The 251,744-nt window shown below is 42.4% G+C and overlaps 26 protein-coding genes, 5 long non-coding RNA genes and 1 other non-coding gene across 82 annotated transcripts; 15 read left to right on the forward strand and 17 right to left on the reverse strand.

Annotated features, from left to right (window-relative positions):
* The first annotated feature begins 1,340 nt into the window (after positions 1-1,340).
* Positions 1,341-3,331, forward strand: LOC129581165 (carboxypeptidase A4-like). Its single transcript, XM_055472084.1, has 7 exons — positions 1,341-1,532; positions 1,599-1,730; positions 1,805-1,903; positions 1,985-2,248; positions 2,345-2,534; positions 2,597-2,902; positions 2,978-3,331. Exons 1-7 carry the CDS (start codon positions 1,482-1,484, stop codon positions 3,154-3,156), a joined length of 1,221 nt encoding a protein of 406 aa, XP_055328059.1. The 5' UTR covers positions 1,341-1,481; the 3' UTR covers positions 3,157-3,331.
* Positions 3,332-4,119: 788 nt separating this feature from the next.
* Positions 4,120-6,509, forward strand: LOC129581166 (carboxypeptidase B-like). 3 transcript variants are annotated; one of them, XM_055472085.1, is made up of 7 exons: positions 4,120-4,277; positions 4,354-4,497; positions 4,630-4,728; positions 5,094-5,315; positions 5,437-5,530; positions 5,655-5,969; positions 6,032-6,509. In XM_055472085.1, exons 1-7 carry the CDS (start codon positions 4,227-4,229, stop codon positions 6,220-6,222), a joined length of 1,116 nt encoding a protein of 371 aa, XP_055328060.1. In that variant the 5' UTR covers positions 4,120-4,226; the 3' UTR covers positions 6,223-6,509. The 3 variants fall into 3 exon arrangements, with proteins under 3 accessions (XP_055328060.1, XP_055328061.1, XP_055328062.1); XM_055472086.1 differs by having other exon boundaries at positions 5,658-5,969; XM_055472087.1 differs by having other exon boundaries at positions 5,655-5,973; positions 6,032-6,249.
* A 386-nt stretch (positions 6,510-6,895) lies between these two features.
* On the reverse strand, positions 6,896-31,397 carry LOC129581158 (fibrillin-1-like). The gene is made up of 65 exons (XM_055472070.1): positions 30,824-31,397; positions 25,880-25,968; positions 25,483-25,711; positions 25,004-25,108; positions 24,571-24,687; positions 24,351-24,482; positions 24,058-24,183; positions 23,786-23,965; positions 23,535-23,651; positions 23,115-23,468; positions 22,843-22,974; positions 22,635-22,766; positions 22,507-22,551; positions 22,185-22,304; positions 21,970-22,098; positions 21,757-21,885; positions 21,565-21,687; positions 21,091-21,444; positions 20,571-20,921; positions 20,077-20,454; positions 19,649-20,011; positions 19,355-19,480; positions 19,048-19,284; positions 18,856-18,975; positions 18,354-18,476; positions 17,903-18,274; positions 17,698-17,811; positions 17,448-17,570; positions 17,131-17,385; positions 16,947-17,066; positions 16,629-16,862; positions 16,319-16,564; positions 16,133-16,252; positions 15,914-16,051; positions 15,800-15,853; positions 15,423-15,557; positions 15,144-15,257; positions 14,829-15,083; positions 14,645-14,764; positions 14,463-14,576; positions 14,269-14,388; positions 14,022-14,209; positions 13,824-13,933; positions 13,669-13,748; positions 13,485-13,616; positions 13,264-13,386; positions 13,083-13,202; positions 12,909-13,022; positions 12,695-12,826; positions 12,495-12,635; positions 12,348-12,419; positions 12,148-12,282; positions 11,923-12,042; positions 11,610-11,849; positions 11,296-11,544; positions 11,073-11,207; positions 10,894-11,013; positions 10,482-10,832; positions 10,099-10,428; positions 9,307-10,020; positions 8,656-9,251; positions 8,170-8,525; positions 7,947-8,097; positions 7,589-7,757; positions 6,896-7,466 (listed from the first exon to the last, which is right to left on the reverse strand). The coding sequence occupies exons 2-65, from the start codon at positions 25,961-25,963 to the stop codon at positions 7,186-7,188; spliced, it is 12,099 nt and encodes a 4,032-aa protein (XP_055328045.1). The 5' UTR covers positions 25,964-25,968; positions 30,824-31,397; the 3' UTR covers positions 6,896-7,185.
* Positions 31,398-33,004: 1,607 nt separating this feature from the next.
* Positions 33,005-40,357, reverse strand: LOC129581159 (protein phosphatase 1 regulatory inhibitor subunit 16B-like). Of its 6 annotated transcripts, none has more exons than XM_055472071.1 (7): positions 40,114-40,357; positions 39,722-39,826; positions 36,336-36,912; positions 35,850-36,165; positions 35,128-35,477; positions 34,210-34,502; positions 33,005-34,128 (listed from the first exon to the last, which is right to left on the reverse strand). In XM_055472071.1, the coding sequence occupies exons 3-7, from the start codon at positions 36,855-36,857 to the stop codon at positions 33,378-33,380; spliced, it is 2,232 nt and encodes a 743-aa protein (XP_055328046.1). In that variant the 5' UTR covers positions 36,858-36,912; positions 39,722-39,826; positions 40,114-40,357; the 3' UTR covers positions 33,005-33,377. The 6 variants fall into 6 exon arrangements, with proteins under 6 accessions (XP_055328046.1, XP_055328050.1, XP_055328049.1 ...); XM_055472075.1 differs by lacking the exon at positions 40,114-40,357 and adding an exon at positions 39,920-40,105; XM_055472074.1 differs by lacking the exon at positions 40,114-40,357 and adding an exon at positions 39,914-40,105.
* On the forward strand, positions 40,194-44,242 carry LOC129581168 (lipoyltransferase 1, mitochondrial-like). Of its 6 annotated transcripts, none has more exons than XM_055472088.1 (3): positions 40,194-40,355; positions 42,706-43,220; positions 43,490-44,242. In XM_055472088.1, exons 1-3 carry the CDS (start codon positions 40,346-40,348, stop codon positions 44,045-44,047), a joined length of 1,083 nt encoding a protein of 360 aa, XP_055328063.1. In that variant the 5' UTR covers positions 40,194-40,345; the 3' UTR covers positions 44,048-44,242. The 6 variants fall into 6 exon arrangements, 5 of the variants coding, with proteins under 5 accessions (XP_055328063.1, XP_055328064.1, XP_055328066.1 ...); XM_055472089.1 differs by lacking the exon at positions 40,194-40,355 and adding an exon at positions 40,366-40,923 and having other exon boundaries at positions 43,490-44,241; XR_008689453.1 differs by lacking the exons at positions 40,194-40,355; positions 43,490-44,242 and adding exons at positions 40,547-41,461; positions 41,842-42,216 and having other exon boundaries at positions 42,706-42,840.
* A 5,952-nt stretch (positions 44,243-50,194) lies between these two features.
* LOC129581162 (uncharacterized) lies at positions 50,195-53,034 on the forward strand. Its single transcript, XM_055472080.1, has 2 exons — positions 50,195-51,284; positions 51,724-53,034. The coding sequence occupies exons 1-2, from the start codon at positions 50,759-50,761 to the stop codon at positions 52,599-52,601; spliced, it is 1,404 nt and encodes a 467-aa protein (XP_055328055.1). The 5' UTR covers positions 50,195-50,758; the 3' UTR covers positions 52,602-53,034.
* A 60-nt stretch (positions 53,035-53,094) lies between these two features.
* Positions 53,095-54,070, reverse strand: LOC129581170 (malignant T-cell-amplified sequence 1-like). Its single transcript, XM_055472095.1, has one exon. The coding sequence runs from the start codon at positions 53,889-53,891 to the stop codon at positions 53,343-53,345; it is 549 nt and encodes a 182-aa protein (XP_055328070.1). The 5' UTR covers positions 53,892-54,070; the 3' UTR covers positions 53,095-53,342.
* A 129-nt stretch (positions 54,071-54,199) lies between these two features.
* On the forward strand, positions 54,200-57,372 carry LOC129581163 (uncharacterized). Of its 2 annotated transcripts, XM_055472082.1 has the most exons (6): positions 54,200-54,391; positions 54,489-55,042; positions 55,273-55,493; positions 56,101-56,263; positions 56,422-56,747; positions 56,897-57,372. In XM_055472082.1, exons 2-6 carry the CDS (start codon positions 54,498-54,500, stop codon positions 56,899-56,901), a joined length of 1,260 nt encoding a protein of 419 aa, XP_055328057.1. In that variant the 5' UTR covers positions 54,200-54,391; positions 54,489-54,497; the 3' UTR covers positions 56,902-57,372. The 2 variants fall into 2 exon arrangements, with proteins under 2 accessions (XP_055328057.1, XP_055328056.1); XM_055472081.1 differs by having other exon boundaries at positions 56,422-56,909.
* A 1,575-nt stretch (positions 57,373-58,947) lies between these two features.
* LOC129581161 (uncharacterized) lies at positions 58,948-61,371 on the forward strand. Of its 2 annotated transcripts, none has more exons than XM_055472077.1 (2): positions 58,948-59,383; positions 59,454-61,371. In XM_055472077.1, the coding sequence occupies exons 1-2, from the start codon at positions 59,245-59,247 to the stop codon at positions 61,262-61,264; spliced, it is 1,950 nt and encodes a 649-aa protein (XP_055328052.1). In that variant the 5' UTR covers positions 58,948-59,244; the 3' UTR covers positions 61,265-61,371. The 2 variants fall into 2 exon arrangements, with proteins under 2 accessions (XP_055328052.1, XP_055328053.1); XM_055472078.1 differs by lacking the exon at positions 58,948-59,383 and having other exon boundaries at positions 59,472-59,592; positions 59,658-61,371.
* Positions 61,372-62,884: 1,513 nt separating this feature from the next.
* LOC129581169 (protein odd-skipped-related 1-like) lies at positions 62,885-68,272 on the reverse strand. Its single transcript, XM_055472094.1, has 4 exons — positions 67,982-68,272; positions 64,173-64,814; positions 63,918-63,974; positions 62,885-63,617 (listed from the first exon to the last, which is right to left on the reverse strand). Exons 1-4 carry the CDS (start codon positions 68,001-68,003, stop codon positions 63,358-63,360), a joined length of 981 nt encoding a protein of 326 aa, XP_055328069.1. The 5' UTR covers positions 68,004-68,272; the 3' UTR covers positions 62,885-63,357.
* A 4,607-nt stretch (positions 68,273-72,879) lies between these two features.
* LOC129581303 (histone deacetylase complex subunit SAP18-like) lies at positions 72,880-74,142 on the reverse strand. The gene is made up of 2 exons (XM_055472292.1): positions 73,900-74,142; positions 72,880-73,778 (listed from the first exon to the last, which is right to left on the reverse strand). Exon 2 carries the CDS (start codon positions 73,771-73,773, stop codon positions 73,237-73,239), a length of 537 nt encoding a protein of 178 aa, XP_055328267.1. The 5' UTR covers positions 73,774-73,778; positions 73,900-74,142; the 3' UTR covers positions 72,880-73,236.
* Positions 74,143-74,336: 194 nt separating this feature from the next.
* Positions 74,337-77,019, forward strand: LOC129581241 (phosducin-like protein 3). The gene is made up of 6 exons (XM_055472208.1): positions 74,337-74,458; positions 74,522-74,642; positions 74,709-74,793; positions 74,862-75,005; positions 75,461-75,669; positions 76,657-77,019. The coding sequence occupies exons 1-6, from the start codon at positions 74,453-74,455 to the stop codon at positions 76,791-76,793; spliced, it is 702 nt and encodes a 233-aa protein (XP_055328183.1). The 5' UTR covers positions 74,337-74,452; the 3' UTR covers positions 76,794-77,019.
* A 340-nt stretch (positions 77,020-77,359) lies between these two features.
* On the forward strand, positions 77,360-81,727 carry LOC129581399 (uncharacterized). 2 transcript variants are annotated; one of them, XM_055472429.1, is made up of 13 exons: positions 77,360-77,478; positions 77,543-77,661; positions 77,769-78,091; positions 78,168-78,306; positions 78,668-78,760; positions 79,117-79,292; positions 79,426-79,599; positions 79,662-79,864; positions 79,924-80,046; positions 80,115-80,217; positions 80,295-80,523; positions 80,681-80,814; positions 80,879-81,722. In XM_055472429.1, exons 3-13 carry the CDS (start codon positions 77,932-77,934, stop codon positions 80,938-80,940), a joined length of 1,596 nt encoding a protein of 531 aa, XP_055328404.1. In that variant the 5' UTR covers positions 77,360-77,478; positions 77,543-77,661; positions 77,769-77,931; the 3' UTR covers positions 80,941-81,722. The 2 variants fall into 2 exon arrangements, with proteins under 2 accessions (XP_055328404.1, XP_055328405.1); XM_055472430.1 differs by having other exon boundaries at positions 77,543-78,091; positions 79,570-79,599; positions 80,879-81,727.
* LOC129581403 (uncharacterized) lies at positions 81,255-84,489 on the reverse strand. Its single transcript, XR_008689507.1, has 3 exons — positions 84,177-84,489; positions 82,866-83,050; positions 81,255-81,509 (listed from the first exon to the last, which is right to left on the reverse strand). It is a non-coding gene; the product is annotated as an uncharacterized LOC129581403 (long non-coding RNA).
* Positions 82,170-94,390, forward strand: LOC129581397 (rotatin-like). Of its 6 annotated transcripts, none has more exons than XM_055472426.1 (15): positions 82,170-82,692; positions 82,744-84,625; positions 84,870-84,928; positions 85,420-86,063; positions 86,497-86,931; positions 87,212-87,879; positions 88,162-88,671; positions 88,774-89,455; positions 89,514-89,871; positions 90,161-90,643; positions 90,870-91,242; positions 91,870-92,628; positions 92,686-93,209; positions 93,476-93,668; positions 94,084-94,390. In XM_055472426.1, the coding sequence occupies exons 4-14, from the start codon at positions 85,438-85,440 to the stop codon at positions 93,641-93,643; spliced, it is 5,586 nt and encodes a 1,861-aa protein (XP_055328401.1). In that variant the 5' UTR covers positions 82,170-82,692; positions 82,744-84,625; positions 84,870-84,928; positions 85,420-85,437; the 3' UTR covers positions 93,644-93,668; positions 94,084-94,390. The 6 variants fall into 6 exon arrangements, with proteins under 6 accessions (XP_055328401.1, XP_055328398.1, XP_055328400.1 ...); XM_055472423.1 differs by having other exon boundaries at positions 82,744-84,614; XM_055472425.1 differs by having other exon boundaries at positions 82,744-84,614; positions 84,870-84,915.
* A 1,077-nt stretch (positions 94,391-95,467) lies between these two features.
* On the reverse strand, positions 95,468-99,124 carry LOC129581402 (uncharacterized). Its single transcript, XR_008689506.1, has 12 exons — positions 98,864-99,124; positions 98,289-98,340; positions 98,027-98,095; positions 97,732-97,799; positions 97,443-97,496; positions 97,202-97,246; positions 96,972-97,023; positions 96,733-96,781; positions 96,491-96,533; positions 96,266-96,319; positions 95,993-96,044; positions 95,468-95,784 (listed from the first exon to the last, which is right to left on the reverse strand). It is a non-coding gene; the product is annotated as an uncharacterized LOC129581402 (long non-coding RNA).
* Positions 99,125-101,711: 2,587 nt separating this feature from the next.
* LOC129581400 (la-related protein 7-like) lies at positions 101,712-106,412 on the forward strand. Of its 6 annotated transcripts, none has more exons than XM_055472432.1 (8): positions 101,712-101,759; positions 103,535-103,643; positions 103,902-103,980; positions 104,229-104,329; positions 104,529-104,612; positions 104,673-104,837; positions 105,084-106,031; positions 106,095-106,412. In XM_055472432.1, exons 2-8 carry the CDS (start codon positions 103,587-103,589, stop codon positions 106,173-106,175), a joined length of 1,515 nt encoding a protein of 504 aa, XP_055328407.1. In that variant the 5' UTR covers positions 101,712-101,759; positions 103,535-103,586; the 3' UTR covers positions 106,176-106,412. The 6 variants fall into 6 exon arrangements, with proteins under 6 accessions (XP_055328407.1, XP_055328408.1, XP_055328409.1 ...); XM_055472433.1 differs by lacking the exon at positions 101,712-101,759 and adding an exon at positions 101,767-102,102; XM_055472434.1 differs by lacking the exon at positions 101,712-101,759 and adding an exon at positions 102,160-103,049.
* On the reverse strand, positions 102,502-102,572 carry Trnag-gcc (transfer RNA glycine (anticodon GCC)). The gene has a single exon. It is a non-coding gene; the product is annotated as a tRNA-Gly (tRNA).
* A 712-nt stretch (positions 106,413-107,124) lies between the features above and the next one.
* Positions 107,125-108,597, reverse strand: LOC129581110 (phosphomannomutase 2-like). Its single transcript, XM_055472000.1, has one exon. The coding sequence runs from the start codon at positions 108,042-108,044 to the stop codon at positions 107,286-107,288; it is 759 nt and encodes a 252-aa protein (XP_055327975.1). The 5' UTR covers positions 108,045-108,597; the 3' UTR covers positions 107,125-107,285.
* LOC129581108 (zinc finger protein 28-like) lies at positions 108,518-112,461 on the forward strand. The gene is made up of 5 exons (XM_055471999.1): positions 108,518-108,870; positions 108,974-109,169; positions 110,851-111,412; positions 111,475-111,677; positions 111,750-112,461. Exons 3-5 carry the CDS (start codon positions 110,874-110,876, stop codon positions 112,151-112,153), a joined length of 1,146 nt encoding a protein of 381 aa, XP_055327974.1. The 5' UTR covers positions 108,518-108,870; positions 108,974-109,169; positions 110,851-110,873; the 3' UTR covers positions 112,154-112,461.
* A 1,442-nt stretch (positions 112,462-113,903) lies between these two features.
* On the reverse strand, positions 113,904-115,942 carry LOC129581204 (cancer-related nucleoside-triphosphatase homolog). 3 transcript variants are annotated; one of them, XM_055472161.1, is made up of 5 exons: positions 115,541-115,942; positions 115,142-115,329; positions 115,035-115,079; positions 114,662-114,950; positions 113,904-114,499 (listed from the first exon to the last, which is right to left on the reverse strand). In XM_055472161.1, exons 2-5 carry the CDS (start codon positions 115,249-115,251, stop codon positions 114,380-114,382), a joined length of 564 nt encoding a protein of 187 aa, XP_055328136.1. In that variant the 5' UTR covers positions 115,252-115,329; positions 115,541-115,942; the 3' UTR covers positions 113,904-114,379. The 3 variants fall into 3 exon arrangements, with proteins under 3 accessions (XP_055328136.1, XP_055328135.1, XP_055328137.1); XM_055472160.1 differs by having other exon boundaries at positions 115,142-115,942; XM_055472162.1 differs by lacking the exon at positions 115,035-115,079 and having other exon boundaries at positions 115,142-115,942.
* A 57-nt stretch (positions 115,943-115,999) lies between these two features.
* LOC129581206 (H/ACA ribonucleoprotein complex subunit 2-like protein) lies at positions 116,000-117,211 on the forward strand. Its single transcript, XM_055472163.1, has 4 exons — positions 116,000-116,347; positions 116,427-116,499; positions 116,558-116,663; positions 116,917-117,211. Exons 1-4 carry the CDS (start codon positions 116,185-116,187, stop codon positions 117,040-117,042), a joined length of 468 nt encoding a protein of 155 aa, XP_055328138.1. The 5' UTR covers positions 116,000-116,184; the 3' UTR covers positions 117,043-117,211.
* LOC129581202 (non-structural maintenance of chromosomes element 1 homolog) lies at positions 117,165-121,790 on the reverse strand. Its single transcript, XM_055472158.1, has 8 exons — positions 121,336-121,790; positions 120,531-121,158; positions 120,254-120,393; positions 119,883-119,960; positions 119,613-119,765; positions 119,404-119,523; positions 117,677-117,815; positions 117,165-117,586 (listed from the first exon to the last, which is right to left on the reverse strand). The coding sequence occupies exons 2-8, from the start codon at positions 120,808-120,810 to the stop codon at positions 117,396-117,398; spliced, it is 1,101 nt and encodes a 366-aa protein (XP_055328133.1). The 5' UTR covers positions 120,811-121,158; positions 121,336-121,790; the 3' UTR covers positions 117,165-117,395.
* On the forward strand, positions 121,177-123,016 carry LOC129581203 (28S ribosomal protein S10, mitochondrial-like). The gene is made up of 5 exons (XM_055472159.1): positions 121,177-121,553; positions 121,704-121,846; positions 122,160-122,268; positions 122,445-122,534; positions 122,703-123,016. The coding sequence occupies exons 1-5, from the start codon at positions 121,320-121,322 to the stop codon at positions 122,772-122,774; spliced, it is 648 nt and encodes a 215-aa protein (XP_055328134.1). The 5' UTR covers positions 121,177-121,319; the 3' UTR covers positions 122,775-123,016.
* Positions 122,973-128,142, reverse strand: LOC129581200 (dentin sialophosphoprotein-like). 11 transcript variants are annotated; one of them, XM_055472149.1, is made up of 14 exons: positions 128,096-128,142; positions 126,417-126,643; positions 126,120-126,305; positions 125,620-125,778; positions 125,507-125,548; positions 125,114-125,245; positions 124,953-125,054; positions 124,756-124,857; positions 124,534-124,647; positions 124,360-124,464; positions 124,139-124,285; positions 123,867-124,045; positions 123,482-123,573; positions 122,973-123,422 (listed from the first exon to the last, which is right to left on the reverse strand). In XM_055472149.1, exons 2-14 carry the CDS (start codon positions 126,543-126,545, stop codon positions 123,199-123,201), a joined length of 1,713 nt encoding a protein of 570 aa, XP_055328124.1. In that variant the 5' UTR covers positions 126,546-126,643; positions 128,096-128,142; the 3' UTR covers positions 122,973-123,198. The 11 variants fall into 11 exon arrangements, with proteins under 11 accessions (XP_055328124.1, XP_055328123.1, XP_055328125.1 ...); XM_055472148.1 differs by having other exon boundaries at positions 128,007-128,139; XM_055472150.1 differs by lacking the exon at positions 128,096-128,142 and adding an exon at positions 127,071-127,965.
* Positions 128,143-129,060: 918 nt separating this feature from the next.
* On the reverse strand, positions 129,061-132,876 carry LOC129581207 (uncharacterized). Of its 6 annotated transcripts, none has more exons than XR_008689459.1 (8): positions 132,764-132,873; positions 132,414-132,635; positions 132,131-132,241; positions 131,731-131,921; positions 130,024-130,134; positions 129,735-129,822; positions 129,349-129,611; positions 129,061-129,269 (listed from the first exon to the last, which is right to left on the reverse strand). It is a non-coding gene; the product is annotated as an uncharacterized LOC129581207 (long non-coding RNA). The 6 variants fall into 6 exon arrangements; XR_008689463.1 differs by having other exon boundaries at positions 130,012-130,134; XR_008689460.1 differs by lacking the exons at positions 129,061-129,269; positions 129,349-129,611; positions 129,735-129,822; positions 130,024-130,134 and having other exon boundaries at positions 131,340-131,921; positions 132,414-132,542; positions 132,619-132,635; positions 132,764-132,876.
* Positions 132,877-132,965: 89 nt separating this feature from the next.
* On the reverse strand, positions 132,966-143,067 carry LOC129580872 (fibrillin-1-like). Its single transcript, XM_055471595.1, has 15 exons — positions 142,878-143,067; positions 139,849-140,020; positions 139,641-139,757; positions 138,709-139,079; positions 138,507-138,612; positions 136,405-136,535; positions 136,089-136,341; positions 135,906-136,000; positions 135,591-135,821; positions 135,277-135,522; positions 135,091-135,210; positions 134,981-135,030; positions 134,714-134,819; positions 134,598-134,639; positions 132,966-133,123 (listed from the first exon to the last, which is right to left on the reverse strand). The coding sequence occupies exons 8-15, from the start codon at positions 135,991-135,993 to the stop codon at positions 132,966-132,968; spliced, it is 1,041 nt and encodes a 346-aa protein (XP_055327570.1). The 5' UTR covers positions 135,994-136,000; positions 136,089-136,341; positions 136,405-136,535; positions 138,507-138,612; positions 138,709-139,079; positions 139,641-139,757; positions 139,849-140,020; positions 142,878-143,067.
* On the reverse strand, positions 133,193-134,590 carry LOC129581208 (uncharacterized). Its single transcript, XR_008689464.1, has 7 exons — positions 134,529-134,590; positions 134,378-134,456; positions 134,152-134,324; positions 133,926-134,084; positions 133,729-133,838; positions 133,335-133,658; positions 133,193-133,261 (listed from the first exon to the last, which is right to left on the reverse strand). It is a non-coding gene; the product is annotated as an uncharacterized LOC129581208 (long non-coding RNA).
* A 14,601-nt stretch (positions 143,068-157,668) lies between the features above and the next one.
* LOC129581000 (urocanate hydratase-like) lies at positions 157,669-162,767 on the reverse strand. Of its 4 annotated transcripts, none has more exons than XM_055471807.1 (16): positions 162,749-162,767; positions 162,061-162,216; positions 161,941-161,985; positions 161,435-161,565; positions 161,254-161,362; positions 160,082-160,255; positions 159,845-159,973; positions 159,603-159,746; positions 159,440-159,528; positions 159,306-159,368; positions 159,129-159,237; positions 158,824-159,062; positions 158,635-158,756; positions 158,186-158,524; positions 158,010-158,122; positions 157,669-157,944 (listed from the first exon to the last, which is right to left on the reverse strand). In XM_055471807.1, the coding sequence occupies exons 2-16, from the start codon at positions 162,151-162,153 to the stop codon at positions 157,810-157,812; spliced, it is 2,034 nt and encodes a 677-aa protein (XP_055327782.1). In that variant the 5' UTR covers positions 162,154-162,216; positions 162,749-162,767; the 3' UTR covers positions 157,669-157,809. The 4 variants fall into 4 exon arrangements, with proteins under 4 accessions (XP_055327782.1, XP_055327783.1, XP_055327781.1 ...); XM_055471808.1 differs by lacking the exon at positions 162,749-162,767 and adding an exon at positions 162,387-162,611 and having other exon boundaries at positions 162,061-162,177; XM_055471806.1 differs by lacking the exon at positions 162,749-162,767 and adding an exon at positions 162,387-162,611.
* On the forward strand, positions 162,179-170,584 carry LOC129581001 (uncharacterized). 6 transcript variants are annotated; one of them, XM_055471814.1, is made up of 7 exons: positions 162,179-162,355; positions 163,247-163,333; positions 163,499-163,592; positions 164,230-164,300; positions 166,053-166,262; positions 168,006-168,208; positions 169,096-170,584. In XM_055471814.1, exons 5-7 carry the CDS (start codon positions 166,065-166,067, stop codon positions 170,264-170,266), a joined length of 1,572 nt encoding a protein of 523 aa, XP_055327789.1. In that variant the 5' UTR covers positions 162,179-162,355; positions 163,247-163,333; positions 163,499-163,592; positions 164,230-164,300; positions 166,053-166,064; the 3' UTR covers positions 170,267-170,584. The 6 variants fall into 6 exon arrangements, with proteins under 6 accessions (XP_055327789.1, XP_055327790.1, XP_055327787.1 ...); XM_055471815.1 differs by lacking the exons at positions 162,179-162,355; positions 163,247-163,333; positions 163,499-163,592 and adding an exon at positions 165,282-165,350 and having other exon boundaries at positions 163,805-164,300; XM_055471812.1 differs by lacking the exons at positions 162,179-162,355; positions 163,247-163,333; positions 163,499-163,592 and having other exon boundaries at positions 163,805-164,300; positions 166,010-166,262.
* A 3,629-nt stretch (positions 170,585-174,213) lies between these two features.
* On the forward strand, positions 174,214-178,319 carry LOC129580945 (uncharacterized). The gene is made up of 2 exons (XM_055471717.1): positions 174,214-175,254; positions 177,167-178,319. Exons 1-2 carry the CDS (start codon positions 174,516-174,518, stop codon positions 177,487-177,489), a joined length of 1,062 nt encoding a protein of 353 aa, XP_055327692.1. The 5' UTR covers positions 174,214-174,515; the 3' UTR covers positions 177,490-178,319.
* A 28,140-nt stretch (positions 178,320-206,459) lies between these two features.
* Positions 206,460-225,659, reverse strand: LOC129581224 (uncharacterized). The gene is made up of 5 exons (XR_008689468.1): positions 225,356-225,659; positions 224,049-224,261; positions 207,140-207,191; positions 206,886-206,960; positions 206,460-206,809 (listed from the first exon to the last, which is right to left on the reverse strand). It is a non-coding gene; the product is annotated as an uncharacterized LOC129581224 (long non-coding RNA).
* Positions 225,660-251,744: the final 26,085 nt, after the last annotated feature.

Genomic DNA, 251,744 nt, shown 5'->3' on the forward strand with positions numbered 1-251,744 from the left:
GTGATCACATCCGGCCTTTTCTTGTCTTTCACGGACAGACTTTTTGGTTCCATTCTAGAAGGAAAGCCTGCTGACTTCAGACCTCGGGAAAATTCTGCGCTGATTCCGTCGTGTCGTGTTAGTCTTCCGGCGGACCGCTTACAGCGAAGTCCATACCGGCCTAGCTCGTCGACCAACCCTCCACAAACGCACACGTGTGGGGTAACGATCGGCGCTCCCAGACGCAACGCAACACTGATGCGGAAAGCGTTGTCCTCCAGCAGGTTACCGAGGCAAACGGCGGGTAATGCATGAATCCACACGCCGGATTCCGGGACTGATACCGCCTTAAGGTGCGCGATTTCCTCCTGTGAAGTCCGTAGTGTAGTCAGCCTTGAAAATGCATTCAGGGTTACTGGAGTGTCCCAGGCTTTCTGATCGTGTCGGAAAGCTTGTCCGGAATATCGTCAGTGTTGGCCTCTAACTTCCAAGAGCGGGTAGCTGTGGTGATATCCGTTGCCGCTAGTGTGGGGCACAGTCCGGAAATCAGTTGGCTCAACGAAGAACCCGATGCCAAGTAGGCAGAGGGAGCTAGCTTCTCAGTGCGTCTGATCCCCAAACCACCGAAACGGACGGGAAGGGAGGCCTGGAGCCATGTTGGGTGGTCCATCCTTACATTGGTTATGGTTTCCACTGCTTCGCGAAAGACCTGGTCCAGCCTGTACAACTCCTGTGGAAACATCCATGCAAGAGAGGTTCGCAAGATGTGCATTATTTTTGGAAGCGAAGCGAGCGAAAGAGTTTTTTAAGCAGCGAACATCTATGCAAATACAACGGGGAAACGCGATTTGTGTAATGGGTACGCTCCCCTATCAGGATAGCATAGAGGAAGTTTTTTTGTTATAATGACGTTCTGTTTTGGTACTGAGTTTGTACTTGTACAACGATACTTATTAAAGGTCTCTCTGAGTAATAACGCGTGTTTTTTCACGTTATTTTAAGAATGATAAACTTGGAATACGTAATTACGTGCCAACACTGTCAGCTAGCAGTTATTACAAAAGATTTTTGTTAAAGTGCATTGCGCCTCGACTTTAATTCTAGTGTTTTTAATAACCGGCTGCCATCATACGGTATGCAGATACTGGTAGTTCCAGGAAATTACTGGTACTTAGCAGGAACTTTTCGATGAATGAACGTTTTAATGAACTGAATGTGATAACGCAAATTGACATAAGGTAAGTAGTCGAGTGAGAACAACGTACTGGCAAAGAACTAATAAACTCGCGCTTGGGCACCTCCGTATTTTATACCAATTCATCTGCATCAGTGCTGTCGGATCGGGTGATTTCGAAGCAACTGTGTCCTGCACTGCTGTCGCGATAGTGATCGTAAACAGATCTGCAATTTTACACATCGAGGCCGTAGATAGTTTGATTTTGTTCTGACAATTCACTGACAAAAAGTGGTGCTTTCGTTGGTACAGCATTTCGGCGTGCACAATGACCTTTTACAATCTCCTGTGTGCTATCTGGAATGTGGCGTTGTTACTGGTATTTCCATGACAATGTTTTGAGTGTGGTTCATTGTGATTTTATATAAATTATTGGATCTTACAGAACGGGATGCCGGTGCTGTCAGCGCAGTCTACAATTGTTTTTGACCCAGCCGATAAAGCGGATGGAGTTGTCAGAATCGCAGATCCACAATCTTCCATAATCGATTTTGGCGAAATAAATAGCTATGACAGTGTACATCACAAACATATTATTTCATCGTAAAACTTTTTTTGCAAAACTCCAGGAAATGGCGTATTACATTACAGATTGTTCAATGGCTTTCGGCATTGCCAAATGAATTCGAATATGTGCGACTGCACAAGATTGGAACAACAGTCGAGAAGCGGGATTTGATCGCTATGGAGGTCAGTAATAAACCATTGCTCGCATTAATTTGTTACTGTCGCTTTATCTCGCGCACGTATAACGAAAATTTGCATATTCAGATAGATAAAGATTTAATCACTTGCAAAATGCAACAAAACAAAACGGAAGTCAACAACAGCAGTAGGCCGAGTGACGGAAAACAAGTGGTCTTTCTTGATGCCGGCACTCATGCACGCGAGCAGATTACTGTTACCGTCGCGTTGGCGGCAATTCAAAAAATCTGTTTAGCCATCCGCAACGGCGAGAGTAACCTTATGACGAAAGTTAAATGGTTCATTATCCCTCTAGTTAATCCCGATGGTTACGAATATTCCAGAACAGCAGTAAGCTTAGCCCGTTTTTGTTACAGTATATGCACCGATAATACGTGTATATAGGCAACTAGGTGTACTCCAAATTAAAATGTCCTTTCAATGCAGCCAAAAGGAAAAATGTGGCGAAAAAACCGTTCTCATGTGGATGCAAATTGTGTGGGCGTGGACGTCAACCGTAATTGGGATAGTCAATGGGGTGTGAACCCGACAGAAAAGGTAGCTGCCACAGAGAAGCCCTCTTCATCACTCTCCTTATCCTGGCTATATGATTCCTTGTTTAATCCGCGAAATACAAGTGCGTACGCTTCAATACCTAAACCGAAAGAAGTATCAATTTATTTGTATCTTTACTTTCAGTTCGCCAGTTAAGTTTACTGAACCCCTGCTCCGAACTATTTGCCGGTGCGCATCCCTTCTCGGAAGTTGAATCCTCATCACTGTCAAAATTTATTATTACGCGGAATAATTCAGGAAGTAGTCTGCAAGGTTATATCAGCCTGCACAGTATGAACAAAGACCAAATGCTTTTGTTTCCCTATGGCTTCACCACTAAAAGGTCACCAGATTACGCTAAACTGCGGTCACTAGCCGGCAATATGTCCGACGCAATGTTTTCAGCCACCGGAAGACGATACCAGTACGGAAGTATTTCGGAGATAATGTGTAAGTCTATAGGCCATGCTCATATGGGAAAAAGACCTGAATGGACTGTACAATTATCATATTCTTGTGTTATAGATCAGACTACCGGTGTCCAGGCAGACTGGTTATACTCCGTAGCTGGAGTAAAACGAAATTTTGTTCTAGAACTGCGAGATGACTTTCGAAAGCCGCCATCGGTCTTGATTCCCAAGGCATTTCAGGAAGTGTACGCAGCGTTAAACGTATTAGTGCAAGATGTCTTGAAAAGCTCATGATATTTACTTGTACGAGATGACACAGTAAATTTTTTACATCATTGTTTGCCGCCTGTCGTTGCGCCCTGCAGTAAGCCAAGGTAGGCATAAAATACAGTAGTAAACTTTATTTTTGAGTGTGCGAGACGTTTGTATACGTACATACAGGTCGGTGCAGATTTGTTTTAAAAGAACCATGTCCACGTGCAGCAAAACAGTCTATCGGTGTAACATAGAATACGTAATCACCCATCACGAATGCATCACGCTGGTTATACAACAAATTGTAATCCTTACTTCGACTAACTACCTGTTAATTGGCCTATTCACTGCACATGTTAAACTGCTTGATTCGCTGTTCTTTTGAACTGCGCGCACGGTATCTAAAACGTTGGTATTCAAAATATTTGGTTACACCTACTTAATTGTAAGTAATAATGCAAGTTTCTATGATTTTGGTATATTATAATATATTCATTACTGTGTTACCGGCGAACCTCACCGGCCAGATGCACACAATTTTTTCACGCTCCAGTCAGCAATACTATAGTAGCATGGCAAATCAAACACTAGTAGAGTAGTGTTATGCCTTGCTGATAGTATTAATTCGATCCTGACACCTTGATATCGTAGAATGTCTTATTTATATGTTACCGCGGATTTGCTTTTGGTTAACAAGGCTGCAAATCGACTGCCATGCTATCCGGATCCTGCCGGTACATAGTTATAAACGTTAATGCCGGTGCGTAGTAGTAATGATCATCATGACGTTGTTGTAAGTACAATATCATGAGGTTATCATGCCGTACATCATATTCAGTTTCGTTGATCGTGCGCAACCTTTGCAAACAACTGACAAGAATTTAATAGTTAGAGCAATATCATGAAAATATCACTCGAACATCACAACATGCCTAGCTGAAATATCCACAAAACCGTATTTAAGTGAAGCTGCAAGATAAAACGAATGGTAAAATCATAGAACAAACCTAGAATCTTGGTACTGTATAGACTTTACTAAAGCATTCCATGCAATACATAAGTACTTATTATCAGATAATTATTATTTTTTTGACTAATTTTGCTGCGACATGTCACGTGCACTTTGGACCTATAATTTTGGATCAAAGACATCGTTACTGGTAATTAGCGACCTGTAACCCTGACGTTTTTTAAACCAATTCGATTCATTGTTATACTTATTATATTTTTTTTTAGATTTTACTGACTGTAGTACTCGTTAAGTCAGTTCTAATACCGGAATCACTTGTCCAGCCTACAACACAAAAAACAGCCTTTGCAGGGCCGGATAGAAACTTTCCCACCGGGGTCAATTTCAGCGTAATTAACAGCTATGAAAGCGTAAGTGTTATCTATTCTGGTAACCATCAATCCGCGTAATTAAGGCGGGGTATGAGTACATATAACCGAAATACAGATTTCGATAAATTTTGGTACAACGTATGTCTCAATTTTCTCGTTTTACCACAATAGATTGTTGGATGGTTGTTGTCTTTACCAAATGAATTTCCGTTCGTGCGATTGCATCATATTGGAATGACCGTCGAACATCGGGACTTAATTGTCGTCGAGGTCATACAAAGTACTTCACATTGACCATGAGGCGTCATGCGTGTGCAAGTAGATGCACTGCTTGTACAATAATAAATTATTACAGTAGTTTTATCATATAACGCAATGCAATGTATTAGCACGTAGATTTTAAACACTTTCAAAAAAGCCGATAATAATGGAGCGTGGTGCAGATATTAGATATATTCATTAGCTGTCTGCATACGAAATAGCACGTAAATTTATCTAATTTCTAAGCTTGGAACTGACCATGAGATGTTATAACCGCAAGTCCGCAACACTCAGCTTTTTTAAAAGCGTTCGCTCCCCGTGATCTGAACGATTTTGTAAAGGCTTCGCATGCTGATAAGGGTTTCGTACGATAGATTGACAGCACCGACGATGGTTTCGCGGTGACCGGAATAAAACCCACTATTTTTGTGGACGCTGGGATTCATGCACGCGAACAGCTAACTGTCAGCATTGCACTGAACGCCATTCACAAAATTTGTTGCATGATCCGCGATGGAAAAGTAGCTTCGTCCACGAAAGTGAAATGGTTTATTATCCCTCTTGTAAATCCCGATGGGTACGAATACGCCAGCACGGTATGTTCGTAAGCTGCACATTTACTTAAATAAACAAATTCAGAAGAATCTATACCTGCATTAATTATTCATAGAAGTATAGTGAAGTAACCACACATAAAAAATATCTCGTCTTGATTAGGATTCCGGAGTGGGGTGGCGTAAAAACCGATCTCCTGCGAATAATTCGGACTGTGTGGGAGTGGCTTTAAATCGTAACTGGGATTATAAATGGAGTGAGTTGCTGTAGCCTGCTTATTTACCATTTAAAATTTACTAAACAACAAATAACTGCAGCTTTTAACTGTATACGAATTTTTCTTCACTCTGGAGGAATGCGTTAGCTTTCACTGCTTTCAGAAGGAAGTGGAAGTTCCACTTCTCCGTGTTCAGACATATACGCTGGCGTGCGTCCTTTCTCCGAAAGCGAAACATTCGCACTATCGCAATTTATTTTGGAACTAAAAAACAATTCAGCAGTCAATCTGCAAGCATACTTGAGTTTGCATAGTATTCACGGATATCTGGGTCAAGCGATCATCTTTCCTTATGGTTACACAACGGAAAGGTCACCCGATTATGATGTTCTTAGCGCTGTGGCGAAGCGAATGTCAGATGCAATGTATGCAGCCACTAGCAGAACCTACAGATACGGGAGCATTGCAAATGAAATGTGTAAGTTTCTAGCCGAAAAATTGCCCAAACTGAATTTTGCATTGATAAAAACTGTAAATTAGATCCAGTAAATGGCGATCAAGGAGACTGGCTGTATTTTGTTGCCAAAATCAAGCAAAACTACGCTGTGGAACTGCGAGACTATTACGGTAAAGACTCTGCCGTTCTCGTTTCCGATGGTTTCAAAGACATTTGGGCAGCTTTGACCGTTCTGGCTCAAGATACCCTGGCCAGAAATTATTTGGCAATGTAAGAATACCTCAGGTTAATTCTAAGAATCTATGACAGTGTTTCTTTGTGTAACAGCAAGAAGCTGACTTGCAACGAGATTACAAATGAGTGGAGAATTCTTTGAGATATTGAGAATGTTGTAATTATTGATTACTTTTTGTTTTCGTGTTATTATATCACATTACAGCTACACACTTCCGGAAATGTGTAAACTAGATAGTGTTTTCTCCCTCCTGTGTGTTTTGCTCTTGTTCCACCAGAGAAGAAAACCCGACACGTAAGAAGCAAAATCATAAAACACATAAGATGCTTTTCTGGAAACAGATTGCAGCAATGCTTATTTGGTAGATCTGAAGTTTTCCCAACTGTTTTTTGCGAAAGCAGTCGGTAATAGTACGTTTGTTCTGTGTTTAAGTTCTGAAATCACAACAAAAAGTGTAAGGAACACACGAAATTGATATCCTTTCAAAAATTCTATTTTTACGAACTTGTGTTCTGTTAATTCGTATATGTATATAGCGGACTATCACACAGCATAACGGCTTCTGCTGGCCATCTGTTGACTTTATCTTACCGGCGTTTGTGACAAAAATCTCTTTGAACAGCAGTAATACTGACTTCTTGCATAGAAACTTGCACTTGGGTTTATGTGGTCATGAGATATTTAAGTTGTATCTGTATTTCGACCAGTGTTTATTTAATGGTTCTGCAGTTTCTGATTAATTATTCCCTTAGAAGTTAGCATAGTCGCTGTCTTCTGTATTAAGAACTCATCTGTACTCTGTAGTTATAAATATTCATAATTTTTTCTTTCACTGGTAAACGGCTAATTATCGATGGGCAGTAAGCAGGAGATAAACGTCAACTAAGTCAGAATCACCATTATAGCACTGTGGGTAATCTGGAGACTAGGGAAGCAAGTACATCTCAGTCAGTAAAAAAAATCCAACGTCTATCAAGTTCCTACACAGCTACGAAGCGGGCTTCAGTAATCGGGATCGGGATCTCGCCTAGGAATTGTCACCCGCGGAATGGAGCTGCTGCCGCGCGTCTGTCCCGAGTACTGGGTACCGTTTCTTGTGCTGCGACTGCGAGGATACGCGGTGCTGGTATCTTCGTCCGGACGGCGCCGGTAAGCCATCAGCCAGCACGATACGGAAATGGCGATCGCCACAAGGGCCAGCAGCAGTGTGATGGCCAGCGTCACCGCGAAGCTGGCAGTCGACAGGCAGACTTCGTCACTGCCGCTTCCGGTAGCCGAAACACCTGCAACGATACAACCAGTTCAGCGAAGCGAATTCGTACTTTGCTATAGTGTGCATACATTAGATGGACTGAACAGCTAGTGCCGGTTTGAGAACAAAATTATTTTGGTTTCAAAGGTTTACCGTTGGTAGCATTGAGCGCTTGTGCTTGAGCATCATACGTTTCCAGCCCATTTGATTCCACCTGAATTTCTTCGATCACGTCTCCCTTCGGCGCAACGTCAGCCAAGGGTCGCTCCACTTGACGCTTCTTTCTACCAAAGCTGTTAATACGACCGGGCTGACATTCCACCTAATCAGAACACACAATGCTCACGTTCCGCTTTTTAAAGTTTTATCAAGTATAATCACGACTTTAACTTCTAATTAGGAAGAAAATTAAAAATTTTACGCAGCACAGGAACTGCATAGGTAATTGTTCCATTTTTAAAATGACCGTATCACCTCCAGAACGATCATAACGTAGAACGATGTTTCTTACCGGTGGACAACTTCTGAAGCAAATCCTGATGTTGCACTTGAACCGTAATAAACTGGCACCGGGAAACTTGAATGCGCTGAAATTGGCACGCAGAGAGTGATCCGCGCCGTCTGGGATCCACTCAGTGAAAATAGTACGGTCGGTCGCGCATCTGAAATAAAATTCTATTGCAATAACGAGCCATTCCGCTACTTTTAAAATTTAAATTATAAAGCTTTCGTACCCATAGTTGTCAGTGATCTGGAATTTCCAGGAATTATCAACCGCCACGGCCATGCAGTTGCTGGCAAAGCCGCCGTAAACGCTGTAGGGCGTTACTTCCACTTTCAACTGCAAATTCTCCCCAATGTTCGCACTGGTCACAGGACTGCCGTCCATGTTGGTGATAACGATGCGGCACACTGGTGGTGGTGCTTGATTGGCAATAGTGCCGTGAATTGTCTGTACTCTGATGGTAATCGGTGGATTGGTTACGGTCACTACGGGCGTCTTGTAGCGGCATCGGATGTTGTAAGCGGTCGCGTCAACGGTAACCAGGGTTGGATGGCGTTGGATGACCAATACAAAATCGGCTAAATCCTAAAATAATCTCGAGGATAACTTTTCATGCCTCGCCGTTGTTGCAAGCGAACATCGAAAAACTGAAATACTCATAACCGTGCTATGTAAATAATGCTAAAAACAACGGCAATTTAAATGGTGAACTTACGCCATCTGGAGAAACGCCACAAGTTCCGTATTGTATGGTGAAACTCATAGAATACTGGTTATCGTTCCCGCTGACAATCTTTCGACATTCTTCCTGCCGGCTGTATCCTTTGACATACAAAACTCCTTGAAATCGGCCCGGCAGCGCAACTTGGACTTCGATTCCGTCCGATAAGCAGTTGACCGACGCTTCCGGTACATCAATCCTGGGAATGAGTATTTTCGTGAAAGGGGTGCGCGGTGTTGCTGTGGGAGGTATGGTTATGATAGGAGGCGGTGGCGGGCAGTTGGGAGGATTTCCCGGTGGATACAGACAGATGCAGCCGCAAACCTCCATTGAAAACCTGGAATATGGACCGCACTCCACTTCCATACACGGCGCCGGGGTGACTGTAACGGGTGTAGGAGGCGGTGTGGGAGGAGGGGTGGTTTCCGAACACCGGCCGTTGATGAGCACTAAGGGTGGGCGGCAGATGCAGGTTAAGGTGGTCAAATCCAGGATGAGATTCTCCAAACAAATGCATAAATAAGAACCGATGGTATTCTTGCATTGCGCACTGCCGCAAGGGGGAGGAACAAGAGTGCATTCGTTAACATCTGCAAAAAGCTGGGGGTTAAGACTCGCTTGGAGGCTTTTTTACAACGTTCTTACCAATGCAGGTTCCATTAACGAATTGGTATCCTGGTGGACAAAAGCACTGGTAGCTGCCCGGAAGATCTTGGCATGTTCCCGGTCCGCAGATTGTCAAGTTTTCCATGCACTCGTTGATATTGTAGCATGAATTCTGGTTGAAGCGGTATCCCGGTGGGCAGATACACTTGTAACTTCCAATGGTGTTCTCGCAAGTCCCACTGCCGCAGATGCCGGCAAAGGTGCACTCGTTGATATCGACACATGATCCGTTCACCGAATCAAATCCATTAGGACATTTGCACCGGAATGAGCCAATCAGATTTTCACACACGCCAGGCTTGCAAAGGTCGGGATTCTGCATGCAGAAATTGATGGAAATACAGTTCTTTCCATCAAAGTTGAATCCCGGCCGACAAATGCACCGGTAAGATCCGGGCGTGTTCTCGCACGTATTTCCCTGGCCGCAGATCAAACTGTCGGTACATTCGTTCACATCCAGACATGTTCCCTGTTGGGAAGTGTAACCGGGTGGGCAAATGCATTTGAACGATCCGATGGTATTTTCGCACTGTCCATTTCCACAGACTCCCACTTGCAAGCACTCGTTGACATCAATGCATGTACCATTGGCCGGTTGATAACCATATGGGCAAACGCATAAATATGTCCCGGGAAGGTTGAAGCAGGTTCCGGGAGCGCATATGTCGGTTTTCACGGTGCATTCGTTAATGTCTGCAAATGATCAGTGTATAAAAAGAATCAGAACATTGATACGTTAATAATGTGAGACTATCAAGCTGATCAACGCACCGATGCAAGTTTTGCCGTCAAACTGATATCCAGGCGGGCAGTTGCAGGTGTACTGGTTAGGGGCCAAGTCCTGGCATGTTCCCAACTGGCACGGATTGCCTTGCATACAGATGGTCACAACCGGAGGCGGCTGCACACATTGGTACGAGCCGGGCGTGTTCCTGCATTGTGCACCCGGAGGGCAAGGATTCTGTGTGCACTCGTTGAGATCTGCGCAAGTCCCGTGGACGAACTCGAAACCGGGTGCGCACTTGCACGTATACGATCCGATTAAATCGATGCAAGTCCCCTGTGGACCACACAGTTCTGGTGCTTCGCATTCATTCACCGCTAAAAGACAAGATATTAGAACAATAACAATTACAATTTTCAGCAGAATTTACCAAAGCAAGTGCCGTGATCAGGATGGTATCCCGGTGGGCATCGACACAAATAACTGCCCATGGTATTAATGCAAGTACCCGGCCCGCAGATCGTTAGGTCCGTACACTCGTTGACATCAACGCATAACTGATTCGGACCAGGTGTGTATCCAGAAGGACAGACGCAGAAAAAGCTCCCCACGGTGTTAATGCAGCCACCCACACCACATGGATTGGTCGTGCATTCGTTAATATCCACACATGTGACTTTATCGAAGGTGAATCCAGGTGGGCAAGTACACTCATAGCTGCCGATCGTGTTGATGCATGTACCGGAACCACAGATGGTCTTCTCAGTGCACTCGTTTACATCTATGGGAAAAAATTTAATTATTATTAAGTTGTAAAGTTTGAAAAGAAGGTTAATACAGACCTTGGCAGTTTCCGTTGATAAATTGGTATCCAGCGGGACACGTGCAGTAAAAGCTCCCGATAGTATTGAAGCATTTCCCTGGCTGGCAAAGTTGCGGATTTCTTACACATTCGTTAATGTCTAAAATAGCAAACTTCGCAATCGTAAACGTAAGCACTGTTAATCCCATTGGGACGTACCTCCACATGCCGGTGAGTTCATCACAGTCATTTCATATCCGAATGGGCAGACACATCGATACGATCCGACAGTATCCTGACATTCTCCCGGAAGGCATAACGAGGCTATTTCCGTTCTCGTACATTCGTTTTCACCTAAGAAAAAAAACGGAAACGGAAAATTATACGGAAAATTATTTATTATTGGCGAAGGTTTTTCTTAGCGAAATTTAGACAATCGTACTAATGCATGTTTTGGACGCGGCATCGAACTGGAATCCCACCAGGCAAATGCACTGGAATGATCCCAGCGTATTCACGCAAGTGCCCTTGCCATCACCACAAGGATTGTTTCGCGCGCATTCGTTGATATCCACACATACTCCCGGTTCCTGTCGTTGGTAACCGACCGGGCAAACACAGAAATAACTGCCATCTGTATTGTGACATTCTCCAGGAGCGCAAGGATTGCTGATAGCACACTCGTTAACGTCTAGATACCGTTTAATATTTATTATGAATTTCTAGCAGTTAGTAGACATGTAAATCTGGACGCACCCATGCATCGGTTGTCCACTGAAGTGTAACCCAGCGGACACTTGCAGACATACGATCCCACCGTATTGATGCATTCCCCAACTAAGCAAGGATTGTGCGGCGCTGCACATTCGTTGAGATCGACGCAGGTTAACCCATCGAAAGTGAAACCGACCGGGCATTTACAGGTGTACTTTCCTGCCGCGGTATCGATGCAGTTGCCTTGATTGCACGGTGATCTTTCGACGCATATCTTGATCTCTGTTGCAATGAGAAACACATCACCGTTTATATCCGTTACTAGAAAATATATATTTCAGCATGAGCAGCGTACGAGCACACGTTGGTCCTTCCACAGCTCGGAAGCCATCAAAACACTGGCAAGTGTATGACCCGGGTACGTTAGTGCACGTTCCTTGCGCACAAGGAGCGGCAATCTCACATTCGTTCACATCTGTTCAGCAGAAAAAATGCAGAAGCTTTGGGTATTTTATCTTGCAGAGTTATAGTTGTCAGGTTGCAGACTTCTCAAATAATTACGACATATAGTAGCACGTACCAACACAAATCGTTTGGCCATTTGGCTGGAGGGACACTTTGTAACCTTTGTTGCATTCGCACGTGTAACTCCCGACGGTGTCAATACAGCGACCATTCAGGCACAGATTGGGCTCGGTCATGCATTCGTTGATATCTGCAAAAAATAATAACTACACCGTTGTAAAATCAATTCGGGCAGCGAAATGCAGTTTATCGTACTAGCACAAACGATCTGGGTTCCATTCTGAATCATCTGGAAGCCTTTTGCGCAAGTAGTATCAATCAGTAAACCTAAGTAAAAACAAAAACATTAGCACGACTTACAGTTGGAACAGTTTAATTTAATTTAGCAATGCAAAAACACACTTCTACACTGGCCAAATACATCCTTGGAAAAATTAATAATGCACTCGCAGTCGTCCAGTGATCGTCCATCGATACCGACTTTGGTAGTATGCCGACAAGTGCCATCGCGGTAGCATGGTAGCGGTTCACAAACATTTTTGCCTATCACATACAAAACCAGTTAAAAAAGCCAAAGCGCACAGTAGTGACATCCACCGTACTGATAGCTTTGCAGATTGTTGTCTTAGGATTTTCAGAAGTGAATCCAGGAGGACAAAAACAATAAAAGCCACCGTCCGTGTCCTGGCACTGTGCGTTGGGTGCACAAGGCAGCTGTATGCACTCATTGATATCTGCAAGGAAAGGTTACAAATGAAACTGTAAACACAGATTTCGCGGAAAAACTTGAGGCTGCACCAGAATCGATAAACTTACTGACGCATGTTCCTCCAACAAACTCGTAGCCAGCATCACATCGACATGTGAAGCTTCCTTTGGTGTTTTGGCATACACCATGGCGACATGGAGCCAGCTCACATTCATCGACATCTGTAATTGGCAAGTTTTTAATCTCTAACTGTTAAGCCTAGCGCTAACACTCGCGCATACCAGCACACATTCCATTAATGAATCGGAAACCTTGCGGACAATTGCATTGGTAGCTTCCAATCAGATCTATACAGTCACCCGGTATGCAGGGATTCACCGGACCGGCACATTCGTTGATCGCTGTAAGAAACATGATGTACAGTGTAAACCGCAAACTTCAATACTTCAGAAATGTTTCTACCTGTGCAGGCGCCGCCGGTGCTGTTAGTCCAGCCAAAAGGACATAAACAGTTATAATTTCCTGGAGTATTGACGCAGTTTCCTGGGTTGCATGGATTGAAAGGTGGAGCACATTCATTGACGTCTACGAAAACGAATGCAAATTACATTACCTACTCGTAGTGCCTAATCTTGATATAAGCTTTTGCGTGGATTTCAGGAATGTCGTCTCAGTAAGCGTACCAACACAAAGCTTTTTATTCTCCGAAAGCTCGTATCCCTGTCCGCAGAGGCACTGATACGATCCGAGGGTGTCAATACATTTGACAGCACCCTCACCACAGGGAGGTGGGATGAGTTCACACTCGTTGATTTCTGGATAAATAATTTTTGTTTAGAGTGCAACAATTCTTCTCGAAGAACTTACGAATGCAGTCTTTGGGAGGTTGTGATGTTGATCGATATCCCGGTGGGCAGGTGCACATATACGATCCTTGCGTTAAAGCGCTGCAGGCAATTAATACCATAATTCAGCAAAATATGTATCGCAGCTGTATTGTACACCTGACATGTTCCACGTACCATGTTCCAGGTTTGCACTTGTCTTCAATAGCACAGTAATTGATTTGTTTGCAGGCTCCGTTTAGGAACTGGAAACCGGGTGGACAGTTGCACTGGTATCCGCCACTCGTCTGCAAAGACAGAATGTATTATGTATTATTAGAATGTATTCACGCCTCTAACGTGCAACTGCGGCAAATAAGGAAATAAAACGTTTACTTCGACACAGTTTCCAGGTGCACATGGATTCGGATTGTCCCTGCATTCCTGTATGTCCACACACGGTCCCGTCGGTCCTCCGGCGTTGCGGAAGCCCGGAGGACACCTGCAGGCGAATGCACCGATGGTGTTCTCACACTGTCCCTGACCACAATCCGGAGGATTGCGGCTGGTACATTCGTTTACATCTGATAATTGCAAAACACTGTAAAACAGTCATACACACCGCCTCATTCAAAATGCTTACCAATGCAAGTCAGTCGATCAAATTCGTAACCTTGCGCACATAAGCACACGTAAGAACCGTCTGTATTCTGGCACGTTCCCATATTTCCGCATGGATTTGATACAGCACACTCGTTAATTTCTGTGAAAGGATTATACGAAGGTTTTAAGTACCTCTTGCCTTGTAACAGTAAAGTTTTCCATGGTCGTTCTCACCAATACAAGTGTGGCCGTCGTATCGGTACCCCACTGGGCAAATGCATTCGTATCGACCCGGGAAGTTTTTGCATTCTCCGCGACCGCATGGTTTCATTGCACACTCATCAATTCCTGCATTTAACATAACTCGGTCAAACAAGTGAACTCTGTAAGAAACGCAGTATCCGTGTCACGCGTACCAATGCAAGTTACTCCATTGAAAGCAAATCCCAAAGGGCATTGGCACTTGTAATTGTTTTCTCCAAGCGCACTGCACGTTCCAGGCGAACACAGGTCCTTTTGTTGGATGCAGGGTGTGACTATATTACCAGGCAAATAGTTGTAAAACGAACGGATACGCAAGAGAAGTACTGTAACCCATACTAATTTTGGCGCAGGTTCCAATCGACGGCATATAACGGAACCCATCCGGACATACGCATCTGTAGCTTCCTGGTGTATGCTCGCATTGTCCGGGTTCGCAAGGATTTTTTGGAGATTCGCACTGGTTAATGTCGACACAGTAATTGTTGATTAGTTTGAATCCGGTGGCACATCTGCAGGAATACGTTCCCGGAGCATTGCTGCATGTACCACCCATGCCGCAAATGGTGGCGTTCTCCTCGCACTCGTTTACATCTACAAAAACAGATACCGGAGTATAAAAAGCGAAGCTTTCAGTAAATTAAGTTTCCTTACCAACACAGGCATCTTGCATATACTTGTAGCCAATAGGACATTCGCATCGGTACGAGTAGCCTTCCGGTAAACATTTGCCTGGTAGACATGGATTAGGGGGACCGCATCGTGGAGCTAAAGTAACAGAAAATTGTAATACCTCGAAAAGATTTTCTGTAGACCACTTAGAGAAATTACAGATGTAAAATAATATGCAATTTTGACTTGGCAGGGTCGAAGCTGACACTGAATGATCAAAGTGGTAACTTGTCAAAACTGGATAAAAATATAAAAACGTACGGATAATTGCGCATACACCACGTTCCCAGATGTAGCGGGTACCAGGGGGACAAAGACAGGGTGGCGTGTCGTCGTTGGGTCCGGGCTGCTGACACACGCCGGGAGCGCACGTGACTTCGATGCATGTGGTACTTTCTGAATAAAAAAAAAACAGGGATGCAAATAAAGCGATTTTGCTTTAGTGGCCATCATGTTTGTACGGCAATCTGGAAATGTGCAGCGCTACCTATCGGTAACAGTTAATTATGATATTATGTTCTTAAATCTCACTTAAATACAAATTCCAAATCATATTAGGTTGTATAAGCCTGCTTCCGCAACTTTTTCAATTTTTAACTTCAAATTGCGAAACAAGAAAACACAACATCTGATCATACTTATGCATATTCCTTTCGTAAGGTCCTTTTCCATCCCGTCTGGACATACAGCTTCTGCAGAAATTATGACGTTAAGCCTTTATTTCCACTTTATTTTATAATTGATACCCGTACCGCATGGACGCAACGGTGGACTGCCTTCAAAACCAGGACGGCATACGCAGGTGATTTTGTAAGTTGACGCCGTCACTTGGACATTGCAGTCAGCATTTGGACCGCAGTCTCGACTGGCCACACACGGCGGCGGGGCAACTATTCGCAAGCGCATTAGTATTATATGTTTCGGAAATAAGTACTTCTGTAAGGTGGGCAGATTTGTGGACAAATACTCACTGCATGCCACTCTTCCATCGCCATAGTATCCCGGCGGACATCTGCAAATCGGTCCATCAGTACTGTCAGCACATGGAAGCGCTAGGGCTCCACATCCGACGTATTCGCACGTATTCAAATCTAAAGATGCACTCGATTGCTACAGATGGAATCAGTGTGACCGAACATTTAGCTTTCGATACATACTGGCACATTTTCCATCGATCCAGTCAAAATTAGGGGGACAGGTGCATCGATAACTTCCCGGCGTGTTGACGCATGTACCACCGCCTGGACAAAGGTCACCCAGGAATTCCACGCATTCATTTCGGTCTTCGCAAAACTTCTGATTGAAGAAGAATCCTTTGGGACAGACACAAGAATACGAGCCTTCGGTGTTTAAGCAGTTCCCGGCAACACAAGGATTTGCTGGAGCCGCACACTCATCAACGTCTACCAAAAGCAGCAAAGTTATAACACCAAAACGAAAATGTAGCGACGTTACGCCCGAATATACCTATGCACTGGCCGTTGACGAATGTATACCCAGCCAGACAGTCACAAGTATACGATCCCGGTGATTTTCGGCAAGTTCCTCTTCCACATGGATTCACAGGAATGCACTGATTGATCTCGACACAAGCCCCATTTTGCACCATCCAGCCTTTGGGACAAATGCAGCGATAGGATCCAGTCACATCTTGGCACTGACCAGGAGTACAGGGGTTTGTAATCGCGCACTGCTTGATAGCTGAAAAATACAATACATGCAACAACCTTAGCGCTGGCCGTGTTTTCGTAATCAACATCGTTTCGTTTTCGTTTGTTTTCTTACCAACACAGCCTCCCAGAGTATTTTCGTAACCGGGTGGACATGAGCATTCGTATGAGCCTTCTAGATTCTGGCATCGTCCAGGTGAGCATGGTGGATTTGGAACAGCACATTCGTTGACATCTAACAATGTCAAAGTGTACATAAATTTCTTTGAGCCATACAACATGCAGTGCAAGCGGCGTACCAACACAATGTCCCGCTGCGGTATCAAACTGGAAACCTTTAGGGCATTTGCAGGAATAGCTTCCCTTGGTGTTAACACAGTCTCCAACCAGACACGGATTGTACAGCATGCATTCATCGATATCCACGCACTTTGAAGGGTAACCAATCTTCTGCCAACCTCTCGGACACTGGCAGTCGTAGGAGCCGTCAGTCATGGCAGTGCAATCTCCGGCTTCGCCACACGGGTTTTTACTGCTTTCGCAGACATTAATGGCTGCAGATAGCAACCGCCAACTTTAAAACATCCAGCAACGAATTTGAATGCAGTAGTATTACCTATGCAGGCACCGTTGCCTCGATCACGGAAACCCGGTGCGCACTCGCAGCGCATCATCTGTTTATCCGGCGCAGAAATGCAACGCGAATTGGGACCACATCCCGCTTTTTCACAACCAACCGCTAAAAATTATCATTAAATATGTTATCAATATATCGTTTTGTTCGTTATCATTATGTAGTCACGTATCGTCTTATTCACCACTTCACAATTCACATTTTCTTATAATTCTATTAAGATTTGTCTTACCAACACACCGCCCGTTCATTGTCTGGTAACCTTTGGGGCAGTTGCAGATATATGATCCCGGACGGTTCATACACGTTCCAGGAGTACAGGGATTCATCGCGCATTCATTAATTTCTATGAGGGAATGAAGCAGAAAATTGTATCGCATCGAAATTTATGGAAACTGTGGATTTAACGGAAATTAAGCTTCATCAAACTAACTTACCAACACAGGCAGATCCGCGCACCGCTTGATACCCGACAGGACAGTAACACTGGAATGACCCGTCCATTAAATCAACGCATCTCGTCCCCGAAACACCCACACCACAGATACCGGGCAGTTGACACTGGCGCACAGCCACACAGCCTCCCGGCGTGGATTGGAAACCCTTCGGACAGCGGCACTGATAGCTTCCCACGCTGTTAATGCACATTCCCGGGGAACAGAGGTTGGGCGATTCAGCGCACTCGTTGACATCTTCACAGCGATTATTAATGAATTCAAAGCCCGTTGGACACAGGCATCTGTAGCCTCCAGCCATATCCTCCTGGCAAGTGCCGATCGTACAAGGATTGTACATGCACTGGTTGATTTCTAAAATTAGTTGCTGATTAAAGCCATTTTGCGGTCGAAGTGTAGACAGCTGGAAACGATGGCGTACGAAAACACTTACTTATACATTCCTGTCCGGCCATAAGATCATAATTGGCCGGACACACGCAGGTGAAACTGCCCGGCAAGTTGACACATTGGCCTGGTTCGCATGGATTAGTTTTGGCCACGCACTCGTTGATATCTGGTCAAATGAATATTCATGATTAACAGTTAACAAACGGGCAGATTAAGTGTATGGTGTCAGGAAAAATTCAAGCAAGCAGAAATCGATTTGCTAACTTATTAAAATACTTATCGCTAACTTCGTCCGATCGATATCGTGACGATAAGCGGTTATTATTAATTACAGACTGTTTATTGATGCATTTTCGGAATTACGTATCAGCAAAATGACAGTAAACGATGGTGTTACGGTTTGGATTTGGTTTGATCATCATGGTTATATGCTAATTTTCGTATTGAAACCGGTAAACAAGACTTTCTATGCTATGGGTAACCAGTGAAAATTTCCATCGGTTTCGCAAAGCAGCGAAAACATTTTGGTTAAAATTGACGCTCACCTTCGCAGGTTCTGCCGTTGAACTTGTAACCAGGTTGACAGGTACACGAGTAACTTCCGCGCATATTGACGCATTCGCGTGAGCCCAGCCCACACGGATTCCTTACGCATTCATTAATATCTGTCCGCATAAAAGTCAACATGCTTTCAGTCAGTTACTGACAAATGTGACATTCGCTGAACGACCACTCACCGACACAGGTCAGATCGTCGAAGACGAATCCTTTGGGGCACGTACACGTATAGCGACCGCCCAGATCCGTACAAGTGGCCCCTGGACCGCAGGGATTGTAGAGAGCGCACTGGTTGACGGCCACACAGGTTCCTTTGGAGTTAACGTAGCCATTGGGACAAGTGCAGGTGTAATTTTGGGCCAAGTCGATACACTGGCCGGAACCGCACGGGTTCTTTTGAAGACAGAGTCGCATAACTGCGCAGGGAAAGTGACACCCGTAAAAACATCAGCTGTACTGAATTAAATTGTCAAACACCATTCCTACATGTGCACTCGTTTCCCTGCTGGAATAATCCTGATGGACAGCGGCACTGGAAACTGCCAACGGTATTCATGCACACGGATCCGGCGATACTGGAGCATGCGGTTGGAGCAGCACATTCATCGATATCTGCAACGAAAGCGTTATAGACGCACTGATTGGTTCGCAGCATGACCTCAATCCCAAGGAAAAGAGTAAAATGTTCAAAACTTTTAGACGCTTCATTCATTCAAGTTATCAAATGCATCCATGTATACATAAACTATAATCATGCATATGCCATGTTAACGCACTCACCAATGCAGTGTATCCCGTCAAACTGGTATCCCGGCGCACACGTGCACTTGTACGATCCTATGGTGTTTTCACAACGTCCTTGACCACAAACATTAGGATTATCCACACATTCATTGATGTCAACGCAGACTGGGTTGTTGGTGTTGGCTGTCAGTCTGAACCCGCTCTGACAGACACACGCAACTCCGCCTTCCGGTACTGCCAGGCACTCAGCATATTGACCACATTTGATTAACTGACAGCGAGATGGATGACAGTTTCCTGGTTGGCCAACGTAGTCATCTGGACAGACGCAACGCGGGATGTTCATGTCAGCCACACATTCGGAGTCCATCGGGCATTTGTAACTATTGCAAGGGTTTTCTGCAGAAAACGAGATTCAAACCACGTGCGTAAAATTCAAACAACGCTAACAGTGTACAACAAACCTCGAATGCAAACATCTGTGCGATCGAAGGCATTTCCCAGCTTCATTTCCGGTGGGCAACGACACTCGTAGCTGCCGACCGTGTTGATGCAGGCCGCATTGGTTGCGCACGGCCGCTGCATACATTCGTTAATATCCACACACGCTCCTTTACTGAACTCATATCCATCCGGACAACTGCATTGATAACTACCTTCGGTATTCCGGCAAGTCCCCGGGAGACAAAGATTGGGAGACGCCGCGCATTCGTTGATATCCACGCAGGTCACCCCGTTGAATTGGTAGCCGGGTCTGCACGTGCATTTGTACGATCCGATCGTATTTTGGCAGTCGCGAGCGCCCGCGCCGCATGGTCGTGCAACAATGCATTCATTAATGTCTAAAATTAAAATCGATTCAGTTTCGCTTCCAGATACTAATTGGATAAAATTGAGTGCCTGCGTAGTGAAAATTTGGAATAAGAAAACTGTAGCTTAAAGAACATGTGACACTCACCAACGCAACCTCCGTCACGGAAAGAGTATCCCGACGGGCATTTGCACACAAACGACCCATCCGTGTTGACACACTGTCCCGGTTGACACAGGTTCGGCTGCAGAGCGCATTCGTTGACGTCGACACAGGTGGCTTGGTTGAACATGTACCCATTGATGCAAGCACAGTTGTACCCTCCCGCTTTGCCCACGCACACTCCATTGGGTCCGCAGGGATTAATTTGACACATATCGATCGAGACACACTGTCCATTCGTCTGACTGTAACCTTTCGGGCATGAACACTCGTACGATCCCGGCAAATTCCGGCACGTTCCTGGCGTGCACGGATTATATACACATTCATCCACATCTACAAATAAAATAATAAAATTAAAAAATTAATACAATTAAAGTTAATTTAATTTAAAACCATAACTTAACAAGGCTGTTTGTCACTTAGAAGGCTTTAAAATTCGATGACAACCCAAAAGGTCGTCCTTAGTGCGCAAAATCGTTTTTAAAGTCTTCGAAGCTCATACCGACACATTTGCCATTCATGAAGTTATATCCATTGGGACAATCGCAACGGTACGTTCCGTACTGCGACACGCATGACCCCGGACTGCAGACGTTGGGATTATTGGCGCACTCATTGATGGCCACACACTTTCCGCCCTGTTCTTTGTAGTTCTTGGGACACACGCATTTGTAGGAGCCGGGCATCGGCACACAACTGCCCGGCGAGCAGGGCGTCTTGGGTCCGACACACTGGTTGATGCTCAAACAGCGGCCGTTGGATTCCTGATAGCCTTGAGGACACTGACACACCACGTGCCCATCGGCTGCACTACACGTGCCAGGAGCGCATGGATTTTCCGCGCATTCATTGACGGCTGAGGAATCACACATGATATAGTTATACAAATATAATACATAATAGATGTAATAATTATCCAAATACACTATTATAACAGTGTTTTTGGAAAAATTTAATGAAAAACACGGAATCTTACCGATGCAGTTCGGGTAACGCCCTTGGAAGCCCGGCGCACACCGACAACGATCATACAGACAAATGACTCCGACGGGCGTTGTTGGTTCTGGAGGTGGGGTAGTTAACAGTTGTCTGCTGGGAACTGCAATCAGATTTGCATCGTGCAGTTGGTGGATCTCGAAATTAAAAATTTATTGCATGGTATTCATACCGCATCCTTTGTCCGGACTTCCGTCGTAATGGTCTTTGCAGTAGCACGAATCGTCTCCGTCGTCGTAGGTGCACGTGCCTTGCCGATAGCAGGGGAAACCTTCACAGGGCGTGGTTTCCGTGATCGACACTACAGAAATAGGAACGGGCTAGATTTTCACGCTGACGGTGTCCCAGATTTACTCGTATTTCTCTAACTGCGCTCTGCGCATACCGCATTTTTGGGTTTTATCGTAGGCGATGGTTGTGCTGGTGCCGTCAGGACAGGTGCATGTGTAGCTGCCGGCCGCGTTATGGCAGATAGCGTCTTGCGCGCAAGGATTTCGCGAGCATTCGTTAATATCTGCATTGCAATAATACAAAATTTATTATTTAAAGAAATTATCATCGAAAATCAATATGAACAAGATCAACACAAGGACATCATACCGAAACAACCACCGTTCAGTGCGGTAAATCCAGCCTGACATTTACAAATGTATCCATTATTCGTGCTCACACATTCGCCGTGGGGTGCGCAAGGATTGCGATTGAGACACTCGTCTACCACTACGAGTACAGAAAGTGTTCGCTGTTAGCCTGTTACATAATGTTGTGACATGAATTCATAAAAAAAATTTAAATCGTTCCACAAAACGTGCAGCGGTATCACACTAGCGTTAAAACACTTCTCTCCGTGCGTTTTCAAAATTATGCAAAACCGTGTTGCACAACAATATTATACGAGTACCGCTAATAATAGCTTGCTTACTTCCACATTCGTTGGGACCAATTTGCTCGGATCCGGGCGGACATGCTAAAAGGCAATAAAACCGGTCAGTGTGTAATGAGTATTACATCCATAAACCCTCCATTTTCAGTCTGCGAGTGGGTCCGTACTTCGACACGCTTCTTTGCGACTGTATACGTTCTTTGTTATGGAATTGGCCGGGCAAGAACATGTGTAACTTCCGGGTGTGTTGGTGCACAGAGCGCCGGTTGCACATGGATTATTCACGCACTCGTTGATGTCTGATTATTTTATAAAAAGAAATTATTTTCGGTTTAAAAATAAAACAATTTCAAATACAAATCAAATTCTTCCTACCGTAGCAGATATTATCCGGAGGACTGCCGGCGTATCCAGGATTGCACTGACAAGTAATCAATCCCGCTCTCACCGAGCAAACCGCGTTAATTCCACACACAGATTCGTGGTTTGCAGGACACTGCACCAGCACTAGAAACAAAACCCAAAGAAATGTTTACTTATTATAAACAGAAAACGTATGTATATAATCGAAGTACTTATACAATCGCAACATGGTATGGTGACTGCATAAATGGTGCGGTGACCTTGTGAGAGTGTTTTACACATACCACACTCCTGTTCTGCAATTCCCGTGTATCCATTCGGGCACTGACAATACGCCATCCCGGGACCCTTCTCCACGCACACTGCGCCTCGGCCACACTGTTTCTGCTCGCACGCTCCCAGGCAGGCCGAGTTGCGGTCGAAGGGGTTGAGAGCACGCAGGCCATCCGGACACTGACAGCGGTAACTGCCGGGCATGTTAAAGCACTGCGCTTTGGCGGCGCATGGCTGGTCTTCGCACTCGTTGATGTCGATGCACTGTGGCGGTGTTCCCTGAAAGCCCATGCCACAGACGCAGCGCATGCCTTGGCAAACGCTGTTGCCATTGCACAGCATTGGATCGCAAGGAATCGGATATGCTACAATTATTACAGGCTTTAGCGTTTTCTGGTTGTTTTGACCCTTGATAACATTATTGTACATACTGGGAAAACATCCCACAATTGGATTGGCTGGCTCTCCTTGAGTGCCAGGCGGACAAATGCACTGGGTCTGGGTACCGCGTAACACGCAGATGGCTTGTGGACCACACAAACATTGCTCTGCAATATTTCGCATAAAAACATTCACAATATATTATTACTTTGATTTAAATTGTCCTTTATTTTCAACATCCATGTATAGAAGTACTCTATGCTTTTGTATATTTTGTATCTTTTTTATTTCAGTTGTTTACCAATGGGAATTATGGTAAGATTTTTCGCTGGGGGAATAACGGTTATTCCGAAACACGTGCTCGTGGTGTCGTAAGGATTAAGAATCGTCGTGCCAACTGGACATTTACACTCGTATCCACCATCCGTGTTCCGACACTGCGCCCCGGCTGCACACCCAATCACCGCGCACTCATTAACATCTAAATAAGCCCAACCGACAAAAGATGTGTCAATGTTGCTCATCAAAAGGGCTGTTGTGCCGAGAAAGCAATTAAATGTTGACGACGTTTACCAACACAGCGCTGCAGTTGCGTGTCGAAGGTGTAGCCGTCCAAGCATGTGCACTGATAACTTCCGGGTGTGTTGGAGCACATGGAACCCGGTGGGCAGGGATTCTGCTCCGCACACTCGTTGATGTCTGCCGGTGAAAAACACCAACAATTGTTTTAACCATATTCTACATCTGTTTTAATGTACTTTATCAATATTTTCTTTTAGCCATCGAATCCAGCAGTATACCGGCATTTGGATGATCGTACAGATACACCAACAAAGGATGAAATGTTTTCGAATCACTCTTCTTACCAATGCATTTGTCAAAACCGTTGCCGCGGAATCCCGGTAAACAGCGGCATAAGTAGCTGCCCGGAATGTTGCAGCATTCTGCGTGGGGCACGCAAGCGGAGGCCGTCTGCGGATTCGCGCATTCATCGATGTCTGGCGTCAAAAGGTCAAATGAAATCATTGCTAATATAGCACTCAACAAAACGTTATTATTGTGGCAGATCGATGTGACAGTTATTACCTGTACAAGTGCTGCCATCGCCGGAAAAACCAGGCAGACAGGTGCAGTAATAATTATCCATCGTATTTGTGCATTTTGCGAATATATCACAGGGCCGGAATTTACATTCATTAACAGCTGAAATGAATAATATTGTACCCGGTAAAGCCATAAGATAGCGAAAGAATTTTATATAATTTTGCAGGTTATTTTTAATTTATTATGGGAAGAAAAATTAAAATAGGAATGCGTCGTAAAACTTGAAAACTTACTGTGCTGCATTTTCGGAAATGTCCACAACCGAAGACCATTAATTTTTTATGCAAGTTTCAGCATAAATACTTGAATGTCATTTATACTTTCGCATAATCGCATTTAGTTTTATTAATTCACATCATAAGTGATTGTTGTGGACCTTGTGGTTATTAACAAGTAGTAATTATATTAAATGTACCCGGAGTGGTGCAGTCACATCCAGTATATCCATCGTCGCAAAAGCACTCGGATTTGGCCGAAGAAGCTAAGCATACGCCGTGCGCACAGTTGGGCGAACATTCACCTGTAACCGCACACGCTTTACCGCGCTGCTTTTATTCGTTTGTTTTTGACGTGTTGCTTGTAACGAGGACAAACATTAATTTTAGTGACTTTTACTACCATATTCAGTTTTATGTACTTGAACTGAATGTTTGCTTAAGAGTAAGTTTATTTCGGTCTACTACGACTAAGCTCTTTCACAAAAAAAACGGAAACGCTCTCGACGAAAACAAATTTAAATTTCCTTTCGTTAGGAATAATTTCATTTTTACATTAGCATTAATTTCTGTTTGTCACTGATATTTGATATTATTGCCAAAAAAGTGATGACAGAGTATCATACGTAAAGACGAACACACAGTTCTTGTAGGCTCTGTTTAAAGTGAAAACACTTACGCGAACAGGGAATGTAGTCGCGATTTTCATCCGTTCCTCCAAAACAATCCGGTCTGCCGTCACATAATTTTGAAAGACTATAAACTTCCAGAAAATCGGAAGAGGCATTCAATTGGCACGCAAAAAATCCTAGCTCAAAGTTAACAACAAATATTTCCCGCATATTTTTGGGTAATTTGATGGGATAATAACTCGACGCGGAAAACGATGACCTTTGCTTGGCTTCCACCTGCATTAAGCGAAATAAAAAACAAAATAATTTTAGCAAAATCCCATTTGACTCGTATGAAACACGCGAACACTGCTTAAAGCTTGCACCACAAAGAATCATTTATTATGATTCTCACGAATACATAAATAATAAATACCGCGCTTAGAACACTAATCCAGAAAATACCTGACATATTGAGATCAATAGGAAGAGCCATGTAAAGGCGGTTAGGCATGAGTGACATGCCGGTCGACGTATCCGCCAACCCATGTTGCCTACAAAATGCGACAGATTAGTCTCATTGTAAAGTAAATAGATCAGCAAATATATTCCATTCTAAATGATATACCAATCCATCACGTTACGCAATACCGAAATGACACGATGGCTTTAAATTTTTATTTATTCATCGCCGATAGCCGATGTGCATAAACTACGAGGAGGAGCTACCTTGGCCCGATCAAAGGCATATGCGCGACCATAAACCGATCACTGTGCCCGTGTATGTGCATGCTGGGTCACGTGGTTGTGTAATACGGCTAGCCACCCAGCGGTGGCAGCGCATGGAAGTCAGCACTTAAAACAGCACAGCTGCCACAGCAGTTGATCACTCATTTGTTTTTTACCTATTTTTAAACTTTCAACCAGTATTTTAAAATGTGAAGAAAAATTGAACTTCTACACAAATATCCCTTCCATTTCAAACCAAGAAAGTTATGCGTGGTGGAATCTCTTGTAGACATAGCACGGGACTTCAGGTCACGGTTCCAAGAAAGAATTTCACGAAAACCCAAGAGTTTGTAACTCACTTGGTTCTCCTGGTAAAAATAAAACTTATGCCACCTTTTCGCATATGAAATTTATTTTAGAGACACTGAAGAAAGGAACGCTTTAACTGGATAAGTTGGATTTCTTAATGGATGTTTAAAACTGACGTTTACGCGCTGGTGCTTGCAATCTGCCACCGCGGGGCGGTTAGCCGTGCTGCACGCACATGGAAACAGTGATCGGTTAATGGTCGTGCATATGCCTTTGATCGGGCCAAGGTAGCTCCTCCTCGTACCTACAATTTCGCTGTCGTAAACCCTTTTTCTATACGCTCGTTTACATTGGATGTATAATAAGACCGGCCTGAATTTCGGTAGTTGTCGTTGCATATGATGTTTACTTAATTGACACAGCAGCAGCCAATCAGCGTTAAGCGTACACTATGCGACAAACATTTTGAAACCGTTGCAAAATCTGCTGGATCAATTTGCAATTGCACTTTATATACTATTCTGTCGCCTTAATAATGTGGCAACGATGTATCGTGCCTATTGTATGCACGCTTTGTACAATATACGCTGTCCAAGGCTTGGCTAATTATAATAATCTATGAGGCAAAATGGCGAAATGATTTTCTTCAGCTAGAGTAGATATAAGCTTTGTCGACTGAGTGTGACAGTTGTAATCGAAAGCACGCGAATATTTACCTAATCGATAATAACTTGTAGGTATCAAATGGTCAGAAATGCCTTTCGGGAAGAAACCATTTCATTGCGACTAATTTAACCGCTGGAGTATGCAGGTCATTAAAAAACCGTTACGTCTTAATGGTTAATAAATTACTAAGGAAAAAGTATATTTGCTTCTACCACAAAAATTATCAGCATAATGAAAATACGGGCGACACAGAATAAATCGATTTAATGCAGTTTGACCGTTGACGAAGTTAAAGAAAGCGTTATGAAATTCAACGTGAAATCAAAAATCGTCGACATTTATTAAACGCTTAGTTGTCCGACTTACTGTACTTTGTGAGTGTGTAAACCGTAAGGTGTAAACTTCATTTTATCCTACTGCATAACTTTAATGCATCCGCAGAACAGCAGCCCCTGAATATATTTTCGTCGTACTCAAGGTTGCCCTGAAGGTTTAATATTAGCTAAGTACAAGTACAGCGAAAGCGTATTGCCACGGTTTACGATTTAGAAATTTTTTAAATTATCGTTTAACATAGCACTTAAAGGACATTGTTTTCCCTACTTACAGTCTATGTAACTATCTGCACATTGCTTGCTGAAAGTGCTTAAACTAATGTCGTCGAAGTTAGAAAGTATGACGAAGACAAGCAGTGCACTGAACCAGCGCATTCCCGTGGGTATCTTCACAATGTTATTACTAATTTGACCGCATAAGTTGGTAAAAAACTGTGTAATCAGAGCAAATGCTCTGTTAGATGGCGGTGCAGCTGGTCGTTGTCATTAAAGAGGAATAGCCCACTTTTTTAAAGTAATGATCAAGGCCACTATCAACAATATTCGATACGCTTGGGTTGACATTAAAATTATCAGCGGCGTTTTCACTTTCAATCGCAGCTACCGTGCTGCAGTTCTTGCGTTGATAGAAGCCGTGAGATCCAGCAAAGCGGTCCACGCTTACAGCAAGAAACTAAAACAAGGCTTGGAAAATCTAAAGTATTTTCCTCCCCAAGCATGATCTCAACTTTTAAAGAGTCGTGTATCAAAGATTCACTAGTAATAGTATGTATTTTTTGCATTCATTTACAGCACTTTTCGCAAAGTAGGAAAGCGGAAAATGTAATGAAACCAATGTTTTATACGAAACCTTAAGGAAATTATTTTTACTCATTGCTCCATATAAGCGTAGTTCAGTAAAACAGATTAATTTTGTAGATAGTAATAATACAGGGTTTCAAAATATAAATTTGCAAAAACGTATTTTCTGTAGCCGTATTTTATATGATTTACAGATGACAGCAAAATCAAGGCTGACGAATTGCACAGGACTTTTGACGAAAATACTGGAAAAAATTTGAGCATGCTTAAGATAAAGGCTTGTTTTAAGTATAGGTGTGTTGTTATTAATTTTCAGTAACTATCTGGCCCAGAAGCTTGAGTGCTATGTTAAAATTAAAAGCCAAGGTTCAAAAGAATAAGGGTGTGTCATGAAATCGAGTTTGTGCAACCGTGAATATCTGATATTTTACCGCATATGCATATGTACGACTAATTTTAGAGAAATACGAGTACTTAAGTATGTGGTTCAAAGAGGAGAAATATGCACGTATACTTCCTTCCACAAGACAACCAAAATCAAAGAATTACAATGTACTTTGAGCGCGAACATGTTGCACGAGTCGTGCATCAGCCGCTTTACACCAAAGTTAAATACGAGTAATAATGCGATTTTTGTTCTACCCATTACGGAAATGGAAGTCTATCATAGTTGCTTTAAACAATACACCCCCGTTGAGGACCTTAACCTTTTAACAAAAGTTGGCGTTGGAAAAGTGTGGCCTCATCAGTAATATGTGGATAATTTATGCAAAGTCGGCGTTTGTAAAGCTAAAAAGTACGGTAATTATTTGGGCTAAGCGTTACCACAGGGTGTAACCTGTTGAAACAAAAATCCCCGGACACACACAACACGCGCAATTCCAACGGCGATTGCACACAAATCATTAAATTTAATTTATTCACAGACTACCGGCGCTGAGAGATTTTTTCTTAAACAATGTGCGCTCAAAACGGTTATTTGCTTGACTCATGCGTAATTCCATTAGATAGATTATATTAAATCTACGCCAACGAGGAAGTCTGCACTGCAGTTACTTGGTATACTGGACAATTACATGCGCAGCGTAATATTCAAAAGCTCTGTAGGAAGGAGGGTTGTGCATAAACAGCAAATTAAGCTTAGCTGACGTAAACACGACGGTAGTTCATAGTTAGTAACACATTTGCCTTTTGACTAAAATAAAAATTTGATTTAATTTACCACTGAAGTCTGATACACTTTAAAAATAAAAATAAACAAGACAAATATTCAGAATTTCTGCTTATCATAACGCTAGAAAGTGCCTGTAACTTTCATGTTTTTGCAAGTGGGGTTGCTGGCCAATGGCCATGGTGCCAAAATTTCTGCAGTTAATCTGCAATTAATTTTCAGGGCAGTACTCCAATTTCGATTATCGGTTTACAAAAAGTACATTATATTCATTATGTTAGTACATTGTTATAAATTAATTTTAACCTTGTGGTATTTAGAAACCCGAAGATCTAGGTCATTAATTTTTGGATAAAGTTGTCCTCTTAACGATAACAAATTTTTAAGACAAAATAGTTCTTTTCTTTGTGCCATACATATACAGAACGTCAGCCCGAACTGAAACTTCGCAGGGAGAATCTAATATTGTAAGTTCCCCACAAAATGAATCACAAACTTATTGTACATGAATAATATTATATGATACATAGCTAGACAATTATTTTTACCCATTGGGTTATAACGAAACTGTTGCCATAAGTGAATCATTCATACGAATAAATAAAAAACTGAAAAAAGCGGCTAGTTACATGTTCTCTGTACAAGGGCAAACACGTAATATTTCTAAAAAAACGAAACATGCCGTTTAGAAAATATGTTAGAAGGTTCCATGTCAATATCAGCTTCTACAAAGAGGTAACCAGAAGAATCTGCCACGCTGATCAATCCGATACAACTTCGATTATTACAAAGCTGTCTGAGAATCCAAATTCGTTAAAAACTGCCAAAAATTGTCTTTTGTTATGAAGTGTAACTGAAAACTTCTCATGCAAGATAAGGTAATTACTTCACTATTAGAAGCGTTACAAAGCACATCACATGTTGAATATCATATGGACTACTTAATTGATAACATCACTATCTCTGTTTTTAATAAGCACAAATCACAATCATAAGATTTTACCAGAACAGCTAAAATGGCAGCTAAAACCGACAAAAAACAAGCCGTAATCACCTCTAGATCTGTCGACAAGTTTCATTTTGTACTCGTATTATCGCATTCTATATCGTTAGATTTCACTGTCTGTATTATGGTTATTTCGTTTATTTCTTTTGCAAAAATATCAGTCAACGTCACACTGCGGCTGCTAGTCAGTTGACTGACTTCATACTTCTCTATGTAACTTAAATAAGCAACTTTCATAACCGTTTTATCTTGTAGACCTAATGGAGAAAAGTGGCACAATTTGATCTTCCGTTTTAGGATGCTAAATCCTTAAATAGTGCGACCTAATAAGTACATATACGAGTGTACGAACAAACAGGCTTCCTGTGTGGACGTGCATGACGTTAACTTACCGGTGTTTCCAGCGTGATCCGCTGGCCAGGGCTGTTCCAACAGAATGCAGCCGGCTCCTGTTTCCTTTCCCACGAGAGAAAAATTGGAAGACCCTCACCGCACGGACGGGCGCTTACGTAATCCGCATCGATGCACCGCGATAATCGGCAATGACCTTTCCAAGGGAACCCGTCCGGAAGAGGTCGGTGCTACGTGTGGTGATACAATGACAATGGGCAATCCAGACGCAATGGAGTCATAACACGGTGTCATTCAACCTATGATTTCTTACTTGAGCGGATTAAAACGCAAATCGTGCCCGTGTCTGCTGGGGCTTTCGTGCCAAGAAGAGATCGGTCTAAGCTGTTTTCCGCTGCAGCTGCTGTATACCTGCTGCAGTGCAATCACACACATACAGCCGACGACTCACCATACCGTAACAATTATGCCGCCCAAGATCGCTCGACGTTACGGACCGATGAGAAATCGGCATGTGCTTAATTCTTATTTTCCAGCTCTTTCACATTGGCTTCACACAGCATATGGAGAACAAGATTTTGAACCTTTACTATGTACCGTTAACACCGTGCTGATGACTACTTCGTTAATGGCCGGCATAATGTTACGCACACGCGCTTCGCGAAGAAAGAACAACTGGTTAAGCTTCCATTCTGATTACAGAATGCAGCAGCCAGTCATCGTACGCCGAAGTTTCCTTATATGGGATATACAGGGACAACATCGGAGTGTTTTTTTTGTCAGAACTGCTTTTGTGACAGTTGTAGCGGCGGAAAATTAGCTGTTGTTATTGCAGAACCAACTTACAACGAGAATTGCCGTATTTTGACTCCTGTTGAAATTTATCTCTTCACGAGGCAACAATATGTTTTAGTAGTCCAATGCAATATAATTACACTAAGGTCGTGCTAGTCAAATATGTTTGCCAGTTGAACAAAGTGATCAAATATTTTACGCATTCATCAGATTCAGAAGCACATTACAGCACGCTACTCTTTAAGGGATTTGGCCCGGTACACAGCACCAAATTCGTGTACATACAAGAGACTACTCGCTTTCGCGCACTTCCAAAAACTTTTTTGGGTTGCTTTTTGACATTGCGTAGCCAAACGATTTGTATACATAGGCGTGAAATCCGTTTTAGCGCGCAACATCCGGTTCGGGAGTTATGGCTGTTAGAAAATTCCAAAAAGTTTAAATGCATTCAGGTGTACCAAAAGTGTCATTATGGACCGATCTCCTTCAAATTTCGCACATAAATGCACATAGCCATGAAGATCGTTCTTACACGGATCCAGACTTCCACGATTTTTTTCGAATTTTAAAACGAATTTTAAAATTTTTGAAATTCATTTTAAAACTTGAAAAGCATGGTAGAACATGAGCGGATCGGTGTAAGAACGATCTTCATGGTCATGCGCATTTACTACCTGCAAAATTTGAAAGGGATTGGTCCATAATGAGACTTTTGGTACACCTGAATGCATTTAAACTTTTTGGAATTTTCTAACAGCCATAATTCCCGAACCGGATGTTGCGCGCAAAAACGGATTTCACGCTTATGCATACAAATCTTTTAGCTACAAAATACCATAAAACAAAGCAAAAAAGTGTTTGGGAGTGCGCGACAGCGAAAGTTCCCGTGTATATACACGAATTTGGTGCTATGTACCGGGCCAAATCCCTTAAACGAATACAGGGTGCATTTACATGATTCGAAGAAGAACAACAAAATTAATAAAGAAGTTGAAGAAGTGACCTCAGTACAATTATACTCGTATGGTATATGTCAGATATCCATAGGCTTGTGGAATTACTATGGAAAAAATCAAAAGGAGAAAATTCTAGCATGACCAACATGAACATCCTTTACAAGGTATCGCTTTGATTACCGCGAACGAAAGCGAAGTAGTTATGCATCTGACACATCGCAATCTCGAAAATTTCAAATACTTCGAATGTGTTTTAAAACAGTAAAGATACTGGAAAACTGAATCAGCATGGTGAAAATCGTTGGAGGGATGGTTACAGAAAGTATTAATCGCAGACGCATTCCTGCAACGATATACCGGCCAAACTGGTTAATTAACCGCACATTACTCACATCAATTAAGCGTAAATTTTCCCATTCCACTATTCGGCATTAGAGATTGTAGCATACGTGGTCAATCAATCAGTGCGAGCAACTAGTAACTGTTATTCCACTGCAAGCAGCGTTATCCATGGAATCACTTTTTAAAACATGGGACATGAAACCGGGCAAAACTCCTATTACAGAAAAGTCACATGGTACTCGTACACAAACAATTTAGAAGCTGATCTATTCACCATAAAAGCTAATAGTACTCAAAAAATACCGGCACTTGAAAATCCTCACATCTTGACCAACCCATCATCAGAATACAAAAAAAATATTTAATGTACAAAGCATGCTTTGAGCAGAAAGGAAGAAAAGGTCCTCTGTAAACCGGCGCAGATCACCAGCTCCTAAAGCAGCAAATATCACTCTGCAACATGCAAAAAACATCCGGGATTCATCATCACATCTCCACAGGGTTACACAATGCTGCAACACCCATTTGTCGGTGGAAGATTTTTCCACACCTTTCCTTCCTCTACCGTTCCATCCTTTTCCTTCCCCGGTCGCAGCACTTTATACAACGTTTTTTCTTTCTTCTTCGGCACCGCAAAGGTATCGTTCATCTTTGAAGCTATCTTCCCCTCAGCTCCAACAGGCAGCTCATGCGTCGGCGCTTTAAATTTCGCTATAACGGAATCCTGACCTCCGTTTGCGGTTCCGTTGACGGGAAGACAAGATGCCGTGCTGTCCTCTCTTCCCGCTACTCCAGTCGGAAATTCCCGCGTCAATGGTTTCTCTTTGCGCTTCAGTAGTCGGAATCGATTCCGTCGGCTCTTCAGCTGCGACAGGGTCACTGGCTGATCAATCTGATTTAAGGATTCCTCCGCGCTTTTCATGAGCTGCTCTGCAACACTCTCCGCATCCTCATTATTCTCTTCCTCGAACGTGCGGAGTAATGAGGAGATCAGTTCCGGCGAAATAGTCTGATTAATTAAGTCCACGTCCGACTGCAGCCCTTCAATGTGCACAATAGCCGAGGCAGTAACTGCCTCTTCAGGAACATTAGGTAAAACCGGATTGCGATCCCGCAGAGAGCCCGCCGGACTGCGACTAAATTGGTAGATGGTCGTCTGACGGTCTTCTGCCGACTTGAGATCATGATCGCCCAGTGTCTGCAGGAGAGCGATAAGGTCTTCTTTGTCCTTTAGCGACGAACGACGCTGAACCCTGTGAAAAGGAGTTTGCATATGAATCTATTTGTCAAGCTCTAAAGAAAACAACTGGACAAAATCATACCCCATCACATACCGTTTTGGACTGCTACGGCGCATCAACGGACTAGTGGAACTCGGCGCACTAGTAATCGACTCCGAAGAAGGATTGCGAGCGATCTTCGATTTAAGTTTCAGTTTGGCTTCCTCTTCGCATTTCGCTTTGTATGCAGCGTCCCATAGAATCAGATTATCGCGGAATCTCTCCACCTTGTCAACTTCCTCACTAGTATCTGCAACATTTGCCAAATCCACAGCAGTTTCATTTGTACCGCGTACTTTGGCTGTAATATCCGCTCCAGCTTCCACAAGGCGTTTGGCTGCCAGGGGCTAACATTCGAAACACTGGTTAGTACACAAAGAACAACATTCTGAAAACTGAAGTCTACAGACTTTATATGCATTATATACTTTTATATACAGACGGATCACCAACAAACAAATTTACACGCGAGTTTTCTGTTGAATAACACATACCACGCAATATTTTTCAATATTTAAATTAGCAAGCATTAGGCGATTTATTTACCTCGACATCACAATTCAACTCTACAACTATTGTGCTTTTAACGCATTAAAAAACTATTATAAGAATAGCAAGACGTTTGTTGGGCACAGCAAAACTTTTTAAATGTTGGAAGTACTTAAATCATAAATCGTTGCATTCGATTGCAAATTCACATCAATAATGAAATTTAACAAATTAACAAGTATCTGTAGAATGTACAGTAAGCAGTGTAATAATAATAAAATTGAGATGTTAATTTTGGCTGTGATTTCAATGGGATCTTCCGTTTGGTAATTTAAGATATTCTTTCAAAACGTTATTTTACAATTTCGACGTCAGCTGTTAATAATTAGTGGGACCACTCCGCAGGGCAGCATTTAATCGGGTATAAAACTACCGTAGGACTGATCACTGCCAAAATCAACAATTCCGCATAAACAAGCCTACTTGATTCCAGGCCACAGCGGCATGTATGGGCACCCATCCGTCATCATCCTCTAGATCCAGAGGATAGTCGTATTTCAGCAGGAGATCCATCACCTCGAGGTAGCCATTAGCGACGGCCACGTGCATCAGTAGCGCGTTGGATGTTTTGCTAGCTGCTGTGAATATGTCCCAGATTTCACGGCGATTAACTTTCACCAAACTGCTGCTACTGTTCCGTTGCTGTCGTAATGATCCTGCTGAGCTTGGCTGCGAGCGGGATGTAAAGTTAGCGTCGATAAACGACTGCAGATCACGTAACATGTCCACTTCTTTCTTATGACGTTTCGACTCAATATCGTCTTGAGTGATACCTGCCATGAGCAGAAACGGAATATGTAGCAGTCGGTGTACATCCACATTACACTGGGTAATGTAGCAGAAAATCGATCATCCATATTTCCGCCAATTGTAAAAATAATAAAAGAAATACTCGAGTATTTGTTTTTTGAACCTTATTTATGGATAGCAGATAACATATCTGTACTCATAGTACATGCTAACTGACCGGAGATTACAGAATTATTATCCTGGAAAATAATTTCATTCGATTTCTACTTAGGAGACAGCGGTGGTCATTCAATATCAGTAACATAAAAGGTAAGCGTTATACGCACAACCAACACATGAAACCAAAGCAGCAATTCAGCAAGAAATAAGTCTATCATTGGCGAACTCGTTCTCACCTCGCTTCTGCATTTCCTGCTCGATATACGCCAGCGTCAGATCATTATCACACAAGTCGTACGGCATGTTCCCGTCAGAATTAACGGCAAGCAAAATATCACGAACGAGATCACCACTGTTGGAAGCATCGTTTGAACCAGCAATCGAGCTGTCTTTGTGTGCTTTGGCGGCATCGAGCAAAATACGCACCATCGGTAGATGCCCGCATGTTGATGCAGCATGCAACGGAGTCCATAATTCTGAATCAACTGCGCGAATATTGGCACCGTTGTCGATAAGAAGACGTGCCATATCTTCTAAATTCTCGATACAACACTGCAAGAAAGACATTTCCTCACAAAGCATGCTAAAGACTACAACAAATTCTTGTTGCTTTCAAAGACTTCTAACACAGTACAATACTTACTTACTGTTAGCATGAGAAAATAAAAATTTATCGCAGACCCAAAAAGATAGGAAGATTTAGCTCTTTCTAATTCACTCACCTGATGAAGCGGCGTAAGACCATCAGGAGAGCGACAATTAGCCAGTTCAGCTCTAGGACACCGTTCCAGATCCTCATACGTAGTCAGAAGCCTTCTCACTTCCATTAATTCATTCCTTAACACTGCATCCATTAAAAGAACATTCCATTCAAACATCACTGTTTTCTTCTTCTTCTTCACCTTCCGGTGCCGCAGTGAACCGCTCTGCGCGAGGCCATCCTCTAAAACCTCCGAACCCTGCATCTCCCGCCGATTCCACGATTCCAGCTGCTGCTGGCGGACACGTTTGGCCTTCTGAGACCGCTCAAAAAAACTCTGGTCCTGGTAGGTTTTATACTCCAGGACCATGTCGTCGCCGAGATCGCCATCCTGTTGAATGTGGCTGATGTACTCCTTGTTTAAAGTAATCACATCCGGGCTGATGCCCTCATCTTCTTCTGCCAAACGGTACAGTCCAGCACCATCCATTTGAAGATGGGCATAGGGATCGCCTTCCGTGTGCTTTGAGAATTTGTAGGTCATTCTTGTTTTGGTGTCCACGGGTGATGTGATACTAGACTGATGTCGTCATTACCGTCTATAAAGTGAAGCGGTCACTTCTCAAGAACAACAGCCTATCAAGGCTAAAACAAGCTCTGTCCATTAAGGTTGCAGCTAAAATAAATAGTCACGTAATTAGGTGCGATAATAGTAGCCGTTAGATATCCTAAATAAATACAAGGTACCAAGAGAACGCGTACCAATAAAGCGAATTCAAAAACTGATATTTTCCCACAAAAATTTGTATTATCGGCAAAGTCGCAAAACGATTCTACAAGATCATCTGCACTACAAAACAAAATTGCCGCAGAGCATTCGTCAAGACGCACTGAGAACGAAACAAAACAGCCTGGTAGACAAATTATTGCTTATGATACAATCATAAAACCATGCGAGTTTGTCAGGGACGAGAAGCATTTTCAGAAATATGCACATCAAACCTCGACAGGCGAAAAATTCCCGAAAAAGCTCAAACACGCAACCGCGACACGAACATACGCCATACACGAGTGAATAAACGCCGCAAAGCGCAACTCTCAAAGGTTATCGCCAGGCAAAGTGTGCAATGTGTAAATGCCAATAGAGCCCGCCCAGCCGCTCCAAACAGATGAGCAATTTACCCTGACCGTTAATATTTGTCTGGGGAAAATGTCAACATGACAAAATTAAAACGTACTGACACCACTGTGGTACATCCACTTGTCCCTCTTCAATAATCCTTTTGTCGAATCGCAGCACAAGGTATAAAAAATTCCCTCTCATCAAAAAACCAAAATAGCACTGTCGGTCGTCTCGAATTCAAAACCGCAACGGAGAAAGGATTTTCTTTCAACGTTTATAAAAAATGAAAGTGTTCAAATAAACTGTTTGACTAGGCTTATTCTAGTTGACAAACCGGTTGTGAAGGGAAATGCTGGCTCAGCGCTTTTTATGCGAAATCATGCCCTATACACATGCCGGGTGGCTGTCTAAACAGACCTGGTTTCCGGGGACGGAAATTCCGTCACAATGAGAAAATCGTCAAAAATAAAGCTTTAAAAAACCTAATGGAATGGAAAAATTTGCAATATTAAAAATACCGGGCGTGCACGCCGGCTAGCCCATGGATTCTCGCACTATAACCGAACTTGTCAATGCGTGAGAACGGAAGACAGCGGATTATTTTTAAGCTCTCACTAACAGCGAATGGGCATCATCAATTTGTCAAGTATAAGCTAATAAAACGTTCAAAATCAACATGAACAGATTTGTTCTTTCCGTTTCGCGAGATGGTACGATTATCGGCCACTGTAACCGAGTTTGGCAATCGAGAAATTACAATGCGGCCAACAAAAAAAGAAACCAGCACTTCCGTAAAAAGAGCGATTAGGTAAATGTCTAAATACGACATATTTCGACCGTAATAAATATTAAATGCCGCAATCACGGGTTCTACTACTTGCACACTGAAAATATGTTTCTGACACCCTTAAAAAATTATCCGACTATTAACGATATCAATACAAGTAGTATCCAAACCGAGCACGAAAACGGCACTTCAGTGTTTTAGTGAACTGACCATGAAGTGTACTAACAAGGAAAGGTGAAGTAAAACTCACTGGCTACAGCGCACACTGAAAATGTATTTTGTCATCGGTGGCCAGCTAACTTTCCGTAGGTATTCGTTGGTGATAGTATACTTCTAATTACATATTCCATAATCTGTCCGAAACCAATAGTATATTAAAAGTTTACGAAAACTTGCACCTGATTAAGCAAAGCAAAAGCGCAAAAAACTGAAACAATGTTAGGTCATCTTTCAAAATTCATCGCTCGCTCCAAATAACAATCTGCAATAATTGCAGTCAATCCACTTTCAGCAGGTCTGACAATCTAATATCGATAAATGTGGTAAATGTCCTCGCATTTGATACTCTCCACGAAAGATCAACTCTTTATAATGGAAAGTCACCTATCTCGTGGTCCATCGCATTTTTCAGTGTTGAGTTAAACTATCCGCGAACAACGACTCCTTTTCCAGACCGTCATCAGCTCGAAACAAGGTCACTGACATGCAAGCGACAAATTAATAAAACACCCATTATCAACAAAAGAAAAAAAACGACCAACGTAATTAGCCTTAAGAATCAATAACAACCAGCACTGACGATGAGTTATCAAGTTCACACGATAATCACTGCCAAAGAAAACCAGCCTCTAGCGTTAGCCTACACCTGCACGATCCTTAGTGCTAATCAATAAATCTATAAAACACGCAGAAATTTGCCTATCTATTTCCAGTTTCCAACTAAACAATATAACACATCGTTTTTAAATTACAAAGGGCGCAAATTATCCATAATATGATATTTCCCGCTGAAAGCTTCATATATTATCTGCAAAAAACCTACACAGAACTGATTTTCCAGCTTTACAAACGTAAAAATATAGTGTCCATAACCCCGTCAGTCACATTTTTAATCGACTGCCAAATCAATAACAGAAAACTGTAATGTCTGATACTGAAAAAAATAAAGATGCAACAAGCATTAAAATTCCATTAATAACATTATTATAACAACCACCATTGATTTCACTGTACTGTTGTAAATTAGGTACTGTAAGTAAAAGCATAGAGAATTGTAGCAAGTGAAAAGAACCTGGGAATGGGAATTCACTATAACAATTACATCGGAATTCGGAATACCTTGCATATTACGAAATCGACATAAATATCATTTTATTGCCATCAGTACAACTGGATCTGTTTTACATACAGTAAAAAATTTGCAATATTTCGTAACAGTACTCGAAGTCGGATCATCGGAGAAGTGGCCAAGCGGGTGACATGAATATTTAATTAGTACCTTTGCGACTCAATAGCTTCTTCTGTAGTATGCTACAGCAGTTGCGTTGGCTTTCACAGCGGCTTTCCAACGCATAACACACACCAACTGGTCCACTTCCGTCACCTAAATAATGAAACCATGGATGAGCGATTGATCACCGAGCAGCAGTGCGAAACAAACTGGTTCGTCGTTATTCACAACAACACTAACTGCTACTTGGTGATTTCTGCTTGTTCAGCATGCAGCGAGTTTTTACACAATTTGGATTCAGAACCAAAATACCCATAGTCCAAAAGCAGTGTAAACAGTAAACAACCACCAATTACGAAAACTAAAGCCCCATCTAAAGGGATTTAGAGTTCACAGGGCAAAGGCAGAAGTCTTCTGGCATGTCTTGCTGTTCCACATACCAACGAACGATGTTATCCGATTTCAACCGCTGTTATCGCCAGAATGGGTAAATATCAACGTGGTACTGTTCATGAATAATCAAAATATCAACACACTACATTTCGAAGCCCGCGGCCGAAGGTGCTGTAAAACCCAGCAAACTTTATCGAGGAGAGAATGATCGACCTGTGCAATGCAGTCAAATGAAGAGCACTAACACGCGTTAAAACAGTCACGACTCACAACCATTTGATGGCCACAGGTAAGTACATACAGTATTTGCTTTACACTGCAACGTACTACGCCATATGCGTACGCTGTAATACGCGCGCGCAGGTAAACCTGGCTCGACGGTAAATCATTTAGCCAGCAGCTCACGCAAAGGCATCCGCCCTCGGCGGGAGATTTCAGCTCCAGGCATAAATATGTACAGTACCTCCAGGCTCCAAAGTCCATATTACCTCCAAACTTCCAAAGTTTGAAGTTTCAGACTGTACTCGTAGTGACTGTAATGATGTGATCTAATGCACTACAAAGTAAATATTAAAAACAAAGTTTAAAATATTTTCATGTTGTGGGAAATCCAAATCTAGGAAACGTATGCTGGGCTGCCGAAGCTCTTGTGCTGCTGTTTAAATTACTACTCTAGTGTAATGCATTTTCTTAAGGATCCCCTATCTCATATCACATCAGATATGCATAGTGCGTGATTTAACCGTTTAAACATTTCCTTGATTTGGAACCAGACACGGCAGACGATATTTTACTTTGTATTCCTTGAATCATTGGTGACGGTTTCCGTTTGCTGCCCAACGTCACACAGCCCACAGGTACCGTCAAAGTGGGATTTTAGAATTACAATACCTATTACCACCCTCACCCTATTCCCCTTCCTCCGCTCAGCAGCACCCTTTCCCATATAGATGCTCACCGACTGACTGGCGAACTGTGGCCGTAACATCACTAACATGTCGCTGACATTAAGTGATGCGCTGAACACGGCCCGCAATCTGGTAGCTAGCATGCGCCAACGCGATGCTACAATGGAGTCTTCGCGTCGCAGTGCTCGTGCGAGTCTCCACCGACTGGAATCCGCGCTGGATGCCGACAGCCGAAAGCCTAACATGCCCGACAGCCATGGTATAGTGGAGCAAGAGCTGGTTGAGCCATTTCCCGATTTCATCATGAATAGTCCGGAACACCGTGAATTGTATGACAGTAATCGCGAATTGTATCATGTGGTGGCGGAACAACAGATCACGCTGCAGATGATCATGGAGAAATATCGCATGCAGATGATGGAACTGCCTTCCGCTACAAACTACATGATGATGCAGAAATTGTTGGAAAAATATGAAGACCAAACAGGTATGTTTTGAACGATCGAGAATAATAATTTTAGTACAAACGTGTACCGTACTAGGTGTATTCTTCCCAAATTGTTCTTCTTACAAATTGGCCCAGATAAAACTGCATTTGGTGGTTACGTGGAATAAATTTTTCAAGGATAGTACACTAAACCATAAGTCGCGTAGAGGCACAAGCAAACAGTTTTTTCATCATATGTGGAAGATGTACCGAAGCGGAAGGCCTGAGAATTTGATGATATTCCTGGACCAGGAATTTTTTATCTTCTGCAGGGATCTTCCTGCTTTGGGTTTTTGTTATTGTAATTGATTTATCACACCCAATAATGGAGAATTATGAAAACGGCTGAAGATTTTGTAATCGCATTCTGGGTTTTGCAGGAATTTTAATGCACGAGAAAGGTGTTGCACTGCAAGTGATGGGTGACGCTGTGTGGGAGGATGACGATGCCGACTTTGTACTCACTCAGCATTCCGCACAGATGGTCACGGAAAATGAAACCCTCCGCATGCTGGTGCAGCACAGTTTGCGCACCAACGGGATTAGTGCTTTGAGCCTTGGAACGGAAAGTGGCGCTGCTCAAATTCCGCAATCGGATGATGGCACAGCTAATCAGAATGTGTCGCAGTCAGTCGGTGAAGAGTCTTGATGGGTTTGGATCGTTTCTTGGGTCAGCTATTTTGCTCGGAAAATCTGGGCTGGAAGAAACTATGATGGGAACTGTGTTTTTAACATTACTAATCCGCGTTAAGTTGGTGAGATTTGCGTTAATACAGTTGGAATATGCGAGTCGTAAATATTAATATTACTTACTTGTATCGTAATACTTGTATCGCGTCATACCGACTCACATTCCAGCTTTCCGACTTGTTGCTTCTAGCTTTCTGTTGAATGTTTTATGCATCTTTTCTCAGTTACTCCATTATTTTGATGAAAAAATGTAAATAATTAACGAATCTAAATTAAATCTGTTTTTGAAGGTTTTGTCGTAAAATTGATAATGAATTACGCTTTAAGTTCACCAAGCTGCAAATGAGAAAGACAACTTTCTCAGGCTCTTAACAAGTTGCCTATTCTGGGCGAAATCATAACTGCACAATTTCGTTATCCATTTATCATTAGCGATAATTGTTTAGGCGGACAGTTTTACAAAACGTGTTGAAAACACTTAACACCGGTCGTTAGGGATGGTAAACAAATTGAGAACAAGGATGGTTTAAATTTTGTGATGTGTAATTATCCAGGTTCTATGTCTAAACAATGGCGTGTTTTGATCTCTAAATCCCGGGATGTATACCTTAATCTGGCATGGGAAGATTGGCTGTATCGCAGGGAAAACTTTATTAACCAGAACATGTTGCTCCTATGGCGAAACGATCCTTGTGTCGTGATTGGTCGTTATCAGAATCCTTGGAAAGAAGTGAACGTCTCATCCGCGAAGATGCTGGGTATCTCCATAGCGCGACGCTTTAGCGGGGGCGGCACTGTGTACCATGACCTGGGCAATGTGAATTTTACTTTTTTAACTGAAAGGAGTTTGTATAATCGACGGAAAAATTTGGAGTTTATTGTGGATCTGTTGAGGAAAGACTACAATGTGCCGGCGACGGTAAACAAGCGGGATGACATTGTGGTCAATAATTCCTTGAAAATTTCCGGTACGGCCGCCAAGCTTGGACGCACCACAGCCTATCATCACTGCACGCTTTTGGTATCCGTTATTAAAGACCAGTTACATGCGGTGTTGTCTGCAAAAAATGTAAGCGATAATATTCTGCAGGCAGCGTTTCTTTATATATATTTGGAACGTTAGCATTCAACTCGTGGAACTAGTAGTACTTACTATTAATTGTACATCATGCAGACTGTCTTACTGAATGTCGTACAATACTACTTAATTGTCGTACAATACTACTTAATCAAATTAAGCTAAAAGTGTCTTTCTTAGTTTATAAATTGTTAATCGTAAAATATTTCCCTTTTAATGCGTTTTTAAATTTCTCTTTTTAAGCATCCTTTCGATTTCAGAAAGGAATAAGAACAAACGCCACGGAAAGTCTTCCAAGTCCTACAGTCAATTTAGCGGAAATTGTGGCCGGGATTGAGTGCGAAACTTTGATACACGGATATGCGAAAAGTTTTGCCGCGTTGAATGAGTCTTTTGTAGACAATGTGATGGTGAAGGAAGTCACTCCAACCAATGTTGAATATCCAGGTCTCTCCACAGTTGCCGACGATCTACGCAGCACGGATTTTGTATTCGGGAAAACCCCCAAATTTAACATTGTCAGAGAGTACCTGCTACCCAACGAAGGAGCGGATGCGCTACGATTGTTATTCGATATTCTGGTGGATAAAGGTGTTGTACAAGGGGCAAATATTGAGGGAAACCTGCATCCCAGTGTAATGTCGGCATTACGGTCCGTGTGCGCACAGCTCGACGGTATTGCTTATGACTCCCATCTGATGTGGTCAGTTTTTGAAAAAAGCATGTTATTATCGCCGTTTAACGAGCCTCCCGAAGGTCGAATAGAAATGGATTTTGCATTGAGATGCCTTTTGCGTACGGTGACCTGTCAAGAGTAAAGACGTATTTAACTTTCTAAACTTCATAACATTTTGCAGCCTTGCATTTTCGTCGCATATGCGGTACATATATAAATGTTTTCGCTGAGCGACCAGGCAAAATCCACACGTTTCTTTGTCATGTTGCGCTTGTCCTTTTCGGGGCATGCATGCACAGTGCGCTGAACAGAAAAAAATCACAAAGTATCGAAAATACCGAAGACACGATTAATCCTCACATTATCTCGAGGTCACAACTCCAATTTCAACCAGTGTTCTAGTACAGATACTAACCAGTAACAATAACTACGGCCTACTGGCAATATTTATTAATAATTAATAGTAACGTATCAATTCTGCTATATTTATATTTTTTTCGTACGAAGAATGTACAGAAATGGTAGATTTGTTTATAATTTAGTATGCATTTCTTTCAACATCTTCAGAAACCATAATTTATTATGGAGCATCTACCAAGTGTGGTTTGCAAGCTGGCGAAAGGAAGGCACAGTGTCCACGCCGTCTTGAACGAAGCAATCAAGCGGGCGTTGAGTTCGGCCTTCGTCACTCGAGCCGGTGGGCTTAGACAGAGGCGATGGAAAGCAAACCGACGGAGTGACTGCTTTCCCATGGAAAATGGAAAGCCGCTAGTGTGGGATGTTACCGTTGCAGACACGTTTGCCCAAGCGTACATCGCCCAGACGTCCAGGATGTTGGGGAGTGCAGCGGAAATACGAGAAAACCGGAAGTCAGTAAAGTATAGCAGGTTGGCAGACCGTTCATTGTTCAACCGCTGGCGTTCGAAACGAGGGGAACATTTGGACCGCTGACGAAGAAATTCTTCAAAGATCTGTCGAGAAAGATCACCGACTGTACAGGCAACCCTCGCTCAGGGGAGTTTTTGCGCCAGAGAATTGGTGTCGAGATTAAGCGAGGAAACGCCGTTTCCGTTCTCCGTACATTCAGCGACATGGTTGTGAAAGAGAAAGAAGATTGTATTTTGCCTTCGAACTAGCTGAACGGGAATGAGGTCATGTTTTTTTGTTCTTGTTACTTGTTCAAGCGGCATTCAGATCAAACTTTCTCGGTGATTAGGCCAGCCCATGGTGTCCGAGACTGTCTGCGGTATTGCCGCACCGACAGACATGAACTGCTTCCATTGAGATCGGTGCTATTCGACGAGTACGGTATTCGTATGATAGCTTTATCAGCATACGAAAAGTGGTTTCCATAGTGCACGCAATGGGGGAGCAATGCACTCGACTCCCTTTTTGAAAAAATTCCGATTTTTTTCATTCATTTTTGAGCAATTTCATTGAAAAACTTTTTGCTGCATGACAGGCCGCAACAAAACAGGTCAATATTGCTCTCATAGAAGCAAGTTTGATTCAGATCCGTTTTTGCAGCGTTGGTGAGAAATTCATTTTTGAAAATGCTGCTGGAGGATTTCACGAAAATTAAATGTGCGGTTCTCCAGCTCTCCAGTTTCTGGACCGAACGCGGTGACCAGAATATCGTATCTGTTTACAGTAAAAAAACAAGAAGCAATTATATCCTCTACCTGAAATACCAAAGTAACAGATTGTAATCTACTAAGCGGAACAAGAGCAATTTTTAGTTTGCTAATGGGGCCCTATTAATAATGTTTACGTGAAACCACAAATCTGTGTGTTTCGGGTGAGCGAATCATAAAAAACGGCATGTGATATGTACACAAGAGTGCATGTCGATTCATTCAAATCACTTTCGCGCCGACTGATAACGTCTGGGCAGTTACGTTTTTATCTGGTGCAGCACGAAAGCTGTCGTGATAGAACATATTTCTTTCGGAAAACACACAAACCGATTTCAGCTGACGAACATTTGCCGGCAATTGAGCTTTCACATTGCCACTGTCCAAACCATTATGTGCTGTTTCGTTATTTTATTTATGCTTGTACAGAAGCAAAAATGCTCAAGTTCATACACCTTTATTGTAAAAAAAAATTTAAATTACCCTTGCACGTGCACGTGGCATGAGCGTACAATACAACGATGATTAAGCTATACGTTAATTAATGCATATGCATAAGAGTCTGCTATACACTTTACGTCTGCAAATCGCCCCTCTGCACTAATTAGAATGCATGGCGCTGAACTGTTTATTAAGGATGAATTGTTAAAGACCGAACACAAAACAGTAAACAGTAAGCTGCAATGTTGCTCATGGGGCGTTGTGACTTTTATTATAATCATTACAGCGATTAACTTAATACTTTTCGAAAAGCATTGGCTGCAGAGTTTTTCTTTCTTAATATGGAAAGGTCATGTATTAATTAATTAATGCATATGCTGCTGATATTCGTATAAAGCCATGCAGTAATTGAGAGTCCATTTTGTACGTAGGTGCGGTGTATACTCTATTGTACGTTGCGACCGTGTACCTTGAAAATTAGGCGTTTATCATTACTGAATATTTAAGTTTCTTTACCTAATAATAACTGACTACAAAATCCGTTCTACTTGTTTTTCGTATTCCGGACAATCTAAAAATATCAATTTACGTACTGGACAAAGCATTTTCCATGTTGTTCCACTTGATAAATAATTATCAAAAACTGAATATGTAATAATTATTATTTTATACAAGCTTGTTTACGAGAATAATAAAACCACTTATCACGCTTTCAAATGTGGAACATTAAAGGAATGTCGTATCTGTGGTGTCCGGTTCGCAAATCATATTGTCAAAGTGTCCGGAATGCGAAAAACATCGATTAACTACAGAGTACGTACACTGAGTACACTGTAATTATGAATTAAACGCAAATTTCATGACTTTTGTTCCTAGCATCAAGCATGCTAGCCAGAACCGCAACGATCATAACGGCTGTTTCACTATATTTTCCCGTAGCAGTGGCAGCACAAAAAACTAATCGTAAAACCATCACTTATCCCTAATTAAATTATTAACCTTTGAAAAGTGCTGCGCACAATATTTGCTTTTTGACATGCACCGTTTAAAAGACGGCATAATTATCGCAAGCGCGCACGTACGCGTAAGTAGTATTGATGCGAAAAAAGCATCTTATCAGTAATTCACACAGAGTCGCGCCGTAACGGCTGCGGATTCCATGCGCTGCTATTGCGCGCGGCTAAACTTGTCAATGGTATCCTAAGTCAAACTTGACTTTTCAGTTTTCAGTCGAACGCATTCAACACCGCATTGCACCATATAAAATATTTTGTTTATCCGCTGCTATATATTCAAAATTTAACTATCCGGCAGCGAACGATTAATATGAGCTAATGTATTAGCAAATTCGCAACATTCTCAAAGACCTTCAGTCAAAGATATTGACATCGTTTCAACCGTTTTTTCTGGGCAGTGGTAGCCGCAGTGCAGCTGTATCGCTAAGCTTTAACTTTTGATCGTCGATAATGTGCAATGCACTTTTATTGCCTAATTGCATCAAATTCCAAGTGCACACACCTGTAATGCTATCAAGTAAGGTTGTGCTGGATGCCGATGGTTTGTTACCGGCCTAACGCACAGAAAACTGGGAGTTTGTTAAGTTTCCTAGGGAGTATTCCGAAATTAAATCAGCTGTATATTACAGTATGTTAATTATGCACGTACACGTCGTTACCGTTTTATCAATCGCGAACTAGTAATTCGTTCAGACACAAGTAGGGAACAATCACACCTGCACTCAAATCGTCATTAAAAACTTTGACTTACCACAAAACAAATGCAAAAAATTCATAATTAGTGATACACATACTTAGAAGACAGTCCCAACAGTTTCTGTGCGACCAGATTTATGTAAATTCTACCGGTATACTTCATGTCCGACTTCGACAAAATTTGTATCGTTGCAAAATTTGTCTTTTTCCGCCAAAAAAGTGCTGATTTAAGGGGTACTGCGACCCACGCGAACTACGAGTGACTACACATGTGGATACAAGTACCAAAATAAATATCAATCACCTGTCTACTTTTAATGGGGTGGGGAAGTTAACATTTTCGATTCTAGGACACCGTCCGTCCATTTTACCTGTTTTATTAAAATAATTCACAAAAAAGTTAAACCTGTGTTTACGTTTATTAGGGATTAAGCAGTTCTATGTTTTAAACATTGCTCTTTCGAGAGAAACTAGTGTCAAGTCAACGTTTATTTTCTGTGTTTTTTTCTCTATACAAGTTGTTGTAGACTTGTAGACAAAACTGATCGAAACGGTTTTTGGCAGTTTTTAATTCTTTGCTGACCAGTGGTAAATTTTTTGACCACCTGTCATCCTGTTATATATAAAAGCACTTTGTGCTATTTTACGAAGTTATTTTTTTACGTAATTCATGTGCGCCTAATTATTACAAAATTAAACGCTTTTATGATGTAGACTATCCAATGTGAGCATTGTCGTTGTAAAACACCCCAGTCACCATCGGTGACCTATGGATTATGGTCACAAAGTGCCGGTATGTAGCAGACCTGGTCAGTTACGCAAAATGCGCCCACCGTTACAGTTTAGAGCTACAGAGGAAGCGTGGGATTACATATTATGTGATGTGCAGTGTAGTAGTTTATTTAATTCATCTGTTTTTATTTAATTTATCTGTTTTTTTATTTTAGTGAAATGTATAGTAGACCTTATTATCATACCCTAGACTTATTACTATAAAATCCTTATATATCTGTAAGATAAAACTGATGTACAGATAACTTAGAAGTACCCAACTATATACTGTATTAGTAAAACTTTCAAAAACCTGAAGATTGGTTTTTGAAAAAGTCGCTGTTATCATTTATTAGTAAAACTTAAAATCAATATCTGAGAAATCAGTTTAAAAATTATACATGATTAGATTCAGTTATTAAAACTTAATAAAAACTTAAAAACCTTAAAACCGATTTTTGAAAAATCACTGTCAAAACTGTATGTCATTACAACTGTTTAAAACCTTAAAACCACTATCTAAAAAATTAGTGTCAAAACTATAATATGTTATTAGTTCTATCAATAAACTGTTAAAACCGATTTTCGAAAAATCTGTGTCAAAAGTCAAGACTATATAATTATTATAATTTTATTTATAAGAACTGTCAAAACCCTCAAATTAATTTTTGAAAAATAACTGGTCTCCTATAGCAATTTAGTTTTTTTAATTTTTTTAATTCTACGAAATTTATTAGTTTTCGAAGTTTTAAAAGTTTTAGGACTTGGCCCACTTTGTACCTAGTACTAGTACAAGTACTTAACTACATTGCGCTGCACCGATGCGGCTGCTACAGGCCCAGCAAGTATAAATTCTGAATTTCTGCGCTACAGTATTTCGTGCACTATTGATTTTTGCACAGACTGTAGTTTGCTTTGATGTGTACAAGTATGAACATTTTGCGCACGTTCTTTTGTGATTCCGTATTGAAAACGAATACAGTCGAATTTCCGCCATCTGCATATTAATAGACCGCGTGCGATGACAAAGTGCCGCTCGTGGCAAAATTCAAAAGGATACGAAAATTCAAATTCCGCCCCGTGCTCGATTGGCATTTTCAATTCATTTTGGTCTGCCGTGTCAGTTTCTTTACACAGCCGTGCGATTTGCAACGCCATAAATGAGCATGATTTGACTGTAAAAAAATTATCCGCTGTCTGAATTGTACTAGTACTCGTACTAGTACAACAGTATTATTCGTGGTTTTTTGAAAACATACCGACAGATACCGTTTGTCGTTGTTGTAACTTTTGTTTAGCCTTTTCTGGCTTTAGTTTTATCTACTTGATTATTATAAAAAAACTGTATTATTGTACTGAAACAGGCAAGAGCCATAAAATTCGGTCTGCAGGAAATCATGATTTAGAGGCTTAGCAGGAGCTGGTGTAACTTGGTAGCTTGTTAAAGTAATGAAAGATCAAACCAGGCAGTGTCTCCACTGCATTTCAACAACGTCTTTTATACTAGGCGCTGTTTTGATGTTTGATATTCAAATCTTTTCATCGCATTCGCGGATAACCGCTTCGGGGAGTCCCCTTTATTCATAACACGAAAATATGAAATTCATCAATTGACCCGGAGAGTGGAGACACCAGACTTACGCATACGTAGTCTAAAATCAACATCTAATTGCCTCCAGAATTTCCCTGCTGATTATAAAAGTCTACAGCACTATGTACTTATAACCTGGGATAACACAAACTTTCTTAAAAGAAATTCAATAGCAACACGCATGGCTTCTCTAGCACGGCTGAACGGTAAACTTTCTTTCGGGATAGGATTCGTGTTCTACACTTCTAGTACACAAGCAAGAACGAAAATAAATGCGGATAAGTAAATACGTATATAGTACGTAGCTGGACGTTAAAAGGAGATGGCAATTGCGACTGCATTTTGGTCATGCCAGTCATTCCGCCCTACACTGCCCCAAGCCCCCCAAACGAAAATGCCAAAAATCGAAGTTTTTGGAATCTTCAGAATCGGTCTGCCAGAGCGGAAATTCCGAACGCGACGAAATTCCGAGCGCGACGATAATTACCAGCCAATGGCAGCATTCTCGGGGTGGGCATGAATTTTAATTTCGGCCGTCATTTTCATTTTCGACTGGCATGTTCATCCCGCCCAAGAAGATCGCACTGGGCACATTGTTCATCCTTGGCCTGTATACAAGCTGAGCTGCAGTTAATAACATATGTTTCCGGTTTTCATAACGTTGCATTATCTTGCATGGTATACCGTGAGAACTTCCGGAGAAAATGGAGAATCCCACGAATGAAAAGCCGAAAGTGTATCAGACATTGAAATGTCCGAATTGCCAGCTTAGTTACTCTTACTGCAAGGGATTAGCAGGAAGCCAGTTTCCTTTGATTTTGAAATGCGGTCATTCTGTGTGTTTTCATTGTATTGTACAGAAGATCACCCAAGTAACTGATCTGTTTTATGACCAGCTGTTCGACAACATACTGAACACGAATGGCACTGAAAGGAATGGTGCGGCGGTGGGACATTCTCGATGCGCGGTTTGCCCAGCGAAAGTGCTGGACAAGCTGACGATTACCGAATTAAAAAGGCACGGGAGGAAATCGTTTCAGGCTGAAGATGTGCTGCGCATTTTTCCGTTAGATCTCTTTACGCTTGGATGGCTGGGTGTGGAAGATAATTTTCCGCGGGATCTGCTGCCTCAGTGGGGAAATGTGGAGGCTTATGACATGATTAAGGAACCGACCGATCAGCCTAATGATGGTTACGCTATAACTACCGGAAAAGCCGGAAAACAATATAGTGAGTGAAGATTATAAGCTCAAACAATTGATTGCTCATATTTAAAATTTTATGCAGTAAGTGCGTTTGTGGTTTGTGCACTCGTACACTCGTACAGTTTATCATGAATGTTCTGTTTAGTTGTTTGCAAGCGGTTTGCACTGTTTACAGAACAAGCCGCGGCTTGTTTTGTGTGTGTTTAATTAGCCCCAGCTACTACTGGAACCCTAATGTTCTGTACGAGTTTATACAATAATTTTTGTCTTGCCCTTGTAAGAGGCATCTTTTGTAAATCTTTCACTGCATTGGTGACGTGGAATCATGGAACTTAACACACATTTTACATATGCATTCGAATTTACATTTGAACTTTTTTAAGGCAGGTGCTTGGGTACAGTCGTACCGTAAAAGTTATAGTGTTATGATGACTGTTATCACGGTGATCCATTTGTTTTTACAGAAATGTCCATTCTCTGTGGACGATGCGAAAACCGAGAACCGGCTGCGTGTTTGTACTGCGAAACAACGGCGACATATCTCTGTGTGCACTGTCAGAATGACAGTCTCGACGCGAAAGAGGCGCACGAACACCTGTATTTATCGCATGATGGACAGGTGCTCAACGAGAGGGTCATGTGCGGAACACACGGAAAGCCAGAAATGCTTGCTAATGTGCAGAGCGGTGAAGCGTTCTGTTTGGATTGCAGTGGCAATAAGCTGGAGGACGTCCGAATGTTGAACTGGAAAGCTTTATCTCGCGTCCAGCCCGCTACGAAACTTGCCAAAAGCGTGGATAAAGCTACAAAAGACTGTGGGCGAGCAACTGGGATGCTGATGGAAGAGTTACTGAAGAACGGGCAAAGTAAATGTGACGTTTACATCAGCTTCATGCAGAAGTTAGCGACTAGTTTTCAGAATCTTTGCCACAAGCATTTAACGAAGTTGAACGATATGGATGGGCGGCGACTGGGATTTCTCTGCCAAATGGAATCGCCAATGGAACAACAGATTCGCCGATTGGAGTATTTGTCGAAAAAGGTCGAGTTTGTGATGAGAGAGGGAAAATCGGTGCGGAACACCGATCTGGATGAAGAAATGGAGAGTATTGTTGAAGAAATCGTTCAGTTTGAATTGTTCAACGAAGATTGCATCAGGGATGGGCGGATTGCCTGGGAGAAATGTGAAGTGAAGCTCAACGAAGAAATGTCTCCCGTTCTCCGCCGGGTGTTGGACGAACTAACAAAGAACACGGATTTTTCCCGTGACACTTTGGAAAAACTGCAGATGGAAGCAGTTGCTGATCTGTTGGAATTTGGAGAGATACAGGATGCGCACTGAGCCCCTATCAGAGTGTTCCAGAGCGATTAACGCAACCAAGCCCGTCCGAATACGTCAGTCTGAATGGATTTTCGTAAATGTCACTAAAGGGCGCGGGTCACTTAATTTTTGTACAGCAGATCAGGAGCATTACGTTTTCAAGGACCAAGAATTAGAATCTTTTAGTGTTTTCATTGATAGTAGATAGTTTTGCGGAATGCCTTCAGATCTTACCTTTTGTGATTTTTTAATCAGTTCATGGTGCTTCTATTAGTTCTTCGCTTTGATTTGATTTCTTTATGTTGGTGGAGGAGCTCGGTATCTACGGTTCCTTCACTCTGCTTTGGTTTACGCGTAAATTCTGATTTGGTTATTAAGAGCTTCTGATGTTCAGTGTGAATCGTTTTTACCCGAAATATGTTCATAAAAGTTTCCAGTGAAATGCTAACGTGTCCCACGGCGACTACAACCTGTGTATAAAGCTCAGGATGAGAGAAGGAATCGGTCATTCTGATTCAAGTGTACTGTGTTCAGTAATAAGAGAGCACCAACAACAGCAAAAATAACTGTAGTCAATGTTCAATTTAACAAATAAACATTATAAACTACAACAAAGTCAGTACGAAAAATCCAAAAAGACATGGTTGCGAACTCGCGACACGTTGTCTACAAAATCGGAATCCAGACGGTGTCCAGTAATAAGAAAATACCAACAATAGCAAAAATCAACGCGCCACAAAGAGCGGTAATAACTACTTGGCATCACTTAAGAGATTTCATCTGCCACAATCCGTCATTAAGAAAATGTATTAAATCGACAGCAATGCCTTTGTTTGTCTTCCGCACAGCTTCCGTGCTCATCTTCATAACTCCAATGCCCAAGGCGTGCTGCTTGCCTTCGGCTACAATCAGAACAGGAGTGTCTTTCTCCACTATCGACATCTTTCCGCCGGGGGAAGTCAGTCCAGGACACATAATGTTCGCACCGCTCAGAACAAACTTGATCGCCCCTTTATCCACTTGCATCCACGGTAGAATGAAGGGATACTTGTGGAGAACGCGAAGGGACGGCAACATGGGACCATCGCGATGCTTGAAGAAAAGAATATCGCCCGTCTGCGAAGCAATCAGTTCGATATGATCCTGGCATTTCACGAGTTTGACATTATCCTTTTTCGGCCAGATCTCATCGAGGTAGGATTCCACATGTGGATATTTCTCCAGCAAACCTTGACGGTAATTGCGAATTACGGATGATTTCAGCTGTGAACTTCCTGTTACGGATTCCTTCTCGGAGAACTTCTTAAACATATTGAATCAGGAAATCTAAGAAAATGGAAAGCAACACAGTAATAATTATGCTGCAAACTGATTGTCACGCCAAAAACAAAACCACCAGAATTAATCAGAAATATGAATCTGAAAATTTTGTTCGTAAAATGAAAATCCACAATTCCGTGCGATGGATTATTAAAAAAAAATTGCTTATCCATGGGGCCACGGATACATATCTTGAAAAAACGTATCAGGCAACCTTTGCCCAGTGGCGGGCAATATTGAGCGAGCGGATTTGGATTTGCCATTTAGTGATTTACCTAAGTATTAAATTGTATGCTGCACGTAATTTTATTTTCTTTTCCAGATTTCATTATTTTCACATTTCTTCGAAAATGTTTGCCGTTTGTAGCTGCGAACAAGCGAATTTTTTCTACCTGTTAGTCAATCAGTAGGTTACGAATCTCCATGACACAGTATCAACATCTTGTTCACACTACAGAATCTGCACGGCTGAACCTACTTCAGTGAAAAAGGTGCGTACTAGTACTTCAGCTTCAAATCCGTGCTGCTGCTGTTCACTTAAATTGGGCGTTTTTTCGTTATTGAGTAGTTTTGGGGTTGTGATTTTAGTTCATAAACATGAAAACGCTATGCGCTGGTTGCAGCGCTGTTCTTTCATGGACGGTGGCCTCGCGCATCACCACGCTGACATCCCGATCCGGGCGATTCTTACCGCATGTTGTGTTGCCTCATTACTCAACCCTGCCTGCAGCCAAAATACACCGTGACTTGACTGCCCAGGAGGAGACCCATCAGAGTTCGTCCGTGCCCAGTGTGAGTCCGCAGCAGGATGAAGATATTGTTCCCGGCTGGCACACACCGGAATCCTATGCACTCTTGCGTGAGATCGCCAACAAAACCACGCTTCCCAGTCCGCGTCTGTTTGGCTCGTACGGAGTGGGTAAGCCGCTCGTGGGCGAACTGGCACCAATTCGGCCACGGGAGCACCGCTGGCAGCCCCAGCCACAGAGCGAATTCAGCGAAAGATTCCAGGCCGTTATAGCCAGACAACGGCCCTCGACGAATTACATGGTTTTCAAATTCAAGCAACGAGATAGGACAATGCGTGGTGTCATGATGTGGTTTCAAGAGCGACATTTGGCCAAACGCCGCAGACAACAAAGGTACTGTAATTGTTGTGATTCACGTAGATGAACTACTGAACTACTGATTGACGATAAATTGGATGTGCAATTGTGCATTACGAGTACACAGCTGTCGTTGTTTGGAAATGTTTAATGCGTTTTGCATGATAGAGTTCAGAATTATTGTGTCTTTGGTTTGCTAAATGCTAATACTTCCGTACTATCGCTGTTTCTTAGTTTTTTTGTGCGTATTGTTGAACGCTTTGCAGCTACGATGCTCAGCGCAACCAGCTGTTAGGTCCGGAATTGGCTGCTGCGAGAGTCTTCCTTAGTCGCGGAGCTCGAGTAAAATTTGAAGGCGTTGATCGGTGGTACGGCAGGTCTGAAGGGAATCTGCGCGCCGTTCCAAGCCGGTTTTTGGATACTGTCCGAGTGGAAGCGATTGATGCGACTGGAACTGATGTCCTTTACGAAGCCTTGGAAAACCTAGGTACTGCTATCTTTATGAGTACAGTACTAGCAGAATACCCTTGCAGCTTTATTTCACAATTTTTTACTGTATTTGAATTATGTTACAGTACTTTTGTTCTACATTTCAAGGGAGCAAGTGAACAGATATCGATTTTCTCAATTTTTTCCGGTTTTCCAGTATTAAATTTTTATAAGCGTTTTTATCTTCTTTTAAGAAAACTGTCGTTGATTTTCCGTTAGTTTTATTAGTAACTGTTCACTTCAACGGAGCTTTCAGTATAATGCAGTATACTAACAAAAAACCTGTTGTTTGAAGTGATCCCTTTCTAAAAATTCGCAAGAAAGATAAAGATCTTTTGACTAAACACAACCTATATCCTCGTCATTAACAAATCTGCAGCCTTTGTGTCTTCAGAGTTCAAAGTAGGTTGTTTTAATCAAATATATCTATATATTTGTATTTCACTGTAATTTGCAGTTGTAAATAAGTACATTTTTGTGTTGCTGACACTGGGTTAGTAACAGTTTAGATGAATTTTAAGTGTGTGTAAAAATGCTGAGAAAAAACTGATTTTCGAAAGTTTGCGTGGGATGAAATGTTTAAAAATAACTTACTTGTTTTGCAGTTGGTCTGCGGTATTTGCGGTCGTTGACTCTGCGGGATTGTAAAGATGTGGACGACTTTTGTATACCTAAATTATATATCCTGTCAAATACGCTGGAGTATTTGGACCTAAGTGGATGCCCGAAAATTTCCGAACGTGGCTTGGCATGTCTGTATCATTTAAGGTACGTGCCTACAATACAGTAACAGAAATCATAATTTATAAACTGCTTTCTGGAAAAGGCTTTTTGTTTAAAACATAATTGTGTATCAGAAATTAGTATTTTAATTGATCGACCGTACTTTAGAGAAATCTTTAATCTAAACTTCTTGCGTTATATAGAAATCTGAAGACACTGGTGATTGAGAATATGCCGAAAGTGGAGAATAAGGAGTTGTATGCTTTGCTTCTGGAGGACGAACTTCCGTTTTGTGAAATGGTCGGTGTGGAGTACAATCAGGTAGAAATACCGAAGCCAACATTGCTGGAGTCGAGAGAGTCCAAAGAAGCTGAATGGAAGAAGCTGAACGTTCCCTTATACGATGCAATAGCCAGGCCAGACTCTGTGGAAGTGGGCAATCCGAGCTACTCTGATGCTCTGCTAGCCGATAAGAAAGCACAAGCGCTTGAGCAAGAAAGGAGAACTAAAGAATTAATGAAGAAATACGGTATAAGACAGTGATAAATTTACAGTTAAAATTAGTTTATTGTAAATATACTGTGGTGGTACTTCTTGTGAACTCCTTTAAAATTTCAGAAAACTGCTTAAACTATTGAGCTATGTTTTGCTCTTTGATTCTAACGAATGCACATAAAGAATAGGGAAACGACGGCATTGGCGGAAATTTACGACGGTACGGTGGGTACCTTTTCAAAGGATCACAGATGGTGCGGGTTGCGTGACACAACTATCGTCGAATTTCGTGTTTAATAGCCAGTTCCTGCATTAACTTGTGAGCGTGGTCAGAAATCGGGAATGTTGAAGGAGCTGCTCCTGGACCTTCGATAATGTGTGGAACTTCGATTGGCGGACGAGAATAATCTGCGACCTCCACAGTTTCAAATTTTAAATCAGCTGGAAGAAAAACGTGTTACTAACACTGGAAATGTACAAATCGCTGTACGAGTATACACCGGTATTTACAGTACTTTTGATGCTGCGACGCGTCGCGCCACAGTTACGCAGCAAGTGTTTATATGGCTACTGATTCTCACTGTCAGTGCATTGCAGTCTGAACTCCAAAGCATGTTAAAATGAAACTTACTCATTTGCCGGAAGCTGAGATAAAAAACGGCCGGGTTGTTCGGAGGGTGTCGTGCCGCTGGGAATCCACTTTGATACAGTGTTAGAGTAGGATGCATTAGTTCACCATTCTGGCTGAAATAAATCGCTTGATGCTCTGGTGGAATCTGCCATACATAAATATACAGCACAAAATGGAATCGCTCGTGCAAAGCTTCTACGTGTTTTTATTAATTTTTGTGTCGATATGCTGCAACTTTTAATTCACTTGAGTCGAAAGCTCGAAGTTCAGAATGTTGCGTCGCAAAACGAATTGAATTGCGTACAGTGCTCGCATATCGTACATATGCCCTCTAAGGTAAGGGGCATATAGATATAGTATATCGTACGTGGTAATTTCTGGAAACATAATTTCTATTGATACAACTATTGACAGTTCACCTCACTGGTCAGCTGTAATTCTTACGATACTTCCAAACATTTTCCATTGGGACGAGCAAAGAAACTTTCTTGTTGCGATTATGAATTGATATTAATTTAATGCTGCATAGTTTCATGCACTTAGAAAGAAACCGATGAACCACTGCTTTGCGTCTGCTATACTGATGTTATATGCCTTGTGAACGCCGTAAAATGTCCTTTTGAACTGCAATTATAACTGAAGTTTCAAAACCTTACAAAGCCCAGCAAGTTTGCGAAGCAGCGTTCATTTTTAAATTATAATTTCAAACTGAAACGTTTATACTACGATATTTACCTGCGTACATCGTTGAATTTCTTTTTTAACATCATCAAATGTTGCCAGCTCATGTAGGCTCATGTAATGCGTCAACTTCTTACGGCGTACAATAATGTGAACTTGTAGGGCGAGCGGCAGTAACATTGTCTTCGATGGACGCCAGCACGAAGATCAAGATTCAAGATGCCATTTAAAATATGCTGCACGTTTTAAGATATGCAACAAAAAAACGTATACATGCACGGTGTGCATAAGATTAATAACCCTTAAAGACCACATGCTTTAATTAAAAGTGTCGATATTTAGAATCGATAGCAGTAGTGTGACATATATAATTAAGTTATAATTTAACTAAACACCAGTGAGAGTTCACCCACAATTTTGTCCCTGGTTCCCCCGTCGTCCTACTTGTATCCACAAACTTCCTCTTTTGAGGCTATTGGGTCATTTGGTGCTGACGTCGGCGTGGAATTAGGCATAATCTCTTGCATTAATTTTGAATATTGTGTTGCACTTACAGTTGCACTTACAATAATTGACCAGGCGATTGCATTAGTTTCCTTTTACCAGTACGGCACTTCGATTCACATGTAAGAAGAATCTTGTCGGGTGCATGGTATTGTGTAATAATAATAAGAGTGTAAATAGAGTTGTAATAGTAATCCAAACAACTGTCTAAAAAACCTTCGACTGAATACTGTATAAAAATGAAGGCAGTACTTAATAAACACTGGTATACAGTACTTAACTTTTTTTTCGGCCACATCACCCACAGGTACAACAATCCCAATATTTTTATTTTTAACCTAAAACTATAGCAACATAAGTATATTACGGTACTAGTATAATTATGGAGAATCAAAATATCTGGCTTCGACATCTGGTGTAAATATCTGGTGTGGGTATACGTAGTAGCAAACTCGGGTGTCATAAAAAATATGCAAGTACATAAAGTATTTAATAATTTTATGTTATAAGTATCAATAGAACACTTTATATAATAAATACTTACAGTATGCAAGCATTTTGTTTTGCAAAAAAACCCTGCCTCTTAGTCTCGGTTTATGCGATGAACTTTATGCCTTTTCGGAAAGTGCCTAACTTCTTAATATGAGTGGTTTTCGAGTCTTATAAAGAGAACTACACTGTCGTTCGACTTATATCAAATCATTCAAATTCCAAAATGATCGCTTTAAACTTATCTAATAAATTGGTGGAATTCCTGGGACGCGTTCCGGTATTATACATACAGGAGAAAATCCTGAGAAAATGGGCTGCTCCCACCGCCGGACTATATCCGTTCAGCGTAAAGGAATCCTTGAGTAAAGCTCTCGTGATTATGCACTTCCTGTCTCTCACAAAACACCTTCGAAACACTGTGCCTTTCTGTAGTCCTCCTGATGAGCTGGTTTTGCATCAAATTCCTCCCGACACACCACTACCGTTTACTGCTCTGTCTGGCCGAAATTACCGCCATCCTGGTCTTATCCGTGTTCCTTAACGGAGTGGTACCCAATGCCGAATACCGCTGGTACAACTTTCGTCCACCGGAATACACTACTGTGTTGCTGCAGTTAATCATCTTTCGCATATTAGACACTTGCCTGGAAGGGACCTGGCAGTTGCTGCTAGTGTCCTGGCAGAATGTTGAACTTTTTCGGAAATATATTGCGAATGCTAGTCAGCTGCGCCAATTGTTTTTTTGGAATTATTTGACATATCCGTGGATTTGTTACTCTTTTATCACCAGTGATGGGGGCGCTTGGAGTGAGCGTGCGAAACCCGGTGTACTGAAAGGTCACGAAGGGCACTGGATTCTTGTTTTTGCTGTCGCGATTGTGGAAGTTTTCGAGGTCACGGTTTTCTTAGTGATCTACTTCATGGATTATTTTTACCGGAATTTTGAATTGCGCCTAACAGCAGTAAAATGTGGACTGCTGTATTCATATTTTCAACATATCTTCTGGCCGACAATTCCTTTCCGAACCGAAGCGTATGCCTATCTTCACGTGTGGATTATGAAAATCATCATTAGTATTTCATCATCACGTCCACCCGTTCGTGAAATCCTTTCGGGTTGGTATAGCCATCATAATATTCATAAATATATTGGGAGTTTTCTGTTCTCTTCCATATTGAAAGCCTCGTGTGAGAGTGTTGTGGCGTTTTGGGGTTTCAGTTATTTCTTAGCAGGATGCACAAGCCTGTTTATCCAGTGTTGGCATTTCATTACCGCCTTAATAATGGGTGTATCGTACCGATTTCTGCTGGAGCCCGATTTTCGTGCATTTGATCAGAGTTTGCTGCTGCAAGTATTTATTGACGATTTGCAGCTGGACCATTTCACTGCAGTGCGGGCGTTGGCCACGAAGCCCACTATCACGCGTCAGCTGATCGATGTAACGAAGTTAATGGGAATCTTTTGCGTACTGCACTATTTGTTTCTCATTCCGCGAAGATGTAAACGGTTTTTAAGAGAGATCATTCAAAAAGAATTGCCACTTCCGCCGGTTATCATAACGATCCTTAATTCAGCGGTGCTGCCCATGATTTTAACATTCAAACTCTTTCTTATTTCTAAACATTGGATGATCGGAAATTTTGCTTTACTGTTCACTTCTCCGCAACCGTTTCGTAATTGGTTGACACTGGAAATCTGTAGCAGCATTTTGTACATAGTGTTTTACAGTGTTTTGTCGGGATTTTTGTTACCAGTTTTATATGTAGTACATTTGCAAAGGTCAGACAGCCTCTCTATCGTTCAGACTAAGGCTTTTCATAAAGCGATAAAATTTTTAGAAAAATTTGAAAACTTTGCCAATTATCTTAGTCATTGTGGAATTGTGGGATGTGTAGCCAATATTGCGGCTTTATGGGAAATTTATCGTCGATGGGATGCAGTGACCTTATCCGGTGTACTGGAACTGTGCGGCCATGTTGTTCTTTTCTACGTTTGTATGGAGAATTTTAACCATGTTATCAAAGCGAAACGAAAGCGGCGAGAAGTTTTATGTTTTCAACAATGTGCTCTGAAGTTAACGAAACCGGTCACGGGAAGCAGTTTAACTTGTTATTTGTGTAACAATACGGGGGATGATTTTCTGGCTTTGCCTTGTACGCACTCGTTTCATAAGGCTTGTTTAAAAATATGGTTCGTGCAAAATTGTGTGTGCCCTGTATGTCGGAAAGAAATCTACATTTGAAAGCACAGCACACACTCAAAGCACAGTCTACTGTATTAGCCTTATGTACTACGAGTAGCGTAAGTAACACTGGATTTGCGCTAGTATGGTTTAACTGATAAAATGATTAATACGTAAAATAGACAGCGCGTAAAAGGATTTCAGTTGTAATTCTTGTATTTATTTGCTATCGTTAAAGCGAAAAATGAAAAAATGAATTGTAAAAGGTTTCTGCACCGTTGTTTGTTGTTTTTTTGTGGAAAAAATTGGGACAGCGAAACTGCAATCAATATTAATTGATTTCTTTGTTCGCTCATCTACATTACTAGGGTGTCTGGCTGTCATTTTAATTTTATGCCCGTTTCGGTATAAATAAAAACAAAATCATAATCGTCATATACTTATAATTATTATTATCATTATTTTGTATAGTTCCGTAATTTAGGTCGCAGTGTTCGACCATTGGTCTTTTGGCATTAAGATTTTCAGGTTTAAAACCACCAGGCAACCAACCATCATCGGAAAGGTAGTTTATACAAGCACCAGCAATTGCCGCTATCTTTCTCGGGAACCGCTTAGTAAGTACACGGTTGAGGCCCTGCTTGTTTCAAGTGGGTATATCGTTCCCGCGCTTAATCTAACATCCTGAGTCAACATCAGCCGTCCTCAAAGTATAGCATGCAAAGTGTAATAAGTCGTTTTAATAGCAACCTACCATTTAGCACCTGTTCTCTACCGTAAAAATGCCGATTAATCTTGGTTTTCTCAAATATTTTCCATCTAACATTCGCTACAAAATTGACATCTATCATCGTCAGGCGGTTGTCCTGCTGAAATTTGACTGACGTTTATGGAGCAGCGCGCCTCGATTACAATTTGCCTCGGCCGTCCTTGTATTAGATGCCGCTATATGTATGCCTCCATAAAACGCAAAGCTAACGAAAAGCGATGCAGTATACTAGTACACCCTTATAAAACATGTCACAAATGTTTGCTGGCTTTGGTTGACGATATCGTATGAGTGCAACGTTAGATTCCGATGCTGATGAGCAGAATATTTATATAATGAGGCTACCGAAATTAAGCAAAGCTAGTCATTGTTCAATTGTGCATTTTCCGCTACATTTAAAAATGATATAAAAATTAATACCCTTCGCGGTTACAAATTGTACGTGCACGTACAGTACCTAACAGATAGCTTTCATATATTATTATAAGGTACTCTATATATGAGAGAAAAACGCAGTGTTGCATACCGATTTGATTCACGTTTTCCCTTACAATGCAGGTAGAAAAGGGTGAGCACCGTATGCGCAAGTACGAGTACATTCCACATGAGATTTTCTTGCCTGTGGAGGATCATCGTTTATTACAGTTTACACCTTTTTCACGCTTCCGTTGGCTATATGAGTAAGCTAGTGTTGTTAGGTCTATAGGCAATGTCAATATCCACCGGTCACCGGTGAATGCGAACCGAATCAACAAATGTTACACACAGCAGCAGACCTGAATGCAAGTGATTGCTCATGACCTTTCTCACTGGGACTCTTCGCGACACTACAGTCGCGGCTACTCGATGAGGGTTTATCTTATCGGGACTACTGAGCAAAGTATCACGAGGTCAAACACAAGTCCTTTTATTGATTTAATACCATCAAGCATATGGCCGGTAAATTATTTGACTTTGAACAACAGCCTAAATACACTACACACTGTAGCGGTATACAAGCGATTTACAGAAGGAATGTTCAAAGTATGGGAAAAACTTTTGCATTTATAATAATATACTAAGCGTCAGCGAAACACATGGACGAGGAAAAAGTCAAATAACTTGTGTACATTCAAGAGAGAAATATGAGCTGAGTGTGTAGAAACGGAGAATAGAGATTATACAATTTGCCGTGAGATTATAGCCACGTAATAACAAGTACTCCCACAAGCCGGGTGCGCACACACATAACTTCTAACCAACCGGCATCCGGTTAGAGTAAATTTCGTCAACTGTCCAACGTCTGTTTACCGGCTAACGCCGGTGGTAGTTGTTTGACGTAGCGTGAAATAGCAACTGATACAATCCAGGACAGCATCATCACATTTTCCCCGTTTAAAATGGTTCAGTAGGGTGATAATAATAATTTTCTGGTTATCGGTGCCGTGTGAGCCGGGCAGAGTGGTGCAGGCGCCGGTGACGGCTGTAAATGGCCGGTAGTAAGGTGTCGATGTGAAGTGGCCGCTGTCGACGGCTGAGCGGGCGGCTGCTGCGCATGCACAGCAGATGGTGGCTGCTGTACCATGGCCACTCCCGATCCGTCGCTGATATGGATATTACGATGCACAGCCAATGTGCGGGACTGGCAGAATCCCTTTCCGCAATCTGTTTAACATACAAAGGTCAAAATTTCAATAGTATTGTCCAGTAACAGTATAATAAAAATTGTTGCTACCGGGTGCAATAAATATTCCCAAATTAAAAGTAGGCATTCAATGTGTTAACGGCCACCCGGTGTAACATTTTACAGCTATATATATATGCTAAGTATGCTTTAATTTCAAACGCTCGCAGGCGTAAAAATAATATTTACTACAGCAACTACGTATGTAATACCTATCACACGTAAGAATAACATGTGTATTACGGTCGACGTCAATATAGTCTGCGCTCTGTGGTACATACCTTCACATTTGAAGGGTTTTTCTTTGGAGTGGATGAATTTATGATCCCGTAAGTGATCTATACGTAACCAAAAAGGGATTTTATTAATACCGGTCATATGGGATAACGTATTCCTCTGCTGATATTGTAATCGAAACTACAAATTCGTTTAATTTTTTAAATGTACCATGTACGTTTGATTGCTCAAATTTTTCACCGCACAAGCACATCGTATGCATATATATATATTTTGTGCTTCTCAAGTTAAGTATGTACCTTGTCGGCGAAAGCATTTCTTGCAAATTTCACACTGAAACGGGCGCTCATCTGTATGTGTTCGCTCATGGATCATCAAGTTGTACGACTTGGTGAAATGTCGTCCGCAATATCGGCAAATATACTGCTTTTTCGGTCGTGCACTACGCGCCGCTCGATTTCGGAAGCTCTTAACGTGACCACCGTAGAATCCTTGCCCATTTCTTTTCTCCGCCATTCCTTTACTCTTCTCCATTTTATCAATTTCTTGCTCCTTGAGAATCTCTTCCGCCAAGCGTGAGAAGTCGAATTTGTGCTTCTTTTGCTCTTGGTTTTTCGGCGGCGGCGATTGCAGCACTTCCTTGCGCGCAGGAGTCGAGCGGCGCACGGGCGACATACCGGTTGGCGGTACCGGTAGATAGGCAAAGGGCCGGAAGAAAGCCGAAGCGGTGGGGTTGGTCAGTGACGCAAACATAAATGGGGAGTACAGCTGCTGGTGAAGTGCAAAGGACAACGCAGCGGTTTGGTGAGCTGGCCATATCGTTTTGGTCTCCTTGCCGCGATGTTCATGGAGATGTTCGGCAATTTTGTGGAGAGGGGGACGGGAAAAACGGAGGTCCGCCGCTTCCGGCATTGAAGGGTTTGCCGAACGGATCACTGATTCTAGAAAAACATTAAAGCACTGGTGCATTTTTTGTGGTTGCATTAATTCCATTTATTATCAGCATTGTTTTCATCTGTATAACGTCGGCTGCTAAGCTTGCTATGTTAATTGACTTCAGAGTCGAATTTAACGCCTCGCATGCAGCCATTTGATAAGCTGTTATTTAAATGTTGGCCACATCTTTTATCTTAATTGTTTCAAGTTTTTAATGAAGAGAATTCCAGAGACGGGATGCATATCAAACATTCTGAAAGCCGACAGCCATCCGCCCAATTATTTGTGAAAATCATTCAGATTTATAGCGCAACAAGTGTAAGCGGAGCAGATTTATTACTGTGCTGTTCGGCAGATACACTACATAAATTCCCAACACATGGATGAGTTAAAAATGTTATCCCTCCAGTATGAGGCGGGAAAGCGATTACTAACTGTCTGTATCGGTATATTTATCCACATCGTGCGGCCTATACTGCAAATAAGCACCCGGACGGTTTATTCGATTCTGGACGCAAGACAAACTGGAGCATGTCGCGCGTAATGACTTCCAAACAGAAGAATGTATCGGTCAAACGATTAAGTTTGCCAATAAAATAAATGGGCCTATTTAACCCGGCGCAGATGCCCGCCTCATCGACCATTAGAGTTTTAAACGGTTTCTTCAAAGATTGCTGTGATAAGTAATCAGTACTGGCATATCGAATGTATCAAACCAAGAAATAATAGTTTATAATTATGCAGAAAGGGTCCAGTATACATGAAATGTGTAAGCTTTGTTATAGAGTCTTTCGATACAAGAACAGAAGTACAACCTTTAAGAACTTATAACGTACTTTTTTCCGTTTTGTAAGAAGCCTTTAATCGCTAGAACTTCTATGAGCTCTAAATAATGAAGCGAAAATTATTGTTGAAGCAGTAAAATAAAATACTGACTCGCTGATTCCTTTTACGTATTTGCGAAGCCTTGTTAGTTTAAGGGTGTCAAAAAACGTTCCCGTAACACACGAGATGCCGCAGCCTTGTCGATGCTGAATTTGTTTTCGACTTCTGTTAACCTGTATCCATTGACAAAAGATCATTATCCCAGATGTTTAAATATCTGATACAATTGATGCGTATTGTAAACTACCGGGATACATACAGACAAGAGGGAAATTGAGTCTAATAATGATGTGCGATTTCGGAAAATCAAAGGCACATATCGGATGACAATAATAACAGTAGCTGCTCGCACACGTAATACACATTCAGTTACTCCAAGATGTCTTGCTCACATGGTCGGCATTAATATTGTTCGAACGCTTACTGCTCTACGAGTAGTCATTCGCTGTCATGCAGTCAGATACAGGTGCCATAAAAAGAAGCCAGAAGATGCTGAGTAATCTGATCTGACTGTTAATTAGCCAATGCGGCGCAAAAACCCTATCCACATGTTTGCACAAGAGACACTTTAGCAGTATCATCATAAAAGCCCGCTTTTTGGCTACTTTTGTCTTGTTTATCAAGAAAATACAGTCGTGGGTGTCCCTGCGAGTCATCTACGCCATCTCATCTGGAGAAATCGCAATCCCAGTGGGAGAACATTTTATGGATTAATCGACTGCACAGCGTACTTGTAAGCGCCGCATATGTAATGGATGCAGAAGCGCTAAATGACACTTTCACAGCATCCCGCCAATACACTAAACACCCGCATACAACCAGCGCATTCCTTACTTAATAAATTGTCGAAACTTAATCATTTTCTTATCTTTCATCATCTGATGTGATTCCTTGTCTGATGCAATTAGTGTGCCTTATACCGGTATACGTCTGCTTGTTTGGCTGTTTGGGTAAAATTTTTCAGTTACTCTAGACTGAAAGCTGTCTAATTCTGTAGCCAAATAATTAAAATTATTAAGCTTTTAAAAATTAATATTGCTCAGTCAACGTATAATACGTAACGGTGAATAATTTTGCACACCCCATATTTTAGTACTTGAACAGCAATTACTAATAATGTAAGTAAGTAGTGTAGCACCTCCATCAGTTAATACGGCCGTCAGCGTGCGGCGGCTTGAACGGGCCGTAAGGGAATGCGTTGCTTTTGACCACGAATTAGACAGCTCAAAGCATTTAGCCGACTTAAATCCGTCAAAGACTCAAAGGCTATTTTGTCTACCAAGCAGCTATTTTTCCAGCACTTCTTCAGGCGTCATTATCAGTTTTGTCATATTTATCAGCGATAAACATCGCGACAACGTTGCAGAAAAACACACAACACGGGTGTTTTTCATGTTGCTCATGCCTCAGCACAGTGTTATCTATTGCTCCTGTAGCACGTTACGTGGGAAACGCTTTTTTCGTCGCGATTAAAATCGCAGTCGTCCACAACAATAAACCGACCTCGAAAAGCACAAAAAAGTTAAAAACCAATAAGATCACCTAGTGTTAGATTTAGAGATTCAGCGTAACAAAATTGGAAATAACGAAAAACCTGATCGTATGTCAAGTTTTACGTCGCCAATATACGACTATATCTGTACTGTGGTATACTTGCAGATTTTAGCTGTCAGTTATTAAGCGAAAAGTCTTGCTCAAACCACCTTATTTATACCTTGAATTTTATGTAAATTGTGGTACCGCGAAAACAAAACAGTCTTGTAAACAGAAGGGCACCTGCATGAGTCGTACAACTCGTATACATCATTAAAGTATTCTAAAAATTTAATAGTCTGTTCCTATTACAGTATTTTGTTGCCGGTGATAAGCACTCGTTTAACAGACGGTCGGTCAGCTTTGGAATGGATTTTTCAGAAAGCTCTGATCTGTATATGTAATGACTGCTTAAAATTTGAAATTTACCAGTCGACAGTGGCATGGTGATAATGCGACAACAACGCGGTTGACAATTGCTCGCTTCATTTGCTTTCGGCGATAATAATGTCAATGTATCTCGTGATATACGATGCACAACGCACATCTCCCAATAATAGTCGGCATATAAATGGGCTTAAATAAGCTCTTCGAGCCAAAACATCGTATCATAACGTAATGTCGATTCAAGTGTGAAAGGTCACCAAGGGAGCAATCACATTTTCCTGCCAGTAATTACCGCTAATGGACAGAAAACCGCTGGGGAACACTTGAGAAATCTGTGCAGTATATCGTACGTAGATTTTGTTCTTACCATAACTTCCAACGGGATACATTGGGCTGGTACTGGTAACGGATGCAGTATATCGTACGTCCTTTAGAAAAGCTATAAATGACCGACAGATGGTTTTTATCGTTACAGCGTGGGACGCTCGACAAATCAACACGAGTTTATGGCTTTGAACAACAGTTTTCACTATTACGCCAGCTAGTGCCACAGCGGCTACCAAAGTTTAAAGCGTTGCGGAATACGATGCAGTAAGAGAAATTTGCTTTACAACTGGCAGCATCAAAACGGTTTGTGTTTTCGGCAGCTACGGCTGCAGTTTAGGGACCAAGTGGCGATGTTGTAAAACGCTCAATATCAGACAATAATATACAGACTAAATGCCACCAGTCACAGTTAGCGCGTGAAATAGAGGCGTTACTGGCCAATCGTGTGGATCCTTATTCGCAGCACTCTAGAGCAAATGCCACAAACGCCAGTCGGAAACACGAGTCGGTAACGTATACAATTTTCTTGTTAGTTGAGTTACTTGTTAGAGTTATGTACTTGCTTGTTAGATAGTTACTTAGACAAGGGCTCGACTGTGCTTGTGGGGTACGGTATGAATAATAATTTATTAAAATACAGTATCTACAGATAGTTGTTTAAAACACAATTAAATATCTACAAGACTACTATTAATATTAATGCACAACTTCATCCTTTTTTGACCTTTGTTTGTGTAGTACAATAAGGGCATCGGTTCCCCTTTCCAACCTTTTTCGTATTTACTGCATTAGTCCGTAATTGATTAAATAATTTCTTTGATTTGTATTATACAATTTACGCAATGTTCTTCGGAATGAGGTGAAGCTGAATGTAATCAAATAATCTGCTATTCGAATTTTGAGGTACTCTCCTTAATTTAAGCAAGATTCAGGTTCTTAAAACCTATATGCCATTATGGCAAGCCAAGCTTATGAAGATGGTTTTATAACAAGTACTTGGTTATACCGTTTCTTAACATAAGTTCATTTAAGATTTTATGTCTCTCTGGACATTGTGGTGTAAGTGGGTTTGCCATTTTTTCGTGCATTTGCTGTCGTTAAAGCATGTGTGCGAGAAAAGGACAGAAAGTTACAGAATCCGATTCACTTGACAGTTGTCATTACTGATACGATACTTATCGATTGCAGACATAAAGTGACATTTGCATTTTACGCAAATATAATAAATATATGTAGAGCCTATCTAATAATAAATATTGCACTGGAATAAAGCTGCTTGAGCGAAAATACTCGTGTTATACCGCATACTTATTGTTCCAAGCTGAATCTGTTCGTGCTTACTTTAGTGCAAGAGTAACACGTAGCGGCATTTGTTGCCAAATGGAAGTTTATTGGCAATCAACCTTAATGTGGCACCTTTTTACAGTTGTGCGTAATGCGTAATGCTTTTATGGCTTCCAGCGTTGTGCTCCCAAGCAATGCAGCCGTCATGAGCTTTATGAACTGTAAACACGCGGCTTATACTGCCGCACGTGGTTTAATTGGGGCAATATGTTTATCGGGACTAATTAACAGCGTCCGTTGGCAATTTCAACCACACAAAGGTCGAGCACGCGTACAGGTGCGCGGTTTTATTAAACAACAAAAACATAAGAGCAATTCCTTATATATTTATCTTATAAATAACAAGATTTAATTGAAGTGACTCTTGCACAGACCTGCAGTGTATAACGTGACGGCTGCGCTAAATACAGCCATATACTTTGTAGCTTTCGCATTGTATCAGGACACTGCCGGCTTTGATTTATCGCTACAGAAGTATACAAGAAAATTCATCAGCCCAAGAAGAGCACAAACTACTTAAATACATAATACAGCATCCTGGACGGGAAGTCGATACTTATAGAAGTTAAACACTTTTATCGGTCATGTGAATGCTGCTGCGAGAGGGAGTCAGCATCATGATCATTAATCCCATCGTATTTAATCACAATGCGATTGGCATTAGAAAAGACGCTGGATAACCGATAATGTGATAGCGTAGATTACCAAACAAACTTTAATTTGTTATCTGTTCTTGTTAAAAGTCACACTTACTGATATGATCAGAATGCAAATTAATAATATCTGTACATGCGTAGACATTGGCAATATTAAACTTATCTGGCTAATTAATTATCACACAAATACTATTATTTTTATTAATTTCAGCACCACTGCGTGGAGTTTACTGGACGTTTCAGTCTTGGATAGAAGAATTCAATGGACGGTGGATAGAGGAATTATTCCAAAACAAGAGCTGTATCTTTAGTACAATCACAGGTACGTAACAGTTAAGTTCCCTATGATGCTATGATTCCCGTATTATGCAGTCCGTTTTTACGTTTTAGCGTATTAGCGGTTAAGTAATCGTAAGATTAAGTACCTTCTTAATACAAAATAATTTTATTAGTAACTATATTGTTAAAAAAAAATAAAATCGCATATACGTAAGTGTATGTGTACCCCATGCAAGCCTATGCACACCGCAGGTATTGATATTTTTATAAAAAATAATTTATGTTAATATTTATACTGGGCACTTGAACGCCAAGTGGACCTGAATGAGCTTATTGATTAGGGAGTGTAACGGATGCGGCTGCTGAGCGGAGTCGGCTGCAGCAGCGTCGTCGTCGCCGCGGACAAAAAAGAGCAAACTTGTAGCAGTCGGGATTTAGAAGCTTGGCTCCATCCATGAACTGTAATGAAATCAATATTGATATTAGAGTATTAAGAGCATGCACCAACAAAGCATGCCGCTGATAGGCCCGGCTCAACATCTATAATTGATAGCGATGAGGGAGCTAATGCAGATTTGAGATTGCTACTAATCAGTCATACAAGCGCCGCTATATGTAGCCGCTGTATATGTCACCGTATCCACAGTCAAACACAGGACGCATGACGGACACAGGTAAAGTAACCGGAATCATTTATAACAATCGCGGGTCTAGTGTACTATTTCGGTGCAAAGAAAAAGCCAACGCTGGCTCCTTGTGATGTTTACCCAACGACGGTACAGTGGCCAGCAGGTCCATTTTGATTGTGGATGGAGGCTGATCTTGTTAAGTTATTAGACCGTTTAATGTACTGCATCAAGCCGAAAAACAAACTGTTCGTCCACGCGTCAACCCGGCTCCGGATTCCAGCGAGCACATATGCCGATGTGTACGCCGGCGCCAGAAAGAATCATTTCGGGAAAACAGAATACTGCAATCGGGCGGCGTCTTTAACTAAATTATGCAGATCACAGTTATTGCTAGCGCCGCTAGCTATAGTTAAGCGGTACTATTGTGCTTATATGTGTTGCTTAGTACTATTAATCATTCTCTTGTTATGTCACTACTCTGGATGCACCTTTTAAAATTTAAACTAAATGAGTTGAGCTAGCAGTGCGCGCTGTTCTAGTTACAGTAGTTAGTGCTCAGGGTTTCTATTTTTGCCTACTGTTTTTGCCAGGATTTTAATTTTTCGATTATCACACGCATGTTGTACGCCATCTGCGCGTAACTGCTTTCCCCGAGGAAAATTTTCAAGTTGTTTGACAATTGGCATACCGTACATGTTTGACTGATTTTTAGTGTGTCAGTAGCACCAGAGAATCAGTAACAGCCGATCGTACATAATGGCTTGGATTTTTATTATGAACCCAGGATTAAACTGACACTATCAATCAGTACGGTGACCTTTTTTTTGAAAAATGACATATCCACCTGATGCTGTGATAACTTGATATCTGCCTCAATCCGCCGTTAGATGCAAACAGGAGATGTTATTTTACATACTTTGCAGCTTAATCGGTATTTGTTAATACCGAACATCAGTGTGCGATGATTGCCATTTCCGTTGTATGCATTCTGTATCTGAAGCCTTGGCCGGCGATCAGCGATCGTACGGTAGATCGTGTAAACTACTTGAAGCACGTCAAATAAACGATTTACTCATAAACGTAAACAACTGATCAGCGACAGTTATGGATAGCTCGAACGCGGTGCTCAACACCAAGTTGCGGCAGATCTGCATTGTTATACCTACAGACGCAGAACCTTGAAAATCAATCAACTGGAAAAAATCAAATATATAGCGAGGTCTGTGTTGCAGAAAGATGGAGCACAGTGAGTTTGCCGGGCTCAGGGGATCAGAGTCCGGGTGAGATTTAACAACCGGAGATGCAAGCTGTCATGCGGCTACTCACCGGGTGTAAATTTGACATTAAACTGAGCGATAGGTTGTCACGGAATAAATGTTTAAACTGATCGCGAATTGCTATACTTATCAAACACAGGTGCTGAGGATAAAACTTCTTATAAGCCCCCGTAATACTGTACGTATTAGCGCTTGCAGAATTCTTGATGCGTATTGCATTTATATAAACTAGGTTTCGATAGTCACTGCGAGACCCCTTAGTTTGGACTCTCACGTGTACACAGTTAATTATTCTATGAGCAAGTCTCGGTAAAAATATATTTAAATTATATTCAAATTATATGCAATTCCTTTTCGATTAGACTTTACAGGACGACTTGGACTTACATTTTTTTTCCACAATCTGATCGTGCAACTAGCATCCGGTTTTTTAACTGTGCGGCTGTCACATGTGGCTATCAATAGTACTAGTAACAAAATCAAAAATATTATTTTTTTCAGATGCGCTGGATGGTGATAAGTACAAAATAATAGTTGTAAGTAGCCGTTTAATCAAATTGAACTTGTTGTATTAGATTACATCACCTTACATGTACAATTTAAATACTGTACATACGATATTGCTAAACTTTGTGTTACAATTGTACTAGTACAATATGTGAAATCATTATCAATGGTTTAGAAGACGTATTCGTCATGATGGAATAAAGGCAACTGAGAAAGTAATTTTCTAAAAAACGTACAATACAGAATTTGCACGCCTTTAATGATTCGGAAATCAGAAAGCAGTAAAGTCTGCTGACTCTGTTCCACAAAAACGGAACAAGCCAAAAAACCTTACAACATCATCGCTTCTGCTCGTATTGCTGATTTTCACTGCAGTCGTGAATTGCTCAATAACAGCAAATTTCGCGTAACACAATAATAATTGCAACAAAACAGCAGCTGTGCTCGCAAGTTGATAGATGCTACACAATACAATGAAGTGGAAAAAGCGGAGCGATTCAAGCATACTTGCATTCAATTCAGATAACATTCTGCAGGAATCGTAAGAACTGTCAAGAACGTCTCAACAAAGGTGCACGACAAGACCGTAACCGTAATTCTGCTTCATCGCCGCCTGTTCTCACGGTCGCGATAGCCCGTCCGATTCCCTTCCCGCTCCCTGTCCCTGTCGCGATCATTGCGAGGTCCGCGTGACATGTGCGAATGAATGCACACATCCAAGACGTCCCCGGCTTGCACGTACCATTCCTCCAGGGTCTTATTCTCCACCCGTTCATCCCCGGGCTTACTGCCAATAAATACCTCCCCCATATTGCGGCTGCGATACCCTGGATGTTGCTGTTCCGGCGTGAGCAAGTGGAAGCTCAACCGCGTACCCAGCCGACGCGCTTCGGGACGGACTTCGCGGATGATGTTGGTTAACTCGCGGAGGGTGGCGTCCACCCACGTGTGAATTAACAACAGGCGCTCGTCGTTTGGTAGATTGCCAGAATTGATTTCGGAAGGTTTGAGATGGGTATTGGACTGGATGAACGTCCGAATTAAAATGGGGCAAGTGCTTTCACGATCCACAACACGTCGTTCGCGTTCCGTGTTCAGAATGACGGTCGCCACTTGGGACTCGATGCGGGGTGCAGCCATCGTGCCTGGAAAGATGCAGATAGCAAAATCGGTAGCTTTTAATAACTCATTCGTTTAAACAGCTTCTTTCGCACAAGCAGTGGGAAACATAAAGTAGCCCTGTCAGTGGCATGTTCTGCAACTCACCCGTGGCTGTAACGCAGAAACATCAAAATCTGAGTTAAACCTCAAATATTACCAAGTAAAATCCACAAAGAACCTTAAAGGAGGCTCAACAGCCTGAACTTAATAATCAGCTAAACAATAAACAGATACCGATGTCGACGAAATGCACTATATCGATAAACTGTTAAAAAAGAAAAAGATGGCCTTTGATTGTCATTTATGTATATAATATGAAAAAAAGAAAAGAAAAAGCTACCTGCTACTCAGCGCAGAAGAATAAAATAGGGTATATATTAAAAAAATCGGCAGTAAAATGTCTCACTTTGCAAGCGACAGTTGCTGAGCCACAACCTAGGGCGGGCGAACGCATTTAATACGGCGTTAGTGAGACATTTACAGTATAGTAGCTACTAGCTACGAGTACTGTAGCCTACTATTCTTTTCTTAGTAATCCTACAGTAGTGGCGCAGTCGCTTCCTTTCATGGTATGGCCAAAATTCAAAAAATTACTTACGATTTAGTTATTTGTTTGGTTTGCTGGTTTTGTATTATTTGTCTTTTATAAGGTTTAGAAATGCAGGTGGGTAGGCGTAATTTGTTTAGACTGTTCTGAATTGATTCGATACTGAATACTGCTTATTAGGATCCGTACGCCGATACCGAGTGGAACGATGCATTACGTAAAGCTGGAATTTTGCCTGAAAAGCCACCCATACGAACGCAAGAGACGGAATCGGAACCTGTATCGCTCACGCTCACTAAGGGTACTCCCTTATACCTCGGTCTTTTAGCTGCTGAATGGAATTACTGTACTTGATTCGGGGTTTAAGATGGCACAAAGGATTATGCTACCATGACGCTGGACGAGCTTGACGACTTCGAAGACGATGATCCAGAGTTTTTCGAGGAATTTAAGTGAGTCATTCACAGTGTTATTCGTTTTACCGAAAGATTGGTCACCACCCGTGCATTACGTATTAAAGGAAGAAACGAATGGCCGAATGGAAGGAAAGTTTGATCAAGAAGCGATTTGGAGAAGTTTTAGAGATCTCGGGTGTGGATTACGTGAAAGAAATCAATAATGCTGGAGAGGGCATTTGGGTGGTTCTGCATCTCTATAAGCAAGGGTATGATAGGCAAGGATTAGAAGTAATCGTGCTCGGATAACTTTGTTGCTGTCTGCTGTGCTTTTAATAAGAGAATATACTTATTAAGAATATTAACTTTAGGATGGACATGGCAGCAATCGTAATCAAGCAATGCAGCACATAAAACATACTAGTATTATTAGTACATACTGCATTTAGGCAGCATTTTAATTGTGTTTTGTAGTTAGGTAATTCTTAGTTGATCACATTTGCATACGTATTAATTTAGGATTTTGTGTCTTGTGTTTTACGAGCAGTTGTTTGTAAGACCTGTACAAATAGAAGACCGAACCCAAAAAATGCGGGATGTGAAACACTTGTTGAACTTTGGCTCTTGTATCCTGTTTTCATCACTTGTTGCACGTTATGTTTTGTATTTTGTATTGTGTTGTACTTATTGCATTGTATTTGTTGATTCGTCTATTGTTTTGCAGATTTCCCCTTTGCGCATTGATAAATCGTCATATATCTGCACTAGCTCCGAAATTCCCTGACGTGAAATTTGTAAAGAGCATTGCCACTACGTGCGTGCCAAATTTTCCCGATGCAAGCCTTCCGGCCATTTTTATCTACTTTGAAGGAGATCTGAAGCGGCAAATAGTTGGTCAGCTGGAGTTTGGTGGATTGAATCTTACTGAGCAAGGTCAGATCTGAAATACGAGTTATCATTTATGGTATCATGAATGCGATACACGAATGAATGGTCAACTATATTTTAGCTTGTTTCTGATATGTGTTTCTGTGCTGTTTCTGGAAGTGAACATCCATTAACTTCGTTGCTTAAGGGATTTGGCCCGGTACATAGCACCAAATTTGTATACATGATAATACATCCAAGGCAACTTTCGCTGTTGCGCACTCCCAAACACTTTTTTGCATTGCTTTATGCTATTTTGTAGCCAAAGGATTCGTATACATATCTGTAGGCGAAAAAACCGTTTGTGGGCGCAACATCCGGTTCGGGAGTCATTAGTGAAATAAAAATCCAAAAGTTTAAACGCGCGGAGGTGTACCAAAAGTCTCATTATGAACCGATGCTCTTCAAATTTTGCACGAAAACACACATTACTATGAAGATCGTTTTGGTACCGAACCAGCTTTCTACCATTTTTTTCAAATTTTAATATGAATTTCAAAAATTTTAAAAATTAGTTTAAAATTTGAAAAAAATGGTAGGAAAGCTGGTTCGGTGCCAAAACGATCTTCATAGTAATGTGCGTTTTCGTGCAAAATTTGAAGAGCATCGGTTCATAATGAGACTTTTGGTACACCTCCGCGCGTTTAAACTTTTGGGATTTTATTTCACTAATAACTCCCGAACCGGATGTTGCGCGCGCAAACGGATTTCACGCCTACGTATACAAATCCTTTGGCTACAAAATGTCATAAAGCAATGCAAAAACGTGTTTAGGAGTGCGCAATAGCGAAAGTTCCCGTGTATGTGCCCGAATTTGGTACTATGTACCGGGCCAAATCCCTTAAGTTGTTTTATGCTTTCATTGAAGTTAAATTCAATATCTGGTGGTGGATATAGTCACGTAGAATCACAATGTTGAATAGTATTACCGTACATAAAATTTTCGCAATGCACATGTGATAGGGTGATTCATGTAGATTTCGTTACATTCAGGGCTTGAGTGGATCCTCGCTCAGGAAGGAGTTTTGAAAACTGAATTAACGAGCGATCCACGGTTAACGGCTAACAACCGATCGCGAATCACAACAGTGCGGGGTCAAAATCGTGCTGATGATTCCGATGATGAGTAATTTCTTCTTGTATGTGCTCCGTTTTTAATTTCGTTTTTATTGTTTTATAAACGCATATATTGTGAAATCCGATGTTAAAAATTTAAGTGATTTCTTTCACTTTTATCGAAGATTTCAGCTTTGTTCCTATGAAGTCTTGTAGAAAACTTTTTTCTGGTGATGAGTTCTGGCTGTTAGTTGCGCAGTTTGCGGTAATTATTGGGTTGTACAACATGGGCATACTAGAGTAGACATTCGATTCTCGTACAGCGCAGTATGACAGATTTATTTTTTTGTTTTTTTCATTGCAGGATTGTACAGTATGCAAAATGCCTTTTGTCACAGAAACACAGATACAGAAACTTCACCTTACAGAGAAATAACACACCTTGTAACCCAAGGGAAAATAAAAATTTTGGTTGATTTTGCAGCGTTTAAATTCTATTAATACGAGTATTGGATCTATTTTTATAATTTTATTCGTGTACGAGTACTTAGTACTGATGTAGTAATGTCATCGCGGTCCACTGTTGTTATCTTGGGACTTGTTATCCGCGGATATTCCTTATTATGTCAAAAAATGGGCAAAAAAGCTGCATATGTACTGTAATATGCCCTCGACAACAATGGCTATCAACCACCATTCCGCCAGTGAACAACTTCACAGATTATCATTATTATCCTAATGTAGAAGCAAAACAAAAAAGTAAGTAAAAAACAAACGCAAAAAAGTAAGTAAAGTTTCACAAACTATACGTACCCACTACCAGGTGCATAGACACGCCCCTCTGATTGTGAGCGGAAGTTGTTGTGAACGCAAGAGGCCCAGCAAAGCCCAGCACCAGCTGCTAGCAGATCTGCAGCATGAAACTGGAAAGGTTTTGTTTTTGTAAGCAGTAGCTGAGTTAAGTAGGAATTCGCTTTCTCAGTACTGTACTTTAATTGCTTTTTTCCCTTGCTTGAAAACTCTTTTGCACGTTAAAGACTTGTTTTCAGGCTAGCTCGACGATAGAGCTCATCTGGCTACGTTTCGTTTTGCACGTTTTGTCATATGGATTTTGGTCTGGTGTTCATTGCACTGCTTTCCTATCCCATCGTTCTGATTTAAATTTGTTAAACGTGGTTTGGAACCACTTCCTTGAATGCTCTGTTAAATAATATGGAGACACGTGCAGCTCGTCAGAAACGGCTTGTGGAGCAGGCGAATAATGCCTCCAGGAATTCCATTGCACCTGAAACTGCGCTCACGGGCCGTGTCAGTACTGGAGGTCCTCGATTGTCCTTTCTTTGTCACGCAGATAAGGGAATAATCCGAAAAGGTCAGTATATAGCCCCTCTGACAAGTGAATAAAAGCATTGATGATCCTGGATTTGTAAGTTGTGATTTCCGTGTAGACGATCGCGTGTGGGCATTACAAACGGACGAAAAAGGCAGTTCGCTGTGGCGATTGGCGAAGGTCATTGATGCTTCTGATCCTAAAGATTTCTCCAATTCGGACTCGTATTTGGTGCATATCTTCAGACAATCAGCTAGGTGAAATCTGTTCAATTCTGAAGAACTGAAATTAACGCGCTCCCAACCAGAATCTCTGTTCTTTTGCTTTTATAACTTTTAAAACTTGAGCACTAATGATAATCACTAATGTGGTATGCAATTTATTTAAAATTGCTCCGACATGAGTTATCGATGGTAGTATTCTGCTTTATGATTAAAATAATGTTAGTGTAATAATCTGTTTTTTATCCAGTGTCCCGTATTGAGTAGTCTGTAGAAATGACCCGTAGAGGCCTCGCGCACATTGTTTCGCATTGCTGGATTACTCGATATTCAGGGATTGGAACCCTTTTGTGTCGCGCTTTATGGGTAAATAAAAAATATTTTACTGCTTTTCTAGTGCGGATACTTGGTTGTCCAAAGATTCCATTTTGACTAACACGGAGAAGAATCGTGCTGATGTCGTGAAACTCAACGGGGATTTGGAAAAGCAGTGAGTTAAAATGAACTACGTTGTTCGTTGTACTCGTAGTGGTTTAATGAAATCAGCCTTGTACCCGGAACTTCCTACCTTGCTGAAATTTGCTTAGAAAATTAATATGGTTTGCAGATTTTGTTTTTAATGTCGGAAGTCTGTATTATATCATAATGATAATTATTATGATGGATTGTGTGCGTATAAAGCACTTTGGAACATGTGGCTATTTTTAATGTACGGTTATGTACGGTATGTTTTTTATGTACGGTTTTTATGATTTATGTAGCTGGTACGTATGTAGCTGTTTTTGGTCATTCGGACTTTCCTGCATACATAATAATGATTTTATGCTGACTGGTGAGTCGCTGCAGGAATCCAAAGCCTTTCGCTGTCCGGAAATCCGGCCACCGCAGCTCGCTCTCAGCTGCAAATGGAAAATCTGGCGACTCGATGCTAAGATCTCACAATCAGAAAAACGCCTCTCAGTTGAAACTAGAGAAAATCGGAGAGGAGCAGAAAGAAAACGAAGATAAGAAAGCAAATGCTTGTACGTAATGGATAATCTGGCAGTTACATATTAGGCACATTGGGGAAGCAGACTCGCAATTTGATACATCCGTATATAACAGAGTAACGAAAGGTTATAACTGAAATGTGTGTTTGATTTTAATCAAACGCAGCCAAGTCCTTAATTCCGCTACCACGTAAACAGCGATTTCCATTTCCTCCGGCCAATATTGCATCTGCCGCTGAACCCGCACATCCCGTTATGAACTTTGACTATACAAGTATTAGGATTTCATCTATGCATGAAAAACTTTCAGATGGAATTTTGCGAATTGTGCCCGGAATGCGTAAGCAGATCGTTTTCTTTTGAGGCATATGTTGTTAGCTAGTGAATGTTTCTCCTTTTCAGGAGTTGTCAGCCATCCTACGTTTGGTGTAGATGGTGGTGATATATTTCGAGTGATGCGTACAGGGATTCTTCTCCGTCCGGAGCAAAGGGCGCCGAACACATTCGTGATGGTCAGCATATGTAAAAAGCCTTCCGTCCTGCCGGCAGAGGAATTTCATCCCCGTTGCTTGCGAATATTGGTAAATGAACAAATGGTTCAGAAAGTGAGTATAGCGGATCTAGCCGTTTTAATTGTCTTTTATTGATGTCAGTTCTGATGCAGATGTTTCCGGATGGCAAAGCACCGTACCCTCAGATCCCGTTGGAGATTCCAGCATCCGAAATGAACGATGTGAATGTGCTGGAGATTTCTTGGGTAGAATCGACACCTCAGGAGTTGGCAGTGGTAAGAACGTTACTTTGTTCCAGTAAGTGATTATTTTTTTTGAAATCAGCTCGCCTTGATACTTACAGGATTATTATGTATACGTGTACCTGGCCAAGCGGAAATCGGTTACGCAGGTGGTGGAATCGACGATTACCAATACGCTTACTTTAGCTGAATGTCTGGCACATGGTAATTCCTCAAATCATGGTGATTTGCATCGTGTATCCGTATGCATATTTCAGGGTTTTGCATGTAATCATTTGCAGAACGCGATAGTGAGCTAAGCAGCGATATCACAACTGGATCGCGGACGGTTCAGCTAAATTGTCCTATTTCGAAGCAGAGGATCGGTCTTCCTGTTCGTGGACGCTATTGCCGTCATTTACAGTGTTTTGACGCTGGTAGTTTCATTTCTATTAACTTCGGACCCGCTGCACGATTCCTCTGCCCTTTATGCGCTCAGGTTGTGTTGCCACATCATCTTGTTGTCGACCAGTAAGTTTAATACTTGTTACGTCGGTGATCTGCGTTGATTATTATCAGTTTTGATAATCGTGCGTGAACTGCCGTGCACCTGTACTGCTGTAGGATTGATTTGGTAATGGAACACAAAATTGTCTAATTGTAAGCTAAGAAGGGCATCTTTTCGCAGATTTTTCCAGGAGCTGTGTATTTTTACAAAAGAACATTGTGTGGAGTTGCTTTTGGACGATCTGGGAATCACCGCGCGAGAATTCACTAGAAAGGTTAAGGTGCCACTCCAGGTTTTGACGAACATAGCGCAAAGTGAGTTATCTTTATGACTTCGAATATAGTCGGCTGGTTAACCTGATGTTTATTTGTTTTACAGGCCGCATGCCCGGGCAGAACACAGCTAACGATCTGAATGAAAGCGTTGTTTGTTTGAATTAAATCCTAATCTTTTGCTGCAGTGGAACCACCGGATTGAGATCTTCATAGCCATGTAAGTGGTTAATGGTTATAGCCGGCTATCGTTGGATATTGTTTGGTAATTTTCGTTTTTTGCTGCAAAGTGCAAGCTTTGTCTCGGGTTAGTTTATTCTTTGAGATGCCAAAATGAGTACATATGATGCTAATTTCTGTGTTTAAATTGTAACGTGTATTATTATCTTATATTTTGGCTGCTTTTTGGGGTAAAAATTATATTATTTTGCCCACTCTATTTGCTGTAAGTACTAAAAAGTAAGTACTTTCTGCATGTGAATTCCTGGAATCCTGGTTTAGTGCCAGAGACACGAAAAAAACTGAATGTTGGTACTCGCATCTGTAAATTCGTTGCTAATCATGCATATACTCAGAACATGATGCAATTCAACTTTGCGGATTCTGTTACAATCTTATGCAAGAGATCAAGAATGCAAAACAACAAACATAGTTCGTTTTTTTGTTACACATCTTTCGCCCGATGACTTTCGGCTTCGAAGGCGCTTCGATTTCCGCATTATCAATGTTCACACCCACTAGAAACAAAAAACAAAATAATGTTATCAAACGTTTGCAACACTGAAATGCAAAACCGCGTAAAAAATGTTATTCTTCGCTAAACGCTATTAAACGAGAGATTAATCGCTGCCTTGACAGTTAATTTTTGACGGAGTACAACCATTCTCTTTTTTTTCCCTGGCGATTCTGACAGTCCTGACTCACCGTTATGTATCTGTAGCTTGCTTCAGGCGATGGACCAGTTTGTAAAATACCAATCTTTATAGCTACTTCGAAAATTGTTTGTGCACCTTGGTTTGAGCTGTTTTCGGAGTGTATGGGTTCATTAGAAAGCTCATAAATCGCGCTTTTTAATAGACATAGTTTCAAAATCAACACTAATAGCATAAACGCGATAGAAATTTTTCTGTTGTGTGAGCATTAAAAAAATCTAAGCCAAGCACCAGATGGAACATCTTCAGGTCTGATGTTTTCAAATGGAACTTAAAATTATTTCACACACTGGGTTTATTCAGAAAAATCTTGAATAAAAAGCTAGGAAGATACAAGTTTTGAACATGGAACTAATTCTTCTTACGGAGAAAATCACTGAGCGTTGGAGTTCGAATGACTATATCGCAAAACCAAGAAAACCCAGTGTGTAGAATAATTTTTCTTTCCAATGGTACCAAGGACGACCAATTCCATTGCGGCAGTGGAATGCAATACGCGTAAAACTCTCCGAACTTTACTTCCAGTAAATCAAGGTTTTCGGGTTTTGCAAATGGTCCGCTGCATCGGTGGACCAGTTTGAGCAGACAACCACGCTACCTGCAGGCTGCGCATGGCGTTCATGAAATCGCCGCCTGCGCACGGCTGCAGCGGTACGCAGACACGCAGCCCGCGTGCGGTTGGGTATGCTTCGATTGAAACTGTGATGGCAGCTACGTGAATCGAACCGTGCTGCTGCACCCCTCCGTCGTTTTGGACCCGCGGTACCTTTTGGTTTTAGACGGATTTGGGTTTCTGTTCTGTTCTTTGCTTCTCAAAAGACTTCTCATTTTAAAAAGCATTTTTTTCTGTTCTAGAAAATGTAGTTACTGTAACTTCTCTGGGGATGAAGCAAAGCCAGTCTATCGCCTTCACCTAATTAATACTTTGACCAAAACCGATCATCCTTCTCCACTGCAACCAGTCAAGCCGTTTAATGATTTGATATCGGTAAATAATTCGAGCAAACATTAAACAATCTGTAAAGTGCGCATATTTCAGAGAATTGATCACCATATAAGCTCAGCCGGCATTTCCTATCATAATTTTTTGTTCATCATGACCGAAACCGACTACAGTGCGTTCAGTGCCGTTCACTGAGTTTTCACAAGAAGCTCGCCCACCTTCTTCTGGTAAATTGTTTAATTATTTGGTCAGACCGCAGTATCTCTAAGCCTTCGTGGTTGGTAATCCCCTCCTGACTACAAGCTGCGACCACTGCAACAGTATGTGGAATACGGGTGCGCGAAAGTTCGTCAGCTGCACGTTGCGGAAGTCCGTTATACTTGGATTGGAATACACGGAAGACCTATTACAAAAACGGCGTACAAAATTCTCCAACCAAAATCTACAAAGAAGATCACTCACAGAGACAATTGGTCATATGTACGAGGGCCCTTTCATAAGTTTTAGTCTTTGCTGCACGGTTTTGAACTAAATCAAATTTACTTTTTCGAATCCATAAAATCTACTTCTCTACTCTGTCTGCACTGCAGGCATCTGCTCCCCATTTCTTGAAACGAATTCAGAGAAAAATGACGCGGTAAAGAGGAGATCGACCCATAAAAATTCTGTTTCTCTTCTTTTTATGCTTTTTGCTCTTAGACATCTAATACTGCATTTAAAGTGAAAATTATTTTGAACTAGTAGAAGGCTAGGCTATGTTGATAAAATGGCTGCGTCAAGATATTCTTGCGTGATGTTGCAAAACAAATGAGCGAAAGGACGAAAAGTATAGGTGCGTGCTATCTTGGGGTTGCCCCGTACGGAGGCTATACCGTGTCAAAGTCAATCTTCTCCAAGCTTATCTGCGAGGAGTTGCAGCGATTCCTCGAAACCATTGCTTCCTAAATGTTTAGTCCCTCTACTACTGCTTTCATGGTTCAACGAGATTATTATTGTTCGTGCCTTCGTGGCTGTTTTACAAGAGACGTTGTCCAGATGTAAACATTAAAGTATGGTTCCTCAATTCCCTGGCCTACGTCACAGAAGATTGCCCAGCTCGAAATAGCTTAACCAGTCCACAAACGTTAGAACGTGATGGCAATGAATCAAGGAAAAGAATAAATAATTCGCCAAGAAATAAAACTCCAGTGTTCTTTTCTAGCAATTTCTTGAAATATGTAAAGAAAATCCGCGGTCGGTAAAATGTTAACTCATTATTGACGCGAGGCATTTTGAGCCTGGGTACCAAATACCAATGCACGAACGGATGCCAGTCGCCAGCCGTGGGCGGTATCACCTCGGCCATTGCCCTATGATCTAGTTATGAATGCTACACTTTTTGAACAATCAGATCATAATTTTATTAATTTTGGTTCGTATCAAAGGCTAAAACTTATGAAAGGGCCCTCGTATTAGTATTTCTTGTCACTTAAAACAAGGTTGTCAAACGTACCCAGGTATAAAATGCCTTTGAAAATAGAGAAACTCACCTGTTGTTGATAAAGCTCATCAGCAACAGCGGCCAGTTCCCCCAAAATTTTTAAGCTGCGGGCTATAGCCACCCACGTCTGATTTCGTGAGAGCCTGCAAAAGTATCTCGACACACAGGAAAGCAGGTTACCGGTACAAAACTTGCCATTTTTAATTTTCGGCAAATACGCAAGTGCGATAAAGTAGTGATAAAAAAGTTCGCATGCAGGAACTACTTGTTGCCTGTTGGATATGCTATATAAAAATGCATTTCTAATTTTCTGCGTACATCGGCAGGAACGGCACGACTGAGTGACAATCAAATCAAACTGCAAATAAAATGATAAAGCTTTTCGACCCTGCTGCGCATTTGCCAACGTAAATAAATTTTAGCACTGCAGACTTACGGAATATGAGGCAACTATTCGGTTTTCCATTTCCTGTCATTATGATTAAACGTAAGTAAGAGGTAAGTTCGTCCTGATCGAGGAAGCACCGCTAAACTTGGACAATGCCGGTTTTAGCAGTAGCAAAAAGCATTATTAAGTTACAGTAAGAATTACATCATTATATAGATATACTATAACTATATAACTTTCTAAGAGATTTATTACTTTTGCTAACTAGTAAATATTACTAAGTATTACATTATCATACCATATACTTACCTTCTTAGGAGATTTATTACTTTTTTCAAACACTGCGTCTTTTAGGAAGGACACATACAGTGTTTTTTAGGAAGGACACATACAGATACAGGTATTTTACATAAGTAAGTACTGCTATAGATATTTTACTATATATACACTTACTATATATATATTATATATGTATATTATATACTTATATATATATATATTATTATATACTTACTATATATTATATATTTATTATATATACTTACTATATATATTTTACTATATACTCATATTGCGTAGTGCGTAGTGCGTACATAACAGTATCATGATACAATCTAAAAAAAATTTTCGTGGTTCTTTTTCCAAGATAAGTAATTATAAAGTACTTGCTGAAGTCGCGGTGATACCGCACACTGGAGAAGTTACGTACGTAAATCACAGTATAAAGACCACCGACTCACAACGGCGACAATCCTTTGCCGTCGTTTGTGTTTGCCTGTTTGGAAAATTTGGAAAAAGTTTAAGTAAATAACTGCAAATTAAGTTAAATGTTTAATAGTCAGTAAGTGTTTTATAGTGCTTCTGATAATAACATTATTTAAAATAACCTGGACATTCACCGCAGATTTGTCATTTCACCGCAATGGAAGAACCAGATAGTGCGTCAACCATAGCCACGACGTACTCGAGCTGCTCCCCCACAAAGCCACTCGACAGCTTCACCAATCCTCATGCCCACACATTCCCTGATGTGCAGTCTTCTCGACCTCCGCCAATCCACAATAGGGATCACGACCCTGCTGATCCCTTCGCCATTGCCACCTTCCCCTGGATCGGACTGTCCATCCGTGATCACCAGCTGCTCAAGCGCCATGCACAGCTCTTATCCTCGGAGGACGTGCATGAGGCGGAGGACGCCTGTCGCTTGCTCTTGGATGTGTACATCCATGATTTCCCCGCGGAGATCTTCCTGCAACGCCCCGGAATTCTGCAGGCATTGTGCGCTTTAGTGGAGTCCAAGAAGGAGCCTCTCCCGTCGCAGGCTTTCGCCTGTTTGGAGGCTTTGTCCAGCCAGTTTGCTGTGAGGTTTCGCGAGGTATCCATGAGCATGCTTGCGGAGGAGGCCATTGATCACGTGCAGCTTGGGGATTGTAGTATGTCGGTCCCACGTTCTAGTAGCAGCTTTCCTCGGTCATCTTTTAATGCCATTTGGAGCGGTTCGCCGTCGTCGTCCGGTTCGTATGGCAGTCGGTCGACCACAGCATCGAGGTGCGTTTAATTGTGTTTGCATGCTGGGTCGGTTGTATTGATGTACTCTACTGAGTCTACTCGTACAATATTTTGCTTGCTAGATAGTGTTAGTGCTGTTAATTACTACATATTCATATAGTACTGATTGATTTACGAATGTTATACGCAATTTGTGTTGTCATTACTGTCATTACAACTCCGCCTAAAAAAATTCTTGCAGTTATGTGATGCTTAATGTCTGCTATTTTCCCCTTGTAATATCTTGTTTCAACGATTTTTGGTGAGGCTGCTTTTTCTGCACGGATGGCTTTGATTTTGTTTGCCTGTTTACTTTTTTTCCTCTGGTCGTAGCAGGGCGATTTATCCGGAATAATTCCCAACGATTCTTAAAAGTATATTCGATATAAATCAATTTTCATACTACTGTAAAACAATATGTCGATCATTTTAGGTCTTCCGCTTCCTTGGATGCGGTTTCAATGGAAACTCCCGAAGAAACCTTGGAACTGCAGCTGCGCCAGCTAACGTTCCCGGTGTACCTGTGCGCTGTGATCGAGTGCTGTCTGAACACTCTGGGCGAAACTCTCCCGTTGGGCATCGCGCGTCCTCTGCTCCTTTTGGATCTCACCTGCCGCCTCCTGCGCGTGGTCGTACATCCCAGCCTGTGGGTGTCCCAGTCACCGAGCTCGCTGAAAGTGGCCGAGAATGTCCTGCATTCTCTGAAAGCAGCCGGCAACCGCATTCTCTACCATGCTACACAGACTGAACGCGGAATGCACCACGTGCAGAAGTCCCGATTGATTTATGTTGGTTTGGTAAAAGCCGTTTGCATCTTACTGGATATCGTATCCTTGTCCCACGTCGATGTATTCCCGCCACCCTTCAGGTAATTAATTTTTAATCATCGGGATATTAGGTGAATTTTGTGGAAGGAATTGTAAAAAAGCGGCTTATGTAAATTTAAGGATTTTACGCTTTTTTTGGGCAGACGCAGAAATCGGAGAGCGTGAAAGCAGCTTCGAATGGAGATTAAATACTGTTGATTTAATTGAAATTGATTATTAAAAGAATTCGATCTGTATTATTTGTTTACCGTTAACCCTCCACGCTTCCCCTCTATCCGAATTGCCGATACATGGTAATAGTTTATTCAGTTTCATTTGTAGATCATGTATACCATGGATCTGCCAAGATGAATCTCTTGGGCTGTCTTATCCAGCAATTCGCGGTAAATGTCTTCGTTACCTTGAAGCCCTTAACCCCATCAGCTGTGATGTTTACGTCTCTGCTGTGGACGTTTGCTCAGCCATGACCGCCACCTGTGATTTTCTCAGAGGCTTCGATTCCAAATGCCCATCTGCCTTTCCCTCTCTTGCTCAGCGAGCGCTAAAAGGCATTCCCTCCTTAGTGTTCCACCAGAGCAATCATTTCATCGAAACCTGCTTTCAGCTGTGCTCCGCTGCCCTGGGAGCCCTCCCCGAGAAGTCTCGACCATTTATGAAGCTGGTGGTGCGGCTGCTGGCTTACCCCAATACTGGTGTACGGAAACAGATTTACGAATCGTTGTTTAACTTTTGCGCTGGAATTCTGAATGTGGACAGCGCAGCGGATCCCAACCGTGCACCTGGCCAGGAAGTAATCTTTCTTTTGTCAACGGAGGTGTTGCGAGAAGTGGTTCTCTATGGATTATTTCAGCAGGAAACAAGACTGTCGGCACAAAATATTTTATCCTTATTAAGCCAGAAGTTGTTGATAAGGAATAATGCTGTTTGGAATCGATTAAAAACGGTCGCCAGGACGTTGTTTTGTGGCTTATTCGTCCACGCTGATTTAGGTTTGGATTTGACTTTCGTATGTATTACTATTATCTGTGACACTTCATTTTTTTGCCTTATTCGTTGTCTTTTTATTACGAAAATCTAGGTTTCTCTGTATTTGGTTTTTTATTAAACTTTTTTTTCCGGCATTTGAGGTCATTCCCTTTTGTTAAAGTGATTCTTAATTTTTTGAATGTTTCTTTCGGGTTTCGTATGGTTGACGTCGAATCGGAATATGTGGAATATCGGAATATCTGGAATCGTGTTTGTGATGGATTGGTACATTTAGGTTTTTGCAGATTCGGATTTTGGAAGGCGAATAATATCCTGGGCCCAATCCCAGCCCGATGACGAGGCGTTGTTTGATTCCGTTACGCGTCTTCGTGCCGCTTTCGTCCTGATGTTCCATCCCAACCGGTTGGTGCGCGGCCAGGGTGCCGAACTTATCCTCAAGCGCATCAAAACAACAGCTTACCTCCGTTTGCATGGAGACACTCTTAAACCTGATGTCCAACATTCTTTCGATGATCTCCACGTGGAAGAGCCATTCTCCACCGAGAGTTTGGAGCGGAGTATGACAATTTGGACGGATACGCGGATGGATATGACGGTGCGTTGGCCAGCATTGCGGCAGATCTTTTTACACTTGAGGAAGCCTGAAGCACATCCCGCGTTCTATGGCATGCATGGACCCGATACCCTTGTTTCCATGTTGCGATTGATACTGGAGAGAACTGAATTAAACTACACACCCGAGAACTTGGTACTGTTGTTGGAAACAGTGCTCACAGTCCTGTTATACAACGACAGTAAGAGCGAAGTGATAATTGGAAAATTGAAAGTAGAAATGTAGCATGACATCTGCAGAAATTCGGTAGCGATGTTTGCATTCCGTTTTTTGCTTTTCGTAGAATGGCGAACAGAGAACGCCGCAATTACTCATATCTACGAGTATATCTTGTGCGTTCTGTCCCTCATACCGGTGGGCACTCCGATGTGGAATCAGCTGCAGTGCGCTGGATCCAGTATAATTTTTCTCCTGACATTTAGCGACATGATCATTCGTCGCGATGGATCCCTCTCAATCTGTTGCACATTTTACCGGGCTGTCCTTAATCCCTGCAATATGATGTTTCATGATTTTCATCAGAAGCAGTCCCAAGTTGGGTCATCCTGTGATCTCCTGCGTTCTCCTGTGGCGGAAATGCTCGTTATCCATTGGAATGTATCATTGGCTGGAGGCGTTACATCGCTTTTGACAGAAGAAAAAGACGTGTGGAATGTGGACTTTGCGCCGCGACTGACTATAGATGACCGTACTAAATTGGTGCTGCGTACTACCCACCCGATGTGGGGTTTTGTTGCGGCTGCGCGGATGCTAGAGAGCGCCGGAAGCCATGGCGCTGCAATGGAGGCGTTGGATGCTATGAAAGTCTATCAGATCTTATGGAGTTTTCTGCCAATGACACAACAAACAGAGTTGCCGCATTCCGTGGAAAGCGCCTTCCGGTACATCTCGGTGTTGCCTCATAACAGTTCAGACCTGCTGTTACTGAGCAGGATCGCGGATTTCGTGGCTGTGTCTGCTCAAAAGTATGGTTGTTAATTCAGATTGTTTGCGGTAGGATTTGTTCATGGAAATCTTATTTAGGCACTCGAGAGCTGGTCGAAGTTCCCCAGCAGCATGTTGGATTCATAGTCTGATTGTGGATTCTCGGAGCATGTTTGTCGAAGCGGTGAGGAAGTCTAATAAAGAACTGACGCTTTTGGCGACTGGGAAAACCAGTCTGCGAGTGCCGTACATTGCCGCTTGTAAAGCGTTAATGAAATCTGCCTGGAATCTTTTCGAACATGTTTCCAGCGTGGTAGGTAGCGATGAGTGGGATATGGCGCAGGTGTTGGAGGTGTTCATAGAAACTTTGCGTGGTACTCTCAATTCTCCGGTGCAGGATTTTGGAGCGCTGGTTGCTTCGGAAAAATGCGTGGCACTGTTTTGCAGCAATCCCCTGGTAGGTTTAAAAATTTATGCAAATTACATACTTTTTACAAATTTGGCCTCGAGTGCATAGCCTGCACGTAATGCCTAATATCCAGTAGTTTCAATAACATTATCTGAAGCTTTGCACGGGCAGCGCCGGGCACCAAAACGCCGCATGGCTTTTAGATAAAATACAGGTGCTATTACTGACTTACTGTCCAGTTGCAGGTTGGTACATATATAATTTAATTATACACTGCAAATGATGAATTAGCGCATGTGTTTTTGTGAAGAATATGAAGTGCGTATGATTTTACTAGGTGGCCAAGCAGCCGGAATCCATTTCATTCGTACCCAGTGTCATCTGTTGCCTTTCAACCATTACACAGAACAACAGCGAGCCGAGTGTATCTTTCCTTGGGCGGGCCATAGTCCGCTCGGCTGCTTTGGCGCTTTTGAATTTGGCTTGTTATCAACTGGAATACAACATGTTCCCGGCAATGCTAGAGTCCTGGAGAAGCCAGGATGAAAATTTTCTGTGGATACTGCCTCTTTTTGCGCACCGTGACCCTGTTGTTAGAGCAGCGGCTTTGAGCACGGCAGCCGCTTTGTGCTCGTTCAGGGAAGGACGGGTGGCGATGATTAATGCTGTTAAGTTTGTGCCCGGAGGATTGTGGAATACGGCGCTAAGCTTCGTCTTCAGTGAGGATGAGCCGGATTTAGTCAAGTACTCAGCCATCAGACTGCTGACCGTCTTGCTTCAGTTGGATGCTAAGCGCAGTGATTTGGTCTTGCTGGATGATGTGAGTTTGCATTTCTTCCGATTTCCCTGAATCGCGTCTACCGTAGGATTTATAAGAGTAATATAAGAACTGTTTGGTACGATTTGGTACACGTTTGGTTTGGACTGTCTGATACGATTGGTTTGGTCCGATTGGTACGAATCAGTACAAATTTAGTTGGAAAAAAGATATCTTTCGAAAATTATTTGGTTTTACACACGGGTGATGAGACTATATGAATCTTTAGGAAAGCAACGTTGAACTGGAAGGGAACGATGCCTTGTTCTCCATGCTGGATCGCTTAGATTTTTATCAAATGATCTTTCGATTACTGCAGAAATTTGGCGGCGCTATTCATAGTCGTACGCCCGGTGAATATTTGGTTGGAGCGGTGTTTAATTTATGTGCTACCATTTTGCGCCGTTTGGGCAAGCGCTGTTTGGTGAAATTTCAAGAAACACAGTTCTTCCATGCGGCTCTTCATGTCTGTTTTTTGGCTCGAAAATTTGTTGAGGATTCGCCGAAGATCGTGGACAGAGTGGGGGTTTTCTGTGATTTGTATGCGCTAATCATTGTAGCAGCCGGCTTGGAGGAGATCGTTACCAACGTCGTAGCCGAAAGTAAGTGAAAGAATGCGGAATACGTAAATTGTCAGAAACTTTTTGCGCTGCCTTTGTTTATGTGGTATTTTTGTGTTTTTTCCTGGGCATAACCTTGTAATTCGCTTACATACTTCAAGTATGAGTTACAGTACAAAGTATTTAATAGGTATTTAATGACAGGTTAAACGTTATCAGTCATAAAACTTTAAGCAAGCTTTTCAGTGACTTCATGCCGATTTTTTTAGTTTTTTATCTTGATCTCTAAAATTTGTTTTCCAGTTTCCTTTGCTTGATCTGCACTGCAAACAGAAATTGCCCTGGTCTTGTCCCAAGTAATTTTACAAACAGACCAGAGGAATTTCTGTCACTTTGATTGCTTCTCTTCAGTTATGCTGTATTCTGTAACATATCCTCAGTAAATTGTGGAAGAGCATAAATATGTAATTAGCTGTTCGTTTAGTCAGTAGTAAGTATGTTTGCAAGTATGTAGGTCGTGAATTGTAAGGATTTAATTTCGGAATCTGCACACCTGTTGCGCCGCTGGCGTGATGCGAGATGTGTGTCAACTGATAGTAATTAAAAGCTCACAAAGGATTTTGTACAACGGTCACTACGAAATTTCAAACGTGCGTAATTATTGTCCAGATATGCACACTGTGAGTGCTGCCTTCACCCTTTTGTCTACACCAGCCCCTGTCAGCCATACACTGTGGCTGAACATATACACAGCCCTTTCTATCTGCTTGCGCAATCCTTCTGTGAAAGAAGCCGGGTGGAAATATATAGAGGACCAGCACACAGCGTTATTACACAACTCCAAGTACATTTTGTCACTGGCAACAGTCGAACCGGACCACCAACGCTTGCAGATCGCCTACCTAACATTTGTCGAGTCCCTTACGGAACGCGATCAACCGGAGGTGGACGATTTTCTCTGGCGTGGTACGGAGACCATCGGTAGCTTGGTGACCAGTTTTTTGGTGGGACAGTTCGCCCAGCCGGCCGCCTGGGAGGTGGCTGGATGGAGTGAGTTGCTGAAGAGATTGCTGCTCCGCTACGACGCAGTGCGACGAGTCGCCATGGACAGCGGCCTCGTGGAAACGGTGATTGATGCGCTGCTGGAGATGGATTCTACCGTCTCCAAAGATCTCCACGTGCATTCACGCAATGTCTTGAAGAGCAGGATGACCGAGCCGGTGAAAACGTGTTTGGAGCTGCTGATGAATTTGTTGTTTGGGAATGTGGAGGCCAAGCGACTGGCGGTGAAGAAAGGGCTGGCATCAGTGCTGATCAGTCTGTGGATCACGATTGTTTGTGACGTTGAGAGCTTGCATATAATCTTCCTCAGACTGCTGTGTACTTTTGGAGCAGCGTGTCAGGAGTCGTTGGCGTCTTTTGTAAAAGGTAAAGGAACTCGTGAAATTCTCCTAAAACTACCTTTTGCATCTGCTGAATTTACAGAATCCGACCATTGTCACACGATGCCGCTGACCCTCTTCCACGTGATAATCACGGATTTGGAGGAACAACTAGCCCAACCGCTCCCCCACCCGGATATCACGCCGCTTCTCTTCGACCTCCTGGCCCAGATGTCGCTCAATCCGCAGTGCCGCGTCTTCATCCGCAAATCCATCAGCATCCATCGTGCACTGCCAGCACCCACCACAACGCCCCGACGACCCAAAGCCAGCCAGGTGCTAGATGCCATGTGGCTGCATGTACTGGCCAATCTGTCGTTCTTTGACGACGGCCTGTTGTTAATCTTGGCTAAAGAAGATATCTGCAGTATACTGTTTGATTATCTGGAGGTGGACGGTTTATTTAAGGAAGTGTACATATCCGCTATGCTCATACTACGGAATGTTACGTTCTGCCGGAAGGGAATGATACGGCTGACAGGAGCGCGGGGTGTCCTGGCCAGACTGCTGAGATTAAGCTCGCTGCACTCCGAACCCAAAGTTCGCGTATACGCCTTATCTTGTTTGGTAAGTGAAGGCAAGTCTGACGCTTTTGACTTACATTAGTAGGCCGTTCCTAGATTTTTCACAGTTGATCGTGGTTTTGATTTTAATTATCTTGCACAATTTCTGTTTTTTTTGCTGTTTATAATACATACAGTTGAATTAGTGATGACCTTTAACTTTATCGAAACTTGTATAAGCAATAATGAATGAAAAAAATGACCTTACATTTCAGTCGTACTGTGAATCGTACTTGTGTGGGGTTTTCTGAGTTGCTTCTAAATGTACAGTTGGAAGTGCTGCATGACCAAGTGAAGCTTCGTCACGCTGCCAAAGCCATCTGCTTTGATGAGCTATATCACGCGCGTGCCGACGATGAACCACAAATGTTCCAGCTGCGTGCCCGCGTATTAGCGTGTTTGGATGATCGACCAGGCGCTTCATATGAAGAAAGATGACAATAATGGACGTTCGATTGAGGAGGTAAGATTTCCGCATACTTTAGTTGTTCTGTCCTTGTTATCGCTAAAGCATGATGATCCGGTAAAAGGTCTGAGAACCCCATTCGTGACCGATTCAGTCTGGCCGAACCGCTCGCGCTAGTGACCTGCCGTTGCGGTGAAGTTGTAGCCGGCGGGATCGGACGAATCCCATAGCATACCACACACCAAACGTCGCTGCTAGGAATGCTCGAATGAAGCTGTTTCGAGTGTTTTATGCGGCGTTGGACATAACTTCGTTAATTGACATGTGGATTTGAGCGGAGTGGTGAGGCTGGACAGCTTCGGTCGCAGGGGGACGTTGATCACATTGTGCATCTGATTTTTCCTGCAGGCTGAATTATTGCAGTAATACGAGAGATGTTGAAACGATTCACTTATATTTGGTTATGTTCTAGATCGCAGCTGCCGAGTCGGCACACGAATGTCCTCAACCGAAGTCGCTATTGTTTATACTTTTGGGATTAGTGTTAAATAAGATTGTTGTTTTTTCGATGTTGCCAATCGCAGTGTCAGTATTGCTTTCTTTTTGGGCACCCTCCATACTTTTATTGGGATGTAAGAAAATTTGTTGATGTCTTGTTTATTGTTGCAGTTGTGGCGGGGCTTGCTTAAAATATCTTTTAACGTCAGTGTCGTAAAAATCAAACAAGACATGCAGAGTAACGTAAGTTTTACTGCATTGAATTCAACGAAAATAATAAGCTCGTATACAGCAAAACCCGCAAGTGTTATCCCTTCGTCAAACAAACTCACGTTAACACGGACCTTCGAATTCTTTGAAAAAAGCTATTGCTGAATTGCCTTTTGCCGCTTAAGAAATTCTATGACCTCTTTGGGCGGAGAATAGTCGACGCAGCACGTCTCCGTCAGTCCACAGCCCTTTCCATCTCCCGATATCTGACTAGAACATTTGCGGGCAATGTCGCTGTCCTGCATGCACACTCCATGGTGGCTGCCCAGCGAATTCACCGCATTGATGGCCACACACTGTTTCGGTCCCTTTTGCACTTGGGCCGTCAGACCGAGGCCCTGGCCGGTCAGACCCAGTGCGCGCGTCTCGTTATTCAGGGCGTCCACACTGGCCGAACCAGTCAGTGTCACCGCATTGTTCGCGCTGTTAGAGCCACCGGGCACAGTTCCTTCACCGGATGATCCGGATCCCTGGCCTCCCGCACCGGCCGATGGAGCCACGGTGGTTGTTTGGTAGAAATACGAAAATCGGTAGTTTTGAAAAGCTATATTCTGTTCGGTTACTACAGGTTGTGCGTATACCGGCGGGTTTGGAATGTCTACGATCGAACACGAAGATTGTTGAAATTAATACCCTACAGACCCGAGTATAGGGTAAAATATACGAGCTAGCTATTGAGGCAAAAATACTCATTCTCAGTTTCGTGTAAGTTTTGCAATCCGGAGGTAATGTGTACAGTCTACAGCACCTTTCGTCTTCTCATAAATATGGAACGCGGGCCTAACGCCTATCACTGAAAACTTTTTTTACTGGCAACAGATTCTATACTTATTAGTGGTCAGGTTATACAGTACTCATGGTCAGTCCTTATCATCGTATACGAGTTACTGACGCACACAAAGCTCTGCCAAACCAGCGCTGCGGCACTCCGATCCACGGAATCATCGGTGCGGTAGGAAAATCTGATCCGAAATTCCCGAAAGAGCCACTTTGGGAGTAAGGATACGCCACAACGTATGCCATGACAAAAACCAGTTCTAATCCCATAAACATCATCGCGCCGGTCAGCATTCTCACTAGGCTCCTCATTGTTAGAAATTACGTAAAACTTTAATGAGATTTTCACCGACAAAAGATGATCACAAGGCCACAATGTTCAAATGTCAACCTGGTCAAACCCTTGTTCAAAATGAACGTCTAAACTCAAACAAGCTGAAGCAACGTTCTGCCATCTCATCATGTCCGAAAAAAAAACATAAGCGGAAGATAAACACAACCGACGTACCAGTATTCAAAATATCACTCAAGCTCGAAAACTATTCGTGAATCGCGGCATATTTCCTCATGCGCGGCAGATCAGACAGTGCTCAATACTCCATGCTCTAACCGAACAGCATCTTCGCACCTAAAAGGCCAAACAGACAATAAATCATAAGCATCACCGATGAGCAAATTGCCTATGAACAAAAGTAGGATGGATACTGATTAATACGGCCACTTCAGAAAGACTAATCGAAGTAATCATCTGCTTCAGTTGTCCCTATCTTTTTCATCATTTGCTGTTAACCCTTGTTCCTGCAAGAAACTGTCGGCCATTTATAAATAAAACTTACGGATAGTAGCAGACACGATCACCGACAGTTGCCCGTAATTCCGAACATCGCCCTGAAATGTGCTATAATTTAATGAACTTCGATACGCTGAAATTTTACAACTACCGAGTGCAAAACTATGTATTTGTTCTCAGACAGCCAAGGAACGGTATTTTGGATAATCTACACTGAGCATGTTCAGCTGGCAGAATCATTTTTGTCATCATGATTTTCTAGTCTCACAAAAAAAGCTAAGTAACCTAGCAAATTCGCTTCCTGTATCACATGACGTACCGTTCTTCCAATTAGAATGTATATTTCCGTTTATGGCTAGAAATCCGCCGTAATCTAGAACATAATTTTCTATCATAAAGACTTCCACCAAAAAACGATAATTTTTTCGATTGATACGCTCCAAAAGGGTTCAGTACGGGTCATGTTGTAATCAGTATTTATAAGTGAGACTCCCGATATCATCACTATCAACTGGCACATTTAATTTAGTCCTATCCAATTTACCAAATGAATCCATTCGACCAGCGACCCACTTCAACCACCACGGCTGAAAACAGAACTAATAAGCTTATTTTGGAATGCTAAATAAAGATATTCAGAAGAGTTTTCAGTGAATTCAGAACAAACTCATGCAGCATATACAGACTCAGTATCGGTGTTGACGTTAAATAAAACAAATCATCATGTTAACCAGGCAGAACGAAGGGAGATAACTGTGGTTTAGAAACTGCAAACGTCCGTCGTACCTGCCGACTTTTGCACGCTCCACTGTGCCGGACCGGGTTCGGCGGCAGCCTGCAAATATTCATTGTCTTAAAGAATTTGCGAAATAAATTTCTTTCAACATCATCATTTTAAACAGGTATCATTCAAACTTATTGGTGGTAAGTTGAAGTCTCGTCATGCCGTATCAAGAGTAGCAAATAGATGTAATCACTTTACCAGGAATACACAGAAAGTACTGCAACAATAAGTTCGTATTTACCATCGGTAAGTGTTTTCCGACTTGGCTGCTCATTTCCCATTTGGCGTATAAACTGCAGGAAAATCAAACAGTAAGATAAGGAAGTTCGATTTTAATTCCCCGTATTATTTCTGATTTCCCTCAGAGACCTAAGTACCAGTGGAAATCATTTTGCTTTGCAGCAATCCCAGAAATGTATCAGCACTAGGATAATGAAAGTTCGAACAAATAAATTATACGTATAAATTTACCTTTCAATCATAACCCCTTTGTTTAACAATTCCCGGTGAGGTCATCTGAAAATAAATACGCATGAACTAAACAGTCATACTGGAAAGAAAAAAGTCCAAATAATTTGTACTGGCATTTCATGATTTCAGATAGAGCTAATATGATTTTGTTATCATCATGTTCTATGTGAGCTGGTATCTCATCAAATCAGGAAGTCAATTTAAATGCAAGATGACCATTAAACTTTTCCTGTGAGCTTACCAAAGGGAAGACTTCCAATTTTGAGTGCCGTTAAACCATACCAACGAAAGAAATCTACAACCAGGAAAACAAGCCAAATCAGTACTTATGTTCTTTATGGCACAAAAAAATCTTTACGGGAGCTTTGACACGCTTTTCAGTTAGGCAAACAGTTTTTTGTCACAATGAATCTCAAAGGTGTCCTAAGAAATATCATCATAAAACAAAGCGCTTCTTTTACAGCTTCTTCCACAACCCGACAGTTTCAACAGCTTTATAATTTTTATAAACTAATCATACTAACACTTACGATTGTAGTTTCACTTCTCTCGTCGGAGTAAAGTCTTCATCTTCCCATGTCGCAGCAAATTAATCGACCTGTAAATCGTAATCATAAAAATTCGGCAACAACCATACTCAATTAAGACAAGTACTCAACGACAGTGAAACTGAATTTGAAGTCAGACAGTACGAATACAAATTTTCTTGTCTGTTATCACGGCGAATCAAAAGGTGTCCTAAGATTTGTCATCATTCTTCGAGAGTCGGCTTGTACTCCAAAGCTTATAAGCACTGTTATACTACCTACATCACCTACCACTTACCAGTAATCAGACTCATGAATTACTGTCCAACAGACTTGCAGGTCTTCAAGCTAGATCGTTTTCGCCTCTCTGAAACAAAAATAAAATCGTAAACTATAAATGCATCTCAAAAAATCCGGGACATGGCAATCTAAATTTAGCAATTTCATCAGAGAGGGCAAGTTATTGTCGTCAAAAAACCTAGGTAACGTAAACTAATCATCACTTCTGAGACTTCTCATTGACTGCTCAAACTTTCTCGACAAGAACTGCGAAAACTCACCGGTCCGAGCAGCTCCTCGCAGACATGTCCAAGGTTCGCCAAGTTCTTCAGTCTGAAATTATTTCGTAGAGATCAGGTTTCTCGTCAAAACCGTGCATGCCATGTTATCACTTTTAAAATAAATCTTGAAAAACCGAGGCAGACATACATGAGAAATAATCAAACTGTAAAACGGACGGAGTAGCACTAGTCTTATTTGAGAAACTCAACCCACACGATCAAACTTTCAAGCGGTCCCCCGCTACCGGCATATTACGCAATTTTTTCGTTTATTTTCTGGTAAGAAGCTTGCATTAGTGATGAACTGCTTTCCTGCTGTCAGGCGCACCAATGTCATTTCAAAATATAGTACTTAATTCAAACTCGAAATCATTAAATGATTAAATGCTATAAATTATGTAATATGGGAAACCGTCAGAGATCTTGGTGGAAGGTCGTCAAAATGCACTCTGTGCATTCAGAGTCCAGATCTGTTTCATCACCCCAGTTCCCCGAATTATTAAATCTTTTAAACCCATTACATCAGCAACAGCAGCAACCACTACGCCTATCATTAAAATCGTTTTCGTCCATACCTATCACTACGGACTACGGAGTACGGATCACTTTGCCGGTGAAGTTCCCGTCGCGACTATCAGCGCACTGTAGGACGGCAGACCATCCATCACGGACATGTTCTTTCAAACCAAACCGCAATTCAAGAAATTCCAGTCGGAGGGCAAAACAGAAACCCGAAAAAGATTTCGCAACTCAAGAACTACAAAATTCAAGAACTTCCTCAGAAATTCGGTACAAAACTTGAAAAACCTGAAAATCATCACAATTCACAACTTGAACCTGGAGTTTCAAGTTTAAATACAGTGCGCCGTACGGTAGGTAACTAGGTACATAGCTACTAGCGACTTCGCATACTCGAATCGACGCGGACCGCGAGTGCAGTACTTACTGGAAGAGAGAACTCAGAGAAGCACTTGCCGCGAGTCGAATCATGTTTGGTGTCAATGCCGAAGCAAATCCCGCCATGGTCCACATGGTGGTCCCATACCATTAGATATTTTGGTTTTGATTTTTTATTAACTTTTTTGGAAATGGCTATCCTCAAAACCCTGGCATCACAATTGGCTATTGACTATTGTCAGCACCTTTCACCTCGTTTTGGCTGTTCGCACCACTTTTCAAGTGAATTTTTCACACCACTTTTGGCTTTTCCCCGGCCACAAAAAAAACAAAAAGCAGTTAAATGCAATAAAAAAGGGGGAATAAATTCCGAATAGTCAAAACAGGGGTGCGAAGATAGCGACAATAGTCCAAAGTGGTGTTAGAATTCCTTTCAAAAAAGTGGTGGGAATAGCCATAACGGGGTGCGAGATGGTGGGATTAGCCACACCCTAATTTTTTGCGTGTCCGAACATTTCGGCATAGGACATTTCGGCATAAGACATTTCGGCATGAGGGCATTTCGGCATGCGAATATTTCTGCTGTTTTCTAACGTTTTCTTATGAATTCTTATATCTTAGGTTTTCTTAGGCTTTCTTGGGTTTTCTTTGGTTTCTTAGGCTTTCTTAGGTTTCTTGGGTTCTTAGGATTCTTATGCTTTCTTAGGTTTTTGTAGAGTTACTTAGTTTATAAAATCCTCGCGTTTTTTAAATATGATTTTGCAAGTTTTCTAATGTATCTCATGCAAACCTACGTTTTCTTATTTTTATAAGGTTTCGGTTTTGCATGTTTGGCATGTTTTAGGTTTACTAGGTTTTAGGCCTTCTGAAGTTTTAGTTTTTTTTTAAATTCTATGGATTTTTTCTTAACTTTCTTAACTTGGATAAAATCGGCTTATAGGTTTCTTACCATGGTCATAATGTTATTAGCACAAGCCAGTTACAACGCATGAGTTTTACAACAAAAACAGCATTACAGTTACAATCTAATTTATCCGCTCCTTCCGCCATGGTCAGGTATTATGATACTATTATCATTATAAACATTTTATGCCGAAATGTCCTTATGCCGAATTGTCCTTATGCCGAAATGTCCATATGCCGAAATGTCTTATGCCGAAGTGTCCAATGCCGAAATGTCCCTATGCCGAAATGTCGGTACGCCATTTTTGTGAAGATGTTATAAAATTCAAACAATAGTCTGTTACATAGCGCTGACTTTTTTTAAAAGTCGCTGAGAAGACTGCCCGAATCAAAGTCCATTGAGATAACGCAAAACAACCACTACCGTGATAACACATGAACTGTTATGACGGCAGCTGTGAACGCGAAGTAAAAACACGTACTAGACATCTAAGTGGAGCAAGCTGGCATCGATGGTGAGTGCAGTGCCGAAATAAAAAGCTACTCGGGAGTAGGTTTTCATTTCGGCATAACGTTTACAACAGTGATGTCCCGTTTTTTTCACGGGCTCGGTAAATCACGGGAAATTCCCGCACCCCGCACCCGCTTTTGGCTCGGAAGCGGTAGCGGGAGGCTTTCTGCTCGGATCGGGTGCGGTCGGGAATAAAGCCTGATTAGTATACCCGCCCGCTACTCGGGAAAACACGGGATTTCTTAGAATTAAAAAAATTTTATAGAATTTCTAGCAATTTTCGCAGCCAAAAAGTGCGTCAGCTTCGCGCTTCGCGCGAAAGTTGGTGTCTTAGGGTGGGTCTCAGATTCAAAGCGCATCTAGCTGCGATACAGCGACTCCAGTCTCCTCGCGAGGTGGCATCGAGTATCGTATCTGTAACCGTGGCCACGGATACAGCGGCACCGGCCATCATTTCGGAAACCAATTTCGGAAACCGTTCATTTCGGAAACGTTCACTTCGGAAACCAATTTCGGAAACCGTTCATTTCGGAAACGTTCACTTCGGAAACCATTAATTTCGGAAATCACAAATTTCCGAAATAATCAAGAAACAAAAGAAAACATAATAAGAATAACAAAAGAATTCATAAAAAAATAATACAGTAACTCAAGGAAGCATAAAAATCTAAGAAAAGTTTAGAAAATAAGAAAACCTAATAAAACTTAAGAAAAAATAGGAATAACAAAAGAAAACATAAAAACGGAAGAAAACCTGAAAATACGAAACCTAAAAATACACTTGGATAATAACATAAGAAAGAAGCACGAGACAGCCTAAGCATAAGAATAGTATAAACATAAGAAAACCGAATAAAATTTTTCTGTTGTTTTCACAAAGAATGGTTTTCAAAATGAATGGTTTCCGAAATGAATGGACACCCATACGGCCACCTCGTGTGGTTGAGCTACAATGCCATAGCGAGATTTGCTTCGAATCAGAGTCCCACCCTTAGGCACTGTGCTGGATCAAAATTACAAATGTAATAAGCGGCGGCTTGCTCGTGACGGAAACGTGGGTTTCGAAAGGAAATCGAATTGTTGATGGCGATAATAATATATTTATGGCAATTCTATAATTATAATTAAGAGCCAGGCTCAGTTTTTCTGAAAAATAAAAAGTAAGATTTATCATGCAGGTGACAGCAGGTCTAGTCTTCTAAAAAATGCCTATCCGTTAAACTTTTTGCGAAACTTTATCACAAAAATTTTGTAATAAATTTGTAACAATTATGGAAATTATTGATTCATTGAAAATCGGGAATCGGAGCGGGTTGCGGGACGGTCCGAGCGCTCGGGTGCGGGAGCGGGTGCGGGAAAGTTTTTGATCGTGAAAGTGCGCTCCGGACATGAAAAACTGCAAACGGGACATCACTGGTTTACAAAGTTGTGGGTGTGCTATATTTCATATCGCCAATCCGTGCTCTTGCGCTTATCTCGGATGGACTTTGGTTTTGACGGCTAGTAAGGCAAACAGATCAACCGTCACGGCATGTAACGGACTAATATAACAGTCCAGAGACCCAGCGGCCGGCATGTCTGGATCGCATTGTAGACAGCCAATTTAATGATTCATAAATAAATGTTAAATTGTTTTTGTTTTATAAATTAATGTAGATTATAAATCGTTGAGCCAGCTATGTAGTTCTTGGGTACGGGAGCGCGGGACCATTTAGCTCTAAACTGTATGCACTGGGCAGTCGGGTGCTCTGGATTCGTACCGGTCCCCTTTTAAATTTTTTGATCAACGAACATCCAAATATTATATGCAGCATTTTGGTATTTCTGTAAATATTTGTTTGAAGAAACAGTAAAGACTACACACTTTGATTGATTCCAATCATGTAAAAAAATTTCCAAAAATGCGTTGTCCGGGAATCGAACCCGGGTCGCCCGCGTGGCAGGCGAGCATTCTACCACTGAACCAACAACGCTTGCTTCTGTTGAATACTGTGCAACAATTGACATAGTGGCAGATGCTTTTCTTTGAAATTAACCTTTCGCTGCAGTTTTTTTAAGTGTACAGTACTCGTACATTACGTTACAGTACGCTGTACAGTCATTACTCTAGAATCCTAGATTCAAGAATCGTCACACCAATAACGTCATGGTTCTGCGTTAATTATGTTTTTGAAGAAAACAGATTTATTTGCGGTGTACTACTTAACTCGCTTATTTCTAAATTTGTTTGTTTGTGAAATTATTTCGAAAAATTACGGGCCATGGGAGACGGAACTGCAAAGCTCAGTTATAAGGTTGGAAACAGCACAGCTACCGCCACAGGCCACTGAGGCCAGAAACGGATGAAAGAGTTTTTCAGGCAGCGGTTAATGAGGAAAGGCGATAATTATTAATTATCTTGTGTGTCGGTGACACTGTGTGATGGGTACAGTCCCTGATCAGGATATACTGTAAGTTATCAACAGTATCATACAGGAAGTGTTTTTGTTACTCAGGATCAGTTTGTGTATACTGTACTTACCATTAGATCGCTTACATCACTTACATCATACAATGTAATACTTTATACTTATTAAAGTTTAAAAATTTGATAAATTATTTTACTGACAAGGAGTGGCGATTAATTTGCCGCTGAGTTTTGTTTTACTGTGGTCTTTCTAACCGGAAGTCTATCCCGAACCCATACGAAGCTTCGAGCGGGTCGGTTTGATACTGCAGCGTCGCAACAAGTAGACGCCTATGGAGGGGGCTGCGGTAATCGCCGAACGGTGTGGCATTTTAGTTCCCACTTTCCTAGACTAAAAAAGTGATAGAGCTCATTTGTATTTGTGATGCTTGTGTTTGTTATTCAGTTATTGTACTGTATTGTGCATTTTTGGAGAGTTCGATGTCGCTCCTTAAAGTCTCCTTTCATACAAGTGTTATTTCTGTTTAGTTACATGGATTAACGATCTGTACTATACTCGCAATCTGTCCCAACTCGCAAGATGAGTTCTAACAAGAGTCGGAAGAGAAGTTCTCTTCTGGGGAAAATTCGCCAGCAGGTTCGTACGAGAAGAGCGTTGTTTGCTTTCTGATTTCAACTTGTTTAAATGGCATAACTACTGTACATGCAGCATGAGCATAGGGATCATAATTATTATGGTTTAATTACTTACTTTAGCGGTTTAGCCGTGTATGGTAGTACCGTTGCAGTCTTGCTGATTTACAGTCATTTACTTGCTGTACTTTACAATGTCTTTAACACTGCCACTCTACTTACAGCCTTACATCTACATTCTAGGCTGAGATTGATTTTTCAGATGGAATTTTACTTCAGTGATGCCAGTTTAAGTAAGGACCGCTTCCTGCAGGAAAAAATCAAACAGTCGGAAGATGGATGTAAGTAGGCGCTGAACAAAAGCCCCAGTTAACGTGTTGCAAGTTACAGCAACTACCTAAAAACAGTAAAATGCTCAACTTTTAACCTCCAGTTAGGTTATGTAATTCAGTATTCATTATAAATTTTAATACCTACTTAAGAGTAGTTAAGACTACAGAAGCTTGTGGGTGCCAGGCGCTTCGCTTGCCCTCTCTTTTTACGGTACGATCGTCGAGTACTAATAATTATTATGGTTTGCGCTGTACAGATGTTCCTGTATCTCTCTTCCTGTCCTTTAACAAGCTGCGATCACTGACGACAGAAGAATCTCTTATTCGAGAGGCCGTCAAGACTTCTTCTTTGCTGCAGGTAACATGATTTCTTACGCTGGCAATTAAAATCCGTTTTTTTGTAAAAACGAGAAAGAAAACATCGCCAAACGATGTGACTGAAATAATGATTCCTTCCAAATTTTCTGGCATTATTGAACTGACTTACAGGATAAAAAAAAATATTTATATATTTCATGCTTTATTTACATTTGAGTGCAAACCTCGGGTTTCTGCAGCTTTCGGAGGATGGCTCGAAACTGAAACGCTGTGTGCCCATCAACTCGGATTTGGGACCGGTAGATGAAAGGACTCTGTATGCGGTAAGCTGATTGATTGATTAAGTCCTGCGTGATTTAATTGACAGTTTGCGGAAATTTTAGGAAAACATTCCGATGCATGCTGATCATGAGTGGCTCAAGAGTAAATTTTCCGTTTTCGGGCCAGTCCAGTACATTAGCCTCCCTAAATTTAAGGCATTAAAAACGATCAAAGGGTTTGCCTTTATCGAATTTGACAGTCCTGCTGCGGTTCAACGTGCCTGCGAAGTAAGTGGGAAGATAGATCTTTTTGCATCACTACTCGTGCCGGAACGGATATTACGTACAAAACAACATCAACGATAAGTACTAGAAGTATGCCGAAAGACAGTAAAGCACATGTTAATCAAAGTAACGTTTTAGTGTAAAATTACTAGTAGTTTTAATTAGTACTCGTAAGGGTACATTTAAGTTTTGCAGAAAATTTGTCCGTTTAAGGGGATGAGGCTTCAGCTTGTTTGGTTTTGACTTCAGTATTTTGCTCTTCCTTCCGCTGATTCTCAGCCAATGTTTGCTAAAGAAGCCGACTTGCCGAGCGTTCCCATTGTGACTATTCAGGATTTCGACGAGGACGAAATATCTGCCGCACATGGAACGAAACGCCGACACGACGATGTGGACACGGAAACTCCGGCTCTCCTTCCATCTAATGTTTCCGCAGAGTCAAAGCGTCACGAAGGTGAAGTTCCAGTCGCTCCTAAACCGATGTACCGGTTGCAGACAAAACCCAAAGGAGCACCTAGCAAACCCAATGCTCCTATCCTTGATCTCCGTCCTTTGAAAGTGATGCCCAAAACCCAGTGGATGGAATTGAAGAAGCGCTACCTGGATCTGCAGAAAGCCAGCTATCGTGCCATCAAACAGAAACTCAACATGCTTAACGTTGGGGATGATGATCAGTCAGAAAGTAACGGAATGAAAGATGATGTTGACCTAATGATGGATAGCGACGATGACGAGATGTCGGAAGTGTCGGTGGATAAGGTCAAACCGCAGTCGCCGCACAGGAGAGTGCAAGCACAAAAGAGGCCGCAGAAACTGAGTGCTCCCACCAATTCCCCTGTTAAATCGACGGAGAAGAGTGTTAACCAGGTGCTCGGTGCCATTCTGCACTGGACCCTGTCCACTCCGATGGAAGACCGGAAAAAGTTAATTCAAGATGTTCGCACCATCAAACATGTGGAATTTGTGGATGTGCAGAACCCTACGGAGGTTATTGTGCGATGTGCTACCGCCGAGGGTGCTAAGGAAGTTCGAGAGGAATTAATGAAGCGGGATAGTGGAAATGTGATCCGAATTCTTGAGGGTGACGAAGAGAAGGCCTACTGGACAAAGATTGAAAGTGATATGAAGAAGCGCAGTGTCATGGGAAAGCAGCGACGCGGAAAGGCTAAGGTACGCGACGGCACTGCTCAGTCTGACGTAAGTTGCGGCTGATAAATGGGGAGCATTCATTGGCTTTGTTTTCATACGGTTGTATTGTAGGTTGTGGCCAATGCTGAAGAAGAAATGGAGAGTGTGGTGAAGGGAAACATTCACAACCGGCTTCATATAAAATTTGAGTAGGCGCCTATCGTTTCCTGTTTTTGGGAATGGCAGCACGCCTGGCTATGGGTGTGACGTACAATTGCCATTATTGCAATCTGTAAATACGGTACAAGGGTACTTTAGTGTTGATTTGTTAAAGAAGTTGTTTCAGTAAGTTGATGCCTTGATGGTGATTGTTGGTTTTGCTTTTACGACGGATTGACCTACAGGAAAGTCGACTTTGCTGCTAAAAGTTTTGATAAATTGTTAATGAGATGCCGGTACGTTGATTAATTGTAGTCGCGGTACGTTGATTGCGGCTTATGTTCTGTATAAGTTGAAGCTACAAAAATTGCGCGTGGTTCACCAGGCGTTTTACTGTAGAAGCATAATTCTCTATGTTAGAAGTACCGATTAAGTTTACCACTTGACACCTCGAAAAGTTTTTGTAAAGCATATTTCAGAACTGGACAAATCAATAGTTCCACAATGGAACTTCCACTGCTTTAATGAATTTAACATATAGATATACTAGTACAATGCGCATGGTTTTAAGTACCTTATCTACCTATAACCTATTAATCGTAAATTCCATCAATACTGTTTAGCAGATTAACGATAAGTACTAATCTAACGATAAATACTGTATTTATCTAACGATAAATATCTAACGATAAATACTAATCTAACGAGTACTTTCTTACAAGAGTTTAGGTTTCTACCCACAAGAGCAAGCAACGCGGTAGAAATTTTTTTTCTGCTATTACTTCGTTCTTTGCTTCCCGTTAATAGTTGTCTTTTCCCGATCTTCTCACTCGGTTGTGTTTGGCAGTAATATAGATATTAAATATAAAGGAGCGCCGTCTCGTAACACTATAATGCACAGAGGTCGATGACAAAACTCATATCGCATTATGTCGGTACAGTGAGCACACTCAGCATGTAGGCGCTCTACTATCTATCGCTTTCTGGAAACACTGACAGGAAGTACAGTACGTTATTTATTAAAATTTTTTGTGCAAAGGCACTCTGCTGCGAAGGAAAAAATTGCGAAAAACAATATAAAATGTAACTTTTGTCACGCTGACGTCTGCAGAACAACTTAAATAACAGCGGAAGGAATGCCATGAAAATCATTAGCACATCAATTTATCCGAAAAGTTGCGACACCTGCTTGACAGTGTCTTCCGGCGACGTCACCGTATGCCCCACCGTCCTCGCATCTTCAAAAATCTCATGGTCATTTCCTCCAGGCATGGTTTTATCGCCAAAAAAGTGGATGATCTTGAATCCGTCCTTTTCCAAATGCCGCAAACAGTACGTCTTATCCCAACCCTTGGGAAACACGTCGATACTGATTTGTCCACCGATACTGAACACCAATCCCAAATCAGAAAATTTCGCACGGAAGTCATCAATCATGGTCTGTCGTATCTTGTGCTCCTTGTCGTACTCCACAAATGCATCCCGTTCCGCCTGTGAACAGGAACGCCCTACAGGGCACACATTCAGCATGCCTTTGCGGAATTCGATGAATGTTCCGCGCTTGAGTGGCAGACGGATTTTAGAAAGATACGCCAGTGCATAGTTGATAAAGTCCTGCAGTACTTCTTCGCCAAAGTGTTTCTGCAGGGATTCTTCGTGGATGAGTTGGCCATTCTTGAAGGCCACGAGGCCGTTCTCGGAAAAGCAGTAATCGAAGCGCATGGCTTCCTCCATTCCACCCATCTGTTCGGCGATCTTGGCCAGATCGGAGCCTCCAACTAAACCTACGTGCACTTTCTGCTGCAGATTCTCCAGGAAGTTCTTCGTCGTCGCCGTAATGCAATTGCGCGGCTTCGTCAGTGTCCCGTCCACGTCGAACAGGCAGATAACGTCACACGGACGGTCTAACATTTTGGGAATCATAGCGCGTCTTAGAACACGGGAGAGGAATGCCAAAGTTGTTGCAGAACTTCTAACAATTAATTTTAAGCAATTGCTGCGGTGTTGCAGCACGGTGAGATGCACAATACAATGCAACCAAAACAGACCGACAGCGCTGCTGATCACAAATTACTGCGCAGGAAGCAAACCTGACACAATTATTCAAACTGAAATTGAAAACTATAGGCCGATTTAGAAGTTTTCTGGCAAAACTTTTATACGAAAAAATTCAAAAAAATAAATCATGACACCATACCAGAATTATCGGTAATTTGCTTGCCAAAATTAAAAAACGCTTTGAAAATTTTCACGCTTTTATGTGACTTGAGCGACACGAAGTCACTGCGACGTGGCAGTATGGTGACTCGGTGCGGATACAAAGTAGATGCAAGCAAGCGTGCAAACGTACAAATTTCTTCGCCGGAAAATGACGACGAAATTAGAACATACATATCTTCGGCATTTCGGTGCGTTGTTTACACCGACGCCAGACATCGATCGATACAATCGCAAACGCGGCGACAGACTCGAAAATAATTATGAACCATGCGATATTTTTATGAGACTACTCTATGTGATGCAAAGTGGAGCCACATGTAATTCGAGATAGAACGCGAAGGTCTACGCCGCATACACACATTTGCAAAACCCATACGGCGCTGTTTGTTGCATAATCGCGCGCAATTAGGTTTTCGTTAATTTTTAACGAGAAGTACTCCTCTCTGGCACTGTTAAATTGCTAACTGCACCTGTATATTACATAATTATTTTGATGTTGACGTCCAACTGCTTCACGACTGAATATACTGTACGTATGGAAGGTTACAACTATGAACCATCGCCTGATTTCCTAATGTATCTATTTTACAACTGATCGAGGAACCAACGGAAGACACTGCATTTTTGTACAGGTTTTTTCTATGCTGATGTGTTAAGCGATTCTTCTTTTCGCCTTCGCGCGAAATATTTGCCACACCGTTTCCGTACCAGATCTTGTCAAATCAGAACGAAAGCCAAACAGCTGAACTAGTGACGTCAGAACGCCACTGCTGTCGTCTGCATTGCCCAAAGTACCGCCTCTTAAGTGACCATGATTTCCGGCAAATTGTAAGTAATCTGGAATGTGTTAAATTGTGGAATAAGTATAAATTATACTTTAGTGTCAAGTGTCACCGCTGGAAGGCTGCGAGAAGGACCAGTTTGTTAATCAAACGTCGAAAATGTTAATGTATACTCCATGATCCTTACAGTCGTTGCATGAGATAATAATGAAATCATGGAACGATCACCATGAAAATGGGGAATATCACTAATACGGGATAGCTAATGCTAACCTATGTTACCTCGGATTACAGTATTTATTAGTATTATATAAGTATTCATTACGATACGGACCATAAGATCGTGATACGAAAGTCTCTCATTAAAAGCTATTTTCTAGCGAATTTCACAGTCAGTGTGAAAATGTGGCTATTAGCCGTAATCACTTCGTGATGAGCTATCATGCAGTTATAAACGCAGTTTATTAATTGTTGCTGTTTCTAAGCCGATGTCATTATTTTTTTACTGTACCAGGATATTTGTAGACGGAATAAGGACTATTAGCAAGTAAGGAGTAAAGACGTAAACAACTTTCGAAGTGAACTCTCATGCAGTGCATGCACAACAGTATGACGTGAATTGCTACGGTACGAGTACGTATGTATTGTAAAATTACTACTTTGTAATACGCCAGTTTCCGACAGTTAGGCTTAATTGTTCGAGACCGTTTTCCTTTAACCTGATCGAGAATAGTTTTAATCTTTTAAGTAATTGTTTTATGCAAAACCAGTCCGGCATTATGTGAATAGCGCTAGCTGTGATCCGACAGGAATGAGCTTTCCTTTGCTGACCACCGGTGTGGCGCAGCGGTGCTGACCATGAATGAAAAGGTCACTCGATCTGTATATCGTACATTTGAATAATCACCGCCGCCGCGGTAACAGTGAAACCTGCCTGCTGCAATATAAAAACGCATAAAACGAACTGTACTCTTAAGAGAATTTTAGTGATTTCTGGAAAACTGCAGTGCTGTCAGTATAATAACGTCTTTTTTGCACAATTTGGAGAAGTAAAGCACCCAGGACGAGATGCACTCTAACAGTAGCTCTAAAATTCTCGGCGTAAAACTGCTACGGGTACCCGGTAGTGGTACACACTTGTAAAATGTAGCTAATCATCGGAAGTCAACGCGTTGTCAGCGTTAATTGTTTTCAGCTCAATCGTCATGTTTATGGGTTATGCGAAGTGTTTCGCAGAACAAAAGGCAGGGATGCTCGAAGTGGATGTAGCGTTTTCCACACCAAGTCAGCTTTTTTGTAGCGAAAATTCCTTCGCTGCACGCACAACAATGATAACGATTAACGAGTGCTGCAGGACAGCTGGAAGTTTTTACTTAAAACACTGTACGGTGCAACCGTTGTACGTTTGTTGTCTCAAGTCATACTCCACGTCAAGTGCAGTGGTTCTGCTTGCGCATTACATTTTCCACATGATGCCTTGATATGTGTTTCACAAATCCGGTTCATAGGTCTATACCACAGGGACAAACATACGGTGTGGCTGCCTGTGTTTTTCCGGCGTTTTGTTCACTCGCCTTAATATTCTCACTAGAGAATATCGCTGCCAGTCGAGTTGTTTGTTGAGAGAAACTTCCCGTGCATGGCTTAACATGTAGATTGTACACACTGATTAGATGGTTCTCTCTTTTAATTTTTATCTTTCTTGACCATTATAAATTGACTTGCAGCACACTGTCAGCAGCGGTGAAGAATGTCGCTGCAGTCCAGTGAATTGCGGGGATTTTTAACATCATTCAATGCAAAGTTTGCCAGCAGACTGACGGAGTACTACACATCTCGACATCCAGGCCAATCAGCCTTTAAAAAATACGTCCGTCCCAGCAGCAACTCCAACAACAACACCCACAATCAGAACAGCCACAGTACAAAAATGGACGACGACAAGCGGTCATCGGTCATCAAATTCGCGTGCTCCGCGGTTGATACACAGCCGTTGGATTTGTCTGTGCCCAAACCGTCAACGTCAACAAAATCCAAAAAGACCATATCACTGGCAAAGCAGCACGAACCAGTCAGCCTGTGTAAGGCAGACAGCGAGGAGAAAACGCTGACCGAAAGCCTCAGCGATGAAAAACTTGTAGGCATCAAGAAAAGCAGTAAACTCGGACAAGAATTTGAGGTGGAAAAAGCCGACGGGAGAGCGGAATGTGGATTGTGTGGCAAGTTATACGCGACCAAGAAGTGTTTGAAGATTCATCTTCGGCTGCACTACGGCATCAAACCCTACCAGTACGTTGCAGTGTCCGGCATGCAAATCGTGACCTTTCCAACGTATTTCTCTTGTTCCGTAGGTGTAGTTTCTGTCCGAAGAGTTTCGCTCAGTCCAATGTTCTGAAAGCGCACATTGCCTACCACACCGGAAGGCGGGACTGGGTGTGTGAGATCTGCAATAAAGCCTTCACACAGTCGGCACATCTGCGCACGCACAGGAAGACGCATTCGTCGCAGAAGGATTACCAGTGTCCATACTGCCAGCGGTGTTTTAGTTCCAAGCGTACGTATGCGTTATCGACAACCATTAAACTCCATATTTATTTTTGGACTCTAAAATTGCGGTCTTTTGTAGAGAGATGCGAAACTCATATTCGCCATCACACTGGCGAGCCGAATTACCGCTACGTGTGTCTGGCGTGCGACAAGTGCTTCACGCGCAGTGAATCGCTGCGCTACCACGAGAATTCCGTCCACCGGGGATTTCGGCCCTACATCTGCTCAGACAGGAGCTGCGGGAAGACATTCAGTCGGCAGTCCAGTCTCAAACGCCACATTCGCTCCGTGCACGGGCTCAAACAGGAACAGGAATCGACACCGGAAGTGGAGACTGCCACTCCGTCTGTCGTTGATGTTCCGCCGCCGGTTGGAGCCGGCAGTAATCCGCCCATTGTCCGTCCCATCTGTCACGTCGCCCCTCCGTTTTTCAACCATCTGGTGCGGTACAATTCAGCGGATGTCGACTGCAGCGGTATCTGATGGAAAAAAATTTGATTTGCTTTGGTATAATATGGAAATGCTCAACCGGAGACTGTGAGTCTACATTCGCACTGTGTTGTTTTATTGAATGTTTTCATTCTGCCACTTTCAGCATTTGGTTTTAATTTTTGCCACATAGAATTTGATGATAGCTTGTGAGGTTTCATAAGACTGTAGCAGTATATAGAAGAGGTAGATTGCTCAAGGTGCATACATTATACATACATTTTATTTGGATACAGTAAGCCGTGAATTGCCGTGGCAGCGGCTGCCAAGACTTGATCATAAATAAGAAAAACATGTGATAACGACGCTCTGCAAGTTACCCGTAGGTCGTAAATGTGATACAAAGTGTCGGTAAATAGACGATAAACAGGGCCGCGGGCTGAATGCGATGGTTGCTGTTTGTTGCACACATGCGAAGGTTGCAATGCCGGTTAAGCCCGACGACTAGCTCCTGTATCTAGTCGAAATTCTCTTGTATACGTGCGCGTCTGCAAGGTTCCGTAAACGAAAAAGTTTGACTGCCGATTGTTAAGTAGCGTTAAATGTGCTGCTGGCAACATTCGCGTTTTTCTCAGAATGACATAAACGTGTGAATGACTTCCATCTCACTGGTTTACGTTGCTTTGAATGGCCACCTGCAGATAGCGCGCGTAATAAAAATGCGATTACACTGCAAGCGCCAGCATGCATCATGCATGCATCAGTATGGGGCGCATAATAAAATCGCTTTTCGTATTTTTAAGCAATTAATTTACTTATATAACACTTTTAAGAAAAAATGGCACGCTAATTTAAACGGACTCATCACTAGATTAACGATACAATTTGTAGAATACCGACTTTACACCGATATATCGGAAAATCAGCTGAATGAATACAGCTGAATGTACAGTAAAACTCGTTGACTGGTTATAAGTATATTTTTTGCGGAAAGCCGGAAACGTTAGTTAAACAGCAGAATCCCGGTAATGATCCGGTATTGCCCTGTTTATTACGTGAATCTGTAATGAATTAACAATGTACCTGAACAACTAAAATAAACTTGAAATAATAACTTAACTTGGTGAAATCTTTTAAATGTCTGTGGAGATACGTTTACATCGACGATAACTAGTACTGTACGACGTGTACATACGTTTAGGTACATGAAACCGAATACTATGGTGGTTCGTGTTTTCAAGAGAGAAGATATTACAGAATTCTGTAAAATACGTGGATCTACGATGTCATTCTAATATTCCTCCGGTAAAAAATGGAATTTAGACAAATGAGACGATTTAGACAAAATGCATGCTTTCCACAGTATTTCGTAATGCTTACAAAATCGGAACAGCCTGAAACATTATTTTAATAAGGAGCCGTGACGTATTCAAGAAATTTCCATATTTCCGAAGCGAACAACAATTACGGCACAGTAAATTCGAGATAAGATAATATAATTTTCTTCTCTAGATCTGCTGAAAAAAAGGCTACGTACGTGCGGTTATGTAAAACAAGTTTTTTGCTGCTTATTTCGCTGGTGTACAGTACAGCGACACACTTGGTGGTACAGCCACTGAGCCACATGCACACTTGGTGCCGTTAAATGATTAAACAAGAATCTGCAACATTTATTTCTTCTTCTTTGTCAAATACTTCAAACGATATACACTATACGGTACGAAAACCATTTCAGGCGCTATTCCTATAGCCACCTTTTTAAATAACATACAATATCTTGTCATCAGTACTCGTAGCGGTTTCAAGCATATGCTCTCATTATGACATATAAATGAGCAAAAGAATATGCTATTATATACAAAAACGATTGGTTACAATCGACTATCGGTGCATACCGCTTTCCGGTAAATTCTTTTATCACGATGAAGCCGAAGCGATATATTTAGAACTTCAGACGATTCAACAGTTTTCAGCTTAAACACTTATCATCCTCCAGTCCGCGCGAACTGTTCACAAAAGGTGAAAATCAAGGTAAGCAACATTTTCCAAGCATAATAAACGAAATGAACACCTTTCTATGCCACCATGTTTCAGATTTCAATCCCCGTACACGCACAAAACACAAATATTGTAGTTTATTCGATTAAAACGTTTTAGAATGCAAAAGTACAGTCATCAGTCATCCAAAGTACCGCCGAAATAATGAAAACAGAAAAACGATGGAGATAATTCCCATCGCGTTTGTCCAAACGTTACGCCGTCCGCCGCTGACATTTGGCACTAGAATTCTTTATTCATCTCAGGCCTGAGCTGTGCAGTGGTCTGTATTTGGAGCGATGCTTTATCTTCCAGGTGATTTACAATCACACCCGGCAAATCTCCCCGATTATTTTGCGAAATCTGCATAGTACACACAGGCACAGTTAATGGAACTTTACGGTCGACTATCAGCCTAATGAATCATAATATCAATTTATTTATTATTGTATCGTATTTAAGTAATTCAACGCCTGTTACATTGTTATGTACAGTACTTGAACAGTAGTGTCGGAATTTTTGTACCTGAAAAATTTGTACATCGTTCCGCTGTAAAATGTCAACCACCGCGGGCGGAAGCTTCCCGCGGGCCGGCAACGTGCCCACAACTCGCACACCAGAACAATCCAGCAACTTCCGCACCGCCGGGAAAAATCGGGGCGACTTCAATTCCATGGATCCAATTTCGTCACAGAAGAACACACATGGTTCGGATGAGGCGGCGGCAGCTTCCAGCATCGGTAACACCAGGGATTCAAACCGCTCCAACTGCACATAGTATTTTCCTAATGTCGGTGCCGGCCCAACCGGTTTCCTGCGCAATAGTTACAGTACTGTACATCATTATGGATACGCCGTAGCACGCCTGTGATGTGATTAGTTTCATGCGGCAACCAACCAATTCAAGATCCAAATAGCGATAATTAGTCGAAATTGATACAACCTTATCGGGAAAAGAAAGAGGAAGATTAACTGATTGTGAACTGTGCAGTGTGGATCACTTACTCGATTGTTGCCAGTGGGCAAGTCGCTCCACTGACGAGATCGCGCACAATGAATCCGCTGCGGATACCATCAGGAGTGCGCTGTTCGTCCGTGCAAAATCCATTGAACATACATTTACTTTTCACATCACTAGACGTATTTTTCAGGTGCTGGAAGATCTTGCCAATACACGTAGTTTTTTCCGGATCCTGAAAATACTCTTTTACAATCCCCAATCCGAAGGATCAGACACTATCAGACATATCTGTAAATTATCACTGACACGCAATCGTGTTGCTCTGCTCATGTTCGCAACCAAAGTAACGAATTCACTAGGCAGACATTCACTTTTTCAACTGACTACGCAGTATAAGCATGCGTTTTTTCACTCGTAAACCTATTGCGCTGGAAATAACGAACCGGGCATCCCTTGGATGAAAATATGACGCTTTCCCGGCATTGCGCCGGCGATCACGCTCTGGCCAAAATTCGGAAGAGAGAAAGTGCAGCGCTTTTAACAATCAAATGGTTATAGTCATAGGGATATTATATATAAAACGATAAATATTAAGTAACAGAACAATTTATGACCTGACCCAGATTATTAATTCTTGGAAACGCATCAAACTTAAGTATAAAAATCCGGTCAGTTCAACAAGGAGAATACGACAACAGAAAATAACAACTTTTTCGTACGAAGTACGAAGTACTGAGCCTGATAAAGATAAATCATCATAAATGCAAATAAAAGTCACACAGCGAAAAACTAGTGGGGGTAAACAGTAATAAGCATCACGGTGCATGATTGCAGTGTCGCAGCGCTTAACTCCCGAGTCGTTCAGTTACTTATCAGCATGGTCAAGGACCAGGTGCGCTGCTAAAGCATATGGACGTCGTTCAGCATAACAAATTACAAATTTTGGTTTCTTGTGACTTTTCTCTATATCAGTTGTTGCTTTCGAATTTCAAATTATTTATCTTAATTTGTGGTAGATTGCACGCTTTTCTGGTTTCTTAGTCCGTGTTTTTATTTTGGATACACGATTGCATTTCCTGTCCAAGTAATGGGGGAAAACGGGGACGCCGAAGCGATGGATACACAGGAAGCCGCTTCCGAAGTACCACAAAAGGCATCCTATGAAGAACGTCTGCTATATGTTACCGAGATCGCCAAACCCATGGCCGACAAGAAGCTGACGAAGAGAATCTACAAACTAATAAAAAAAGGTCTGTAATAACGGCGCCTATGGTAGATTGCGACTGCATGAGCAATCGTGCTAGTCTGAACAATGGTGAATTTCTGCAGCCAAAAAACAGAAAGGGTTCCTCAGAGCTGGTCTGAAAGATGTGCAAACCCGTCTGCGAAAAGGCGACCGAGGGTATGTACCTTAACAGCTTGTGGAGGGTTCGTTTGCTTTACTGCTGAATGCATTGTAGTTTGGTAGTATTCGCTGGAGATGCGCAGCCAATCGACTGCATGTGTCATTTGCCTTGTGTCTGCGAGGATTTGAACGTCCCTTACGTGTACACTCCATCCCGACAGGTAGGATCGCCCTTCTGTAGATCGGTATTCTGGTGATGAGCCTGTTTTCTGACTACTTCAAGGTTGAATACGAAGGTTAAATGGCGTTACATAACCAACTGATTGTACTAAAAATTTGAGTTAATCTATGATTTTACCGTATTGCTCGTCGCACTTGGAAAAGTGTTGTTTTTTATCTTAGCAGTTTGCACCACAATTTCTGCTTGCATCACGATTATGGATTTAATTATTTGCTGATAGGTTATGCTTTTAGGATTTAGGCTTGGCTATGGGCACCATGCGGAAAGTCATGATGATGTTGATTTTGCCCCATGAGGACTATCGTGATCTATACGACAAAACTAAACAGGAAATCGAAGGTTTGCCCATTTCTAGTTGAGCTGTAACGAGCATTCGATTCTGTATGTACTTTATCTTTTTCATTGTTATTGTTTTATTGTTGTTTAACGCCTAATGGGGTTTGACTTTGCTGCACGCGGAGATACCATACGCTGACCATCGAACGTCGGTTTTATGTTCTGTCCGAAAAAAAATCAGAAGGGCTTCGAGTCACGAGTGTGAGCCATTCCACGATTATTGTAGGAATATCTACATATGTACCTGTTTTTACTATTTGTAAATTTAGCTAAAGACCACAGTTAAAAAAAGCAACAGCAGATTTTTTAAACAGACAATTTCGCGGTTCCAAAACACGTTTATATTTGTTCCAAAAAACCACAGCAGCGCTCGGATTCATTCGTCAATTTGTTCATGACTGCGATTGGCACTGTTTCTGGTTACACGACCATCTCGTGTAGGGGAATAATTTTTCTTGGGATGTAAAAACTGCTCTTCCTTCTCTTGTACAGAAACACGCTTTTGTTCTTCTGTCTCCTTCACGTCGGTTAACTGCTGACATTTCTGCTTCCCCAACCTTCGATAACCTAGTGCACAAGACATTAATTGTATCACAGGGTATATCACTTCGCGAATAACGGAGAACTTAGAAAGCAGCACAAACAAAAGTTCCTTACGCTGCACAGCGTCCGCTGGATATACCGAAGTGCAATTGGGACATCTGACATTCGTGTTTTGATTGCGTGGGCTGATCATGCGAACAAGGCATGCCGAATGGCATCGTTTCCGGCAATCCACGTTTGTACACTGATAAGCCTTTAAATAATAATTCGAAGCCAAAATATTCAAACGCGTGTGAGGAATGCGCAGCCGTATCACACACAGCCAGGGGCGTAGGGAGGTATGGGGCCAAGGGGCCGTGGCCCCCCAAAAGGCCAGGCAATGTATTACTGGCCCCCCCCCCAAAAGAAAATCCACTGGCCTCGGGCGGCGAAGCCGCCCGGGGCCAGTACAATTTTTTTGGGAAAACGTAAAATTAATATTAACGCTGACATTTAATTTAAACCCAACATCCTCTGATAAAATGCTGATTCACTGTAAATAAATTAAAACACTGTGGCATCTTCGGTTAAAACACAGAATTAGTAAACAATTGAACGTCGGACGCCCAAATCAGTGGCGAATTTAAAGGGGGTGGGTACGGAACACGTGCCCCCTCCGGAATTGTTTTAAAAGTGGGTTCTTCAGAAAACTAAAGGGGGAGTGTTGCTTATAAAATGGTAACCAATTTTGCATAAAATCGTTTAAATTCATTTTTTTCGTGCATTTCTAGCGATTTTGCAGTTAAATCGATTGTTAGCTTCGCGCTCCGCGCGAACATAGCTCTTTATTGTACTTTCATACATTAATCTAGTCTCCGCACGAAACTAGCATTGAGTTAAATCATCAATGCACAAATGTGCTATTATTTACATTTGCTCATTTATTCTTAACAAAAGCATGCTCCAAGCGTTTTACTTTAAATTCGTAATATTCAGCTATTTTTTACAGAATTTCTAGCAATTCTCCCATAATAACGTGCGTGCGCCAGGTTTAAATTCCCATGCTGTGTATGCAAAACACAGCAGGTTAATGGGTTACCTGCTACCGAGATGAAACTATTAAACTATTAAACCTTCGCGCTTCACGCGAAATTTACGGTTTCTGAAGACCAAACATGATACAATCTTTCTTCATGCCCTCTAGCTTCATTTCGCTGCAAAAAAATAAAACTATTTCTACTATTTTTAATAGAATTTCTAGCAATTTTGGCAGGAAAATCGCTCGTTGGCTTGCGCGCGCGAAAATTAATAACTGATATAATTTTTGACCCTGCACCTTGCTTTACACGCAAAGGTCACCAACTTACGCCCAAAGGTCACGCACAGGCGTGCTGGTACCCTGGGCGCTCCCTCGCATGTAGTAGAGGCGCACTCACAGGGGTGTACCCTTGGGGTGCCTCCCCCAGTGGTATGCCCCTGGGGTGACCCCCAGATGTGCACCCCTGGCGTACACCCTTGGGGGCACCCTTATTATGTTGGTTCGGCTCGCCTTGGCCCCCTCCAAAAACGAAAGCTCCCTACGCCGCTGCACACACCTAACAGAATCGACTGTTTGCACCGACGTAGTCGGTAGAATGTCGTATAAATTATAAACCGAGGATATTTTAAATAAAGATGTTCAATTTATTTTTCAAATTCTGATCGAAACAGAAATGTTCTACGAAATAATAAGTAAAAGTACTCGTACTGAAGATCCGACTGGAGTGTTCGGGCAATCCAAAAGACAACCCAGCCGAAATACACAAAAAATGCGAATCTGAGACCTTGTGAAATCCACAACACCGTCTTCCTATGGAACTTACCTGCGCAGTTATCAGTCCGCGGCAAAGTGCGCACATTTGCACAGCGTCTCGGTTCGTGTCGCGAAGGAATGGCTCCAACTCCGCCAGTGTTCGCGGGCCCAACGACACTTTACCTTGATCCTGCGCGTGAACACCCAACCAGTTAACCAATGCGGATAATCATGGTAGCCAACATTTGTATCATTTTGTATGCAGTACGCACTACGCACATCGTCTGATTCCGTAAGAAAGCCTAAATTAATGAACTGGTTGACGATATCGGAGGCCGCATGTTGAGATATTTTGAACTGCGACGCTGCATCGCGAGACATGGCCTGGTGCTTGGTGATGAAGCCACGCTCCGATTCCAGAATCTTCGGAACCTGCCAAATCCGATATAAAAATAAAAAGTACTAAACTGCAGCAAGATGTAGGATAACTTTGTGAAGTTTCTTTCTGTTAACTGCCCCTTGTAAAAAACAAAACTAACGCTTGCTTACCACATTATACAAGAGTTCCAGTTCAGCCGCCTTAAAAATTTCCTGTAGTTTATACACGCCTCCTTTGGACGAATTTGCCTAGAACCATACAACAAAATTGAGAGGCGTGTCACCGGAAGCGCGGTTTGGAAAACTAACGGAAGTCTTTAACAGTTTAACACTTATTAACCCAGATCTGAGTAAAACAGCAACAACTGGTTTATCTGCTTGAAGAAGAATGTATTTCTGAATCACACACCTACACTCGCGAAGAAACCATCAATTTGCATCATTCGCCAAATCCATATCATGCGCAGAAGTTACCAGGTGTTAATATCGTACACAACAATAAATTGCTACATTTTGATTTTAAATGCTGCTAACTAACGCACCAAGCAATAGTAACTTTCGACGCTGTTTCCAGATGACACTCTTTTGATAACAAGATTATACTTCTTCAGTCTCGTATTGATCACGCTTATTGTTGTGGCCAGAGATTTCAGATATTCTTGCGGAGTCTCAGGACATTTCACTGAAAATACAGAACCGTGACAAAACTCACAGATTTTTTAATAATCGCAGTGAGTTCCTGCTGAAGCATTCAACGTTTCTGTCTCCCGTTGCACATAATTTAGTGGCACTGCCACTGCTTCCTTGGCAAATACTTACCACCAAATGCTTCGCAGGTTTGTCGAAATGTCTGATGCACGGTGGCGCTATTCAGCATCGAACTATTCATGTAAACATTTAAGAGTGAGCGATGAAAGGAGCCAAAGCGGGCGAAATCCACCGCTTCTTGAATGACAGGCCCTGCTTCTGCAACGTCTGCAGCGGTTCCGCCCGACGTACTAGCACGAGGAGAGGCATCTCGGGATGCTTGAGAATTCTGGGAACTTTGTTGAGTTTGTTGACGCGTTCGCCGCGGAGATGTACGAAGACGTTGCGACATGTTGTCAAAAGCTGCCAGCACTTGCTTTCAGAATACGACTGATGACTGTGTCGGGGCTCAGATTATGGCTATGCAATATCTGATCGAACACATTAACTGTTAAAACCACTCAGCTATGCAGTCAGCGACAAATCATCACTGAAAATGAAAACAAGCCAGAGGACATTTACCCCTTTTGATTCTGAACAACCACCAGCGACAAAAAACATTCGGTGCAGACTGAGAAGCAGAAATGTGGAAAACAAAGAGGGGATGTTGCGATGTTGGGCGCTACCGACCGCCCCATGGAGGCATCGTTGCAAACCGGAAGTCTCAGAGATCGCCGAGTAAAGTTGTAGAAAAACCCCGCTATAAGTGCAAGTTGATATAAAATAAATACAAAAATAAAGTTTAAACAGAGTTTATCACTGTTTATGGTTTACCATTGATTTGACGTGATTTCCACAGAATTTTGATGTGCTATATTGAGTTTTTAATGCTACTGACGTTATGCTTGTTTCGGAATAAAAATGCTTGGCCGTTTACCAGTTATGTTTTCGACGGCAGCGCGCTTGACAGCACAAGCCTCTCGATGCGCATCCTGCGCTGGGCAACATCTTGCTGAATCTTCGCGAATATCTTTCATAAGCTGTGATCCCGGTCTTCCTTTCTGGCGAATATGGTCGCGTACTTATGCAAGGGCAGCTTCAGTCCGTAGGACTGTTTCAGAACCCATAAAGACCGACCACGGAACGACATTGAAAGTAAAATTTCATAAAATGCTCGTTTACCGCTTTACGCACCATAATGTTGCGTTTATGCAGTAATGTAATTATTATATTATGCTTTGTTGTGTTCGGATGAAAACAGCAAATGTTGATGTTCAGCAAATAAATCTTAAGTTTGTCTTGTAGTTGCAACAAGAATCTCAGGAAGACGATAAACTTTTCCGTATGATTGAGATGGAACTGAAAGGACATGAAGACGCTGTTCTCACCAGCTACCAATGGTTTTTGTGTCAGGCAGCTAAAGAGCTCGGCATCCCTGTGACGCGTGTGTAAGTTAGTTTTATTAACTTTATCATTGATTAATTAGCTGCTCTTCGACAGTGGTCTCTGTAATGTTGTCAATGAAACTGCAGTACTCTGAGTACTGTCAATGAAACTACTGTACTTTGTGGTAGTGCCACTGCCATTAATATCATGTTATGGACCAGAGTGAATGTGTGGGTAGTTGGTACAGACTACAGACAGCGTTAAACGGTTAAACAATAAATTGTTATGTTCTTAATCGACATCGATCGCCTCTTCCGATTTTATGCGAAATAAGAAAAGACAGCGACAGTAATTTGTGTTTCTGTATTGTTCCAGATACACTCCTTTGCGCAATTATGAACGTTTCTCATTGCTGAAATCTAAGTTTATTTATAAAAAGCATTTCGTGCAGTACGAATTGCGGACGTATCAACGGGTCATACAGGTAATCATACTTATCTTGTTGTAATGCAGTGGCTGTAAAGGAAAGCTATGCAATCGTCCTTTAAAAGTAAAAGTGTCATTTAAATTAGCGTATAAAACCTGCTGAAGCATATGGTTAATAAAAAATGAGTCAAAGTTTTCATGCATTTAATTCACGAAATCGTTGTAATCTGTTAGCTGAAATATCTTACGGGCTCCACTGCGGATACATATCTGGAATACGTACAAAGAAATTTACCGGAAGGAGTTGCAATGAAAGTTCTTAAGGTAAAACCTGTCACTGGTGAACTGAATCCCGGTTAGTTTCTTTAGTGTTGTTTCATGGTTCAATGCTGAAAATGAATACGAGTACACTGTTACTGTACACATATATGGTACAACAGTGTAGTTTATTTTCCGTAAACTTAGCATAACGACTAACATTTCTTTTTGCAGTGTCAAATAGAAGAATTTCCCAGTCATTTGACGCCTCCTGAAAGCGAAAAGCCCCAAGATGTAAAAACATGAGTTTTTTTATGTTTTCCCCAGTATGTGAATGTTTTTCAGTGAATCTTTTTTCCATGAATGCTTGTCCATTGTCAATTACTTCGTGCGTCGGATAAGAAATTCACTTAATTTTGTGGCACTTTTTTGAATATTCTGATTTGCCATACAAAAATAGCTGACCATGCAAACCGTGGATCAAAACTGTTCTGCCCTAAAAACCGAATGCTTTCGTTTACCTGGAGTAAAATTTTGCAGTCATCAGGCAAGCTTTTAAGTGCCCAGTGATTTACACCACACATTTACAATAATTCGAAACACAAATCCCTTCTGACCATAACCACTATAGTACCAGAAGCAACCTCAACGGTATAATGGTTTGTGCAATACTATCAAATTTAAAACCAAAAAGGGCAACGTAAAAAGTCCTCGACTTATTGTCCATTTATTATTCCGAATCGTCTCCGATACAGTCTCGCAGACCGGCAAAAGCATCTCCATCTTCCTCCTCATCGTCGCTCCGATGAGCTAGTGCACCCACATTCAAATCGTCTGAATCAGATTCGTCACTAACGGAAGTTTGTTTCAGCCGTCTGCCTGCAGGCTTCTTCCCAGAGTGTGCACCATGCGAAACGGGCTCCGGAGCTGCACTGCGTGATCCCCGTGTTCGCCCTACAATTCAAGGCTGGTAAGGCATGAGAAAGCGAGCAAATTAAAAACAATCGGCTAACCAGACACGATATTTTTTGTGTCCAACGATGCAATCTCAGCGGCAGTTTCTCGCTTTGCGCGCAATTTGCGGCACGACTCTACTGTCGGTTTCCTGCAAATAAAGATTTTGATATACCTAATTACGAAACGAATCTTCATCTGTAAAAAGCTTTGAGATATCGCGGCCAACCCAAAATAAATCAAACGAGAACATCTGGGATGTGCAAGAAACTGTAATCACAAATACCGCATTTTCTCAATGGTCTCCCTATTCGAAATCGACAAAATCAGTAAAAGCCAAAATTAGTAAAAGCATCTCCTTGGAAGCTGCTTTAAACTTCAACAGACGTTAAACTCTGGAAACAGGGTATGGCGGATGCCCCAATTTCGTCATCCATTGCCTTACCCTGCAAGCCTTGTTCAGCCAGGTATTCCAAAATTCGCTCTTTCTGTTTCTTCACTGAGTTGATGCCAGCAAAAAACTTTCCATAGTTGTTGATTCGTATGCCAGCTTCTTTGAGGTACGTTTTATAACGTTTGAGCGGGTCATCCTTCTCCTTAGCACTAGCATTTTTACTGTCTTTCTGCAACAAATACAGGTACTTATTTCCAACCAAACTGAAAGTTTTGAGATCAAAAGAGTAAATTCTTGACCAACACAAGTAAACAACTACTACCTTTGTTTTCTCGTGCGAACCACTGTCGGAATCGTCAGCCTTAGTCGACGCGCCAGTTTCTGTTGAAGACTTCGATCTTGCAGCGTTACCAGAATCGTTGCTTTTCTTGCTTTCAGCTTTCGTGTTAGTTTCCTTTCCAGGTTTTGCCTGCAAGAATTAATAGAGAATAAAATTCTTGTGCTCATCAACAACTCTCTTCGTAGAAAAACGTGAACACTTACACGTTTATCGTTTTTTTCAGATGCTTCACTGACTGATTCTTCTGATGACTCTTCGGCCATCGTTTTCACAGAATTTGATTTTGCACCATTACTCTTGCCCTTCATCTGCAAAATATGCAACTTGCAGAATACGAAAAAAGACAATTTACTGTCAACGAAATCTCAATAACTCACGAATTTGTCCACTTCTTCAGCAATATCACTGTCCGATTTGTCGGATCCGGAAGACTTTTCAGTATTTCTTTGTGTAGAAGTTTTCGAATGTTTCCGCGATTCTATACTGCTTTCCTGTAATACAACATAAGGTATGAAATGGAAGTCCAGTACGAAGCCACATAAAGATGAATGCACAGCGTAAATATCCAAACAAAAAACACCGATAATTTCCAAAATTACTATTTTCGAGAGCTTTTTGGGGTTATCTGACACATCCGAAGAGTCCTCAGGCTTTGGACGTGCACTGTTTTCCACTTTGCCATTGTTCTTCCGATTTCCCTTCTAAATTATGAACATAAGATGTTAAAATGGATGAATAATATTCGATTGAACAACATTTGGATAACGTCAAGTTCAGTCCATTAAGCATATCTTACATTCCTTTCCATGGAATCACTTTTGACTTGCTTTTGTGAGACCAATTTCGGGGCGGCTTTTGCAGATTCGCTCTTTGAGTGCTTTTTCTGACTATTCTGAATCTCCAAAACAAACCATGTACTAAAACGGTGAACACGAATGACAGAGCGAATGTATTCACCTGCTCGTTCTCTGAATTATCATCTGTACTGGCATTTTCACCGTTTTTATGCGAAATACTGCCTTCTTCCACATTCGACGCCGACCGGTGGAGTTCCTTGGAAGACGATTTATCGTTCTTTGCCGGCGAAGGCTACAAATAAAACCGCTGAGCAAAAACATATAAAATCATAACAGTTCTACCAACCGGATATAACTGGAACTCGAATTCCACCAAGGCACCAACGTATAGTATGTGCAGTAAAATAGTACGTCTATGCTACCAATTTCAGTACTGCAAAAAAGCATTCAAATATTGTTAGCCTCAATAATGAAGAAATAATCAAGAACTACATCTCATAACAAAAACAACAATTTTGCGCTGTAATAAACGAAAATCGATTTTACTAGTTACCTCCTTGACACCGTTAGCGTCGGAACTTTTGGTTGTCATGTTCTAAAATACCCTAGTGTTTGTATACGTTAAATCCACGAGATGATTATTAATAATTTCAATGCCAGTCGTACAATTTCAGCTTTCGCAGGCGATGATTTGGAAGCAATTTTCGGTGCGACTTTGACGGCAGCCGCTTTCTTTTGCTTTTTACTGGACACTTCATCTTCACTGTCAGATGACTCAACATCCCGCTTTTTTGATCGAGCGTTCTCCTTCAGCCTCCTGAGCATCTATGAAAGCACGAGGATAAATTGCAACCCAACCAATTGTGGATAGAGGCAAATAAGTACAAATGCGCTTTCATTTGCATACACTGATATAATTACCATACACCTTCAGACAAAAAAGGTTGGAATAATAAGAACGAGAACAACATTAAAGAAAAGTCCAACAACCCATCAAACAACAATAAACTTCAAATATTTTTCTCAGCTACGCTGCTGCTTACTACTAAATAATATCCCGAAGAAGAACGCCATCAGAACATAGCCTTCAAACTTTCGTATCATTCAGGCAGACAAACTGTGAAAAACTATTAAGAGTCTCGGTTATGAAAGTGCCAGGTATTTACCGCTTGATGTCGCTGCTTATTAATTTCCGTATCGGAATCGCTTTCATCGGAATCATCGCCAATTGTCGGGATTTTCTTTCGCTTGACGTCTTCCTTCGAGGGAGAAACATTCGGCTCAATCTCCGGCGAACTCTCGTGGAGTTTTCTCTTCTTAGAATTTGCTTCTCCGGAGACTGCTCCCACCTGCTAACGCCTCATTTATGATTCCTACCTCCAAAAATGATAAACTGACACGGAGCAGTGCAGAAATCGAAAATCTAGACATCAATGGGAAGCAGAAGACTACGGGGACTGTACCTCCGCTGGTCGAACAATTTTTCTGACTGATGAGCATTTGAAATTCTTTACTGGTTTACCGCTATCCGTGACTAATTTGTTCGGCTCCTCTGGCTTGTAGACACACAGCTCCTCGCTTTCACTGGACATTCTTCAGCAGCCTGCCAGCCACTACACTTCTCCCCAGTATCCCAATTCTGAATCAAGGAAAGCAGAAAGCCAGCAGTCCGACACAGGCACAGCACTATCTAATCGACAACTTGTTCATCAGTTCAGATCACCTATTGTTTTCTTATAAGCAGACATTTTACAATTCGATGTCAAAACCCAAACAGAAAACACTGGAGAGCTTCATTAAAGAATACTTCTAGTGATCGTCATTGGGCTTTTTACTAACTTTTAAATGCAAAGAAAATCCAAGATTCTTTTCTTAGTCATCAATATAAAAGAATACAAGATATCAAGTCACAAGTGCACTATTTAACTTTAAACGAGCACATACAGCAAGTAATTACATAATTACAAGAAGTTATGATTTAACTGATACATTTGAATGATACATGTGATAATAATTATTGTGATTAAATCATCAGTCTTGTCGAAAAAACCAAATATAGAAAAAGCAGTCTGTGGCCCTGCTACTGGGTGGCCGAACAAAATGTCGGTCTGATTTACCATGGTGCGCTTGGTCTGACCAATCTTCGGCCTTGATCGACGTACTAAGAATTTTTCTGGTCGAACAATTTTATCCGAAAGCGCAAAATGATTATTGCATACAGAAGTTCAGCGAAGCTTACATTATACAAAGGTTTCAGTTTTTTTATATTTTGTTTTTAAAAATATTTGGAAGATTTCCTAGAAGCGGAAATTCGAAATTACCTATGGCCCTTTATAAATCAAAAAATGCTGTTACCCTACCAATTACTAAATTAGATCAATGTATCTCCCCTTTTTTCGGTAGAGGGGTGTTTATAGTTTTTTACTGTAAAGGAACTGCAGCATAGTGGTGACCGTATGTGACCAGCACACCGGATAGCTGAAATTCCGCACGAGTAATAAGCAATAGTCAGGTGAAGGCGGGCCTGAGAGATTCCCTGTACGACACTTGCGCCGCTAATATTTCAGAAGAGATCGTACGTAGGCATTTACAGAAGCGTAAGTCTTTTACGCTTGTATTACGTTGTTTTCTGCTGGTTCAGCTATTACCCGCATACCAAAATGTATAGAATTTATTTCTCTACAATTAGGTCCATAACTTGTTCAGGAAAATTTGAAATGAGCAATACAAGGAAAGTTTTACCGAAAATGTCTAAATCCCATCTGCGAAATCAGCCTGTGAACGCCCTCGTATGGCAGTGCCGTGCAGTAGCGCAGCACAAGACCATTTCGTTTAATGCTTTCTGAAACACTCTCATAAGGTTTTACTTGACAAATTCTACAGTGAAATGTGGAGAAATAAATTCTCTACATTTCACTGCCTACCTAGCAGTTACAATCTTTCCGAAAAACGTTGTAATCAACGAAATAACGATCCAAGCCATAGAACCCAATGCTATCTCTCTTCTGAAACATTCTGCGCACATGTGCAGTACTGTGCCCGCATGCACGTGCCTATTGCTCATTCTCGTGATATCCGCAAGCAGCGTTTTTGAAAATTTCTGACTGAAGAAGAATCCTTTGGGACAGACAAGAATACCAGCCTTCGGTGTTTATGCAGTTCCCGGTAACACAAGGATTTGCTGGAGCTGCACACTCATCAACGTCTACCAAAAACAGCAAAGTTATATGTAACACCAAAACGAAACCGCAGCGGCGTTGCGCCCGAATATACCTATGCACTGGCCGTTGACGAATGTATACCCAGCCAGACAGTCACAAGTATACGATCCCGGTGATTTTCGGCAAGTTCCTCTTCCACATGGATTCACAGGAATGCACTGATTGATCTCGACACAAGCCCCATTTTGCACCATCCAGCCTTGGTGCCATAGGCTGTCGTGTGCCTTTTCCGCTGGACGACATCCGCGGCACTTCTCACACCAATGAACGCCACCTTGATGGCTGTACGACATCTGCGTGGAAACACGGATTATGCCTCGCTAGACACGGTTGGGCTGTCGCATGTCAAGGCCACTTCCAGTCTAGAGCCCTGCACGAGCCCAGCCGCTCGGCTCGGCTCACGAGCGCTCGGCGCTCGCGAGCACTTCGAGCGAGCAGGCGTCGTTTTGCGAATTTGCGAACGAGCTGAGCAATAGAAAAAAAACTGCGAGCGAGCTGAACAAGCGGGATGGTCAGGTGCGAGCGATCGCGAGCCTACAGGCTGATATTGTGCGAACTGGAGAAGTTTCTAGTACAAAATTACATTGACCGACCTGAAAAAGGTCTTAAACCACCGTCACCTTCGCGCTTCGCGCGAAGTGATTTCCTAACTTTCCTAGACCGGTTGGGACTCCACTGGATTTAACTTAAATTAAGCTCCACCAAACTAATTTACCAACACAAGCAGATCCGCGCACCGCTTGATACCCGACAGGACAGTAGCACTGGAATGACCCATCCATTAAATCTACGCATCTCGTCCCCGAGACACCCACACCACAGATACCGGGCAGTTGACACTGGCGTACTGCCATACAGCCTCCCGGCATCTATTGAAACCCTTCGGACAGCGGCACTGATAGCTTCCACGCTGTTCATGCACATTCCCGGGGAACAGAGATTGGGTGATTCAGCGCACTCGTTGACGTCTTCACAGCGATTATTAATTAATTCATAGCCCGTTGGACACAGACAGGTGTATCCTCCAACCATATCCTCCTGGCAAGTGTTGATTGTACAAGTATTGTACATGCAAAGTGATGCACTGGTTGATTTCTAAAATTGGTTTCTGATTAGCGCCGTTCTGCGGTTGAAGTGTAGACAGATGGAAACGATGGCGTCGAAAAATACTTACTTATACATTCCTGCCAGCCCACAAGATCATAATTGGCCGGACCCACGCAGGTGAAACTGCCCGCCAAGTTGACACATTGGCTTGGTTTGCATGGATTAGTCTTGGCCACGCACTCGTCGGCATAGAACGGTGATGTCGCAGTTTGAATTTGGTTGGTTTAATCCTTATTGTTAAGCATTTCTACGCTAAGGTAAGGGTAACCAGTAAAAATTTCCATCGGTTTCGCAAAACAGCGAAAACATTAACAGCACATTCATCGATATCTGCAACGAAAGCGTCATAGATGTACTGACTGGTTTGGTATTATAATGTACTATAATAACAATAATGCACACTGTGTAACGCAAAGATACTGCCGCATACGCACGGCAAAAGCAATTACAAACCTCAAACGACTCAACCGCTGCTACAGTCAAGCCGTCCACGTAAGGACCCAAAATGTTGTGTTCCCGTACACGCAAACTGTGATCGGTTCTACAAAAGTCGTACTATATGAGTAACACAATGCATAAGGGCGATAAATTTATGTGGTCAAGGTATTCTGAAGTAAGCCTTACGGTTAGCCTTTACATCAAACAAAATTCAGATATTACTAATTTAATATCTCGAACTAGGCATATAGTAGACCTTCTCGTTGTAGACTCCGATGTAAAATACTTCTACCTTGTACAATACCTTCTTTGTGACATCGTTCTCCACTCGCAGAAATAATTCATTACATAACCGCGGATTATACCCGGCTGTTCTAATGTAAATGAACCATCATCGTGTAAGACTTCCCGGAACCTACAAATATTCATGAAATCGATTTTGAAGCAACAGTCCTCATAACACTTCTTCGCTGAATCAACTGCTGCAAATATCGGTTTGTCCATATGCGAAGATGCAGGCATTGTATCTATGAAAGGCATTCTCCAGAACACTGCTTCCCAATGCACAGTACTCTTAACTCTAGCTTTATTGTTGGCCCTACTAAAGTTATTTTCAAAATTGATATATCAACAGTAGGGTACCAGACCACGGTCAGAAGAGCAAGAACAAGAGACTTTACGCTGCGTGCGGCATCTAATTTCGTTTTTAATCACAGTGTTTATTCTGCAGGCTGCAGACTTATAAATGTAGAAGAAACGAAAGCTCCAGATTAGCTGTGAATACACACTAACGCCTACACGAAAAAACAAGCCATATAGCTTCAAATCCCGAATCCGAGATACTTTCTAAATCGACCAGTAAAATTCGCCCAACGTCACTAAAACAGCGGCCGCTGGCCAACGTGAATCGATTACTTACGGAGATGGTCTCAAAGAATGGATAATTATATCAAATATTTTGTTACGATCTATCAAATTTCTTTATCCAACCCATTATGACAATGCAGCTAACAGCGCAGTCTACACTTATCTCTATCACCAGACTCCGCATAACTATACCTGAAATCAGACGACTCAAGCACAGCACGTACAACCTCTTTCTATGAGCCCAGCACAGACTGATAGAAAAAAATTAAGTACTCATATTGAAATCACTACTCTCGGCTCGTAATGGAATCTACCGGCCGCCGTCCGTTTACGCTACCGCGCATTTCGGCAGCTACGTGCCCAGTAGTGTCCAGGTTTGGTACTTCAGCACACCGAGTTTGGACTCGCCACGAAAATTCACAAATCTTGTGACCGAGTGGTATAATAATTTTTCTGACAGAAGATTCTGAATCACACGACGTCAGACGACGCGGCCACGTCACCGTAGTCACGCACGCTGCATTATTTTGATCAAAATTTTACAGTTTTTGCATGCATATCTATGATAAAACTTACCTGCAAGTAACCTACAATTGTCGTGGAACCTAAATTAAATCCCCAACAATGCGGTTTATCACACATTTTAAAATTTTGTATACTATTTTCGTACTTACCCTACATCTCGCGATGGAAGCCGCATTGAAACAGCTTATGACGAGCACCCTTTCGAAATAATCGTCGAAAAAGGGTGCTCGTCATAAGCTGTTTTCAGGAAAACCGCAGTGCCTAGAACAGGCCGGAAGGTAATCTACCTTATCTGTCTGTTATAGACATTGCAACTTTCACTCTAAACGTTTTAGATACTGGAGACTCGACCGTTTCGGTTCGGTAAAAAGATATTCCGGTCGATCCGAAAACGACGTCCACAGCTTCTTCCACATTGACAACATCATAAACTGGCTTTCTTTTGTGGTTAACGGATACGAAATGTATGTACTATTACGTTCATTCCAGAAGACATGCTGACAGAAGACAAAGTAGCGAACGTTGGCGGCAGTTCTGTAGCTTCGATTACGGAGATCCAATTAAGCGTTAAATAGTCGCTAGACACATTCAACTGTAAAACAGTTCTTACTCGACAGACCTCTTCATTACGACGGTAGCATCGTCGCTCATCAAATTCGGCTTTTGATTGATCGTCTTCATCTTCCCAGGTCCTCATTCTCATTCCTCTCTTCATCCATCCTCATCAGTTTCCTCATCGGTATCGCCATCGCAAATTTCCATACTCAGATCCCACCGACGCGAGATTTGTACTTGTAACACTCCCACAGTCTGCGTCCAAAAAGGTGAATAACTGCCAAAGCTTACGAAAATTTTCAATCGTTTTGTTCAGTTTTTAAACCGGAGACCATTAATTTTTTGCGGAACTTTCAGCGTATATACTTGAATCTTATTTATACTTTCGCTTTTGGTTTTATCAATTCACACAATGAGTGATTGTTGTGGTTATTAACAGTAGTAAGTAATAATATTGAATGTACCCGGAGTGGTGCAGTCGCATCCAGTATACTTCTATCCATCGTCGCAAAAGCACTCGGATTTGGCCGAATAAACCAAGCATACGCCGTGCACACAGTTGGGCGAATATTCACCTAAAACCGCACACGCTTTATTGCGTGTCAGTTCGTTTGTTTTCGACGTGTTGTTAGTAACGAAGGCAAACATTAATCTTTGTGTCTTTTACTACCGTATTCAATTTTATGTACTTGAACTGAATGAAGACGACGAGTCCTTGTAGGCTCTGTTCAAAGGGAAAACACTTACGCGACCAGGGAATGTAGTCGCGATTATCATCCGTTCCTCCAACACAATCCGGTCTGCCGTCACATAATTTTGAAAGACTATAAACTTCCAGAACATCGGAAGAGGCATTCAACTGGCACGCAAAACATCCTAGCTCAAAATTAACAACAAATAATTCCCGCTTATCCGCATTTCTGGTTAATAGCTGGACGCGGAAAACGATAACCTTTGCTTGGTTTCCACCTGCATTAAGGGAATTACAAAGCAGATTAATTTTAGCGAAATCCTTATTTGAGTCGTATTAAACACACAAAAATAACCCCGTTAATATCCGTTACTAAAAAATATACATTTCAACGTCAGCAACGTACGAGCACACGTTGGTCCTTCCACAGCCTGGAAGCCGTCAAAACACTGGGAAGTGTATGACCCGGGTACGTTAATGCAGTTCGTTGCGCACAAGGAACGACAATTTTACAATTCGTTCACATCTGGTCAGCAGAAAAAATGTAGCAGTTTTGAGTATTTTATCTTGCAAAGATACAGTTGTCAGGTTTCAGACTTTACAGATAATTACGACATATAGAAGCACGTACCAACACAAATCGTTTGACCATTTGGTTGGAATGAGACTTTGTAACCTTTGTTGCATTCACACGTGTAACTCCCGACGGTGTCAATACAGCGACCATTCAGGCACAGATTGGGCTCGGTCATGCATTCGTTGATATCTGCAAAAAATAATAACTACACCGTTGTAAAATTAATTTGGGCAGCGAAATGAAATTTATCGTACTAACACAATCTGGGTTCCGTTCTGAATCATCTGGAAGCCTTTTGGGCAAGTACCGTAGTATCAATCAGTAAACCTAAGTAAATAAAAACAAACACATTGACATGACCTATAGTTGAAGCAGTTTATTTAGCAAATCAAAAACACACTCCTGCCCTGGCCACATATATCCTTGGCAAAATTAATAATGCACTCGCAGTCGTCCAGTGATCGTCCATCGATACCGATTTGGTAGTATGCCGACAAGTGCCATCGCGGTAGCAAGTTAACGGTTCACAAATATTTTTTTGCCTATCACATACAAAACCAATAAAAAAGCTAAAGCGCATAGTAGTGACGTCCACCGTAGAGATAGCTTTGCAGATCGTTGCCTTAGGATTTTCAGAAGTGAATCCAGGAGGACAAAAACAATAAAAGCCACCGTCCGTGTCCTGGCACTGTGCGTTGGGTGCACAAGGTGCACTCATTGATATCTGTAAGGAAAGGTAACTGTAAGCAAAGATTTCGCGGATAAACCTGGAGCACCAGAATTGGTAAACTTACAGACGCATGTTCCGCCAACAAACTCGTAGCCAGCATCACATCGACATGTGTTCCTTTGGTACATTGGCATACACCATGGCGACATGGAGCCAGTTCGCATTCATCAACATCTGTAATTGGCAAGTTTTTAATCTAAAGCTTTGTGTTGGTACGTTATACTGAGACGACATTCCTGAAATCCCTGCAAAAACTTATACCAGGATTAGGTACTAGGTAGTGAAATTTGCATTCGTTTTCGTAGACGTCAATGAATGTGTTCCACCTTTCAATCCATGCAACCCAGGAAACTGCGTCAATACTCCAGGAAGTTATAACTGCTTATGTCCTTTTGGCTGGACTAACAGCACCGGCGGCGCCTGCACCGGTAAAAACATTTCCGAAGTTTTGAAGTTAACGGTTTACCCTGTACATCGTGTTTCTTACAGCGATCAACGAATGTGCCGGTCCGGTGAATCCCTGCATACCGGGTGACTGTATAGATCTGATTGAAAGCTACCAATGTGTCCGCAGAGGCACTGATACGATCCGAGGGTGTCAATACATTTGACAGCACCCGAGGCCGCAGGGAGGTGGGATGAGTTCACACTCGTTGATTTCTGGATAAAATAATTTTTGCTTAGAGTGTAACAATTCTTTCCGAAGAACTTACGACTGCAGTTTTGGGAGGTTATAATGTGGATCGGTATCACGGTGGGGAGTTGCACAAATACGATCCTTGCGTTAAAGCGCTGCACACAATTAATAGCGCAATTCAGCAAAACGTATGTATCGTAGCTGAACATCTGACATGTTCCACGTACCATGTTCCGGGTTTGCACTTGTCTTCAATAGCACAGTAGTTGATTTGTTTGCAGGCTCCGTTCAGGAACTGAAAACCGAGTGGCGAACAGTTAGAACTATTCGCCACTCGTCTGCAAAAGCACAGAAGCTATTATCACGCACTTAACGTGCACCTAACTGCAAATAAGGAAATTAAAATGCTCACTTCGACACAGTTTCCAGGTGCACATGGATTCGGATTGTCCCTGCATTCCAGTATGTCCACACACGGTCTCGTCGGTCCTCCGGCGTTGCGGAAGCCCGGAGGACACCTGTAGGCGAATGCACCGATGGTGTTCTCACACTGTCAGTCAACTAAGAGTTAAATACAAATCCCAAATCATATTAGATTGAATAAGCCTGCTTCCCCAACTTTTTAAATTTTTAACTTCAAATTGCGAAACAAGAAAACAAAACATTTGATCATACTTACGCATATTTCTTTCATAAGGTCATTTTCCATCCCGTCTGAACACACAGCTTCTGCAGAAATCATGACTTACAGCCTTTATTTCCACTGCTTTATAAAAGGCAAATATTCACTGCATGCCATTCTTCCATCGCCATAGTATCCCGGTGGACATCTGCAAACTGGTCCATCAATACTATTAGCACATGGAAGCGCTAGGGCTCCACATCCGACGTATTCGCAAGTATTCAAATCTAAAGATGCACTCGATTACTACAGATGGAATCAGTGTGACCGAACATTTAGCTTCCGACACATACTGGCACATTTTCCTTCGATCCAGTCAAAATTAGGGGGACTGGTGCATCGATAACTTTCCGGCGTGTTGACGCATGTACCACCATCTGGACAAAGGTCACCCAGGAATTCCACGCATTCATTTCGGTCTTCACAAAATTTCTGATTCAAGAAGAATCCTTTGGGACAGACACAAGAATACGAGCCTTCGGTGTTAACGCAGTTCCCGGTAACACAAGGATTTGCTGGAGCCGCACACTCATCAACGTCTACCAAAAGCAGCAAAGTTATATGTAACACCAAAACGTAAATGCAGCGGCGTTGCGCCCGAATATACCTATGCACTGGCCATTGACGAATGTATACCCAGCCAGACAGTCACAAGTATACGATCCCGGTGATTTTCGGCAAGTTCCTCTTCCACATGGATTCACAGGAATGCACTGATTGATCTCGACACAAGCCCCATTTTGCACCATCCAGCCTTTGGGACAAATGCAGCTATAGGATGCAGTCACATCTTGACACTGACCAGGAGTAGGATTTGTAATCGCGCACTGCTTGATAGCTGAAAAATACAATACATGCAACAACAATGGCGCTGGCTGTGTTTTCGTAACCAAAATCGTTTCGTTTTGGTTTGTTTTCTTACGGATACAGCCTCCCAGTGTATTTTCGTAACGGATGGACATGAGCATTCGTATGAGCCTTCCAAATTCTGACATCGTCCAGGTGAGCATGGTGGATCTGAAACAGCACATTAGGACATCTGACAGTGTCAAAGGCCGTGCATAAATTTCTGAGAGCCATACAACATGCAGTGCAAGCGGCGTACCAACAAAGTGTTCCGCTGAGGAATCAAACAGAAAACCTTTAGGGCATATGCAGGAATAGCTTCCCTTGGTGTTAACAGTCTCCGACCAGACAGGGACTGTACAGCATACATTCATCGATGTCCACGCACTTCGGAGGGTAACCAATCTTCTGCCAACCTCTTGGACACTGGCAGTCGTTAGAACCGTCAGTCATGGCAGTGCTATCTCCGGATTCGCCACATAGATTTGTACTGCTTTCGCAGACATTAATGGCTGCAGATAGCAGCCGCCAACTTTCAGAAAACACCCAGCAAAGAATTCGAATGCAATTGTTACCTATGCAGGCACCGTTGCGGCGTTGCCTTGACCACGGAAACCCGGTGCGCACTCGCAGCGCGTCATCTGTTTATCCGGCGCAGAAATGCAGCGCGAATTGGGACTACACCCCGCTTTTTCACAATCAATCGCTATAAATAATTATTATCATTAAATGCGTCATCAGTATCTCGTTTTGTTAGTTATCATTATGTAGTCACGTATCATCTTATTCAGTACTTCATAATTCACATCCTTTATAATAAAAGAATAAGAAGGTGCACAAAAATCGTGTCTGTCTCCCTTTTCTGAGCGACACAGTGAGCGAAACTTAGGTCTCTGTATATCATTCGATAACGCAAGGTATGTGGATGAGCTCAAAAGAGTTAGTTTTGTGAAAACCAAAACCAGTTTTGAGAAAACATTCCAGAACCTAACATGCAAAACCTACGGGAACGTCAAAAACCTGTTAACGCTATAACTGCCACCTCGAGTGCGAGAGGCTGTGGTAATGCGAATAATGCATTAGCTTACTTATTTCGCTATCAGGTTCGTTAGCACACCACAGTTCACAACAGCCATTACCGTTATGGCTCTGTAGCCCTCAATCATAAATTTTTCTAAAAAGTCTTTTCAAAAAGCAAGTGAAGTTTAAAAGTGGCTATTTTGAAAGACTTCACAGTCAACGTGCTATCCCGTTACGAATGGCTCAAAATTCCATAGATAAAGTAGTCGCCTCCCAAAGTGGTTTGGTTCTTCACTCACAGAGTTACGGTGCCGTATTAATTTTACCAATTAGGGTATACCGATTAGTGTCCAATTAACCGATTAGTGTCCAATTTGTGCAATGCCTTCGGATCGGAAGGGGACGCTATTTGGCGGGGCGGGGGGGGGGGAGACGTGGTCGCGGATAGAATACCTAAATTTGTTAAATTTGTTTGCTCCTTTAGAGCTTCAAAGTCATGGCGAGACAGCTACACAAGGTAAGGGAGGCGGGAGGGAACGGTATCGCGGGGATTCTGTCAATGGGGGCACACATATTTGCAAAACACGGTAATAGTTAGGTAACTGGTCAGTGGTCAGTAGGAATTAGTCGGTCAGCCATCTTGGAAATTTTTCACATTTTGGTTTTTTTTATTATTAAGCGTGGCTGCGTGGGCAACAATAGTGGTCGAATACTGGATTCTGGAATCAGATTGTAATTACGGACAGATTTGGAGTTCAAAATGGCGGAAAATACAGTCTGTAGTAACAGTGAGCCGGACGCGTGATGTACCGGCTCAGTAAAACACGGAAAAGTCACAGTGGTAGCGGGAAATTTCGCTCCATGCGAGTGCTTGGTCAAATGGGCCTCCTGCTTTTCAGAAAATTTGAAAAGGAAAGGGTTGACCTAATTATTATGTTATTACAGTTGTCATTTGTCATGAAAATTGTTGTGGCTTTTGACGATTTTTATGAGAATTATCTATGAAGTTTAAAATTCCATTAAGAATTTTATACCAGTAACCTTTGCGAAAATTAAATGAATTAATTTTGTTACAAATTCCAACGCTTTGGTCCAACATGTACATCCAAAAGGTTTGACGTCAGAAACACGCCAATTTTGATTTTGTTTTTCGAATGTTTTTTTATATATAATGCCCTAACAAAAACAAAATAAAACACGGGAAGTTTGACAATGCCAGCTTGACAATGATTGTGGTATAACAGTGCTGTAACGGGATCCGGACGCCCGCGCCGATCGGGAAATGCGGCCGGAAATCGGAAGTGGCAGACGGGGTGTCTTTGAATTTATTTATTTAAAATTTATTTACTGTTTGTAGAACTAATAAGGTGCACATGGAAGCGGCAATTTTTGAGGGGAAACTTTCAAATTTCTACGCGTTATTCCGCAATCTGAGCCAACGAATCGACGAGACGTTAAGCCATTCAAACATTTGCCTATGCAAATAAATTAAATTGCACGAGGTTTCGCTCATTAAAATTACATTTGTAATCGTTATTTTATAGTTTTGCGTTTAGTATGAAAAGGTAATAATAATCCTTCGCGGACTTATTCCGCGCAATTTGCGCGGGGTCTGCTAGTGTTCTTATAATTCTATCAATTTTAAGCTTTGTCGTACCAACACACCGCCCGTTCATTGTCTGGTAACCTTTGGGGCAGTTGCAGATATATGATCCCGGACGGTTCATACACGTTCCAGGAGTACAGGGATTCATCGCGCATTCCTTGATTTTCAGGGAACACAGCAGAAAATTGTATCGCATCGAAAATAATGGAAACTGTGGATTCAACTTAAATTAAGCTCCACCAAACTAACTTACCAACACAAGCAGATCCGCGCACCGCTTGATACCCGACAGGACAGTAGCACTGGAATGACCCATCCATTAAATCTACGCATCTCGTCCCCGAGACACCCACACCACAGATACCGGGCAGTTGACACTGGCGTACTGCCATACAGCCTCCCGGCATCTATTGGAAACCCTTCGGACAGCGGCACTGATAGCTTCCACGCTGTTCATGCACATTCCCGGGGAACAGAGATTGGGTGATTCAGCGCACTCGTTGACATCTTCACAGCGGTTATTAATGAATTCAAAGCCCTTTGGACACAGACATGTGTAGCCTCCAACCATGTCTTCCTGGCAAGTGCCGATCGTACAAGGATTGTACATGCACTGGTTGATTTCTGAAATTAATAATTATTGCTGATTAAAGCCATTTTGCGGTCGAAATGTAGACAATTGCTGGAAATGATGGCGTACGAAAACACTTACTGTACTTATACATTCCTGTCTGGCCATAAGATCACACGTGCCGGACACACGCAGGCAGAGCTTATGGTGTCAGGAAAATTCAAGCATGTAGAAATTCCGGGATATTGATAACTCTTAAAGCAGCGCTTAACTTTGTCGAACTTTGTCCAATCAATATCGTGACAATAAGCGGTTATTTGTGACTGTACCGTAGTTTATAGATGCATTTTCGGAACTATTTGTCAGCAGAATGGTACAGAACGGTGGTGTTACGGTCTTATTTTGGTTGGTTTAATCCTTATTGTTAAGAATTTCTATGCTAAGGATGGGAAGTAGGTCTTGTCGGGTAGATAATTTCGGAATAACTTATCCGCGAAGATTTCTGCAATGCCGTATGTTTCAGCAGTGATTACGGCACCGGACACCAGCCCATTCAATTACTGCCGCGCCGGTGTTGCACCGCACTACGGATGTAAATTCAGTACAATACGTACTTCGAAAATCTCAGCCACTTTACGCTGCTGTGCCAGGGAGCAGTAATTCTCAATCGATAGGATTACAGGATAATCAGACGTTACGAAAGCTGTCCGGATGATTTCTTCCACGATTGTCTGAAGGATGATAAGAATGACAGTTAATAGTTAATTATCACTTTGTATATAATATTATGTGTTCCCTATAACCAAGTAAACACACACACACCACAATCGGCAAGATCACAGTTAAACACAGTTTTTATATAAGGGACTCTCAGCAAGCCAAGCACTGATTCCGGTGATTCCACGGCGCGGTGATTCCACACCGGCGGAATTGTACAGGACACTGGCGGCGCAGACGGCATCAAAGATCTGTTGTGAGTCCGCGGGTGCTTTGCCTATTATCAAATGTTAATAAAAACAGAAAATCAAATGTACACATGCACACCCTTCATCTACATACAGTAAAATTCCATACATAGTAATGAAAAAGTTTTCTGAACTTGCTGCAGCAACAACAACAGATAAACCAACATCCCTTTTTCAAGTTTCTTGTCATACTTCTACCGAAGAAACCAAATTTACAAAAATTTTGTCACCCTGACGTTTTCATTTAAGTGAGTGTGTGTTCATTACCGGTACATGATACCAAACTGATGTATTACATGCACGGGAGATTTCGCTTTATTGCGCTCTCATACACCGTAAATTTTAAAACGCATAAATTACAAGAAACATAGATTTTGAAATTCATTTTAGAATTTAAAAAATTCTGGAGCTCTGGTTCGGAGTAAAAACGACCGTGATCCTCGTATTCGATCGTTCACATGCAAATTTTTGAGAAGATCGCATCGCATACTCATGATGCATTTGAACGCTTTAGAACTTTATTCTACTCATATCAGGTTCTCATAACCGGTTTTTACACCAATTTTTACAAAAAATTAAGAGGTATTTTAGGGTGCGCGAAACGAAAGTTCCCGGGAATTCATACGAACGCAGTGCATTATGCCGGCGTAGTTGAACAAGAATATGCGCTATATTAATTTGAAGTGCGACTATCAAAACTGCTCATGCAGCACTGTATTTTCCCAAGGTGCGTCCAAAACTAGACGCCTGACCAGACCAGCCGAACGAACAGAAATTACAGGAATTTGTATTATTGTTCCTACGTAGAAATTAAAACCGCACGAGAACGGAACCGATAACCATGCGTGCCCGCTGGTCAGGACTATAGCAGAGTAATTGAGCAGTCAAAGGAACCGAACCGCGCAAAGGGTCACACTATCCACTGACCGAACCTACGAAATAACGGGAACCGCACGTAACCGCCGGTGAAATCTGTTGATCAACAGATTTCACTTATGATTTAAATTCACTCACGGTTCACTCATGAGTCATGAGTGAACAGAAGTTATCTGTACAGGACCTCCTATTCCCGCTAGTACTGGCTTGGACCAGATATGAATGGACGCTATTGTCCAAGGTCAACCATTTATCGCCTCCCTTTGATCATTACTACACTGATCGGAACATGCTAAATTCGCCAGCATTTACAGCTTTTTTTACATTTTGGCTTTCTTGACAAAGCTAAAGCGGTAGCATTCCATATCCAAAGCGTGCAAACTTACTTTACGGAGATAATATATAGCAGATTCACAGTGCAGGTAAAATTACTGCTAAAATTGTTCAGCATGCTCCTAAAGGGTTCACATCCACTTTGTTTTCAAAAAGTACCCGCCGTGAGACCAGCTAATTGGAAGCCCCGAAAACTTCTGATCAGAATAACCGGAAACCAAAACCCTTCAAAGTTTACATCGAGTCAAAATACATCTATCTCACTGGATGCCATACAATACAGATACACCATTCGCACCGATCGCCCAACTAGTAATGCAATACTACTGTTGAACGGAGCGGCGGTTGCACAACAGCCAACATGCAAAGTAAAAAACGTAACCTACGGCTACGAAGAATCCGGAATGAACTGTTCAGTAATCAGTAGTCAAAATTTTCAAGCAGAATGGGAAGTTATCGTTTTGCCGGACGTGCCATAAAATTGATTCTGGCAATCGAGTGCTAGTCAGAGCTCTCGCAACAACACCATTGACACTTTCTAGTGGTCAGAGCAATCGATCGAAAGTTATTTACCGCTGCCAATACCACTAACGGAAACTACGGAGTAACCTAATGAACAACACAAGCAAAAAACGGCACATGCGATTAGACTTACCGTTAGAATGTTTCGACAAGACTGTTTCCCGCTTCGCTTCGGTCTTTTAATGCAAGCCAGCAGCGGTGCACTTTATTTGCTAGTTATTCTGAAACGGCCGAATTTCAACATGAATTTACTTAACCTACAGGAGTACCAATATTCCAGGGATCGGTGGTGGCGGTGGCGCCTTGGTGGCGCGCACCAGTGTCCCATTTTTGTACTGTAGCAAAGCTGGATACGGTGCTGTATCGTAACGAGATACGCTTTAGAAAGGGGACGAGGCCTTAGGCTGTTTTTGTTACCGTTAAACGGAAATAATGGGATCTGTTCCTAAAAATTCTGTTCCTGCTAACACCGTTCTATCTTTATACCTACATCTCAGTGAGCGGAACCGTTACCACTGTGCGCCGTTTGGCCTTCTGTTCAGTATTACTATTATTAAAAGATTTTCAATATTCCCAGAATAATCAAAATGATAGCCAATGTCATGGATCAGAATGCAGATGCCGTGTAATTACAGAGTAACAGAGCAGTTAGCAAATTAGCGCCGCTCTTCGATTATTAGTCGTGCTATTACTATTAATTTTCCGTCTCGTGATTATTAAATGCAAAATCTTACAACAAAAACACATTAAAATGAAAACTCTTAACAAATCAAAGCTAGTAAATTCACTGTAATGTATCGTTCTGTGTCTGTTTTCATATAATAAATTCATTCCTATCAAAGTTTGGACAATATGCCAAACGATATTTTGACCTATGGCTAGATTTTGAATTGTACTAAAATTATTTTCCTGGAAATTGATCGTAGACCACAAGAGCATCCGAGGCGAAGCCGAGGATGACTCTTGTATATCAAATATTGAGCGCCGAGCGCAGCCTTGTTAAAATATTACTCGTCGCTTGAAACGGAATCCAGTTCGGCCGACGGCCGACGCGCTATGCCCGAGTACTGCACTGACAGCAGTGAAACTGCAGTGTGAAACTTCAAAACTTAGGCAAAAAAATCGCAGATCTCGCTGCATCAAGCCAAACCGTACCTTTTGGCTTGCCCGCCTATTGAACAAGGGTTCCCGAGTGGCAATGCGAGTGGGCTTACTATGTTGACATTCGTTTTCCTTAGATCCTAGTTGCGGAAAATTTGGTAGTAATGGACTTAAGTCATGAGCGTTCGAAGTGCCATAAAACTATAAAGTCGAAAGCAAGCGGTATACTCCAAGTCTCCAACTGAAACTGATGGGAACGCTCCTACTGGAGCAACTGGAGGCCCGAACTGACGAACTGAACCGGTTCATTTCATCAGTTTGACTGGAGCTCCGCCCCTCCAGTTGAAGTACAATGTACGACAAAGAGGTTGAACCGATCAGTCGGTCCGCGGTTCAAAATAACCTCGCAAGCGTCCAAGTTTTAGTGGTGGCGTGTCGTTGCGAGGTTATTTTGAACCGCGGACCGACTGATCGGTTCAACCTCTTTTTGTCGTACATTGTATCTACTGTAGACTTTATTTACAGGGTGCCATCTTGGCGAGAATCGTCAATTTGACGATTCTCGCCAGGATGGCACCCTGTGGCGGTTGGCAGCCGTGCGCCTAAGGTGCGCCGGGAAGTCATCGTATGGCCCATAACAACAAGTTCTTATCCTGGCACTCTTTGAACAGCGCGCGTTACGCGCTGTTTATGCACTCAAAGATGTCCTTTAAACGCATGGCCAAAGTCCCTTCTCCGATCTTCTTCGCATTGGCTTCGATTCTCTTTGGCTTCCGGAGATTGTACCGCGCTGTGATATCCGTGAAGTCAATCATGTCGACCAAGTACTGCGGCGGACGGTACGCTTATGCTAAACATATCTATATGCATAACTAAGCATATGCTGCAAATGCAACCCCTCGTTCGCTGGATGGCTCGCTGTATACGAAAAATACGAGTATACATAGTTGTGGACCTGTGGTTTCCATTCTTGTCTTTTACGCTGGACGAGAGGCCGGAGAGCGTACAGGTATACCTCGAAACAAGACCTATGTTAGGCGCTAAACTTCAAAGCACTGTAGTCAGTCAGCGTATTCACCGCAAAGCAGCTTGTTTCCGTTGCCCTACCCCTAACAGTTCTGATTGGTGGCTGCCTTTTCTGATTGCATGATACCACACCGGACTGCAGCGCCGCATTGCAGGAGAACCTCTCTTAAAAATTAAAATACACATCTTTATAACATTCAACCTGTAAGTAAGGAACCGAACGGGATTCGCAACTTCGCATGCGATAACATTTATAACATTCGTATCTTTATTTAGATACGCTTTCCACGGAACCGAATGCAGTTTTATCAGTGTAGAGGACCTCTGAATGACATTCTGCTAAACGTGTCAGTTATAACTGTAAGTCAGAGTTATTCAAGTATCAACTTTTATTAGCGATTCGTGCTGGGAAATGAATACAAGAGTATCAGTTAACAAAAAAAGCATAACATCATTTCCGTTCCGCCAAATGAAAGGCAAAGTAAACATCTTCCTTCTCTACCACGTCGCTAAATGTACCGAGAACAGACACTGCATTTCCTCTCTGAATCTCAATACCAATTCTTAAACTCTCCTGAGCGGGGGTTGCCTGTACTGTCGATGATCTTTCTCGACTGCTCTTAGAAGAACTTCTTCGTCAGTGGTCCAAATGTACCTGTAGTTTCGAACGCCAGCGGCTGTGCGATGTAAAGGTCTGCCAGCCCGCTATATTTTTCTAACTTCCGGTTTTCCCGTATTTCCGCTGCACAACCCGGCACTCTGGACGTCTGTGCGATGTACGTCTGCGCAAATGTGTCCGCCACGGTTACATCCGACACCAGCGGCTTTCCGTTTTTCCAAGGAAAAGTTGTCACACCGTCGGGCCGCTTTCCATCGCTCTATCCAAGCCCGCCGGCTCGAGTGACGATTGCACTTTTGCCGAACTCAACACCCGTTTGGTCGCTTCATTCAAAACTGCGTGGACACCGTGTCTTCCTTTCGCTAACTTGCATACCAGCTCGTGGTGTCCTAGACTGTTCTGCTAAACTTGCTTGGGTTAACAAATACAGGTGCATACAGGTGCATACGGTATTAAGCCGGAAACATCGCAAAATAATAACGATAAACGCTAACGTTGTTGTGCAAATGGTAATTACTTATGTACAAGCACATCTTAACAGAATATCTATATTATTCTTATTTTATCAGTCTTGAAGTACTCCTAAGCAAACTCTGTAAACAGAATACAATTAATTCAGGTTTTATAATGTGCTACAGCTGATACTAGGAGTGCAGATCAGATTATATACTCTAATCTGCCCACTTGCTAGTGGCTACTGCCTTTAATTTTGCTTTATAAGATACTCGAAGTACTGCTACGCTTTCTCCACCGCCCCAAACTATACAGGTGGGGCAATTTCCCTTTACAAAATGCATCCCGGAATACAATGCGAAATTGAAAAAAAATTGTTTTATGCCGTTAGCGGTGTGTATCGTGACTCGTGAGATCGCCAATATTATGTCCTGATTGCAAAGCTGATGGCCCTGCACTGAATAAACAGTACATTTGATATTTATATAGATATAAGTACTGTATGAACTGCGAGTAGTGAAGTAGCACGTAACTGTACGTTTAGATAATGGCAGAGATTTTGCTCTTGCGTAAACTAGCGGTGGTTGTCAACCACATTATTGGCAATTTATTGCACGAGCGCGAGCGCCAGTACGACTGGGTAATGGACTAATGAACGGGTTTTGTGCCTTTGTGGAATAGGAAAAATGTTCGACAGACAAATGTTTTGCCCTTGACAAAGGTTTAATTGCAGCACCTTGCGCTTCGCGCTCGGTGCAAATAAGCCGTGCACGGCGAGCAAGCCTCAGTCGCGTAAAAATCGTGGCGTCACGGGCACGGGCCGGAAGCCGTTTGATTGGTAAACCAAAATTCTATTTAAAAAAAGGTCCGAAATGTCGAAATCCGAAATGTCTGTATACCAAAGGCGGTATGCCGTAATGGTCAGATAATTATTACTAGTGGTGGTTGTTAACCACATCCTTGCACCGAGCGCGAGCGCCGGTCCGCTGGGAATGTGAAACTATGAATCGACATGGCGCGCGAACCCAGTTCTGATGGCGCTCTTCGGGAATGGTGTAACCAGCCGCTGGTTACCAGCGTATATGTAATATAAGCTCGCTGGTGCAAGTTTTGCGCTGGCCTGTTCCAGACTATTGTTACGATCCCGAGATCTACTGTCATTCTGGGAAACTACATTGAGGAAAACACTATAGAACACTACATTTAGGAAAACATTCAAAAAAGATTTCGCTGTGGATAAAAACAAATGGTTTTTATCGAAATTCTGACCAGAAAATTTCGTGCTGAAGTATTAACGACACCAAGTATTATTGCGCGCTTCCAATACCATTAGAAAACGATGTTAATGACATCCTTGAAACAGCGCGTAGGCTATGAATATACCACTGCCAATGGAAATGAAAATTTGTAGAATTGGAAAAGCGTGACCGACGCTTTTCGTGGGCGACAGACAAACTCTGCTACGGGAAGCGTATACTCTGCTATGGAATGCTATGAATGCGTGCATCGCTTGACGAAGGCATAGAGTTGCACCTCGCGCTTCGCGCTCGGTGCAGATAAAAAAAAGTGCTACGAAACTCGCATTTCAGTTTGCGTGCTAGACCGCTTGTATAAAAAGCCCAAAGATATACTTACACAACCGCATCCACAGTGGCTATATGTAGACCATAATTATGCGTAAACCAGTATCGCAACAGTCTTCGAAGTTACTTTATTCAATTTGGCGATACAATAACAATCACAAGTTTCCATAAAAGTGAAAGAATTGTACTGAGTACACAGCCTCAGCCGACTACGGAAATAGGCGGCCTAATCACACAGAAGGTTTCGCCTAAGTTGGCCGATGCTGGTGCTGTTCCCATGGCAGAGGCCGCGTTCCCGCGTTGGATGTCAAGGCTGATCCGTTGGCGCAGAAACTCCGTCGCCCGCACCTCGCCTGTCTCCTGTTGTATCATCTTCCCGACTTCGGTGACCAAACGAGAGGCGTCCGGTCCGAGTGTTTCGACGCCAAATGCACGGAACAGGTAATCTCGGGTGAGTTCTCGATACTTCGCCTGCTCTGCGCGCGCCGCGGCTGCTCCCGCTTGCTTCGATGTTGCCGCGATGTGCGACAAGGCTACCGTGCACACACATGTGGCGTCCCAGGTCAACATCTTTCCTCTTTCCCATGGGACCAAAGTCACTCCGTCGGGGCGCTTGCCATTGGTGAGGCAAGTACCAGGTGGTTCCAGTTCCGTTTCATTACCGGCGGAAGCAAATGCGCGCTTTAAAATGACACTGATGCAGCTGTGCCTGGGCTTCCGGCCCCGACTTTTTTTACAACTCAGGCCATGGCATCCTCGCGCATCGGCCCATTCACCACAATCGCAACGGTGTGGAATAGTGACTGGTACGCCGAGACGCAGGCCGACAGCAATTCTGAGTGTGGTGTCGTTTAGGAAGTTACCGACGGAGGCTGCTGGAAGCGCTTCCAGCCATGCGCCGTTATCCCTAGTGCTCACACCTCGAAGACGGGCCTCGCTTGACATGTCTGACTGGGCTGCCGCCAGGAGGGTTTCCACCGTGCCGTGGATGATCGGTTCATCCCAAATCTTCTGGTGTTTGTTGTGTGTCGTATCTTACGGAGTGTTTGACTGATTAGCGTCCTGCTTTCGTATCAGCATTTTGCCAAGATTCATTTCTGTTTCCCATCGTACAACTCGTTGTGTAATTGTTGTTCATTTGTCCACTCCTATAAACGGCACTGCTCCGCTGCTCTAAGACAATAAATTTACCATATTTAGTCCAACATGAACTCGCCGGCGAAGCGTCGTCCATATTTCATCTACAGTATAATCTATAAATATCTACGTTTCTGTAAAAAAACGTTAATTACCTACCCTCTTTGTTTATGTTCCAAGCGTTTCACGCAGAGTTTCAAATCAAAGTCACGAAAATGAAATGCGCTTCAATTATGACACTGGACGTCGCGACTGGTTATGCAAATCCTGCGGGAACACTGGCAAACAGGGATTAAAATATCAGAAATTTATTAATACACACTTCCCTCACACCCCCACGGGGGCTGCCCCTCGCACTACGGGGGGATGGGGTTTTGTGACATTCTTGCGAAGTATACAGATACAGCTTAGGACGAAATGGTCGCATACCCAACATCTCCACATACAGTACGTATGCAGCGCAGTGCACTGTACGACAGAGTTCAAAATATCCGTTTCGTACAAGTGCACTGCACCGCTTGCGTACAGAATGCTGGGTATGGGGCTATATAGCCCCATACCCAGCATTCTGTACAAGCGGAAGTTAGAATGATGTACAAGCGGAAGATTACATACAATGTAGGACTAAATGGTCGCATATAATTATGCGACCATTTAGTCCTACATTGTATGTAATCTTATACAAGCCCAGCACGGATGAATAATGTCTTAGGATTTCGAGCATGTAAAAAGGTTAACTGTATATGTATTAAATAATGGCACGATGTCTATTACATTAAGGAGGCACGAACAAAATAAACAGACGTGAGCAGTACCTGTTATTTTGCTTATTAGCAGTTCGCGAACTTCAATGGCAATTCAATATAATAACACATAGTAACAATCTGGGGATTTACAGTTAGCCCATGTTAAGCTAATGGCCACCATGGTAACAAGCTTTTGAGTGACCACTGGACTGTGGGTACTGGGCTTTCCAGAAAATTGATGATGCAGGAACACTCTCGACACTGAGAGAATTCTGTAGCACTTTAGAGCGGGCAGATTGGATGTGTGGAACGCGAGAAAATTGGTTACAACGGCAAAGTGTCGAGGACCCTGGTTACGTAGTTACAGAGTAGTATTCATATAACCAGTCTACGGGATCTACATCCGTACACAAACTTTTGCGGCGCAAGTTTGTTACGAAATGCACACTTCGCATCGGTTGATCGCATTGGTCCCAGCCGCTAAGAAAACTACGAAATTTAAGAAAGAGAAAATCTAAGAAAACTTGAGAAACCCAAAGAAAGCCCAAGAAACCTAAGAAACCTAAGAATACCTAAGAAACCTAAGAAGCCTAAGAAACCTAAGAAACCTAAAAAAACCTAAAAAACCTAAGAAACCTAAGATATCTAAGAAATATCGTATATGAAAGAATACGAGGTATACCGATCACGCTGGTGGTATTGACTGCGATTAATTTTTGCACATGTTTCTTAAATTTTCAATACTTTGTAACGTGCCGATGCCGAGGCCGCGGTCTGTCTCGGTTTTTCCGAACGGTCCGCGAACAGACAATGCATTTACCATGTATGTTTATGGGGGGCCATGGCAAACAATTTGTTTTTTGGGGCTACTCCTTCCCTTTTGGGGCGTATCGATGGCGCAATAGCGTAAGAACATTCGCGCCGTTGAGACGAATTTAACGCACTTGGCCGCGTCGAAATCGGTTCAGCCGTTCGCCCAAACATTGGCTACATTATCAATCGTGTATACGTGGTTACGGATGTAGATAACAACTTTCCTTTCCGGTCCCCTTTTTTCCCCTCGAGGCGCATCGTCTCAGTAATAGCGTAACATCCACCGCGTCGTTGCAGCGGTTCTAGCGCACTTGACCGCGTTGAAATCGGCCTACCCGTTCTCCCAAACATAGATTTTTTAACCTTACTCTGTCACGGTTGTTACGGATGTAGTTATCCAGTATACGGAAATCTACATTCGCGCACAGATCTTTACCGAATTCTACTTTTAGCAAATAGCTAATGGGATCCATGTCCGTACGCAACTATTGCGGTGAAAGTTTGTTTCGCCGATTTCGACAACGCATCGGTTAATTCCGCCAAGAAAGTATGAAAATATAATGAATGCGAGATAACCTAAGAAACCTAAGAAATCTAATAAACCTAAGAAAACTAAGAAACTTAAGAAACCTAAGAAACCTAAGAAAACCTTGGAAACCCAAGAAACCTAAGAATTACGTAAATTGTAATGAATAAAGGTCGTTCGTATTTAATTATAGGATAATTTAATTATAGGAGAATACGTAAGAATACATAAAAAACTCGGAAATCTAGGTACTACGCCGCGATTTTTCCCTGAATATTGTTTTTAGCGAATGTTTTCGAAGAACTGTGGTCGTGGCTTCCGTTTTCTTAGAGATTGTTTTCCAATTTTTTTCGTGATTTTTTAACGAACCGATGCCGAAGTGCGCGGTGTACCTCTGTCACTGGGACTGTGCGGCTTAGCCCATGTCCGTCTATGGAGGCCCATGGCAACAATTTGTTTTTCGAAGTTTCTGTTTCCCCGTTGGGGCGTATCGATTTCGGAATAGCGTATGAACCTTCGCGCCGTTCCGACAATTCTAACGTACTTTACCGCGTCAAAATCGGCCCACCCGTTCGCCCAAACGTCGCGTTGGTCAGTAGTTCCTGTCATAACTATTTCGAATGTAGATAACCAGATGAGCACGGATGAATATTGGCTTACGACTGGGCAAATAAGTTAGTTTAAAATTCATACGTTCCAGCCCATTCGAGAAAGCAGTAACAGTTATTTTTTTTGTTTGAAAATAGTTGGTTTTTGTATAAGAAAACAGATTTTGTTAAGTTTATCGGATTTAACAAAAGACAGGGAATACTCTGCGGCGGTTGTATCAGGTGAATTTTTCCTTTTCTTGTCGTTTGGCTTAGTGATTAGCCAACCTGTGGACGCTTGCTGTCATTGTCGGGTATTACTTTAGCAAACGGGGTCTCTCAGTCCAGTTGCTACTAATGTTCAGTTCTTAGATTATTGTCCTTTGTTTATAGAGTTTGTGTCGTTTTGTGGCTCGGCTGCTGTTTTTCTGTTCATTCTGCTAAACTCGCGAAACTGTAATAGCAACGAAGTGTCGTACAGTCAGCCCACGGAACATAGGAAACGCAGAGGCGCAGCCGAAGCTGTTTTATGTTTGAGCTAACTGAGTAAGTACAGTGTAATGTGACCGTGGTAACAGACCAGCCATGTTAGCGCTATGGCCTCCATGGTAACAAGCCTTCGAGTGACCACTGGGCTTGAGGTTCTGCATTTAGCAAACAACGATTAGCCTTAGATCACCCGCTAGGCCGAGCAGTTTCCAGAACATTTTAAAGCGAGAAAATTGGATGAGTGGGAGCTGAGATCATTGAGAACAAAGAGGAGAGGCAGAAAACCTGCAAGAGATGTACAGTATTCATATAACTACTACTATATCAGTAACCTTATGATACATACATGAAAAAAATTTCGGTTGAGCCGGTTGAGCTATCTTCCGAAAATTACGCTTGAGTTATCATTTCTTGTGGTTTTGGAGTACTTTGGACCGCTTGTAATACAGTGAAATAAATACACAGATCAATGCAGGTCCAAGTAAAATGAACCGGTTATTGCTGTTAGAGTGTTAGTGCAGGTTTTTCTAATGTAGGATTTTTGCCAAATATACAGAAAAACCTAAGGCATGTTCGAATTTCCATGAATTGCCATGAATTAGGAGGAATGCCGTGAATTTTTATTAGGACTGCCATGAATTTTTTTTAGTTAGAGGGCTTGATGGGGCGTTTTTAGTGCACGATGACTACCGTCACAAATCCTTTGAATTTACTTTATGTGCCATTTCAATTTGCTACTGGTTGCACCAAATACAAAATACTTTTAGAACCAATGACTGGAGGAAAAAATAAAGGGCACAAGGAAACGGCCGCGTCGGCCCGGCGTGCAGTACAGTGTCCAACGTGTCTTAAAGATTCATGATCGTATCCACACTAGCTATAAGCCACACTGGTCAGTAAAGCAAGAAGCGGCCGATACAGTTTGCTACAGTGTTTTCAAACAAACAGGTGTCAGTTCAGGATGCTTTCTTTATAAGGCGTTGTACTGCAGTTGTTTTTTATGCCCCAAGAAATATTCCCTGGCCAACAACCTGAAGGCCGACATAAACGCGCGTCTTGGACGCCGCGAATACGTCTGTCAGGTCTGCTCAAAAGCATTCGTTCAGTCCGCCCATTTGCGGACTCAGACTCGTCAAAATACGCATATGAAGAACAAAATCACCAATGTTCACAATGCTTGAGCAACTTCTTCTCGAAAGGTGAGATGACACCCGAATACATTCAATAATTAGTGAGTGATGGGGAACGTTTATCGTGGTTTTGCATGCTTAAATTTTGATACGGAATTCGTCAAATTTAGAGGCTAATTCTTGTTTCGAGTCTGTGGCGGACTTTTTTGAATATGAATATCGAATAGATATCTTGTATTCAAACCGAACGAGATCCCTTAGCATACTTATTTGAATTTTTTAACAACCAAAACACTACTATTGCTGTAGCAGTCATATAATAACGAAACTGGCATACATTAACGAAACTGGTATACTGACGGCCGTTTAAAACGGCCGCCACATAGCGTACACCATTAAACTGGTTGATAAAAATTTAGAAAATATTTTATTTTGCATAGCTGCTCGGGATCGTCATGAGCATAGGCATACCGGCGTCAAATCGTATCCTTGTCCGTTCTGTCAGAAGTCCTTTTCTCGTCGGGAAAGTCAAATGCAACACAGATGCCTGCAACACCGAAATACTACGCGTAAGGACTACGCGTAAGCGTACGAAATCAAAGGATAGGCGAAGGTTTTTGCAATCCGATAGTGGATGGATGCGTTGCCATACAGCTGCAGTTGGACGCCAAATTAAAACTGAAATGGACCCTGGCGACCCCGAAATGCCCGGACCACTTCCGATGGTTTGTCCGCCTGACTATGATCAGGCCGACGAGGCGGTTGTCGCAAATCCTGTGAAACAGGAAGAGGAAGAGGTAACCACTTAATACGACGAGAATGCCACCGAACAGGTGCTGGCCGATAATTTCGGTGCATTAGAAAAATTAATATTACCTGATTTCCTGGTTTTCTACTCTAGGTTCTAAGTGGCCTGATTAAGCAGGAGCAGAGAGCGATTTCGAGCCGTTTGAGGCTGGCGATCCAATGGACTTTGCTCTCTGGGATGAACAAGGCTTTTGAACATGCTAGACCTGCTGTATTAAGCATGGTCAGTTGCGCCTGTGCGTTGTTGTGCATTGTTTGCGGATCGCAATGGAGTGACTGCAATGTTGGAATCGCAACGCCGGAAGTGGTGTTTGCACGATGCTGAGGGTGGTTGTAATTATGATTCGAGGAATGTGATAGAAAGGTTTTGCTTTTTGTACGCAGTTGATGGTATTATTTGATTTTGTTATACATTGCTCCCTTTTCTAGAAAATTTTACTTGTCGACCGGAGCGCAGCGGAGGTCCTCTAATTCAGACAAAACTAAAAAGGTGCTGTCTGTCTGTGTCCGTTACGGAAGTAAGAAATGACGTCATACAAGGAAGTAAATGTCGTCATACAAGGAAGTAAAGAAAAATATGCCATATAAGGAAACCGGAAATAACGTCATACAAGGAAGTAAAACTGAAGTGACCTTTCCAGAGAAAGGACACATCAGAGGTTCAAGGGAGCACCGCAAAATTTGAGGTTTGCAGCAAACATTTCTTTAATAGCCCTGCCAACTGCCTTTTGAAAGGGCTATCACTGAAGATAGTTTTGCCGTAAAATACTTAACCTAAGGCAAACATCGCTGGTGCTTGTTTGGCTCTACTTTGGTGGTATGACGTTGGCGAAGCCCTTTGTTTATGTTAAGGTTGATCTCACAAACCGTTTTAGTCAGTTAAACAGCAAGCAGATATTTTCTTTTGGAATTCAAAACTCAGTCTTTAGCTCTTGATAATCAGAATACTTATTACTTCTCCGACAACAATGTCCCTTTTATTCTTTTATTGTCCAGTGCAACCCCTCTGTATAATTCCTCTGTAATAATTCCATACTCCACCAATAACGCACCAAAAGTCCAAAATCCCATCTCTGACTAAATTTTGGAACAGTTTTGGCAGGATGACGCCATAGTGACGCTTGTGGCAGCTTTGACAGTTCACCGACTACATAAGATTTAAATCTGGGTTCGGTGGTAAAGGTACACAGCAAAAGCGCCTGATGATTCGTGTTGTTGGAGAGGAAAGTTTCTGCTTTTCGCAAACGAACATTTCCGCAACAAAACGGCAACAATAAAACCTGGTTTTCGTTAAAGATGACCCAGTAAAACGCAGTTTACCTGCTCCTCTATTTCTTTGTACCGGGTACGGCAAAAGCTATCAAGAGGAGGGGAAATTATAAACTACAGGGTTGGCAACAAAACCGTAAAATAACGCATTTTTATACTTACGGTTGCATTACAGCGCATTTTTACAAAGCATTTTCTTACTTTTATGTGCACACAATCAGTGTGGGAGCACTGCAAGCGCAGAATCGGTAAGAGCAAAGAAAAGCGCAGTAAGTTCAAAAATGCTCTTCGCCTCTTCAAGAACAATTTTCGGAAAATAGTTTCTAAATTCAAACAAATCGGAACTATTCTGTATTTTCGAAAATCTTGAACTTTGATCAGACTAAAGAAAAAACATTTTCAGAAAGAACTGTAAAGAGTTTTTGTGATAAGTGCGCATCTTGCTTAAATTTAATAAAAGTAACTTCCGGTGTCGAAAAGTTTTTTCTTCTCAGGATAGGGCGCGTTTTGTCCGAAAAAAGTTCCACAAAACTTTAGCCATTTGAGCTAACAATAAGCACATCTTCGTGTTTGAATATAATTTTTTTAAAAATCGGCTTCGATTGTTATTACTTCCGCAAAATAACGGCTTGTAATTAACTATCAACCTTTACACTTTAAAATAAGTTAATCGAGTTCCAACGTCAAAAACATATAGTAAACATATGGTAAAATATCATTGTGCTGAAACATATAGTAAAAATGTCATGTAACATGTGCTATCTCAAATTTGTAGTAATAATGCAGCACAAGCGCACGCATTGTGCCAGTGAAAATAGTCAAAAAAGGTCTAAACTCGGTATAATCTCTTCTCAGGGAGTTCTGGAGAGGCCAAAAATGACTTAAAAGTGAGCTTTCCTTCGAATTTTTTTCAGTTGGGTCACCACCCGGGTACAAGTGTTACTGATTCATGGTGACAAGGGCGACGTGTCAGGTCGGCAGTTATTTTTTTTTTGTAAAGAGGGGAAGCATTATTGCTGATCGCATGCTTATGTCGAAATGCGTTCAAATTTGCACAAAATGAAAGGGTTCATTTTGCTTGAGCACGCATCAGTTGCAAATTCCTTGAAAAATCAAATTTTGACATTTGGGCAAATTAGGATCACTAGGAAGCATTTTTGAAGTTATAGAGACATTACAAAAGTTTTGATTCACTATAAAAATACTTTAATCAAAACTCGGAGGTTTTTCAAGAACAACTGAAAAGCAGTTGCAAAACTTAATTATAAGCGACTAAGCTGCGCTCCGGTCTGCCAATGCACGCCAAAGTGCATTTTCCTAGTTGGCTTTAATTGCATTTTTCTGTTGTGCTGCACGGAATTGGTTTTTCTCCAGTATGAGTACAGTATGTACTAATGATTGCAAAATCCGTTATGGCACATCGACGGTTATGACACGTCACGGTGGACTACATTAAATAATTTGGTTCATCTTGAACTGCTGCCGTACTTTTGTCTGCAAATTACTTATAATCTTCGAAGACAGTATGGGTATCAGTGTTCGGATAGTAGAAAAGCCCGATCGCCTTTCGATGTGCAGTGGCTTCAAAATCAGGAGTTAACATCGCTTCTTGTTTGTCAGTTGTCAAAGCGATATTCTGCGTTCAAAACCACTCAGTAGCTGTAACTTGGCAGAACACTATTTTCGAAACAACTAGCCGAATAAAGCAATAGCAAAGTACGGATGTGTTTTTTCTGAAAAAGGTGCATCTGATTTTCGCACTGCCGCATAGCTGGACATCCGTCAGACTTGGATGACTACAAGTAATCTCTCAAATATTCTTACTTAACATGGCGGAATTGTTTTCTGGCTGCATATTATCACTGTGCACTGCATCACCTTGTAATCATGCACAACGGAAACTGGGCACAGTCGAGGAAGTATTCAAGTATAATTTACATAGTAATACCAAAGTATTGCGGAATCAAAGTACGGAAATAAGCCTCTGCGGTGATCTGATTTTAAATTGGGGACTTGGCCGAAACAATCGGTTCAAATTTATCCAACACGGAGTTGCCGTACCGAACAGAAACGCAAGTTGTTTTATTTTCCACTTTCTATTCAATTCTATATCGATAAAGTACTGTACATTTTTCCAAACCAAAGAAAACCCGTAATAAATATGTAGGAAGACACCAGTTCGGTGACCTTAATCTGCATTTTTACGGTTTTCTGCCGTTTTTAACTCGCGCTTTAGTTTTGCTTCCGTGTACTATTGAATTTCTTCGGATACTCGGTTTTTTCCATAGCCTTCGTAAAGTCTTTGCAGTTCTTTGTTTCAGCATGCAGCAAAAAGTGGTGCTAGCTATGGATTCAAAAAATCAAGAACTGCTGTACCCAAAATTAAATAATAATAAAACATACATAACAAATTAGAACCGAAAATTACAATTACTCAGCGTAGTTCCCAGAAAACATGTGTAGTTTAAATGGAAATCAGCAGGGGAAACGTTTTGCAATTAAAGCTTATTGTATGCAAAGGTCACTCAGAAGGAATAATTAAGCAGTAAAACATACAAATATTTTATTGCTTCAGCACCAATCCAGGCAATAATACAGGCATTGTATGCCGTGCGAAATAACCTACACATATCATTACTGCACAAATGCACTTAAAAACCAAAATAATGTGAATGAATGACACGACAGCTTTTCAGCACTTTTACACTTGATACTGCACTAAAATTACTTGTTACATTACATGTGCGTTTTTGTGCGGGGACGAGATGTACTGATAAAGCAGTAGACCTACGAGCGTTCCGTAATTATATCATTTATATGGTCCGATAAACCGTATTATTGCTCATAATATTAATGATTAGGCACAGCGCGGTCTGTTTTGTGGTTGTGTCCTCCAACGACGGTACACGTATTGTGTCCAGTCTGTAATCTGTGCACTTGCCGATGAGCAACCTCGCAGGCAAACCGGAAAGCCCTAACGCTTTCCAAACGTTCATTTATCGCCGCATCAAGGATGTACAATGCCCAACGCCACAGCAGAAAACAGAAAAACGATGCCCGTCTGGGTATGCCCAAACCACGTCCGGTGGAATTCTCCAAGAAGTTTGATGAAGGTAATTCTGGCCTGCATCTTAATAACTAGCATCGTAATAGGAACGCATTTTCATTCCACCGCGCGCTATCATACAACTATTTGCCGTTTTTGACCTCTGTTGTTAAGTATACAGCTGCATACATAACAACGGAGATCACTGCTGATTGCGATACTTGTATGCATGAAATTAAACGGTAAGGTTAATAAGTTCATGACGTGCGTAAAGGAGAATGTGGAAGCTGGTTTTCAGTCCCTTATTGGATTTCACTCGACCTATGTGGTGCAGGATAGTTAAGTAGGTTGTTGGATTCTGTTTGTTAAATCACTTGATCCTAATTGTCGCGTGCGGTGTCAGTTGGTTTGGTTTATTTGATATCAGTAGTGACTGAGTGCTGCCTGTTACCGCAAAGCTCTGTTTCATGTTTGCAGAACTCATTAAATTTCTTGGTTTGCTCGAGCCGTAGCGCATCAAGGAGAGCGAGCTACTTCTATTAACACCACAGGTGTCAGGTAGTGCCATAGAAGCATTCAAGTCCTATCACGTTGAGAAGAGGAACTATTCTGTGTGAACTAAAACGGCTGTATTTTTACCGGTCAGATTATCCACTGCAAGAAAGGGCGCCGTGTTAAAAAACAAAACCGATAGAATCAGAATACTCTGTGCTGTTCAAGGCGGGACGTTCGCCGACTTATAAAACCCAACTCTTTCAAGATTCCAACTTCTTCAAAATATCGTCACTAACGGGTGCCGGAATCGTCACTCGTAGTTTCGGATCTTGTCGCATAGCTCGTTTTATAGTGTCCTGTGCATTCGCATTACCAGCCCATGAACGACGTGTAATCTGCAAAATCCGCCATCAACTGTTACACTGGTGCCCAATTTAAGTCCATCAGATAGGCAACTTACTCCATTATTAACGTCCCAATGAAGCATTGTCCGGGCTCGTCTCTCCGCTGCTTCAGAACCGTCCAAAACAAGCCCAAACCCACCGTTTATCACTTCACCCCACCCAACGCCGCCTATGAATCCACAGATGCCGGTCTTTCACTTGTTCAGAATACAGTTCCATTTCTAAAACATACCTCCATTATGCAATGCGACCCATGTCGCCCCCCGAAAAGAATCTCCAATACAGTTCTGCACTGCCATGTCGGCGGTAAAGGCTGATCCGTCATAGATATTAGATGTCTCTCGGAAAGGACTGTCGGTACCGGACACATCGTGATGGTCACGGCTGATGACCACTGGCGCTTTAATGGCTTTGCGGGCTATGGCACGATTAATGGCCACGGCAATCGTCATTCGTCCCTCGGCGTCAGCGTACAATATTCGCGCTTGCGAACCAACTACCAGGCGATAACTCTGCGCACCGCGAATCCACTTCAAATTATCTTTGTACTGAGCAGCAGTAGCAGACGATACTACCAATTAATAAAAATACGGCATTATTCACGCGACTCACAAAAGAAATAACGACCATGGAACAAATGTTTCATGCAATTTTCTTCAGAGTTATTCAGATAAATTTTACCATTCTCTTCCATAAGGGCCGTCAACGCTTCTGATGCAATGGCATCAGTCACCGCTAAATCCTGCGCATTACAGGATGTACACACCCATCGAAATGGACCAAATCCCAAAGAAAAAATGTCCCTGCATTCATTCCGTTCTTTCAGTTGGCACAAAAATTCTTAATTACTGCAAATAACTGTCAGGTTACCCCATGATGTCTTGGACATAAGAAGGATAAACAAACTCCGATTTCGAGTTGTTTCGGTAAACATCCGCTCCAGCACGACCGGCTTCAAGCAGGAAGGCGTTGCCATAATCCCAGAAATGCATGCCATGATGGGAGAGATAGTTAATGGCATTCACTTGTCGGCGTAAGCTATCTTGTACCAGCTCTTTGAAACGCTCCGGATTTTCTTGAATCATTACAAAGGACTCCTCATAACTTAACTACACAGGAATACCTTGCGTCAACCGCATGCTACCAGCTTCAATCAACTAGAAGTGAAATTTCACCTGCACTGGGAAGTATCCTCCATTGAACGGATTATGGCACGATGTCTGGTCGGAGCCGAGATCCACGACGACTTCTCCGGTTTTTTCGTGTAGTTCAACTAATTTCTCCCTGAAAAGTATTTAAACTGAAAAACCACCATCCCAGTCTGAATAAATATTTTCCATTCGAATGAATACCATAAAGTGACAACATTTCCATAATAGCCAATGCTTACAGAGCGGCCTTCACGAACGGCACATCTAAAATTACAGAAGATCTTTCGTTAAATTATTACCGGAACAAGTCTTCCCAGAATCAAATAAGAGAGTACCGGGTTCTTTCAATACATTCATCAACGCTTTCCGTAATCTCCATAAGCCAACCTTGACCGTGGCGTTTAGCCAAGGCTTCTCGGCTAACCTACAGCGAATGAAGAACTTCATGCTCATAGTATATTCCGAATGAGGTACGAAGATTGAGTGTAAATCACTCACCTCGGCAATGATTCCCACACAACCTGCAATCACCGCGGCTTTCGCCTGTGCTCCCGACATTCCACCCAAACCGGATGTTAAGAACACTTTTCCGCGTAAATCATCAACATTCAGGTATTTCCGACCGGCATTCATTAATGTCAACTAATGAACGAAAAAAAACACACTACTAAATACTAACAACACAGATAATTTTATACACTCATTGTGGTCAAATGCAAAAACTACGCCCTCATATTCACCGTGGTTCCATGGACGATACCTTGCGGACCAATGTAGCAGTAACTTCCGGCCGTCATCTGACCGTACATGGTAACCCCTAAAGCGAACATGCGATCGTAATCCGGGCGTGATGAATAGTTTGGAATAACCTACAGAGATACTAATCAGCAAATATGAACACCAGATTTAAAATAATCGAAAAATGCGGTTGCCGCCTTTGTTTTATCATGCGCAATTCTCCAGAATGCGAAACTGACCATTCCATTCGTAATCACTGCTCGTGGAGCATCGGGATGCGATGGGAAAAGTCCCATGGGATGTCCGGAATAAATGGCTAACGTCTGCGTCTCGTCCATTTCACTAAGATACTGCATGGTCAGCCAGAATTGTGCCCAGTTCGAAAACACTTGCCCGTTTCCTCCGTAGGTGATCTACAATTTACTTGTATTAAGCAACAAGTAAAGGAATTCTGAAATACTGTCCGAGTACCCATCTGTTCTTCTAGAATGCCGATGTGGCACCAAATTCACCAGATTATTCTGTACAACCCTAAGAAATCAAAATTTCAAACGACATCCAACTGCATGATTACTTACATACATACTTATACAAGTAAAAAATATATTGGAAATGGCTATAGGCACCCCCCTTTCACCCATGTTATCTACAGGCACCCCCTTTCGCCCCCACTTAGACTATAGGCACCCCTTTTCGATTAATTAATCGCTGCACCCCGTCGCGTACGAAAGCTATAGGCACCCCCTTATTATCCGTTGCTATGTCTTAAGGTCGAATTTTCTTGACCTTAGAAAATTTGCAGAAAGTCAGAATTTTTTCTATAGTACGAGGTAGTATACAGTACTTATGTGAGTTCAGCAGTAGATAGGGCTCTGTAATAATGGCTGACAGTTCTGTAAACAAGTATCCCATCCAAAGATAACCCACGATCTCACAACGACCACGAATCAATGCGGGCCAATGGTCTGCACTTGGCAGTGTGAAATCGTGGAAGGGCACATGCCAGAGAACATGATATTCACAAAAACTCCCATCCAACTCCCCTAATCATGTCAGAATGTCAGATCATCAAAAATCTTTGTGAACCAAAAAAAAACTCAAAAACTTTTTGTTAATCATCTGGGAAAAAATAAAATGGGTGCCTCTAGTCCGCGGGAAAAAAACGGGGTGCGAGAATTATCTAATGGAAAAGGTGTGCCTATAGTAAAACAGAGTGCAAAAGGGGGTGCCTATAGCAAACGGGGGTGAAAGGGGTGCCTAAAGTCTCACAAAAAAAAAATTACATACTCATATCGAACTTATTGCTCACGGCTGGCAATTTATACGAAAAGAGTTTTCGATAAAATCTTTTATTTCACTTTAGCTAGCGTCATGTGAGGAAAAATTCTGAAACTGCAAACCAGTTACATACCAGTTCTTCGGGAAACTGCGCAACCGCCGGATCCAGATTGTTGCAAATCATCAGCATTATCGCTGCGGCTTGTTCACAACGAGCTGGATAATCACGGATATGGAAAGCCCTAAGAAATTAAAACAGAATTAAAAATAAAGACATCAGATGTCCAAAATTCCGGATGCATGCAATTCCGTACATCATGCGCATTTTGGGGACAAATCGGTACATGTAGATGTGCCCGTAAGTGTCCAGTTCTTCCGCGAATTCCTCTACTAGCGTATTATGCAGATGCGGTGGAAAATATCGCAAGGCATTTTTTACAGCCAACTGAAAAGAAGCCAAAAAAGCAGCTGCAAAAAGAAAAAGTGCAAAAAACAAAAACGTATAACTAGAAATAGTTTAAACGTACGCAGTGCAGAGTAATACATGTACCTAACTGGATCTGAGGTAAAGCAGCGACAACAAAACATAATTTCTCCATTATTATCTCTACTTCTACAAAGGTTGGAAGCCCCGCTCCCCGCTAAATTAATACAGAAACGAGTGCCCTAAGAATTATGAACATAAAAGCAATTTCAGTCAATCCGTGAAACATCATACAGCAATGATCAAACTAAAGAAGCAGCAAAATATTTATACGATAAATTGCAGAACTAACGCGTAAGACGGTAGTTCCCAAACATTTTCCGAGTACGTATTTACCGTGCGTTCTTTTCCTGAAAGATTGTGAACCCGAACAGGTGCATGCTAAACAAGACAACAAAATTATCATTAAATTGTATACCCAAAACATGCAACGATATTTCAAAGGTAAGTCAGTACTGGAAGAAACTGATCGCGAGCCCGCCGTTCTGGAAGCGGATTCAAGGGAATCCCGTAACGCAGCTGCAGAAGTATTGGCTCCATCCCGTTCATTATAGTGACAGAAAATGGGAAATCCTAACGTCAGGGAAACGCACGGATTCACAAAAGATACCACTATAACGGATTCGAAGACAAGTCACAACTGATTCAGGTGTACGCAAGCAAATTTCGCAAGGACTGCATTGTGACTAGGATAACGATCATCTTTCTTACTGCTACCGTAACACCAAATCTGCCAGGCACTTCGCGATGGGTACGCGTACGGCGTGCAGTTAAGTACTTACTGTAGTTATTTCGATTCACTGCAAACGATTTCTCTTTGATAAAAAGTGCGCCTGTATTGCGAGCGATAGAATCTCAATTCAAAAACGTTATTGTATATCGAAAGTTTAATCTAAACCTGGTTTTAAAGTGTAAAATAATGATCAATCTCTAAGTGAGTGAGCCAGCCAGCTACAGTGCATACATAGGCTACAACAGAACTAGAATGTATGATGATTCGTAATTTCGGATTTCTGCAAATCTTTAAACCAACCGGCTATTAAACCGCTCTCAGCTGATCATGGCAGCAAATGCTGCAGGGTCGCTCACGACAAAAGCTAGTACGAGACCACGAGTAGTATTGTACTTGTGAGTTGTGACGAACTTGCGTTGGGAATTGCTGCCAGTGCCGGAAATAGTCCGCGGAGAGTCCCAGGAATTGTAGAATTCCCTAAGAGGCGATTGGTTTATAAAGTTTAGGATCCCTATAGAGTCTTCAAACGCATCCGATACGAGCCGAGTACTGAGTTTTCAAAAACTTGCCTGGTACACGCATTAACTATGTTTTCTAGAAATATCGCGCTATTGTTCCGAACGTGTACATTGACACAACAAGAATCAAAATCATTACCGGTACTCCCCAGCTACATATCAATAATGCAGTAAAAATAATTTATTGAATGACTCACTGATACAAGATCATCAACCCAACATTTCAAAATTACAATAATTACAATTTATGCAATAATTACACTAATGTATTTCACATCTTGCTAAATTCGCCTTAGATTTAACAACCGACAAACGTCTAAACTATTAGATTAGGTATGAATTGTTTAAAGGTCACTGGTATTGCGCATGTATCGCGTACCGTCTGTTGCAGAATTTACGTTAAATGCTGAATGCACAACCAATGTGCTTACAATGAATTAAAAAGACACCGCTCCGTGCAGGTTGCAACAAAAATACAGTAAGTAGTAATAATAGCTGTAATGGTTTCAGCCAGTGCCGTGTATTACATATATGACAAAATAATACTGTTTCATTATTAGCCGTCATGTAAAAAATCAGGATCCGGATATTGGTACCGATTTATTTATTATAACATTCCTCCTTACGTTTTTTTACTTTTTAGTATTGTGCATCTGCCTATGAGTCGCAAAATGTCAAGTCGTTTGACCAGCTGATCCACTGCAACCACACCCATTGCCGTATTATGGCCCGTACAGGTAAAATTGTACATACTGTACCATGGGAAGAACAGTCACACTGGCGAATCGGCAATCATCACATTGTTGTTGCTTAGCCAGGTGTGTGAATGTTTTCAAATAATTCATTTTCTTTATGTCCACTTGTATTAGACTCATTTTGAATATTGTCAGGCGATGACAGCACGCACGAAATGGTTTGGTTTAATCACTTACTCGAAAACGTGTATGCCGGCGCCGAGTCGAAAAATTGGGTGATGCCCGGCAACTCATAATGGATTCATGTTTCCACACGCCTTTGTAACAGCTATTTTTATTTTAAAGTGTCCTTGACTCAACAGTGTAGATCTTTTTGCACCGCTCATTTGCATACCATAGGTGATAGTAAATCGACAGGATTAAGTTAACTATAGATTTCCGTTGAACCCTTCCTTGATTCCTTCAGTTATCTACAGATATGATTAAAACCTAACGTCATAACCCCGAATTGTAATTACCTACTCTAGGAGAGTCGCAGTGCAAGCGCACATTCTGTGTATTCTGCGACCCACAAATTTTTATTTCAGTCTTTTCGTTAGGCGTCATTGACTTGTGAGATTACAGAAACGATCCGCCTCGTTATGTATCTGTATTATTTTTACATGTGTTAATTGTGCAGCATTTGCCGTGGGATATCATAACCGCGCATGTGGTATATGTACGGAGCTTGGGCGAATTCATTAAAACACGGTAAGTAATTATATTATTTTATGCCGTTATTTTCGGTAATGTTTACCTCCCTACATTTTGTTCGCAACTAAAAAATTAAACAAAGGACGACAACGTCGTAGCCTCACCGCAGTCACCGGCATGGCAGTTTTGATTTTGTGATATGCACTGCGGTTCAGATATATATTCTCTTCCCGCTATTTCAATGGGAGCTGTAGTGAAGGCTCAAAAGCCTCAAATCTGAGGTTTTATGTGTCCGCGAAGCCAGTATTGTGCTTGTTGTAAAATTCTCGCGCAAGATTTGCCGAACTGCCAATGACGCTTGCGACAATATGCATATTTTTACAGCCTTAGTTGCTTCTTAAAAAACATAGCACGAGCAACTCAGTCCAATCATCATGGTTATAATTGCCCTTTAAGCGGATTCTAAAGCTTTGGAGTGTACGAGCAGCGTGCATCACACAGGTCAAGATGGTGTGACACTGCTAACACTTCCGATCACAACTGTCAGTAAGTGACTCCACTGCGCCGTACTAATCGCGACCATTAATCACCCACCGTAATCATGATCCTCGGCAAAACGAAACTAGAACAATACACCATCGAACTGCTGTATTTCTCATAAAACCGGCAAAAAAACTCGGATTTTCTTGGCATGTGGTTAGAGCTCAGTATTATCGATACAAATTGTGCTCATCTGACGATGGTGATTTATCGTTGGTTGACTAGCGAAACAAACATGTACACAACACAACAATATACAGCCGGCACGCACATCTCTTTCTCTCGCTCTCTTGCAACGAGATGATGGCATTAATATTTAAGCTTGTTTCCGTATAGCATATTGTACATAGTTCGTTAGACTTTTCCTCCGTTTATTCAATGCGCAAATAATCTCAAACTCTCCGCCAGCATCATAAATTGAGAACAAATACCTTATACATCGACCTAAGAGTGTAAATATGTTATGACACTTTTACCTCTTGTTGCGCTCCATTGCAGACAAGCGAAGAGAGGAGGAGACAGAGAAATCGCTCAATACAAATCGTACTGCCCTGCAGGTTGCAGCCGGTAAAAAAGACACTTTCTCTGGGGTTTTCTGTCTGCAGCCATTTCTCTCTCTGTCTTGCATCGCAATATGATCATCGTACTGCGGGGTTTTTTAAGTAAACTCTTCGTTAATTAACGCCGCGTGATGCTTTATTGATCAATAACGTCAACTCCGCCCCTCGCCGATACATAACACTCTTGTGTATATGTACTGCGACAAAAGCGCGCCATTTTTTACTCGGGTCGACCATTCACAGTTTATTAAATGGCTAAATTGGATATTTATTCGTCAGGGGTTGTTTCTCTCGACTAGTTGTGAGTTAGACAAACACCGATCAACACATCCCGAATCGCGTGATATTAACCTGGCCGCAGTAAACCGACGGTGAAAGATAAACGAAAAAGCCAATCTGTCGTTGTATTGGGCACTATTCAATTTCCGAGCAATTTTTTTCGGCTGCAGTTGACACCCGGCGCTTTTTAGCCTTTTTGGTTGTACAATTTATGACTGCTGTTAAACTCAATTGGCTCGAAAAGAGATGTGACTTTGATCAATCGTGCACAACAGCCATGGCATGCGTCTGTAGTATATGAACGCGTGCTCTACATGGGTAATGAGATGCGCAATGCATATGCGCCATCAGCTACTTTTTTACCGATTTAATTAATGCACTGGATAGTTACAGTTAAAGTGATTTGAGGATCATCCTGCTCAGTGTGTAGAAATCGCTGAGGATGCCGTTCGGACGCAAGACGGATAATCCCGCTGTTAAGCGCTCATCCTATTATGTGTGTTTTATTGGTGCGAAAGAAAGCTCCGTCATTCGGGATCATAATAATGGACACGAGTTCGTTTATCCGGCGATGCACTATCTGCTGCGCAGTCTCATGGAAAATGGACCTCTCGCTAACGCACCCAAAATCACCTTGCAGGTACGCTACATGCGAATAAATTAAACCAGTCTCGAAAAATGTATAATTTAATTATTGTATACAGTAAGTGCAGCAATCTGAAAAGATTCATTATGATAAAAGCATGTTTATGTCGGAATAGTTTACCAGTGTGAGGCATCCTGGAAAACGCAGACCGGTAACTAAAGCACCATGCCGGCTAAAGTGTTTTAATTTGACATTGTAATACGTACTATGTAGCACTCATGTTCTGAAGTCTTGTTAACCGTAAACGAAATCTGCGGTTGGATAATGGCGAGTCAGGAACACTTCTTTTTAAGCATTTATTTTTTGAGATGTTTTCGCTGCATACGATAGATGCAATACCTTGTTCTTAAACGTATGACTTTGATTCCGTATCCATTTTATGTTACGATAATCCGTACTTCTCAAAGTTACTTAGTCATCACCGGCGGTGACCTGCCTGCACTGAACAGAGAACTAACAAGAAGACCGATTGTGCAGATCCTGGGTGTTGCATTAGATGCTACCATGCCGGCATCACATCTTTATGTTCCACATAAGTTTAACCTAGGGTAGCTGTTGGACCTTTGTGATGCGGTTTTCATAGTTCATAGTTCTAACTACAGTACGTATATATAGCAATTAACTGCAAGGACAACATAAAGTAGCAAAAGTATGAAGCTAATTTTGCGGCTGGGCTTTTTGGGATCGAACTCCACCGAAGCAAATCAAAAGATGTACAATACTAGACCAACGCTCATACTCTCCATTGCGGACAATCGCAACACAGCCATTCTGTTCGGCACAGAATGCAATACAGAAAAGGCGACTACATATCTGTAGGTCATAAAGGAGTGGTATTACGATCATATAATATTCCGTAACCTAATTAAGCGTAATATTCCTTTATTAGAAATAATTGAGTAATATTTTGCGTATAGACATATGGTTATGCATGCTAATAATTACGTTGGTAAATGGCAATGGCCTGCGGGTCCCAGATATGCTGATATGGGACACCTGTAACGCACGTGCGCAGCGCAGATATTACGGCATCGATGTTTGTTATTGCTGTTGGATAGTTTGCTACAAAGTGATACGGCATATGATATATCCAATCAAATCACCGCTCGAAAGAACTGTTTCTTCTAAATCTACTGTAAATCTGTCAACAGGCTTTTATCGTGTATGCAAATTTGAAAGTGTTAAGTTGTGCACCATATTATGCGTATCAAAACATGTCGCTGCATTATGCCCTACGCTAGCGGATTTCCATACGGTCTCTACTGTATTTCCAGAAGTGTACTGTAAATTGTTAATTGTATTGTCATTTGTTAAGGAGAAAGTTCACGTACAACCTATCTTGGAAAGTGAGATTTTCAAACTAAGACTATTAACTTTATTGTTTCAAGACGAGCGGAGTGGAACATTTAAGTGGAAATGCAGCACATAATACGCTGTGACACCGTTTACAACTATGCAGATTGAGCACACAATGGATGTATCATTACGATTAATTAATCGGTATAAATTTCCCGTATCCATTAAACTTGTATATATGTAACACCAATCTGCCGAGTGTATGTTCGTAGATGTGGATTATCTGCATACACAAGATTTTGCAGTATTGTATTATTAGTCCCAAAAATATTTACAGTTATTTTTCCACAGAAATTCACGTCTGTGAAATAATAAGAAAATGTTGGTCGTGTTGACAGCTCGATTAAAAGGTGGCAATGATGCATGTAATTTACTTTTCAGGTGAGCGCAAAGGGCCTAAAAATCATTCAGAATGTCAGTAGACAAGCACTAACGCCCTCCCGAACCGGCTTGACGCAGGGGAACAACAACAATGTTAAAACGGATACTTTGCGACACAGCATTCCGCATCACTGCATCACATGTGCTTACCAGGGAGAACCGCCGTACGATGATTTGGTGGCCACCATTCTGCTAATCTTCAAGTAAAAAAAACTCAGTGTACTTGACCATTTCCCCTGGCGTGTAAATGACAGTCAAGGATCAATCAGAATTTGTTACGTTGATATTTTAATTGTTGTAAAATAGACTCAGAATGCGCACCATAGCGTAGGCACAGCGGAATCTGGCTGTACTCTTATGGTTAGGTCACCTATGATAATATGTGACCATATTCCCGTGTGGTAGCTGGTAACTGGTAGCACAGGAGCGGATTTTATAAGTACTTTTTTCAAATTCATATGAACATTTTTGGTATTGCGTGTACGTATACGCTGATAATTTTGACGCTTTGCACGTGCACGTGGTTGGAAATTTATGTTTTGATTTATCGGATATATGCATGTATTTCCAGAAAATGTTTTAAAAACTTATGTGAGTTTGATATTGCTAATCCAGTAATTCATGGCAACCTTTAATTTTCACACAAAAAGCATTTTTGGCTAATTATGAGCAACGGTGTTAGTAAATCAGACAAATGAAATTGGTAATGGTTGACTGAGCGTCTGCTATAGTTAACACGGTGAGATTGAGTTGAGTGATGGTCAAGGGTCTTCTCAGTAATCCGTACTTCTGGTACCTGCTACTAATTTTGCAAATTGTAAAAAATTTTGATGCCTGATCATATTGATGTGCCTACTGCCTATTGCTAAAGGGGTGAAAGGTGGTGACCAAGTCAAAACTCGAAGGTGGTGTTAGAGAATCTTTTGATGGTAGATTCCTGCTCGTCCTAGATAAATTAATGGAATAAAAACCATCTGAAATCATGTCGACATTTTTGATGTTTGTATTTTATATCGTATTAAGTCGCCACTCACACGTAGTCATGATGTTCCAGTGTTTTGTTTGGCTCATTTAATTACGTTGTTTGTAGCCCGGCCACTCACTGCCCGGTGCACATCCACGTGTACCGCTGTGATTCATCCAAAACGGCCACACTGCTAACCCACCAGCTGGCCGTCATGGCCGAGCGACCGGAAAATCAAACACGGTTCGCCGCCATCGAAGAGCGTCTGCGTGGCCGCGGCCTGCTCCATCCCATCAGTTTGCAGCAGTCGACCCCCGGCGGCGAGTACCGCAACGGCACACCGAACAGTCGCGGCGGCGGAGCGGCTGTATTGTCCGACGGCCAGAGTTCCGGCCGAACCAGCAGTAGTCCGGAAACCAGCGAGACCGGGAAGGGCAAGCGGCCCTTATCACTGACCTCATCCACCGAGAACAAAGATCACATCATTCCACTGGACAAGGTGGCGCAAAACGCCGATAAACTAGCTATGGAGCTGAAAGAACGATTAAAAACCCGCGATACGAATCCCATTCTGTTGCCACCCAAAGACTACGATACAGTTAACCGCGGTCGAGGTAAAACCGGCATCAAGGTCACTGCCGCCGAGGAGGGGTCGGAATCGGAAGCTGCTAAGCCGGCTGAGAGTAGCGTGGCCAAAAACAGTATCGAAGGCGCGGAAGACGACGACGAGTGGAATATCCACGAGGAGGAAGAGGACGACGTGGTTAGTCGCGAGCATCCCGTGATTACCAAAGCGGATCTGGGCACGAACGGCTTCCAGGAACGGATGAAGCGTTACTGCTCCATGAACGATGTGTTCGGGGAGAGCGTAAATAATGGCGCTTATATGGCGCCGAAGATCCCCGATGTCGGCTCACCGGCGGCGGCGGCGGCGGCACCGACTGGTTCGGATGCTAGCGCGGCGTATCGTCCGCGACCGTACTATTTCAGTACCGTGGAGGAGAACGAAAAGGGCAAGGTAAAGACCAGTAGTAAAACAGCACTGGTGGCCGAGTTCCGGAATAAACCGGTACAAGAAATCACGGAGGGTGACATTACAGCGTCGCTACGCGAATCCCAGATGATCGTGCAGTCGTACGTACGGCCGTCGATGCCGTTGAAGCGCAATCAGCGACCCGTGGTCAATGAGCGCATTCGACCGGCTTCCTTCTACGAACGGATTCGATTCGACGATCAGGATTTTCAAGAGGGACGCTTTGTCAGGCCCGAACTGATCTATTACCAGTACCGCTGCTGAAGTGGCACCGCAGTCTAGAGAGCCTTTCAAAAAATACGTTTTCTGATATAATATTTATCAATATAGATATTTATTACAATATTGTGTGCTGGTCATGGTGCGTGCATATGTTCACCGCACTGATTCATGGCGATAATTGTTAGATTTGGTCACAAAATGTGTCTGTTTCCGATATACAGATGGTCTGATTTTATTTACATTGGCGCTTTACCTATTTTTACATGCAGTTATGGCATTTTGTGCTTTGTCAACGCTTTCTGAAGTATGATGGCGCTAAGGCAAAAATAGAAATATATATGGATTAATGACGACGACAAACTGGTCGGTTACGTGCTGCGTTAAATTATGGAGTGGGCGTTTGCGGTACTAATCATCATTCAAATAGTGCTGTTATGAGCACTATTATCCCGCGCAAAATGTGTCCACGTATATTATTAGCATATGATAATGTATGAATTGATCAAATCTAGGCACTTTCTTTACAAGTAAGATGTGCAGCCGGGTGCCTTTTTTGAAGTCAGTGTGGTGACGGCATTGGTATTGTACTACGATCCGTAGTCGTACTATATATGTATGCCAACATTATGGGGGTATGCGACCAGTGCTTCCCGTGTAGGCTGAATCGATTTGCATTTTGGCACCGAAAATTAATTTTTTTGTGCCGGAAACAATAAATTTTGGAACTCTGTGCTACAGAAATTTATAATTTAATTGTAGCGGAGTCTTAACATTGAAGTAGCAGTAAACACAACCGACGAAAACTTTGCTACATAAGTTCCACACTTGTACAGTATATGTGAAAAGCTCTATGAAAAATTTGCTCCATACCTTCTTTCCACCCTTCCAGTCTCTTTGAAACAGAATGTTTTGTACGAGTATGTTGTTAATTTTTGTGCACGATTTCGATCAAAATTTTCGCTAAAAACCACCCAGGGAAACTTGAAGAGCACACATATATACGTAACCCCCCCTAAAATTTGTAAACGTGAATTATAAAAATATTACCTACAAAAACACGAATGTAATACACTGTACCAGGAAATATTGAATGAAATATGCAAAAATGCGTGCGCATAAAATTATGCTGATATCACTTTTGGCTGCTGTAATTTAATTTATTTTAACAAACTTCAAGCAGACTAACTTCTATAAATAATCCTGGAAAACCTTCATGAAAAATTGTCAAAATTGATAATAGTGCATTATTCCGTTCCGAAGAATTGAAGGGAAACTTCCCGAATCAGCAAAATTTAATTTGTAAAGATTTGATTTAGAAGCTGAACCGTCAGTTTTATGTTGTACAGAGTACTGTGTTGGACTAGTACTCGTACTTTTACAAATAATGTTACTGACGCTTTCAAAGTAAGGCTTCTCAGTCTTTGATTACCAGTAGTCCTGCTCAAAAACAACGCTAATGATTATATTTCACAAACTGACGGTTGTGTTAAGTATTATTATTTATCAATCAATTCCCAGTGGCTGCGACTGAGAGAAACATTCATATAGGTACAGATATATATACTGTAGATAGATTAATCTGGATAAATTATCATAGCACATATATAAAGATCTATTTATACATATAAAGATCTATTATATAAAGATCTATTTATCAAAGTTTGATAGTGAGGTATTATATACATAAAAACAGTTTTCTGTATTCTGATGGAATAATTGCGGTCTCTTTTGAGAACTGCATCGCCTTTAGTTTGCACTCATGTCATTGCAAAAGTTAAAACGGAAATTTTTACAGTGGAGATGCAATGTCAGCAACTTTTAAAAACGATTTTTGAATCCTATAACGAATTCCAATGTTACCACATCAGCAGGTTTAATCTATTATGCACTGCGGATTAACCAGTTATGAATATGTTTAGCTTCAAGGAAACGAACGGAAAAACTCGATCAGTACATAGAAGCGGTACACACAGCACAATGCACAAAGCACGCATAAAATCCGGTCGTACATCATGGATATCACTTTTCATTCTACCTGCAATTAATCAAAAAGTAATTTATTACCCTTAATAGTAGCTGTGCAATATCGCTTACATATAAACAAAAATTTATCGACAGAAAGAATTCCCATTATTGATGCAAATCGTGCTATATTGCTGCAATTATTTTCCGATCAATCCTTCGAGGGAAATTCAAGCATCGCTGCTGAATGTGATGACTATTTAGGCTACGATGTAATTACCTTCGGATACCATACCAAGTTACATAATTTATTTGATATTTGTGTGAGCGAATTGTCTGTAGCATTGGTAATATTACCGCCAAAAATGTGGACGCGCGTAATTAAAGGTTCTAGCAAAATTACTGTTTTGTTCTCAGGCTCCTTTTAACCTTCAGTCTTACTAAATAATTTGTCTCATTAGTTTAGCCATTAGATTTAGATACCTAGCTGTGCAACGCCGCATACTGGTGTACCCTTTGCCAGCCTCATAAAAATTGCTTCCGATAATTTTTAAATAATTCGACAATGTTGTTTAATATTCATTTTATCTAGTCAAATATTGGTAATAGCAATTCAAATGCTCGTCTACTGTATATGTGATATTTAATGTGATATTTGCTTCTTTGGTTCTCACAGTTTGTGTGTAATCTTTCGGCAAAGATTTGTGACATCATAATCATCTTCGGAATTTCGATGACTACATAATTTTGCCGCTCAGGCATCTTTGTCAGCGGTTTAAACCAGAGCTTTTTTCATGCTACAAATTCACGTGATCGTACAATTGCAACAATATCATGCTGTACACGGTACAAATAATGTGGTGCTCCGAATTTTGACAATTAAAATAAAGCCGCTCTCTCCGCATGCAAAGTAATGATGCCCAGCAGCTATTAGCAAACTTTTTTGACATTAAGACCGTTTTGTTGAACAATAATAACATCTGTTCATGTCGTTAATTTTCGCATTTTTGACGGATTTGTCACAGACAAAATTACAGGCCGGTAATGGATTAGCGCATATCATTTACTAAGAGGGAAAAGTCGAAAATCGAAACTCAACAGGGCGTGGTGGTGATGGGAAATTCGTCATATCCTGGAAAATTATGGGAAAAACATCGTGTTAAATAAAACGTTTTTCTTGAACAAGGTAAAGAAAACAAAGGTAAATTGGCAAATATAATTATAAAGACCACGAATTCTTAGTATTTATCAGTAAGTCCTTACTGTACGATTTTCCACATCTGTTGCCTTTAAAAGAGAGCGCAACAACACTGCCGGAAATCATCAACAGCACTCTCGAAAGCTGTTTGTCTGTGATTTAACCTGGTAAGCAAATGAAGGTTAAATAAAACATTTGCGTGCTTAAGTGGCTTGGTTAATCTGTTTGACCATAGTTAATGCGTCCCCCACACAAAAGCGGCTTTCTTCCAGTGCCGCCGATCCGATCCACTGCACATGCCGGGCACCTTGGAGACAGAATTGCGGTTTTATTTTTAATGAATTATCCGCAGCTGCACGAGCACACGGCAGACATTTGACTATAAAATTGTATAATCTGTATTTGCTATGTGTAACAAAAAACTATCAAAACGGCACACTTTCTACACACACTGCATAGCATTGCACAGTCGGTTAAGTTGCAGCGCTGACAATTTGCCCGGAAGCCGGTTTTTGGGTTTGTGTACATAAAACACTCGCAGTCGATTAAAGCGATTACTACGTTTTCTCTCTCTCTCTTCAAAGAAAATGCGCCAGGCAATACTAAACGATAAGACACCAGCGCTCGAATTGGAGAAAAGAGAAGCGCACGGCGGTGTTACAAGAAAACAAAATGCCAAAATCAACATGCGTAATGCGCCCGATCAGCCAATCAAGGAGCGCGCGGCCCGGCTACGCATACGATGCGTCAAGGGTATTACAACAACAGCTAAACAGCAAAGCACACACAGATACCGTACATACACACTGCTGCCGTTGCGCCGAAAAACGCCAAGCGAATCATACAATTCTTCGTACTCAGTAGTCTTCGCGCAAGCAAACAACAAAATTTTTTATGATCTTATTTTTTCGAGTGGCGTGTGTGCGGAGTGTGTTTAAAAACTGCAAACTGTCCCTCAATCATGTCGTAATTTATTATTTTCGTTAAGCTACTTGAGATTTCATAGCATCCAGGTTACCGCAACGTGTGGGCAGATATTACATTTTATCTTGTCTTTGGAACTACTGGTTGATTTTTTTTGTTTTGTGTGGTGTATGGACTAATTTTAGGGTTAGTGTTACGGATTAGTGAATGCATCTGTACCGAGACAGTTCCGGTGCCGTACAACGCCTCGATCTCCCAACTCCCGCGACCGGCAAAATGCTGCCCGCGGTACCCACTCGGACGTCTAGTCTCAATCCGGAATTCAAACCCGACAAATCCCGCCGTTCACCCACTGATTTATTTGAACGCTACCTGAAATCCGCATATTATCCGGATGCCAACGGGATAACGTCATCGTCAACCAACCTGAATGCCAACGTCAACAACGTCAGCGGCGGCGCGGACAGCTTGCGACACAGTTTCCGTGCCGGCTTACCTGGTCATCGGTCGCGCGCTGGCCTGTCGCCGGCCGCCAGCGCCGTCGTCAACAACAACAACAACGTCGTCAACACCGCTGGCATGGTACGTGTCAACATTCCCACCTCAGCTGACCATCATGTGCGCGAGGCACGGGCGTCATCCAATTCGCCGCCCATGTACAAGATCCGCGCACGATCCAACAGCTTCAAGGAAAACGATAAGAACGGCTGGATTACCGTGGGTCCAGAGTTCTCCATTAAACCGGCCCATGGTGTCCAGCCTGTGATCAATGTTACCATACTTCCCACCTTAAAAACATCCGAGCCGGATTATAGCGGCAGTGGGAGTGGCGTGGTTGTCGTGCCGGAGAGGATTATTAGTGGGACGGGCGGGGTGAATGTGCAGTCACTGGGCAGTGGGCACGGCAGACCGCCGGTGTTAACCGCCAAAAATGCAATCGTTTCCGGTAAGCTGTTGTTACACATGCGCCGCTGTATATTACTGTACGGGCGTGTCCTCGGCTTCCTTTTCTGAATAATGAAATTTAACAAATTTTTCGTTTAAGATATGTATGAAAGTTTTATAACGAACTTATATCAAAGTTGTTTTTCGAGTAATTAGCGACGTCATTTTTGTCATAATTGTTTGTAAGGCTGTTAGCTTATTAGATTGGCAGAACTTGAAGTTAAATTGGTTTTCTAAGGAGTAAGTCAGGAGGCATTTCCTTCACGCGTTTGGTGTGCGTTCTGGTATAATCTATTACGGAATTGCGTAACAAAACTTCTTGTGGTTGCAATTCACCAGCACTCGCGCACGATTTCCGGTAATTAGCTAATTACAAGTCTTGATATTTCCAACATGGCGCTGCTAGTGACACTGTCACGACTGTTAACAAACAAAGTCATTATCCGCTATAATACTTTAACAATTAGGATCATGTTCTACATATCCGCTCGTATATCAACAGTTGGTTAGAACATTACAATAGGCAATTAAAAGTTGACAGATGATTGGTAAAAAAGTATTTTCCTTTGATTTGTATAATCTCGCTAATCCAATCGCAAAATTCTACAAAAGACATTCGACATTATTGCCTGAATGCATAGTATTGTACACATAAGATCAATGCAGCGAAACGGATAATACTTCGCATTATCCAGTATGTACTATAAGTTGCAGTACGTCTGAAGGAAATGCCAATAAAACTAAAAATATATCAAAAACTTTTCGTAAATTTGAAGGGTAAAAATTAAAATTAATCATATTGTCTGTCTTTTACTGATTTGTACATGTTTCACAATGTGTTGAGTGTTTGATCATGAGCTTGTTCAGTACTTATTGTACGTTATATTCTTACCATTCTTAGTGATACAGTTACGTAATGAACGCACAAGACGACTTTACATTCCATGCTATTTACAAAAAGATTCTATGACATTAACCCAGATACAAACATAAATTATTAACGTTGGTATTTTTTATTTGTGGAACAATATTGATGTAATCATTCAAGGGTCGCACTGTGTATAGCTCTCTAGCGTTCCTGCTGTAGCTTAAAAGTTCAACGCTCAGCGGCGGCTGCGATGCAAATGCACAATGTGCGTACGTATGCGTGAACAGCAAATCGTCAAACAAATGATGGTCACTCATACTGCTACCTGATTACCATAAATATGGAAATTTTCTGTGTGATAGATAAACAGAAATTAGATTATGACTGTACGGAATCTTTCCCAGAAATGTTAACCGGAAGCTGGAAAACGTATAATTTGAAAGTCATAACGTGTTTCTGTTTGTTGTGATAAATATGCAGTGTGTGGTGTTGTAACTGTGGTCAAAATAGAATTCGTACAAAAGAGAATAGTCCGTTACGAAATTACGGTTAGCATGTGGAACACATAATATGATTATACGTGCCTCGCTGATTACGATGCCACAAACGCAGAAAGTGGTCGCACGAATGTAATCCACCGGTTATTTTTTAAATTCGGAAACATTTTTTATTTTCCTTTGACATATATGCAGCTTGTCTTGGCATTGCTATGTATAAGCTCAAACAAGCTTATATATTATTAGTACAGTACTGGAATTAAGTTTCAGTTTGACTTCATAGTTCATTCGGCTTAAGCATGCTGATCGTGACATCTTAAATTTGTCCCGAGTAACCAATGGACAGTTTATTTTGGTATTACAATGTAAATTTAAATGAATTTGTTGAATGCACTGTGCAGATACGACCTGAAAATTTAAAGGTCTACTCGATACAGCATTAAATAAATACTAGTAATTCACGTTTTAGTAATTTCTGTCTTCTTTTTTGTGATTTGCGCTTTGTTTTGCGATTGTCTTTAATTATAATCTTACTGTTTGTTTTACAGCACCAATATCGAATCCTCATTCGATGGAACGTGACGGACTGTACCAAATCTATACCCCACCTCTTCCCCCCGCAGCAGTTCCTCCCCATGCCGCCCTTCCACCCACCCCGGTGGAGAAGGAGAAACCTCGTCTGTCCACCTTATTGCGCCGTCGCAATTCGAGTATGTCACGCGCCCACACACTACAGAATAGCAGCCAACCCTTTCAGCGGACCTACTCCATGAATTTGAAATCCGCACTGAAAAAACGCTCCAGCTCTCAAAGTTATTTTGAACCGAAGAAGAGCGTGACCTTTGCTGATTATACGACGGTGTACAGCTGAGAAAACCACAGAACGGAATTTCTCATGTTTCCTATACTTTTTGTACATATCTATTCTGGAGCAGCGATCATCGCTCATTTTGCCCGCGCCATTGTTACAACAAACTTGCATCAATCAGTGCTTGCGTAGAGAGCGTGGAATCTGCCGTGTGGACCGCGATGAGTCAAATGTTGTGCGCGCGGCCCCGTTGTCGATCATATCAGCCAATCTCATTATGGATTCACAAAAAAATTACGCTCACACAATACAACCCCAACGGGCCAACAACAACGCGATGTGTACGCGCGCACAGCGTACGTAGCACGGCAGGAGTGTATATAGTTTTGGCAGCCAATAGATGCTTAATCTCACGCGTTGGCTTTTGTAATTAACTATATCCAAAAGGCACCCGCCGGCACTGTTTGTTCCTCTGTGAGACGAAAAAATACCATTGATATTCTTTTAACTCTCTTTCTAATAACACTGAATATCAATCGGCGTTTTCTCTTTTTGTTGAAAACGAACCTTACCCTACTTGTTTGTTGCGCAACCCGTGATCGCGACGGCGGCGCATAGTGCGTGCGTCTCCGCATTTTAATGAGACAACCATGGAATGCGACCTTTCATTCACTGTCGCTTTCCCACATGATTTTGTTTGCGTTGTGTAAATGTCCCGCGGAGAGAACACCTTGTGGATTTCCTTCATGTCATGCGATCTTCTGGCAACTGTTTGCCGTTGGGCCTTTTGATGTGCGTTTGTTTTCTGTTGTACCTCCGTGCACGGGTCTTGTTTGATACACGCTGTGAACTGAGCTGATAAGAGAGAGAAAGAGATTAAATACATGTATATGCATCATAAGGATGAGCTCCGTAGAAAATACTTGTAGTACTAGCTGGCAAACTGCTTCGTTCAAAGTGTTGGCTACTTGAAAAATGATCTACTCTGTAGATAAGCGGTTTACACACTTTCGAACAGCCTCATATACATACTTAAGGAAAATGGCCCGGTACATAGCGTCAAAAATGGGATACATACACTAAAACTTTCGCTTTCGCGCACCCCGAATAACTTTTTTGTAATACTTTATGTCATTCTAAAGCTAATTAATTTGTATACATTGTTCTGAAAACCCTTTTGCGCGCGCAACATCCGGTTGCCGAGATATGGCGTACTAAACTTAGTGAAAAGTTTGAATGCATTGTCGTGTACCAAAAGTCTGGTTATTACCCGATCTTTTTGAAACTCTGCTGCAAAAGGCACAGGCCATAAAGTCAAAAAAATTAATTATTACCCGATCTTTTGAAATTTTGCTGCAAAAGGCACATGGCCATAAAGTCGAAAGTGAACCAATTTCAGATCCATAGCATTTTCCCATAATTTTGAAATGAATTCTAAAAATTATTTACCAAACTTTTGGTACACGACAATGCATATAAACTTTTCACTAAGTTTAGTACGCCATATCTCGGCAACCGGATGTTTCACAACAATGTATACAAATCAATTAGCTTTAGAATAACATAATGTATTACAAAAAAGTGATTCGGAGTGTGCGAAAGCGAAAGTTTTAGCGTATGTATCCCATTTTTGACACCATGTACAGAGGGTTATTCAGCCAAGTGTGGACACTTCGAAAAAAAATTCCTTAGAAATTTCATTTTAAGAGAAATGATGCCATAAGCATCTCAATATGACGACTAACTAATCTGAATGCTTTTTGCAAATTTTGGTGAAAATCCAGCGAAAAATGCTCGCGATATTGTCTGTTAACCAAAAGTCGCCGACTACTAACCCTTGACCAGTCAAAATTTGGCTTTCGGTCACCTGGCCTTAAAAGGATCGTCAATATTTCCAATCTGCATGGTTTTAATTGCGAAAAACGACGATCCGAATATTTTTTATAGCAAGAACGATTTCATATTCTTGCGCGTTCTTGCGGTAGGACGGTTGGAAAAAACGCGAAAACAGGAAGAGACCCGCAGGAGCCATGCCCATTGCGCGAACTCTTATGCACGCAGCTATAGCTATCCTTTCCGTCCCTCCATAAACTAAAGTTGTAAAACAAGTCTTTCTCTACCGTTTACAATGTTTATTGGTCGAGAAAGACGCTCCACGGATCAAGCCTGGCAGGGAAGAAGAAGTCATCCAGAACCCGAGACGTGCTCCCGGGAGCACTGCTGAGTAAACAAGGATGCAGCTTCCCAATCCTCTAATACTAGTAATTCCTTCAGAAAAAGGATTGTTCGAAACCCCCGACAGGTTTTCAACGGGTTATGGCGAAAATCCAAATTTTAGATGAATTTTGAATAAAGGGAATCCATTTCCTGTAGCTGAACTGGTCAACTGTTGCCAACATGGGGGGGACAAACTTAATTTTTTCCTGAGCTTCAGGATGAGAAAATCGTGACTCGATTGAATTTAAAGTATGACTGGATGTTGTGGCTACCTGATAAAATTTTTAAAAAAGTAAAATGAGCGTGCGACGGCTAAGGAGAAATTTCCCAAAAAGTGTCCACACTTGGCTGAATAACCCTCTGTACCAGGCGATTTCCCTTAAAGTAAATCGTTTCTTCGACGCCGGCAAAGAAAATTGCGAAGGGTTATTAAGGAGAATTTATACGAAAGTAGCAAGATCGAAAATGAAATTTCAAAATTCTACATTGTAGTAAGAACGGTGACATCAGTTTAATACTGGGCGGAAGTTGAGTAAAATTAGGTAGCAACGAAAAAAGTTACATTATGGCTGCGTGCACGGTTAAATACGGGTGTTGGCTGCATGCACGGGTGACCTTTTTAGGTCCGCACAGGTGTTGGCTGCGTGCACGAACTTTAGGAACGGGTGTTGGCTGCGGGAACCCGTCATTTATTTAATTTTAAATTTACTTATTTAAAACTTTTTTATTAATAAATTGACTTTTGATATTCTTTTATTTCGCAAGTTTTTACATAATTACTGCGGAACTTGACCCACTGAAGCAGTTAAACCATACTTAACTGTACTTTGTTGAAAAATTTTTTCAACAAAGTACAGTTAAGTAGTGCCGCGAATTTTGTTGTACACAGTAAATATTATGTTAATTGCTAATGGTTGTCAGTGCAGTAAAATGAAGTACTTGAAAGTCACAGTGAAGATGGGAATTTCGGAAATATTCGTTATGGAAGAAGAAGAACAGTTCAGTTCTTTCAAAAAATTTTTGCTTTTTTAAAACGAATATAAGCTATTTAAAGAGACAAAAATGTCAGTAACTACTCCCAGATTGCGACACATGAAAAAACATGTCAGAAAACCGGTAGGAAAACCTGTTGTGATTGAATGCAACGTGGGAAACTACTTATGAAAACCTGTTACCATCGAAATTCGAGAACTGCCGACATGTAAACGTGAAAACGCTGAAATTTGAAATACCGTGCTCACAACCAACACCCGTGTCCAAACTCCGTGCATGCATCCAAGACCCGTGCAGATACCCGTGCACGCAGCCAAGACCCGTGTTTTCCCCTGCACGCAGCATCGACCAAAAAGATATTCAAGTTTTTTTCGTTGCCGACGAAGATCGATTTGGCGGGCTTGCGTATCTTTCTACACTACTGCCACCTGTGGTCAAAATCAGTGAAAGAAAGATTGCTTCAAGCAGGCATTCTTTCATTTTGGAAAATGCCTTGTGGTTGTTATATACCATGCCAGCTTGCAAGTGTGATAGAAGACGGCTCATGTTTGCACAGTGAGGACACATAGAGCACGACAAAGGCGCTAGACAATGGAAAGACATAGCGATGTCCCGTGAGCGCAGATGCAAAGTTCTATGGAGCGTTTTTGGACAAAACTCACCCTATCCAAAAAAAACAAACTTTTCGACACCGGAAGTTACTTTTATTTATTTTAAACAAGATGCGCAAACATTTTTCATAAAAACGCTTCACAATTCTTTTTGAAAATGATTTTTTTTAGTCTGATAAGAGTGGGCAAAGTCCACTCTTCGATGTGCGCACAATCTAGTGTCCTGCAGCGCAGAATCGGTAAGACCACAGGAAAGCGCAGTACAAAAGAAGGTTCTTCGTCCCATTCTGAACAATTTTTGAAAAATAACTTCTAAAATCAATAACAATTCGCAGCGGCTTCAGAAAACTTCTGACTTTAAGTACGCATTTGACGTAGTACAATGATATTTTCACTACATATTTGTGCAAGTTTGAACTCGATTAAGTTATTTTAAAGTGTAAAATTTGCCAGTTAAAAGTCGTTATTTTGCGGAAGCAATAACAACTGAAGCAGATTTTTGGAAGTTTTTATTCAGGCACGAAGCTGTGTATAGCTCAAATGACTATGATGCAGCACAAGCGCACGCTTTGTGCCAGCGAGATTCTGCGAGAATAGTCGAAAGAGAACGAAATCGGTATAATTGGTAGATAGCAATACGCGGCCTGAACAGTGCTTACCATTATCATTCTCCCATTTTGCTGTTTTAATTTCGCGTTTCGTTTAGGTACATAGATAGGCGGCATGTGTTCACGCAGACACGGCTGACTATCGCAGCGTGAATCCGGCCGAAGTTACCGAATACGTCGATGCCAGAAAGGCAAAAAAAACTAGCGATGTTGTACTCCGTAGTCCCATTCCCCCATCCCTAATAGGGAGCGACATCTGGGTCCACTGGGCATCGTCCCAGCGGACGTTAAGGATGGACTGCAAACCGGCACGGACATACTTCGCCCATGGATGCTGTCAACGCCACGTGCTCTAGCATCTGCTTGTGCGGAATCCGTAGGGTAGTTTCGGTATCAGTAAACAGTTTCACAAAAGGTACAACCTGTATTATGCTGGTATGAGTTTGGGTCGCGATATGAAGTACTCCAGCTGCACGAATTTAGGAAGGAACGCGTAGGAAGGTCACGCACGGTGCTGCCGTTAAAGGAGCTCCAAGAAGTGTGTTTTCTTGACCTTCGGAAACGGCCATTTCTGGGAATGCATTGAGCACCTTCTGAAGTCTGAACAGCCTGTAACCGATCCGCAGAAAATTATCCCATGCTCAAACTTTGCATTTGTTGAAATTGAGCTCGAGTCCCATTCTTAAACCGCGCGCAATGATTATATAATTTTTTCCGTGAGACCAGCTAGGGTAACGTCATCGAGGCAGCCAATTGCTGTGACTCAAGAAGTTCTCAACAAAAAGTTTTCAACAAAAAGTGGTTGTGTTGCAAAGCATAACCGAACGGACCAGCGGGATCGCCTTCTTGCACGCCAGTTTTTAAAGACAACAGTAACGTGCCGCATGACAGGTATGATGCATGACAGGTGTGATGCATGACGGTAAGACTTCCAAAAGTAGCGGAGGGTACGTAGGGAGTTTGTCACGCATAGAAGTCAATAAAACCGCTACAATAAAACGTCCCGACGCGTATTGAAGGCGTTTCTGAAATCCGGCTTTACAATGACGCGCGGTTCGCTTGTGTCGTTTTCATATTTTTTGATCGCTGGGAAATAATAAGCCTAAAATCTTCAAAATCTACGTGAGCACATTTTATTTTTGCAAAGAGGGGGTATTGATTAATTGCCGTGTATTTCATACCGGCTTACATGGTCAAAGTATCGGATGTCAATAAATACATTCGCGAATCTACAGCTAAGGGGTCACGCAAACCGTAAAATTGCAATGTTATTGCAGTACTGCTTATATGTAACGCAAAAACTGTAAGTTATGAGCTCGTAATCTCTTCTAACGATAAAGCGTCGTCGGTTATGGTTACCCCTATTTTGGCTTTTCTCAAAAAGGCCAGTTTCTCAAAACTTGCAATCCCACCAACTGAAGTGTGCTCTATCTGGTGGGGAAAAGTGTAATGAAATATAGTAACTGGGAGGCGAGATATGAATTTTTAAAGTATTCGACCCAGAGGAGCCAGTACTGTAATTAATGACCGGCCCGGCTTACCATTTTGCATGCCTGCGTATATGCAAGCGATTAGATTTGGACATGCAGTCAAATGAATGGGGAGCACCTGTTTGCGATTGGTGTCTTTTGTTTTACTGGATCATAAAACCGTAGCAAAATGGATGCAAACTCTGAAGACAAAAGACTTTGATCACACATGAGTGTAGCTGGGCAGCGCACAATCGGCTTTCTAGTTGGTCTTTTAACTATTCCTGCGTGGTATGTGTGGTGAACTGAGACTGCCAACATCTTCAAATGAGATCTATCCCTGCATGAACTTTCGAATCCTACAGCTAAAAATGCGGTTAATAGGCTTTGAAAATTAACTAGTCACTAACGGAATAGAGTAGAATTTTGAAATTTTGACAGTGGATGTATAGATATCGTAAAAGTCTAATTGCGAGGGCGATTTTGAAAAAAGTTGATTTTGCTCGAGTTATTGTCGAATCAAGCAACCGACGAAGTGTTTTTTGCAAGTTGCAACTTTAAAATTGACTTTTTTCAAAAAAGCTCTCGCAAGGTGCTGGAGAATCGCGTTTTATATTTTATAGGCCGGTAACAAAAAATCTCTGTTCGATCTACTCAGACTAGTTAATTTTTAGGAAACCGTTATAGGCACCCCCTAAAACCCCCGTTTATTATAGGCACCCCTTTCGCACCCTGTTTATTATAGGCACCCATTTTGAATTAATACGGCAAATAATATTATGTAAACGGAATGTTATCTACATATTCCAAAAATTTGTCATTATTGTTCTGTACAGTTGCTTTGACCGTAAAAATTATATCACATTATGGCCGGTTCAAGCAGCTCTCTAGCGCCGGGGCCATCGGAAGCCATGATCAATTTAGTATTCCCATCACTGAATGTGGCATTCCCATCACTGATTTAGTATTCCCATCACTGAATGTCGGCGGTCGCTGACCTGAAGTACGATTGTACGAATACCTTTCTTTTGAAGAATTCGAGAAAGACTAAGGCATACCGGGAAGCGACTTCCCAAACCTTTCCAAACATTTATAATACGACGGTCTGAAAAGTTCAAGAACGGTGAAGCTCTGGAGCCGTCCCTTAAGTGCAGAAAGATTTTACGAATATGTACGTGCACCACAGAGAACACGAAAAGAAGGGCGTTGGAGCTCGGCCATTCACTCCTAGGCGACGAAACCAGTGCGCGGCTCGCGCCAGGCATCAGGCAGGCGAAATCACCGCGCACTTCACTTCCCCGGTACCAGCATTGCAGACTGCGACGAAGCAAGTACATCTCAGAACTGTGGGCCCTGGTGAAAACGGCATAGGAGTCCCGATAAACCTTTACGACAGCGACCTGACTGATGTCCTATCGGTTGGGCGGATGCATTATGACAGGGTCATCGGCATCTTCTCATATATATCTATGTCAGAAAGGAAATCTAGAACGCTCGAATATCCAGGTGACCTTGCCATCTGCAATCCCGACGGGCAGTGTCGGGCAGGAAGTAAAGCGCATACAGAATAATCTAGCGGCAGGAATGGAATCATTCAGGCCCTGTATACCTCAAACCATTTTGTGCTGTCGCACAAAACACCATCCGAAGCCAGTGAATGAGCTGACTACCGCGAAAGGTGACCTTCTGGTCACAGTTGAAGACGCGCTACTAATTCGTTCTAGGCTGGCTGATTTGCCTAATCGTCCTATTGTAGGCTGGAAAGCCTGATGTACTTAACTCGACGCCAGAAAAATTATTGTACTATCATCCGAATAAAGCTGCATTACTTATTGAGAATACTGAATCTGTTATATTAAGTTAAAAAGGGTGCCTATAATAAACGGGGTGTGAAAAGGGGTGCCTATAATATACGGGGGTTTTAGGGGGTGCCTGTAAGGGTACCCTAATTTTTAAGCGGAATTACCAAATGTTGAATTTTAAAGTTTACTAGTGAACCTATGACACTGGTTACAGGGGTTGAATTTTTCATGATTTTAACTAAGAAACACTTTAGAATGGTCAAGACTGAGTTTTGAGTCGATATCGCAGGATCTCCACATTCGCGAACGGTAAAAGCCAAAATAGGGGTAACCTTATGTAAGCGAAACAAATTGCATGATAATGGATACATGTTCGCATTCTTCGCTTCTTCGCGCGAAGCGCGAAGCTGACGATGCTTTATTGCCTTGAACATGTGAGTAATTAAGAGAAAATAAGCTGTTTTTCAATTTTGTTAAGCTGATATAATTATGAGACTCGTGAAACATTCTGGCTGCATCAAAATTGTCTGGGGCATTGTTGCTGGTAGGCTGTCTTATGCTGCTCTCAGTACTTCGTATATAAAAATGATAAATTAGATATAGCTGACCGGTGAGCTACATCCATCATAATTACTTACAATAAGAGCTCGCACAATAGCCGCAGTTTATTTTTACTAAAGTTGCGATGGAGTACAGGACATCGACTGGTTAAAAGGATGGCCTTGTGTCTGTGTTCCGGCCATCAAGGTGACTAAATAAATACCTGAGTCGCACGATCTGGCAATCATAGACCTTGATCATTTAAAGACGCACTAGTCGTCGGCTGCTGTAAAGCAATCGACCACTGGAACTTCAATGTCAAAATGGCTTTTATAATTCCAAATGTAAAGGCATAAATGAGAAAACATAGAGTATTAATCAGTGCCAAATATAAGCATTTATGTTTGGTGAGGAGAGCGATGTGGGCATGTATGGAACTCCGGAAGTGCACTGCAACTTGCACGAAAAGAAAATTAATTTTATCGTTCAAGTTTCGAGAGGCGGGTCGAAAGCCAGCAGTGCAACTGGGCCGTGCAGAAACAGAAACAATACTCGTACGCCAGTTACCTGTACAATAACTATTTGAATCAATAATAACAACAATTATGTTACTTAACTGAAGTTATTCGAAACATTTCACCTCTAAAAACATGCACATCGTTGTTTCTCGGAGTTTGTTGATCTAGTTTTGATCTTTAATGCTGTAGCCTATACGAGCACATGCACACTATGACCTCTGCAATGCGTACCTGAAAGACACTTGTGCAAATGCAGCATGAGAACTTAGGCAAATCTCCCAGCTTCCAGCATGAGGCAAATCTCCCAGCTAAGGATAACGCAGTGCGCACGAATTACACTGTTTTCCTGGTTGTTTTTGAAGGTTTTTGCACTCTTAAAAAGTAAATATAATCATGGAAAGCCGGTTAAATGCGCACATGCACTTTTAGGTGAGCACTTTTGTGTTATGTGAGGTGAGCACTTTTGTGTTATGTGAGGTGAGCACTTTTGTGTTATGTGAGCACAAGTTTTTGGGCCCTGACTGAATAATCGATTCAAAAATGCACCTTTATGAGCGTTTTTTCTGCGATGGATTTTTAAATATTTACTGCAAGCAGTCATTTCTGTAGGTCATTCTGATCCTTCGCGTCGAGTTTTTATCTGACAAGAAATACAATAGATGAGTTCATTGTTCTTGTACGTCCGAAATCTTCGAATGTACATGTACCGTAGGTTCATTCGCCCTGGGCTAGCTCGGTGATTCACTAAACCGGGTTACGCATGTCAGGGCGGGCTTATGATTCAGCCCTTCTGTCATTGGTTGGTTTTGGGTTTTTTCCTGTCTGGGCATTTGCATGCTTTCTCGCGGCCTGCAGCACAGCTGTGCTGGCTGCAGGATCCGTTATCTTGGCAGTTGGTTTTTGGCTCGCGCGCAAGCGCGGTGTGTGTCAGATTTCGGCATTAAAGCCTTCATCCGGGTTTGCTTTGTTCCGCCGTCGATGGTCGGTGCGCGCCTAGCCAGCGCCACTTGACATGGTAGCAGAACACGGTGCCGATCGTGTGTTACACAGCGGGCTTGCCCCGCTCACGGGCCACCTCTGAGCTGTGGACCAGATCGCGTCCTGTGCCACCCCCGGGTACGGAGCTCACCCCGCTCCCCCGGATTTCCCGTCAGTCGCCGGAGCTGTGCCGTCACTCCCGCAGAACGCGGAGGAAACTGCCTCTCCCAGAAAGGGATGGAGATGTCGCCAAGCCAGAAGTGCAGCGATGGACGGACAAACCCACAGCCACACCGTACCGATGACGGATGCCGACGGTGGACGCAACCCGGACCAGCAGGAAACCTGCGGACCCTTCACCACCACCAACAGCCATGCCAACCCCGATCCCCACGGCCGGATCGACCACCATCACCACGCCGAGAAATTTCCCCCCAACAAACCCCTGCCCGTCCTACCTGGGATAACCTTTCCCGCGGCGGAGCAGCTGATTTTCCCTACCCGGAGCAGCGTATTTTTGTGTTTGCAGGGTCATGGTTGTACCTGTGCCCCAAACCCCTGCGCGATTTTCCCCAGACGGTGACCTTTTTCCAGGCGGATAAAATGCGGAATCTACCGATTTCCGCATCCGACCCTGGATTCTGGCGCGACAGTGCGTTGACCCAAGCACTGGACCGCCCGTTGCCGAACCCGAGCCAAACCGACCCAGAACCATTCCTAAACCGAACCAGATCCGAGCCGACCAAACCGGGACCGAGCCGGACCAAACCTGACCGAACCTAGTACAGTCTGTTAGACATAGTACAGGGACCGTACCGGTCCCTGTATCCACTGTTCTTTTACGGCGCATCACGCCATTTACCTGCACTTCGCAGGAGCTCAGTGTTAGACCGTACAGGGATGTCAGGGCGGGCTTATGATTCAGCCCTTCTGTCTTTGGTTGGTTTTGGGTTTTTTCCTGTCTGGGCATTTGCATGCTTTCTCACGGCCTGCAGCACAGCTGTGCTGGCTGCAGGATCCGTTATCTTGGCAGTTGGTTTTTGGCTCGCGCGCAAGCGCGGTGTGTGTCAGATTTCGGCATTAAAGCCTTCATCCGGGTTTGCTTTGTTCCGCCGTCGATGGTCGGTGCGCGCCTAGCCAGCGCCACTTGTATTTTACATGACAGTTACTGTGTGCACGTTAAACCCGCTAACGACTTTAAAAGGATTGTAGTGAAAGGTCAGCCGTTTGGAAGATGATTAATTAATATGATCAGAATTTTTTATTTAATAAGAATTTAATTTTTTATCCAAGGTAATAGTTTACAGTTAGAATACTCTAGTTTACAGTCAGAATGCTTTACAGTTAGACTGCTTTTCCGCTCTTTGCAACTACCCTCTGAAATTTCTTTCAAGACCACGTTAACCTTGCCACTTCAACCCTTTATGAGTGCTCGTAGGTGCAATACAACGGCAGGGGATAAAAGGTGGCAGATGCAACTGCCAGTGGCAATTGCCAGTGGCAAGTGCCATTGCCACCTTTTATCCCCTGCCGCAATACAACAACGCGCAATTTATGTTAGTACGAGGACATTTGGGTGCTGTGAAGTGTGAACATACCCTTCACGATTAGGGTGCGATGAACACCCGACTGCTCCGAAGCCCGCAACGCTACTGGCATCACGGTCGGAAAATTAAAATTAAATCCCAGTTTAAAACGCACAGCATCCAGTACGAGTACGAAGTATGAGTACTCGCACATATTTGTTTATTTCCAGTGTCTTGTTGTTCTAGATTTGTTGTAGTGATGTTTATTTTTCTTTTTTTACTAATTATTCTGATTTGATACGTGTACTAAATCCAACTGTCCACAAATATCAGCTATGGATTTAGTCGCCAGAGCTTGTTATAATGCTGCTATGGACGCAGCAGTCAAGTCATGTCAGGAGGGAATTTCTGTTCTGGAATTTCTGTTCTGTGACTTAAAATTGTGAAGCAGTATGATCTTTTAAAATGTGGTTTGAAGATACGATAATTTTTTGTGGGCCGTAATTTGTCGAAACAGACGGTAAAAATACTTTGGATATAACATTTTTGTCAAAATAAAATTTTCTGTGAAGTTAGTTCCCGGGTGATCATCGCACCCTAATCGTGAAGGGTATGTTCACAGCACCCAAATGTCCTCGTATCGTTGAATGTCTTTATTAGCACAAGCCAGTCACACTGCAAATTTTGTTAATAAACCAAGAATAATTATAACAGAAAAATTTCTCTTAAGTTGTCCGTTACATCCATAGTTCCAAAAACGGACACCGCATTTCCCCGTTGAATTTCGATAGACAGACGCTGGCGTAGAAATTCATGTGATCGAGGTTCACCAGTGTGCTGCTGCAGTCGCTTGCCGATTTCGTTGAATTAAAAATACCTCCTCTTACGAACAATAAAAATACCTAGGGTACCCCTACAACACCTACACTTACAGACAATATCCGTATGTACATAATTATCGAATGAAGAAGCAAAATCTTTATCGAAATGTATCGCATTTTAAAAGTCGCACTTTAAAATGCATGAGACCAGAATATGGAGTTGGCTGTTCCCGGTACATTAATATAATCTCTATATAATAATCGCGTAAGCCTTAATCTTTGTTGAGTCCGGGAGCTCGACGCACTGAACCAAACTGCCATGACTATGTATCATTCGATAGCCCTTAAAGTGTAAATTTGCCATCACAAATCAGTTTTTGGAGAAAAAGACAAGTTTGAAAGAAAAATTTCTAAAACGTCAACATACAAAGTCATTGGGAAAAGCTAGGTATCCACGACTGCTAAACTGACCACCCCACCACTGTCTGAAAAGCTAAAACCTTTTTCGACCATTCCGCTGCAGTTAGATGGAACTTTGCGTTCCATAAGAAATTTTCCGTCGCCGTTCTTGCTGTTGGACATTTCTTACTAAAATTTGGTACTTGAAAAAAAAATAAAACTGGACAAACATGGCCGAGAAGATTCTGCGACTGTGGGACGCTTCGCAACTCTGTTTTCAAGTACCTGACCCCCGCGGTGATTTTCCCGTAGCTATACCGTAAAGTGCCTTAACGGGCGGGCGCGATTGCCTTTCTTGTTGAACTGACGACGATTTGTAAAAGCCGATTTTTTGAAATTAGGTTCGCTGCTTTTTAATTTTTTTGGAAAATGCTGTTCAAGGAAGGCAAGTAGGCACCTCGGCTTCTACAAGGTTTGCATCGAAGAACAGCAAGCTGTTTGCTCTGCGTGCCCGCATGGTACGTGGGTTCGAGACCGTCCGATACATATTGCTAATGCAAATCCACCACAGTACAGCTTCAAGCTAAAAATAAGGTGAATGCTTTGTTAATAAGTAACAGGGAAATTCTAGAAAGCTCGGAATCATTATTTTAGTTTGTTATTTAACGTATTAGAAGGAGGAGCCGCAGGCGACGCCGAGCTGCGGCGCGAGCGAAGCTCGCAGAGCAGCAAGCACTCAGAAATTTCGGGTAACAGTGCCCGGTTTTAAAGAAGAGCGAAAAGCAGAAGGTAACACAACGAAACGCTATGTCTTTGTTTACTTAAAGTGGTTTGACTGTGTTCTGTGAACAAAGCAGTAGAAGAAATTGTGACTATTACTATAATAGTGCTTCTATACTGATTGCTAAATTGGGATATAATGGGCACAGGCCTCGGCGCAATTTAAAGGGCAGCAGTGGTGTTGTGGTCAAACTGGGATTTAAAGTTAGTAAACTGTTGTTAATTAGTTTTCAGCTATACAGTACATGAAAATGTTCAAACCAACATAGGCGAAAACAGCTTGAAACAGTTTTCAGCTTGAAAGACCGCAGAGTGACAAAAAACACGAAGGTTCAAGTTCTTCCAAAAAAATGAGTTACAAAGTCTCTATGCACCAACTGCACGAATTTTAACTGATTAGTGAATAGTGACTGATCCAGAATCAAAGAAAGAGGTCGAAATCTAATGAGCAAATTTGTCGGCTTTCGAGGGAAAATGTTTGCATTTCAGGTCTTATGTCACCTCTGTAGTCAGCTAAGTTAAGGGAAAGGGAAATTTTCCACAGAATATTATCGTCAACTGTAGCCTTTGATACCGTAATACTTAGCAACACAATTCTACGCTTCGGACATTCGGTCATAAAATTTAAGTTCTATAATAACCTGCCGCTATGAGTTTTAATTTTTGCCCTGGGTTATAATCTAACCATCGCATTAATTTAATCCGCGCAATGCGCGGGGTCTGCTAGTAATAAAATTAAAGACTTTAATTGGTGACTTAAGATAAATGTTGGTCACATGAATAAAACAGTAGACGTAGAACTGTAGTACTAGCAAAAAACAGCTTCCGTTCCTACCAAGTATGAACGAATTAGGTAAAAGTCGCATTTTAAATGCGTGAGACCAGAATATGAAGTTGGCCTGGTTCCCGAAATTTATTATCGGTGACGCGCTAATCTGGGCTCCAAGAGAACAGTCAGAAGTCAGAACACAAGAAAATGCGATTACAGCCTGCAAAATTATAAGAGCGCATAGTATTTCGTGTTGTAAACCCTGCACGGCAGACAATGTCGAGGCTCGCGGCCTGGTGTCTGCACGGAGTTTCGGGCGAAACCGGGCGCATGCGTCTGCCTAGGTTTTTCTGCAGGCTACTGAGTCTAGCTATAGGTATGTACCTAATACTCATAACGGTCCTCAATTCCTCATACTCAAAATCCTATTCTTAATTCAGAATCCATACTCTTAATGGCTCTCATAATCACAATCATACTTTTGTCCTGCCGGTTATCATATTTTTGCTCATAATCCTAACTCATATCTTTGCCGCTACTCATACCAGGGCGCACCTGCGCTTACAATTAATGTTTTCAAATGCATTATATTATTTATTAAATACCGTATCATTAACAGTAGTAGCCCGTGTAAGCGTGCTTTGCAAAATATTAAATCTTTGTTTCAATATCTGCTGTTGTCCGACTAACAACGATCAAACTAATTGCGTTATAACTGTTCCATATCTGTGTGTATGTTTTACTTTCAGTGCTTTGCATCATTAGCACCAGTTCAAAAAATGGACGAAAGCAGACGTAGGTTTTATTACTTAGTCCTTATACGCAGGTTTTATTACTTATCGTTAGCTTTCATTACCCAGAAGTAGGTAAGTTTTATTACTTAGTCCATATATACAGGTTTTATTACTTATCGTTAGCTTTCATTACCCAGAAGTTTACTGAAGTCATTTTTTTTGATAATTTTTTGCTTCAGGTTTAGAAGAAATAATTTCACGAGTGGACGATAGTGGACGGTTGAGCATACTAACGTGGTCTTAATTGAATAGTCCATTCTTGATACACTAGTACGAGTAATGGTTAAGATAGGAGTTATAAACTTATAATTATGAACAAAAAGATGATGATCGGTAGGACCAACGTATGATTATGATTATTGGAGCCATTATGAGTATTAATTCTGAATTAGGAGTACGATTATGAGTATGAGGAATGTTATGAGTATTAGGTACATACCTACCCTTTTCTGCAAAACATGCTTCCGTGTTATCATTTAGTGCTTGTGCAGTCCAAAAGCTACCCGGTAAGGCTTGGGCCAGATGAAAAACCAACACAAAACGGCCGCTCAAACGTGCTCAGCAGAACATATACACTTGGCAGCTGTAACTACCAGTTTTTAACAGTACGAGTAGGAGTAGACGTTTCACGTTTTTCGGCGAGGCTTAATCGGCTACGCTGCATAACATTTACTTTCCGGTAAGTCCATCACCTGAAGTGGGCAAAGCTTCACTTGGCCAGCTTTTAATTGAAGTCTACGTGTACGGCCGCCGTACACGGTGCACGGTATGGTGCCGAATCCCCCATGATACCACGGGGTATATAGTACGTAAGCGCAACATTTCGTGTTCGACGAATGATAGGCCGATAGCTGACATAAAATACCGACATACATGTAAACTTCGTACGTCGAATCCGTCAGAATTGATGGTGATGCCAAAAAAACGGAATTAAACTGGCTGCTGCGGCATTTTTACTTTGTCAACCTATCGGCGTACAAATACCCAGGCGTTTTAATCTGGATTACAAAGGACGTACCAAAAGTAAGTTTCCCTATTTTGCCTCCCTCCCATCTGAAGTAATACACAACTGAGATATTTTTTGTTACATAAGCAATTAAGTAAACTACCCAAGGAAATTAGAATCAAATGGTTTGATGAGAAACGGGAGAAAGGAGAACTAGAATAGCTTGTACCACTTTTTCAACTTCGCCGCGTACTTTTCAAAAACCCATTCGTTCTTGTCAGATCCACCCCAGTCCAGTTTTTGGCCGTAAAATAAAAGTGTTAACTGCAAATAGTGTGCTTAATATTTTTGTAGTGGTAGATCTTTTTGGGAAGTTCGGGGGCTTGAGTAAAAATTCTCTTTGGTTTTTGCACCAAGTGATTGATAGTTTCTATTTTCCCAGAAAAACAGTATAAGTAAATTTGTTTGTTTAGTAATTGAGATCCGAAGAGAGAAGAATACTTAACTTGTAGACGCTTTGATTGTTACCAAAAGTTAACAGAATGTTTGAGAAAAATTTCAAAAACTGTCCTGGTAAAATCCGTGGCAAAGTGCGACATAGTGGTCGATGGATATTTTGGCAGTTATTCTCTATTTGATTGTCCTTAGACAAAGTTATATTTTACTTCTTTTCCTTAGTGAAGGGCACTTATATCTGTATGGATAATAACAGCTAAAGACATTTGCGCTGGGAGAAGCAAAATAGGGAAACTTACTTTTGGTACGTCCTTTGTACTTCTATTTTTACTCTCAATGTCGCTTCGTTGCTTTGAGAAGCCAGTAGGACAAGTGTTAGTTCGAGTGGTTCATGCTTCGCGTGATTTTTATTCCAAATACCAACACTGACCATACTCGTTTTATGAGCAACATCATGGAAGTACAGTATTAAAATATCGATCCTGGAATATCAAACACGAACAGGTAATCTTCGCGCTCGGTGCTGCAATAACTCTTCGTCAAGAGCATAAAATTTGTCTGACGCCACGAAGAGCGTACGTCACGCTTTTCCAATTCCACAACCCCAATACCATTTCCCAGTGGTATTGGCGCTCGCGCTCGTGCAATAATGTGGTTCGCAACCACCGCTAGTAATTATTATAATATGTCTATTTTGCAAATGATAATATTAATTCGTATGCTGAATTCAGTTGAATTAGTTTTATAGTCCCTTTCGTACTTGAGTAGATTAAAACGCGCAAGCCGTTGCGTCAACCTTGGCGCTCGCTGGTCTGCACCGAGCGCAAAGCGCGAGGTGCTACAAATTACAATTAACCCTTCGTCAAGCGATGCACGCATCCATAGCATTCTATAGCAGAGTATACGCTTCCCGTAGCAGAGTTTGTCTGTCGCCCACGAAAAGCGTCGGTCACGCTTTTCCAATTCCACAAATTTTTAATTCCATTGGCAGTGGTATTTCATAGCGTGCACGCTGTTCCAATGCTGCCATTAACATCGTTTTCTAATGGTAGTGGAAGCGCGCAGTAATACTTGGTGTCGTTAATACTTTAGCACGAAATTTTCTGGTCAGAATTTCGATAAAACCATTTGTTTTTATCCACAACGAAATCTTTTTTGAATGTTTTCCTAAATGTAGTGTTCTGTAGTATTTTCCTGAATGTAGCTTTCCAGATTGACAGTAGATCTCGGGATCGTAGCAATAAACTGGAACACGCCAGCGCAAAACTTGCACCAGCGAGCTTATATTACATACAACTGATACAAGAAACAGCCTCGGCTTCGCCTCCGCGTTTCTTGGGTTCTAAACTCCACGGCCAGTTTGCGGATTAAAAACTTAAAATGGATAAATGCGATGAGCCCGATAACAAAAATTTTATAAAAAAAAAGATGTTTTGGCTTGGTTCAGGCGAACGCTTTTACTTTAACTTTACAGAGAATTTTTGTTAAATTTTCGTAGCGAAAAACCATCCGACTCTAATCAACCACGAGAGTACTACATTACAAACTAAAAGGACGTCTTAGACTGGACACTGGTGCCAGTTTGGTCACCCTCTAACAACTTAGCGGGCCCTGTTCTATTTTGCTCAGTAATATCACAGTTTGGTCACACGTTCACCTAACGGCTCTGTGCACTGGACAGTATTGGTAGCTCGGTCACTAGATTACTTAACGGAGTTTGTGCACTGGACAGTATTGGTAGCTCGGTCACTCTTTCGCCTAATGGGCTGTGTGCACTGGACAGCAGTGGTAGCTCTGTCACTGTTTCACCTAACGGGCTGAGCACTGGACAGTGGTGGTAGTTCGGTCACTCACTCACCTTGCGATTTTTTGACGCGCTCAATCACTAAGCGAGTGATTGATCGAGCTACAACTACTGTCCAGTGCACAGAGCCCATTAGGTAAGCCAGAGCAGAGCCCACTGGTCACTCAGCTAGAGATTCCGCTCAGTGGTCAGTGATATTGTTTCGGTCACTCACTCGTCCAGTGATTTTTCTTACTGGTCAGTGGTGGTAGCTCGGTCACTCACTCATCTAGAGATTCCGCTCAGTGGTCAGTGATAGTGTTTCGGTCACTCACTCATGTAGAGATTCCACTCAGTGGGCAGTTACGGTACGTAGTTCGGTCACTAACCTAGTCTTCATAATATGATTATAATGGAAGTACTGAATTTTGAAAAATTTTACTGTAATACAATGAACTACTACTATCTATACTATATATTTTCACCCCTTTGTCTAACCGGCGAAATTCCTTTCTTCACTGCTTAACCGGAAAAAATCCCTTTGCCTGGCCGGCGAAAATTCTTCGCTCTTTGTCTGGTCGGCAAAAATTTTTTCTCTCTCTCCTACCGGCAAAAATCGCTAACCTTCTGTCTAAGCGGCGAAATTGTCTTTCATTCTGTCTAACCGGCGAAAACCCTCATCCTTTGTCTAACTGGCAAAAGTTCCACTTCCACTGTCTAACCAGCGAACCCCAGCTAATATCTAAAATATTTAGAAACAAAAAATCAATCTTTAAAACATCCATACTTGGTGAACTATTTTACCGCAACAGGCGTAAATGTTGTAAACAATAGCCGTTATTTATTTTGGCTAGAACATTTTTGTTTGACTTAGTCTTATTTTCACGATCACAACAATGATGAATTAACTACAACCACAGTATATCCGAGCAGATAAATGATTGCCTAAAGAAGGTACTGTTACAGTCTCGCGAACCCCTGTTTTTTACCGTGTATTTTAGAAAGTTCAAAATTTTTAAAACAATAGCAAGTTCTTAAAAACAAAACAAAAACGACGTTTGAAACACATTTTCGCAGTTTCGGCGTTGGCTTAACGATACGGCGCGTTGGCCACAAAACAATTTCTTTCGGCAATATAAGTACTCTGTATATTAACTGGAATATTTAAACTGCATAAAATTAGGAACATTTATTTCGTTTTAACCTTAATGTCATTATTATTGTTGTTTATTAATTATTATTACTTAATTTTATCAATCTCTTGCATGAATTTTGTTTTTTCCGTATTGCCGTTATCATATTTTCCACTATTTTATTGTTAAGTAGTAAAGTAAGTGTAATAAAAATTGTGAACGTGACCTTCTTAAAAATTGTTGCCTTACTCCTCTTTCGGCATACGAACAACTCGACATGACCTAAAGTTTTGCCGAAAACTTTATGTTTCTAGTGCCGCATTAGTTAGGATACTAATTATTCTGCCGAAATGTCTGTATGCCAGATTTCCTAGCGGACATAATGTTCTCAAAAATTACCGAGAAACAGGAATTGATTGTTTATTTATAAGATTTTTTTGTCATCAGTACTACAATTTAAACAATTACAGGTTTTTGGGCGAAATTTCCGTAAGCATTTTTTTGTGTATTTTCGAATTGTCTTAAATCGCTTTTATAAAACAACCGTTTGGTGCTACGTTTTTGTAAGTGCTGTTTGATGAGAACTGGCAAATGCAAAGATAGTATAAACTGAACATGTCGGATTCGCAATGTGTTTATTGATTCCGCCCATCATTATTACTGTAACAGCACTTTCCAATAACATGTTGGTATTTCGTACTGTAGATGTTGCCATGGTTATTTTTTTCGCAATAATAACTCATTCCGCGCTATTCGACGTTAGTAGTTTCTGATTCAGCCAATAAGCGAAATTCGTTCCGCAAAAGTTTCCTAAATTTGGAACTGAAAACAGCGGTAAACAAAAGTCAACTTGCCACCCTACAGGAATTTAGACGTTTTTTGAGCTATTGTCGAAAAATCAACGTCGAACGGTGTGAGAGGAGATGTTGAAGAAAAAAACGGCGGAGTAGGAATTGTCTTTATTTATAATAATAGTAATAATAATAATCATGAGGCAACCCTCGGCCTCCGGCCTCGGTTTGCAAACGTCGAATTTTAGAAACTCAGAATGGGATTTTGTTAGAAACGACTCAGCAAAACCGAAATCTGGACTGCTCATACACACTGATATAAAATAGCACTCAAGTTTTAGTTGCCGAAAAAAACATCCGTCAACCGACCTTGAGAATCAGGACAGAGTAAGTCGACCAACCCAACCGTCGGATACGGGCGACCAAGCTGAAACGACCACAGAGGTCGGACACGGTAATATGCCGCAAGTCGACCTTAATTAAGAATCGGCCGTAGAATACGAAGACTATGAGTCGGACGGCTCGGATGTACAAAGCAAGAGTGATTCAGCTGACACAGACTCCGACAACCGACCTTCAGAACAATCCGAAGAAGAGGACGACAATGAAGAATTTGACCCGTCAGTTCGACATTTTGGGTCGGTTAAGCCTCGGAAAAACAGCTCGGACGATTAGTGAGTCGTCGGAGGACGAAGAACCGACCTTCGACGTAAGGCTAACTACAGCACTGCGGTCGATCGTCCATACGAAACTCATAGTCGATACAGAACCGATTGAACAACCTGAACCAGCCCACCCTGAGCAACAAGCCGAACAGGATCAGATTGCTGCCATATTTAAATGCCCAGGTGGACAACCGGAGGAAACCGACCTCCGACCACCAGCAGTAGTAGTTCAGCAAATGTCGACCGGACAACCGACCTCAGTCAACTTAACCGACCAAGAGAAGTTGGTGCAACCGAACCCACAAAGGGCTCGAAGTGCAAAAATCAAGACGGCAGAGGAATTGAACCTGGACAACAAAAGCCAGGAAGTTTTTCATCTGGAGTTGGACGGAACAATCGACTTCAGGCTGCTAGACCGACAAGTGGTCTTCAACAGCGAACGGGTTTCTCTTCCACCTTACTCTACGTGTTCTATCAAGGTATGTACGGCCAAACCAATGGACCCAAGGAGACGTATACACTTCGTCACCTTACGGCGGAAAATCTGACCCATCCGGCCAATCGAAGGCCAGATCGACATCCGGCCCCAGATAGACACGGCCTGGATAAACATGCAGAATACGACTCACCAACCGAAGATACTAAAGAAAGGCGCACGACTCGGCCACATGCACTACAGCGACGTGTATGAACCGGATATTGACAACGAACATGTCATTTGGGAACTCCCACTTGGAGTAGCAAAAACATGGCCGGCCGGACCGGATCCGAATCCTCTCAAATTCGACATCTTCGAGACAACATGAGTTAAAACTCAAAGGAAAGTCTAACTCCTACCTCGAATGGTAACAGAAGTACAAGTCGTCCTAGACGCGGCAGTATCCCCCTTATAGAACCCAAATGTACCTGGGTGGATCCGACCCCAGAAGGGACGGAGTCGACATGATGGACGGCGCAACGAAGCACGACAGAAAAACATTTACCGTCTTGGTAGCAAACCACACTAACCATCCGGTCACCTTACAGAAGGGTGCACCGATGGGACGAGTCGAACCATCCAACATGATAACGGACGACCAGAAGATGGAAAAAGCATGAGTCAATACAACTCAAGTAGAGGGAGAAGATGAGGAATCTTAGGAGGAGCGACGACGAATCATCGACTCCATGAACTTTGGTAAGAACTTGACCGATGAACAACTTGCTATACTGAAGGCAGTTGCATGGGATTACCGGACCGTCTTTCCGATCTCGAAGAAACCATATGGAGACGTCAAGGGCGTAACACACGTCATTGATGTCCAAGGAGCACAGCCGATTAAGATGAACCCCGTTAGGACAAGCTGGAAAGGACGGGAATTCATCCAAAAACACGTGCAGGAATGTCATCTTCTCCAGCAAAACTTTCGAAGACTTTGTCGAGGCTTTTCGAGCGACTCTCGAATGCCTCAGAGATTCCGGTTGTACGGTCAAACCCTCGAAATGTGAGGTCGGAACGGACAGACTGCTGTTCCTGGGACACGTCGTAAGCAAGAACGGAATCCAGACCGATAACGAAAAAGTCGCAGCCACAGAATTGGATGCGGGAAGCGATACAACAGCCACATAGTATTTGCTCTCGACGGGTTGAGGACCTATGGAAAATAGATGAGGCAAACCCACAGAGGATTAAGCCGAAGCCCACTTAACCGCAGCCGACCTCTACAGTACAATCTGCCGAGCCCACACCGACGGAACAAAGGAAAACCCTGGATAAAAATTTAGCCAGGGCGGAATAGATCGCCGTCGCCTTAAAACGCCAAATAGCCGACATGGAGGACACCGATCCGACCATGATCAACGTTAAGTCGGCACTACAGGATCAACTGAGAATTTCTCAGATGCACCTCCACGACCTGGAGGCAGAAATTGATACCCTGAGACGACAAGGTGTTCAGGACCTCCGGACGGAAGTGGCACGACGGGCGGCCATCTACAAATCTACAATCAACCGACACCAACAGTTGTGCCGACACAGTCGAAACCGGCCTCACTGCAACCAACGGACATTGGCGACCGACTTATGTCCCCGGCCACACAGGCACCTATCATGGCAGCTTCCGGACATATGAAGCTTGCCGGTCAACGCACCATCTTAAACGATCAAGTTGACGAACCAGGTGGATCAATTCATCACAGAGATGAGAGCTCGCCAAAACTTCTGCGAATCCGACAGTCAGTTGGCTCACGACTTGGACCGCGACATTTTGGCTTGGGGAAATAACGCCAAGTCCCTGCGTCGACTGAATTCGGCGCGACTCATGTCCCAGGCAGACTGGTTCAGGTCTACTTTCATTGTGGTCCTATCAAATGTCCCAGGTCCAATGGTGGGAGGTCTGGGTCCTGTTTGGTCCGGTCAGTCGCGTCCAAAATGTCATTAGTGGGTAATGGTTTTGGATGGTTCGAGCCGTTGGCCCCGAATAATGGTGGTGATTGACTCAAAGGCTGTTGGCTCTGGTCATGCCCCTCTGGACCAACGGGCGGTTGGCGCTGGTCATTTGCCTTGTCCCCACCTTTGGTCACCGTTGGTGCCTCAGGTTGGACCTGGTCCGGACCAGGTATGGTCAGACTTGCTGTCGGGTCCTGGTCGACAACGTTGGCTTGGGCTGAATTCTCAGCACCAGGTCTGTCCCTAGGCGAGTTGGCCTCGGATAGTCCCCCTGACGCTTCCAGGAATGTGTCGTCCTGAGTGGCGTCGAGGCTTTCCCCACTTGTGTCAAAGTCGAGTGGCAGGATCTGTTTGTCCAGCCTTTCCTTGGCCTCGACCGAACTCGTTGAGCCGGTCGAGTTTGGCTGGTCCGGGTCAGAGTCAGTGCGCCTTCCGCTACGGAGACCGTATGGTTCCGTGGTATCGCGCGTGGCGTAACTCTTCCCCAACGGCTTTGCATATGAGTTGTCCTAGCGCCTGTCCATTGGACTAAGCAGTCTTCGTTGGAGCTGGTCATGGCTGGTGTATGGTATCACCGTGGCCAAGGCGCTGTGAGTGTCGCCCATGGTAGTGAGACTTCAGTTTTGGTCTTGGTCTTTAGGTCAGGACCGGAACCTCTTTCAGGTCCGATGTGTTGGGTCAGGACCGCGGGTCGGTGCTGATCACGTACGCTAGAGCTTAGGTGTATCGTTAGTTTCCTGCAGCCCTACGTTACGTTACGGTTCAGTCTTGCGATAAGCGTTACGTCTCGAGTAGCGTTCCGGTGAGCAAAAGTCACAAAACAATGACTCATTACAAGTCTTTAACATGGGGAATTTTCTCAAGTGTTCTCATTGGTCAAAAATTATACGGAAATAGACCACACTGACGTCACGCGACTTTTCGCAAAATTTGTGGCTGGACGAAATGGCAGATATTTTCGCCAAAAAACTCAGGAAAAATTAGGAAATAATTTTAGGAAAGTAAAAGTACTCAATTCTAGAAGTACTTTCCCGGAGATTCCGAAAATGCTACTTCTAACCAAATCCGGTCAACGGTTCAAAAGTTGATAATTTTCAAACTGTCAACGGTTCTACGGCAAATTCCCAAATTCTACGAAAACTGTCCTGCGACGCCACAGCAGGTCTTACCGGGAGTTGTTCGTCCAGACAGTGCTGCTCCGTCGTTCCACTTCACTCTCTTCTAACGTGAGGGCCGCAGCGTACCCGATAGGGCGCTATTTAGGTCTGGATCGTTCCCTCTCAATTTTTGAGTCGGGGAGCCAAGACGCGGGGGCGGCCTACTTATAAACGCGCTCGCCCGTATAATTAGATCCGCGCGCAGCAGGTCTTTAATGAGACCTGTATAATCCGCGGGTGATGGTGGCGAACTCTTCTAGTCGCAGGCGCTGAGCCATTTATGGTCGCAGCGAGATCCTTTGACCAAAAATTGTCTCCACTGGGATTCAGAGGTTCAAGAAAACAAAATTCAGCGGTCTGATACCATGTCAGATAGCAGTGCTGAAGGTAGAGCAAATCTAACATAACCTTTATTGAAGATCAACAAAGCAACCAAAAACCCAACAAAACCCAAAGTCTGCGGTGTGATGCTGATGGAAAATGGATGCCAGCGAGCTCGGTGAAAATCGTGACAATCAGCGGCGTGCTGCAGCTGCGTATCAGCTGATGCCGCATAGCATAAAAATGCTCGTAGGCTGGGCAGCGCCCCCACGAGTGCAACAGCAACGCTGATTGGCCAGCGTAGACAAAGTGAACGCTGAGTAAGCAGCGTATAGCGCGGCACGAGTGGCGTGGTCACCTGCGTGCGGGCGACAGAGCAAGCCACAAGAGGTCTCTACCGCCTTGAGTGTGCGGTCTCTGACAACATTTTGATTACTAAAATAAATTACATCTTTACCGACTTCACGTATATTTTTCCATACCTGTAACTTAGTACATAAGTATTATGCATTATTTTCAATCTGTCAGCCGTTTCGCATAAGTTTTAAGCAAGTTTTACATTTGCTTATTAAATTATAGTAAAATACCTCGTAAAAAATTAGCAACATCGAAAACTTAATACCGAATAACTCAGAATTCAGACTCCAGAGCAGCTATGTGAAACGTTGCAAGACGTTTGAGGATTGGAAAGCTACCATGAAGTATTCTGTGCCAAAAATTACCGTAGTGGGTAGTAGATTCCCAAACTGAAAATTTATGTGAAGTTAGTTTCTCAGATTTAAAAAGTTAAACAGCAACTAACGGTGGTTGCGAACCACATCATTTCACGAGCGCGAGCGCCAATGCCACTGGGAAATGGTATTGGGATCGTGGAATTGGAATAGCGTGACGTACACTCTTCGTGGCGTCAGACAAATTTTATGCTCTTGACGAAGGCTTATTGAAGCACCTCGCGCTTCGCGCTCGGTGCAACTAATTATAAAACTTGATAAAATGTTGCTTGACGTATTGCAAAGCCTTGGCTCACAGATCACTGTCGGGCTACTCGTAATCGACATGTACAGTACTGTACATATTATACGGAATAATACTGAGCTTGCCATATTGAAGCAAGCAACCGCCCTGGGCGGTGGCTTCCTACCGTTGCAGCGGGCGGTTGCCTACTTCCTGTCAAAAGGGCGTCACTAATATTGCCGAAGCACGGACAACTATGAGGAATACAAATCACCACGACGGGACGGTGAGTGGGAGTGACCACGAAAACTCCGTCGACGCCGGGCCCTCGAGAAACTTCTTCTCCGTCTCAGAAAACGGTTGACTTTGGAGCCGCCTTCAGACTGAGACTAATCAACATAAGCAGAATCGCTAATGGAATTAGCGATTAAAAGCGATAGATAAGAACAGGTAAAATCGTACTCACTCATCTCGTCCTCCCAAATTCCTGCACCTGTTTCTGTTCGATCACGAACAGAAACAGATGGTAATAATTATTACATGGTTATTACGAGCAAATTCATATCGAACATTTTATTTGCCATTACAGATAGTCCCGTTAACGGATTGGTTAGTTATCCCAATCTACCAGGATATATAATACGATAATAATAATATTAAGAGGCCTGTCGCGCTCGTAAAGCTATACGAATAACAAATTATAAAATAATTGTACGTAGTAAAATACCTTGTACACAAGCACAAGGCAAATGTTCACACGCTACTGTGCGTTTATTCACACGCTATTAAATTCGCATTAGTGAAAGTGCGGCATTATCAATATTACAACAAAAATTCCCGTGGGTATGATTCTTTTCGTCATTTCTTCCTCTTTAGTCTAAAGATCAATGGTAAACGTCCAGGTTAATATTTGCGGTAGAATTCTTCCTGGTAATCCTTACGTCCATACTTCTAATCACGAAGCGCAACATCCACGCGGGAGACGCGTCATCATCCAAGCGGCATGCTTTACATGGATCTTAGTCTCTCATAATCTTTACAGAACGCCTAATTTGCGCTGCCCTTTGTACATTTATCTTCTGATATTTTATGGCTTTCATAGCACATTTGCTGCTTTAACAGGATATCCTCGCATATGCGTACGTAATGGTGAGCCGAGCTAGTCACTGCTTCCAACGTTACGGCGTTTACGTAGCGAGCTTAAAAAATTCATATTCCATAACCCCGCAATATTATCACATCGGCCTTTTTGCCATCTAATAGAGCGGTCTTCGATCTGTATACCAGCTTCTTTTCGCAATATGACAGCTTAGAATTAAAGCTGTAATTACTATACCCTTAATCATCGTTGCGCGCTCATGCCAAGTGATTGTGCAACGATAACCAAAATTCTTTTTTACAATGAAGGTGTGTGAATTTGAGAAATTTTCCCTTCTGTACAAGCACAATCAAAATAATGAAATAGCACATAATGCAAAACATGTAATGCAGGTTTCGACAGTGGCAATGTGAAAGCTCAATAATTATTGCCGGCAGATGTTTGTCAGCTGAAATCAGCTTGTCATCTGAAACCCGGTACATAGCGTCAAACATGGGATACATACTGTACACTAAAACTTTCGCTTTCGCGCACTCCGGATCGCTTTTTTAATATAATACTTTATATCATACTTTATCATACTTTATATCATACTTTATATCATATATACATAATACTTTATTAATACTTTATATCATTCTAAAGCTTGCATTGTTGTGTACCAAATCTTTAAACTTTGCTGTAAAATGACCATATAGCCGAAAGTGAACCAATTTCAGATCAATAGCATTTTTTTCCGATTTTAAAAGAAATTTCAAAAATTTAAAATTCATTTTAAAATTATGGGAAAGTGCTATGAACGTGAAATTGGTTCACTTTCGGCTATATGGTCATTTTGCAGCAAAGTTTAAAGAATATCGGCCAATAACCAGACTTCTGGTACACAACAATGCTTGTACACTTTTCGCCCATTTTATTATGCCATATCTCGGCAACCGGATGTTGCGTGCGCAAACGGTTTTCAGAACAATGTATACAAATCTTTCAGCTGTAGAATGACCTAAAGTATGACAAAAAAGTGATTCGGAGTGCGCGAAAGCGGAAGTTTTAGTGTATGTATCCCATTTTTGGCACCATGTACTGGGCCATTTCCCCTAATAGGGAATGGGGAATGGTACTACTAGCTCGCAAGAAGTTTCCACGCTTACAAAAACTGAACATAACAAATATAAAATTTCCCTTTTCTTCAGTTTTTACTTGTAACAGTTTCCATAGATTCACATTGCGAAATTATTGCAGCAGGTGCACAAATTGAGGGCTGCACGAACTATTGAGGGCAAACACACTCCGCGTGTGCCTGCCCTCAAATTTCATAACGGGAAATCGGGAATAGCTGTCAGATAGATAACTACAGATTACTGTGTGTAGTTTTTTACAGTACGTTTTATAAAAATCTGCAGAAATGACAACTGAAAACACTTTAAAGTTTAAACGTGTGCCTTTTACCGTAAATTTAAACGTAAATTAAACGAACTCGACTACGAACGGGATAATGCGTTGCAAGCTGAAGCCGTACTTCTTCGCCGTTACGGTAAAATCAGCAGACTGAGCAGAGCCACACAACCTGCGCCAGGTGGCGGCTACTCACTTAACTGTGCTCTTTCACTGGTTTTTGACGTCTCGTAGACTTTCCATGTTAGAGTTATGAATTTTTTCTCCAAATTGTTTATGTTTTTCTGGAATCTGATAACTTTGTACAAATCTACACATTCTGGGCTATCGAACGGTACATAGACATTCAAGTTTGGTTGAACGTGCCTATGACTTAGACCCTGACACACACAAATTTTGTGTACCTTCTTATTCTTTTATATAGATAGATAGATAGATTATCATGGTTAGTCAAAGCATTGCCGTTGTTCTAGATGTGCGAGAGGAATGAATAAGCATTCGTCTCTTACAGAAAGGAGGAACGTAAGAGAGGAATGTTCATTCATTCCTCTCGCACACCTAAAGCAACGGCAATGGTCAAAGATACAGCGAGAGGTACTAAAAACTTTGGATTTTCGTCAGTCTTGTTTGTCTTGTTTTCAAAGTTTGGTGGATTTGCTTGCGTGCGGAATTTCTTGTGAAACAATCATGTAATCTTGTGAATCACCCACTAAAAACATGTTGCAGCTGCACTACAAGTACTTATAACCACGCCTTTCCGAATTTGTATATTTGCACAATATATTTATTATCTTCTATTTTATTTTATTTGTTAAAGCTATCCTTGGGTTAATCCTAAAAGTACAGTTATCTCTAACTGCGTTATATGGTTGGCATTTATTTGCGTTTATTTTATTTTAGATGTAATGTATGTACTACAGCTCAGCTAGTTAAAAAATTTCGACAATAAAACTATTTACTGTTACTGAAGTTTCCCAGTTATATGCTATGTTGTATCCGCAGTTTGCTGTCTCTATGGTTTCCGTTCGAAAACATACGCATTTCCGAAAATGCACTTGTAGTTACGTTATGATAAGCCCATAATCGAAATTCGTTTTGGTCATGCTTCGTAATTCAAAGGACGAGAAGATTGAAAATTAAAGTTATAGGGACAAGCTACAGGATTTTAGACGTTTTTAAATCTATCGAACAAAATTCACGGCCGAAACGTGTTGAAGGAAAAGGGACAGTTAAAACGGCGGAGTTAGGAATGTATATTTAATAATAATATTCTGGGGAAATATCGTAAAAGCGAAGCAGGCAGGTTAATGGACTACTCGTACATGGCAAACATTCTTTTAATACAAGTTTTCATGCGCATGGGAAGGAAAAGCGCGTCTTTCCGGTCGGCCGCTCTAGCACCACTTCAGGTATACCCGGAAACTTTGCGGATCCTACAAAAAAAGAAATGCGATTTTTGTGGTGAATGTGAACGATCCCGTCACCAGCGTGGTATACTGTGCCTCATACGTATATCAAACTGGTTCCGGCATTTGTCCACCATCACCCGCATGGTTTTGCCGCCTGATCCGCTTGCGATTGATGCTAGAAAAATAAAATATCAAAGCAAACAAGATTGCCGTCAGGGCGCAGCCCAGTAAAAAATATACAAAATTAGAGTCGTCCATGTTTTGGAAAAGCAAAGATTGCAGTATCTGGATTTGCAGTACGAGTATAATCCAAATAATCGGAATACATACGTGATTTCAGTTAAACGTGCTTACTTTATATATTTTTCTCCACTTCGGCTCCGAGCAAAACAACTGTCGAGCGGACCTAAAAACACATGAGACAGGGATTAACATTGGCTAAATGCCGTCTAACAACTTCGCATAACGTTGTCTGGCAGTGAGCATGGACTTTCCGCCTAGCAGCACCTTCTCATACTATGGTGAAGGTGCTGCTAGGCAGAATTAGATAGTCAAATTCTTATGCTGCACATAAGAAAAGTATTTGTAGTACGGTTGGTGCACGCGATGCAGTTTATGTACGTGTTGCGGTGTAAAAATAAAAACCCACGACTTTACATGTATTTCCATGAGCAAAGCAAAAATAAAAAGATCAAGACTACCGAAAGAGAATAATGACAAATTAAAAGTCGCTCCTTATCGCCAAGAAAATTCCTGGCGCGTAGTCAGTTTGCTATGAAATGAGAATAAATGAGATTGGCGTGCCAAAGAAAAAATACGATAAATAGAAGCAAATCATTTAGCTAACAAAAAATTGTACGTTTGATACGAGGACAGGCAAGTACACAATTTGCTGAAAATTCCCAAAATCAGACATGCGTTAATATTATATTTTAAGGTAAGTCTACTGTGCAAGGGTTTACTAAAATCCCGTTTTCTAGGTTTCTTATTAGTTTTAATTCTGGCTTGATATTACCATCATAAAATGATGCAATGGACGTAGAAATTATGGATATTGAAAAGTTGTAGCGATGAGCGATTAAAAGTATTTCGGTTCAGGATATTTCCGATAATCGAAACCGGATGCACCAATAATAACGCTTGTCGACTGAAGCATAACTAAGGGTCGCTTGTCGCTATGCCGCTATTGTCACTGAAGCTATGCTCAAGGGCATCTGCGTTCGACGAATAAGGAGATCTTCTCTCCGTCCGTCACCGGCAAAATACGAGTGATATCGATCTTTTTGCCATCTACTTGAGCAGTGTTCAATCTGTATAGCTGCCTCTTTTTGCAAAACAACATAGAAATTAAAGCTGTCATAGCTGTCCCCTTAAGCTCACTGGACCGGTCAGCTGTGTTTGTTCACTCACTTGCAATAGTCTCAATCGATTTTCAACTCCCTGCAACTCCGTGCAGGGAGTTGAAGATTAAGTGTAACTAATGATAATGTACTGTAGTTAAAGACCAAAGCCGCAAAACCGGTTTTGCGACAAGGACTAAAGCTGCCGCAAGAGTTCGGCTTTATTTACAATTAGCACGCTGCCATCAGGCGTGCCGAGGTCCGAAAATATAAGTGGCGTAGCGTGCCTAGCGCTTGCCATTTGAAATGAGAGAAAAAGAAATGTGGGACAACCATATGCTTACAACACATGCTGCTTTATAACCATATGCAAAACGCCATCCGGAATCAGATCAAACAGCTCGTCTAATGTTGTTTTCTTTTAATGCCGTTTAGTATGACAACAGTTGAATGAAGTTATACATTAGTTATTAAAACGCCATATGTGTTGCCCATCAATAATAAACATATGAATCAAGTACAGATATGTATATCGAGCTGTATCTAGAAGAATTTAACTTTACCGCCGGTAAAGTACCAGGTATTTGGGCTTTTGAAATACTTTATTTTTGCAATTATCACAAGTTTATAAGCATATAGTGGTTTTAGAGTTTAATAATAGCAGTAAGTAGAAGTACTATAGGTAAAAGTGGACCGTTTCAGTTTTGCGCTTAGTGCTTACCATGGTTAAAATCGGTTAATTTACAGATTTAATTTTTGTAAGTAATTAACTAAATCTCATTAATTATTAAACTTATTCGGTGGATAGTGGACACATTCGCATTCAATTACTTTATATGAGCGCATTTCCCACCCCACAGCATTAATGGGGTAAACCTCGCCGCAAGCCGCTTGCGCCTAACTTATAGCGCAATACATTTTGCGTTAAAAATACCTACTAGCATTCATTCATTTTATACCTAGCTAATTATTTACGTGGGCCTAACTTTCTATGCAGGGAGGAATTCGATTGTTTTCCTTGTAGTCACTGGGTTTTTAGTTAAATATTTCAAAGGGTTGCTCATAGCCTTACAACCACGCCATAGGAACAGACCAAAATCGCAGTGTAGGAGTTCTGTTTTGCTGTGGAGGTAATACAGTGTATGCCACACCTAGAACGCCACAACGGCTCTTGTAAATGTCATAATCATAGTGATCATATTATGGTACAAAACATGTATTACGGCCCTTAAAAAAGCATGTTTACAGTTTTTCAGTTTTTCATCTCAGTTAAATAATGCGTTAACCACATACGTCTTTCCGTCGCCTTGATTTAAGTAAATAAATTACGTAAAAACAGCTAAAATAGCTCTAACAAAACATGGCATATTAATTCAACTAAAATAAAATAAGATACCCGGTGTTGTTCACATGTTTAATTTTTAAGAAAATCGATGAATTCGAAAATGCTTTTTCAAGTGGTCAATAGCTTTATCTGTAATTTTTTAGCTATCAATCTATGAACCACTTCTATGCACAATCAGTGCATTTAATAATGGAATTAGCCACTTACATGAGCTATATGGAAAAGTGTCTTAATCCAAAATTCTGTATACTGTAAACAAGATGAACAACACACACAAAAATCTTTATTTTGTTTATGGGCAAAATGGGAGTAATACCAATTAATACTGTATTGTATGTAATACCATACAGCCCCTAGAGAACCTCGTTGGCTCAGTTCCAGCGAAACTGAAAGACCAGCCAGTTCCGAAAAGCACAATGCAATCGGTTAGCAGGCGCGTGCGATAATTACTGTAAATTTTACCGGTCATTGCAAAGGCAACGTCTCCTTGCAGAGGCTAGTAAAGGCATAGCCCGAATGAAGGTCTGCTATATTATACGAGTATATACAGACAAGAGGTACGCTCACACAAGAGAATTCCAGTGTCTCAGGGCAAAAGCATGTTAAAGACAAGATCTTAGAATTCCAGTGTCTCAGGGCAAAACCATGTTAAAGACAAGATCTTTCTTTAACATGTACCCTTTGCGTTTGGCTGCACCCTCTGCTTATTTGTTTTGTCTGGTCAGTTCAACCGTAGACTACGGTTCAACCCATTTATCGCTACAGCCAAAGCCAAACTTGTAACGGTAACAGACAGACGGCATACGTAACAATGGTATGCGAAACGGTATCTTCTCTAACAATTGAAACTGCTCTTCCTAGAATCACAGACCTAATACAAAAGCTGGCTCACATGTTATAAATATTCGATTTGGCAAGGATTACGCATTTATAGACATGCAAAGTGTGACATGTATTTCCACCTACCTATTACGCAGCAAACATATTACCAATTCGTCATTGCAATCACAATGAATTATTTAGAATTATTTAGCAATGAATTATTTCGAATTATTTCGAATTATTTATTATTTCGAATTATTTCGAATTATTTCGAATTATTTCGAATTATTTCGAATTATTTCGAATTATTTCGAATTATTTCGAATTATTTATTTATTTTATGACCAGTTGCGTCTTATGTTTGAAAATATAATACTTCAGCACTTGAAACTATAGCACGGATGGCACGGAGAAAAAGAGGAACTTTTGGAATGACCTTTTTACGTGTTGTCAAGATTTTTGTTGCGAAAAATACTAAAAAAAACAAATCTGTTGACCTTCCTGGAACTGTCTAGAATCTCACAATAATTAGTAAATTCTAAGTAAAATAAATAGAACCAAATAATTCTGTCCATTTATGGCAAATTCAACTGCCACAATCTACGAGAATTTTTTAAAATGATAAACTCATCTTCCGTTGCATCGGTGTCCGGTGTCCGTCGCGCGCTAGCGCGATCGGTTGCATTTAACAATAAAGTATGGTATTACGTATAATACTGCGTAATACTGGTATTACGTTAAAAAACAATGAGGAAGCGCTTAAATAAGCCGCACTAGACGAGGCACTAGTTTTAATAATTAACTAAGTACATATATAATTGCGGCAGCTGAATTATGTGTGCTCTGGTATTACTGTAATCAAAATTTTTTATCGAAATTTAATTTTATTTTGAACTCTTTTTTCAAATGTAGAAATGCTAAAATATAGAAGTATAGCCCCGCTGCGCGGGGCCGGCTTGGCAAACATTTTGAATTTTTTTTAAATTTTAGAAACTTTCAAAAATTTTGGGAAACGTTTACAGAGGTAATAAACTAATTTTAGGACCAGTGCGTCTTCGGTCTCAGGTACGATAATATAATTAAGAATTAGGCGTAATACTGACAATTATGATCCATAATTCTAATATTTACCGGTGCGCTGTCATATGGGCATGACCATTCCTGTATGCGTAAAATGTTTAGAAATATATTTGAATTCTAAAATACAGATGTGATGCCTTCGCGATTTATGAAGACTTGTGCTGATGAGTTATGACCATCAATACTTTATAACTGTTATAGACTTTGGGGTTGCTAAGTACTTCGTACTAATAACGCAGATAAAAAGAAATTTGCTGCCATTGTTGACCTTTCTAGTACTTTTTAAAAGATACTACAATGTCAGTGTATTAAATTTCAAAATTTTTTTCTGAATTTTAGACCGTTCAAACTTGTTTCAAAACGACTTATGGCCACCCTACATGTCTGAAACTAATTTTTAAAAATATTAATCACTTTTAAAGTTGAATCTGGAATTAGGAGTTAATTATTTTGGAATAAAGACGTAGCGATTTATAAATCTATAGATATTGTAACCACAGACTGTAAATGTCTAGGCCTCCAGGACAGGCAACACAACATTATAATATTACTCGTACCAAGGTGGATAAGGGATAAACCCTGGTGATGTTAGTCAACGTGGCAAAATTCAGTACTTTTTTTGCCGTCACACCTCGTTAACGTTTTTCGAAAGACAAAAGAAATACAATGGCCGAAACGGCCATCAAGTTGTAAACGTACGGGAGCGATTTATTCATAATCGCTACAAACTTTTCACAGACAGAAACCCATAGTAAAATTTGACGCTGATTCTGAATCTGCAATTTGTTTTTGCAGTTCCAAAAAGCATCCGAGTCGAGTAAAGTAGTAGAAATGTGGTTTGAATCGGGCATGTATACATAAAGGCCAGGCAGGCAGCGCGCTAGCGACAGTCTGTCTGCGCCCTACAACCGCACTCACTCCGACTGCTGCTATGACTTATATAAGGCTCACTCATATTCATAATTCTATTTATGCAAAAATCATAATTTTGTATCAAACCGATAACGAGCATGGAGAGCATAAAAAACTAACAAGAGAATGTGCAATCCGTTTTCAAAAATTCGAAGCGGTTGAGGCTGTAGGCCTTGCCGTACGTTTTGGCTCTTAATTACAACTTGATGCCTTTGACGCAAACTTGCCGAAAAGTACAGCAATTCATGCAGCAAGTCATGCAACAAGTTCATGCAGCAAGTTTTGGCGACTTGCATCACCATTAACCATCCACCTTGCTCGTACAATAACTTGGTAACTTGGTAACCGTAATAGGCTTTGTTACACTCGGCGCTTAGGTGCACATAATCGTTCCGCATACCGGCCGAAACGGTGGTCAAACGCGGCAGAACGCGCTGTGTGACGCCTTACAAAAAGCGGCACTGCGATGTTGGTCGCCGGCATAGGAATGGCCGGCTGATTTTTACATATTGCACCCTTTCAACGCGTTCAACGCCGCTTGTCGCGATGATAGATAATTGTTTTATGACTGCTAGCGTACCTAAAGCGCAATCTTAATATGCGCCTTCATTCGTGCTATGGTAAAGGCAAAGGGCGATGTTCATATACGCCGAGTCTGCAGATACTTCCCGGCACGAATCAACCTCACAATTGGTCTGAATACACTCAATAGCGTTATTGTTAGATCAAGTGGCGCCGGTGGGCTGGTTCGGCAGATCGGTGGATGGGCTTCGGCGTGCATAGGAAGCCGTAGTATTACATAGTGCATAGAAAGGTCTAAACTTGTCTAAGGGCCCGTTCACGCGTACACCTATCTATCTTAATTGCTTAGTGGGATGTGAGTTCAACCGGGGACAACCACCTAATTGCATTAGGTCCCAAAACTGCGTTCACGCAGCACACCTATGCTAACGTTAATTACCTAGCTCTTAATTGATAGATAGCAATGCGCGGCCTGAACAGTGCTTTCCTGTCGAAAGGTACCTTTTCGTTTGCTCCGTAGACACAATGGTTAAGACATATATGAACCACTTGAGGTTCCTTTTTGTATGGACATACACGCTCTTCTGGTTAAAATGCTTTCAGAATGATTATGTAATGACCTAAAAAGATGTTTTGATTCAGGATATGATAACTTGCGTCGTTAATTACCAGTGCAGAGTATCACCGCACATTAGCATGCACATGCAACCTATTTGCCGTAATTTTACACGGCAAATGCAACCTATTTGCCGTAATTTTACCGATCACATTTTACACGAAAGCATGCGTCTGCTTTAAACTTGTAAAGGCAAAACTGCAACAACCGCACGGTCACAGTTTGAATGCGCGCAGTCTATGTTGTAATTATTTTTTGAAAACGAAATCTTTTAGCACGGATTCATCTAATTAATCATTAGTTCGAGTCTGTGTGTTGCTGGCAGACACAATGTGTAAGCTGTAAACATTTAACTGAGAAAGAGTTTTAATGAGGGAAATATCGCTGGGTGCCGTACTTACTGGTAAGTATTATTATTTGTAATTGCACTTTGCAGGTAATAAATTTATCGCTTATGACAAACCACTGTTGGTGATGACAGTTGAAATAAAATAAACAGTTTTGTGTTGTAATATCAGTTTATTTATTGAAGCATTGCCCATTGTACACTGTAAATTTATTGTGGTGTGCAGTTCATATTCTTCTGCCAGTGTTACTGCAAATTTACTGTAATGTAATTCAATCACGAAAATAATAATTATTACTATGAAGCGCTTAACACCTCTACACGACACGTAGGCACCCGCCCGCTGTATCGGCAGCTGGCAACCGCCCGCGGTAGCAGTAGGCAGCGATATAGGCACCCGCCCGCTGTAACGGTAGCAAATAGCCTCCCTGGGCGACTGAGCGCTGCATAATGGCAAGCCGATATCAGGCGCATGGCAAGCCGAGATATTCAGCACTAAGCCCAACTGGATAAACTCGTGTCAGTTATCAATAGATTCATAAATTCTTACGCCCTTATTTTTTAGAAAATTATCTCCTAATTCGAGATTCAGTTTTTGTCTTTTCGATACTGTATGTCTAAATATTTAAAAGCCGGCCTGTGTATGTACCGTATTCTCTCACGTAGCGGCTCTGTGATACTGGTATTAGTTTGGAAGCTCACTAACCATAAGCTATGTTAATCTGTGCCAGATTTAAATACATTTAAATAATTGGGTACCCAGATAGCTAAAGGTCCCAAAAATAGATTAAAAAGACAGAAAATCTTGAAGAAATAACAATGTTATTAAAAACATTTTTATCTGCTTTCTGACTTCTGAGCCTTAAGCTGTATCATTTCATTTTTAACTTTGCAAATGATTGTAAAGCTGGTTCGGCTGTTTTTTTAAGCATTTTACACTTGAATTATATTTTTAAAATCTATTTTGTTACTGTAACTGCAGACTGAATTTTTGTAATTTCTTTCATATTATTCCTTACCTCAAACAAAAGTGGTCGCGTGCTAGCGCGACCGATACTTGTGTATCTACTACAACGCTGTAATATGAGTAATAGCGGTGGCAAAAAAAGAGCTGAAATACTGAGCTACTATAAGCGGGATGTATTTGATCTTCGTAAACATTACAAGTATAAAATAATTACCATTCTGCGATTTTGCTGTTTTAATTTTGCGTTTCGTTTCGGTACGTGGATAGGCGGCATGTGTTCACGCAGACCCAGCGGACTATCGGAAGCGCCTAAACAATAACTTTTATTGCACCTATTGAAAGGTGCCTGTGTGAACGCAATTCTGCTCCCTATTTAGGTATCTACTTAGAAGAGCGTGCCGCGTTCACGCATACTGCTAAGAAACCGGCCGTTTTGGGCGGTGTCTCAATAGGAAAACTGATAGATAGAAGTCCGCGTGAATCCGGCCTAAGTGCGGACAGAGCCATGAAACAATTAACCATGTGCGGGACCAGTGGTCGTGGCCTACCGCTTTGTACAAGGAACAGCCGCTTCGTAAGTGAATAGAAGCCAACGAATGAGCGGCTTGTTACCTTGCACAAGTGTAACAATGGTAACATTTGTCTGTAACAGCGGCATATTAGGGAAACTTACTAGTCGATACTAGCGTGTACACATACCATTAACAAAACCGTAACGACGAGTCGGTTTTCACTATGCACATACATATTATATCTGTACTGGACTGATTTGTCGTTACTGTACAATAACATTTGTCGTTACTATACAATAACATTGTACAGTAACGACATACTTCTATGGACACACTTCTATGGAAACCATAATATTATGAATTCCATAGAAGTATGTCCATTACGCCATGATAAACATTCTATCTAGTTTATTTACTCGTAGTGATCTTATTATTAATTGTGAAATTATTTATGTGCTTTTGTATAATGAATTAATTTAGGTATTTGTGCTATTAGGTTCAAGTAAATATGGAAATGACTGCACAATAATTACCATTACAAGCTGAGCACGGATGAATATCGGCTTGCGACTATCTCAGATTTTTTTATCAGAATAATGCAATATGTTGCAACATGGTTAGAACATAGGCTGTTTCTCTGGAAATTTGCAATTAGTAAGCATACGAGCGTGAACCCGCCCATGTTAGCCCAATGGCATCCATGGTAACAAGCTTTTGAGTGACCACTGGACTTGAGGTTCTGCAAATTGCTAACGACGACTGGTCTTAGAACACCCGCGTGATCGGGAGGTTTCTAAAGCACTTTAAAGCAGAAAAATTGGATGAGTAGACGCTGAGATCACCGGCGCCAAAGGAGAGAGGCCGAAATCCTGGCACAGATGATTAGTATTCATATAACCAGTTTACGGTATCTACATCCGCATCAAATTTCGTGTCGTACACTAGTTTCGACGAAGGTTGATTCCGGCCGCTCAAGAAAACTGGAAATATAATAAATCTGAGGAAAACGTAGTAACCTAACAAACCCTAAGAAAACCTAACAAAACTAACAATGTGCGAATAATTCTGAAAAAACCTAAGAAGTCTAAGAAAACTAAGAAACCTAAGAAAACCTAAGAAAACTAAGAATGTGAGAATAATTCTGAGAAAACCTAAGAATCCTAAGAAATCTAAGAAACTTTTATTTTGTAGCGTTTTCCACAGTTTTCCATGAATTATTAGCGAAGCGCTGCCGAAGGGCGCGGTCTGCCTCTGTCGTTCCGCAATAGCTTATGTTAGTCTATGGGGGCCCATGGCAACAGTTTGTTTTTGGGGGCTTCTGCTTCCCCGTTGGGGCGTATCGATGGCGCAATAGCGTAAGAACATTCGCGCCGTTGAGACGAATCTAACGCACTTGGCCGCGTCGAAATCGGTTCAGCCGTTCGCCCAAACATTGGCTACATTATCAATCGTGTATACGTGGTTACGGATGTAGATAAACAAGCTGAGCACGGATGAATATTGGCTTACGACTAGGTACTGTAAATAAGTGAGTTAGGATGTGTTGTTACTAGTAGTCACAGAATTATGTCGTAGTATTACTGTTTAGTAAACTAGGCTGCGAGATTGATCGAACTGTTGATACAGCTCAGTGCATTGGGCCGCAAGGTGGGACAGTGTCACAATGATCAAGTAAAATACTGCAAGAAACGCAGAGGAGAAGCCAAAGCTGTTTCATGTTTGAGCTGATTGAGTACTAGTAGTACATACAGTGTATTGTGACCGTGGTAACAGACTAGCCCATGTTAGCCCTATGGCATCCATGGTAACAAGCTTTCAAGTGACCACTGGGCTTGAGGTTCTGCATATAGCAAACAACGGTTAGTCTTAGATCACCCGCCAGGCCGAGCGGTTCCCAGAACATTTTAAAGCGAGAAAATTGGATGAGTGGGAGCAGAGATCATAGCGAACAAAGAGGAGAGGCAGAAAACCTGCAAGAGATGTATAGTATTCATATAACTACTTTATACATAACATTAATAAGCCACGACCACATTGACAGACAAACAAAAATCAAAAAATCGCAGACGATTTTGATGTATACACTTAAGAGCAACAAAAAAAACAAATCAATAGTTTTCTTCCGAATTTTTAACTAGTATTGTACTTTAAGGCACAAAATAACAGAAAATAACGAACTAAGGAAGTACTTATCTTATAATAAGAAATAAGTACTTACGATTAAAACTAATGTTAGTTATTGCAAGCTTATCAGGTATATACAGTAATTTGCAATATTACCTGTATTGGAATCATATATTTGTATAATATCAAGAGACTACATAATATTTATAATATTATTATGTATAAAATGAAAAGACTTCATGATATCATAATATATCTGGCAGACTTCGGCAGAAAGGTGGATGCGATTCATTGAACAATCCACCATCCACCTTCCTGCCGGTTAAGCGCGTTGCCGCGTATGCCGTTTTCACTATCGTCTGAACTGATCTCTCGCCTAGAGATTAGGACAAAAAAATTAACAAAAGCTTCTGCACGAAATTTCAACAGTTATCTTTTTGCACCAGATAACTGAATTGGTGCGGACATGAGAAAGCCGGTTTTCTATATTTTGAAGTAGCGATAAGTCCGTGAACTTGACGCTTTGGCAGTTCTCACCTCGTAATGCGTTCTGTACAATACGTGTGTCACGGTGTGTACAGTTGCATATGGAAGTCCCCATTTCAAAGTATTCACGCCCTTCTACTTGTTCTTTCCAGTACAATCACAGGGGACTTTTCAGCACAAAATTTACCACAAAATCCACATTAATCGTAATCTTAAAAATAATCTTAGGAAATTAGGCTAAACAAGTAAAATGCTGCCCATCGTTTTCTGAAAAAGCTGTCACCCCCGAGTTTATACAGCCCTTCCCATATACATATCTGTACCGATACATATATCTGTAACCAGCGAAATGACTGCTTCTACATTGGATAAACTGTACTTGCATGACTTTCGACTTGTTTTATCCTTTTAAAACAAATCTTATCCCGACTCATTTTGCTGTTGCATAAAGTGTGTAACATTCCCGCGTGTCTCGCGTTGTTCTCTCGTTCCAAATGACAAGCGCTAGGCAAAATACGCTCTCGTTCACCCTACAAGGTGCTCATCAATAAACAAAAAATACTTTTTCCTTGTTTTTAATCGGTTATTGTAACTTTTAAATGCCGCTTGGTGACCACAGACGCGAAAATGTCGCACGCACAAATCGCTCCTCGTTGGGTTAACTTACTTCCTTTCCATGCAAGTAATTACTAGTAACTCGATTAACCAATAATAAATAGAACGCGTCATACTACATTTAACGTGAATGCAACAACGTCGTAAACGAAAATTAGCAAATTCAAAAAGTAAATCGAGAAGCGATTTTCACGGATTTTGGTGCTTTACAATTGTTGATGTGCGCATTAATTAACTGGGAGAAATTATTCAATCGACCTATTTTTGTGAGCGATGCTCGTTTGCAGGGGCTACACGAGACCCCCCTCGACCATGTACTACTTTTTTGAGCCAAATCTGACCACGTATTAATAATCAGCGAATTTTTCTTATCTAGAAACCATTTTTTAAAATTTTTTTCGGAAGAAAAAATTTCTGGCTGCCGGTCCCCCAGGTGCCCTACCAAATCTGTGGGCGGCAGCAATTGAGTTGAAGACAAAAAATTTTTTTCTGCTTTCTAAATATTGTTTCTAGGGAAATTAATAACGCTGAGCACGAATATGATATTTAAAAAAAGGTTTGAGGTTTTTGGAATATGATACAATCTCTAGATTGCTGCCTGCACAACGCACCCGTATTTTATATGATCACTGCAACATCGGTGCAAACTTCCTCCACGTGGCTCGGATGATTTTTTAAAGATCATATTCGAGCTCAGCGTTATTAATTTACCTAGAAACAATATTTAGAAAGCAGAAAAAACTTTTTTGTCTTCAACTCAATTGCTGCCGCCCACAGATTCGGTAGGGCACCTGGGGGACCGGCAGTCAGAAATTTTTTCTTCCGAAAAAAATTTTAAAAAATGGTTTCTAGATCAGAAAAATTCGCTGATTATTAATACGTGGTCAGATTTGGCTTCAAAAAATAGTACATGGTCGATAGGGGTCTCGTGTAGCCCCTGCTCGTTTGTACAAATGATGCAAATAAATGGTATATGTAGATTAGGTATACGTTATTGAGACATAATTATCGAAGTACTGCGCCAGCGTGGTCCTGATCGAATGCAGCTTTAATTAATGTAGCGTCTGCAACTCATGATGTGCAGGTATAAATTCTCCTTGACTCAAGTCAAGAAGAATTTATACCATGGTCGCAAGATGGAAAACCAGATTTTCGAAATTCTACAGCGGCAATAAGAAGGGTTGCATCTGTTACTGGGCGGAAGTTTAGTAAAATTAGGTTGTCACGAAAAAACACTTCATGGAATTTCCTCGCGGAAATAATGTCTTTGGGTGTGAATGTACGAGTATGATATATCCAGAATATATGACATTCTATAGTACAGTTTATTCGGCTTGTTTCTGAACGGTGAATGGGAATCTGTAACATGCACGTGATTGGCAGAATACTGGAGGGTGATTAAGTAAGAACATGTACGCAAGTACCTTTAGGAGGCCCGTCTTTACGAAATTTGCAGGCAAGCAATTCTCTCGAAGCAGTGCTGGCGGTGATGCACGCTGCGTTCGTGTTGCAAACTGTTTTATTCGGTTCATGCGTGTGTCGTGTGCTCATTATAGCACCAGTTTCCTCCCAGAAATTAACCCTCAGTTGTGGATTGGATCAAAATCTAAAAATGTGATCTTGTGGAAAACCCCGTTAACAGGCGTACCGCAATGCAGTGCAATCGCACACAGGTGACGGTTCAGTGTAGATTCTGATGGCTGGCTGTTCCCTCGGACTTGCAAGATAACTCTGTTGCCTTATTGTTTAAACCAAACTAATGTCCAGATGAGAAAAGAAAAAAAAGCAGTTTCTTATGCCAAGCAACCTGATTTTTGTGACAAATTGCGTCGCTGTCAAAAAATTTCAGTACATGCCGCATCACGCTCATTGAGCGTCATAAGTAGCGACCTAGAGTGTGTTTAGAATGCAGAATCGATTTTTTTATTTTACTCCATATCCACCGCCTTAGGTTACTCTGGATGCTCGGGAACCAGCAGTCAGAACTTCGCCTCTAGCTGTTCCAAATTTAGAAGACGGATTCTAGATAAATTTGATGAATTTCTGAATCTGTATCTTTATGTTTATATACAAGGTTTTTACGTAAACTAAAATTGCTAATGTCCTACAAAGTCCATGGATGGGAGATCCAGAAAACTGGACGAGTCGATAGCATTTTAAGTTAGTGTACAAGTCGGGGGAGTCTGGGACACAACCAGCCGTCAGCGGGTAACCTAAGTGATAACCAACAACCGTGGATGGTTGCACTGTCTGCACTGCTAAAATATCCTCTTAAAAGGCGCGAATCAAATGCGGTCACAATTGGGTTACAGATTTCCACAGACCGTTCAAAAACAAGCCGTATATACTTACAGCATACAGATGATTTACAATGCACTATGCATATCACATCAATATGCATGCATGGCGTATCTTTGTATGTTTAACTCACTGCATTCTGCAAGGTCTGGCACCTTCGGAAAATACAAAACCACTCCCACAAAATGGGCGAATAAAAGGCGTGTAACATTTTTATTACAAATCTCCATAGACAAACTCAAAACACTAAAGTGACATTTCCTACGGAAATAGCTCCGTCAGGCCTGGATAGGAAAGGGAAATAATCGGGATAAACGGGAACTGGATACAAACCACATGGAATACTTCTATAATTATTAGGCTATTAGCCCAACCACATCCTAGCGACAGCTATGCTGACTATGCAGTATGCCCGTATTAACTGACATACCGTAAACCACACCCCTAACTTGTGCCAATCACAGGGGTGTAACATTTTGGTTACAGATTTCCCCATAGACCGTGCAAGAAACAAGCCGTATACACTCTTATACAGAAAGTCTCACTTTCTGTTTTTATTGTAGTGTATAGGTCCTGCAACAGTGTGCAGGCCTGACGGAAAATACACCAGGGTGGCGTTTTTTTGCCTGCTTCGCAGTTAGCGAAAACATTCCGTCGCGAACTCACTGTACAAATTACGTATTATTCGTAATTCGTATACTTACTTACTTACTTACTGTAATTAACATTTAACGGCATAGTTAGGAACCATACACAAATTACGTACATAAAGGATTTTTCGGGAACGTAATTTATGGATAGTCCCTTACAGTATCTTCCTTTGTGTAACTTGATGCTTGTGCTGTGCTAAACCACCCCCTAAAATGTGCAAATCAGAATCGTGTAACATTTTGGTTACAGACTTCCATAGACCGTTCGAAAACAAGCCGTAAACTAAATAGTGTACAAAGACTACTCGTAGTCTTTGTAATTATTCTAGTTTAACGGACTGCCAACTGGTGTCAATCCGCTCCGGAATAAGAAAGACAGTAACGCGAGTGGCAGCTATCTTCGTTTCGTGTCTGCTGGTCACTTTTATATGAAATCGCTGTTTAACACTGCCTAGTGTCCACTCGTAGAATTTCGGCAAACATTAAGTACATGATCAAACGATTCTTATCTTTGTCTCGTGGTATTGTGATTACAATTATTAATAATACATTCTCTTGTGCTATAGATACTTAGTCACAAAAGTGATTAAGGGAAATGGGATATGGCGTCAAAAATGGGATATATTACTATACACTAAAACTTTCGCTTCTGCGCACTCCGATTCACTTTTTTCTAATACTTTATGGTATTCTAAAGCTAAATGATTTGTATACGTTGGTCTTAAAACCGTTTGCGCGCGCAACATCCGGTTGCCGAGATATGGCGTATTAAAATGAGTGAAAAGTGTAAATACATTGTTGTGTACCAAACGTCTGGTAATTACCCGATCTTCTTGGAACTTTGTTATAAAAGATACATGACCATAAAGCCGAAAGTGAACCAATTTCAAGTTCATAGCACTTTCCCATAATTTTCATAATTTTGAACTTTTTAAAATTTCTGAAATTCATTTTAAAATCGGAAAAAATGCTGTGGGTCTGAAATTGGTTCACTTTCGACTTTATGGCCATGTGTCTTTTATTGTAAAATCTGAAGGAAATCGGATAATGACCAGACGTTTGGTACACAGCAATGCATTTACACTTTTCACTCATTTTAATACGTCATATCTCGGCAACCGGATATTGCGCGCGCAAACGGTTTTCAGATCAATGTATACAAATCATTTGGCTGTAGAATGATATAAAGTAATACAAGAACGTGATTCGGAGTGCGCAAAAGCGAATGGTTTTGTGTATGTATAATGTATCCCATTTTTGACGCTATATACCGGGCCATTTTCCTTAAGTATATACGACTGCCCACATTACCACGCATTTGTTTCACGAAATCGGTTCTGTCATTACACTGCGATTAAAGCTACCAGTAAAACAATTTTATTTATATTTATTTTTTTGTGTACAGTTTATTGACAGACCGATGTTATTAATGTTATGTATAAATGTAGTAATGGTAATTATTGTGCAGTTATTTCCATATTCACTCAAACCTAATAGCTTTACTACCTAAATTAATTACACCAGACAGAACTTTTAGCATGGCGTAATGGACAGTGTCGGTCGCGGTAGCGCGCGACCAGTTGTTTTCAAGGTATGGAAGAGTGAAAGAAATTACAATACGGTAAACGGGCCGCGGGCCGGCTTTTAGATATTTAGAAATTTGATAAATAATAGACACTTTAGTCCGTAAGATACTGAGAGACTTACTCAGATTTCTTGATATTTTTTTAATTTCAAAAAACTGGAGGCTCAAAAAATTAGAGGTAACGGCCAAGCTGCCCGGGGCCGAGTCGAAATATTTAGAAATTCGGGAAATGTAAAAGCTTTGAAGCCGAATTTGGAAAAACTTATAGTTATCTTGAGGTATTCGAATGGTTTTAAAAACATCTTAAAGGTTGCAAGAATTCAAAGAAAAACGACCAAAGGAAGACTCATTACAAAAGAAAGTTCTTCGTCCCATCCTGAACAATTTTTGCAAAACAACTTCTAAAATCAATAACAATTCGCAACGCTTTCAGAAAATTTCAAACTTTGATCAGTCATCAGACTATAGAAAAGTCATTTTCAAGAAGTACTGTAAAGCGTTTTTACGACAAATGTTTGCGCATCTTGTTTAAAATAAATGAAAGTAACTTCCGGCCTTACAAAGTTTGTTTTTTTTTCGGGATGGGGTAAGTTTTTTTAAAAAAACGCTCCACAGAATTTTAGTCATTTGAGCTATACACACCTTCGTGTTTGTATGAAAATTTTGAAATTCTGCCTCAGTTCCCCCAAAATAACGACTTTCAGTTAGCAACTTTTGCACTTTAAAATTACTGGAGTTTAAACTTCCATAACATGTAGTGAAATCATATCACTGTGCTTAGTCAAATGCGTAGTTATGATGCAGCACAAGGGCACGCACTGCGACAGCGAAAATACCGTAGTCAGAAGGATCGAAATTGGTAGAATATGTTCTTAACTGAATTGCTATTGCCAATAAATAGGTGCACAAATAAAATATCTATTTATTGGCAATAGCAGTTCAGCTAACTAACAAAAGTTGCAGATGCTACTTAACGCTGGTACACTACCTGCTTTATTTACTGTATATTTTACTGATATATAATTGTAGTTACATTAGCTCACTTTTTCTTGGACGTTCGCATCTGCATCCCGGTACGGATGCCCCTTCGTACCATCGGTGTTTGAGGAAATCTGTTTCGTATTCAGGACGTGCCCATCACAGACATTCCCATCTGGCGTACGTATGCTTGTTGTTACTTGGCTAATAGCTGTTCGCTTATGCAAGCGATGCTGTTCGTCTTTAGTGTGACCTTTTCCGACGTCGAATTGTCTCATCTACCATGATAAAACAGTTACTTTTCGTCTACAACATGGTGTATATCGCTGTGTCCATACAGTTACTTCGGTATGCAGTTTTATTGCTTATATCGGTTATACTGTGCTGTCTGAAATCACCGAAAGCACAGCTTCGCCCACACAAGTCTGCGCTTCTACATGAAATGTTTTTTTAGTTCAGCTTGTAATGCTTGTAAACGTTCATCTCACTATATTGTGGCTGCGACCTTTAGAAAGCAAAAATAGTAACCAGTTTTATGCGACGATGCGGTATACAGGGTGGTCGCGCCAAGTGTGGACGTAACAAAATATTCCCAGCTGCTACCGTTGAACCCCAAAATGGCCTCGCTATTTTTTTATGATAGTGCTTTATCTACAGCAACATTTTTAATCATATTTCTGCCCTAGAAGGTAATATGCAGAAATCTGGAGCCGAATTTAAACTTTCAATTTTTTCACAAAAATCGCACTGCTTGATAAGAAATATTCATGATCTATCAATAATCTTTTAAAAATTGTGGGTGGTTGAGAACTATCAACCAATGCAGTGGTCTTACAGTGGTACAATTCTACCTACCTTTAAATTGCTAACATCTTATCCAACGCGAGCCGCGCTTCAGACAACCACATGCTTTTGAAGGTGGCTTTTAACATACAAGTCTATGGGCGATACATCTTTTTTTGAAAATTCCACGAGCACGGATAGCGCAAGATTATTTTGCTTACCAGAGAGAACACCTTTTGGGCCACTCAATAGTTTTTAAAAAAGTCCGTACAGAAAGGTCACCTCTTGAATTTTTTAGAAGGGCAGTTATAAACACCCGAAAAATGCCCGCTACCCTCCTTTTTTAAGCTCCACCCCGCTCTTTACTATCACGTTAGAAGGTTGCGGTTTTAGTATTATTTTGTCCGCAATGAAAAGTTACACAAGAAAAGTGAACAGTTCATGTTGAAAGTACTTGCAGAAATATATTTAAATTTATTTTGTGCAACTGTCCACACTTGGCGCGACCACCCTGTAGTAACTGAAATGCGCGAACAACCACGTAGATATAAAATAAGCAATCCAATCCGCAAAACTCAAGCTTACTCACAAAGAGCGTTGAAAACACGAGTGCTATCTGCAGCGGAAGCTGGGAGAAGTACACTGCGTCCATTCAGGAAGATTTAAAACAGAAACCAAGTCAACTTGCAGAATTGAATGGAAGTAATACTTCCCCAAACATAAACACCTCCAACATACTTTATTCCTGTTGGTTGCAACATGGCCATATCCTGTACTGTATGTCGGGAAACGATTCGCAGTTTAACAATGGATAACGGACATGCAAACCCGACAGACACACCAACCGGTATGCAACATGAATTAAATGTATCAAAATTGTTGCAACATGGTATTCACGAACGATACATTCCATTTTGTTGCCTGTGGCAGTAAATTGTATCAAACTGAAGTTGCAACGAACATCTGTTCTTTGTATTTGTATGGAAGTCTGAATAGTTTAATGGCATTTCTTGGCAGATGATGCAGTTTATTATGAATTGCAACACTATCAGCTATCTTGCCAAAGAAAGTGATTGACAAGGCTGTTGAAAGGTGCGTGACATAAAAATTGCAACAGTGGCTGTAACAATACGCAGTGTACCCAGTAACTGACTACGGTACCATCGCTAATGAGAAGCGATTCCGGCTTACTGGTGCTTTTTTTCACCTAGCAGACGCTGCCGAGTTAATAATGAGACACTTCGCAAGCATATACCTCTGTGGGAAAGCACTAGTGCAGTTTACATTTCAAAATGTATACGCTCTTCGACTTGTTTTTTCTAAGTAGAATCAAAGAGGATTTATTCGGCACAAAACTAACTACAAAACTTAATTAATGTCTTCAATTAGCAACGGGGCTATCAGGCGAGCCGAGGGTATGTGAGGCGTAGCGCGCCCTTGTCATTTCGGTAGAACGCATATCGCGGACCAATGGACAATGGGCATACAGTACATACGAAACATTGCAATCTCTAACAATGATTTTCGATATTTGTCTTACAACTGTTGAACGAAATTAGAATGGCATAAATTATAAAATTTGTTGTTCAAGTCATTGTTCACCGGAGCTTTTTTAAGTTTTTGGACACCGTAGGCCTTTTAAGCCATTGTTTACCGAAGCGGTTTTAAGTTTTTGGTCACCAAAGGCCTTTCAAGCCTTTGGTCGCTGAAGGCCTTTCATGCCTTGGGTTACCGAAGGTTTTCAAATCCTTTGGTCAGTGAAGGCCTTTTAATCTTTTCGTCACCAAAGCCAACGCGTGCGGTATCCATCTCATTAAGCCTTTGGTAACCGGAGGCCTTTTAAGCTTTTGGTCACAAAAGGCTACGGGTGCGGTACCCATCTTATTAAGCCTTTGGTAACCATGGTCTTTTAAGTCATTGTTCACCTAAGCGCTTTTAAGTTTTTGGTCATCAAAGAACTTTTAAAACTTTTGTCACCCAAGGCCTTTTAGGTTTTGATTTCCAAAAGGCTTTTTATTTTTAGCCTTTGGTCACTGAAGCCCCTTCAAGGTTTTGGTCACCGGAGACTTCGCGTGCAGTACCCGTCTTATTAAGCCTTTGGTAACCGAAGGCCTTCTAAGGCTATGGTCACTGAAGCCCTTTCATGCCTGGGGCCACCGAAAGTTTTCAAAGGCTTTGGTCAGTGAAAGCCTTTAAAGCCTCTGGTCATGAAGGCCTTTTAAGCTTTTGGTCACCAAAGCCTACGCGTGCGGTCCCCATCTCACTAGGCCATTGGTAAATGTACCACGCGGATGCTCCGAAGACGGCCAGCATCAGACGACATATACAGTCGATCACATCCTGGTTGGAGATGCAGGTTAGAAATTACGGGGACGACCGCGAAAGGTTGGCAACGACTAGCCAGGCACCACAACAGGCCATGGCTACTAGTCCACCGTCTCGGATAAGAGAAGTCCAGTCGACACGGAACCCGACTGGTGACTTTCCTCGACCTCTACCTCCTCCGGCACAACAACAGGCCAACCTGGACCCGGAAATGGTGGAACGGATCCACGGAGTCTTGAAAATGGGCGACGAAGTAATGGTTGAACTTCGACAGATGATGGATGCGACCGACCAACAGAGTCCTCGCTATTGTCAAATCGACATTAACCTAGGCCACTTGGAAAACAATGCCAAGGAGGTCCGGTTCATTTTACGACCGACGACAGTACATTCGGCGAAGAACCGGGAAAGGCTGCAAAGCTTAATGGCGAAGATCGAATCCTTCATCGACGACTTCTACAGGAAAAAGGAAGCCGAAGAGCAACGACGTAAGGCGAAACAACCGCCTTCTGCCAAGAAGCCTAAAGTCCAACAGAAACCACCAGTCCAGTCGGTCAAACCGTTGGAAACGACTCCACCGACCGACCAGGATGAACCAATGGATGACGTACCAGTACCACCGCTCGAAGACGAAGTCGAAGCGATGGATACATTCGAACCGGGAAATGGCCGACCTAAGCCATTTGTCCGACCGACAATCTTACCGGTGCTCTCACATAGAGAGCTTCAATCCACCGAACGAACGCCAGACGGTCGGTTAATTGTCCAACCAGGAGGACCCGGGTCACCCAAATTCGTGAGGAAGCCGAAGGCGGATGAGAACTTTAAACAGCGCGGTCAACGAAGCCGCCTCTTCTCGTCGAAATCACCGGGCAGAACGAAGGAACTGGTGAGATCGGCTCCTAATGTCCCACCTCCCGAAGCAGAAGAGAGTCAACCACAGAGGTCGACTCCTTCGGATAAGGAGTTATTTACCCCCAGCGTCTATAAGAAGCTGGTCAGAAAAGCTAAATCTTCGGATCTCCACCGTCAGAACGGAGGAACAACTCCTCGAACTGGTGAGATCGGCTCCTAATGTCCCACCTACCGAAGCAGAAGAGAGTCAACCACAGAGGTCGACTCCTTCGGATAAGAAGTTATTTACCCCCAGCGTCTATAAGATGCTGGTCAGAAAAGCTAAATCTTCGGAGATTCAACGGATACTCTATGATGCACAACTCAAAAGAGGAATCTGGAAGCAGAATATCTCAGAGGAGGAGCAGGCACAACTAGCTCAACGAATTCACGCCACCATCCAGGACAGGGATACGGCCTTACGACGGCTGATGATACTTAGGTGCGGAAAGCAGGAGTTACGACAACTCCCGCTCGACGCGACTGTCATTAAGCCGCTTCAATTTCTCCGCCATCCTCGCATCAACCCGGCTGCCTACATGCTGGAGGTACCACCTAAAACCGGACACGACGTTACTGAAGAAATTCCGATGACAATGTCGGATAGCAGTAACGAATCCAACCAAGGATACCGGAAAGGCTAGCGAATCGAAGATGATCCGATTTATGACAACGACTTAACAATGCAGGACGCGTTGCTACAAGACGCACGCACAACCTCAGGTCGGTCGTCAGCATCTAAACAAGATCGGGTGTGGGAAACATCCACTCTACAAAGAAGTAGATCCCCAGTTAAACAGATTTCGCCCATCCGAGCAGCATCCCAACCGATAAGGATGCCGAGCCAACCTACGACGGAATAACTGCGTAGGTTTACGCCTAGGAACACTCCGACTAAACTGAAGAAAACGGGAGAGGAGATGGACATAACGTCTCCGTCGAAAGCCAGAACCGGAACGGAAGTCGTAATGGCACTACAGGAGGCCGAACCGACTTCAGTCCACTCCGGCCCACATTACACCATCGATGAATCTCGGACGAACGAGCCGGCAACAGAACCAGTAAAGTCGAATAAGAAGGAAAAACCGCCGCAGGACTTCTCACGCGAATTCCACAACGATCCAGCCTTGCAGCACGTTCAAGACCTAACTCGGTCGGAACAGGACGTTAGCGTTGACATGGCGTTCCCAGAAGATAGGGAACAGTGGCATGCGTTGAGAATCCGCCGTGGAAACTTAACCGGACAAACGAGCGCCGTCCATCGGGAATATGACCGACTAACGGAGAGGATGGCCGAAGTGATGAAACGGATGGGGGGAACATTACCGGGCGGAAAAGAACCAGCCGAAGGCACTACAAGAGGCCACTCCGGCTAGGCATGAAATCACCGCCCCGACTCCCAAGCCGACCGCAAAGACGACATCACAACTTGTCGTCAAGTTTAAGAACCCTCAACCGACCAGGGAACCTTTCGTGCAGATAAAGGACGACTGATTATTCGACCCGAATGTCATCCACTCAGCCAACTTGGCTTAGTTATCACGGAGGGAAAAGAAGAAGACTCACAAAGAGGCCAAGAGAGAAGCTGCGAAACAGCCCATTAAACCGGAAACCGAAAAGAAACAATCGAAGTCGGATACCAAAGAGTCGACCAAACAGAAGTCGGATTCCTCGATGAAGACGCCGAAACCGAACTCGGCCAAAGACATAAGTCATTCGACGACCTGGACGTCTCCGACGCCGGCCCACAGAGGACCGAGCAGAAGGAGAAAGCCAACGAAAGTGAAAAATACGACAACGACGCGGCCGAGCGACGTTTCAGGAATTGATGAAGTTGGCCGGCACAAAGCCGACCAAAAACTCGGCAGAACGACCACAGAAGTCGTCCAAGCCAGTTAAGCCGTCAGAATCTAAGCCTTCGGCATCGAAACAACAATCCGATGAGGAATCCGACCAAATCTCGGACATTGAGACAAAGGATTCAATCCCCGACCATGGAGAAGGCGACCCGTATGAAGAAATTAAGGGCGATTTGAAGAAAATTTTCAAACACGGAGCGAACACCGACGAATCTCTCTGGCCGGCTCTATACGATACACGTCAACGACTCCCAGACGAACAGCAGGATGACCCGACGACAGTAATCCGTACTGTTCGAGTGCACGTTGAAGTAGTACAGCGCATAAAAAATGCTAAGAAAAACGCCATGGACGTTTACCAGTCTCTCGTACAACATCCTCAGATATCCTACGTCAACAAAGAGAGACCGCCGGAAGGTATGGAGATGATTATCGAGGAGTATAGCGAAACAGACAAACAATCGGCCGGTGCGGCAGCCGACTTTCTACATATAGTTCGAGCAGCTGGACAGTCGTCACAGAGATGGATCCAAGCACGACCTAAACCTCGGGCATCTTTCAAACCGGTAACGTACATTAACACGGCATCAGCCCCAATGGGACGGGCAAGTGCGGCGAAACAAACTCGGAGTGTGAAAGGACGATTCGCACCAAAGGACACACAGTCACTTCCGCCAACCTCGCCAGTGGAAACTTCACCGGCTCTGGAAAAAAGGACTCAACGGAAGAGTCAGCCGAAATCGACTAAGGCGAAGAAGAAGCCGGCTAACAAGAAGGATGACTCGACTACATCCGAAGAGGATGAGGAGGATGACGATGACGACGACTTCCAAACACCTGGAAGCGGATCGGGAAACGACGATGACGATGAAAATGGTCAAGCACCATCACCGCCTGCGGCGCCCCAACAGCACGGTGAACCGGAAATTCCCGACGAACAGGACAAGTCACCAGCCGAAGGTAACAATGCCGATGAGCTAATGCAAGAAGATGATGGCGGAGTCTAAGTCCCCCGCTATTACGGTCAACGGATACCAGTGACACCCGATTCCAACCCGAGTCGACTCCTCACGGAATGGAACAAAGACACCATGAAAGTACTACCGAACGAAATTCATAGGTTGCCTACTGTATACGTCTAGTATACTGGCATAAAACGCGCTCAACAGCCGAAGCCGTTCGTCTCGGAGTACGACGCCGGATGGATGTACACATTCGCCGCCCTGAGGCAGTCGCGACCTGTGGACCGAAGTTTGCCACACCGAAGATCGCCTTCAAACTCCTCCAACATTGGAAGGTGAATGAGATTGGCGGAGGCTGGAGACAACTGAGCCTGAACAACGTTAAGCGGTATTGCGACCTGGAATACTATGGTGGAAAAATTATACGGACACTAGCCAGCACGAAGCGGATGTATTACAAATTTCCACCGGACAAGAAAGATCCGGCTCCTTCCACATACGAAGGATGGATACACGCCATTGAAGCGTACATGGAAATATCTTGGCATCCCGACGGAATGACACGCGGCGAACTAATGCATCAATTTACGGCGCGATTTGAATTCTTTTGGTTGGCTATAGAACATTAGCTGACCGACCCAAAGTTTAAACCGAAGAAAGATCCCAAGAACAAACGATACGACCTGGCCGACGAATTGGAGTGGGTCCTAACAAAAGGATTCTTCCTGAAACGATTCGCCTCGAGCACCGACAACATCCAGGGCGGCCAGCGGTTTGTAGCTTATAATCCGTCGATGCAATCGACATGGACACTTACCGAAGGAACGACCGGCCTTGAAGCAACAGGTTGAGCCGACCGACTATCTCCTAGTGGACCGGCCGGAATTAACCAACCCAACCACTCGAAAACGAGGAGACGCAAAACGCGTCAGAGGAGTTGCAGAATCGACTACCTCCATTGACACCACATAGGCGTCACCGACCAACAGAAGTCGACCAACCTCATGGACACCACACAGGTGCCTTGGACCGGCTCGAGAATCGACCTGGTCCGACCGTAGTAATTATAGGGTGTAAAATCATGGATTAATTGAATAGTACGCATCCGACAAACGGATTGCTTAACTTTTATTTTAACAGCCCCGAACGGAAGCGTACACCAGGGACTGCCAACGGTGCAGCAAGAATTTCACGCAGCAGGGCAACAGACTCCCATGCGCGCAGTGCATCATTTCCTTCACGAATACCGGACAACAGACACAAGCTCAGGCAGCGGCACTCTACTTAAATATTGTCGCTGGAAATCTGAGTGCATACAGATACTTAGCTAGTAAAGAATACCTCGTCGACCAGCTACGGGCATACGAACAGGATAACTTAGCCGTCATCCAACGACAACGAATTACGGACGAGGGATGGACGGGCACTCTGCCGCAGGTATTGACGGACCGACTCTTTGGGTGGCGCCAGCAACAACACCTGCAACGGCAGAAAGAGGAACAGAAGAAAATCCAGGCGGTCGACGAGAAGATTGCCAAGATGAAAGTCCATCCGCAACCGACCCGTCACGAACCAGAGATACAAGTTCGGTTACAGTAGCAACCCACACAGGGCCGCTCGGAACCTGAACAGCTGATAAACGAGATACGTGAAGTTTTCGTCGGAGATCCTAACCGACCACTTCAGAACGTGTCCATGCAAACGATGATGAACCTGCCGGATGGAACCCGACAGTTGGTTACCCTGACTCCGGCCACTGAAGAACAACTGGTGGCGATCCCACAAAGGGTTGCGCCAGTGGTGACACAAGCCCAATCGACCGTGTTCCCGCAGATTCCACACCCCGGACCATCGACACAATCAATGGCTCCGCCGTCGACGACTCCACAGCAACAGCGTCGACCAGTTAAAAACCTGGCTAGACACGACCTATGACACCGACTCGGCCATGATCTTCGACACAGAATCGAAGAACAACGAGCCGTCATCCGAGACGTTGTCAAAGAACCGACCAGACCTCCACCTGGTAAACGCACCGGATCTGGAGAATCGAGAATCGGACTGGTGGTTGACTCAACGAGTAAGTCGAAACGGAACTTCGTTCCTCCTGGACAGCAGCCGGATACCCACATGAGGGACCCGGCGGCTGAAGCGGATGCCCAACCAGAAGCCTAACGGGAACAAACGGATGTAAAAGTGACCGATCAGATGGCGCAACTACCAGCGGTCGAGGTGCCACTTCGAGACGATCCTTGATACGACCATGCCCGACAACAGGGAATAGAGGTCGTCAGGCAACATCCGACCGAACTGACGGACCACATTATGAACACCATGGAATATGAGGAACGACACCGCCCACAAGTTCGGCGGATGGTAGAGAATCTCCGGCAGTTCCTCATTCGATCCGGATATCAGACCCTGCTGGAACGACACCAGTGGCAAGCGGACTTCAATATGAGTGTTGACATCGATCAAAACGTGGAGCACCCATACACCCGAGCGAACGCATTACCGACGATGACCGATCCGGCCCTGCTGAACGTACCCTTGTACAGCCCGGATTGGACGCGCGCAAGCCAACTTGGCGCCCGCGAATACCTACATGACGAGCTGAAAAGTATGGCCCAGTTCATCATTACTGACGACCACCCCGCCTTCGTCATTACCGCTGCTCGGGCAGCATAGGATTTACTCCACTACCTCCCAGAAGCTGAGATCGACCTCGCCCCCGACGGCACCGCTGCATTCATACGATACATCTTTGCAGCGAGACTCAGTAACTACTTCTGCTATTACACTTTATATGGACTTTACCAGAACCAGCAGACACCAGCGGCGTTGGAAACTATCGTGGCCCAATTTGGCACTCCGATGCGGAGCATCATCTTCGCCGTATGGATGCGCGACCTGCTTTATACCCACGAAGGCTACGCTGGAAAGTATGGTTTCTGTGAGGACTACGTAGACCCTTACGATGACGCAACGAAGTTCTCAGCTGGTACCGAGAGAAAAAGACTACCCAGCGGATTCACTTCAACACCCTACGAAGCGTGAATGTCGTACGACCTGGCACCCGAAGCACGATCGTTTGCGCTGAAGATTTGGAAACAAGCGGCCAAAGAGAAGAAGACTAGAACTGAACGTCCAGGCCAGGAAACGGATGAGACAGACGACACGTCTTAACGTAGTGGCCCGGCGACATTTAAATCAAAGGAGTCGTCATTACGACCCCATCACCGACCAAAACCGGACGATGACGAAGAAGATTACCTCGGCGGCAAACCGCCCGTCGACTTTAACTTGAATAAGGACAGCTTTCCACAAAGGAATCTAGTCCTTTAGACGCGATAAACCCAGGGGGACTTTATGCCGAGAACCGGCATGGTCGAGAAACGATCCGGCTGAGAACCAGCCTAGCTAAGAAACAGCATCGTCGAAAAACGACATGGAAATTAGAACGCACTTTCTTTTGCTTTTCCCACAGACACCATGAACGCAACAGACGTGAACCACGACCATGTCAATTGAGCCGACCACATAGGTCGGCTAGACTCTTCGGGAGAACCCGGAAACGAGTGGTTAGAACCAGTGGCTACCGTATTGGTATTTCCACCGTACCGGTAAGTCCCCCGAGGAATCCCCTAGATAGAACTGGGCAAACCAACCCCAGTTCCCCAGTAAGGCAGGAGCAGATCGCTCGAACCACATCTGCTACGGTTGAAGCCAACAGACGCGCCGACCAGCTAACAATGCAGAATCGTGGAACCACGCCCCACTGACGCGTCTGTTACATGATGAGCAAGAAGATTACTCCGGCCAACCGACTCTGGAGTGCAGACCAAGAGGATTACGCTAATATGGCCCGGAACACGGCGTTGCACGTGTTCAGGGTCATGTTTGCCTGGCACCCGTGGCCGACTCGAGAATCGAGTAGCCGACCAGTAACCCTCGTCACCGAAGACGGTCGGACATTCCAATTAGATAAGTGACCGCAGAAGTCGAACGCGTCCGCGGAAGCCCCAGACCGTGCCAAGGAACCACGGTCTATTACCTCAGTCGACTACACAAGTCGACCCAGGTGGTTCTACCATAGGAAAAACGGGAGCGAACGAACGGATTCCCAGTGCACAGACGCTCAACGACAACAGATCGTGTCAACTACGATTAGCTACTACAGCCGACCAGCCTTAAATACCACTTTGATGATTCAACCGACCTTACACTGGGAAGCATGGAACGAACGGATCACCAGCCAGGATCAGCTACCTTAGCCGACCACAGAGGTCGAACATGCATAGGTAGTCGGAAAGGAAACCGTAGGCCGCGGCAACAACCATGATCGCTACCGTCTAAAGTCGTACCGGATTCTCCGTTCGAACCCAGACCTACGGGCTCTCCACCAGAAACTCGTACCCGGAGTCCAACCGCAGTCTCCCCCGGAGGATATCGGACACAACAGCCGATTCACCGGTGTCCATGACTCCGCGCGTTTCGAACGTGCTGCCTTTCCCTGAAGGGGCACCCGACGGTTTAGCCGGCTACCGGTGTACTGACGACTCCGCCGACCCGCTTCCCCATGATCTTGATGGAACATTTTAGGCAAACCGTGCTAGTAGACACGGCCTGCACCCCTTAACGCACCCCGACGGCGAAGACAATCTACCCGCAACAGCAACGGCCAGATGTTCTGCGTCATCGGCGAAGACTGAATTCCTCCCGTGGACAAGTGTCGTCTATTCCCAACGGAAGTGGCTAGGCGTCCCTGGTTCGCGACGAAAAATGAAGAAACGGATCTGAAGCTAGCTCGAATCCTTTGCATGTGCATGAAGATGAAACCGCGGCACAACGCTGTCCAGACGCGAGAACCGACGTTTAAACCAGAGTTCGCTTCGTGGAAGGGAACCACAAAGGACCCTTGCCGCCACGAGCAAACATGATGTGCGACGGAATCCTAGTCATTGCCAACTGACGCCATAGTACCACATCACACTAGGATGCGGCGAGACTCGGACCGTCCAGCGGCATGTAACATGGATAGTCGGACCAGTCGACCCACTTGGATCCGACCCAGAGATCAAATCAGGATCGAGTCGACCAAATGACCGCTTTTTAGCCACACATGGGCGTAACAGTGTAAGTCGTCATGGCCGACCATGAAGACGGATATATGACCGATCACTAGTCGGCCAAATAGCACGACCAAAAGGAGGTCGGAGATGCATGACAACAAGTCGGCGAAGCAATCAGGAGTCGGACATTGGCTCCCCAACAGGAAGATACAGCTTTTGGACGGATGAAAACATATTTCAGCCGACCAATAGGAGTCGATAGCCGACTACCGACCGTTAACATGGATAACCGACCATGGGTCGGACAGGTAAGGTAACCGACAACAGGTCGGCTAATGCGGTCAACACGGAAAAAGGAGTGGAAAAAGGAACTTGCCCGGCCTTCCCGGTGCTCAAACATCACAAGTTTCCTTGGTCGACCATCGACAAACAGAATGACCGACCACTTGTCGTATACTATTACGACCGACCACCCGCCTTATATCATTGTAACCGACCAACAGTTGGATAACATTTGGACCGACCACAGGTCGGCTAACAGTGGAATGCTCGGCATAACTAGATGCCGACTAAGAAGTCATCGGATGGAAATACTACTCCTGGCCACAAAGGCGTAAGGTAGTAGACGACCGACCATTTCCACCGTACGAACCTAGGAATTTCCGACCGGACCTTCTAGCCAGTTCGCCTTGTATAAAACCTTAACCAGGCTCGTGGTAGCAGATTGAACGGTTTTAACCGATCATTTTTGAACGGAACTGTAGTACTCAGCCACCACAGAAGTTGCACGACATGAGTATCGGTTTTTCCGACCTGAACTTCGGAATTCGGAACTTAGCCGGATTTTCATGCCGCCGGTCCACTTACCGGTAGGCCGACCTTGGTCAACCGAACTCAGCCCAACTCCCCCAATTAGAGAGGATGCCTCGGCATTCGCAACTGCGACAGTGCCTCCATTCGGAACTGATGGATACGGGTCGAAAGTAACTGCTCAACCGTACTTACCGACCTACGTGAATCTAACCGGTCACGGTGGATAACCCAAGAACCGACGCCACAGATCCAGTATACCGGACAACATGGGACAGGAGACCCCGTGGACTAAAGCCCCCGTAGACGTCATGCTAGTCGGAATGAGTCCCCCGGACAGATTTTTGCATTTTTATAGCATTTTTCTAGAATTCTTTTCTAACAGACGGAATTGTATTTTTCTAGTTAGATCTCTTTAACAGAATTGTTTTGTTAAACTCTTTGCTCACTAGAATTGTGATTAAACCTTATTGCATATTTTTTTTCGCGCTGTATAAAACTTCCCTTTTTTTTACTTTTCTCCGATGCCAACCGAAGCAAGAAGCCAGCCAACAGAAGCATAACTGACCCAACGAAACGCCCGAGCAACGGATTTTTCGGCCGTGACGGATTTGCCTCTGGATTTTTCGGCCGTGACGGTGCTTGCCTCTCACGGGTCTGGAAGTGAATGATGGGACGGTCGACTGACACCGGACTCCCCGCTGCCGGAGGACGCTTACCGGCGACCCCCCATGGGTCCAACCGGAGAGTTGTGCGGCACACTCGTGCGGTACTGAGTCTGAGCATCCTTTGCGGGAGCTCGGATTCCCGTCCAGAGGCATACCATGCATACAAGCCTGCGCGTGGTGCTCCGCCCACACAGGGCGTACTGGCACTCACTTGCATGCCGCATCGCATCTCTCTTGTACGTACGTGTACTGCTGCACTGCACTCATCCGCTGAAGCGGATATACCGCGTGCGCCACACTTGAGCTATACTTGTTCTCTCGTCCCTCTCTCGCAGCACCACTCAGCGTTCATACGCTCGCGTTGGGTGGAGTCCAGTCTGCGCAGCATCACAGCTGATACGTATGGCCTGGATCACGCACGTGCTTGCCGCCAGCCTTCTTTCACGTCTGGACAGACGCTCAAGAACTCTTCTAGACGCACGTTTCCAGATTTGGCCACACTGGCACCATTGTTCTTTTCCCTGCTATTACGTAGTACGTACGTCTTTTCCCTGCTCTTACGTATTGTTCTTTTCCCTCCTTGCCAGCCTTTATTGCGTCAATAAAGACATTTGTGAGCTCCTCGCACTCTTCTGTTACATGGGCAAGCAATCGCGCTTCGTGCTTCTTGACTACGTTATTCAATAAAATTAATACACGTATGGTTGCGTGAACCACCTGAAATATAATACAGACAAGCAGGACGCGCGGCGCTTACGCGCCGCGCTGACGCGGCCCATGGTTTCAAGCAGCTTAAAAGTGTGGGTACCGCACGCGTGGCCTTCGGTGACCAAGGGCCTAAAAGGCCATCGGCAACCCAAAGGCCCTAAAAGGCATTCGGTATCGAAAAGCTTAAAAGGCCTTCGGTGACCAAAAACTTAGTAAGGCGGGTATAGCACGCGTGGCCTTCGGGACCAAAGGCTTAATAAGCCTTCGGTGACCAAAGGCTTAATAAGGCGGGTACCGCACTCGTGGCCTTCATGACCAAAGGCTTAATAAGGCGGGTATAGTACGCGTGGACTTCGGGACCAAAGGCTTAATAAGCCATCGGTGACCAAAGGCTTGAAACGTCTTCGGAGGCTAAAGGCCTAAAAGGTTTTCGGTGACCGAAGTCTTGGAAAGCCTTCGGTCATCAAAGGCTACAGCTTCTGCGTGAAAACTGCAGCTTCTTTAAGGTTTGCACGCTAAAAAGTCGTAATGCTGGTCTTAGCCAATCTGGTACCAACGTTTCGAAAGCTTGATAAGCGCTAATGTTGAAGGTAGGATTTGGCTATTCAGGTAAAAGCTTGCATAGGTAATAAGGTTTCAGAAGCTTCGTAAGAACCAAGCCAAAGGGAGTATCTGGTTCATTTAACGAAGTCGGAAAGTCTAAAAGGCTTTACAGGCATAAAAGCCCTAATGCTGGTGAGGTGCACAACATTGGAGGAAGCATTGGAGGCGGGAGTGTGACGCACAGACAGCTCTGCTTTAATATAATGACAAGCAGGACGCGCGGCGCTTACGCGCCGCGCTGACGCGGCTCACGGTTTCAAACGGCTTAAAAAAGTGGGTGTCGCACGCGCGGCCTTCGGTGACCATGGCCCAAAAAAGCCATCGGTTACCAAGGCTCTAAAAGGCCTCTGGTGACAAATATTTAGAGGACCTTCGGTTACCAAAAGCTTAAAATGCCTTCGGTAGCCAAAGGCTTAATAAGGTTGGAACCGCGTGCGTGGCCTTCGGTGACCAAAGAATTAAAAGGCCTTCAGTGACCAAAGGCCTAAGAGGCATTCGGTGACCTAAGGCCTAAAAGGCCTTCGGTTACCAAAGGTTAAAAATGCCTTTGGTAACCAAAGGCTTACTTAAGAAGACGGGTACCGCACTCGTGGCCTTCGGTGACCAAAGGCTTAAAATGCCGTCGGTGACCAAAGTATTAAAAGGCCTTTGGTGACCAAAGTATTAAAAGACCTTTGGTGACCAAGGCCTTAAAAGGCCTTCGGTTAGCAAAGGCTTAAATGGCCTTCGGTGACCAACAAATTAAAAGTTCTTCCGCTACCGAAGGCTTAGAGAGGCGGGTATCGCACTCGTGGCCTTCGGTGACCAAAGGATTAAAAGGCCTTTGGTAACCAAAGGCTTTCGGTTACCAAAGGGTTAAAAGGCCTCCGTTGACCGAAGGCTTTATAAAGCGTGTAAGGCACGCATAACCTTCGGTAATCAAGGGGTTGAATGTTCTTCGGTGGCCAAAGGATTAAAATGCCTTCGGTGACCAAAAGCTAAAAAAAAGTGGGTACCGCACGCGTGGCTTACGGTTACAAAGTTTTTTAGGGTTTATTTGTTTTCCTACGGTTTCCAAAGCCTAGTTGCACTAAACTTTTCAAAGCTTAGCTTAACTAAATTTTGAAAGCTTAGCGTGTTTGGAAACATCACTTCTGGAAGAACTGGTAGTTTAAACTGATCTGGCATATTTGGCAGTTCTGGGGCGGCTAGAGATTCCCGGTTTGGGGGCGCCAGCAGTATTGGCTTGGGGTGGGCCAAGCCCACAGACCACTTTGCCAAAAACAAATTTTTGGAGGGGACAATCTCCGGGACGAGGGCTTCCAGCCGCCTACGGTTCTGACTGATCTGGTACTTCTGGCTGATCTAGTAGTTCTGGAAACAGCACTTCAGGATGGTTCTGGATGGCCTGGCAGTACAGTCTAATCTGGTAGAGTTGGTAAATTCTGTTTAATTTGGTTTTCAGGCTGATCTGCTAGTTTTGCTTATCTCGCTGATCTGGTAGTTCTGGGTGATCTGATGGTTCTGGCAGATCTGGTAGATCTGGCTTAATTTGGTGGTTCTGGTAGTTCTGGCTGATCAGGCAGATCTGGTGGTCGTGGCTAATCAAGTAAAAGATACTAAGGCCTCGAAACCTTAGTAAGGGCTAAGGCTAAGGTAAGGATCCATTTGATCTGGTAAATCGGGTAAAAATTGTACAGGTACTGTACTAAGGTTTCGAAAGCTTAGTAAAGGCTTTGGAAGACAACGAAGGTTAAAAGCCTGTACAGGTCTGAAAGCCGTAAGGTTGGTTCAGGCCAGTCAGAAGGTAAGGCCGGCTCTGGCCAATCAGAAAGGTTTGGAGGCGGGATCTGTTCGAACAGAGAGTTCTGCTTTAATATACTGGACAAGCAGGACGCGCGGCGCTTATGCGCAGCGCTGAAGCAGCTTACGGTTTTAAACGGCTTAAAAATTTGGGTACCGCACGCGTGGTCTTTGGTACTGCACGGGTGGTCTTCGGTGACCAAAGACCTAAAAGGTCATCAATGAAAAGGGCTTAAAATCTCTCGGTGGCCAAAGGCTAAATAAGACGGCTACCGCATGCGTGTACTTCGGTGACTAAAGGCTTAAACTAAAAAACCCTTGGTCACCAAACGCTTAAAATACTTCAGTTACCCTTCAGTGACCCGAAGCTTAAACAGCATCCGTGACCAAAGGCTTAGAAGGCCTTCGTTTACCAAAGATTTAAGATGCCTTGGATGATCAACAGCTAGATAAGGCGGTTACCGCATGCATGGCCTCCGGTGACCAAAGGCTTAAATAGCCCTTGGTCACCGGAGGCAAAGCCTAAAAGCCTTACAGTAATCATAGCCTAAAAGCCCAAAGGCTGCACGCACGCATGACATTCGGTAACCATAGGCTCAAAGGACCCTCAGTTACCAATTATCCTAAAAGGCCTTCAGTGACCATAGGGTTAAAAGGCCTTCGGTGACCATAATCTTAAAATGCTTTCGGTGGCCAAGTCTTTGTTAACCAAAGGCTTAAAAGATACTCGGTGAACAAAGGCCTTAAAGGCCTCAGCTGACCGAAAGCCTTAAAGGCTTCTGGTGACAAAGGCTTTGAAAACCTTCGGTGACCAAATTCCTAAAAGGCCTTCGGTGACCAAAGGCTTAAAAAGCCTTCTGTTCATAAAAGCTTGGAAGGCCGTCGGTGACAAATGGCCTACGGTGGACAAAGGCTTGAAAGGCCTTCAGTATTAGAAGGTTAAACGACTTTCGGTTATCGAAGGCTCAAAAGGGTGGATACCGCATGCGTGGTCTTAGGCCGAAGGCCTAAGACCATCAGTGACCAGAGGCTTAAAAGGTTTTCGGTTACTTAAAGCTTAGAAGACCTTTGGTCATAGAAAGCCTTCAGTGAACAAATGTTTAGAAAAGTGGTTACCGCACGCGTTGCCTTCGGTGACCAAAGGCTGAAAAAACATTTGGCTTAAAGGCATAGGCATAGGCTTAGGCATAGGCATAGGCATAGGCTTGGGCATAGGCTTAGGCTTTGGCATTAGGCTTAAAGGCTTTCTGCGACACAAAGCTTCAAAGGCCTTCGGTTACCATAGGCTTAAAAGGAAGGATGGTACCGCACGCAAGGCTATCGGCTGCGCTATGGTGCCGGAAGGTTTCATTAGGTTTTTTAAAGTTTCATAGTTTCACAAAACTTTTTGAAGCATAGTTTCACTAAAGTTTGTAATGCTTAGTAGGTTTATTGTGTTGTCCAAAGCTTAGCTTACAAAGCTTTCCAAAGCTTGGTTTTGATAAACTTTTGAACGCTAAGTAGCGGGTTTGGACACGGCATTTCTGGATGCTTCAGGACAAACTGGTAGTAGAGTTTGATCTGGTAAAGTCTGATGTGATACAGCTGATTTGGTAGATCCGGTGGTTCTGGAAGATTTGGTAGTTTTGGCTGATCTGGTGGTTCTGACAGTTCTGGCTGTTATGGCAGTTCTGGTTTTCTAGCAGTTCTGACTGATTTATTTAGCTGTCAAAAGTGTACAAAGCTTTCCGAAGATCTAATTTTTGAAATGTTAGCGAGTTTGGCACGGCACTTTTGGATGGTTTTGGATGAACTGGTGGTAGTCGGATCTGGAGAAGCTGGTAATTCTGTTTGATCCTAAATGAGGCTGATCTAGCAGATTTGGTATTTTTGGCTGATTTGGTAGACCTGGTTGTTCTAGTTTATCAGGTAGGTCTGGCTGACCTGCCAGTTTAGGTTCATCTGGCTTATTTGGTAGTTCTGCGTGATCTGGTGGTTCTGGCAGATCTGGTAGTTCTGGTTATCTGGCACTTTTAGCGGATCTGGTGGTTCTGGCTAATCAAGTAAAAGTTCGTACAGACACTGAAGTTTCGAAACCTAAGTAAGCCTTAGGCAGAAGCTAGGATCCAGCAGATCTGGTTGATCGGGTAAAAATTCGTACAGGTACTAAGGTTTCGAAAGCTAAGTAAAGGCTTCTGGCTGATAGCAACAGAAGGTAAAAAAGCTGTACAGGGCTAAAAGCCGTACGACCAGTTCTGGCCAATCAGAAAGCAAGGCTGGTTCTGGCCAACCAGAAAGGTTTGGAGGCGGGATCTGTTCGAACAGAGTCCTGCTTTAATAAACTGGACAAGCACAGCGCGCGGCGCTTACGCGCCGCGCTGCAGTGCAGAGGTTGCTCCTGTCAGTGTCAGCAGTGCAGAGGTTGCTCCTGTCTTCTAGCTAAAGAATTCCATGTCAACCGGTTTTATAAGTTGTAGTAAAATCGAAGAGGTTTTAGCCGGGGCCAGGTTTACACAAAAAGACTTCAGCTGCGAAAAATTAAAGCAGCGGATTCTGCAAACCCACCTATAGTTACAAAGCCGAAAAGGTTTCATCCGGCACATGCACCTTTCAGCTCCAAAGCCTGAAAAGTTTAATCCCCTACTTGTACCTTTCAGTTACACAGCCTTAATGTATGAACCACATCTACCTTTCAGTTACAAAGCCTAAAGGGTTTCATTCGGCACGCGCACCTTCTGTTACTATGCCAGAAAGGCTTCATCAGGCACACGCACTTTTCGGTTAGAGGGTTTAAAAGGATGCATCACACTCACTTTTCAGTTACAAAGGCTTAAAAGGCGTTCGGTGACCCTAGGCATAAAAGGCCTTCGGTGGCCAACGTACCACACGCGTGGCCTTTGGCGACCAAAGGCTCAAAAGGCGGGTACCACACGCGTAGCCTTTCGTGACCAAAAGGCTCAAAAAAGCGGGTACCACGCGCGTGCCTTCGGTGTCCAAAGGCTCAAAAGGACGGGTACCGCACGCGGGGCCTTCTGTGACCAAAGGCTCAAAAAGGCTGGTACCACGCGCGTCTTCGTGACGAAATGCTTACGAGGGAAAGCTTTCAACTGGGCGCGCGATTCACTGGCCGCACATAGTATCATTAGATTCCCTGGAATTTATGGAATTTGTTATCTTGCAAAAGGTTTCTTCCAAGCAATAAACTGAAGCTGCAAAACTTCGAAGAACCCTACATTGTAAAGATGGCTGAAAGCAATCTTGACGTCAGCTTGCGATGGTCGAAATCCAACAATGCGGCGTTGCGTCTGTACAGCTGTTTCGTACGTATGGAGGCGTGATGACTCACTCAAAAATTCACAGCTCACTAGATCTCGCTGGCAATAAGCGGTGTAACGGTGAGCGGAGAACACAGATGCGATTTAACAGACGCGCTTACAGTCATGCAACGTAAGATTATGCGTAGAGTTGATGTGCATCGCAAGCTGACATCTCACATCAATCAGCCATCTTTACTTTGCTGGGTTCTTCGAAGTTTTGCCACTTCAGTTTACTGCTTGGGAGAAACCTTTTGCAGGATAACAAATTCCATAAATTCCATGGAATCTAATGATACTATGTGCGGCCAGTGAATCGCGCGACAAGTTGAAAGCTTTCCCTTTTTAAAAAAACGTCAACGACCATCATCTTAAAAGGTTGTCTGTTACCATAAGCGTGAGAGACCTTCGGTGACGAAAGGCTTAAAAACGTGGGTACCCCACGCGTGACTTACGGTTATAAAAATTTTCTGGATTCATTCGTTTAATAAGGTTTTTAAAGGCATGTTGTTCTTAGCTTTCCAAAGCTTTGAAAGCTTAGTGTAATTGGGAACGTCACTTCTGGAAGATTCGGTAGTCCAGACTGATCTGGCAGATTTGGCAATTTTGGCTGATCTGGTAGTTTTGGTTTATCTGGCGGTTCTGGTTGTCTTGGCTGATCTGGTTGTTCTGGGTGATCCGGAAGTTCTGGTTTGTCTGGCTGATCTGGTAGTTATGGTTTATCTGGCAAATGTGCTAGTTTTGGCTGATCTGATGGTTCTGGCTGATCTAGTTAATCAGGCTGCTATGGTAGTTCTGGCTGATCTGGTTGTCTTGCTGATCCGGTAGTTTTTACTGATCTGGTAGTTCTGGTTTATCTTGCTGCACTTGTATTTCTGGCTAATCTGGTAGTTCTTGCTGATCTAGTTTATCTGGATGATGTGCAGGCTTTGGCTGATCTGATAGTTCTGGCTGATTTAGTTAATCATGCTGCTATGGCAATTCTGGCTGATCTGGTTGTTCTGGCTAATCCGGCAGTTCTGCTTTATTTGGCAAAATCTTGTAGTTCTGGCTAATCAAGTAAAATTCGTACAGGCACTAAGGCTCCGAAACCTTAGTAAGGCGAAAGTTGAAGGTAGGACTGGTTGTTTGGCCAATCGGCAAAAGTTCGTACAAACCACTAAAGTTATGAAAGTTTAGTGAGAGCTAAAAGCTTGAAAGCCGAGAAACTGGTTTTAGCCAACGGCAACGTCCGGCTGGTTCTGGCCAAACAGAAACGTAAGGCTGGTTCTGCCAATCAGAAAGGTTTGGAGGCGGTCGGGTGACACACAGAGATTCCTGCTTTAATAAAGTAGAAGACCAGCACATCGCGCGGCGCTTACGCGCCGCGCTGCAGTGCAAAGGCTGCTCCTGTCAGCTGCGTCTTTAGCTAAAGAATTCCAGTTAACAGGTTTTATAAGTTTCAGTAAAATCGGAGGGGTTTAGCCGAGGCCAGGTTTACACAGTAAGGCTTCAGGTGCGAAAAATTAAAACAGCGGATTCTGCAAACGCGCCTTTCAGTTGCAAAAGCCTGAAAGGTTTCTCCCGACACACGCACCTTTCAATTGCACAGCCTAAAAGTGTGGATCTCCAACACTAACCTTTCAGTTACAAAGTCGAAAAGGTTTCCTACGGCACACGCACCTTTTAATTACACAGCCTAAAAGTTTGGATCCCTAACACTAACCTTTCAGTTGCAAAGCCAAAACGGTTTCTTCCGGCACACGTGCCTTTCAGCTACAACGCCAAGAAGGCTTCATCCGACACCCGCACCTTTCAGTTACAATGCCAAAAAAGCTTCATCCGACACACGCACCTTTCATTTACACAGCCTAAAAGTGTAGATGCCCAACACTAACGCTTTCAGTGAACAAAGGCTTAAAGTGCCATCGGTTACCAAAGGCTTTAAAGGCCTTCGGTTACCAAAGGTTTAAAATGGTCCGGTTACTAAAGGCTTAGTAAGGCGGGTACCGCATTCGTGGCTCTCAGTAATCAAAGGCTTAAAACTAAGGCTTTCGGTGACCAAAGGCTTGAAAGGCCATCAGTGACTAAAATCCTAAAATGCCTTAGGTGACCAAAGGTTTAAAAGGGCCTTCGGCGAGCAAAGGCTTATTAAGGCGTGTACGGCACGCATAGCCTTTGCTGGGATCTAAAAATCTGATATTAATTTTTGGAAAGCTTAGTAAAGAATAACGCGTAAAGGCTGCAGCTTCTTTAAACTGTAGGCTAGAATGTCGTAAGGCTGGTTTTGGCCAAACTGGTACAAAGGTTTTGAAAGTTCAGCAAGCGCTAACGCTGTAGTTGGTTTTTCTGTCTGAACTGCTAGTTTTGTTCATCTGGCTAATCTAGTAGATCTCGGCGATCTGGAAGATCTGGTGGTTTTGGTTTTTCCGGTCTGATCTGGTAGTTTTGGTTGAGCTAGTTCGTTGACCAAAGGTTGAAAACGGGGGGTACCGCCAAAGGCTGAAAACGGCGGGTACCGCACGCGTGGCATTTAGTGACCAACGTTTAGAAGGCCATCGGTGGCTAACAGCGCAAAAGGCCTTCGGTGACCAAAGGCTTGAAAAAGCAACGGTTTCCAAAGGCTTGACAGGTCTTCAGTTAAAAAAAATTTTGAAAAACCTTCAGTGACCAAAGGCATGAAAGGCTTTTGGTGACCAAAGTCTTCAAAAACCTTCGGTGACCAAAATCCTGAAACGCCTTCGGTGAGCCATAGGTTTAAACAACCTTCGGTGACCAAGGACCAAAAGGTCCTCGGTGACCAAAATCTTAAAACGCCTCCTAAAAACCGAAAGCTTAAAAAACCTTCGGTGACTAAAGGCTTTAAATGTCTCCGGTGACCAGAGGCTTAAAAAAGTGGGTACCGCACGCGCGGCTTACGGTTAAAATTCTTTGAGGGTTTATTAGTTTTGCTACGGTTTCCAAAGCCTAGTTGCAGAAAGCTTTTCAAAGCTTAGCTTCGTTAAATTTGAAATCTTAGTGTGTTTGGAAACATCACTTCTGGAAGAACTGGTAGTTCAAACTGATCCGGCAGATTTGAAGGTTCTGACCAGGGGCAGCTAGAGCTTCCCGGTTTGAGGTGCGCCAGCAGTATTGACTTTGGGGTGGGCCAGGCCCATATACCACTATGTAAAAGTTTTTTTTGGTTTTGGCCATGGGCCCCTGGCCGAGGGGTGCCAGCTGCCTATATTTTTGACTGATCTGGCACTTCTGGCTGATCTGGCAGTTCAGGCTGATTTGGTAGTTTAGACTGATCTCGTAGTTCTGGAAACGGCACTCCAGAATGGTTCTGGATGACCTGGTACTACAGTCTAATCCGGTAGAGCTGGTTATTTCTGTTCTATCTGGTTTTTAAGCTGATCTAGTAAATTTGGTTTTTCTGGCTGACCTGCTAGTTTTGTTCATTTGGCTGATCTGAGCAGTATGAAGGGCAGAATAGCAGGGACACGTGATTGGTCAGACACGCCCTCTTCTCTGATTGGTCAGACACGCCCCTCTCTCTGATTGGTCAGAACCGAACCGAACCGAACCGGCCCGAACCGAACTGAACCGGACCGAGACCGGACCGAGACCGGCCCAAGACTGAACCGAACCGGAGTTTACTCCCTTTCTTTTGTTTATTTTTCCCCACCCTCTCTTTTATTCATTGTTCAGACAGCATTCGTATATGCAGGTACAGCGGCACATTGTTTAACAAGTAAACTATAATATAAAATCATTATAATGGACACATTATCGAACAAAGAAAAGGCGACTGAAAGTCCGGTTGTCCTTCCAGTGCGTTGTGTGAATTTCCGCCATCAGAGCAAGAAATTCTGTATATGGCAATGTTATTATGCGGCCAAACTGGGAAAAACGGATCATACGGCCGCGTTTTTTATAAATTTTAAGCGCAAGGCGTAAACATCTCGGGCCAGCCAGTCCAATCTTTGTCAAGCCATCACCGGTAAACCCACGATCCAAACACCCTGCCCACGGTCCACCATAAATTATTTCCATGAATGCATTCAGGTGTGTGGATTGTAGCCGTACGCCGTACTCTTTGGCCAGTGCTAGTCCATACGCATCCGGTTGGGCGTCATGTACTAAAAAACAGTACTCGTATTTTGGACACCAAAACGCTATAATTCTTGGTGTAATTTTATATATTGTATAGCCCCGAAACGTTCCTATGATTTCTACACGGTTGTCAGACATTTTGCAGAGATTGTAATGAGTAACTAAACTATGTGTTCGCTTTCAGTGAGCGCGTTCATAGCTATTTGACCGGGGACAGCTGTCGGTGGTGGCGTAACTGGCGACGAGGCACATAAACTTTTCTCAGAAACAGTACTTGTACTTTACACCTTCATCGCACTGGGCACCGCACCGCACATCACCGGGCCCCACAGCGTACACTATCGACCAGGGAGGGTAGACTGTACAGACCAGCCATGTACTGCCACTACATACAAGCAAATTTATATTGTAATTTATATTGTACGGGTACTGTACTCGTATAGACAGAGCGCGCCAACAGCATGCTTTCTGACTGAAATCAGAAAGAGTCCGGCAGCGCCTAGTGATGTGACTTTTCTCAGAAAAGCGACTTACACACTGCACCGCACAACAACGGCCTACACACAACACCGGTTACCGTAAAGGTATGGTAAACAGTATCGAACCGCCATGTACAGATACTGTATGTATTGCACGATCGCTACTCGGAAACAAGTATTATTGTACGAGTACCGTACTTTGCACTCGTATAGACAAAGCGGGGTAACTGCATGCTGTGTGATTGAAATCCGACAGCAGCCGTCAGCGCCTAGCGATGGGTCTTTTCTCAGAAAGCGCCAAAAGAAAACAATGTTTGTACTTACACACTGCACCGTATTGTACCGGGCCCCCGGACAGCACCGTCCTAACATCGCACCGCACCTGATCCAGCACCACACCCCACCGCGCGGCATCGTACAGGTAAGGTAAATGAATCAATCATGTACCGTACTGCCACTATTCGTAAAAAAACTTCTATTGCACGAGTAGTGTACTTTGCACTCATATGGTCCGAGCGCTTCAAGTACATGCTATCTGAGTGAATTCAGATGACATCAGTCAGTGACTGTGCATCCAGTCTGTTTAGTCATGAGACTTTCGATGGTTCAGCTGCGGTGGCAATGAGTCACAGTGACTTTTTTAAGAAAGAAGTTAGAGAAAACAGTACTTGTACTTTATACCTGCACCGTATTTCACCGGCCTCCACACAGCAACGACCTAACACCGCACCGGGTCAACGCTACATTGCACCGCAAAGGTATGGTAAACTGCACCTAAGCGTAAGGTACTGTATGTATTTTACTGCCACTACGCGCAAATAAAGAATTATACGTATACGAGTACAAGCATGCAAATATTGTACGAGTAGTGTACTGTGCTCATATGATCAGAGCGCGCCAAAACAGTATGCGGTCTGATTAAAATTAGTCAGTATCTGCCAGCGCCTGAGAACGTGCAGCCTCTCTGATTAGTCATCAAACGCTGGAGCAAAATCAACTTATTTTTTTGATTAACATTACAGATAAGTTTACTTGTACATATGAGCATTTAATGCTAGATGTACATACTGGTCAGCACAAACAATATGTACGTACCGTGCACATCCACCGACTCCCGCACAGCAAGAGAACGCAGCCAACTCCATTACCAAACAGGCATGTGCTGTATGTAATGTACTGCCGCTACTCGTGAACAAATATAAATTGTACGAGTACGGTACTTTTCACGCGTATAGACAGAGCGCGCTAACATCATGCTTTCTGATTGAAATCAGAAAGAATCTGACATTTTCTGGCGGTGTGACTAACTCACAGCAACAGCTTAACACCGCACCGGGTCCGACACTACACTGCACCGCAAAGGTATGGTAACTGTACTTAAGCGTCAGGTACTGTATGTATTTAACTGTCACTACGCGCAAATAAAAATATACGTATACGAGTACAAGCATGCATATGATCAGAGCGCGTCAAAACAGTATGCGGTGTGATTAAAATCAGGCAGTATCTGTCAGCGCCTGAGAACGTGCGGTAACAGCCTACGCGGAAACAAATATTATGGTACGAGTAATGTAACTTACACTCGTATGGACACAGCGAGCCAACAGCATGCTTTCTGAATAAAATCAGATCAGCAACGATTGTTAGCATGCAACCTGTCTGTTCAGTCATCCCCTGCACCGTACCGGCCCCGCACGGCGCTGTTCCCCACACCACACACCGGACCGGTGCCCAACACCACACTTCACCGCACAGCGACGCACAGGTACTGTCTGTATTGTACTGTCACTACTCGCAAACAAATATATATTGTACGAGTACTGTACTTTGCACACGTATGGCCAAAACGTATACTTTGTACTCATATAGACAGAGCGCGCGAAAACAGTATGAAGTCTGATTAAAATCAGTCAGCATCTGCCTGTGAAGCAGCCTGTCTTCTCAGTCATCAAACGCCTAAGCAAAATCAACTTATTTTTTGATTAATATTACAGATAAGTTTATTTGTACCTATGAGCATTAACACTAGATTTACATACTGGTCAGCACAAACAATATATACCTACCGGGCGGGACGGAGCTGCATATCCACCGGGAACAGCTGCGCTACAGTGTCGTGAATCATATGTTGCTCGCATATTTACAAGCGGATATTAGCAATTAATATGATCATATTGATGTACAGATACCGTGCTTCAACTACAAAAGAGGGGCATTTAACACTTTTCTATGTAATATGTGGGATCTGCACATCGATTCTCTCTCCAAATAGTACGCAACTACACCGCATTAAATCCGGCCCCAGCAGCGGCGACCGCCCCAGCTCCGGTGACACAACATAAGTGTGACGAGTTCTTTTACCTGTGTGTGACTTACTGTGTGTTGTGTGTATATGAGCCCTAATGAAAGGTCAACGATGACCAGTACCTATGTAATTACAAACGAACCAAACAACCAGGTGTGCACGACCTTTTAATAATCTTTGACCATTGCCCACTACAGTATAATTATTATTAGCTGATCAGTATTTTAGAAAAGACTCGAATGAGTACTAGACTGAATTGAATGCCTTTGATGGGCTCTTTATATATGGATCCGGACCGGTTAGAGTGTGATCGTGACTCATCCTTATGATGTCATTATGATGTAAGAATGAGTAATTATGACGCAGTTATGACTGCATTGTCCTTGGCGTTCGACCTTGACGGGCACGTGGTGGCCTCATGTATGTGAGTCATCGTGACACCGGCTATCGCCCAGCACCGGCACCCGCACGGTTACTATACGACATATAAAGAGAGATTGCAGTGGGCTCAATAAAACTAGTTTGAAATGTTAATTAAAAAATATCAAGTATAGTAACCGAAAAATACGGTTACTACACGACATATAAAGAGAGATTGCAGTGGGCTCAATAAAACTAGTTTGAAATGTTAATTAAAAAATATCAAGTCAAAAAATTGATAAACAGAATTCAAACATAATTCCATAATAATACAAATTATTATTTTTATCCCGCAATTCTTTAGGTTATCCGTACAATCCATTCATTTCGATGGTGGCAATGGGGTGGTTTGCAGAAATATTATGGTAAAAGTAAAGTTAGCAAACACATACAGACAATGTTCACACGATAGAACAAAGGCAAATAACAAAGAAGTGCTATTACAAAGGCAAAACACAAAGAAGACTTAGATACAAAAAACATAACATATAAAACATTTCTATCAGTAAAAATTGCGAATTTTAAGCATCATGGCAGACCAGTAATTCAAGAAAGATAATTTCTGAAAACTGAGCTGCAAGTTTGCCAGATAAAAATGAAAACAGATAAAGTATATGCTCATCAATTTATAGAAGCTTCTCAATCATCGCTCTTTCCACGAATGCAATAAACTATTCAACTCAAATCTTTCAAATATTGTACAGTTGTCATTAATAACAAA

Source organism: Paramacrobiotus metropolitanus, unplaced genomic scaffold (assembly GCF_019649055.1).
Source record: "Paramacrobiotus metropolitanus isolate TYO unplaced genomic scaffold, Prichtersi_v1.0 Parri_scaffold0000005, whole genome shotgun sequence".
In the NCBI taxonomy this organism is placed as follows: domain Eukaryota; kingdom Metazoa; phylum Tardigrada; class Eutardigrada; order Parachela; family Macrobiotidae; genus Paramacrobiotus; species Paramacrobiotus metropolitanus.

Coding starts and splice junctions, on each gene's coding strand:
- LOC129581165 (XM_055472084.1), top strand. CDS start 1,482: ATGACCTTTTACAATCTCCTGTGTGCTATCTGGAATGTGGCGTTGTTA. Junction 1,904..1,984: donor GGGATTTGATCGCTATGGAG/GTCAGTAATAAA, acceptor TTGCATATTCAG/ATAGATAAAGATTTAATCAC. Junction 2,535..2,596: donor GTTTAATCCGCGAAATACAA/GTGCGTACGCTT, acceptor CTTTACTTTCAG/TTCGCCAGTTAAGTTTACTG.
- LOC129581166 (XM_055472085.1), top strand. CDS start 4,227: ATGTCACGTGCACTTTGGACCTATAATTTTGGATCAAAGACATCGTTA. Junction 4,498..4,629: donor TAATTAACAGCTATGAAAGC/GTAAGTGTTATC, acceptor TTACCACAATAG/ATTGTTGGATGGTTGTTGTC. Junction 5,316..5,436: donor GGTACGAATACGCCAGCACG/GTATGTTCGTAA, acceptor CGTCTTGATTAG/GATTCCGGAGTGGGGTGGCG.
- LOC129581158 (XM_055472070.1), bottom strand. CDS start 25,963: ATGGGTTGGCGGATACGTCGACCGGCATGTCACTCATGCCTAACCGCC. Junction 17,386..17,447: donor AGGCAACGGTGCCTGCATAG/GTAATACTACTG, acceptor TGCTATCTGCAG/CCATTAATGTCTGCGAAAGC. Junction 16,052..16,132: donor CGATGGAAGAGTGGCATGCA/GTGAGTATTTGT, acceptor GCTTGCGAATAG/TTGCCCCGCCGCCGTGTGTG.
- LOC129581159 (XM_055472071.1), bottom strand. CDS start 36,857: ATGACCTACAAATTCTCAAAGCACACGGAAGGCGATCCCTATGCCCAT. Junction 35,478..35,849: donor GCAGGAAATGCAGAAGCGAG/GTGAGAACGAGT, acceptor TGCTCATGGCAG/GTATCACTCAAGACGATATT. Junction 34,129..34,209: donor CGCCGTAGCAGTCCAAAACG/GTATGTGATGGG, acceptor TCCTTTTCACAG/GGTTCAGCGTCGTTCGTCGC.
- LOC129581168 (XM_055472088.1), top strand. Junction 43,221..43,489: donor CGGTGTTGTCTGCAAAAAAT/GTAAGCGATAAT, acceptor TTTCGATTTCAG/AAAGGAATAAGAACAAACGC.
- LOC129581162 (XM_055472080.1), top strand. CDS start 50,759: ATGGAGAATCCCACGAATGAAAAGCCGAAAGTGTATCAGACATTGAAA. Junction 51,285..51,723: donor AAAAGCCGGAAAACAATATA/GTGAGTGAAGAT, acceptor TTGTTTTTACAG/AAATGTCCATTCTCTGTGGA.
- LOC129581170 (XM_055472095.1), bottom strand. CDS start 53,891: ATGTTTAAGAAGTTCTCCGAGAAGGAATCCGTAACAGGAAGTTCACAG.
- LOC129581163 (XM_055472081.1), top strand. CDS start 54,498: ATGAAAACGCTATGCGCTGGTTGCAGCGCTGTTCTTTCATGGACGGTG. Junction 55,043..55,272: donor AAACGCCGCAGACAACAAAG/GTACTGTAATTG, acceptor AACGCTTTGCAG/CTACGATGCTCAGCGCAACC. Junction 55,494..56,100: donor CGAAGCCTTGGAAAACCTAG/GTACTGCTATCT, acceptor CTTGTTTTGCAG/TTGGTCTGCGGTATTTGCGG.
- LOC129581161 (XM_055472077.1), top strand. CDS start 59,245: ATGATCGCTTTAAACTTATCTAATAAATTGGTGGAATTCCTGGGACGC. Junction 59,384..59,453: donor CAGCGTAAAGGAATCCTTGA/GTAAAGCTCTCG, acceptor GCCTTTCTGTAG/TCCTCCTGATGAGCTGGTTT.
- LOC129581169 (XM_055472094.1), bottom strand. CDS start 68,003: ATGTATCCCGTTGGAAGTTATG. Junction 63,975..64,172: donor GAAATGCTTTCGCCGACAAG/GTACATACTTAA, acceptor GGTTACGTATAG/ATCACTTACGGGATCATAAA. Junction 63,618..63,917: donor AAAACCCTTCAAATGTGAAG/GTATGTACCACA, acceptor TATGTTAAACAG/ATTGCGGAAAGGGATTCTGC.
- LOC129581303 (XM_055472292.1), bottom strand. CDS start 73,773: ATGGCTGCACCCCGCATCGAGTCCCAAGTGGCGACCGTCATTCTGAAC.
- LOC129581241 (XM_055472208.1), top strand. Junction 75,006..75,460: donor CTGCATCTCTATAAGCAAGG/GTATGATAGGCA, acceptor ATTGTTTTGCAG/ATTTCCCCTTTGCGCATTGA. Junction 75,670..76,656: donor ATTGAATCTTACTGAGCAAG/GTCAGATCTGAA, acceptor CGTTACATTCAG/GGCTTGAGTGGATCCTCGCT.
- LOC129581399 (XM_055472429.1), top strand. CDS start 77,932: ATGGAGACACGTGCAGCTCGTCAGAAACGGCTTGTGGAGCAGGCGAAT. Junction 78,092..78,167: donor TAAGGGAATAATCCGAAAAG/GTCAGTATATAG, acceptor ATTTCCGTGTAG/ACGATCGCGTGTGGGCATTA. Junction 80,815..80,878: donor TTTGACGAACATAGCGCAAA/GTGAGTTATCTT, acceptor TTTGTTTTACAG/GCCGCATGCCCGGGCAGAAC.
- LOC129581397 (XM_055472424.1), top strand. CDS start 85,438: ATGGAAGAACCAGATAGTGCGTCAACCATAGCCACGACGTACTCGAGC. Junction 88,672..88,773: donor AGTCCTGTTATACAACGACA/GTAAGAGCGAAG, acceptor TGCTTTTCGTAG/AATGGCGAACAGAGAACGCC. Junction 89,456..89,513: donor GTGGCTGTGTCTGCTCAAAA/GTATGGTTGTTA, acceptor AATCTTATTTAG/GCACTCGAGAGCTGGTCGAA.
- LOC129581400 (XM_055472432.1), top strand. CDS start 103,587: ATGAGTTCTAACAAGAGTCGGAAGAGAAGTTCTCTTCTGGGGAAAATT. Junction 103,981..104,228: donor CAAACAGTCGGAAGATGGAT/GTAAGTAGGCGC, acceptor TGCGCTGTACAG/ATGTTCCTGTATCTCTCTTC. Junction 106,032..106,094: donor ACGGCACTGCTCAGTCTGAC/GTAAGTTGCGGC, acceptor GTTGTATTGTAG/GTTGTGGCCAATGCTGAAGA.
- LOC129581110 (XM_055472000.1), bottom strand. CDS start 108,044: ATGATTCCCAAAATGTTAGACCGTCCGTGTGACGTTATCTGCCTGTTC.
- LOC129581108 (XM_055471999.1), top strand. CDS start 110,874: ATGTCGCTGCAGTCCAGTGAATTGCGGGGATTTTTAACATCATTCAAT. Junction 111,413..111,474: donor TACGGCATCAAACCCTACCA/GTACGTTGCAGT, acceptor CTTGTTCCGTAG/GTGTAGTTTCTGTCCGAAGA. Junction 111,678..111,749: donor GCGGTGTTTTAGTTCCAAGC/GTACGTATGCGT, acceptor GGTCTTTTGTAG/AGAGATGCGAAACTCATATT.
- LOC129581204 (XM_055472161.1), bottom strand. CDS start 115,251: ATGTTCAATGGATTTTGCACGGACGAACAGCGCACTCCTGATGGTATC. Junction 115,080..115,141: donor TGCCCACTGGCAACAATCGA/GTAAGTGATCCA, acceptor TTTCCCGATAAG/GTTGTATCAATTTCGACTAA. Junction 114,951..115,034: donor GCTATTTGGATCTTGAATTG/GTTGGTTGCCGC, acceptor ACTATTGCGCAG/GAAACCGGTTGGGCCGGCAC.
- LOC129581206 (XM_055472163.1), top strand. CDS start 116,185: ATGGGGGAAAACGGGGACGCCGAAGCGATGGATACACAGGAAGCCGCT. Junction 116,348..116,426: donor CTACAAACTAATAAAAAAAG/GTCTGTAATAAC, acceptor GAATTTCTGCAG/CCAAAAAACAGAAAGGGTTC. Junction 116,500..116,557: donor CTGCGAAAAGGCGACCGAGG/GTATGTACCTTA, acceptor AATGCATTGTAG/TTTGGTAGTATTCGCTGGAG.
- LOC129581202 (XM_055472158.1), bottom strand. CDS start 120,810: ATGTCGCAACGTCTTCGTACATCTCCGCGGCGAACGCGTCAACAAACT. Junction 119,961..120,253: donor TCGAAAGTTACTATTGCTTG/GTGCGTTAGTTA, acceptor GTATGGTTCTAG/GCAAATTCGTCCAAAGGAGG. Junction 117,816..119,403: donor GCGGACTGATAACTGCGCAG/GTAAGTTCCATA, acceptor TATTATTTAAAG/GCTTATCAGTGTACAAACGT.
- LOC129581203 (XM_055472159.1), top strand. CDS start 121,320: ATGCTTGGCCGTTTACCAGTTATGTTTTCGACGGCAGCGCGCTTGACA. Junction 121,554..121,703: donor ACCACGGAACGACATTGAAA/GTAAAATTTCAT, acceptor TTTGTCTTGTAG/TTGCAACAAGAATCTCAGGA. Junction 122,269..122,444: donor CGTATCAACGGGTCATACAG/GTAATCATACTT, acceptor GTAATCTGTTAG/CTGAAATATCTTACGGGCTC.
- LOC129581200 (XM_055472149.1), bottom strand. CDS start 126,545: ATGTCCAGTGAAAGCGAGGAGCTGTGTGTCTACAAGCCAGAGGAGCCG. Junction 125,055..125,113: donor ATAATTCAGAGAACGAGCAG/GTGAATACATTC, acceptor TTTGTTTTGGAG/ATTCAGAATAGTCAGAAAAA. Junction 123,423..123,481: donor CACAAAAAATATCGTGTCTG/GTTAGCCGATTG, acceptor CTTGAATTGTAG/GGCGAACACGGGGATCACGC.
- LOC129580872 (XM_055471595.1), bottom strand. CDS start 135,993: ATGCTCACCTGGACGATGTCAGAATTTGGAAGGCTCATACGAATGCTC. Junction 135,211..135,276: donor GATCGAAGGAAAATGTGCCA/GTATGTGTCGGA, acceptor GTGCATCTTTAG/ATTTGAATACTTGCGAATAC. Junction 133,124..134,597: donor TGTTCGCCACTCGGTTTTCA/GTTCCTGAACGG, acceptor TATTTTTTGCAG/ATATCAACGAATGCATGACC.
- LOC129581000 (XM_055471807.1), bottom strand. CDS start 162,153: ATGAACGGGATGGAGCCAATACTTCTGCAGCTGCGTTACGGGATTCCC. Junction 159,369..159,439: donor GAATGTATTGAAAGAACCCG/GTACTCTCTTAT, acceptor CTGTAATTTTAG/ATGTGCCGTTCGTGAAGGCC. Junction 158,525..158,634: donor GGCCCTTATGGAAGAGAATG/GTAAAATTTATC, acceptor ATTAATTGGTAG/TATCGTCTGCTACTGCTGCT.
- LOC129581001 (XM_055471810.1), top strand. CDS start 165,920: ATGAACGCGTGCTCTACATGG. Junction 165,941..166,052: donor TGAACGCGTGCTCTACATGG/GTAATGAGATGC, acceptor CTCAGTGTGTAG/AAATCGCTGAGGATGCCGTT. Junction 166,263..168,005: donor CACCCAAAATCACCTTGCAG/GTACGCTACATG, acceptor TTTACTTTTCAG/GTGAGCGCAAAGGGCCTAAA.
- LOC129580945 (XM_055471717.1), top strand. CDS start 174,516: ATGCATCTGTACCGAGACAGTTCCGGTGCCGTACAACGCCTCGATCTC. Junction 175,255..177,166: donor CAAAAATGCAATCGTTTCCG/GTAAGCTGTTGT, acceptor TTTGTTTTACAG/CACCAATATCGAATCCTCAT.